General features: G+C 43.2%; 4 protein-coding genes and 2 long non-coding RNA genes across 25 annotated transcripts; 4 read left to right on the top strand and 2 right to left on the bottom strand.

Annotated features, from left to right (window-relative positions):
- The first annotated feature begins 231 nt into the window (after window positions 1-231).
- On the top strand, window positions 232-98,763 carry DENND5B (DENN domain containing 5B). 9 transcript variants are annotated; one of them, XM_083401321.1, is made up of 24 exons: window positions 316-729; window positions 46,328-46,393; window positions 52,485-52,594; window positions 57,782-58,448; window positions 62,362-62,549; window positions 66,252-66,788; window positions 68,924-69,155; window positions 69,802-69,873; window positions 70,415-70,565; window positions 73,347-73,440; window positions 75,290-75,400; window positions 76,921-77,052; window positions 77,723-77,875; window positions 78,918-78,996; window positions 80,322-80,403; window positions 83,202-83,330; window positions 84,829-84,950; window positions 86,861-87,006; window positions 88,630-88,748; window positions 89,152-89,339; window positions 89,474-89,556; window positions 91,091-91,217; window positions 92,332-92,506; window positions 94,256-98,763. In XM_083401321.1, exons 1-24 carry the CDS (start codon window positions 609-611, stop codon window positions 94,437-94,439), a joined length of 4,068 nt encoding a protein of 1,355 aa, XP_083257447.1. In that variant the 5' UTR covers window positions 316-608; the 3' UTR covers window positions 94,440-98,763. The 9 variants fall into 9 exon arrangements, with proteins under 9 accessions (XP_083257454.1, XP_083257448.1, XP_083257452.1 ...); XM_083401322.1 differs by lacking the exon at window positions 46,328-46,393 and having other exon boundaries at window positions 315-729; XM_083401324.1 differs by lacking the exon at window positions 75,290-75,400 and having other exon boundaries at window positions 317-729.
- A 2,500-nt stretch (window positions 98,764-101,263) lies between these two features.
- SINHCAF (SIN3-HDAC complex associated factor) lies at window positions 101,264-129,213 on the top strand. Of its 4 annotated transcripts, XR_014502551.1 has the most exons (7): window positions 101,353-101,529; window positions 113,670-113,817; window positions 114,247-114,346; window positions 115,173-115,299; window positions 117,372-117,522; window positions 118,662-120,851; window positions 128,407-129,213. XR_014502551.1 is itself a non-coding variant. In XM_083401571.1 (6 exons), exons 2-6 carry the CDS (start codon window positions 113,690-113,692, stop codon window positions 118,822-118,824), a joined length of 669 nt encoding a protein of 222 aa, XP_083257697.1. In that variant the 5' UTR covers window positions 101,264-101,529; window positions 113,670-113,689; the 3' UTR covers window positions 118,825-121,540. The 4 variants fall into 4 exon arrangements, 3 of the variants coding, with proteins under 3 accessions (XP_083257697.1, XP_083257695.1, XP_083257696.1); XM_083401571.1 differs by lacking the exon at window positions 128,407-129,213 and having other exon boundaries at window positions 101,264-101,529; window positions 118,662-121,540; XM_083401569.1 differs by lacking the exons at window positions 101,353-101,529; window positions 128,407-129,213 and adding an exon at window positions 102,383-102,495 and having other exon boundaries at window positions 118,662-121,540.
- Window positions 108,284-113,662, bottom strand: LOC310658995. The gene is made up of 2 exons (XR_014502579.1): window positions 111,034-113,662; window positions 108,284-110,705 (listed from the first exon to the last, which is right to left on the bottom strand). It is a non-coding gene; the product is annotated as an uncharacterized lncRNA (long non-coding RNA).
- Window positions 129,214-134,213: 5,000 nt separating the features above from the next.
- Window positions 134,214-159,933, top strand: CAPRIN2 (caprin family member 2). Its single transcript, XM_083401388.1, is given in 23 exon segments — window positions 134,214-134,384; window positions 134,387-134,413; window positions 135,163-135,428; window positions 136,697-136,759; window positions 138,753-138,839; window positions 139,309-139,547; window positions 140,315-140,397; window positions 141,432-141,620; window positions 142,078-142,121; window positions 142,822-143,481; window positions 144,407-144,502; window positions 146,060-146,188; window positions 146,445-146,520; window positions 147,688-147,740; window positions 149,372-149,467; window positions 150,891-151,004; window positions 151,504-151,653; window positions 152,194-152,377; window positions 153,382-153,504; window positions 154,631-154,731; window positions 156,864-156,927; window positions 157,950-158,117; window positions 159,032-159,933. Coding segments are annotated over 23 exon segments (3,648 nt in total). The 5' UTR covers window positions 134,214-134,314; the 3' UTR covers window positions 159,598-159,933.
- LOC310658987 lies at window positions 154,676-165,217 on the bottom strand. 2 transcript variants are annotated; one of them, XR_014502568.1, is made up of 3 exons: window positions 165,132-165,217; window positions 156,112-156,267; window positions 154,676-154,799 (listed from the first exon to the last, which is right to left on the bottom strand). It is a non-coding gene; the product is annotated as an uncharacterized lncRNA (long non-coding RNA). The 2 variants fall into 2 exon arrangements; XR_014502569.1 differs by lacking the exon at window positions 165,132-165,217 and adding an exon at window positions 159,007-159,082.
- On the top strand, window positions 164,958-208,949 carry IPO8 (importin 8). Of its 8 annotated transcripts, none has more exons than XM_083401405.1 (25): window positions 164,958-165,710; window positions 170,409-170,490; window positions 171,124-171,280; window positions 172,757-172,915; window positions 173,492-173,648; window positions 174,729-174,818; window positions 177,714-177,808; window positions 178,725-178,809; window positions 179,360-179,494; window positions 179,987-180,086; window positions 180,608-180,684; window positions 181,179-181,295; window positions 182,617-182,706; window positions 183,494-183,659; window positions 184,517-184,677; window positions 190,614-190,739; window positions 190,943-191,009; window positions 191,669-191,794; window positions 192,327-192,424; window positions 193,686-193,781; window positions 195,900-196,120; window positions 200,471-200,676; window positions 201,138-201,356; window positions 203,315-203,431; window positions 205,194-208,949. In XM_083401405.1, the coding sequence occupies exons 1-25, from the start codon at window positions 165,627-165,629 to the stop codon at window positions 205,286-205,288; spliced, it is 3,126 nt and encodes a 1,041-aa protein (XP_083257531.1). In that variant the 5' UTR covers window positions 164,958-165,626; the 3' UTR covers window positions 205,289-208,949. The 8 variants fall into 8 exon arrangements, with proteins under 8 accessions (XP_083257531.1, XP_083257530.1, XP_083257529.1 ...); XM_083401404.1 differs by having other exon boundaries at window positions 165,380-165,710; window positions 179,987-180,095; XM_083401403.1 differs by having other exon boundaries at window positions 165,393-165,710; window positions 191,636-191,794.
- The last annotated feature ends 34,028 nt before the right edge of the window (window positions 208,950-242,977 follow it).

Raw genomic sequence — 242,977 nt, forward strand, 5'->3', positions numbered from 1 at the left:
ATTCTATGGGATTCAAATGGTAAAGCAACAAGCAGAGAAACAGGAGAGGCACTAAAAATACAGTTAAAAACCATACAGCATCTAGCACAGCGCATTGCAATTGCTACAACAGGCAGGAAAACAATTCAGGTGGTCCATCAAGCAAAATTTCACGCGTTCCGGGAGGCGGCTGATAACCAAACCAATCCCGGCCTTGGGTTGCCGAGCCTTGCTTCGTGCGCCAAGCGTGGTTTAAATGTCCCGCCGAGGAGGCGGGGCGGAAGCGGGCCGGTGCGCTGCTTCTCCCTCCCGCGGCGCGGCTTAGCGTCTGACCGGCAGGGGGAGGCGGCAGAGGCGACGGCGGGACGGTGCCTAGCGGGGCTCGAGCGCCGGCTGCAGCCTCAGCTGACCGAGGGGCGCCGCCGCCGCTGCCACTGCTGTTGCCACTACCGCCGGCGCCGCGTCCTCGTCTTCCTCCCACTCGGCCGTGCGCCCCTCGGCGAAGGAGGCCGCCACCCGGGCGGACTTGCGCCATGGAAGGAGCGCGGCTGCTGGTGCTGCTGCGTTAGCGGCGCTGCTCCTGCTGCTTGGGATCCTGCCCGAGAGAGATCGCGGACGCCGGCGGAGGGATGAGCGGCAGCGCGGCGCCCCCCGGGCCCGGCTCGGGCTCGGCGCCCTGCCGCTTTGCGCACTACTTCGTGCTGTGCGGGATCGATGCTGACAGCGGGCTGGAGCCGGACGAGCTGGCGGGTAAGCCGAGGAGGGAAAGGGAGACAAAGACGGGGGCTGGGGGGGGGGGTTTGATCCTGTCCCCGTTTCTCCTTGCGAGGCACACAGTCCCTGCTCGGCCCCGGTCCGCCGCTGCCTTGCTCCCTCTCTCCCTAGCGCCTCCCCACGGAGCCCGCTCGCATCCCCTCCCCTCCATGGCTATGCACTGCTCCTGAGGATCGGGCTGCTGCTCCGCTTGCGCTGCGCCCACCCCGGCGGAGAGAGCAAAAGACGACTCGGTGGCCGCGTGCGCGCGGTCTCCATCTGCGCCCGGGTTGGAGCGCGGGGGTCTGCGCTTTGCGCCGGCCAGGCCCCGCGCACACGCCGCCCGAGGCTCCATTGCTGGAGACTTTACTTATTGTGTTTGCAGCTCCCTTTTTGTTTTTATTTCCCTCGCCCGCTCCCGCAACAGCTCAGGAGGAGCCCTCCTCCAAACACCCCGATGGTGCTCCTTTCCACAAGCGCCTTCCGCATTGCTTTTCCGTGCACGGATCTCCAGAACTGAGTAGCCAGCCTGGCTCTCCCTGCCCCTTTCTTCTTCTTCTTCGTCCTCCACCCGCTTCCCAAAATCGTGATGCTTCCAGACTGCAGTGGCCAGGTTCGGTTATGTCACTGCCAGGAGGACCCACGTTTCAGTGCAGTCCTCCTCGCGGCTCAGGCTTTATTCCCTCTTCCCCACCCCCCAGTGCCCTGTGCTGCCACCAGGCCTTAGATAATGTGCGCTTGCGAAGGTCTTGAATGTTGCAATCGCCTCCCCTTCGAATGACCGCTATCTTGGGTCCAAAGAGCAGGGAAAGCTACCTTTGTAACTACTTTGGGAGACTGCAGTGCTTTCTTCTGTTCTCTGGAGGGCTGGGAAAGGGTTGCTTTAAGCCACTCTGCGCTGGGATTAGAAAGCCAAGTTAAAACTCCTTGTTGCCAGCAGACAGAATGATGCTAATTAATATTTCAGTTTTGTATTTTGGCTGGCTAGATAGTTACAAAAGGAAAAACATATCTTAAGATGCTTTGTTTTATTTTCCCCCCATAGCTTTAGCTTTCTTTAAAATATATTATTATTTTTGGAAGGGCAGTAAGAGGTATTTATTTACACATTTTGTTACATTTTAATTCCACCTTTTATCCAAGGAACTCAAGGTGTTTGAACCCTGATCTCCCAGGCCCTAGTCCCAACTCTTTAACCATTACACCACGCTAGTTCTTTACATAACAGTGTGAATTATGCATTACAAATTGCAGGTAAGCTTGTGATATTGTTTGGGCCCATGCTGAGGTTCATCACTGCTAATATTACTCATTCTGTGCTAGTCATTGTATCAGGCAACCTACAAAAGTTAAGAGACACGGCTATGTACACAAGCTTAATCTAGAAAATTCCGGTGAGGAAATGTGTTTAAGAGACGTCTAGTGAAAAATCCACCCCCCCCCCATAGACTGCTATCCTACAATCCAGTGAAATCAATAGTTCCTAGTCAAAATCATTATTTTGCATTAGCTACCAATTTGACAAAAGCCCCCCTATATTTTTATCTATCCAAATGCTTACAGACAGCAGACCAGTCTCCCTCCCCCTCATCAGATATCTGGGTATATTGTCCTTTTAGCTGGAATAGTTTGCTTGAGAATGATTAAAAAACGTGTCTCTTCATCATCCCTAATCCTGAAAGTGTTTGTTGCATTCTGCTAAAAATACTGCTCATATGATTTAGAGTGATTTCAATAGGATTTGTCAAAAATAAATTGTAACTGGTTTAAAGCTGGAGAGATGCCAGAGGCGTTTCTCCGCATAGCTAGCTGTGGAAGTAGGAGAAAGTCTTTCAAAATATAGAAAGGGGGTTGTAAGAAACTACAAAGACACCTTTTAGAAATGACCTGTGCTGGATACATGGCACTTGCATCTCTGAAAATAAAGTAGGTTAAAATTAAATTGTGCATCTCGTTAAGAAAACTCTCCAGATTCTGCAGTATGACCACTAGCCAATAAAGAAAAAGGGAGAGCTGTATTCAAACTTAATCGGGATCCATTTGTATGTGAAATAAAAGTAGCTGACTATTGTTGCTAAAGTGGTAATTCAGGTACTGTATAGAGAATCTGTGGTCCTCCAGGTATTGTTGGACTCCAGCTCCCATCAGCCCCAGCCAGCATGGTCAGTGGTCAGGAATGATGGGAGTTGTAGTCCAGCAGCAACTGGAAGTAAAAAGGTCTCTCCACTCTTGAGCTATTTACCTGCTTACCTTTTGCATGAACATTGTGGCCAATTCTGAAGCTGAATTTAATAATTTTAGTAAAGTTTTTGGAATGAAAATAGCTTCTGCTCTGTACTTGCCTTAATTCAGGGTTATTAACTCGACACAAGGAAATTCTGAAAGGCTCTTACTGATATTTGTCTTGACTAGCCTGTCTCATGTTGGTGAACTGTTCTTAAATTTTCAAAAGCAATGGATATAAGGAATTCTTTAGCATTTGTTTGAAGTTGAGATCAGCTTCATTTAAATTCTTTGCATGCTCTTTAAAAAAACTAATTTGCCACTTATTGAGTGAGCTGGTGGCGAGTTTTCATTTAAAGTCTTAATTGTACACTTGCTGTGTGGATGACATTTTTGACTTGAAACAGGATGGTTTCAGAGTACTAATACCTGGTAAGCAATCAAATGTTTAGGGCCATAATCTTTAACATGTAGCCCCTGATTCTGGTGAGAGGATCCGTGCATAAACAGGAATCCTTACCTGAATATAGATTTCACCTGTCTTCATTGCATTCAGTTGGATTTGATATGGGATAAGGGGTGATTGTGTTAATGTACCAGCACAGAAATTGCTTCCCCTTAGTCTTCATTAGAAAAAGTTAGAGGTTCTTTGTGTTTTGGTGCAATTACCGTAAGTTGCATGTAACTTTGCTTTTAAAGCACTGCTGGAGCTGAATCTGGGTTATGTAATTGAAGTCTCGTTGAGTTGTTGTTTTTTAAAAAAAACAGTAATTAGCAAATTGTTTCTATATAATTTTTGAACTTTACAATTGATTTGACATTGCCATTTTGTATATGTTGCACATTGTAACTTTTAGTAATTTGATTCCCATTTATGTGATGAAATGATCTAATGTAATGTATACATCTGTGACGGAACTGAAGCTATTGTAATAAGGTTTTGGTTTCCCACCTGGAGCCTGAATGTGTGTGTTGGTCTCAATCTCAAATATGGCTTCCGTTTACATACATGCTTGTTTCAGAAATAGAATCCTGCTGGTTCCTCTAGCATTGAAGGTGCACCAGGGTTGATTTGCATAGTATGACCTTTGGGAGTTTTAACTAGAGTAATTTCCAATTCCTCTTTCTGAAAATAGGGGCATTTACATGGTGGTGTTGATTACGAAGTTCTCACTGCTTGTAAGTGTGAATAGTCTTGTTGCTGTTTCCTGAACTGCAAAAGAAGATTTGCAGTATCCTGAAGGCTAAATGCAAAGAAGCACAGCAGGTATCTAAGTTGGAGAACCATTGAGCTAAAGTTACCTTTTATATGCTAACTTGCTTTCAAACTGATGAGTAGTAAAGATGCTGTTAGATTTCCCCACCTCCTTGCTGATTGCCTTTGCCAGGTTGGCTTATCAAGTTGGATATTAGTTTTGCAGAATGTGTACAGATGTCATTAAGTTCATTACATTCCAAAACTTTATAAGAGTTGGCCTTCTGAAGTCAAGTCAAAGACTATGGTTCTATCACCAGTTGCTTTTGAAGTTCAGTAAATAGTTTGTGCATCTGACTGCTGCTCAAGATTTCTTTCCATCATTTGCCCACTTAACCTGGCAGTAAGATCCATTGAACTCAATAGGACCGACACCTTAGTACAGGATTGCACAGTTAGTTAATAAAGTGTGTGGTTGGTTAATTAAGTGAGAACAAGAAAAAACTTCTTTTGAGCCCCGAGAATTTGGGGGAATCTCCCATTAGTCAGAATAGGAAGAACTGGGCTGCCTTGACCAGTGGTTTGACCCTGTATAAGACAACTTCATGTATTCATGTTCTTGGTCCTCCCACCAAAACATCAGTTGCTTACAATTGGGCTGCAAGCTTTAATTGACTTAATTGGTAGATTAATGAACTAAATGGTTGCCTTTCAAGGAAGCTGTAGACGAGCTTGCTGTTTGCTTAAAAGTACAGTTTTAAAAATATTGTTTAGCTATAAATGCTTTTAATGTATTGATGGCCACCATGAGAGCCATTCCTAGCTGGTTGGCAGGATGTCAATTTCAGAATGAATGGATGAATAAATAATAAAGCTCTAGTTGATTAATTGGCCTGGCAAATTTAATTGGCGGGGTTGAGATTCGAGGGCACACTTGGGTTTGTTTGTATTTGCAAGCTATTTTTGATTTATTATTGTGTAATGGGGGATTCAAAAGGGAAATATTGAAAACTCGCTTCCAGAAGAGGTGTCCATATTAATGTTTTCTTTATTGCATATCTTCCTCAATGTGCACGGTGCTTTGCAAGCCCTAATGGACAGGTTCCTACATGAGAGGGCTTGCAGAGCAGAATCTGACATGGGAGGCAGTGGAGGAGAAGGAAGGGGAGGGAAGACAGTATAAACAAGAATAGGTAGTTATTTCAACTATGGATGAGCACAAGGTTCCATCTGGGAATGAGTGAGTGAATCTTTCGAACATCTGCCACATCCAAATCCCTGAGAGCTACTGGTGGCCAGGGTGGGAGGTGGAGTCTTCTCTTCCCTACCCTTTCATTGTTCATTCAACTGCAGGGGTTGGCATAGTTTCAGGGCATGTTTGGCATCATGCTGGGGGAAGAGGAAGCAGGGTCTGGATTTGGGCCTTCACCGCCTGCAGATCATGGATGGTGGGACTGTGGCGGAGAGCTGTGCTCTGGTGGCCCTTCTGCTGAATCCTATAGACTCTCAGCTGCCCCCCCCCCCGGAGCATAGGATTGGCCTCATTTATCATTTACATCCTTTCCATGAATCCTGGTGATGGCTGCTATTCTAGATAATACATAAAACAACAATGAGACAATTAAAAAACACCAAAGGGTTATTCTCAAAGCAGGATATGGGGACTTAGGGGGGTTAGGAGATTAAAGCAGATCTATTTTAATCTATTTTTGTTGGCCAGATGAAATGAAAATCTTGCTCTAATTCTAATAGACCTTGCATAACTTTGGGGGACTGTGTTATAACGTGCTTGGAAAGGAGTCATGCTTTGACACTTCAGTTGCTGACAGGCAAAGTGAGTCAGCATTCCAGCGTCATCTGGAACCAGGTGACCTCTGCCCTCCATGACTGAGGCAGTGAATGGAAGTTCATGTTCTTCTATCATTGTCATTTGTATATGGGTGAACAGAAATTAGCACTTAACTTTTGGAGGAAACCGAACGCCTTGTTTGAATAAGAAATCCAAGGTCCATTTTGCAGTTAATGTTTTATGAACCTACAAAGCTGAATCACTGGAGCATCTATGAGAGGCAGCCAGCATGGTGCCCTCCGAATATTGTTGGATTACAGTTCCGATCATCCCATACCATTGGACGTGTTGGCTAGTTGGGTACTCCCACTGGGGTCTCTTCCTTATACCAGGAAGAATACCTGAGAATATTTCAATAGGGGATTAGAATTGGGAATTTAAGCATGGAAAGTATATATTCTCCCACTGAGCTGTAGTCCTTTCTCCTGACATATGGTTTGAAACCTGAAGAAAGAATTACAAAAGATTATAGTGTCAGTCTGTGCTGGCAAAATTAAAATTAAAATGTATTCTTCAAATAACTTTATGCAATTTTCTGTTTATTTCCCTTCCAGGGTCAGTTGGCTTAACTTCAGCAGTAGAATTGCATCATGTTCCTTCAGCCTCTTCACTGAGCCAATCTTAAAATGATTTACTGTGACATGAGCTTTTGTAGTCTGCAGCTTGCATCATCAGATGCATTAAGTGGACTGTGGGCTTCTGGGCTGCAGCACCCTGGAGTATAAACAGTGGGGGCGGGGGGAGAAGAGCAAAGGAAGTAATGAGAATGAAAATACTGCATCCTTATGGTTCAAGTGTCAAATGTGGTTATTTATCTGACTTCCCTACTGCCTCTTGATCCAGAAGGATCCCCCAAACAGCTTACCTAAAATAAAACAATACTGTACAGTAAACAATGGAACTGCTTCTGTTCCTTCCAACATATGGCATGGCTTTTGCATAGCATATTTTACACCCCTTCACACCACTTTTTTTTATGTCCAAGGGCAGAGAAGGAGGAGCCTTTGGCAGTTGCCAACCCCTTGGATAGATTGCTGAGTGATTGTTAATTTATTACAATGCTTGCAAGGTGTGAGCAGGGACAAAGTCTTGCAGCATTTTAAAGACTGAACACATTTTATAATTAATGCCTTGCTTCTTTTATTTAAAAGGCTTATACGCTGCTTTTCAGAACTGTCGTATGACAAAACTGTCTGCAGTCACCAACATACAATAGTTTTTGTATTTTAATCATTTTTATAGATGTATCTAATTACAATAAGACCAAATAACCACAGACTAAAATAGGCTAACACTAGCATTGGGTGCATGGTCCAGCCATTCTAACTGAACTGTCGACCTTGCATTTTCATCCCCAAAGTCCTCTGATGTATTAACTAGCAACAATGCTTTGCCTTGGTTATCACTTAATGATTTTCAAAAAATGACCTACAGGTTGCTCAGAGGTGGGGACCCAAACATATGTTCTTATGTTCTTACAACCTTATGTTCTTAGGACCTTGTGGCCCTCCAGATGTTGTTGGACTCCTGTCAATCCCAACCAGCATGACCAATGCTTTGGGGTGATGGGAATTGTTGTCCCACAACATCTGGGGGGCAACATGTTTCCCTCCCCAGGTAGCTCATGCTTGCCACCAGAAGGGATGGAAAATGGATGGCTAATATCATAATAGCATGGGGGAAACTGTTTTGCAAATATATATGTTGTTTGAATATCATAAATGCAGTATTCTGAGTTGCAGGCCCCTTTTAGTCGAAGTTTGGTTGGAGGAAAATTTAGGATTAGAGCTGAAAGAGGAAGTGGGAAAGAGACAACTTTTCCAACTTCCTCCTTAAGTTCTAGGAATCTTTCAGGAGACCAAAAAGTAACCACCATTGCCAACTCATAACCAAGATGGAAGTCATTTTTAAGGGAAGGAGGAACAGGGGCCTTGTGGGCACAAGAGTTCCATAATGGGGAACTCTGCTATAGATGCTGGGTATTGAACTTGTATGCCTTGAAGTAATTGCAGGTTTCTGGAGACTTTTTGTCTAGTGCCCAGTTGCTTGCTTCTGTGCTTGGTGCTTGTCATACAAACATGGTGTCAGTGGTACTTTATGCTGTCAGCACAGAGAGCATCACTTATTGGAGGCAGTTGCTATTCAGACTGTCTTAAAACAAAATTACTTGACCCACATATAAAGCGGCATCTCTTGTTCAGAAAGCTATAAATTGCTACGACCAGACTGGGAGGAATGACTGCACCTCTTGCTGTTCCATTTTCATCAATAGGATGTTGATTCTTGGAGCTCTTAGCAGAATCAATAAAGATGCTGATAGAATCAGACAGTGTAATACATTTCTTCACGCTTGACATGTTGTAATTTAAGATTGAAATGCCTGTACCTGCAGTCTGCTGTGTTCTTAGTTTGAGGAATTCATTTTACCTTCCGAGTCTGAATTCGGAACTGAGTTCAAAATTTGGAGTAGCAGTACCGCTTTCATTGAACTCGTCTTACCTGCATCTTGGTCATCACCAGGACAATTGTTCTGTCCTGAATTAGAGTGAACTTATACAAATACCCTTCTAAACTGGGTGTCCTTAGTAGTCTGGTATGTGTGACTTGTATGAACTCGCATGATCAGAGCCATGTGACTGAAAATGTGGACTAGCACATACAGAATAATTTTTGTGTAGCTGCTCTTTTCAGGTTCCTTTCTCTCCTCTCTTATCCCTGGCCTCTTCCTCCCCTCTTGCTGGCTTATTTAAAATAAGTGCAGTGAATTCCCATAATATTGCAGAAGTTCCTAGTCTGGTCTCCAAGCCAGTAGAACAGGGAGGGAGAACCAGTGGCTACCCAAATGGTGTTGGACTCAGTAACTCCCATGATCCCTGAGCTGTTAACCTTGTGGGCTGAAGCTGATGGGAGTTGGAGTTCAACACTAGTTGGAGAGCCGCAGATTTAAGAGACTGGCTAAAGGCTACTGGAATCTATGTCACACTTGGGAAATCTGAGTTCTCCCTGTCTGATCATATTAAGAAAGCGTCCATGTCAAAGTCACAGTGAATTTAGCGGGTCTTGCTCCTAAGCATTAAAGTTCCATGGGGTTGTCTTCATCTGGAAAAATGACCTTGCTGAAATTCCATTCAATCCCTTGACTCAGCTCATAAATAGGCATGGAATGAACTTCTATCTTTTTAGCTTTCTTCTAAAATTTGCAATTGAGGTTAGACGTGTGCGAAGGGTTAACCACCTAGAATGACCTCAGGTAAAGGCACTTGAGGGGATTCTTTTGCACTGGCCACAAAATGATACTTTGCCATTGCTGGTTGCTGCAAGTGTTAGGGTGGCTGCAGTCTTTCCCAACTTTGGGTCTCCAGCTGATTTTGGACTACAACTCCCATCATCCCTTTGCTAGCAAGGGCAGTAGTTAGGGATGATGGGAATTGTAGTCCAAATACAGCTGGAGATCCAAGGTTGGGAAACACTGGATTAGTGTGTGGTGCTGAAAACACCAAGGTTGCAGGTTGATCCCTGTATGCAACAGCTGCATATTCCTGCATTGCAGAGGGTTGAACTAGATGATCCTCCGAGTCTCTTCAGACTCTGATTCTGTGACCAGCAATATACATTTGTTTTAACAGCCATACCGGAGGTGGAGTCTAGCTTATAGTTACTGGGAAACACTTTACTAGGGCACATTGACATTGCTACCACTGTTCAATAACAGGTTCTCCTTGATGCTTCAAGCAGGTGATGTGGAGTTGCTTCTTCAAGATTTTTTCATAGTTCAGTTGTTCTGTTCCCAGCGGTGTTTGCTCTGCATACCAAGTACGTGGCGATTAGTTTGAAATGGGCATCTTCCTTTTCTTGTGCATCCCAAAGACATCACTTTCGATGCTCTTTTAAATCTCTCTTCAAACTAATTCCCCGATTAATAATGTCGGGAACCTGTTAACACAATGACATATCTGAAGAGTGAGCTTGAAAGGTATTTTCTTGCCAGTATTCCTGCTATGTAATATAAACATCAAGGAAACCTCGGTTTAAATGCCCCTGCTTTGAAAGAGTTTTTGAAGTTTCATTTGTCACTGAGGCGGGATGCTTGTTCTTGGAAATTCCGGAAAAGAAATAGTGTCTCTGGCTATATAAAACTTTTTTCAGTGCTCGTGTTGCACAGAAATATTGCTGGAAGGGAAAAATGTCATTTAGAAAGAAAAATTCTTAGGAAGGTAGAAGCCTAGTTTCAATTATAAAAGGGTCTGGAGAGTTATCATAAAGATTCCTTTTTGTAAAAAACATAACAAGCTGTGACATGTTGGCCAATTTATGGTGGGATTCTTGGGTAGTAGAATCCCTTTTTTTTAGGCTTATCGTGAGTTGTGTGTTCATAGCTTTTGTGGGCTTTTCACATAACCGGGAAACTTGAGACCATGTTGTATTGATGGAAGATGAGAAATAGGTGGCCTGGGGAGTGGCGATCTTTATCTGGATTTTTTTGAGGATTATCAAGACTGAGATTTTAAGCTGACAACGGCTCCTGTTGCAAAAGTGTTTCAGTTGCATCTTAGGTCATCAGGTGCCATCTTAGGTCATCTACAGATACTTTCATTGGCAGCGCAAGGCCTGTCCACTAGGAATGTGAGAACTTTGCTGTTGATCTAAAGGCCATTGGAACACACAATTTGAACATCCAGCTTCTGGGAAATGGAGGTCTGGATAGGAAGCAAAAGAAGAGACCATCTGTAGTCAGCAGGGACTTGCTACCTTAACTGGTTGCTCTCACCTGTGAGCTGACCTCACCTGGAATCTTTACATGTCTTTACTAAATAAATGAAATGTATGGGCTTGTGGAGTCACCTGGGACACTCTGACCTGTTGGTGTAAGGAGAGTTCTGTAGTTAATATGATTGACATCTGTTCTTCTAGCTGGTGAAATCCCTGCCTGGTATCCCTCAGACCATCAGTTTTAAGACTTTGTATGGGTTAATTCATCACAGTTGTCAGTTCTGGTGGGTGCAGCCACAGACTAACCATGAGTCACTACTGCAATGTGGTGGCTGAAATGCCTAATGCAATCCTAGACTGCATCAGCAGAAGTATAGTGTCAACAGAAGTAACAATACTGCTGCCCAATCCTCATAACCCCAATGAAATTGCAACAAAGGTCTACATTCAGCCCTGTCACTGCAGGTTGCCCATCTGTGGTCATCTAGAAGAAGATCTGGGTGAGTTCAATAGAATTTTAGTAACTATCTGCCTAAAATAAAAGGTTGTGTAGATGGCAGATCAAAAGTTATATTAAAAGAGATTGAAGATTTCCTTCTGGGACTTTTGAAGATAAATATTTAACAACATAAATGGAAATCAATTTAAATGGTGCACTTGGCAGACAGTGGGTTTTTGTTTTTTATGTTGCTTTTTGGAAACTGTTTATCCAGAACACTCAATACTCAGTTTTTTTGTAGACCAGGCATAGGCAAACTCGGCCCTCCATATGTTTTGGGACTACAACTCCCATCATCCCTGACCACTGGTCCTGTTAGCTATGGATGATGGGAGTTGTAGTCCCAAAACATATGGAGGGCCGAGTTTGCCTATGGCTGGTGTAGACATTTGGTATTTCCACAAAAGTACTACATTAGTAGCTTCTGCACAATTGCCATTCATCTTGATGGACACAAAGCACAGATTTCCATCAGATTGTTCTCAAAATACCTTCCTAACATATCCTTTTTCGTTCTCCAGACTTTCACGGGTCTGTCACCATACAATGAATGTTATCATTCAGTAAGGGACATTTGATTCTTTTGTTACATGGAGGAATTATTTTAGGACAGCTATAACCTGCTGTTTAAGTAAATGTTAGCAAAACAGCTGTTCTGTTTTGAAATTGATTTAGTTTAGGTGTGGGGGACCTTTGGCCCTCCAGATGTTGCTGAACTGCAGTTCCCATCAGCCCCAGCAAGGATGGCTAACAGCTAGGAATGATGAGAGTTATATTTCAGCAACATCTGGAGGGCCAAAGTTTCCCTGCACCAGCCTTAGTGAAATCAAAATATATCCACTGTATGTCAAAAACACACTGTCCTTTCAAATGCACATGTTTGTAGCCATGACCTATATGGCATTAAAGGTCTGAATATTGGAAATAAAATGTGTGTTTAAGTCTTAAAACATTTTCATCCACTTCTCCAGATATTAGAAGTAGCTTATTAATATTGCTAAAACAAATACAATAAGTAAATGGCATGATCCATAAGAGATCAGGCTCCCATCCCCCTGTCATCCTCTATCTGCCTGGGTGAGACTCCAGTGCCTTGTAAAAGGCATAATTACCACTTTATGGCAACACAAGCAAAACTACTTATTAGCTTGTGATTATGATGATGTGCATAGTCTGCTGCAAGGGGGGCAGGAAGTGTACTTTAGTTCTTTTCTATAGTAACAGCCTGTTTATAGCCCTATGTACAATGTACAGTTAAAGTAGCATCATACCACTTTAAATAGCCATGGCTTCCCTCCCAAAATCAGGGGAGCCGTAGTTTGTTAAGGGTTTCGCGAGTTGTTTGGAGTCCCCTACTCCCCTCACAGAGCTACAGTTCCCAGAGTGGCTTAACAGTCCGTCCTTCTTCCCAAGCTACAGTTCCAGGACTCATTGGGGGAAGTCCTGAATGTTTAAAGTGGCAGTTGTTGGCATCCATTTGTCTCAAGAGACAATGGAGTTCGCCTCCAGGGGTGAAATCAAGCTGCTCCTTAGCATAGCTGTCAGCTTACATATTTGAAAATAAGGGACCCTCAGCCTGTTCCAGGCACTCCAGCCTTCCTGTCCTCCTGCAGTCTGGTCAAACTCATGCTGGTAGCTTCGAGAACACTGTCCAACCAACTTTGTAACCAGAGGTTCAACTAAATAGAATCTGAATCACATGCACCACAAGGCCTATGCAGCCTCAACTTAAGATGGCTCCCTGGCCTGGCTTTGCACTGTAAAGTTTGCAGCAGCACGTGCAACAAAATGGCATCCAGCATTCAAAACCCCCCTCAGCTTGCATTAACTAGCCACACACAAACAGCCTCCCCGCCTCGCCACAAGATCGCCAGTCACCCACCATTTTAGTCAGCCAGCTCCTTTATTTTCCCCCATAAGTCAATCTAAGGAGCCTCCAAAATAAATTCAAAAGCCCCCCCTCCCACAATATCTCCTTTCCTTTCCCGCCACCATGTGCCTTTTCGCTGGCAAGGGTGAGTGGGCCGTCAATGACGTATCCGTCCGATTCTGATCCGAGCACTCAGCACAGGTATGTTCAACTTCTGAGCCCCTCTGAGCCAAAGGCAGAAAGCCCAGCCAGCAGCCAAACGAAGCCTCAAGGAAAACCACCGTCACCTCTTCGCTGGGAATGCAGCCAATTTGATCAGCACAAGGCATGCAAGCTCCACCCCCCCAGTCGTTCTTAGACTTCTTATTGGGTGAGCAACACAGTTGGAGCCTCCCTCCTCCCTGGCCGGCAGGGAGGGAGGGAGAGGAGCTGCTTCCTTTGAAATTTAAGGGTCATCATTTAAGGGACATCCATCAATAAGGGACAGCAGCGGGGCGTGCCGCTGGAATAAGGGACTGTCCCTTCAAATAAGGGACGCTTGACAGCTATGCTCCTTAGCAGCACCAAAGTGAGCTCCCTGGGGCACAAGCCTGGGCAGTGAGTATGGAGGTCAGATGACAAGGACCCCCTCTCAGCATCACTGATGTGGTCCAAAGGAAAACGGCAATACCTTTGGCACCAGCATGGCTGCAGGAGTTGCCAGAAGGAGGGGTACAAGGCACCATCCAACTACCTTAGGGACTCCACTCCGGATTTGTGTAGGGTTTATCTCCCAAAGGTATCCTGCAAGGCAGCGGAGGTTTAGGATCAGAGTTTCCCTTCTCCTTGATGGGCTGCCTTCCCAGGTTGTTGAGCCCCATCTGCCCCTCACTTCTTCTACAGCCTGTGCAGAAACCACCTTCTTGACCATTGGACTCACGATTGGTCTTGTCCACCCAATCTGCTGGAGCTTGACTTTGCATGTATAGGAAGTCCCTAACTCACCAAGTGTTTCAGACCAATCAGCTACCCAGTTGGTTTATCGGGCCATTCAAAGCCGTTCCTGGGGTGTGGCTGCTGCCACATGCTGACAGCTTATAGGAGCCACAGGTGAGAGCTGAGTGCAGGGTGCGGACCAAAGGTGGACAAACTACCCCAGAAGGAGCATGACGTGTCCCCCACCAGAGATACTACCCATCCCCTAACACCCCATACAAAGAGGTATGATACTGCTTTAAATGTATAGTGCAGATGGGGCCTAACTAGAGAGAATTTCCTTGTCTTCTCTGTGGCCTTTTTAGTGCCTTATAAAGACTTTTTTGTTGTTTATCCAGGCTTTTAAATTGTATTAAATCTAGGATGCGTTATGCTTCCTTGGTAATATATATTGCTGCCTTTATTAGTTGGTTTTTAATCAAATGACATTTCATTTTTAGCATGTTTTGTTTTCAAGCCACCCAGGGGAGACCCAGGGACAGTGTGTATCTCCAAGACAAACTGATTTAAAAATAAAATAAAAACAAACTTGGAATATAATTGCCATTCCTTTAAAGATTCAGTTTGGGGACGGGATGTGTATTCCCCCCCAACCGTTTCTTTTGAATGTGGGGAATCCTGGCTGACATGTTCTTAAGCATGGAAGTAACCTTTTCAGGACAGATGTCTTGGGTGTACAAGGACATAAAGCCAGCTCAGTCTCTTGCTCTGCCCTTAACAGCAGGTGCAATGCTTGTGAGAGAGGTTGTCCTCACCATGACCGCAAAAAATGTAGTGCCCTGATTAATTCGACTGTTGTGCCCTCTAGGAGGAACAAATGTCTTTGTAATGTTTTGTGTATTCTTGGTAGATTCAAGACCACATCAGAACTAATGCAACAGGGAGCTGTGTTTTTTGTTTTTTTTTTTTAGTCTTTGAAGCAGATGGGGAAGGAGAAATGTTTCCTTCTGATTTCCCCACCCCGCCTCCCCGAAGGAGAAGTCTTTTTGGAGGTTGCCAGGTCTTTTGTCTCATTGTCATTACATTATGAATATTCATAGTAGCACTTCATTGCCTAAAAGGATGCTGCCCACAGTATTTCAGGAGTTCACAGGAAGTGGCAGTAATTAGTAATCTCTCCTATATTTCAAATATTACATCAATTTTTAAAATAAATGTGACTTAGGGATGCAATTGTGCAACTAGGTTTGTTTGGTCAACTTACAGATTTGAAAATAAGGGACCAGCAGCCTCGAAAATAAGGGATCAGCAGCCAAAATAAGGGGTCGACAATTACTTTGATAAAATACATATTTTGTTTCATTCAAATGGCTTTAGATAGCTATTAGGTCCATAAATTACCATATAGCATATATTCAACACACAAAAAAAGCAACAATTTGTTGTTGACAAAGGACAGCTGGACATAGAAAGGGCCAATTACCTTCAGTAGCAAAGGGACATCATCATAAGGGACAGCATCAATAAGGGACAGCAGCGGGACATGGCGCTGGGATAATGGACTGTCCCGCCAAATAAGGGACGCTTGACAGCTATGGGTTTGTTTCAGAATCCGTGCAGTTGCATAGCTGAAAGGATTTTGAATGTGCACTTTTACAACACAGTTTTATGCATGTTTACTCAGAAGTCCCCAGGAGTAAAGGTAAATAACTCATTTGAGGTCTTTTACAATAAAGCAGTGTAAAATTTTATGAAATAAGTAGGTAGATAGTCCCAATGTGCCATCATTATTCCCCTGTAAGTGTGTTCTCTGTAAGTATTCTCTGAAGCAATATCCTGTTCATGATTCTCATGTGTGGCTACACTTCTTAAGTTGCTGATCTTGGGTACAGGACCATGTTTAGGAGATTGAGAAGTCCATTGTTTGTACTGGCCTTTAGAACTAAACCTGGTCATATAATCTGGGCAGAAATTAATATTTCTGCTTGAATTACTCTGCAATGTGTAAGTCTTATTGTTTGCCCTCATATGTTCTTCAATACAGTGGTGCCCCGCAAGACGAATGCCTCGCAAGACGGAAAACCCGCTGTTTTCCGTTTTGGAGGTGCTTCGCAGAACAAATTTCCTATGGGCTTGCTTCACAAGACGAAAATGTCTTGTGAGTTCCTGCGATTTTTTTTCGCTCCCCACCCCCTTTTTCTAAGGCACTAAGCTGCTAATAGCCTTTTAGCAGCTAATCCGCTAATCCCTTAAGCCTTTAATAGCCGCTAATAGCCGCTAAACCGCTAATAGCGCTAATCCGCTAATGGGGTTGCTTCGCAAGACGAAAAAACCGCTAGACGAAGAGACTCGCGGAACGGATTCTTTTCGTCTTGCGAGGCACCACTGTATTTGTTTCCCAGATGTGGTTGCACTATAATTTCCATCATCCCTTTCTGTTGGTTTGCAGGTTGGTTGCATTAGAACAGGGATAGGCAAACTCTGACCCTCCAGATGTTTGCGACTACAATTCCCATCACCCCTGACCACTGGTCCTGTTAGCTAGGGATGATGGGAATTGTAGTCCCAAAGGTCTGGAGGTCCGGAGTTTGCCTATCCCTGCATTAGAGTTGTAATGCAACATACATATGAAGGATACTACTCTGATATAAACTCTTACTGAAACTGAGTGAAGATAACTAAATTACTCCTTCCTGTTATCCCCCTGCTTTTCCCCCCATCAGAGTGCTTTTTCTAACTGAATATATTCTATTTGAACTCATGACTTTCTACTACTGGCAACATACCCGTCAGTCTCTGATCATTGTGCAGACGTTAACACTTAGCCATAGTTTGCACTAATCATAGTTTGCTGTCATATCTTTGGTTAAGATCTTCCAAGATACAACTAGGTTTTAACTTGCTAAGCCAGTCTTTCCCCTGAAGGGTATTATAGAGTGAAACCTAGGCTTGTGCCTTTGCAGGCAGAGAACCAGGGAAACTCTCTTAACCATGTATTGAATAACCATGGCTTGCAAATCATGGCTCTGCATTCTAAATTGCAGCTAATCCTTAACCATAATTTTATGTACAGTGGTACCTTGATTTATAACCATAATCCGTTCCGGAGATTCATTATTATTTGTAAACCAAAACAGGTTGTAATCCAAGGCGCGCTTTCGCCAATGGGGCCTCCCAAAAAAATGTGTTCGTAATCCAAAAGGAAAAGAAAGGGTTGTAATAAAAAAAAAAAGGTTGCAAACTGGGACACACACTTCCTGGTTTGACGTGTAATTTGTAATTCAAAACGTATGCAAACCAAGACGTATGAAAACCAAGGTACCACTGTATTTGGATGGAATGTTTAACCACGGGGAAGGCAAAAATTAACTATGACTGATTGTTTATGTCTGCCTTGGGTCTGCGTGTTTATTTCATGCAGGACTGAGTTTGCCTCTAAAGAACCAACTTTCAGAAACAAATGCTCTTAACCACTAGTTGCAGCATCTCATGAATGTGTTTAGCCTATTACCCATGATGTCATGAGTTCAGCTGTGCTGTTTAAGATGGAAACTCAATCTGTCAGTGTCTGCAGCTGCTGTTCTAAATAGAACGTCGTTGTCATGTGATGAGCAGCATGGCTGTCAAAACATGTCGAGAGAAACGGGTAACACAAATAGTCCTTGTACATAAAATATTTATGGAGGGAAATGCAAACTTTGGAGCAACCTGGCAGTCAGTTGGCATTGTGGAGATTGAAGCGTTGCAGCATGAAGGTTAAGGAGAATGTAGTGTGTCATTTTGTTCAGTTCTGCTCCGGAAGAATGGGTGTGTGGGAAGGGGAGGAATCTGCATGCTGATTTCTGTTGGGCCTTGACTCATTCAGTTTCAACGCACAGCCATTGCCTTCCACCATTGTTTTCCTGCTGGAGTCTTTGTTTTCGAGTTGATCACGTTGCCTTCTGTGAGTCCCTGGACACGTCTGTATTTAAGGCAATAAACTGACCAGGCTGCCAAAGTGGTGAATCATTCAATGCATAATGATAAAACAGGGATGCCATACCATTGATTTATTTCTTTACATTCACCCTTCAAATTGCTAGTTCAGTGGCAACAGCTGTGTATTTTTTTTGGGGGGGGGAGGGAAGGAATCAAATACCCCCAAAGGAAACTCCTTTAGCCAACAAACTTGGAAGTCAGATTTTTAAATCTTACTACAGACAGACAAAGGTTTATTAACTCCATGCTTATATAATCACAAAGAACTTAAAAATGCATTTTACGGGTATAACACTGGGCCAAATGCATTGGGTGCTCAAATTTAATAGAGCATGATGGGATGTGAGTGGTGCTGTGGGTTAAACCACAGAGCCTAGGACTTGCTGATAAGAAGGTCAGTGGTTTGAATCCCCACAACAGGGTGAGCTCCCGTTGCTCGGTTCCTGCTCCTGCCAACCTATCAGTTCGAAAGCACGTCAAAGTGCAAGTAGATAAATAGGTACCGCTCCAGCAGGAAGGTAAACGGCATTTCCGTGTGCTGCTCTGGTTTGCCAGAAGTGGCTTAGTCATGCTGGCCACATGACCTGGAAGCTGTCTGCGGACAAATGCCAGCTCCCTCGGTCTGTAGAGTGAGATGAGCACCGCAACCCCAGAGTCAGTCACGACTGGACCTAATGGTCAGGGGTCCCCTTTACCCTTTTTAATGGTTGGGGATAATGGGGGTTTGTAGTCTAGCAACATTTGGAGAGCACCACATTGACTACATGTGGCTAAGCTAAGGCAACCATGGCTTAGCCCAGAGTAGTGTTGCAGCATCAGGACTGGCAGAGGTGCGCTGTGGCTGCAGTCTTCACTCCAGGAACCCTCGTTTGCTTGTTCATGTTAAGCCACGAGGATTGAGAGGCCGGAACTGTTCTTCTATAAGGAAAGCTTACAGCATTTTGGAGCAGCACAACTCTAGAAAAATAGAAGTGCATCAGTCCAGTGGCTGTTAAACTGGGTTTGAAGATTGGTAATGGTATACAAGCTTCACTGAAAGATTGTTTTCTTGCTGCTTTTGATTCCACCACCACCCTGCAATATATAGCTGCCAGGAGAGTGTCTGGGTGTTTTTTCTAGAATGCCGTCTCTACAGAACAGTCCTGAGGCCAAATGGTTCCTGTCTAGTGCTGCTAATGAGGCAACACATAGATAACATCTTCCAGCAAACATCTTTTAAAACCCTTATAGCATTCCGAGTTTTTAAATTGATAACTAAGCTGTTGAAGAAACTAATTGAGCATTCTACAAGCTGAAAAAATGTAGGAGCTTGATTTTAAAGCTCTTGCAGTGTCCCATGGGCCACGGATAACTTGCAGACCAGTTTCTTCTTATGCACTGAGTGAGATTTGCAAGCACATTCTGCATTTTGCAGCTTGCAGGAGTTTAAAAGGTTTTTCTTAGTCTCCGCACTTGTTATGCCAGATTCATTTGTCTGGTTCAGCATAGTGACAGAAAGAAACAAAATGAATTTGTTAGGGTCAGTGCTTCACAATGTGAAGCTTGACTTTTGATAGGCAACGCGGCCGAGTTTGCACTCCAAACAAAGCATCTGTAGGACTTTACAGGCTGCCATCTGCTTCTGAAAACCTTTGTTAGCAAGGAGCGATAAAGCAATCTGCACACAATTCTTTTCTTTCTCCCCCCCCCCGCTTGAATGTGGGGAGAATTATTACTCACGAGTCTTTGTCTGTATGAAGTAAATCTTAACTGAAGACTATGCCAAGGGGGGAAACTCTAAAAATAAAAGAATGGGAGATTTGTATTTGGTCAGTTTTGCTTGTAGTTCATTGAGTTAGATACTCAATTTACCCTCGTCCTTTTCTTTTTTTAAAAAGCAACAGTATATAGCATGCTCTAAAATAGTCATTTGAAAGCTGCTCAGTTAATATATGGGGGGAAACGATCCTATTTCCAGGCCACACCCGAGATGTCTTCCCAAGTAACCTTTGCACAGGTCTACTTTGCACATAACATGAAGCCAAACCATGGTTTAGCAGGAACAAGTCAGTGTGTGGGTACCCAGAAGGAAGATTGCCTCCATTTTGCTCCTTCCTGGGTGCTGCTGCCTTAAGCCGTAATTCAGCTCAGTGTTGCTTGCAAAACTGGGCTCGTAGTTTTTCTCATACAAATTCGGGGAGGATAAGGAAGTCAGCGGCAGCTACTCATAATGGTTCTATGCAGCATCTGGGATCAGACAGGATGCCTTTGAATACCACTTCTCTGGGTAGAGGGTAGTGGCAGTGGAGGGCTAGGGCAAGTGTGGGAAACATCAGCCTGCTGGCCGAATGTGGCTTTCTAAGCTTCTCTGCTTGGCGGTTGAGACTCTCTCTAGGCCACACATCCTGCTTGGCCCTGCTTCTCACCCTCCATGAGTGTTTTTGACTGTCTGGAATGTGCCCTTGAATTCTGATAATGCAGCTTGCATTATCAGTGTGCCAGTGTTACAAACTGGGATATAAAAGTTAGGAGCCAAATGGCTTCTGTCACCTGGGTTGTGGGCACCTAAACAGAATGTCTAGTCGCCACTTTGCGGGTGGGGAGATCAGCAACACTTTTTATTTATTATTTTGATAAGCGTGAATGAGTACACAATTCACATCAGTAACACATTGTTAATATCACATTTTTAGCAGAAATGGTTAATGCATGTTTAATTTGCTGTTTACAATAAAAAATATTGATACAATACTTCAGTTTTCAAAACACTCTACTCTTTATTGTTAAACTCCTTAGCATATTGTCAGGAATCCTTGAGTGTCAGCCAGGCCCAAAAAATGGCACCCAGACTTTTTGAGGTGCTCGCAATATGGATAATCTTTAGGCACAAAATGCGCCTGGCGCCCTGCTAATTTCAAACCCTGGTGTGTGCAGAAGCTAGCCTGCCATATAGAGGTAATGTTTACATCCATTGCTCCACCTCCTTTTGTCTCTGGCCCTGCCCACCATAGGCATGTCACCCCTGGAAGGCAATGGGACCTTTGGGGTTAAAAAAAGATTTCTCAGTCCCTGGGCTAGGGCATCCGTGCCTTCCTTTTTATGCCTTCCCAGGGGCATTTTGTCTCCTCTGGGAAGTCAGAGTTCTGGTCTGATCTAGCAGGGCTGCTCATAGGTCCTTAAAGAAGGGCCATTTCTTAGTTCAGTTACACAGATGTTTAAGGATGCTTCCATCTAAAAGAGGTGGGCATTATGTTTTACCATGCAATACAGGTAATGATTCTTGAAACGAAATTCTGTGCCTTCTCTAATAATATACTGTACATTATTTTTGTAACTGGCTTAGCTCCAGACATGGGAGGCTGTTGCAAAGAAAAGTTTCCCAGCATTTGCTGTGGAAATGCACAGCCTTGGATTTAAAGGCTCCCTGGGGAATGGGAGTTTCTATTCCCAACATTTACACAAATGTGCAGGGCGGACACACTCGCCCCCCCCTCCAAGGCACGGGAGACCTTTTGTGCAATTACACAAAAGGTCTCCCATATTTTGTGCAATTACACGGCTTCTATCACACAGTTCATTGCTCCAAATGCTGAAGCAATCTAATAATTACTCAGTTATTAAATCATTGTTGGTTTACCACAAATACGTTTGAAGGTAAGGGAAGTTGCATCTTGTAGCCGATGCCCAATAATTGCGTCCTCAAGATGATAATTTGAAATATTTCCTTCCTTCAGTCAAAATCTCTGTATCTCATGGATGAGAAAGTAAGTGATGTGGCTCTCGCTAAATGTCTAAGCGGATTTGTCTAGATATGTGCCGTGGAGGGATTAGCCCATATATTAATTCTTCTGTGCTTAGATAGTCCAGTGCTAAATCTTTGTGAAGGTTGAAACCATTCTTCAATGGGGAGGAGGGAGGAATTCCTTTTTCTGTAGTGTGGCAGGTAGGGGTGTGTGTGTGTGTGTGTGTGTGTGTGTGTGTGTATGTGTATGAAGGGCCACAGGTTCCCAACACCTGAGCATGACAGGATGTTGCTCATTCAGACAGAATTCTCATCACTGAATCAAAATGGCACAGTAAGTGGAACCCATAGAGAAAAGAGGAAACTGACAGGTGTTGCATTAGAATCAGGAGCTTGGAATTTCCAAGGTCCTATTTCCCAGAGCATATTGTTATTGGTGAATAGTAACATGGTGCTTTTTTAAAAAAACCTTGGGTATCAGTTATTCTATCTCAAGGAAAGATTTAGGCTAGATAAGGGCTCTTAGATTTTCTATCCCAAGGGCCCACTTGAAGTTGGTTAGAAAAAACAGAGGCCTACCTGTCACAAAATGGTGGTGCAGAGATAAAGCTGGTCACAAAATGGTGGCAAATGGAGGCAGAATTTGGCACAATCAATTGGCAATTTATTGCTATCTAACCCATCTTTGGAAACAGCTTTTTTTGGGGGGGGCGCAGCCTTTTCCATGTAGCAAGGAGTTTCATGGCTCAGCCTTCCTCAAGCTAAGGATGGACCTTTGTTCTGGAGGTATTTTGACTCAGCCTTCCCAGTTTAGGCAGAATTTGCTGATTTAAGACTCTTAAGTGGATATGGCTTTTTCTTCCCACCCTACATGCCTCTCAAAAATGTTGGCACAACTGGGGGCAGGCCAGGCCAGTGATGAGGACACTGGGCAAGCTGTGGCACTGAAGCCCACCAGATAGTGGTTCAAGGCCCACCGGTGACTCCAGGTTCACTGTTTGAGAAACACAGGGCTAGATTATGGGGTGTGTTTGAACCCTATTCTTCACTTTCACAGCTGGCACTTGAAAATCTGACATGCTATTGCTCTGCACCGACACATCAAATGCCTCTCTTAGGCTACTGTCCACTGTGGTAGCTGGATGAGGACTCTCGGATGTAATTCGATCTTCTCTAGCCCAAGGTAAAGCTGCATTCCCATGGAATTCAGATATGGATCAATGCATTGCTTGCAGCATGGCAGGGGGAAATGAAGTCATGGTTTCTTTCTGTATTTCTTGTGTAGCTTTTTAGCACGGCAAAATCTGGCCACAATAAGAGGTTTTAAATCAGCTTAGTGAAAGCAAGGCTGTAAATGCATGTGGAAAAAACTATGGATTGTAGCTTTTTCACATATAGTCAATAAGGGACAGGAAGGCTGGCGACATGGATCATCTCCATCACTTAGCTAAAGCAGAAATGCAATTACAAAAATGTTACCCATGGGAGCATCATATGGCTTTGACAGTCCTTGGAGGGCATGAGTTCGGAAAAGAAAGGATGGATTACTTTGTTCCATAAATCTAGCTTTTGAAGTGTGTTATTGATCCTTCACTTAACCTTTTTTTCTAGAACTCCCATATCTATTGGAAAACAAATGTGGCAGAATGGAAATTACTCATTGAAAGGAGCAGGCAGTTGCTGTGACGTCTTGGTGGGGTGGGCTTTGAGTCTTCTGTAATATATGGCTTAAAGCATCTTGTCTGCCTTTTATCTCTCTTGTTCTGATGGCTCTAATTTAAGGGGTGAAACACACTGTCAAGTTTCTTTTTTTTGGTTTTCAAATAGGCGCTTGCGATCTGAGCTAGTGTGGTGCATTAGCTAGAGAGTGTCAAGCTGCAGAATGAGGACACCTGGGTGAAAATTCCTGCTCATCTGCAAAGCTTAACTGGGGAATCTTGGCCCAGTCACTGTCTCACAACTCTTTGTTGCTGTGAGGATAAGATGGAGGGCAATGACCATGTGGACCCATTTATTTCTTTGGGTTTTCTGGAAAATTTTGAATGAGCTTTCCACAGCCCTAAATCCAATGATGTTCTGCTTTGACCCATTTTCTTAGTTCTGTCTACTAAATGGATATGACGTTAATTGCACATACTGTGTAAATCAGGGGTTGGCAAGGTTTGCCGGCCATGGGCCAGATCACTCCTATGGAGATCGTCCGTGGGCCGGACTGGCGCAGCGTGGTGCCGGAAATCGCACCTGCGCAGAAGCGATGTTCGGCATCTGGACATGCGCAGACATGATTTCTGGTATCTGTGCGTGTGCAGACGCCATTTCATAGAAAGTAGAACATTGCCCAAAATGTGTCCCTTTTCCCATCACAGTCTTGTCGTGATTGGAACAGTGATAGCCAACATGGTGCTCTCCAGATGTTGTGAACTGCAGCTCCCACCATCCTTCGCTATTGATTGTGTTTGCTGGGACTGATGGGAGCTGAAGTCCACAAACATCTTCAGAGCACAACTCCTGGGTGTATAATTCTTAAGGGAACAGGTTCCTTCTTGGGAACCGGACCTGGCAAGCTCAGCATCCAATTCTTTGCCAAGAAAACCATGGATCACATGAGTGACTCTCATATTTTCAAAGTTCTGGAATTTCCGCCTGTGGCTGGGGAAGATCCCTTCGCAGAACAGACACTCCTTTTTCCTGATCTGATGACCAGGAAACCAAGATCACCATACACTGAAGTTCAGTGCCCTCCCTTTACTGTGAGGTAAGCACAGAGTGTTTAAATATCTTGGCTCCAGGGCCGTCTTACAAACATCCCTCCGGCGCCCCCTCCCCCCGGTTTCCCAGAGTTGCCAGCCTTTTTACGGCTCTGCTGGCAGCTTTGTGGGGCTGGAGGAGGTGGGCAGCTGCTGGAGGGCGGCATCTCTGGCAGGGAAGAGGCGGAGGCTCTGGGCGCAGCACTGGTTCAGCGAGGCGGGCAAGGGTGGTGAGCTGATGCCAGGAGGCGTCCAGCCTCCTCCTCTTCCCTGGCGCCCTCCAGAACTTGGTGCCCCGTGCCTCTTGCCTCTATGGGCAAGATGCCGCTGCTTGTCTCTACTGTAGAACCAGGTTTGGCCCCTTTACTCCCTCACTTCTTGGCAGTGGGGCCTATATATGTGTGTCATCCTCTTCCTTGTTGCATCACTGGGTGCTAGAAGGCAAGGTGCAGAAAGGCAAGTATCTGGTAACCAAACTGGTACTGCAGCTATTCCTTGGACAGCCGTGGTCATTCTAACCACTGTTAACAGACCAGAAATGCTATGCCTGCACCAGGCTGCTGTTAAAACGGCAGTGTTTCTTCTCATGGGGGATGTTTAATGGTAATTAGTATAATATATGCCAAGCTTTCCTCCCCGCCCCCCCAAGCATGTTTTGATACAGATGCACAGAACTAGATATTAATGCAAAGCTGTTGTATCTCTGCATGCACTAGAAATGTTGACAGCCAATTTCCACTCTTCCCAGATTGACAAATAAATGTCAACGAGCAGCTTCCCCCTCTTCCACCCTGCTCCATAGAGGTTTAGCTTGTCAGTTTGTACATGACAACCAGGAATGTAAAAGCTGCAATCAGCATAAATGTAGTTTAGCTTTGGAATTAAAAGAAGTACAGTACAACATTTTTAAAGCATAACCTTCTACTTCTCTAACATACTGATTGTGTTGGTCACATCTAGGCAATGTAAGTTCCTTCTAACCTGTAAGGAAATGTTTTTGCTTTCAGAAGATTCTGTTTCTGAAGTAGCTTGTGTTTCTTGTTCCCGTTAACTTTTAATTTTATGAAAATTTAAAGCCTCAACCATTTCAGTTAGTCCCTTTAAGTTCTGTTTTTGTAGTGTATTAAAATTGGCACTTTGAAAAGCATGGTTGATAGCTTTGTGATCTAGTCCTTGCAGGGCTAACTTTCTAGAGACTATGAATCTTGAGCAGTTGTCTGGTGAAACTGTGGCTGAGTCGCCACAGCAGTTAATACATGGGTATAACAGATGCAAGAGTTGCTTGTGCCTACTCACTATTACGGTTTCAATATTTAGTTGGGTAATTCATTAGACTGCTCAATTGAAAGCATAGCGACTGTTGAAAAAGGTGCCCCATATTAATTGCTCAGCAGATAAAAACGCAATACAGTGGTACCTCGGGTTACATACGCTTCAGGTTACAGACTCTGCTAACCCAGAACTAGTACCTTGGGTTAAGAACTTTGCTTTAGGATGCGAACAGAAATCGCGTGGTGGCAGCGGGAGACCCCATTAGCTAAAGTAGTATCTCAGGTTAAGAACAGTTTCAGGTTAAGGACGGACCTCCAGAACGAATTACTTTCTTAACCCGAGGTACCACTGTACAAGCACAAAGTGTATATTGGTAAACACAGATAGCCGGTGTCATCTTAAGAGAGGTTTGCAGCCCTTGTAAAACAGGAAATCTGTATTGGTCTCTTAAGATGCTTCAGTGCCATTTGTTGAATAACATAAAGACTTTATTATTTATTCCATTTTGATGGAAATTTCCTTTTCATACACCAGCAACTTGCTGTTTGTTTGAATGACAATCAGTTGCTCTTTCTATCTCTGAGAATTTGCCTCTATCAAACTTGGGAAGATTTGCCCTTCAGTTAATCCTGACCTTTCTATACTTCAGTCAGGTCTAAATGCGCAGAGAATTGTAAATCTGGCTTCTATTGCTGTTTCTATGACAACTTTGGGAGGTTTCTAAACATGTCAGGAGTGCCCCAAAATTGCATCTGTATTGTGACTTGATATTCATTCTTTTTAAATTGGAGTGTTTAAGGTGTCTTTTTGATTTCTGACAATAAAATGAGTACTCTCTTTATCGAAGCCTCCATCTAGCATTCCATATATGTTGCACTGAAGTAAACATAAATAATTGTGTAGGGCTTGGTTCATGCATTTTCTCTGTATGGAGCTGTTTCTACATTCAACCCTTGTGCATAGTTGAGTTCTGCACACGTCTTCAGCTCTATGGGTAATTACATTCCACCACTCCTAGCCTGTGTCATTCACACATACATGGAGAAGCATCCACATGCATTAGGGAAAGCATCTTGAGAAGAACAGACCTTTTCTCATTGGTGGAGAATGCAAATATTCCACACCTCTCCCGGCTTCTATCAGTTTGAATGGATGCAGCTCAGCAAGAGTGCATCACATGGTTCCCCTGATAATGTTATCAGCTTGGATATAATTGGGATTTTTTTCATGCACCATGTAAGCTGTCTGCAAACAGGTTTAGTTTCCCCAAAATTTTAATAAATGTGCTGCGTTTATCTTTTTTTTTTAAAAAAAAAAAAAAAAGCCAGCATCAATTGGTGCCTAATTTACTTCTTCACTAACTAGCTCAAAGTTGCGCTGTGGGCATATTGTAGTCCTGCACAATTTATAGCTTTGCACGCATGCACCTCCACTTTTTAATCCATACTTATTGCTGACAAGCAGGGTGGGGAGTGGCAATGAAATTCCGTGTTTTGATGAGAACATATTGGTACCTTCTGTGATGCTGCCTGCATGGGCTTCCCTGTAGTAGTAGTAATTGGAATGCTTTGCGCCCGCATTTTCAAAGTGAACATATGTGAACTCTGTAGGGTTAGGAATCTTTCCAAATCTAAATCATGGAAAGCAGCTTGGCTTGATGTGAACTAATCTGTTATGTGTGGGGGATTTCTTTGTCACATTGGAGTTTAAAAAATGCCATTTCTAGGTAATTTACATTTGGAGAAATGTGATATGCATACCCACCCACCAACCCACACCTAAACCAAGGGTCCATCTTATTCATTATTCTGCTCCTCCAGTGGCCAACCAGATGTCTGTGCGAAACCCTCCCTGTAGCAGCAATACAGGTGTGAAATAATGGGAAGAGCTTTCTGCTTTGCATGCAGAAAGTCCCAGGTTCAGTCCCCAACATCTCCAGGCAGGGCTTGGAATGTCCCCTCCCTTCAAAAAGCTGCTGCCAGTCAGTGTAGACAGTACTGAGCTAGATGGACCAATCGTCTGATTCTCTTTAGGGCAGCTCCCTGTGTTCCCAAGTTCTGCAAGTACATGGACTGAGTTGGTGGTATTTATCATTCCTGCCTGCTGGGCATCTTCTCTCCTAGCAGAATCTCAATGTGATCTGCAGTTAGGGAGAGAGGGCTGGAACAACATGCCCCCACCCACCCAAATTTGGGGTGGCACAGTGTGGAAGCAGCTCCCCATACATACATCTGGAGAAGTGCATCGATGAGGTCTGGTGCTGGCAGTACTTCCATTTGAAGGGTCAAAGGAGGGGTGTGCAATAATGACATGCCTGTTGTGACAAGGCTGGGAAGACAGCTTTCTAGATTTTTCCTCCCCTGAAGGAAAATCAGTTCTTCTGTGTGTATGAGCTGTTCCGCTGCCGGATGTGTACCACTCTGCAAAATCTATATATTTGCTCAATTCGTTTGAGGGCTTAAATGTGATTCGACGACTTCTGCTGTCAGATACTTGGGTTTTATTTGCACACCACTGCTAGCTGAAAATTCAGTCTCTTGGTTTTCATCTGTCTGCTTTTTAAGATGTGCCTTCACTTGCTTGTGCAGGCTTTGGTTAGAGAAGTAACACCATCATAAAATCAGTCTGCCTTGCCCTTGACTACTGCTTGAAAAATTGACTCAAATCTAGGGAATTCTCCACACCCCAGACTACTGGAAAAACTATATGCTTTGGTCTCTGCAATAATGAAAGTTGTAGAACAAGGTATATGTTGCTGGGTACCAGACAATGGAATTGATATGCAACAGGTAAAGTTCTGAAAATTACTAAGTATTCACTACCCACTTGGTGAGGGCAGGTATCTTTTTCTCCCTTGAAAAATACCTAGAGCTGAAATAGAAAGTTGGAAGCGTGATTCACTTTCCTACTTCCTCTTTGAGCTCTATGTGCTTTTTAAGGCTCAGATTAAGTTCTATTGGAGCCAACTTTTTCCCTGAAGAAGAGAAGTGCCCGTTGATGTGGCAGATTACGAGTTTCATTTATTTAATGAAAATATTAGACTTAAACATCAAGATATCTAAGCAGTGTGCAAAAAAAGTTGGTATAAAACAATAAAATACTATATGCAGATACTGTACAGCCCATGGCTTCCCTCAAAGAATCCTGGGAACTGTAGGTTGTTAAGCTTTGTGATGGGGAAACTACAATTCCCAGGATCCTTTGAGGGAAGTCATGTATACCTGAGATCCTGTATGCCTGAAGGAGCATCTCCACCCCCATCGTTCAACCCCGACACTGAGATCCAGCGCAGAGGGCCTTCTGGCGGTTCCCTCATTGTGAGAAGTGAGGTTACAGGGAACCAGACAAGAGGGCCTTCTTGGTAGTGGCGCCTGCCCTGTGGAACGCCCTCCCTTCAAATGTGAAGGAAATAAGCAGCTATCTTATCTTTAAAAGTCATCTGAAGGCAGCCCTGTTTAGGGAAGTTTTAAATATTTAATGCTGCATTGTTTTTAACACTCAATTGGAAGCTGCCCAGAGTGGCTGGGGAAACTCAGCCAGATAGGCGGGGTATAAATAATAAATTTATTATTATTATTATTATTATTATTTGCAATGGATGTGCTTTAAATGCATGGTGGGGATCTGCCCTAAGTAGAAGTGTGCTACATCCAATTTTTTCTTTCATCCTTTCCTGTTGTATAAGTTTATAGTGTTGTGGCTGCCAACTCTTTGTAGGCCGATGACTACACAGTTGCAGCCAGCTAAAGGGGTGTGTGTCTGTCCTCTTTTAGAAGGCTTTTTAGGCATGCTTGTTGGGGGCTCACGAGCGTTTGCCTCCTGCGTCGTCAGTGACAGTGATGGGGACCTTCTGCCAAATAAGTTGCATTGTGCTTATGTATTTGACGGGCAGCTTTCCAGAAGACCAGTGGCAGTTCTGCTTGTTGCTATCTTGGTAGATTCCAGTGGCTTCTCTCTCTGTATTCCTTCTGAATATCTTCGCTTTCCTTACTGAGCTTTCCCTCCTTTCCTTTCTTAAATGTACACATTTTTGAACCTCTCATTAAACTTTTCTTTGACCCCAGCCATCTGATCCGTATTAGTATCCTTATTAATTTATTAATTTTCAACTTGAATTTATAAACAAACAAGATAGGGATATCCCTGAGGGGACAAGCTTTCTTTCCCCATCCCTTTCCCACGACATAACTGCATGATGCTTGCAGCCGTGAAATTTCAGAGAACCATGTTGTGTTTGTAAATAGTTGCTGAAGAACTGCCATTCATTCTAACACTGTTCCCACTGGATTAAAACCGATGGGCGTTACTTTGTGACAGTGCTCTTCTTATCAGTTGTGCTCTCTACACTTAATGGGTTAGTTTATTTAATGCATTTATTTTTTTGCTAAAGGGTATACTGTAAATACCCTTTAGCAAAAATAAAAAATAAAAAATGGTATACTGTAAATGGGACGTGGGTGGCGCTGTGGGTTAAACCACAGAGCCTAGGGCTTGCCAATCGAAAGGTCTGCAGTTCGAATCCCCACAGAGTGAGCTCCCATTGCTTGGTCCCTGCTCCTGCCAACCTAGCAGTTTGAAAGCACGTCAAAGTGCAAGTAGATAAATAGGTACCGCTCCGGTGGGAAGGTAAACGGCATTTTCATGCGCTGCTCTGGTTCTCCAGAAGCGGCTTAGTCATGCTGGCCACATGACCCGGAAGTTGTCTGCGGACAAACGCCGGCTCCCTCGGCCTATAGAGCAACATGAGCGCCGCAACCCCAGAGCCGTCCGCGACTGGACCTAATGGTCAGAGGTCCCTTTACCTTTATACTGTAAATACATTAAATAAATTAACTCATCAAGTGTAAAGAGCAGAACTCATAAGAAGAGCGCTGTCACCAAAGGCCTCTTGGAGCACCCACCAGAAATCAGTCGCAAGATGGCCCCTGCCCTCAGGTTCACAATCTAAAGAGACGCAGCACACGATGGGAAAAAAATGGGAGGAGAGAGGGGAAAGCAAGCTCAAGCAGAAATTCTTCCAAGTTGCTGTTCTTTTAATAGTTATATGGGCTCTGGGTGTCTTTCCCTTGATAAACAGTGGTTCTTCCATGGAAGCACTCTTCTCTCACAGATCAGATGCAGGAGCAGGGCAAGTGTGCATGTCCGACCCTGAAGAACAAGGCAGCTCCTGCCGCACAGTTCTTCCGCAGGCAGCTGCCTTGATTTAAACAGCCTGTGCCCTAAGTATCAGCAGCACAAGCCTCTTGGTGCTATGGGAACTAGCAGTGAGCTGCTGCCTAACCCAACAGCTGGCTCTGCAGAGGGGGGCAGCTTATCCTTGACACGGATCACATGCTTCAGGGCTTTCTTGTTTAGATAGACGATGGCGCAGAGCCCACGTCTGTGTTTTTAGACTTCTTATTTGCAGGTCTCTTTAGAAAACAAACAAACCATCAAATAAAAGATTTTCTATTCTGGGCAAGCACTTCCAAGGTGTGCAGTGAAATGCCTTCTCTTCCCCTCAGCCCCAAGGTTTGCTTTTAACTTCTGCCGATTGTGTCTCGCCCCAGCAACCTGACTCCTAGCACTTTTCAGCTAGGAGTCCTAACTCCTAACTACTACAGCATTTCCCATGTTTGTTGCCGTCCTTTTGTCTCTAATTTTAGCCCAGGGTCCTCATGCGTGGAGGGCGGGGTGACGGCAGCTGTCGGTCTGGCCCCCCATCCTGCTCATTCTCCTTCCTGGCAGGGACCCTACGCCCAAATGGTTTCAGGACTAACCTGGCATTCGGCCAGATCCGGAGGCTTGCAATTGCACGGCGTCACCAGCAAAGACGGGGGAGAGGCAATTGCATGCATGAATAAGGGCACTGCCTTGGATGCAGCTCTTGTGCATCAGCTGGAGGAAGGAAGGTCGGGTGCGGGGCACTGCTGGAAGTATTTTACTCTGCCTGCCTGCTCTTGAGTTGCCAGACCTCTGCGGCTCCCCAGTGGGCTGACTCATAAACAAATATAGCCTGATCTGTGGGGCACGGCAAATGGCAGCACCTTCCACAAAAGGCAGCTTTCTGCTTGGAGAATGTTGGCCTCTTCCACTTTAGCTTAGCCTCTTGTTTGGTGTGTGCCAAGGGATGGCACTTTCGGAATGTAAATTCTAGCCTTGCACTTCCTTCTAGTGTGCCAATGGAGCTGGCCGTGCCAACCGAGACAAAGATCTGGGCACAGAAGGAATGTTGCGGCTGGGGATAGACTATTAGTACGGATGTTTCATGGGGGGATTAAGAGGACATACTAGCCAGGAAACCATATACAGTAATGATTCTGTAGCTAAACCAGATACCTCTTCATATTTTAAGCTTGTTATTTTTGCGGAGAAGCTGGTAAATTGTGGGCTGCATGATGTAACTGTTGGGTGGATTTGTAGCTGGTTGGCTGACCTAATCCAAAGAGGGCTCACTGATGGTTCCTAGTCGTCCTGGGAAAAAGTGACAAGTAGGATGCCGCAGGATTCTTTCCTGGGCCCATTGTTGTTCAATGTCTTTATAAACGACTTGGACAAAGGCATTGAGGGGATGCATGTCCAATTTGCAGATGACACGAAACTGGGAGGGGTAGCTAATGTCACAGAAGACAGAATTGGGATTCAGGATTGGAGGACTGAGCCCAAACTAACAAAATGAATTTCAATAGGGACAAATGTCAGGTTCTACTCTTAGGAACCTGCTGCACTGGCTTCTGTTCATTGCTCTTTTTCCTTCTTCCACAAGCACCAATATTTTTGTGGTTTTCATGTGAAGCAGCGTTTGCCAACCTGGCACCATCCAGATGTTTGGACCATGGCTCCCAGCAGCTGATGGGAGTTGTGGTTTAAAACATCTGGAGGATGCCAGGTTGATATAGCTGCCTTAGAGCACTGACTTATTATCATCCATCTTGACTTCTTTTTTGCTTTCACTTCTAGACTTTTACACTCTTCTCAGGATTATTCATTCTATAATGCTCTTTTAAAAACGTACAGCCAAAATCTGCATGTTGCAGTGTGTTTATTTTTTCTACTCAGACTGCACAAAATGTTTGAAGGTTGGTTGGCAGCTGTTTTAGAGCCTACCACATTAGCTTATCTGGACATTAAATCAACATGCACCTAGGAAGATGAGACTTGACACAAAGCTAGACATTTTAAACAATACTGTACTTAACTGGAAGCAAATCTGATTGTAAACTGGTCTGGGCCTGGTGTTCACGGACCCAGAACCAAGCTGTTGACAGTCACTGGTTATTGACAGTCACTTCCTTTCCTTTTGAAAGAGCAATTTAGTGAAAGGAAGGGAGATGCTCCAGCAACAGGGGTGTCTGGTGACAGGAAGGGATTGATTTGTTTAAAAGGAGAGGTGCATTTGGTCATGCAAAGCAGAGATGCCTCCCCGTTTGAACCCTGAAGCCTTCTGCAAACAATGGTATTTGCAGCAGATTGACAGTTATGATATGAGATTGCATAATTTGTAGAGGCTTTGGGATTCTTTGTACATTATTCCGCTCCCCTGCAATCCGTGAAATATATCACCAAGCTACAGCATGCTGCTCTTGTAAAAGCCTAGTGTTTTATGGCTGCATGCAATCTACGTTTTGATAGAATCTAGCCTTCATAGCTAAGTTCAGCATTGCCCTTCAACTACCAGCCTGAGTCTTCTTCAAACTTGGGCTTTTGGTGTTGTTGGATTCCAGTTTCCATCATCTCTGATAAGTAGCTAAGCTGCCTGAGCATGACACAAGGGGACCTAAGGCAGAACAACTCTGTGATACATAGAATCATAGAGCTGTAGAGTTGGAAGGGACCACGAGGGTCATCTAGCCCAACCCCCTGCGGTACAGGAATCTTGTTGCCCAATGTGGCCCTCGAACCCACGACCCCGAGATTATGCGTCTCATGCTATACCAGCTGAACTATTCACATGTTCTTTTAATTTTTTGAAGAGTCCTCTCAAGTTCCAAACATGAGCAGAACAGCGCAAACTTTTCCAGCCTGTTGTATTTGTTTGCACAACCTGATTATTGAGTGCAGACCCTTTGAGTGCGTTTTTGTGTGTGTTTTTGTTTTAGCTGTGGCACAGCACCACTACGTAATGGTACGCCTGACAACCAGCTGTGTGCACCGGTTACCTGACCATAAGTAGCTACTGTAGCTATCAACCATTATTTATAAGCACACTGATTATAGTCATTACCTTGAAACACAAATGATAATCACTGTAATAGAAAGCTGGTGCAACACAGTGGCTAAGAAAAAGTGAAGGAATCCCCATCTCCTGATGACTGGGAGATCTGAACTTGCCCTGTGACCGCAGGAAAGCTCGCTCTGTTCTCGAGGTTGGATCCCTGCCTCCTGCAGTACAAGGTTGGTAAAGTGTGCCTACCTTAAAAGCTTGTTTGTAAGGATTAGGGTAATCATAGAATTTTTGGAGTTGGAACGGGAGCATTCAACTCTGCAATGATAATGCACTTCTCCTTTAATCTAGTTTTTAGTAACTCTGCTGTTGCTTGTGGTTGAGGGACTGTTTGTTTATCAGGGACTGTTTGTGTGTATAGAACTCAAGAGTTTGTTTAGGCCCTTTACAGATTTCAAGTTGCTTCATAAACATTTATTGCAGTGGTCCATGTGTCTTGGGAGTTTGGGGGGTCATTTCACCAGTATTTCAAATATGTGCTGTCCTAGTGATATGCCATTCTGTGCTCCTGGGGGAAGGCACAACATATTGTGTTGTGCCCCTGACTTGGGAGTAACGTGTCATTTTATAGGGCAGCTACTACTGTTTTGGCTTTAATTGTCAGGAGGCAGCCAAAGGATGGGCAGATGGCTCACAGTGTCTGTATTTAGGTTTCTTGGCAGCGAGCCAAACTTGACAGCTCAGTTTGTATTAAAAATACACAAAGAGTTTCAGATCTGGGGAAAAAAATATCTCACAGCTGCAAAGTCTGGGGCAGTTGTTGGAACTGATAAATATTTACAGTGCTTTAGAGGCTTCCCCCATGTGTATTGTGCGTGCACATAAATGCGTTCAGGGAACAAACAGGCAAATCCCTGCAGTCAGTTCTGTATCCAGACAGTTTAAACCCAGAACTGTCATCTTTCAGAAGATGGTGTATAGATTTCCATCAGTCTTCCCCTCCAAGCTTCCTGTTGTGCAGAATCTAAGACCCTTCTCCAGGAGGCTTGGAGAACAATGACAAGGGAGGGGGCAATTTTCAGTTGTGGCTCCCCCTTTGCTGAACGCTGTAGCCCCCGGTGAGGTTTGCCTCATGCCTATACTGGCATGTTTTCAGTGCCAGGTAAAAACTCACCTCTTTTTTTCTCAGGTTCTTGGTTGAATAGAACAATGTTATTTGTTGCTAGTTGTGCTGCCCAAGATTATTTTGGGTGGATTTTTATGAACGGCATGTGTTGTTAAGAATGTTTTTTATTATAATTTATTTTAAGAGCAAGCAGATATGTCGCTTAGAGACCTTGTTTGGGTAAGAAGTGGCAGGTTCAATCAATTATCATCATCATCATCACATGTATATATGTGGTAACCTTTTTTATATATATATTAAAAAAACACTTGCCTATGCAGAGTTCTTTGTGGTCCAGCATGTTGTTGAAAGGGTTCTTAACCCCAGTGCTAGCCCCTTTGTTGTCCACCAATCAGCAGTCTTTGTCCTAAAGAGAAGCTGTGCTAGATCAAGCCAAAGGCTGGTCTAGGTTGCATCCTGTTTTCTCAGTGGCCATGCAGGGCCTAATGCAGTCACCCTCTCCCTTCTTCTGATTCTGAGCAACTAGTGTACAAGAGGTTTACTTTCTCTGGCAGTGGAGGTATCTAAACCAGGGTTGCCAAACTTGGGTCTCCAGCTGTTTTTGGACTATGATTCCCCTCATCCCTGACCACAGGTCATGCTAGCTAGGGATGATGGGAGTTGTAGTCCAACAGCTGGAGACCCAAGGTTGGGAAACCCTGAATTCTAAACGAAAGGTCCTGAAATAATCTGATACTAGGTTATATTAAAGATTACAGGTTCTGCTGCATGTCCCAATTGCAGGACATCACATGGTTTATGGCTACTTTGGTCATGGTCCCTCCGTGCTGTAGACTGCCCTCCTCAGAGAGACCTGCCAGGCCCCTTCCCCTTTGCTATGCTGAAAAGGCATGGCTATTTATTTATAGAGCATTTTGTGGAGGCACTTCGTAACAGTGGTTTGCTGTATCTTACACATCTCTGTTGCTGGTGGTTTTTAACGTATATGTTGATTTGCTTTATTGAGAGAGGTGTTGTTGCTTTCCAAAAACAGCAAGGCACGATACAAACATCATTGAAAAACAAACGTATTTTTAATCTGTCTGGCACTTTGTAAATTGGTTGTTTCACGTTCTCTTTTTATGTGAGGCTCCTTTGGATGGGTTTGGTATTTAAAAGCAGGATAAAAGTGCCTTAAATAACTAACTAAATGATATAAATAAATAAGTAGGTAGTCTTGCTGCAAACACTACACTTCTGCTACCTACTCATTAACCATGAATAAGCCACCCTAAAAACACCCCGACAGTTCATGATATCCCATTTTGATATGTCAGGCGAAGGTGTGAATGGGCTTTGTGGGAGCCAGGTTGGGACCTCTGAAGTAACCTGGTTTCTTGTATCCCACTACATTGGTGGTTTTTAAAATGTATTTTTTATTAATTCTTTGGGGAAATTTTTTTTTATCACATAGATAACTCCGAATATGTTGCACCCCACTACATTGTTGACATGTCCTAGGATTTTGCTTTTAAATAGATTTTTTTTCCTAGATGAGTTGAAAGGGCTTGACAGTCATGCCTAAGCTCACACCCTTGATTTTAACTGACATGCCAACGGAGGGTAGGAAACATTGATATGCTGGCTGCTGGAATAAGCAGTGACTGCCTTGGAAAAACGGTTCTTGAAATGTAGACTTAAGAAACGGTGTGGTGGTGTTTGGGGGGGGGCGGGTCATCTCTAGGCTGTAAGCCTTTTGCAGTCCTGCTTGATTGTTCCACGCAGAGATTGGATAACATTTGGGGAAAGGCTGTAGCTCAGTGGTTAGTATGTGCTTTGCATTTGGAGAGTCCCAGGTTTAATTCCCAGCATTGTGGGAATGTCCTCTGCTTGAAATGCCAGTCAGAATGGACAATTCTGAGCTGTTAGGTAGCTTCCTTTGTTCCTCATGCTAGGGTTATTTCTGCTTTATTCCCATATTTTATAACCAGCTTTTTGCCCTCTAACTGGAGCCCCCAGACATGTTTATGAAACCACAAACGTATTTTCTGGATATTGAATGCATTCACTCACACATTGGGCTGAAAAAGTGGCTGTATTCAGAGGTACTCATTGCATCTTGCTTGCAGTCTGTGGTTTGGAGCTGACCAGGGCTATCAAACTCAGCAATGCAGACCATGGTTAGCTGTGAAAATGAAAGGTGGGAGAAGAAGGGGAAGAGGAAGGAGCATGTCAGTTCTCAGAGCAATCCATGGTTTGCTTTGACAATGCTACAGCTGCACAGTTTCTCCGTAACTATAACTTCCCTCCTCAAATATAGATTGGACGACATTTTAGCATATTTAACATGTTACTGTAGTAGAATTTTAAGCACCAAACCATTTCATTTTCAGGAGTGTTATACATTATGCACCTGAACTGCTCATGTAGGTGCTGGGATTACCAATGGTTGATAGATAGCATCTTTTATCTCCCACTTCCATATTTCCTCTGTGGCTTTTGTCTAGTCATAAATGGAAAACAGAATATATGGCTAGATTAGGTGTGACAATATAAGCAAGTTTCTCGAGCCTGTTATACAGTGGTACCTCGGGTTACATATGCTTCAGGTTACAGACTCCGCTAACCCAGAAATATTACCTCGGGTTCAGAACTTTGCTTCAGGATAAGAACAGAAATCGTGCTCCAGCGGTGCGGCGGCAGCAGGAGGCCCCATTAGCTAAAGTGGTGCTTCAGGTTAAGAACAGTTTCAGGTTAAGAACGGACTTCCAGAACAAATTAAGTACTTAACCCGAGGTACCACTGTATTAGGATTTGGGGGAGGGCAGTGGGTGGTGTTGTGAAACAGTGCTGGACCTGGACTTCAAATCCTTGCATTTATGTTTGAGATCTGTTTACAGATCCATTCTCTGCTACAAAGCTCATTAGGTCGCCTCTGGCAGAGTTGGGATCCTTCTCAGCCTCAAGCTACCTCTTGCCTTACTGTGAAGATAACGAGGGGAACCAGATGTGATCACGCTGAGCGCCCCAGGAGGAAAGGCAGAATCAGGCTTTGGGGGATTAGGTCATAGGTCAGCCAGAGGAGGTGTGTTGATGGCAGCCTCATAAAAGCTAGTGTCATTCCTGGATTGGAAAAATCTCCACTTGGAGGTGGCGGTGATAAAAACGCCACCACTGTGAGCATTAACAGTCTGGAAACATTTTGAATGGATTTATGGCAGCCGTCCAGAAATGGCCTGTGCTGCAATTTTATGGTTCATGTCAACAAAGACAATCAGTTAAATGAAATTAAACCCTGCTGTTGACTCATAGCCGTATAGTTCTTCTGAATCAACTGTGCATGCAAAAGATTGCAGGTTCATTACTTGGCAATTCTAGGTAGGGGTGGGGGAGGGCTGTAGCTTGGTGGGGGCGCATCTGCTTTGCATGCAGAAGGCTGCAAGTTCAACCCCCAGTATCTGCAGGCAGGATTGGCAGAGATTCTGCCTGAAACCCTGGAGCGCTGCTGCCAGTCAGTGTAGACAGTACTGCACTAAATGGACCAACAGTTTGGTCTGGTTTAAGGCAGCCTGCCTATGTCCATTCCTTGTTTCCTATGATACAAGATAATAAGATTAACTTCGGGTTGTTCCAGGTGATCATCCCTCACGAACTTGCCTTCTTGCAAGGGTGACAGTGCTGTCTCTCTTAATGGGTATGTGTGCTGTATCGAAGCTTCACTCCGTGGGTGTGCCTTAAATAAAACGTTAGCAATCCTATGCTTAGAATGCTAGGACAAGGAGGCAACAGAAAGGAAATGTCTCAATTCCATGCGTGTTTGGCGTGGAGAAAAGAGAGGCTTGGGGCGAAAAGAAAATTGCTCTCTCCCATGCTTAGAATTCTGAAAATGCCAGTTCTGCACCTGCTTACTGGTGCCTTTTGGTATAAGCCTTGCGTGTGCCAAGAGTATTATAAAATAGCTTGCAGCTAGCAGTCGAAATGCAGTGGGGGGTGGGGCGTCGAAGCCGATATATGCATGAAGTGGAAGTGATCATATCTCTGAAAATTATGCATATGATACGAACTGTAATTGAGCTTTTAGTTCCTCAAGGCAAAGCACAGTTTATGTATGTTGGGTCTCTATTCTGCAAGCAGCCGTGTTGTTTGTGCTTGTGTGTGGCTTTCACTTGAATATTGCTCAGCCGGAATCTTAAGGTTTGGTCTACCTTTCAGATTGCAACACTGCCCCCCCCCCCCGGAATGTCTTTGTTATTCTGCTGGCATTTGGATGTGTAGCTATATTAAGAAACCAAAGCTGTTGGTTGGTATAACGTTACTCTCCAGGCAGACAGTGGAGATCCTTCAATTGAGGTCAGAAGGTGGAGGATGGGAAGGAAGTCTAGAATAAAACACCCTTTCTCAGATTGTATTTTTGAAAAGCTGTTGTTTAAAGCAGTCAAATTATCCTCTGCTGGAGACAAAACACACACATAGAGAGTAATTTGAAAAGGATTTCATGTGCTCTGTGAATTGTGTTATAGACCCAGCGAATCAAAATATGAAGAGTTTTATTGTACTCTGTGAATTAATATTCATTTTAATGGGTCTTGCTGATCAGTTTACTTCAGGGATTTGCATAACTTGTAGACTCAAGCAATCACAGCGAACTCCTTGTGTTAAGTGCATGAATACTTCATAGCAAAATGGGGCAGCCCCTTATTTATAAGCCCAGTAGACCAACATTTGATATAACTGAGCTCTTGGGGAATGAATGGAGGAGCTTTATTTGAAAATATTTGGGTGTCTTGTTCCTAAGTGTATTTGTAGGTCTTGCCTGTGCATACCTCAGTTCTGTGTAGAAGCTAATCAAAGAGGAATGGCTTGCGGTAATGAGATCTCGGAGGCCATATAAACACAACCATTTTTGTCTGTCGTTATAGCACCATTAGTATACTGCTCGTGTATTCATTTCCATCAGCAGTGCAGGTTGACACTTCTAAGTGTTCAACCTGTTCTGTCTCTCTCTCACTTTTCTGTCTTTTTTGCAGAGCAGATGATCTCTAGTTTTAAAAACATGAAATGAATTAAAGAGGGCTGCCCAAATGATTAGTCTGGCTTTAGCCAATAAATTTGACCTTTAAATTTTAAGTGTTCATATTACAAAATCAAATCAATGATTATTTTTTTATAATTCTGAAGGAAAGGGACAATTTCTTTTAAAAGGGGGTGCCTATTTGCCCACTAAGTACCACTGAAACAAAAGGTCTCTGTAAGCATCATCTCAAAAAATCTGGAATGCACAAGAGACTGTTTACATTGGCTCAGCCTCTCCTACACTGAATGTGCCCCCTTCAACAAGCCCACATTTCATTGGATGCGAGAATCAGACACCCACCCTGCCATCCATTCTAAGCAGGTGATTTCAGGTTGCTGCAAAGATGTGCAAATCTCATGGGCTGCATAAATTTCTGTCAGAACTTAGCACCATAGTAAACCCAAATCGTATAGCAAAGAGAGGTGGAGTTTGCAATGTGTCTAAAATTATGCATATATCTCCTAGCTTAACCCACATCTTTAGTACAGGTAGTGCATTCCATTTCTGCCAGTTGTGGCGAGGAGCAAAATGCTGCAGTAGGTGCTGAAGCTCTGTCCCTGACCACGGAAAATATAATGCTCTGTTTTCTCAGGTTTTACTAGGCTTTGCCCTCAAATTTTCATGTCTACGTCTTTTTGCTGCTGTTGCGAACTAGTAACTTTTTTCCTCAAATGGAAGCCTCAGGTTCTCAGATTACTCAATTTTCATGTAAAGATGGCCTGTATGGAATCGTGCAATTGGTCCAACTAGCCTAACACTGTATATGGTGGGGTTGAGAAATCAGGAGCCCAACTCCCATAATCCCTGCCTGTCAGCCATGTGATTATGTTTTCTTTGGCTTCTTGTTATTGAAAAATTGAATAAATACCAAAAAGGGAGAGAGACAATGGCATTACGTGTTTGCAGGGCAGCGGCTGAAGAAGGAGCCAAAAGTTTGAACCATCTTTTAGATTTAGGGGAGCTAGTCTCAAGCCCAACGACACATTCTCAAGATGGAGGGGGAGGGAACAGCTGCAGTCGCCTGCGGTTCCTGCGCAATGTTTGCCATCTTGCCAAAGGTTGCAGGCAGCTTTACGTGCAGCAATTGCATGTTGATTGCCCTCCTAAAAGACAAAATCCAGCAACTGGAGGAACGTGTAGCTACGCTCCAAAGAATTAGAGAGCTGGAGCTCTTCTTGGAAGCAACAGAGCACACCGTCTCCACCAAGGAGGAGACAGGGGACTCCCCTGAGAAGGAGGCTAGTTCACCAACACAGGAGCCCGATATGTGGAGAAACGTGACTCAAAGAAGCAGGAGGCCCAGGGTTCGCTCTGATTGTCTAGAAATACACAATCGCTTTGAGGTCCTCTCCCCTAGCATGGAAGACGAAGAGCAGACTCCATTTGAGGATCTCTCCCTCATTACAGTCGATCACGTATATGAAGATGAGCAGCAAAGTCAGTCCTCAGGGAATGTGCAGGCGACCTTGGAACGGACCGCTCACGGAAGAACCCTGACCAAACCTAAGAGAAGGCGTGTAGTGGTGATAGGGGATTCCCTACTGAGGGGAACAGAAGCAGTGATCTGTGGGCCTGACAAGATGTCTCGGGAAGTGTGCTGTCTCCCCGGGGCTAAGATCCAAGATGTAACTGAACGACTGCAAGGAATCATAAAACCCACTGACAAATACCCCTTCCTCTTGGTTCATGTGGGAACCAATGACACTGCAAGCAATAGCCTCCAGAAGATCAAAAGAGACTACGAGGCTCTGGGCAGGAAATTGAAGCAATTAAATGCACAAATCGTCATCTCATCTGTCCTCCCAGTTGAACGACGTGGCCCAGGGAGAGAGAGGAAAATAGTGGAAGTAAACAGCTGGCTTCGCAAATGGTGTAAACAGGAACGGTTTGGATTCTTAGATCACGGACTGCAGTTTCTTGAGGATGGACTTCTGGCAAGCGATGGGCTGCACCTCACAACGGTTGGGAGGAATGTTTTTGCCAAAAAACTAAGAAACCTCATCAGGAGGGCTTTAAACTGACTAATGTGGGGGAGGGAGACAGTGCTCCTGAAGGAAGGAGTCTATTAATTGATGAAGATGATCATCCAAATGTCATAGACCAAATGGAGCAAACAGCAAGCAGACCTAGTGGTGGGAGGAAAAAATCCTTAAATAAGAGACACGGGGGAATGACTAATGGACTTCAATGTCTGTACACTAATGCACAAAGCATGGGAAATAAACAAGATGAGCTTGAGCTCTTGGTACAGCAAACTAAATATGACATAATAGGCATCACTGAAACCTGGTGGGATAAGTCCCACGATTGGAATGTAAAAATGGAGGGATACAATCTATTTCAGAGAAACAGACCAGACAAGAAAGGAGGAGGAGTGGCGTTATATGTCAGGGATGTGTATACCTGTGAAGAGATCCAAGATTTAGAACCTCAAAGCCAAAGTGAGAGCATTTGGGTCAAAATTAAGGGAGAGAAGAATAATAGTGACCTCATTATGGGAGTTTACTATAGATCCCCAAGCCAAACGGAGGACATAGATGATGCCTTCCTGGAACAGATGGCCAAGCATGCAAAAGGAAGGGAGATAGTAGTAATGGGGGACTTCAATTACCCAGATATTTGTTGGATGTCAAACTCAGCCAAGAGCATAAGGTCAAACAGATTCCTCACTGGCCTTGCAGACAACTTCATTGTCCAGAAAGTGGGAGAAGCAACAAGAGGAACAGCCATTTTAGATCTGGTCCTAACCAATGTCGATGACCTGGTTAATGGGGTAGAAGTGGAAGGATCATTAGGCGCAAGTGATCATGCTCTTCTGAAGTTTACTATACAACGGAAAGGAGCAGCCAAGCATACTAGGACTCAATTTCTTGACTTTAAGAAAGCCGACTTCATAAAACTTAGGGAAGTGCTGGGTGAGATCCCATGGACAGTAATACTAAAAGGAAAGGGAGTTCATGATGGCTGGGAGTTTGTTAAGAGGGAGATAGTAAAAGCACAACTTCAGGCAATACCAATGAGACGGAAACATGGAAGGTGCCTAAAGAAGCCAGGGTGGCTATCTAAAGAACTTTTAACTGAGTTAAGATTAAAAAAGGATGTGTACAAAAAATGGAAAAGGGGGGAAACCACCAAAGAGGAATTCAAACAAATAGCCAGCACGTGTAGACACAAAGTCAGAAAAGCTAAAGCACAGAATGAACTCAGGCTTGCTAGAGAGGTTAAAAACAACAAAAAAGGCTTCTATGGGTATGTTCGTAGCAAAAGGAAGAACAAAGAAACAGTGGGGTCACTCAGAGGAGAAGATGGTGAAATGCAAACAGGGGACACAGAAAGGGCTGAACTCCTCAATGCCTTCTTTGCCTCAGTCTTCTCCGATAAAGAAAACAATGCCCGACCTGAAGAATTTGGAGGAAATGATTCAGCAGAGGAAACACAGCCCAGAATAACTAAGGAGATAGTACAAGAATACTTGGCTAGTTTAGATGTATTCAAGTCTCCAGGGCCAGATGAACTGCATCCAAGAGTATTAAAAGAACTGGCAGATGTGATCTCAGAACCACTGGCAGTCATCTTTGAGAATTCCTGGAGAACAGGCGAAGTCCCGGCAGACTGGAGGAGGGCAAATGTTGTCCCTATTTTCAAAAAGGGGAAAAGAGAGGACCCAAATAATTACCGCCCAGTCAGTCTAACATCAATACCAGGGAAGATTCTGGAGCAGATCATTAAGCAAACAATCTGTGAGCACCTAGAAAGGAATGCTGTGATCACCAATAGTCAGCATGGATTTCTGAAAAATAAGTCATGTCAGACTAACCTGATCTCATTTTTTGACAGAATTACAAGCCTGGTAGATGAAGGGAACGCAGTGGATGTAGTCTACCTTGATTTCAGCAAGGCATTTGACAAGGTGCCCCATGATATTCTTGTAAAGAAGCTGGTAAAATGCGGTCTTGACTATGCTACCACTCAGTGGATTTGTAACTGGCTGACTGACCGGACCCAAAGGGTGCTCATCAATGGTTCCTCTTCATCCTGGAGAAGAGTGACTAGTGGGGTGCCACAGGGTTCTGTCTTGGGCCCGGTCTTATTCAACATCTTTATCAACGACTTGGATGATGGACTCAAGGGCATCCTGATCAAATTTGCAGATGACACCAAACTGGGAGGGGTGGCTAACACCCCAGAAGACAGGATCACACTTCAAAACGACCTTGACAGATTAGAGAACTGGGCCAAAACAAACAAGATGAATTTTAACAGGGAGAAATGTAAAGTATTGCACTTGGGCAAAAAAAATGAGAGGCACAAATACAAGATGGGTGACACCTGGCTTGAGAGCAGTACATGTGAAAAGGATCTAGGAGTCTTGGTTGACCACAAACTTGACATGAGCCAACAGTGCGACGCGGCAGCTAAAAAAGCCAATGCAATTCTGGGCTGCATCAATAGGAGTATAGCATCTAGATCAAGGGAAGTTATAGTGCCACTGTATTCTGCTCTGGTCAGACCTCACCTGGAGTACTGTGTCCAGTTCTGGGCACCACAGTTCAAGAAGGACACTGACAAACTAGAACGTGTACAGAGGAGGGCAACCAAAATGGTCAAAGGCCTGGAAACAATGCCTTATGAGGATCGGCTAAGGGAGCTGGGCATGTTTAGCCTGGAGAAGAGGAGGTTAAGGGGTGATATGATAGCCATGTTCAAATATATAAAAGGATGTCACATAGAGGAGGGAGAAAGGTTGTTTTCTGCTGCTCCAGAGAAGCGGACACGGAGCAATGGATACAAACTACAAGAAAGAAGATTCCACCTAAACATTAGGAAGAACTTCCTGACAGTAAGAGCTGTTCGACAGTGGAATTTGCTGCCAAGGAGTGTGGTGGAGTCTCCTTCTTTGGAGGTCTTTAAGCAGAGGCTTGACAACCATATGTCAGGAGTGCTCTGATGGTGTTTCCTGCTTGGCAGGGGGTTGGACTCGATGACCCTTGTGGTCTCTTCCAACTCTATGATTCTATGATTCTATGATTCTATGATTCTATTCTACGTGTAGAAGCTTTCCTTGTTCTAAAATACTAATTCCTTTTCATTGCTGATTTTAACATCTCATATTTTGTTTGTAGATGGGGCAGTTCAGGTGTTGGCATTGCCCATGGCGGCAGCCCACACATGTTGAGAGTGTTGCTTTTAATACTTACTTCCAAGCACCATCCAATCGCCAGCTTCCAGAACAATGGGCAGGCATCCTCCTTGCAATTTTGAGATTGCCCAGTTAATGCTGCCTCCTGGTATCCAGCCCTTCTGTTTAACCCTGTCATTCAGGGCCCAGGGAATGGAGAACCGTATCCCACCCTCCACACATTTGGGGCTGCAGGGAATGCTGCCTTTAGATTTCCAGACTCCCACCAGGTCTAGCCAGCATGGGAAATATTCATGGGTGATTAGAGTTGTGCTCCAACAACACCTGGACACTCAGTCCTGAAATGGCTTTCCCATGTGCTGGCCAAATGCTGTACGTAAGTATATATTCCCAGAGTATTTTTGGCCACTACATGGTAGTTTGATTGCCATAGTACTTTTCTCATAGTAGGTGTTCCTTTAGTCCAGGCATAGAGAGCGTGCAGCCTGCCACGTGTTGTTGGACTACATCTCCCATCATCCTCAGCCAGCAGGGCCAGTGGTGATGGGAATTGTAGTCCGGCAACATTTGGAGGACCGCAGGCTTCCTATCCCTGCTGTAGATGATGTCACTGTTCCGTACATTGGTAGGGACGGAGAATCAGTGCCTCATGGGTGGCTTCTGGCATACTTCAAGCATTAACTTCTAAACTGTATTGTACTGCACTGTAACCTCTTAGAACACAGATTAAGGATCACTTGCTTAAACTTTATAGAATGCTTCCCCTTCATTGATGCTCGTGTGGAGGCAGCGATATCTGAACTACCCCCTAGTGTGTTCCATTGCTGTTTACTATCACAGACAATGCACAGCCCATTTGGAAAAGCAGCACAAATTTGAAATGATTGAGCACATTAAAAAAACACCTAGTGTTTGTCTCAATTGGGTTCCTGCAGGAGACTTTCCTGGTGGGCTGAGCTCTGTGTGGATATGTGTGTGTGTGTGTCCATCTTAACATGCATTGTTCCATTCTTTTGCTTTCTGTCAGAAGCAGTGGAAGGAAATATTGCTACTTCATGGTGCATGTCTCCTTTTCTTAACCATGTTTTTGTGTGTGTCTGCACTTTCTGTTCATTTTGTTCATACGTGCTTTTTGTTTCTGTTGTGTTATGTAGTCTTATACCAGTGGCTAGAAGCCGATCGTCATGGCAGGAGCTCAGATACTGCAAACAGAACATCAGGTAAAAAAAAAAAAGATGGCGGATACTTACAAATTTAATCTCCAGATTTCCTGTAATCACACCCATCTTGCACTTTAAATTCAATTGAACACTCTTCCTTTGATTGGTTCAATCTTGATTAATTCCTTGTAATCAATAATCAATAAATCTATTATTTCCCGGTTCTCCATGGCAGATGTGGTTATATGCCAGAAGAAGACAATCTTTTTCTTCGGTCTGGAAATGTCCCCTACAGCTACCCTGAATACTTTTTAGGATTTCCTGTGAAAGGTCATAACAAGTTTGTTTTGCTTTAATCCTGTCCTCCTGCCTTCAACACAAGTTCCCAGAGCAGCTCTCAGTGCAAAAAAACCCCCCTGAAAACGGCATTGAATTAAGAGCAGCATCAGTTCTAGCAAAACATCAGTAGCCTGACTAGATAGAAATTGAATCAAGATTCCCCACCCCCCAAAATTCTGGTACCAAAAAGATTACAGATTTTGATACCAGGTGTACCTCTCCAGGCGAAGAGTTGCAAAACTTTGGCCACCATCAAAGGAAAGGTCACATCTCCAGTTGCCACCTGCCTCGCTGACAGTAGTGGAACCTGGAAAATTGCCCTTTAGGCAAGCATCTGAGTTTATAGGCAAGTTCTTGTGGGAGGATGTAAGATGCATAAAGTAATGTTTTATCTTCTGGAACAAGAGCTACTGGGGGGAAACTGTGGGAGAAGGAAATTGCTCTCACATTCTAACAGTTCCTAAGGAATGGTCTGTAGTAATAACTTTAGACTTCCTTTTCTTCTTCCTTGTTTCCTTGTTCCTTGCTGCTTTTAATCGGCATCCTATTCCTGCATTGATTACACATTTCAGATACTCCCAATGTCCAGGTTCCCAGTAGATTTTCAAACCCATTTGTTTTTGGGAAAAGTGAAATATTTTAATGTTAAGCATATTTTAATCCTGATTAATATATTGTCTGCAATATTCTTGAAGCACTGTTGGCTACTTATCTAAGAACACTATATGATGCAACTTTAATTTACAGCTTAATGGAGACCACTTAGCTCCCCATATAAAACAGAGAGGTGCTAATTTAACAGCAGCATCCATAACATTTAGTTACACATTTGTAAGCCTAAATTGCCCTAGATTTTGCAGGCAGACAAGAGAAAGGAGTTAGCTAATTATAACTGTTTATTTTGTTCATTCTTGCATTTACATCCTGTCTTTACTCCAAGGAGCTTGAGGTAGTATACCTGGTTTTCTCCCTTCTCATTTTATCCTCAAAACAACCCTGCGAGGTAGGTTAGGCTAGAAGACAATGGCTGGCCAAAAAACAGGGTCTTGGGGAATGCTCACTATGCACAAAAAGAGGAGCCCGATGTGCACATAGGACATATTGTTCTTTTCATACCCCCTGCACATACAAAACTTTCATATTGGCATCAGAGTCTCTAAATAAATGATGATCTTGCAGTATTTTGCAGAGGGAATGACTTATGGCTGCACAAAGTTGCTGCCCACCGGCCCCCTTCAGAAGGATGAATACAATATATACACATTCAGCTGAATGCAAGGAGGTTCTTCCACATTGGTTCCTGAGCACATAGAGAAGACTATGTTTGGGTGCTAAGGCAAACATGGTTTGGTTTCCCCTTCAGACCTTTTGCTTAGCAGGTGAAGGTCAGGGTGGGTCCCACAAGGACACTGGAGCCAGGGCATGACCCCCCCCCCATGTGTCCTTAATGCATGGAAGAATAACTTCAGAAGGTGCATACTGACTAACAGTAACAAGTACAGTGGTACCTCGGGTTACATACGCTTCAAGTTACAGACTCTGCTAACCCAGAAATAGTGCTTCAGGTTAAGAACTTTGCTTCAGGATAAGAACAGAAGTCGGGCTCCTGCGGTGCAGCGGCAGCGGGAGGCCCCATTAGCTAAAGTGGTGCTTCAGGTTAAGAACAGTTTCAGGTTAAGAACGGACCTCCAGAACGAATTAAGTATTTAACCCAAGGTACCACAGTATGTTGCATTTAAGAAAGTCTTACTTTAACAATGAAATCTGACTTGAAAACCAGTGTAGCACAGTGCCTAAAAGTGTTGGACTTGGACCATAGAAATGTGTGCAAATCTCCATTCATCCTTGATGAAATTTTAAAGGATGCTCAAAAAATGAAACGTTACACTAGTAAGCCAGTATTTACCCTTATTGTTAGTCTAATTTTGCAACATTTGAAACTTCTAACTCGGAGACTCCACAACACTGAGAGCTTGTAATAAAACATACTGTTTTATATATATTGTCAGACATTCACAGTTCTCTTTTCTGGAGACTCATTTTTAGTAGAGTTTTCCCTTCGGCTGTATCTTCATATATTCACTAGAGGAAAAAATGGCAACAGATTAATAAAATACAACTTTATTGCATCACACACATTATTATTTCTTCAATAATTTCTAGCCCTGTTGCAGGTCTGCGTTGGGTGAAATCCTCTTATTATTTTATGCTCTGCAGTTCCCATTAGTTTGCATATCAGTCATAGAGTGCCACTGCAATGGTAATTTATTATAGTAGTTTTCTCTTGGATTAGGACGTAAAGGCTTACTGCCATAATACTGCCTATTATGGGATTTTAGAATGAGTGTGAGTGGGACACAGCAATATTTACAAAGGCTTAGAAAGCAAATAAATTGCACCATTTTCTGTATTTCAGAACATGTTTGAGTGCATGACTGCAATCCTGTGCACATTTATCTAGCTAGGTAGTCCCAATAAGTGCATTCAGACTTACTTTTGATGAATAGTTTTGATTTCCCGCATCTTGCCATATGCGAATTAAAATAAGTTACTGAGCCAGTGCAATTTGTAAGTTAATATTATAATTACTAACTTATGACACCCCCAAGACATGCATTCCTCACCTTTGCAGGTGCTTGAAAACATCTTTATTTTTGCAGTACAAAGTAAGCAAAAGTAGAACTACTGGAACTCTTCTCAGTGTTTGGCTTTGTGGATTATATTTTTTTCAGCTGAGAAAGTAATTCTAGTGATACAGTTATTCAGCAAAATGATTTTTGTTCAACTTTAAAATTTCAAAATATGCAAGTCTCAAATACCTAGAAAAACCTACAATTATATATTAGATGCCAAGATCCATATTTATTGCTGTGAGGGTGGTGGAGCGATGCTTGCTCCAGTTCTCATATGAGTTTTCCAAACTTCAAAGCACTGGCTGCAGTACACCACAACATACGCACCAAGCAGATAAGTCTACATAACTATACAATGTTGCTCTACAACAAGCAGTAATCTGCACCATTCGTTGCAGTGTTTTCAGCCCTTTGATTGGCAGCCTGTATACACATGTGTATTTCTCTGTGTTGTGTTGTATTTAGTCCTCTTTTGCAATTGCTTTTCTAAACTGGGCCTTACTACACATTGCATCTTTTTGTGTTAGTAGCTATTATTTTTTTCTAAAAAGCAAAAAATGAGCAGGACATTTTTCTCCAATTTAAAGCAGAGACAGGAAAATGTATGTAAATGTGTGGAGGTGTATATGTTCCAGGAAAATAACAAACTGAGAATGGCTTTTATGTTTACTTTTAGGTGTATATTCTAAACAGATATATTGCTGAAAAAACAAAAGTGGTGAATTTGATGAGACTCATAGCTGGAGATGTGTTTATTGTACATCTTTGCTTGATGGGAAGCTGTTTTATCGAGTGTTTAATATTCTGTTGGGAGCTGCCCAGAGTGGCTGGGGAAACCCAGACGGATGGGCGGGGTATGAATAATAAATTATTATTATATATTATATTACAGCCTTCCCCTGGCACAAGTGTATTACAAGATAAACATTGGCTTGCTTCTGTGTAAAGTTTCAAAATGATCCTAACCAGCAGATTGTACCTTGCTGAGTTGAGTGAGAAGTTCAGCAGTTAACGGACAGGCCATTCTCTAAGGGCAGGTATAGTTTACTAGAAGTTGCTAGACTACAGTTTAATAGACTATGGTTTACTAGAAGTTGCTAGACTACAGTTCCCATCTTCCCTTCCCATTGGCCATATTGGCTGGGGCTGATGGGAGTGATAACAGCTTCTGGGGAGCTGAAGTTTAGCCACATGAGCTATGGGGCTTGAGGGTGCCTTATGTCTAAGGTGCATTTTTATGTAGTTTTTATGATGCACAAGGATTCTGAGATAAGACTTAGGCGTTCCTGAAGAAATGTGGAACTACCTCAACAGAACCTAGTATCTTTCTTGTAGGTGATAACAAGTATTGATTGTTTTCTATCTAGGATTTTATCTCCAGATTTTGTGGGACTCCCAATTCCCATCAGCTCCAGGCAGCTGGGACTGGGCACAGAAGTTAATTTAGGGTCTTGCCATCAACCCAACCCTTTAAAGCAGAGGAAGGGTAAGCTCCGTTGCACAGTAGAAATCTGTTCCACTAGCAGAGAGGGGGGATCCACCAGGGCCTTATAACACTGGTCCTGAAAGACCTACATTGGCTCCCAGGACGTTTCTGAGCACAATTCAAAGTGTTGGTGCTGACCTTTAAAGCCCTCAATGGCCTCTGTCCAGTATACCTGAAGGAGCATCTCCACCGCCGTCACTCAGCCCAGACATGGAGGTCCTCCTCCGAGGGTCTTCTGCTGGTTCCCTCACTGAGAGAAGCGAAGTTACAGGGAATCGGGCAGAGGGCCTTCTTGGTAGTGGCACCCTACCTGTGGAACACCCTCACTTCAGATGTCAAGGAGATAAAGAATTACACAACTTTTAGAAGACATCTGAAGGCAGCCCAGCATCAGGAAGTTTTTAATGTTTGATGTTATGCTGTGTTTTAATATATGCTATAAGCCTCTAGAGTGGCTGGGGAAACCAAGCCAGATGGGCAAGGTATAAATATTATTATTATTATTATTACTACTACTACTACTACTACTAATGCTTACTACTGCTAGATATAGTGCTATACTTTTGGGGTGGGTGGGGAACGAGGGGCCAGCACTGAAACTGATGGTGCTAAATTGAATGCCCTTCGCCTTGTTTCTCAACCAAGAAGAATGTTGTGGGTTCACTTTTCCTTTCTGAAGTTCCCATCTCCTGAAGTTTGGTGCTATCACTGTCTAGGGCCAGCCTGAGATGTTTTGCCACGTGAAGCAGGTGGCATAAAGCACACCACCATAGGCAAGTCTCCCGTGCAAGCCCAGTTGAAATGAACTGTGGTCTCCTTATGCAACTTATATTCAGTTGCGCTTTTGCTAGAGAACTCTGGTGACGCCATACCTGTTAGGCATTACAGTGTTCAACATGGAGGTTTTCAGAAGTGCAAATAGCATCTGCTTGTGGTGGGCTGATAATTATCACTATCCTACCAAGTGGCTAGAGAGAATTCAATGCTTTCCTCCCTAATGGTGCCAATGGGGCATTTCCTGGGTTTAAAACACCTTGGCTGCTTGCTAGGATCCTCATACTTTTCAGCCCCTTTCCCTGATGCTTTTCTGCATTAAAAACAACAGGGCTGCATGACCAGTGCATAGATGCAGTTAACATGGTGGCTTGGCCCTTTGTAGAGATGCTGAAACTTCTAGGTCTCATTGAGCAGGAGTTTTTTGGAGTGCCTCAGTGGACCTTTCTACCAGCTTTTTCTTAAGTAGACAAACATGAGCATTCCTCCCTTGGTGATGGGGAGCTGATCCCTGGATCACATTTTTTCACATTTGTTTCTTATTGCAGACACTGTTGTATACCATGCAAGTATGCCGGAGATTAGACTGAATACATTAAACTTGGGCAAGAGTATTAAGTTGCCAGTTTGGCTCACAGCCATTCTACAGCAGCCCCTAATGACGATTGTGAGTTTTCAGCACTGCTTTTAGTAGCTTTAAAATGCACCCACATCAGTTCAAATTACAGAACCAAGTTAACTGAAGGAAGGAACGGCTGAATGCATCTTGTGCACGTCCTTTAGACCTTCCTTTTCTAAAAGCCGATGAAGTAAAAATGTACATGTCCTTTCCCTCTGCATTTTCTTCTTTGATCAGATGTTGAGCAGGCCAGATGTCTTGCAAACCAGTTGTTGTGACTATTGTGTTTATTTGTTGCAGGAGAAAACTTTGACCAGAGCCCCTTAAGAAGAACTTTCAAGTCCAAAGTCTTGGCTCACTATCCCCAGAACATAGAGTGGAACCCCTTTGATCAAGATGCAGTCAACATGGTATGTAGAGAAAACTCCTTCCAAAGAGAGGGCTCCTCCTTCCATTATTTTCCCCATCTCTATAGGAAGGCTGGTTTCTCTTGCATGCTTCAGCCTTCCTCTCTTCCTATCTCCTTCAGCCACAGGGTGAAAAGTAGGCTGGGGAGGCTGGGGAAAGTAGCAGTGTAGGATTTTGGTGTAGTGATTGCTTAAGGCTGCATATCAACTTGAAGTCCCCCCCCCCTTTTTTTTTTTTAATGCGCTGAGACCCACTGAGTTCCATGAAGCTTAATTTCCAAGTAAACGTAGGCTTGCCCCCTAAATTTAAGCAGAGAAGCTTTGGGTTAGTTTCCCCTTCTGTTTCCTTGTTGGCTTTTAGGCTGTCACACTGAACCAGTTTTCTGCTTGAAAGTATTCCTTTCAAAAGGAGTACGATTTTCAGATTATCCTTCGTCAACTGTTATTGGTGGAACGCTAGTTTTGCCAGTGAATATTACTCTTGTATAAAGCAGTATTGGGCAGAATTCAGGCTTGGCAGAACCTACTGTTTTGCTTTGTTTACTAGATCCCAAATTTAGAGCTAGGTACAAAATAGTGGCAAGGGATTTATTATTGGAATTACAGAGCAATCTGTCTGTGAAGTTTCCTCCCTTACTTCTTTGTGGTCCCAAATGCGTTCAGAAATTCAGCATGCCTCTTCTGTTCAGAGCCACCTGGTGATCCCATCTACATTTCAAAGGTTAAGGCTTGTCTTATCAGCAAGCACAGCCATAGAATCATAGAATTGCAGAGTTAGGAGGAACTCAAGGGTTATCTAGTCCAACCCCCTGCAGTGCAGGAAAGCATCCATGACAGATGACCACCCAACCTCTGCTTAAAAACCTCCAGGGTTTGTTTATTTATGTTCCTGACTCTTAAGCAGTCTATTGTCCCAGACTTACAAGCCTCCTTCCCTCTCTTACCTGTTTTCTCTCCCTCCCGTTGTCCCCTTCTGTAAGCTCTCAGTTCACCACATTCATGCTCATTTCCCCTATTCTTGCTTCAATCAGTATCTTGCTTGTCCTTCTCCTCCTTTTCATGCTCACTCACACATTCACTCTCTTCTCTCACAGGCTTTCATTCATTCATTCATCACTTGTTTTGCTCCTGTTTCCCTTCTGGGCAGGCCAGTCCACTGTCCCTCAGAGCTTGTGGGGGGCCGGACTATATTTTAAAAAAGAAAGAAAGAACGAATTCCTATGCCCCACAAATAACCCAGAGATGCATTTTAAATAAAAGCACACATTCTACTCGTCTAAAAATGCCAGGCAGGCCCCACAAATAACCCAGAGGTGCATTTTAAATAAAAGGACACATTCTACTCATGTAAAAACATTCTGATTCTCAGACCGTCCGCGGGCTGGATTTAGAAGGCGATTGGGCTGCATCCGGCCCCCGGGCCTTAGGTTGCCTACCCCGGTCTACAGTCCTCATCAGAACCAAGACGAAAACAGAACAGGCTACTTTAGGCCTTCTTCACTTCCTGACCTATTAATGACACCATTCTATATGTTGATGGGGTGAAAACAATGTGCTAAGATAAATAATCCTTATGGAGCTGCTTCTGCCCGAAATCTTGTTTGTTGTCATTTTAAGGGCTGGGGAATAAAAGCCTCACTTTAGAGAGCATTTCTCTCTCCCCCGCTAACAATAACCATAGGCGGTTGCTGGCTTTCGTTGCTCTTTTTCTTTTAGTATTAGTTTTGTCATTGCCTTGCATTTCTGCCTGCCTTTTATATAAATAGCAATTGGTGGTCTTCCTTGGAGGCGAATGCATGAGCTTTTTTGAAAGTTAGCCCATGGGGGAGCTTTCTGGGACTGCTGGATGTTAAATGGATTGCAAATGGCTTCTGAGAAATCTAGTTCATGGAAAAGGAGATAGGAAGGGAGAATCCTTTTCTAAACTGCAGCTCTCCATTTGTACTGAACCTTGCAGGATGTAACAAACATTGAAACCTCTGTTTTCTCACAGACAGCAATGGCTGCTTTTCATCCTGCACTTAAATTATGGGGGATATCCCAGGTGACTCATGTCCTTATCCATTGGCAAATGTAAATTTTCCCAAGCTGTTGCTTCTTATCCTTTCTTGCTTATTCCCCACCCCCACCCTGGGAATTAGTATTAAGTCCTTTCTACGTGACTATTTTATAATAATAATAATAATAATAATAATAATAATAATAATAATAATAATAATAATTTATTATTTATACCCCGCCCATCTGGCTGGGTTTCCCCAGCCACTCTGGGCGGCTTCCAAAAGAATATTAAAATACTGTGATACATCAAACATTAAAAGCTTCCCTAAACAGGGCTGCCTTCAGATGTCTTCTAAAAGTCTGGTAGTTGTTGTTCTCTTTGACATCTGGTGGGAGGGCGTTCCACAGGGAGGGCGCCACCACCGAGAAGGCCCTCTGCCTGGTTCCCTGTAACTTGGCTTCTCGCAGTGAGGGAACCGCCAGAAGGCCCTCGGTGCTGGACCTCAGTGTCCGGGTAGAGCGATGGGGGTGGAGACGCTCCTTCAGGTATACTGGACCGAGGCCGTTTAGGGCTTTAAAGGTCAGCACCAACACTTTGAATTGTGCTCGGAAACGTACTGGGAGCCAGTGTAGGTCTTTCAAGACCGGTGTTATATGGTCTCGGCGGCTGCTCCCAGTCACCAGTCTGGCCGCTGCATTCTGGATTAGTTGTAGTTTCCGGGTCACCTTCAAAGGTAGCCCCACGTAGAGCGCATTGCAGTAGTCCAAGCGGGAGATAACCAGAGCATGCACCACTCTGGCAAGGCAGTCCGCGGGCAGATAGGGTCTCAGCCTACGTACCAGATGGAGCTGGTACACAGCTGCCCTGGACACGGATTTAACTTGTGCCTCCATGGACAGCTGTGAGTCCAAAATGACTCCCAGGCTGCGCACCTGGTCCTTCAGGGGCACAGTTACCCCATTCAGGACCAGGGAATCCTCCACACCTATTTTAGGATCTATGAGCCTGGAAACGTAAGGTTGAGTAAGTCATAGCCCTGAAAAATGGTAGATCCTGCCGCAATCACTACCCTTGCTTGATCTACTCCCTACTGGCAGAATATTATTGGCTAGAATTGCAGCTGCCAAACAGTCTAATGAATATATGTTCATTTAATGTATTATTTCTTGGTTTGATTCCATTTGTGAATCACATCCCATATAATATCTCAAAGCATTTTCACAGGAAAAAAACATCAATGAAAACGTGTGTTTATGAATAGACATGCATTTTCCTAACTTGTAAGTGTACTTTTGACAAGAAAGAGTTGATTCCTCACTCTGGACAGTGACAAGACCCTTCTGCAAGTCCCTCTCACCACAATACCTCAGGAGGACCACAAACAGAATTCCTTCCCCATCATTAGGATTGTGTTGTCTGGCACTAGAGGAGGTGCACATGCAACACCTTGTGCCCTCAGCTGTTTAGGGCTTTATAAATGATTGTCAATACCTTGAGTTGTGGCCACTAGCTTACAGGCAGTCCTTGCTTTGCAGTTACTAAATGCCCAACAAGACTCAGTCTCTGGGTTGTGGGTTCAAGCCCCACGTTGGGCAAAAGATTACTGCATTGCAGGGGGTTGGACTAGATGATCCTCGTAGTCCCTCCAAACTCTACAGTTCTGTGATTTTGAGTGTGTGTTTACTGTGGACGTACACATCCCACAGGGGCTTGTGTTACACATGATCTCTCTCTCACGTGCAAACGCCCAGGCACACGCAAATTATAGATAAATATTTTGAATCTTCTGTTAAGTGGCAGACAAGCCCACATCACATACCTCAGTGAGGCATTTCCAAATTTATGCTTCCTTCCATAGATGTTGTCCAGTATACCCCAAATGTATTTTGTTGTTGTTGAATCAATCTCAGTTTTAAATCTAGCCTGGAAAATCTCTGATTGCAGGATGTGGTGGTAGAAATGCTGCCCTGTGAGCATTAACAATCTGGAAACATTTTGAATGAATGCATGGCTGCCATCCAGAAATAGCCTTTGTTGACATGAACCATAAAATTGTAACACAGGCTATCAGTTAGATGAAATTAAACCCTGCTACTGAGTCATATCCATGCATTAACTGTAAAAGGGATTTTGAGGACCCAGTCTGAATGACTCACAGTGATGACAATACTAGATCTACACTTGCCCGTCTCACTGTTCTGCTTCCAGTGCCAATGGTTGAGTTGCATTTCACGTCTGGTAAATCAGTAATTTTAGTGTTCTCTGTAGCTAGCGGCATTGAGTGAGAATAATGGGATTTTACCTTGTTGGATGCTAAATACGGTTATGCTTTGCCTTTACCTTTACAGTCAGTGGTGTCCAAACTTTTTTCAAAGAGGGCCAGATTTGATGAAGTGAAGGGCTTTTTTTAGGATTGAAGTTGTTGAGGTTTTTTAGGATTTTACCCCAGGAAATAAACTGCCACAGAGGCTGGATTAAACCAACTGGCAGGCCGTATTCGGCCCCCGAAACGGATTTTGGACATGCCTGCTTTACACCTATGCTTCCACTACCAAAATTAATAAGAACATATATTTCTTTGTAACTTGTATAAAGTTGCTGCAGCTATTTGTTCCATGGGGAATCCTGGTTGGGTTTTCCTTTCTTCCTTTTTTCTGATTGCGGTTTCCTTGAACAATTCAGCTTTTGCTTGCTTATTTTTTTTTACCAGTAAATTTTGCTCCCTTTTAAGAATTATGTGTACTCCACATTACTGACAAAGGAAATAGAGGAGCTCTTGTTCGCTGCATTATTGAGATACTCACATTTAACTCATGAGGCTGTAAATGAATTTATGAACGGTGCCAAATGGCTGTTGCAGTATAATTGTGCAAAGTCATTCCATTTGCTTCATAAAAAATACAAATTAAAGGCTATGTCCTTTTGTGCTTGAGGCTGGGAATCTTATTTTCAAGAGTGCAGATTTTTTTTTTAATTAACTGGTTTAACAAGATAGCTTTCTCCATCTTCTTCTGCCATAAGCATCTCCTGTGCAAACCCTCTTGAACCAAACAGGAATTATACAAATGGTGTGAGCTCCTGGACATTGCATTGGGGCCTGCACAAGAGAAACATCCTTGTGGATTATACCAGGTAAAATTAGATGAGCTACTGATGTGTTGTGTTCCCCCTCCCCACTCTTCTTGCAGTTATGTATGCCCAAAGGGCTATCCTTCAGGACTCAGACCGATAACAGAGACCCCCAGTTCCACTCGTTCATCATTACCCGGGAAGACGGTTCCCGCACTTACGGGTTCGTACTCACCTTTTACGAGGAGGTCACGAGCAAGCAGATTTGCACAGCTATGCAGACGCTTTATCAAATGCACAACGCAGAGCAATGCAACAGCGTCTGCGCCTCGTCGTCGTGCAGCATGGACTCCCTGGCAAGCAGCCTCGACGAAGGTGACTCCACGTCGCTGGCCAAGATGCAACGCTACAACTCCTACGATATCAACAGGGACACTCTCTACGTCTCCAAGTGCATTTGCCTCATTGCTCCCCTTCCTTTCATGCAAGCCTGCAAGAAATTCCTCATCCAGCTTTACAAGGCAGTCACCTCCCAGCAACCTCCACCTTTACCCCTGGAGAGCTACATCCATAACATTCTTTATGAAGTGCCCCTTCCGCCTCCAGGAAGGTCTCTCAAATTCTACGGGGTCTATGAGCCTATCTTTTGCCAGAGACCCGGGCCTAATGAACTCCCGCTATCCGACTACCCTCTCCGGGAGGCCTTTGAGTTATTGGGTTTGGAGAACCTCATCCAGGTTTTTACGTGTGTTCTCCTAGAAATGCAGATCCTTCTTTATTCTCAAGGTAAGCTGACTTAACTTTTAGTTCAATCAGGTTGCTGAGTTTTCGTCTAACTTGCCCACATGAATGGTAATAGCGGGTGGTGGTTTTTTCAGAAACAATGTTTTTAAAAGAACTGACCTGAAACAGCCAAACAATATCTTTTAAAGCCAAATGCATATATCTTAACAGTGTGCTCTGCATTCTCCTACAAATTTAGTCTAAGCACCAACTGAAGATTCACCATCGTTGCAAAGGCTGTGACTGCCTTCCAAGAAAATTATAACCTTCAGGAGTACGGCAGTTTCTGTGGAAAGACGTTGCTTATTTTTGGGTGTTAACCCTTTTGACTGCTTAGCTCAGAGCATTTCACACCAATATTTTTCTTAACATATTTAAAATAGTTTGCAGGGTCTTCTGGACTGACTTTTAAAAGCAATTACCTCACTTTTTAATTTTTCTTCTGTATCTGAATTTCTGTGCTGCCCCTTTGAAGGCGTGTGTGTGCACACATGTATTTTATTTGCTTATATATCATGTGTGTGTCATGAATATTGTGGGAAAGTGTGCGGTCCAACATTTTAAAACTTATCCTATTCTGAGGCTGTTAATACAGCTTCCTGAAGATAAGTGACAAATGCTACCAGCACAAGATTGCTACCAGAGAGGGGTGAATTAAATTGTTAACTCTGCAGAAAGGAGGAAATCTGTTTCGGATGTGTGCCTGCAAGCAATTTAAAGAAGAGTTTAAATTCCCCTGGCCTTGCAATTTAAGCCTTTTTCTGTTCATAGGCATTTATTTGTTGTTATTTAATTTAAAGATTCATATTCTTCCAGGGCAGTTTACAAAAACAAGATACTACATAAAATTAAAACATAACTAAGAACTAGGGGGGAGGGGAGAGGATTTTTTAATTATAGAGGGGAAAGTTTTAAAATTGAAAAAAAGTGGAAGAATAAACATATCCTTGCCTGCACTGAAAGGACAGCAATGTTGGTGCCAGATAGATGAATTCAAGTAGGTTTATCCCTCCAGATGTGAGGCTGCCCTCCAGATGTGGGGCTACAGCCCCCATCATCCCTGACTATTGGCCATGTGGTCTGGGGAAACTACATTGGCTACCCCCTAATTTATTTATTTTGTGTATTAAATGTGTAGCCCATTCTTCCTCCCGAAGGAGCCCAGAACTGCAACCACCAGAAAGTTAAGAAGGTAGAATTAAAAATAAAACAAGAACAACAAAATAACTATGTTTTTAAATAACATTTAAGAAGAAAGACATCTGAAACAGTTTTTTAAACGAATAAGGTAATATATACATTTTTTAAAAAATTAAAGAACTCTCCAAAACTTTTTCCATCGTACATACTGGAACATTTTTGTTTTATGAAATTGATGATATGTGTTCAGGATATGTGTGGAAGAGTGTGCATGATCATTGCTTATGGGAGGAGCCACATTTTCACATTCCGCCACTGGGGGAAACTCACTTTGTGGTTTTGTAACAGGTGGCACCCTGTCTTTGGAAGGCCAGTATTGTCATCCTTCTGGTGCCTGGCTAATTCTTTTTTAATTTTCTGAGGCTTTCGAGGTTTTGGTATGTATTAATACATTTAGATCCTGCCTTTCCTCCAAGGAGCTCAAGATGGCATATGCAGACCTCACAACCACCCTGTGAGGTAGATCAGGCTGAGAGACAGTGCTGGGCCCAAAGTTACCCAGTGAGCTTCGGGGCTGAGTGGCGATTTGAACCCTGGTCTCCCAGGTCCTGGTTCAGCGCTCTTAACCACTACACCACCTTGTCTCTTGATTAATGTTTAGCTGATTAGTAGTTCAGCCTGCTCGACTATTTTTAGGCGACTGTATTTGTTCTGATGTTGAATTTTATTATATGTTATTTGTATTATTTGGTTCTTTTGTAACCTGTATAGCTGGATTTATTTTCAACAAATAATTAAATTGTTTATTTGCTGTTCCCTTTCAAAAAGTACATTTTCCTAAGCTTCCGCCCTCTTGAGAAGGCTTCATTGTGCTAGAGATAAAGAGGGAGTTTGGGCTGCCAGTGCCGCCCCCTAGCAATTTTAAATTCCTGGGTGAATACTGATCAAATTGTTTTTCTGTGCTGAAAGCCTGGCAATATACTCTGATGTAGATAAGGCATAAAAAGAGATAATATACTTGAGAGGCAGTGGTTTTTATTTTGCTCATTAACGCTCCTCCAGCAGAGAGGTAATAAATAGGAAGCTATTCAGCTAATGGGAGGCAGTATAAAAGTGTAGACATGGCGCACATGCATTTAGAATGGATTTGACCTGTGTTTCCAAGCTAATACTTCTAAATTTAGTTTACAATGGTAGCCTCCCTCTTCTAAAGCCATATTTAAAGCTGTGTAAAGTTTGGATGTGGGTGGAGCTGTGGGTTAAACCACAGAGCCTAGGGCTTGCCGATCAGAAGGTCGGCGGTTCGAATCCCCGTGACAGGGTGAGCTCCCGTTGCTCGGTCCCTGCTCCGGCCAACCTAGCAGTTCGAAAGCACGTCAAAGTCCAAGTAGATAAATAGGTACCGCTCTGGTGGGAAGGTAAACGGCGTTTCCGTGTGCTGCTCTAGTTTGCCAGAAACGGCTTAGACATGCTGGCCACATGACCCGGAAGCTGTACGCCAGCTCCCTCGGCCAATAAAGCGAGATGAGCGCTGCAACCCCAGAGACGTCTGCGACTGGACCTAATGGTCAGGGATCCCTTTACCTTTACCTGAAAGTTTGGGAACGGAATACTTAAGAAGAGGGTGCATTTCCTTCCATATGGCACCCTGGTGGAGTGCTCATAGTAAACATTTCAGTATTTCTTTTGACCTCTTTGGACCATGTGCTTGTAAGTCATAGGACTTTTTCTGTTGTGGGAAAAGGCATAAGACCTGTCCTTGTTAATCTGACTGTGTGTTTTGTGTGTGTGTGCTCGCACACACACACGCGCATGCACACACACAAAATTAATAAATGTGAAGGAGTCTAAACTGTGGGAATCCATTCTTAATTAACCAACTAGAGTTAATATGAATACAACTGTTCCGACTCAAGAAGAGAAATTAAATCACTGTTAAATGCTGGTGAGCCACTTGACGATTTTCAGTTGGGATATATTTTACATTCATGTGAAACCTTCACTTAGAGCCCCCTCCCCTACAGAATCATTTGCACTTTCTAATATGGAAGAAGTAGTCGAAGATCAGGTTGGAATTGTTGGAACAGTATCGGGCAGCATCAAAAGAAGAACACTTTATATCAGTTATTGTACAAACATCCTTTCTGGCTAGAAACTTAATAGAATACACAGGAATAAAATGCTGACAGGGTACTGGTGAGTTTGAGAGTACTGGCTTGAAATCTTGTTTTAAAAATAAGTCCTAGGGTGCATTTCACGTTTGTGTAGTTAGTTCTGATTTTCCGTCAAGGTGGATTTGCAGGCTGCCTCACTTCCTGGAGCCTGCTAACACGTGAGCTGAAAATTCAGCCTAATGAACAATTATGAGCAAAAACGGGCATGACAGCCGTTGCTCCCCTTGCTGTTGGTTCCTTTCTTGTCCCATCTGCATATTGCTGTTCCTCTGGCAATTCAGCAGAGCAATGTACATAATTCCGCTTTGCCGTTCTCCTGGTGTTCATCTTAAATTCACTTTTTAAATTTTGTATCATAGCTGGATGTGTCTATTAAAATTTCATAGCTTTCTTTGTGTAATAGTTCTGGAGTTAATATTTCAATCCGTTTTAAACAAGCAGCGAGCTCGTGCCGCACACTTAAATCAAGCTGACGAATAGCTGCAAAACGTGCTCTGTGGGTTTAAGAATTGCTCTGCACTTGCCGTCTGTCTAATGCTGATGTGTTGATGGCTTTTTAAGAGGAGCGATATAGTAATTCTGTCTTGGTTTTCTCTGTTTAGACTACCAGAGACTGATGACGGTTGCAGAAGGGATCACCACGCTGCTGTTCCCATTTCAGTGGCAACATGTCTATGTCCCCATCCTCCCAGCCTCTCTCCTGCATTTCCTCGATGCTCCTGTACCTTACTTGATGGGCCTGCAGTCGAAGGAGGGAACAGACCGTTCCAAACTGGAGCTTCCCCAAGAGGTGACTATTGCACACGGCTGAACCTTAGTGCTGTATGTAGTGCTGAATATTGGCTACCTGAGTTCAGGATGCCTTGTTCTGTTCTTAAAACTTGCCGTGAGCTACAGTGGTGCCTCGCAAGACGAAAAGAATCCGTTCCGCGAGTCTTTTCGTCTTGCGGTTTTTTTGTCTTGCGAAGCAAGCCCATTAGCAGATTAGCGCTATTAGCGCTATTGACAGTTTAAGGGCTAAAAACGGCTTTTTAAGGCTTAAGGGATTAGTGGTTTCGCTGCTAAAATGCTTTTAGCAGCTTAGCGCTTCAGAAAAAGGGGTTTTGGAGCGGGCGAAAAATTCAAAATTTTTCGTCAATTTTCGTCTTGCGAAGCAAGCCCATAGGGAAATTCGTCCTGCGAAGCACCTCTGCAGACGGAAAACCCTTTCGTCTTGCGGGTTTTCCGTCTTGCGAGGCATTCGTCTTGCGGGGCACCACTGTATATAATTCCACATGGGTATTCCTGGTTTTTCTGTGCATTTGTAGCAAAACCATGGGCTCTGTATTTGGACATGGATCCTCTCTGGATAGGAACATCAGAGTAAGGAACGCAGTCTAAATACTGTAGCTGTTTCTCTTTTTACTCAGTCCAAGAAGAAGACCCCCCCCCTCTTTTTTTATCGGCTTAAAAAAAAATTATACAAACAGCAAAACAAAGAAGTCTAAATTAACATTGCCTTCTACTGATAAGAAATAATAATGACTATTACAATAATGAAAATGCTAAAAGTACATTTACTTCCCCTTTTTAACTTCTATTCTGGTTACAATATATTACTATTCTATAAGAATCTATTATATCCTTTGCTGTTCCATATACAGTGGTGCCTCGCAAGACGAAAAGAATCCGTTCCGCGAGTCTCTTCGTCTAGCGGTCTTTTCGTCTTGCGAAGCAACCCTATTAGTGGATTAGTGGTTTAGCGGCTATTAGCAGCTATTAAAGGCTTAAGGGATTAGCGGATTAGCTGCTAAAAGGCTATTAGCAGCTTAGTGCCTAGAAAAAGGGGGTGGGGAGCGGAAAAAAATCGCAGGAACTCGCAAGACATTTTCGTCTTGCGAAGCAAGCCCATAGGAAATTCGTTTTGCGAAGCACCTCCAAAACGGAAAACCCTTTCGTCTAGCGGGTTTTCCGTCTTGCGAGGCATTCGTCTTGCGGGGCACCACTGTATTATTTTATTTCCCAAATTCAACCTAACCCTCCCCGCCACCCCACTGCTTCCCCTCACCTGTGTGAGATCTTCCCATCATAATATATACTTTTTTCTAGTTGCTTTGATAAAATAGAGTAACTTGAAAACTGTTAAATTATAATTACTTCTTGTGTCCTTACACGCTTAACAATTGCCTATTAAGAGTTCTGCTTTAACACCATATTTCTTCATGTATTCTCCCATGCATTCCCATTCTGTATAGAATTTTTGATTGGAGCAGCCCCTGATTCTTGCAGTCATTTTTTCCATCTCGGCAAACTCACAAATCTTAACTAGCCATTCTGTCATTTGTGGTACTTTTTCTGTTTTCCGATATTTTGCACTTTTGTCCTTGGGTATGTCGTTTGTCAATAAACTCAGTAAGTATGACTCTGGTTTTTTTGAAATAGAGCTCCTGAGGATCTTTTTGATCTCCTCATGTATCTCATTCCAAAATTGTCTTACCACCTTACACCCCCACCACATATGGTATAATGTCCCCACTTCTTTATTGCACTTCCAGCAGAGATTTGGATGCTTTTTATAATTTTTTTTGCTAATTTTACAAGATCTCTTTAGGTGCAGTTGTGGCACAAAAACATTTTTACACCGTCATTGTTTACGTGTCCTGGCACTTCAGAAGTTTTTTTTTTAATGGTCTTTCTGACTATTGGGCTATGAAGAAGCATATTCCCTGACCAGCTTTGTACCATTTGTTGTACGGAAGAGCTCCGTCTACCCAGCCAAGCCCCAGTAGCATTGAATTGCCTTTTTCCAGTTTATGTGTGTATCCCATTTATTAGGGCTGCTGGCCATCACCAGTCATTTAATTTAGTTTATTACTGTTGACAGCTGTTTCCCTGCATCTTTTCCTGTTTCTAGCAAGGTGGTTCAAATATATATACATGCCACTTGTTAGGATTTTATCTCAAGTGCACAAAGGTTTTATTTTTAGCCCCAAGAGTGTGGAGCTTGGCCTGAACAATGAAAGGAACACAGAAATGAACCTTTGTTCACTAGTATTCGTGTGCCAGAAGACCGAATGGCTTTACCATCTTGTAGAAAGCGCTGTTTCAAAATGCCACCATTAAATGCAGCCCCTCAGCTCCTCCCCTTCTCTATTACCTAGAGTCATTTTTCAGTGGATGTAGGAGTAGAAAGAAAAGACTAAAAATCAGATACCATTAACAGTTTCAGTCTGCCTTGCATAAAAGACGATCTCACCTCCCTAGTGTATGGGAATGTGCAGCATGGAGTTGAGCTTATCTTGTAGATCCTCCTCCTACACTCAATTTATTTTGGCATTTTATCTCACCCATGTTATTATTGACACAAGGGTCGTCTATAAAATAATAAATGCAGGTCCTCATCCTCACAATATAATATGTAGAAAGAACAGATAAAGCTAATGCTCAAATAAACTAGAATGTAGTTTTATAAAATCTCAACACCTAATGCTTGGGAAAGTAATTAAGCTGACACCGAAAAGATAACACCGTAGATGCCCCGTTGAACTTCTGAACCTTGCAGTCCTTCCCTGCTTCATGTCCTGTTTTTAAAATATATCTCTAAGCATATGAGGCAGCTAATTAATGTAATTTGGGGATTTAGTTCAGATTCCTGCCTTTTCCTTCCTGTGAGAAGCGCATTGCAAGTGGACTTCTTCAACACACCCTAGAGAAAACAACCGAGTGCTGGTACCAATTAAATATCAGTTCAAAGACTGACTAGAATGAGTTGCCATTGCCCTTGTGAATATCTAGGTCTCCTGTTATGCTACTTTGTCATGGTTGGTACATCTGAGGCCTCGGCTCCCTTGCGGGGAAACAAACTGGATTCAGCACAGCAAATTCATGAGCAATGAATTTCAGACTCTAGCTGAGTCGTGGGGGTGGGGAATAGTAATCTCTTCCAAGGCACCACTCTTTATTTTGAGGGTTTACTGGTTTATGTAAAAGTTGGATTACTTTATATTTCCAAACAAAAGATCCCCTGTATGTGGTGAAACCGTTGTGTATATTTTTGAAGCCAGCCTCACTGTTGGACAGGCGACAAACATTTGGGCACTACTAGAGGGGAGCCAATGGCTCATTCTTGGGTTTTCTATAATAGTACTTTAGTAGGAGAGAATATTTGGATTAAGCTGCCTCTGGCATGAATATTTTGCCCATACCCCAATCAGTTGGAAAGGTTTGTTTTGTTTTGTCTGTTTGTTTAAAGTCTTCCCAAGGATTTCCCTGTAAAGGCATCCCTGCCTGTTCAAAATGACTTCTGAATATTTTATGTGAGCTGATGGGTTATCATTACCTATGTATTTCTTATGTTGCCGTTGTTGATGTGATGTGTTGCATTTTTTAGTGTGTTGATTAGTATATTTCACTTTGTCTCCAAGAGACTATTTCACCCCCCCCCAAAAGAGACTATTTCTGTATTAGGCAACTAATACATTTAATAATAATATTTGGCTTTCCCCCCCTCCAGGCTAACCTCTGCTTCGTGGATATCGATAACCACTTTATTGAGTTACCAGAGGAACTTCCTCAGTTTCCCAACAAGCCGGATTTCATCCAGGAAATCTCCGAAGTTCTGCTTCAGTTTGGAATTCCCCTTGAGGGCACCCTCCATTGTAGCGAGAGTGCCACCAAGTTTAAGAACCTAGTCCTCAATGACTTGGCCAATGACAAAAAAAATGGGAACGTACCAAGCAACACCATCAACATGTATGAGTTGCTCAAGGGCAATGAGACTATTGCCCGCCTCCACGCTTTGGCAAAGAGAACAGGGGTGACAGTGGATAAAATGAGCATCAGCATTCCTCTGGAAGAGAAGGAAAGGAATGTTAAGCTCCAGTGTGAAGACGGGGAGCTGAGGGACTACAAACTGAACGTTCAGCTACGAGAGGTCTTCGCCAACCGCTTCACGCAGATGTTTTCTGACTATGATGCTTTCGTCATTCAAGCGGCACAAGACAGGGAATCGTGGCTGACCAACAGGGAACAGATGCAAAATTTTGACAAAGTAAAAGCAACCAAATATTTTCCTTGTAACAATCAATTCGGTTGCCTTGCCTCAGTGGTAGAGCACATGATCTCATTTGCAGCGTCCTAAGTTCAGTCCCCTATCTCTGGTTTAAAGGATCCCCAAATACTTTTGAGTTAGAGAATACTGAGTTACATCAGCTAAACGGTTTGGCATTAAGGCAGCTTCATGTCGATAGCACTGGCCCATAGGGCGCACCTCTTATTTTTTTTGGGGGGGGGAATGAATTTTAAAAAATTATTTCCCCCCCAGAACAGGCTGCTATCCACAAGCCTTGCAAGCCCGGCGGCTACTCCTGCCGGGCTCGCAAGGCTTGCATACACCTGCGCGAAGCACGGGTCGTCCTCCGGAGGGCGCCCCATGCTTCGGGCTGCAGGCTGCTGCCCGCAAGCCTTGCAAGCCCGCGGGAACTCCCACCGGGCTTGCAAGGCTTGCAGATAGCTTCCTGAAGCCTGCATTCGCCCCATAGGATGCACACACATTTCCCCTTCATTTTTTGAGGGGGAAAAGTGTGTTCTATAGGGCGAAAAATACGGTATATATTTAGATTCTCTTTTCCCATTCAAATAGCAAAAGCTCTTTTCAAATTTTGGCACCCGAAATTGCTTAGCAAGTGTAAATGGGGACGGCTGTTATTTAGGTCAGGGGTGGGAAACCTATGGCTTTCCAGATGTTGTTGGGCTCTGTTAACATCCACACTCCCACCCACTCCCACATGGCCAGTTGTCGGGGCTCATGGGAGCTGTGGTAAAGCAGGTCCCCTCACCCATGATTTAGATGCAGCCTGGTTTTGTCTAGGCCTTGTTAGGTGACTGGTTTATTTTTCTTACTAGAAAATACTTCAGTTGCATGTTGAGTAAGAGGAGGAATACTTGAGGAGGCAGCTGATGAAATAACTTCTCAAATTGATCCAAAATGATGCTGACATGGGTTTTTCTCTTTTTTGAACCATAGATTTGGTATGGAAAATTTATCAGAATCTTGTGGGATTTCTTTATTGCCAGTAATGGCAAAGTTGTCCTTCCTTTGTTCATATATATATATATATATATATATATATATATATATATACATACATACATATATATATATATACACACATATTTATGGAGTAGTCTTTGTGACCAAGTCAAGGCTATCATTTCCTTGGGTGAGATATTTGGCCCTGGATATCTGCCTTGAAAAAAGTGCCTCTCGGCCAACAATGGTAACCATTCTGTGTAATAAGAGTAAAAAGTAGCAAATAGGAACTAGAGTGAGACAAACTAGAACTGGTGAGAAATTTTGGATTGGAGATCTTGGTGCAATCATGTTTTTTATTTTCTTATCTCTGACACTGTCGTGTCACATTAAACCATAGTTTAAAACTAACTATGGTTATATGTGAACAAGTTCTCATGATGCTCCTCTCTCTCTCGTTCAGGCTGCTGCACTGCAGACGAATAGACCATGGTCTGGCTTGTGTCCTCTGAACTTGGTCTTATGAATTGTTTCCTCCAAAGAATCTTGAGTATTAAGACGAGAACAGATCTTGGTTACTGCTTGTAGCTTTATGGGAGGAAACAAACCACAAGTCTGGGTTTGGATGACGTTGTACGCCAGACTGCAGGCTGTTTCATTCATAGTGCAGCTTGAGCAGGGAAGGAGTGCTACAGAACTGCCTGAGCTCATTGGCATGAAACCATAGTTTCTTTTCAATTTGGTTTAGTGTGACGTGCCAACTAGGTCACTGTTTGCTATTGGGCTATGCATGCTCCCTGTGAAAGTATGCTTGGGACATACCATATTTTTCGCTCTATAAGATGCACCAGACCATAAGACGCACCTAGTTTTTGGAGGAGGAAAACAAGAAAAAAATATTCTGAATCTAAGAAGCCAGAACAACAAGAGGGATCGCTGCACAGTGAAAGCAGCGATCCCTCTTGCTGTTCTGGCGTCTGGGATAGCTGCGCAGCCTGCATTTGCTCCATAAGACGCACACACATTTCCCCTTACTTTTTAGGAGGGGAAAAGTGAGTCTTATAGAGCAAAAAATACGGTAATTGGACAATTACTGAAATGGAAAACAAGTATACTGCAAGGTGTAACTTTCTTTTGGGTTCCCTCAACTCTAGGCTTCGTTTCTCTCTGACCAACCTGAGCCTTACCTCCCATTCCTCTCACACTTCATTGAAACTCAAATGTTTGCAACATTCATCGACAATAAAATTATGTCCCATTGGGAGGAAAAAGACCCATTTTTGCGAGTGTTTGATTCCCGAATCGAGAAGATAAGGCTGTATAATGTCCGGGTTCCTTCACTAAGAACGTCTACATATCAGAAGTGCAACACATTGAAAGAAGCAGGTATGTACAGGTCTATCAGTTGTCAGTGTACAAGCTTCAAAAGAGAGGGAGAGAGAGAGAGAGAGAGAGGGAGAAAGAAAGAAAGAAAAAGAAAGAAAGAAAGAAAGAAAGAAAGAAAGAAAGAAAGAAAGAAAGAAAGATACTAGCTACTCAGAAGTTGTATTTTACCCTATTTGATTTAGTTAATTCATTTGCTTTAATTTATATCCCTCCTTTGAGTCCCCTTCACCACCTTTGAGGCACCTTACAGTGCAGTAAAACAAAAAGGAGCAATGCAAAACACCTCAAGAAAAACAAAGCATTAAATTGGGTTAGTACAATCTGAGAGTTCATGGAAACCAGCAGGAGAATCGGAATTAAAAATCTAACTTGCCAGCCCACCCCCTAAAACCTTCTACAATAAAAAATGTTGACTGGATCCATTTAGAATGTAAAAGTCCCTGTGGAGGGATTTAGCTGCGCAATTCCTTTTTACCTGTGAAAGCTATTCTACTGTCACTGAAGGTATTTATTGCAGCTGGCTAGATATGATCTGTCAAAATGTGTTGTTTTTCCATTTTCTTTTATGTTTAGAAATGAAACACTGGGATTTAAATAGCCAAACAAAAAAGTTTAATTTGTGTTTGAAACCATTTTAAATTTTCAGGTCTGCTTTTTCTTCGGAGGCTAGTTTCGGTTGATATGGTGGCACCAGAACCTCATGCGCTTCAAGTTGATAGTAGTATCAAGTTTCCTTCTGATCTCTTAACCCCACAGATCTGAATCCAGCACCCAATGTTTGTTTGACTAACACACAGGCATGGAATCTTGTGTTCCTTCACCTCCAGCATTTTGCTCCAATTGTTCACCAAGGAACAGAGTTGGTTTTGAATATGGACATACCGATATTTCAGCCCGCGTTTTGAGAAGCAGCTTCCCTCATTCCCATTTAGCAATGATGACTCAAGCGATATGCTGTTGGTGAACAATTTTTTTAGGAGTCCCTAATAGTAAGCATGGTCCTGTCTACTAATGGCCTCTGTTCTTGCCATAGCTGTCAACTTTTCCCTTTACTTGCGAGGAATCCTATTCGGAATAAGGGAATTTCCCTTAAAAAAGTGAAAAGTTGACAGCTATGGGTCTTGCCTCACCTATATAGACTGACCACAACTTAACTCAGGTGTGCTGGCTCCAGAGATAGATCCTGCCTGTGGAAGAAAAGCTCCTTGGTTTCATTTAACTAAAAAAGAAATTGTTTGTGTGTTAATTGCTATTTTCAGCTCAGGCCATTGAACAGCGGCTGACGAAGATTGATCACACTGCAATCCATCCTCATTTGCTTGATATGAAGATAGGCCAAGGCAAATATGAACAGGGCTTCTTCCCTAAGCTTCAGTCAGACGTGCTGGCAGCTGGGCCTACCAACAACAAGTAAGCTTTTGCAACTGTAATAACCCCTTGGAATGCATGGGAATAGTTCTTTCAGTGTAGTCTCTAGGCTGCTTTGCCGATTTAGGATTCCGTTCCCTCAGTCACTGAAAAAAACCCCAGCGATACCTAGATATGAGCTTGTACTTTGCCCTTGGCAGCATTACTGTAGCCCTCCAGCTGTTTTGGGACTACAGTTCCCATCATCCCTGATCACCGGTCCTGTTACCTAGGGATGGTGGGAGTTGTAGTGCCAAAACAGCTGGAGGGCCAAGTTTGGCCATCACTGCGTAGCGTACCTTCTATGAGGCTTTCCCGTGAAGAGTATCCAGTAGCTTCAGGTGCTGCAGCCTGTGCCAAATCACTTTGAGGATATATTGCAGAAGCCTAGTTAGCTATAGGTGACCAGAGATTTCATGTAGCTAAGTTCTTTGTGGGTAAGTGAGTAGACTGGCTGCAGTGGAAGAGAAACTCCTCCAGCCTCAGCCTGAATGGAAATGCAGGATAGCTGTAAAAACCACCTTTTAACCAAGTAGGTTAGCAGAGAGGGGACAAAGTTCAGGTATGGGGCTTCTCTTCCTCTGTGGAAACACAAGCTTTTATAGCATCTTAGCACACTAGAAAAAAAATTACAATTTACATGCTAGTTGCTATGGGCTTATTTACAAGGCTATATTATTCCAGTACTTTATCATCTGCACTGACGCTTCCTGTTATCCCCTGGACATTGTATTTTGTTCTTGCCAGTTACAAGCTTTGTATTTGGAGCTGAACTATAAGCATTTAACCTGTTACGAAATGTTGATTTTTCGAGTTCCAATCAGAGTCTCCAGATTCTCTTTTTCTGGTAACAAAAGGAGTTATAATCAAGCAGGAGCAGACATCTTCATTGGGTTTTCTTTGATTGATTTTAAACTGCAGGTTAACTTGGAGGGAATCAGAACACGTATGCTGTGAAATCAAAGTAATTAAATAAGCTCTCTAATACACTAATCTCCACTGATTATCCTGTAATTCTTTGTAATTACTTACAAAGGAGCATAATGCGTCACATGTATTGGTTTGGTAGAGCAACCAGCAAAATGAGCACAAGAGCCGTTTACATCTCTGAACGTTTTTGCAAATGGAGTAAGAAACCCTGGATTTTTATCTTTAGCAGTGTCCTCTATACTGTACATGAGGGAGAATGATTTTGATACTGGCACCCCAATTGTGGAGCACCCTTCCCTTGCAGGTTTAATGGGCACTGATCCTGTCGGGCCTCAGCACCAGTTAAAAACGTGCTTGTTTGCCCAGGCCTTTTGCTAAATTATTACTGATGAAGATCCCCTGACTGATTTGTTGTATTAAGGTTATATTAGTATTTTTATATAACAGCATTTTATTGGGTGGTATTCAACCAGGTTTTATGTTGAGTAGACCCATTGAAGCTAATGGGCCTAACTTAGTCATGTTCATTAATTTCAGTGGTCTGCTCTGAAAAAAACCTAATTGAATTCCACCCATTATGTTTTATGCCTTTTGTTTATTATATTGTATCCTGCCTTGGACTTGGATTTAATGAAGAGTGTGGTGTTTGGGGTGTGTTCATTCCAGTGTGGGGAAGGGGGAGCTAATGCAGGGAGAAGTTCCTGCCCTCTTTTTTTCTTTTAAGGAAACCAGGAAGGGGCATATTCCAGTATGAAGATTTGGTAGTATTGACTTGCTGCCCTGGAAGAAAATTTGTTTCTCCTTACCAGGCATCTATAACAACATCAGAGCACTAGTATTTGTAACACTTATGATCTCAGCTGAATTTGGCTTTTGTAAATGTGTTTAAATGTAGACATTCTCTAAGAAGGCCCTTAGAAGAGCTGAGATCCAGTGTGGCCTGGTGGGTCTGTGAGCTTACGGTAGGTATTCTCCTGCAGCTGGACAGGGGAATACCTAAGGCAAACCCTTTCCCACCTAGTTGGCCTGTGGAAGTCTCTTCCAGTTGGAATTCATTTAATTGTTCAGAAACAGATGAGAGAGGGGGCGTCCAATGCTGGCATCCAGCAAAATGTGGGCATGAACAAGTGGGCGTGTTCAGGGTAGGAGAGGCTGAGTCAGTGCAAAGAGAAACTGAGCAGGAAGACCAAAGAGTCTCCCATGTGCTGTGGATTTTTGAGAGGATATTTAATGAGACTTTCCACGGGCATCATAGGAGACTCTAGTTGGGCACACTATCATTTGTAAATGCCACATTGGCAACCTCTGACCTAGCCAGTGAAGAGTAACTTGGAATGTCTCCATGGCATCCTCTCTTCTCCTCATTTTCTTTCTGTCACTATCTGTCTAGTTCATGGGTTGGCAAACTAAGGCCTGGGGGCCAGATCCGGCCCTGTCGCCTTCTAAATCCGGCCTGCGGACGGTCCGGGAATCAGCGTGTTTTTACATGAGTAGAATGTGTCCTTTTATTTAAAATGCATCACTGGGTTATTTGTGGGGCATAGGAATTCGTTCATTTCCCCCCCTCCAAAATATAGTCTGGCTCCCCACAAGGTCTGAGGGACAGTGGACCGGCCCCCTGCTGAAAAAGTTTGCTGACCCCTGCTCTAGTTTGCAATGGGCCCTTTTGGAGTCATGAGGCTTGTATTGGAATATTAAAAGAAGTGGGTCTAAGTTAATTATGTCCATTACATTCAATGAGTCTTCTCTTGAGCTAGTACCGGTGCTAACCTTTTCCCCCTCCGGAGTTGGCATGTAATTGTTTCTTACATCTCTCTCTCTCTCTCTTTCTTTCTTTCTTTCAAATAACCTCAGTCGGTGGGTGAGTCGAAGCGCTACAGCACAGCGCAGGAAAGATCGCCTCCGGCAACATTCAGAGCACATTGGCTTGGACAATGACTTACGAGAGGTAAGCGCTGTGGTTAATAGCAGAGACACCCAATACCTGTTATCCATTTAGGGTTTGGCTGCATTAGCTTTGTCAAAACTTAAGAGCAAGACCTCCGCATATAGCATGTACGTCTCCCCACACCAAGGAAAAAATCTGGGACAGGAGCAGATAACAGGGTGCATCTCTGTCTAGAAAGAATTGTCCTCTCCCCGCACACTGTCCCTGCAAGGCTAACATGTAGACTGGCTTCCTTTCTTCCTTCCCCAAAGGTCTGTTCTCTCAAATCAGAAATCATTGCTCTCAGCCGGTTGTATTTTGAGATTATTGTTAGCCTCTTCCTATGGTTGCACTCACTTGCTCTTCCAAAATGCATCAGTATGGCTTCAGGGAAGAAGAAGGAATGCTTCTGGGAATGGGAGATGATAGGGATTTAATTCCCAGGAGGAACTTGCTTTAATGTCCTCCCTTATCCCATAAGATCGCTAAATCCATTCAATTTAACAAAAGGCTCAGTTTTCAGAAAGGATTACAGACCCCCGCTGATCCGCTTGTCCAGTGTGCTGAACATCAAAGCAACTCCTGAATTATGCATTTAAATGAATGCTAAGCTAAGCTTCCATCAACTTAATTATGGCTTCTAGTTGTACTGAGGGCCCCGTGTGCATATAAGGCTCCTCAAGCTGCCTCTAGTTGGCAGAGCCCCATAAGCGCATGGAAGTCTTCTTCCCATCCATAACAGTCCTTGGGTAAGTTGTCCTTGGGCATGCAAGGTGGTCTTACTGGACTTTGAGGGGTCTCTCCTTTTGAGCTGTGCACAATGAGCTTCTGATTCCACATCCAATTCTGTAGACAGGAGGAATGCTTGACATGAAAAGGGCACTCCCTTCCTGTGCAGAGTTATAAACACGTAGAACTCTATATCAGGGTGGAAGTAAGTTATGGGCAAAGTGGGGGTACCATCAAAAGTGTCAAACTGCATTATATGTACTAATTGTGATATTGCAGCTGTGTGTGTTTTTCCCCAACCATGTTCCACATCATTGGCTGCTGGTGGTGTGGAAACACACAGCCTGGTAACATGACAGTGTAGGAGAAATCTTCCTGCAATTTGTAGGTGAGACGTAGCAGGCCTAGGTTGCCCGTAATGAGTGGCTCTGCCCTCAGAGCCCCAGATTGCAGTTCTTTTCTGCCTTATACTTAGCAGTTGACTTACAAAAATAAGTCTTTCCTGGAGATTAAGTGCTTGAGCAAAACAAGCACGTTTTGCTTTGGTTTCATCCCAGCAACTTGTGTGCGAGTGGCATGCTGCTTAGCCTTTTAAATGGGGGCGTGCTAGATTTATAGCTGCACCTGAAGGTTAGGGATTCCTGTGTGGCTTGTTAAAACACTATACGTCTTTGTCTTATTCCTATTTATCTTTTTTGGCCCATTTGAAACAAGCAAGAACAACACAGGGTTTTCGCGAGGACCAAAGTCACTGTGCTTCTTTCTTTTTTGTTACCTTTTTATTCTTAATGCCATTTGGTCCTTGTGACATTGCTGAATTCTGCATCCAATACAGTGAGTGCAGTTTTAGGGAGGGCGAGAAGCCCTGCATTTTATACATACCCAAATATGAAAGCTTATTCTGCTGAAACAAAAGGAATGTGTTATTTGTAAGCGCTGATGCTATCGAATGTGACGGCTCAGAAGCATTTCCTTGTGACGTTTTATATGAATTGCTTCCATGCTTTTTGATTTCTTCATCCCTTTACTGTATTTACTCTTTCTTTCTGTTTTTGCTTTGACTCTTATGCATGCATGTTCTGCCGCCTCCTTTTTCTCCATCTGCTGCTTCTGCCATTCGTTACATCCACCTTCCTCTTAGCCATTGGAGGAGTTCTTGATCCGTCAGAACTCACTGGCATTCTGGGAGTGGGATCAGGGCCCACCTCCTCCTGCACGACCACCTAAAAAATCATTCTCTGAATGTTGTCTGGTATGTTTTATTTAATTTTGCCCAGAGCTGCTTTCCTTCTCACGCTAACCGCTGCTTTTTTGGGTAGAATTCTATGCACCCCTCTATAGCAGTCCATAAAGTGTGGTTCTGATCAGGCAGATGATTCTCGCAGTGTTACAGGGCCCTGCCTTGTGTTGGTTTTACAACAGGAGGACTAAGAAAGATGTTCAAGTTCCGCCTCTCATTTTCCAGAATAGTTTGTTGGGCAGGCAAAAAAATTGAGATGCGTGGCCAGTCAGGTCCCGGCAAATGCAGAGCTTTTTGTTACATCTAAACTCCTGATTCCCATATTAATACTGTCGAGGTGGCTTGTAAAGACCAAGGCCATATAGGTGGTCTTTTTCTGCTACTTATCTGACTGGAACCACACTTTAAAAGATGACTACCACCTTTCCTTGTCCTAATCCTCACCTTTTTCTCTAGCTTGTCGCTACATTCTCTCCACTGTTATTTTTCCAAAGCAGTTGCTGTTTGATCCTTGCACAGTCACTTTATTTTGAAAAAAATAAATACTTAAAATGGTTGTTGCAGAACCTTGCTCAGGGTTGTGAGCATTCTGGTCCTCCCCCTTTGCGTTTCTCCTTTGCATCTCTGCCATCAGGGGTGCAAAGGAAGAGGGGCGGAGGATCATCAAGAGCTTTTTCAAAGCCACCTTGCTCTTCTTCTTTGTGCCTCCAACGCAGGCACCCCCAAACTCGGCCCTCCATATGTTTTGGGACTACAACTCCCATCACCCCTAGCTTCACAGTGGTCAGGGATGATGGGAATTGTAGTCCCAAAACAGCTGCAGGGCTGAGTTTGGGGATGCCTGCTCCAATGTCATAGGTGCAAGGTAGAAGTATGGAGAGGATCGCAAAGCCCTTTCCCGCAAAAGGATTCATGCAGAAGCTTTACTGTGCTCCCCCTTTCATCCTCCAATGATCAGGGGTGGCAGATGTGTCCCAAGAATATGAGGATGCATCTCTCCCACCCCCCAGTATTGCCAGCCCTGCATTTCATCAGGCTGAAGCAGTGCATTTTAGCAGATCTGGGGGTACAGTTGAACAGCAGTAATATCTAGGATATCTTGTAATATCTTGTGTGTGTGAAGATGTGGGCTTTCTGCCTCAGGCACCAAAATATATTTGGTAGTCTGTTGCATTCGACTCCACTAACAGGCAGAAAACAGATGTGAGCTGTGTAGCCAGTTTGACAGCCCATGCAGTTCAACTGCAGGCTATCCTTCTCTCCCTACCTGTGTATTTATGAGGCTGATCCCTGCTGAAAACCATCTACACAAAACTTACTGTTTGTGCAGGTATTATTTCCACCTCTCTGACCTCTCACTTCCACCTTCTTGACGTTTGGGGGGGGGGGATGACCTTGGCCCCACATATTATTATTTTTTGTTTTATTTTTTAGTGCAGAATTACTTTGTCGATTAAGGAGGGCAGAGGTGTTCGTGCTGTGTTTTTTTTGTGTTCATTCTACTTGTTGTTTTTTAATTATCATTGGATTAGAAGTACATGCAAGAAGCAAGGACCTTGGGGAAAAATCTGAGGCAGCCCAAACTCTCCGATCTTTCTCCTGCTGTCATTGCTCAAACAAACTGGAAATTCGTAGAAGGTTTACTCAAAGAATGTCGAATGAAGGTAAGTATTTTGAGCGTGTTTGTGTGGTAAACTGTGGTTTGCTGAAAAAAAGACATCTGTGTTGGGAGGCGTGGTTCCAGTCCCCTCATTCAAACCCTTCACTGTGGAGTGGCAGCTTTGCCCTAAAAGAATGCCCAAATTCTTGCGGGTGTACTATAGTTTCCTGTCAAAATGTGTGGGAATATGGCTGTTTTTTATGGTTTACTTATTATGAATGGGATAGGAAGTGGTTTGTATGTAGAAGACTAGTATTTCCCCCCTCTTGTGTTAGACTGCAGAGGATTGTCCCTTGGGAGAGTCTACATATATGATCATCTCACTGGTTCTGCGCATACTAAGAGGGAGTCCTGCTTTGTAGCTTATTTCACATAACATTTCAACCAGCCTCAGTGAGGTTCACATCACTAGAAATTAAAGCAAAGCATGATAGATTATCCAGTTGCTGTTTGGCTGCTTTTTGTTTACTAAGACGATTCTAAAGCACCTTTTGCCAAATTTGGGCCACTTGCAAAACTTGAAAATAGAAGTGCATCACAGAAGAAAGGCAATAAAGCAACAGAGACAGCAATTAAAATCAGCATAAAAATCAGCTCAGTGGATTCCTTGGGCTACTGTATTGCGTTTCCATGCTTTGCGTAATGATGGTTTTAAATCCGTTGCTTGTTTGCAGACTAAACGTATGCTGGTAGAGAAGATGGGCCATGAAGCTGTTGAGCTTGGACATGGAGAGGCCAACATTACGGGTCTAGAAGAGAATACACTCATCGCTAGCCTTTGTGACTTGCTGGAAAGAATTTGGAGTCATGGACTACTGGTCAAACAGGTCAGTGACTTGGAAGACACAAAGAGCCTCAGCCGCTATAATATTTCATGCCCCCTTTTAGGACTAAGCTGTCACTCATCTTTGAGTGCTTCTGGGAACGTATGATGTTCGCCTTACACTGCTAGACAATTGATTCACCTAGCCCAGGACTCTTGTCTGCTCTGTCAGTGGGTTGCCGGTACCTCAAGCAGTTACCTGCTTTAGCCCTGATACCTCGTGACTGGATGAAATCATGCATGTTGTTGCATGGAACCATCTCAGCAAAGGAGTCTTGAATCCTGAGTCAGACCACTGGTCCATCTAGCTATGTTTCTTAATTGGTATGGGTTTGGGGCTTTTTCCTACATGGGAGTGCACTCTTTAGGAAAAGCATCATGCGCAAAGCAGCCCTTGCACCTTTGTAGCATGGGTATCGGTGAGTTTGTGATGCAATATAAGGAATATAAGTACTTACACATGCAGCTCTAACTTGTTGGATTGGATGAACGGGTTGAAGTACCTGGAACCATAGAACTGTAGAGTTGGAAGGCTCCCTGAGAGTCATCTAGTCCAACCCCCTACAATGCAGGAATCTCAATTAGATTATACATATAGAATCATAATCAGTCAAGTCAATCAGTCAAAGAGTTATAGGTTAGCTGAATGCCATGGTGGTGATTGGTTCTGATTCTGGAGTCCAGATATGCAGGGCTCCAAGCCCCATGTAAATCTACAGGATAGAAAGGTGCAAATCAGAGTGTGGCTTGCATAGTTCTTCCATTCATAGTTTCATGTGCTGCGTGGCAAGAGCCATTGTGGTGTAGCAGTAAAACTGTTGGACTCTGATACAAGACTCTCAGGTTCAAACTTCTCCTGTGAAGCTTATCAGGTGGCCCCGGGGGAAACCACTCTCTTTAAACCTAACCTGCCTCACAGGCTAAAATGCAGTGTTTTGCTCTGCAGGGAAATATAAAAGTGACATCATAAAACTGATTTAGGTATATCTGCACTGTGCAGCAGGAAAAGCTGCAAATGGTTTCTAAAAATCTGTTTTGTTTTTAAGGGGAAATCTGCATTGTGGTCCCATTTAATTCAATACCAGGAGAGGGAAGAGAAACAGGAGCGGCTTGCAGAATCCCCAAGTGAGTACAGAATACTTTGGTCAAGTGGTTTTGTGCAGCATCAATAGCTGTACCTTATAAAAGAAATTTTAACTCAACTACGGGTGATGGCCAAAGAAGGAAGAGAAATAAAAGTACTCTTAAAATTTGCTAACACCTGCAGAGATCCAAATAGTTGGCGGGCACACTGTTTTGCAGAGTGACTCAGTTTTTGTCTTGGTGTGTTTTGCAGTAATTTCTCCTAGGACTTGATCCTTTGGATCAAAAACTGCTGAGTTGCCCTTATCAGTAAAATATTACAGAAGCAGTTGCATTATTGTTTGTGGGTACCCACAGCAAGCTTATATGAGAATGTTAACTTGTTCTGAAGTATTTAATGGCATTTAAATAGGCTGTTTATTCCCACAATTTTGAAGATGAGTGTTTGCTTCTGGTACAGCTGGAATCAGTTGACAAACACAGACTGTCCACACTGGCTGGTGCTGATGAAAGTTGGGAGTCCTAACAACCTCTTGGAAGGCCACACATTCCTTCTCTAGTCTCTTCCATCCTTGATGCTCTTCCTCTCTCCCCCACCAGGAAGATGGGAAGGATTTGTTCCATATTGGCTGGGAGATGGACAATGGCATGGAAAGATGGCAAATTGGAGGAGGATAAGAGTGGAGGAGACAAGGGGTTGCGGGATGGGGGGCGATGATAAAAAAAAAGAAGACCTAAGGAGGAAGGATTGGAATGAAAAGTAGAGTGTTCCCTTTACTGCAGCTCTAGCCTGTAAAACTTCAATGACATATTTCTGCTTCTAATATATAAAGTTTTGTGATGTGTAGCTATTTAATGCTTGGAGCTAGCCAGACTGATAGGGAGGGATCTGTGTGTTATTCATGGTAATGAAAAGGCTGAACAGTAGGCACTGAAATTAGACTACGCAATTGGGCATAACATGCCTTTTACATGAGGGTAATAACTTGCATAATTCCAAACACTTTATCATTTGCATTTCGGTTGCAGGAATTGGCATAAGGATTTTTTTCGTGTGTAAAAAAAACACACAACGACGTTTGCACGGAACAGGCTTGTGTAGCTTTTACAATTGTAAAAGTGGAAGCATTTTTTTCTGATTCTTCTTAAATCTACAGAGTCCAGCTCTGGATTAACTAAAGGGAAAAGTAACCAGTAAGCTGCCATGATGTAAAACTGTGGCAGACAAGTAGAAATGTCTTTGCATGACATCCTTCTGCTCCTGGTGGAGTTCTGAAAGAGGCTTAGGATTATTTCTGCAGCTTCCTGATAATGTGTTGCTAACAAATTAATGCAGCTTTCCCTCCCCCCCCCCCCCAACTCCACAGTTGCCGTAGGGCCAGAACGAAGGAAGTCTGACACAGGGCTTATGCTACCTACTCTGAGAGTCTCGCTTATCAGTGATATGAGGTATGAGATTCAATATGTAAAATGTTGGCTTAAAATGTTGATACCACAGCCTAAAACTGAATCCTGATGCATATTACAGCTCTATGGCCATCAAATATATTTTGCCTTGGGGTTGTTGTTTTTTTGCAATACTTGAGAGCATGGAAAGAATGAGTCAGGGAGAGGAATCTTTTCCCGCACAGCTTCAGGGATGTGATGTGATATGTCAGTATGGTGTAGTGTTAGATTAGGCCCAGGGGATATAGGTTCTGATCCCCACTCATCCATGAAGCTCACTCAGCAAGTCACAATTCCCTCACTTACTGGGGAAGCCAGTCTGTGGTTCCATGTGAGGTGGGGGTAACAGGCACCCTTTTCTGTGATTGTGGGGTATTTGTGCATGCTAGGTAAAAAAAAAGGTACCCCTGGATGGTGAAGTCCGGTCAAAGGCGCCTATGGGGTTGCGGCGCTCATCTAGCTTTCAGGCCGAGGGAGCCAGCATTTGTCCACAGACAGCTTTCCGGGTCATGTGGCCAGGATGACTGAACCGCTTCTGGCGCAACGGAACACCGTGACAGAAACCAGAGCGCACGGAAACACTGTTTACCTTCCTGCCACAGCAGTACCTATTTATCTACTTGCACTGGTGTGCCTTTGAACTGCTAGGTTGGCAGGAGCTGGGACAGAGCAACGGGAGCTGAACCCATCATGGGCATTCGAACCACTGACCTTCTGATCGGCAAGCCCAAGAGGCTCAGTTGTTTAGACCACAGCGCCACCCGAGTCCTACGGCCAGCTGGGCAGGAGAGCAAGGGTAGGACTGGTCTCTAGGGAGCCATCCAGAATCCATTCTTGGGCTTCTGTGGGCAGTGCCTGGGAGTGACAGAAGACATTGCTCAACCTAGTCTACTCCTAGGGCTTAAAAGGAGAGCCCCATCTCATTCTCCTCACCTCAGTCCATTCCAGATAAATAGTCTCCCTCCCACACCAGAACTACTCAGTCTTTCAGAAAAAGAAACACCCTCTTTGAAAACAGAAGTCCTTGAGCTAACAGAATGACTTTGCTGGGCTAACCCATTGTGGCTTCATCCTGAATATTTAAAGCATCCTTGCCAAGAGTCTGAATGTTACCATCAGCCCCAGAGCGTAAGGTAGCTCTAATACATTTCAGTTTTGTGTTATCATCTGTTGTGTCTAATTTGCTTCCCTGAGCATATCTTTGCATGCAGAGGAGAGCATACTGCGGACAAAGTTTCCACCCTTTGGGTCTGAGTGGAAACAGCCATCAATGTCCACCTCCATTTTCTTTGGCAAGGTTAGGGAAATTATTTATCTGCCTTTAGTGTTTTGGTGCTTTTAAAAGGAGCTCATGATCAAAGATGGGAACAGGGAGGCAACTGCTTTGATATAGTCCCCTATCAGAAGGCTTTAAATAGCTAAGCTGAATGTTTCAGCACGATGCGGGTGAATAATGTGTGTGCATCGCATTTCTCAAGGACTTCTGATCACATGCCCAGTTGTGTTGTGCTGGGAAGCCTAAGAGCTGCCTGTCAGAGACTGAGCCAAAAAATGAGGGGGCTGCTTTGCAGCAAGTGTTGGGAGCGCCAGAAGCAAGGCTCTTTTGTAGTTATTTGGATGGTTGCAGTGAGTCACTGCTCAAGGAAGGGGAGGCTGTGGGAGTTGTTAACAAAGGACAAAGGGAGCTGTAGGGGATTATCTCACTGCTTTGAAACAGCCTGCCGGAGTTTCAAGGGCTCCCTTTAGGTCTTAATTGTGTGAGGAGTTGGGAACCACAATAAATTTGTGTCATCTCAGGCAAAACTATTAACTGAGGTCAGGGATGTATGCGGAGCAAATCCTGGCAGGCACTTTGTTTTTGAAAAGCTGCAGGAAGCAATGCAGTGTTTGGGGCTGTGCAAATATATTGTAGCGTATTGCAGTTCTGGCATGTGATATAAGCAGCCTTCTCTTCTTAACTGTTGCAGCTCAGCTGCTGCTGCAGCAACAACACAGCTCCTATCCATGCCAGCATTTATCCCTTCTGGAACTGGGGTAGTGATGGCAGAGGGAGCAGCCATGGTGTGTAGGCTCCTGGTGTGTAGCCAGTGTGGTGTAGTGGTTAAGAGTGGTAGATTCGTAATCTGGTGAACCGGGCTCGCGTCTCCGCTCCTCCACATGCAGCTGCTGGGTGACCTTGGGCTAGTCACACTTCTCTGAAGTCTCTCAGCCTCACTCACCTCACAGAGTGTTTGTTGTGGGGGAGGAAGGGAAAGGAGAATGTTAGCCGCTTTGAGACTCCTTCGGGTAGTGATAAAGTGGGATATCAAATCCAAACTCTTCTTCTTCTTCAGTGTGACCTAAAGCTTCTCACATAGTTACGTTATTCCCAGCAGGCCTTGGTGCAGCCTGGTACCTGCACAGCAACTAAGGAGTCTCATTCAGAGGTTTGCTATCTGCTACCCTATTAAGTCTTTCTAAGAACTGGGAGGAAGCATGTAACACCTGATCCATAGTAACATAGATGAAAATATGTAAGTGTACATGCAGGTCATTCTAGCACGGGTTTATGGGATGGAGAAGGTAATTGGCTCAGTCTCTGAACTATCATTTTGCATGTGTCTCTGACTGACCAAATTTGGTTCCAAAAATAGAAGGAAAATATCTCTCTCAAGCTTGAAGTCTTCTCACACCAGTCTCAGTTACTTAGCTGAAAATCTTGCAACATATAAGAAGTGCGTTTCTTTCTTTCTTTCTTTCTTTCTTTCTTTCTTTCTTTCTTTCTTTCTTTTTAACTTATGGGTTTCTTTATTTTCCTTCAGGCACATTCAGAACATGAGTGAAATTAAGACTGATGTTGGCCGAGCTCGAGCCTGGATACGGCTGTCCCTTGAAAAGAAACTTTTGTCTCAGCATCTCAAGCAGCTGCTTTCCAACCAAGGCCTGGCAAAGTAAGCGATGTGGTTGTCACGGATCAGCCCTTTTTAGGGCCCTCATCTGAGGCAAAAAATTCTGGGTACATTAAACTCAATATATAGACTTGCTTCTGGATAAACACACTTTGGAATGTGTTCCAGAGCTCTTTGGTTTCTCCTGGGTTGAAAGCATCAGTTTTGGTGCTTGGGGTAACATGGTTTCATGGGAGTTAGACGTCCCTGTTCTAGATCATCAGCTCCAGCAAGCATACCCAATGACAATGGGACTTGTAGTTCAGCAATACCCAGAGGGCCAAAAGTTATTCATACCTGCTCTAGATGCTTAATGCTAGCCCAACACTGACCAACCCGCTGTCTTCCATATGTTTTCAAGTCTTCAGTTCCACAGCCATAGTAGGAGTTGTAGTCTGAAAAATCTGGAGGGCACTAAGGTGACAAAACATGTTTTGGTCACTCCACCACCCTGAACCATTGGACATGGATAGCAACCAATTATGGGGAGACAATGAACTCTGCATTTTAACAGAAGTGGGTACAAGGCTAACAAATGGCTGCTTTACTATATATATATATATATATATATATATATATATATATATATATATATATAGTATATGCCACATACAGTGGTACCTCAGGTTACATACGCTTCAGGTTACAGACACTTCAGGTTACAGACTCCGCTAACCCAGAAATATTATCCCGCGTTAAGAACTTTGCTTCAGGATGAGAACAGAAATCGTGCTCCGGCGGCGTGGCGGCAGCAGGAGGCCCCATTAGCTAAAGTGGTGCTTCAGGTTAAGAACAGTTTCAGGTTAAGTATGGACCTCTGGAACGAATTAAGTACTTAACCTGAGGGTACCACTGTATGGCTTTGGATCAGGGTACCTTAAAAACCTCTTGTTGTTGTCGTTGTCGTTATTGTCCTTAATAGTTCTCTAGACGACATGCAGTTTAATCAATACAATCACTTAATGAAGCATAAAGACAAACCATTTCTCCCATACAATCTGCTGTGCGTTGTAACATAATTCAAACCCCCCACTCTACCACTTTAATGCCCTTTTGGAAACAAGTTAGGTGGCTACAAGGAGGAAGACTACCTAGTATCAACAGAAAGACAGAGAAAACCATATATCAAGAACTGAATCATCCTTCAAAGTACTTTGTTTAGAGTGGTCAGTAGCCCAGCTTGGTATAAGGCCATTTTAGCCCTGGCTGTGCAAACATTTGCTTTTTTCCTAACAAGCTCACAAAGCTTACCTAAATTATTGCATGCTTCCTATACTTGCATATTAAAGAAATGAAATAAAAACCGGAACTATTGTATTTTTTCATTATGTCTAAGAATTAACAGAAGAAGGAAAAAACATAGACAGGTGGTTTTGTTTAGATGGTGCAAGGACAATTAATATACTTTTGCCTTTAGTTTTTTTCTCTCATCCAGCACTTCCCTAATAAAGTTCTGTCTTTAACATCTAAAGTGTCTAAACATCTCCCCTGTTACTTGCAGGAAATTGTACAAGCGTTATGCCTTTCTGCGCTGCGAAGAAGAGCGGGAACAGTTCCTCTATCACCTCCTCTCGCTCAACGCTGTGAATTACTTCTGCTTCACAAGTGTCTTCACCACCATCGGTGAGTAGGGTGGAATCTCATCCTCAGCTTGAGCTGCTGCTGTGTGATAAAGGAATAACTGTGGTCGTCTAACAAAGCCTGAAGTCATGGCTGTTGCAATCAGCACTGATCCCCATCTGGTGTCAAGTTGCTATCTCTTTGCACAAACTGTAGGCGTACACCTCCTTTGCATGCACACCCCTCCAGATCATGATAGAATTCAACTCCGATCAGCACAGCCAGTGTGGCCAAAGGTCAGGAAAGATGGGAGTTGTGGTCCAGCAACATCTGGAGCGAGCCAGGTTTTGCATCCCCATTCAAGGTCCTCTTCCACTGTTGTTCCCACATTATTCGTGGAAATATATGAAAAGTTTTGACCCATATTGTTTGCCTTTCCTGCATGTTTACACAATATATAAGTGAAAGAGGCATTGGTTGCCTTTGACATAGTGAACTGCCCTGACACTTCTGGGTATAGGGCGGTGTAGAAGTTGAATTATTATTATTATTATTATTAATAATAATAATAATAGTGATCAATTCTGTAATTATGGCTTATATCAGGGGCAGAGAACTTGTGACACTCCAGATGTTTTTAGACCACATCTCCCTTCAGGCCCAATGGCATGGCCAGTGGACAGGGATGATGGAATTTGTATTCAAACAGTTATCTGGAGGACAGTATTATTAGCAACCCCTGCCCATGAAAGATGCTATATTTGAGGCATTGTGAGAAATTTAAATGGCAGTCCCTTGACCCATCTGCCTAATTGGAGCATCAGGAAAAAAATGTACTGAAAGGCAGTTCAGGTTTGATAGCGGGATAGATTGATAGGCACATGGGGGGGGGGGCAGGTGCCATATACATCTCAAAACCGCACCAGTTTTATGACAGTTCGTTCAATTTTGCCGGAGAGGCGGAGGCACCAAACTTGCATCTTTACAATAATGGCAATGTGTACAGCAAAGCTCCATGGAAATAGAACAGCAAGTATGATTTTTTGCCTCCTGACATCCACCCTACCTTCTAAAAATAGCAGCTAATTCCTAAATTTGCTTGCTCTTTAATTTTGGTTGTGCAGTAATAGCAACACCTAGCGGCTACTTGCATTATTGCATGATAAAAGCTGAACATATACATAGCTAGTTCTATGCTGAAATCAGCAAGATAAGAAGCACAACCTATTGACTGTCCATGGGAGGGGGAAATAACCATGCAGAAAACTTTGTCACATTTTTATTTATTTATTACAAAAACTTGGCACTTTCCCAAAATACTGTAAAAGAAGACCCCTGCATTTTAAACCCCATCCCCCAAATAGAACAGTAAGGAAAGCTCAAATCAGAACTGATGCTGATTGCAAGAATGCAAGAATGCAATTAACATGCATGTTTCTTTGTTATGTAAAGAGCAGCTGCAGGGAAGCCTGAGCAGCCTCCAGGAGTGGAAGTTTCTCCTTCTCTCTCCTTCCCCACCTCCCTGCCAAAGTTTGCATTTCAAAGGAGGCTCCATTGTTGCCAGTGGAGGCTTCCCTTTAAAATGCAAAAAGCAGCTGCAGAGAGAGAAGCAAGGGAAGAGGATTAAACCTGCAGGAGCCAAGGGCAAAGTGTTGGCTTACAAAGAAGAGCAGAGATACAGGGTGCTTCCAAGTGCTTCTGAACCCAGGAATGTGTTTTCATTTAAAAGGTTGTTGCTTAACAACAGGGAGTTGGAAATCCATGCTGATCTACTGCAAATCCCAGAGATTTACCTGGAGATCCCAGTCAGCCTATCTCTGCAAATGACACTGTTCTCTTAAAAAAAACAATAACCTTGATGTATGCATCCTGCTACATATTTAGTAGCAACCGTGTTGTTCCTAGTGGGCCTGCAGTACTGAATTTATAATATGAAGCCACCCTTTTAAATGTTCTTTCTTTGCTATTTGCAGTGATTCCATATAGGACGGTGATAATCCCCATTAAAAAACTCAGCAATGCAATCACCACGTCAAACCCATGGATTTGTGTTTCGGGAGAACTGGGAGATACTGGAATAATGCAGATCCCAAAGAACCTTTTAGAAATGACATTTGAGGTGAGTTTCGTGCAGGGGTAGGCAACCTAAGGCCCGGGGGCCGGATGCAGCCCAATCGCCTTCTCAATCCGGCCCGCGGATGCTCCGGGAATCAGCCTGTTTTTACATGAGTAGAATGTGTGCTTTTATTTAAAATGCATCTCTGGATTATTTGTGGGACCTGCTTGGTGTTTTTACATGAGTAGAATGTGTGCTTTTATTTAAAATGCACCTCTGGGTTATTTGTGGGGCATAGGAACTGGTTCATTCCCCCCCCCCCAAAAAAAAATATAATCCGGCCCACCACATGGTCTGAGGGACGGTGGACCAGCCCATGGCTGAAAAAGGTTGCTGACCCCTGGTTTAGTGCACTGCACTTCCGCCCTGTTTTCAGATGTTGGTTGCTGCTGCTGTCAGGAAACCCTTGTTTAAAATTGTGACACGGGTAGAATTTTAAGCATTTCCCAGTGGTGCTTTTTAAAAACCTGCAGAAATAACTTGATGACCAGCAAAAGCATGAAGCTTTTTGCTGCAAAACGGAGCCTGCTTTGCTCTCTGATAGACAACCACAATATATTCTGGTCTCTCGGGGAACAGGGAAGCTTTATAGCTCCTTGTCACTTTCCTTTTTAAAAGCTCGGTAAGGATAATGCTGGCGAAGAGATCTGCCGTTTCTCGGCATTGCTCATAAGATGGCACTCTCTCGTGATTCTTTGGGGACCCATTATGTTTTCATTGAGAGTTATAAACACTGGAAATGATTAAGGGCTCACATGGAGCTTCGTTTTGTGATGGTGGCTGGTATTGTATTGCGGCACCAATTTTCATAATAAAAGAGGCTGAGTTCCCTGAGAGTACAAGGAGTTTTCCCCCCATCACAACTGACAGTGCGTGATCCCTGCTTGGCGCATGGCATTTGGCCATGGTCAGAAGTGCCTCACCAGGTACATTTGTCCCATGCTGGCCTCCCCTCTCCCTCCTGAGAAGCAACAGCAATCTGTCTTCTAGAAATCTAGCAGAGCAGCTATGGCTCATGTGGCGAGTTGCCTTTTGACTCAGCCCACATTTATCACACTCATTTTGGTATGTCCTTGTTTACCAGAGGTGTGTAGGGCCCCCAAATTAGATGATGATTACTTGGCTATGAAACACACTGTTTGATCTTGTGCCAAGTCACTATCTCTCAGCCTAACCCAGCTCACAAAGGTTGTTATGAGGATAAAATGAGTGGGGGACAGAATTATGTATGTTGCTTTAGAGTCTTTGGGTTTATATGCTTGATAAATAAACAGACTCCATTGCAAAGCATAGTGTTTGACATACATAAGGCTGAAATGAGCATTGTATCTGTGCTGTTAGATCAGCAGTGGTTCATTCACACACTTATAGGTCATTGCTTGACATTGCAGTCTTTTAAGTTAAGAGGATTCATATGTGGACCAGATCGCACTTGGTCTGATTATAACATTTAGTCATGCTTGGATCATCTGCAATATACATCCAGGGGCTTTGAAATATAGAGACCGCTCTGAGGGAGCAAAGGCTGCCATATTTTGCTGCCTGATTTGAGAAATGAAATAAAATGGGGTGATTTTGGTTGTGTTTATACTAAAAGTAATTAAGCTTGTCCTTTTCTCTTTTCAGTGTCAGAACTTGGGGAAGCTAACTACTGTTCAGTTAGGTCATGACAACTCAGGACTGTTAGCCAAATGGCTGGTGGATTGTGTCATGGTCAGGAATGAAATCACAGGGCACACTTACAAGTAAGTCTAGAAGAGTGAAGGAAAACATTATATTAAAGGCAAGCAAGGCTAAACTCCTCTATCTTATTTAAAGTTGAGATGCTAAATATATGAATACGATCACTTTCACTTACTGCTTTGCGGATACATGTCTACTCAAAAGTACAGTAAGTCCCATTGAATTCTATGGGGCTTACTCCCAGGTAAGTGGGTACAAGACTGCAGTCTTAATCATACTTGCAAATTAGTTCACAAGTTTTTTTAATGTGGGATTACCCTAGCCCTACAGTGACCCCATTCATATGAACTGATGCAACAAGAAATCCCAAAACTTGTGGTTTAACTGTACGTTAGAGCTTGTGTGGTTATACCTTTCTGACTAGAACACTGAAGCCAGTTCCAACGCCATTTTGTGACCCCTTAGGTTCCCATGTGGAAGATGGTTGGGGAAGGGTGTTGATGATGGTAGCCTGGAGAGGATTCTCATAGGAGAGTTGCTTTCAACAGCATCGGATGAAGATCTCGGGAAGCAGTGCCGAACCCCACCTCAACAGAAATCCCCAACGACAGCCCGGAGATTGAGTATCACTTCTCTCACCGGGAAAAATACAAGTAAGACATAACTTCTTGCGGTAACACCATCAATGATGACATTTTTAACAATTCCCTTTTATCATTTGAACCTTCGAATCTCTTGAGACTGAATTCTGCCCTCCTTTCTTCCCCCCCGCTCCTTTTTTCTGCAGAACCCAATGCAGGACAGATTCAGGAGGGGATCGGGGAGGCTGTGAACAATATTGTGAAGCATTTCCACAAACCTGAAAAAGAGGTACCTTCTCAAACAATTGCAATTATATTAGCGTTTGCAAAGGGGATGTTAGCAAACCTCTTCCACTGGCTGCTGGGGTGACAAGAGGGTTATGTGGAAGAGGAGCAGAATCTTGATCAAATTATAACGTTACGAAATTTCTGGATTCAGATTCATCATTGTGGCAAGCTTTGCAGTTCATCACCTAACTGCTCCTTGTTTGTTATGTGATCCTGCTCTTGAAGCAGACATTCAGCAACTGCCATTACCACCCCACTCTTTTTTATAAATGTGTTCAGAGTTTCCTGGTGGAAAGCATGAAATTAAGATGGTATCTGTCTTTCAAGCAGTTCAGGACCACATTGTTTTTGCCCACAATATTTGCAGTGGATGCAAAGGGTTTCTGAATCCATTCAAAGTTTAAAAAACAGGGCAACTAGCTTACAGAAAAGGAAAAGCAGAATTTAACAACCCCAGCATTTGACATGATGTTCAGATATTTGTTCCCATGTGAGCAAGTGGGATGTAGACTTCATAAAGCAACTTTTGCAGCACAGAGATGAACAGGCAGTGACTTGGCCATAGCTCACTGCTGTAGCAAATCTCTACCCAACTCTAGATCCTTCTTTCTCAATTAGAAGAACATGCAAGTAGCTCCTGCAACAAAACGTTGGAAGTGTGGATTGCATCTGCTCACTGTTTTCATTCATGCCTTCCTCCATATCTCTGGGCAGATCAACACCACATGTTTAAAACACATCCAGTGCACTTTAAAACCCCATGACTTCCCCCAAGGAATCCTGGGAACTGTAGTTTGTAGAGTATTGGGGGGGGGGCTACAGCTTACCCCACTTTTTGGGAGAAGTTGTGGGCTTTAAATGGGTACTGAATTCACTTTAAATGTTTGGTGTAGATCAGTCCTGTATTCCATCCCCTCTATCTGCCCCCAGCAAACCCACCCAGTTAGCATCTTGTGGTCACTGAGCACACTCAGTCCTTACTGGGCTATTTGATATCCCAGCACCCCTCCTCTGATGCTTTGTAAAGAGGGGTGTTTTTTTGTGTACTTCTGCGAACTCAAGGTTCCCCCAAGTCCACTGACATCTCTCTCCTGTGATTGGGTGGTGTATTTTTGGCTAAATAGGGACCAGTACTCAGAATACCGAGGTTGTTATTAGTATATATGAGGAATAAAGAATCTGGGGCAATGCCAGTTGTTCTTGGCTGCCATTAACTACTTAGCCCTTGCGCACCAGAGTAAATCTTGCAAGTATCCGGAAAGGGAGCTGCATCAGCAACAACACTCTCCCTCACCCTGATATCTACTGGCTCCAAAACTGACTCATGAAATGCAGCTTTTGCAGTTCACAAGTTCCCCATCTCTGAACCCAGATCACATTTCCGCCTAAGGTGCAGACATGGAAAACCAAGTTGCACTCATCATAACAAGTCTTGAAAGCTGATTAAAAAGCATCCATAGCTAAGGGGGGGGGGGAATCAGAAGTAGCTTGTGTTGGTATGCCAGTGTTCACAACCATTATTTCTCTTTCTGTAGAGGGGAAGCCTCACTGTTCTCTTATGTGGAGAAAATGGTCTGGTTGCGGCACTGGAGCAGGTCTTCCACCATGGTTTCAAGTCTGCTCGCATCTTCCATAAGAATGTCTTCATCTGGGACTTCATAGGTAATTGGCACATTCAGTTCAATTGGGGTTTATGGGCCCAATTTCCTGAAGTCCACAAGTTTGGACTTCATGTCATTCTGGTGAAATTGAATGCCGCCCATCTCTAACTGGCGGCTACTTGCTGAGAGAACCATTTGGCCAGCCCTACTGTTAGACCATTGGACAATGTGGAGTCGTCCACCTTGGTCAACAAGTGGGGGAGCTACTTACAGACTAGCAAACTGGCAATTACTTTGTTTTGCTTTTAAAGTAATAAACAGCTCAGAAAGAGGGGGAAAGTCTTATACCACCTCTTGCCTTATTCTCACATTGCTTTCATAGTGTGGGTCATGCTTCTTGATGGACAGGTATCTTGCCACACTGGTAAGATTTTAAATGGGGAAGGGAAATGGCACACATTGTTGACTTGGCTACTTCCCACACCACAGCTGCCACTCCCTGAAATTCACAAAGACATTCCATATGCAATGAAAATTGGATTTTTCTAGGCAGGTCCATATCCTCCTTTGTTTGAACAGGCCTGTATTTGCCAAGTGACCCTTAACTTGCAAGACAGTGTAAAGCAACAGAATGTGCAAAATGCCTTCAAGGCAGTCATTACCTCTGAATTCATGGATACTGTGTGTTAACGTGTTAGGAATGCACTCTGAGGCAATAAATTAGCTGTGATTCTGGAACTGCCTAGGCCAAATTGTCACTCAGGAAATCACTTCAGACATAATGACAAAATGTTTTTTAACTTTAACTGTTCCTCATATAATAGTAATTTCAAAGTCCTAATTGCCATGAATCTGTGGCTTCTAAACGTTTAGTTACTGAAGAAGTTGTGCAATCACACTCAACTTGCACAACTGATTCAGAATTGTTTTTCATGGTGCAGGTTTTGCTTAAAAGTTTAATACTTTTTTTTAGCACAAATACAGCCCTGCCTCTAGTTACATAGTTTCAGTGCTATGTGTTATTTGCACTTGTGAATCCTAGTTTCTGAAGGGTGTCACTCAACAGAATGGCAGGTTGAAAGGGCTGAGAGATTATTTGCATTCTACATTCAGTGAGCTTTTGTTCTCTCTCCCTCTCTCCCTCTCTCCCCTCCTACCCCACCATCCACCTTCAGAAAAGGCAGTTGCCTACTTTGAGACTACTGACCAGCTTGGGGACAATGAAGAGGATGTTCTTCTTCAAAAATCCTCCTGCAAAACATTTTGCCACTATGTAAATGCCATCAATACGGCACCACGGAACATAGGGAAGGACGGCAAATTCCAAATTCTTGTTTGCCTTGGAACTCGGTACGTATGTCGTTTGCTCACAAATGTCTTCTAAGATGCAAAAGTCTCCAAAGCTGTTCTCTTCCTTAGCAACACTCTGAGGTCATGTAGACCATTTCCAGCCCCTCAAAATGGGCAACTGAGACTGCGAGTGGCTTGCCCAAAATCACGGTGGCATCATTAAAAGCTAGCTTTTGGAGCCAGGATTTTCCCAGTAATACCTCTAATATTTTTGACTGGAATCTATTTTTAAGCTCCTCCTCTGTATACATTTGTTAGATCTCTTTTGAGTTCTTTAGTCTGGATATTTGAGCAGATTTCTGGCAGCTACCGGAAGCTCCTATAGCACTTACTGTAAACTAGCTGTAAAATAGCTTGTCCTCTTCAGCAATTTTGCCTTTTATATGATGTGCACAGATTATTAGGAAATGTATGTTAATTGACAACCATCTCTCTCAGTCCATACAACAGATACATTATTTTATTTTATTTATTAAATTTATACTGCCTATCATCCAAGAATCACAGACCAGTTTACAGTCTATGTCTCAGGGGCTTCTGATTCATCCAAAGGTACCCACCCAGGTCACAAAAGATGCTGATCTCTCTTGTTGCCAGCTTCAGCCACTTTGCATGAGCAAGATAGAGTCCTCAACAAACAGTTTCATTACACTGGGAGAATCAGCAGTTAAACACTCTGATTTCTTGGAGATGAGTCTTTCTGACACTGACACAAATAACTTGTTCCTTGCTTCTCCGTGGCATTTGATTTCTTTTTGAAACAGGCCATCTGTTTTGAGGCAACAATAATGCAAGTGAAATGGGTCTGCAACTCAACAATTGAGCCCTTCAGATCCCGTCCATTGTTTGGCCACATTCAACATAATTTTCAGAGGCTGAATCAAACATCAAATATTATCCTCTGATTTGGAAAAATGTGCAAGTGCTCTTAACAGCAGCTGCTGCATGATTACTTTCAGTTTCGCTTTTCTGCTGTTCTTTCCTCATGATCTCTTTTCTAGCCCGATGTTTTCAGGTGCTACTTTTGGGAACTCTTAGCGCAAGTTTGGGGAACCTGTGGCCTTTCAGATGCTTCTGGACTCCAGCTCCCATAATCCTGTATTCGTGGCTGTTCTGAGACTGATGGGAGCTGCAATCCAACAACTGAAAGGCCACAGCTTCGCCATTCCGGTCTTAGTGGGATAGGATACAATGATTTTAAATGCTTCTTCAAAAAGATTCCTGCATTGTAAGGAATTGAACTAGATAACCCTCGTGGTTCCTTCCAACTCTACAATTCCATGATTCTGTGATTCACTGATATTACCCTGTAGCTTCCAACAAAACCAACATTCTGCAAGTAATTACCTAGCAAAGCATCTTTAAAAGTACCGCTGCTCTCATCTGTGTTGGTTGCTGTAACCCTGGTTTAATATGCCAGTGTGCTGTGAAAGCATCATTTGGCGTCTCAAACTTTTTGGGAGATACCAACAAGGCTTGCTTTTCACCTTGCCCAAAGACTCGAGAGGTTGGGGAAAGTGCCTGAACAGTGGTTTGCAATGGAGATGTAAGCTTACCATGGTTAATGAAAACGGTTGTTGGAAGCACTGCATCAAACCATGGCTTTGGGCCCTGTTTGGCTGCCCATCTGTAATAATGGTTGAGGGATTTGCAGTGGAAGAAAGGAAGGAAACCCTTATTTAAATGTTATGTCTGCATAAAGTATATGGATGTACCGTAAATTGGTTGATGATACAATTTCTTCTGCAGGGATCACTTCATCCCGCAGTGGATTCCGTTACTGGCGGAGTGCCCAGCCATCACTCGGATGTACGAAGAGAACGCTCTCCTGCGTGACCGCATGATGGTGAATTCTCTCATCAGAGTCCTACAGACATTGCAGGACTTCAGCATTGTCTTGGAAGGGTCACTCGTCAAAGGGGTGGATGTGTAGTGTATGGCTTTGCAGACCCGCTCTGCCTCTCTCTTCTCCCAGGCAAATGTTGAATTTGGGAGAGGATGGATCTGTTAAAATGCAAATGCTGCTGGTATTGCCCCACTGTGTGTTTCAAAAAACAGCTTGTTGATAGGTGAGAGTAGGGGTTGTGGGCAGATTCTTTGCTTGTGTAGTTTCCTTACTGGTCTGCCCCAAAGCCGCAAACAAGCTACGCTGCAGTATTGTAGTTTTCAAACCAGAGGTTTAGTATAAAATAGAGTATTTTCGTGTGTTCAATGTGTGTAAATAGGCTACCTTACTTCAGAAATATTACCAATATGGAACTTTTCTTAGAATCAGTGTTTTTGGGGTTGGGGGAGGGAAGGAAATGTAGCCTAAAACAACTTTATAGGGTTGGGTGAAGGAGGGAAGCATTTCTTGCAAGTATGGGAAAAAGCCACTCCATCTGTAAATATTGTACAAACGTAGCGCGGGGGGCTTTTTTGCATATTGCAGAGGAACAACTGAAGACTCTCTGGGGTAGCCACTGCTGTATTCTTCTTGTGAATGTATATTGTTTGCTCTGTTCCCTGTATGTGTCGGGGGGTCTCGTTATTCTGTTTAGATCCAAACCTTTGTTTGTGTGCATCCAATAAGCTGTGAATCATAGGATTCTGGATCCCCTCCCTGATTTTCGTCAGTCAGTGCAAGTGGTGCAAAGGAAAGTCTTCACACTGGACATGAGAAGTTCTTGAGCTTTGAACAGGGATCCACTGGATTACTCTCTCTCTCTCTCTCTCCTTTCCCCTCACTCCCCATTTGGAGTTTGGAGTTCTGTTGCAACGCCTGCTTCAGGAGACATATTTGAAGGCAATCTCTTATCACAAACATTTTCTGCATGATTGTTTTGGAAGGTTTAAAATGTCAGCAGCCTCCCTGCCCTGCAACTGTCTTACTCCAATGGGAGGCTGCTTATAACCTTTTAATGCGACAACTCTTCCCATGTAAACAGAAAGGGTCCGTATATAGCAAGGTGCTCTAGGCAAGACGACCAGGGTGTGTGGAGTAGCCATGTAGAAATAACCTCCCATGCAGTTAGGTAAAGGCTCCCCTAAGGGATGATGCTTACATTGCCTTAGTGGTCCGGTAGCTACTTCAGCATTTCTCCTTTCCATGGCACTCGGGTAACAGAGGAAGCCAGTAGGTGCACGGGAGGGCTTGGCGATGGTACCAGCGTAGCCCTACCTGGGAGCAATGGTGGCACAGGGAAGTAGCTGCATGTCGGCTCCTCCTGTGTGAACTCAGCATTGCTATGATGCCACAGTGGCATGTGAAAGCATCCCACTGGAACAGCGGTTTGTGCACCTCGTCATGTAAGGCATCCCTTGGTTTTGTGCAGAGGCAACAGATACCCAAATCTAGAGGCTATCCTGACAAGTGGATAGATGCAGTATTTTGAGAAGCAAAACAAGTTGCTTTAAGCAGACCAATTTAAGTAATATTCTGCAAAAGTTAGTACTGGATAGTGAGGTAGCACAGATGCATCGTATAATATTCTATTCCCCCACCCTCAACTGAGAGAGTCCAAGAGAGAGGGCCCCTTAAGGCTGAAGCAGGTGGAAAACCCAGAAAGCAAAATACACTGTATTTGGGAAAGAAACCAGCCAAGAGAATAGTGCGCAAAGCCTCTATTTATTTCATTTAACATATTATCTTCCTAAGTAGTACGCTGACAGGGAATTCTCTTAGGGCGTGATATTAAGGGTGAGACAGTATCTTCAGTGACAAACACAGGGCTCCCAACGCTGGGGTTTGCCATCAGTGTGCAAAGTGGCAGGGGGAGAGGGGCATTTGCAAGGGAGAAATGGCAGAGAGTTGCTTCTATTAGAAACTTGCACCCTGCACACAAGTCGAGGAAAAATGGCAGGGAAGGGATTTGTGGGAGAACATGGTGGATGGAAGAACTGCTGCCAATTTGTACTTCAGCAGCAGCCCTGACTTTGAGAACCCTGTATTTTGATGTGCAATGTGTCTTTCCACCCTTTTTCTCGTAATGATACCTGGGACCTCCAAAGGCCCTTCACCTGTGAATTTGTTATCCAAAAAAAGAGCAGAAAGCTGGGAATGTTAACCATAAACCGTAAGAAGATTCTGAGCCAACAAGTGGCTTGCACGCATCAAGATATTTCACCAATACCTCTGCTCTTTTGAAAAATTAGGTGGCACCTTTGGCCACAACTTTTGCTGAAATAGCACATGAATCCCAATGCATGAAATTTGCCCTGGCAACATGACTATGAAACATGAATGCATTTGAAAATATTCACCAAAATTTCAGAGCACATATTTGGGGGTGGGGAGAAATTTCCAGATAATCCTTCTCAAGCAAAACCAGCTTCCTTTTTACCCTAACCATGTATTTACCTCACCAAGTAATCCCAGTCCGATGTTGATGGAAGACACGTTCCTGCAATCTCGGACATGATTTTAAATATTTCCAGAGCTAACTGTTTTGTGGAGTAACATGCAACCCCATTAAAAACTGGAGAAGTTATTTGATCTTTCATTCCTTTTCATTTACTCTGCCCTAGTTAGAAGAGAAATGGTTATTGCATTGAAAATCCAAGTATGTACAGTTACTAGATATATTTGATCCTTCCTCGTTTTCCTGTAATTTCCAGATAGCCAATACAATTTGGCCTTCACTGCTGTTTTTCTCAAGAAACAAATGGTGGATTGTTTGTAGTTTTATCTATATTTTGCCTGTTGATATTTCTGAAAAATTCCTTTGTACTTAGAGCTAAGAAGACTGAGCTAAGAAAAATGAGGATCTGGTACAGAACCGAACAGGAGAATAAAGGAATTGTCCAGATATCAATGTGCTTTGCTTTTACATGTCTCAAAACTGGCCCCAGTCGTGGAAGAAGTCCCACGTCTTGTTTTACTAAATGACAGTAAATAAAAAGCAATATGTTACTATGTTACTTGGACCTGGATTCCTGACTACCATCTCCCCTTCCATCTACTGGTTTTATGTACTATCCCCTTTCTGCTTTGGCATTTATTTCATGACATGGGGAAAATAACCATTGATGCAGATAAGGAGAGACACCCGATAAAAGGTTTTTTGCCTGAAATTCACAGCGGGTCTCTATCCACCTCTAGCATGTGGCTCTGGACGTCTTGCTTCACGATATAATTTCTTTCTGTAAAGCATTTCATGGGAACTGGTGTGAAAGGGACACTCTGGGTGTCAAGTTTCCTTTTAGGCAATAATGCACTGTATAAATGTGTAGTATTATAACAACCTTAAGGTATTTCTGAAGCATGAGATTGATCTCTGGTAGATTAATTCTATTTGACATCTTCAGGAGTGCAGTTCTTCCGTTACATTTGTTTTATTCCTGTTGTGTGCAACTTTTTTGTTTAAGAAACAGTTTTGATCACTTGAAACAGGTTCCCCACCCCTGTTGCGGTTTTCAGAAACTGTTCCAGTTTCTTTAAAAGAGTGAGGAAGACTGCAGTGGTCGTGGTTCTCTGGAAATTAATGTACCTTTTGAACATCAGTATTAATGAGCTTTTGTTGATTTTGAGAAACCCAACTTTTTAAGGCAACTAAGGCTTTCTGGTAACTTACCAAGTAAAAATTCTGTGTTGAAGAACACTGGCTCTCAAAGCACTGTGCGTTCTTTATAGCATTGCTAAGCTAACATAGTAAGAACATTTGAAGCTATGAAGTAGAATTGCAAAGTAGATCAATAATGTAACACAGTTTATGGGTCTTTGAGGCAAACCAGAATGTGGTTGTCTCAGAGCAGAGGAAACCCCACCACTTCATCTTTCTGATTAACAGTTTAGCAGCCCATTTACTTGGAGGTAAATGCCATTATTTTTTAACTGGGATTGATCTCTGAGTAAAAACGTTTGGGATGGGGCTGTTAGCTGCTTTTTTGTTTAGAGCAAGTTTTAAGAGGTGGTGCAGTGTCATAATTAACATTGATTTTCCTCTTCCCAATCAAGTGAAGGTGCATTTCTCATAAGGAAACGTCGTATGTTACACTTGAAATGTATAAATATACCTGACAGAGTTTATTAAAGAACTTCTTCTGCCCCCCACCCTTAAATATCTTCAGAATATGTTGCTGTTTTATCTTCACGTTATTCATAAATTAATCAGGACTGGATAATGTTCAGGAAGTGAATATCAGTAAAAGTATTGTTATTTCAAGCACTTTAGCATACATATCACAAACTGACGTGGGTGTTTTTTTCCAGGGTTTGGATTACTATTAAATGCAGCTTTTCATGCAATGGTATTTACAAATAAAACTGAGAACAACAATGTGTCATGTGATGCTTCATTGGGGGGGTTATTTGGCTGTTTCCGTTTATATTTTGATTATGTATTTTGTGTTTTTATATTGTAATTTTATCTTGTGAATCACCTTGAGACCTGCGGGTATAGGATGGTATGGAAATTATTATTATTATATTATATTTTATTTTATTTTAATTAAGGCCAATAAAATAAAAATACTTTGTAGAATTTAATAGGCTGAACTGTGGAGGTATAGCATCAACACTATTTTTAGGGATTGGGGTATGCTGTCAATATTTATTTTTCTCATTTAGGCCCATTAAGTTCATTTTCTACTGTCCAGAGTCTCAAGGATGTGTTCTCCCAAGTCTATATGCCTAGCATCTTTGCACTCCTGTCACAGCGACATCTACGCTGGCTATGTCATGTACACAAAATGGAAGATGCCAGCATATAAAACAATAGGCAGGTATATTTAGAGGGTGGAGGGGTTAAAATGGCAAATGCAGACAATCCATTTGGGCATGAATAGAGACAGTAATTTCCTTCCCATTACAGTTGTTAATTGACATAGTGCAAGTTTGGTTGTGTTGTTACCAGTTACTACTTTTGTGAAGTAGTCTGCACCAGACCAAAGTGGAAAATATTGCAGAAGTGATACCAGCTGAACAAAAGGCGTCTTGTACTTTGCTATTACTTCTCACTTTGAATTTTATTTGCAAGTCTTTAGGGTTGGCACTCTTGTAATATTTGACTGGTTGGTTGACCAAAAGACTGCCTAATATTTAAACACAGTCTTACTATTGTCAAATTTTCCATTAAGCTGATGATGCTTGTAGAATTGGTCTGCTACCTACTAAGTGCAATTGCCTTTAAAAAGTGGTGTTTAGATTTTAATGGTTACATTAAATTTGCTTTTTCTGCTCGAATTTAATTTTTTTAACATAATGTTAACTAGGCTGAACTCCATGTTCCAGAACAAAAGCCAACAGGAAAGTCTCTGCAGTTAATTGTTCACAATTTATGTAAACCCTACCTATCCATGTTATAGTTACAATAATACTATAGTTTTCTGTAACTAGCATGCATTCCAAACCTGTCTGTCAGGGACTGCCAACCTTTTTGGACCAGTGGGCACGTTTGGAAATTTGAGAGACTGCAATCCTTTACGTCTACTCAGAAGTATACTCCACTGCATGCATTGGGATTTACTCCATACCTCTTGCCCACAAGTCTCCTTGTCCTTGCCTTCCAAAGTAAGCACACTTTCCCCACCCACGTACTTAACATGATGGCTGTGATAAACTAACCAGGTTGACTTCTCCCACCAGCGAAACACAACAATTCTTGGTAGTGGACATGGAAATACTTGTTGGAAAGATTTAATTGTTGAGTTGGAAATGGACGCCTGAGGATCATCCAGTCCAACCCCCTGCAATGCAGAAGTATGCAGGTGGCCCATACAAGGATCGAACCCAATCCATTGGCATTATCAGCACCATGCTCTTAACCAACTGAGTTGTTAAAGGAAATGCACACATTAGAAGCACAAGTGGTAATAAAGCATCAACCATCTCAGTTTATTTGGTATGACTTCAGCCCTAGGTAGTTTTGGTAGAATTAGAAGTCCATATGTAACGCTTTTGATGGCCAGACTGGGCAGGTAGTTCTTTGTGCCCCAAGGGGCTTTTAAACTGTTTGGCAAACGTGTTTCACAAATGTACCTGCTGCAGAACAGGTGAAGCGACTGTATGATGCTAGTAGACAGGAGACTTGAAATAGCTAGATCTACATTTAGAAATGGTTTCTCCTTGGTATTTAAGAGACAGTGAATCAGGACTGGGTGACCGATGTCACAGCCTGGCAGCTATTAATTAGATATCCAAAGTCTGTGCTCCAACACTACTTGCCTACATGCACAGTTATGTATTTTATTACATTTGCATCCTGTTTTTCCTCCAAGGAGCTCAAGGTGACACATGGTCTGTCCCTTGTCCCCTATGCAGTAGGCTGGTCCGAGGGATTGACTTGTCCCAAGGTCAGCCAGTGAGGTGAGCCGGCTGAGCCGGGATCCGAACCTGAAATCCCAGGTCCCAACACTTTAGCCGCCACGCCACACCTAAGTGAGAAGGCTGGGAGCTTGTGACTGTTATGAAACTAGGGCAAAATGGACCTCATCATCGAATGAATGGGAGGCTACAGGAGAATCAGTGATGGCCGGTGTGTATCTGGGAGGAAATCCTACACAGGAAGCGTTGGTGCTCTCACATTCCAAACCAAACCTTGAAGCCTCTCATCTGTGCATGAAGAGTAGAAAATGGGCTGAGAAAGGGAAGCGAGCTCATTCATTCATTGCCCTTTATTCATAGATTTATGTCCTTTTAACCGAAGAAAATCCTGAATGGGCAGCGAGAGCATGAGCAACTGCGGCAAGAGACGTTCCTTCTTTAGCTTCGCTTAGAATCTCCCTCCCGCAAATCTAGTCCCGCGTGCGTGCAACGTCACTTCTGGCGTCACAATGACCGGGACCTCCCCCGTGCTTTTCCTTCCCATGCTTTTCGCTCGGCCCTTTTCTCCCTTAAAAGGACAATAGTACGCGCATGCAAAAGAGCTCGATTGAGGAGTACGGAGTCGTGGGAACCGCGCATGCGCACACCGCCTGGAAGTTAAGCCAATGACTCCAGAGCTTGCATCTCTCCAGACGCAGGAGCGAGACAACGAGACCGTGCAGAGGAGGAGGGGGGAGGAAGATCGCTCCGCACAACCCAGCACGCTATTGATTCGTTGGAGGTAAATCCTTTTAAATGTTCGTCGCTTCCAGTTGGGAAAATATAGATTTAAAATAGTCTGAAAGACGGGGAGCGGGGTCGGACAAGTTTTGTGCTCTTTATTTGTGCGTTTTAAATTTTTTAATTAACCTGCCTTTCTGCAAGCAAACTAGTTATCAAGAGGATGTCGTATATACATGCAAGGGGGTTGCTTGTAGGTGAGACGGTGTGTAGCTGGCGTTATTCTCTGGAATGCTTTGCATTTTGGAGGGGTATCCTGTGGCGGAAGAAACGGGGGCAGCGGAACGCTGCTTGTATTGTTGTAGGTCGAGCATGTGGCGGAGTGAGGACTCCAGCCCCCCATGATGGAAAACAGTTGTAGGATGAGTTTCTCTATCTGTTTCACTATCCCTCTCAATTGATTCCGGTTTGTTCGACCCCATCGTCAAGAGAACTTGGAAATCGCTGGGTGTTTTTAATGCCGTTAGTGCTTTGGACCGCGGTCGGGCCCCGGAGCGGGGAGTTCCCAGTTTAAAAAAGTTGTTTGTTCGCTCCTCTCTCGTAACAGAAAGGAAGCGAGGTGATTGCTGCAATCCCGGCTACCCTTCACAGTGGAATGAAAGTTAATGGGTTTCTACTTCCGAGTAATAAAATGTTGGATTTGGGGCAGCAATTTGCTGTGCACGGCGTGTTGGCGGCGGTCAGATTTGTGTTGTCCGTTACAGCTATGGACGCGGGACCGGCGACAATGGGAAGCAAAAGGGAGGGGGAGGGGGAATAAGGTTTGCAACAAATCCCTCGAGGTCGGCTAAACCGGCTTAGGATTCGAGGCGAGGTTTGGAATGTTGGCGACGCGGGCGTTCCATTTCCGAACGTTCCCCGGGGTCCGCGTTCCTTTCTGCGAGTGATACACCTGTAGATCGATTCCGCGAGGGGAAAGTTGCACCGCGTTGCATGGCAAGCGGGTAACAGCCATGGCGGTGTCGGGGTATGTTTCCTCGGAGGAATGGGAAAGACGACAGGACAGAAGCGGGGCGGGTTACCCTTGGGGTGGTTTGCCCATGCCTTTTAGAGGTGACTACAGTTTCAGCCGCAACTGAGTTGCTTGAAACGAAGGGATCTTTTGTTTTTGTGCAATCTGTCATGACACGTGCTCTAAGCTACGCAAGTCCTTTAAAATTGCAATCCTAAAGCTACTTACCAGTGGGTAATCCTTATTGAACAAAACTGGACTTCCTTCTGAGTTGACATGGTTAGGATTGTGGTGTTAATCTCGGGTTTTTTTAATATAAAGAAATTAAAAAGCTGTTTATCAGACTACCATGTCATTAACCATCTGAGTTGGGTGGGTGGTAATGCGGCCTGGAAAGCGGGGTGGTATCTTGCCACTTTCAAAGCAAACACTCTTAAAAGTACTGTATTCAACTTTGATCGGAACTTTTATTTTTTTAACAGTCGCCTCGCTGCCCCTCCGCGCCCGCGCCGCCGTGCAATACGAGTTTTGTTTTCCTTTAAAGTCGACCTGGAACCTTTCCTCCCTTTCCCGCGCGTCTCATAAGTGTAATCTTTTGTTTTCGAATTCCACTCCGCGGAAGCAAACAGCCCCGGCTACTATCTTGTTTGCCGCATGTAGGCAAAACAAAGGGCTTATATAGAGCATGTGGCTGCTGGGCTTTGCAAACGGCGCGGCGCGCGAGAGGCGGGGCGGGGGGGGGAGGCGGCGCGGCGGCAGCAGCGCTGCTTTCTATCCCTTCGACACAGAAACACGCACAAACCGTGTTGCATCCGAAATCGGAGCAGAGAAATACGCACGAGGTCGCAGCCGCTTCTTGAGGACTTTTAAAAATTTTATTTTGATGTTAAACTTCAGATACTGCGCGCGCCCCCAGTGCAAGGTACCAAGCCGCGTGCAGGGAGGAGGCGGCGGAGGAGGCGTGTTTAGGTGGCTCAGAGGCAGGAAGCGCCTTCGAGGGAGCCAGCGGAGTGTTGGAGCAAACACACGCTCTGTTGCTGCTGCCTGTCCCGGGCTGTAATGTCGCTCGGTCATTAATTAACTGGGAAAGTGAGAGAGCTGGAAGGAATAAATGTCACGTTTGCCTTATCGGCACACGCTTTTGTGCATCTGTGCGGGGTTCAAGCGCGTTTCGCTCTCCCCTCGTGGCGCGTGTTTATGGGAGGTCTCGCCGATCCCGCTTTGAAGTCGGAACTGTTGCCATGTTTGAATTACGTCAGGGCAAAGCCATGAGGAGGAACCAGTTCCTACCATCGCGGGCAGATCGCGCGCTCACACCCACCCGATGTGCGCGCAGGAGCTTAGCGGGGCGCCGGTGGGGGGCGGGCGGCATTAGTGAGCAGGAAGTGCTGCTGGTCGCGGCGGCGATGGGATGGAGGGGGCGGGTGGGAACCTTTATCGTCTCTTTTGTTCTGAGAGAATGCGGAGGAGTAAAACTTTCCCTGGTTACTTAATGAGGGTCCATTCCTTTGCTTTCCATCTCCCACCGTGTGTGTGTGTGTGCAGACACACACACACACACACATATTTAGTGAGAGCCCCAGCGCAACCTGCTGTTTCTCATTATACTTTTAATAAAAAAGCGTTCGAAACTCAAGTCACTTCGCCTGGGATGCCACTTTCCCTCTTTCTGCGTGGGAGGCGTGATCGTGGGAGGGGGGAAAGGTGGGCAGGCTGTGCTCTCGCGATTTTTAATTTATATATATTTGTGTGTGTGTGTGTGTGTGTGTGTGTGTGTGTGGAAAATCCGTGCCAGTAGCTATGATGACCCCGATCTCTCGCTCGCTCTCTTCCAGCCCTCCCCCCCCCCCCGGCTTGCGCAGAGACCACCACCAGTAGCACTCGGAGATTAGGCGGCCTCTGGAGGGGGGAATGTTATGACGCTTCCTTCCATGGCAGCCCCTTACCCCAAAGCTTGCCGAAAGCGGAACAGGAAACGTGAACAGCTTTTGATTGCCTTTTATTTGTTTTGTGTGTGTGTGTAATGATTTGCAATGCCTATGCATGAGTGAGTCCCTTCTCCCACCTCCCTCCATTGTTGGCTTCTTTTAACCATCAGATCCTACCAGTAAACAACAACAATATCCTCTCTCTTGTCCAGTTGCACGTTTGGGCATTACATGGAGAGACCTCATGGCAGTGGCTGAGCTTGGCAGAGGTAGATTGACACATTCTCCTCTTGCATAAGCATAGCTGTGTTGCTTCTTCTTCTTCTTTGCTGCTTCTAGGGAGTGGGTATATATATATTTTGTTCCCGGCCAAGCAGAGTTCCTTGCACCTGTGCCTAAGAGAGACCTCAGAGCTTGGTGTCTCTCTGATCATTACGGCCTGTTTTGAAAAGTAGGTCGTCCTTGGCTGAGGTGGATGTGGGTGGGTGGTCTTTCCTGGAGGCAGGCCTTGCCTCTCCGCGGTGAGTGCCGTGGCGATCTTCTTTTACACAGGGTTTCGTTTAAAAATGGGTTAAATGCTTGGAAACTCTTTCCTACTTTAATCACTTTATATATGTACGCACACAGCTTTCAGTGTATGGACGGAGACAGTTGAGGGTCTTTTAAAACATGATGTTCAAAGTCCCTTTGTATTTTCCCACCTCTTTTGGTGTTCATTTACAATACAGTATTTGAAAATGTATAAAAAGGTAAAGGTACCCCTACCTGTACGGGCCAGTCGTGACCGACTCTAGGGTTTGCGCGCTCATCTCGCTCTATAGGCCGGGAGCCGGCGCTGTCCAAAGACACTTCCGGGTCACGTGGCCAGCGTGACTAAGCTGCACTGGCGAGCCAGCACCAGCGCCGCGCACGGAAACGCCGTTTACCTTCCCGCTAATTTATCTACTTGCCGTTTACCTTCCCGCTATTTATCTACTTGCACTTAGGGGTGCTTTCGAACTGCTAGGTGGGCAGGAGCTGGGACTGAACGGCGGGAGCTCACCCTGCCGCGGGGATTCGAACCGCCGACCTTACGATCAGCAAGTCCTTAGGCACTGAGGTTTTACCCACAGCGCCACCCGCGTCCCTGAAGATGTATAGAGGGGTCCTTAAGAAGCTCTCATCTAGTTTTCTCCCTCGCACAGAGAGGAACATTCACATACAACTTTCTATACTACAACAGAAACTTAAAGGTCATTTTGCGTGTTGTGTGGAAAATGCTATTATTCTTATTCAGGTATTAGCAGCGAGGTAGGCATCATGGGAAAAAATTAAAGGACCTCTTTGGTAAAAGAAAGTACAGTCATACCTCAGGTTACAGATGCTTCAGGATGTGTGTTTTTGGGTTGCGCACCGCGCCGAACCTGGAAGTACTGGAACGGGTTACTTCTGGGTTTCGGCGTTTGCACATGTGCAGAAGCGCTAAATCGTGCTTTGCACATGCGCAGACACGGTGCTGTGGGTTGTGAACGTGCCTCTCGCACGGATCACGTTCGCAACCTGAGCATCTACTGTATTTATTCATACAGTGTGTAGTTAAAACTATGGAACTCCCGAAGGGGGTAGTGATTCTCACCAACTTGGATGGCTTTAAAGTAGGATTGGGCAAGTTCATGGGGGATAATGCTATGCTGTCAGAGGCAGTAGGCCTCTCGATACCAGTTGCTGGGATTTGCAGATGGGCAAGATGCTCTTGCACTCAGATCCTGCTTGAGGGTTTCCTACAGGCATCTTGTTGGAAACTGTGAGAACAAGATGCAGGGCTATGTGGTCCAATAGGCTCTTCTAAGTTTGGGGTTTAGGCTCTTTGAGCTCACTGGAGTTTCATCACAAGTAAACACGCTCTATGTATCTCCTCATCTCCAAGTACTTGGAACTGTGTTTGCTTAGGTTCATCCCTTTTATAATCTTTGGATTGCATCCAACAAAATTGTCCCATTAGTGCAAAGACTTCCACCAGTGCGGTGGGACTTCCTTGCCCGGCAGGCTCCCAGAATTTGCTCTGGAGGGTGTGTGGGGAGGCACCACTGAGAGGGAGAAGAAGCCCCATTATGCAGACAGAAGACCTTGCTCCAGGAGGTCATTGTCATTGGATGCAACCCTTTCCGTTCTCTAGCATCAGAAATTAAATTGTCAACATCTCAGCAGAGGGACCTGGCTTGCTTTGCATTTCTGTTACTCCATGGAGATAAAGTGTGGGTAACCTGCACCTCATTTCAACAGCCTTATGCAGGCAAGCAGTTCAGACCTCTGACAAGAGCAACCTGTCTCCTGATGGCCCACCAGGGAAGGAGGGAAGAGAAGGGGGCACTGGAATGAGGAGAGGGAGAGAAACAGGGAGTGGACCCACCCATTTTTTTCCACTTTTGTCCCTTTGAGCTCCTGCCCCACCCCTCGCAGATTACTCCCAAAGGAATGCAGGAGAAAAGTGGCCCACCCTGTGTTTTAGAGGCCACACCAATACATTGCAAGGAAGTGTTGCTCAAGCAATCACAGATAATCATTCTACACCCATTTAAACTTCGTTGAATAAGCGAGAGAGAGGCGGTTATCTTTAACAAACTGTGTGAGTCCAGAGTTTTAAGAAATTGTTCTTGCTACTAATAGCATTACCTAGCCGTGCAGTCCATGCTTAATTCCCACAGGATCAACCTTGTGAAGTAACTTGCTGTTGATTGAAAGGCTGAGAGAGAGAGGGAGAGGCTTTCCTGTGACCACCCAGGGAGTTTTCGATAATGAAGCTTGGTAATCTGGTGATCTTTCGCAACAGAGAGAGCAAACTTGGGCCAGTGAAGAACCTGGTGAGAGTTTTAGCAGCACATGGGTTTCTTGATCTGCAATGGCGCATTCTCTCCTTGGGATGCTCCTTTTAAAGCAGGGCTAGTCTGAATTGATAATTTATTTTTTCTACTAGAACCCCATTGATCCACCTTGGAGCTATCTTGAAGTTTAAACACGGCTGTGTTGCATGGTCCGGAGTGTACACTCTTGGTGAAGGATGTAAGAGTCTTGCTGGATCAGGCCATGATCCAGCTAGTGGCAGAGCATGGGCAGGGCCCCATTATTTGAGCCCTGGTATCTCCCATCTGTGATGGTCTGGGAAGGCCTCTTGTCTGAAATCCTAGAAAGCCTTTGCCGGTTGGTGTGGACTCTTAAGCAGCAAACCCACAGCATAGGATCAGAATCCTGCTGAAATAGAAGTGACTTGAAGGGAAGGCAGAGCTGGGTATGCAACCTATCTTAGTCCTAGAATAGTAAGCCTTCAATATATTACAAGATTTTACCCCACCCACTAGTATGCTGACATTGCTAAGTTGTTTGAGGAATGGGAAAAAACAATACAGTAATAGTCATTGATAAGGGGACACGGGTGGTGCTGTGGGTTAAACCACAGAGCCTAGGACTTGCCGATCAGAAGGTTGCGGTTTGAATCCCCGCAACAGGGTGAGCTCCTGTTGCTCAGTCCCTGCTCCTGCCAACCTAGCAGTTCGAAAGCACATCAAAGTGCAAGTAGATAAATAGGTACAGCTCTGGCGGGAAGGTAAATGGCGTTTCCGTGTGCTGCTTTGGTTCGCTAGAAGCGGCTTTGTCATGCTGGCCACATGACCCGGAAGCTGTACGCCGGCTCCCTTGGCCAATAAAGCAAGATGAGCGCCGCAACCCCAGAGTCGTTCGCAACTGGACCTAATGGTCAGGGGTCCCTTTACCTTTTAATAGTCATTGGTGGAATTGGGAGAATCACAATCCCATATTGAGATGGACTGTGTGTGTTTAAGAAGCATTGCTTAACATAGTTTTACAAGTATTGCATAGAGAGCATTTAGATTTGCATCAGGCATAGTAAAATGTTGTTTTATTGGACAGTCACTGAATCGGATTGCATGTATCCAACCCAGATGGTTATGGGGATGGAGCAATTCCCCTGCCGAGAAAGGTTGCAGCATCTGAGACTTTGTAGTTTAAAGGAAAGCAAAGAAAAGAAAATTATGGATAGAGAAGCCGAATGAATTATGCATTCTTGTATAATGTACATTATGTAAGAAATTGCAGGGTGCAATTTAACTAGGAATTCCTGCAAATACCTTCCTTTGTGCTATTCAGACAGAAGTAAAACAAAACAAAAAAAACCCTTGACATTCTACTATTACAAGGCTACTAATTTATGCAAGAATAGTCAGAACTGGAAAAAGCAGAAAACACCTGTAAAGAAATAGCTAAAGAAAGTATGTGACACAACTGAATTATCAAAGATGAGAAATGATTAACTTCAAAGAAGATAAGTTTACAAAAAGATGGGTCTTACACTTCTGGAGCAAACTTAATTTGTGATAATTCCCCCCCCCCCCCCCATTTACTACTTTTTAAAAACAGGTTGGAAATACTGGTTTAAAAGAATATATAAGCCTGTACAGATGCATATCTTTTGTAAACTTCCTTCTGTTGGAAGATAACGAAGTAAATAATTTCCGTGCCTGGAGCCAAGGAATTCTCTGTCAAATGGGAGGTTTGTTCTGTGGCTTGAAGATCAGTAAAAGGTTGGTGGGAGGGAAGGAAATTCCTGAGCCCAAGGCTGTCCATGATATTAGCTGCAAGCGCTCTGTTCCTTTTATCCACTTGCAGATCTTACGTCCAGCAGTTGGGGCTGTGCTTGGTGGTATCCAGTTTTGAGGGATAAATGGGAATAAAAGTGCAGGTAGATAAATGACAGGCAGCTCTATGTCCTGCCTAGTATGATTTGAAGTTTGGTGGAGTTTGGCCTTGCATAGTGTAGGCTTAAGTTAAAAATAGTCATCTGCCAAAGGAAGAAGGGCCATCACTTGCCAGTGGGAAGCAGCAGATTCTGTTTCCGTGGCCTCCAGTTGTGGCTCAGTTTGTTCATTGTTACCCATCGTTCTCAAAATAAAGGCTCCAGGTGTTTCCACACATGGGTGTTTTTCTCCCAGGCAAACTGTATCAAAGCTTATCATCTCCCAAGGTTGCATTGCAGAAGGTTTTTGGCAGATGAATTGGCCTTGTGAGAAAGCAGATTATCAGAAGGGGGTGGTATATAAGGCTTTTTCATGTAAGCGTGACTCTTGCAGACTTGAGAGCAATAGTAAGTTTTGGAATTGCCCCTAAACGGCTGGATCCGGATTCGGAAATAAGCACCAGCATTCAACCCAAATTCCTAGCTATGGTTTGTTTTTGTTGCCTGCAGATCACTTTGAAATCTAAACTTGGCATTACTCGTGTGTGCAATCATAAAAAAATAGAATGGGCCACGACTGGGCTGTTATGAATGAGAGAAGGATTATAAAGCACTTTGGGAGACATAATCATTCCACCGTAAAACCACCATAGAAACCAAATATTTCTTTTACTACCTTTTCTGTTTTGAAGTCCATTGGCTTTTAGTTGCAATGCTTAATAGCTTCCCAAGATGATCCACCCTTACTTTCCAGAGATAAATGCCCTTAATGTACATCGGCATATTTGTTTCTTGTCCTTTGTGGTACACACAGGTGTGTGGGGGAAAATAATAGAATTGTGGAGTTGGAAGGGTCCCAAGGGTCATCTAGTCCAACCCCCTGTGGTGCAGGAATCTCAGCTAAAGCATCCCTGACAGATGACCATCCAGCCTCTGCTTAAAAACCTCCAAGGAAGGAGAGTCCACAACCTCTTGTTTCAGGCTGAAAGAAGCCTGAGAATATGTTCTGACCATTTGCATGGTCACTCTGCCAAATAGCTGCGTCTCTGCAAAAGGTTGTAGGATGATTCCAGGCATTGGGGAGCTTAAGAAGCTTGCCTTGTACTGAGACAAATGCTTAGCCCATCCAGTTCAGTATTTTCTACACTGACTGGCAGCAGTACTCCGGGATTTTGGACAGTAGTCTTTCCCAGCCCTTCGTGAAGATGCTACAGCCTGATTTTGGGTCTGTCTGCAGGCAGAGCCTGTGCTTCAACTACAACCCTTCTGCATAACTGGGTGGACAAGAGAGTTTAAGGATTTTGGAAGTAATTGTTTCGTCAAGGAACCGCAGAAAAGTACTGGTGGCTGCAGAGATCCCTCCGGGACTCCCATTTGCCCTCTAGTAGTCCTGTCATTAAAACGTATGAGTTAAATTCCCTAGCAAAAGTGTGCCGGGAGCTCAGTAGAGCAACACTCAGTAGAAGTCTTAGCAACTGAGGCATGGTATCTTAAATCAATTTCAGCCTTCAGTATTAGCTATTAATTTAAAGTGCAAGGTCTTCAAGTGCTGGTACGGCTTTTTCTTTTGCCTTTTAAACTCCTGTAAAAAGCTGTGTACATTGATGCCTCTGTTTTATTAATAAGAATAGTAGGAACAGAACTGCCTGGCAGTGAGATTATTAGAAAACAAGTGATGTGGTGTGGCATTTTGCACCCCCCCCCCCAATTTCTGACACTTGCACTCTTAAGTGTGTTTGTTTTGTTCTGTGCAGCTGGATAATTGTAGCTTCCTCTTGTCTGAAGCAGCACAGGGCATCAAACGTGGTTTGAGATCCCTTTCTGAGCGAAAGGGCTGATTTCTTTTGTGAGAAGCTAATAAGGTTTTTAAAAAATGATTTTAACATTTGATACTTACACTCCTATTTCTTGCTCTGCTCCAACCTGTTCTGTCTAGTCCAGCTCCTGTGCAACAAAGCAAGCCTATGGCTGCCTACGCCCCAAAGAATCCTGGGAACTATAGTTTACCTGTCACAGGGCTGCAGTTCCCAGGCAGTCTTGCAGGTAAACTGGTTCCAAGCTGTTAAGGGCTTTATATACTTGAACTTGGCCCAGTAGCAAGTCGGCAAGCAGGGCAGACCTCTGAGTAAAGGGCTTACATGCTGACAGGGTCTCAGTCCTGGCAGCGATTGTGCCGCAGCATTCTGCTGTATCTGCAGCTTCCGGTTCCTAAATACACTTAGTTGGAAACAAGTCTTCAATGGGACTTGCTTCTTGATCAAAGCATGCTTGGAATTGCTGCCAGGGGGCAGCAGCTGTGCAGATTCACTGTGGACAGCAGCGCCTGATGCAGCTCCCAGTCTTTGCCAAACCATCCCCTCCAAAAACAAAGCGAAGAGGGTAGGTATAAAATGAAGTGGGGACTTTTTCCCCAGGCCAGGTGGCTGCTTTGCCTCCTTCACAAATTGGGAGTGGATGGGACCAGAGGTAAACATGAGCTGAGCAAGAAATGCGAGTGTTTATTTTTGCACAGAAGGCTGCTTTCTTTGCTCTCCTGTGTTCCTCTCTATCCTCCTCCTCCCAGATAAGCAAGAGGCAGTTCAGGGTCACATCGCAGCTGGGCAAAAACACTGGAAAGGGGGAGGTAAAGCAGGGCTGCCAAGGGCTGTGACTTGGGAGGGGGTGTGGGATGGGGAGAGCTACAAGGGCCAGGCAGAGACCTGGACCACATTCAGCCCCTGGCCCTGAAATTCCACATCTCTGATAGAGCTGGCCATAAATTCCAGGAGGAGTCAGCCATCACATAGGGCTTAATTGCATGCAAGGAGGGGGAGTCCGGGCTCCAGAGGGAAGGTAGGATAAGAGCCCCCTTGCAAGTGATCAGGGTGGACTTCTGTCCCTTCCTAGTAGCCTGCTGGGTGGGGAAGAAGTGAAAGAGAGAATGGGGCTCCAGGAGAGGAAAAGGGGTGGCACCACCCACCACTGGCTTTGCCCCTGCTCCAACAGTTGACACGCGGCACCCTTGGCACAAAAGGGATTCTTTGCCTGTGGAGTAGTTGCTGGTGAAAGCGAGATAGCTCCTTGGAAGAAAAGGGGGTATATAAATTAAAGAAGTAAATAAAGGCCACACCCACAGGCCGCTTTCTGGTTTAGATTCTGGTGTGAGCTGCAGGCTCATTCCTGGCCAGATGAAAACCCAGCCTCGTGAAACTGGATGGAAGCTTTTCTTACAGGTGCGCAGAAATTACACCTGTCAACAACAGAAAGCCTTGCCAACTTTGTCCTTGGCATCTGTGTCTCTTCCTCGGTGGCCCCCACCCTCTTGCCAGTCCTCTGTGTGACCAGGCCCAGTCGTTAGTATAGCTTAGTCGTGAGGCACATCTCTTGAATGTTCAAGCACAAGAGGCGATGGCTGGGCTTCCCAGTTGATGGAACTGTGAGGTCAGCATCCCTTCAGTTGAGATGGTACATGTTAAGGAATGTGCCCCTGGCAAATAACTGTGCTTCTGTATTCTTATTTAATATTGTACTTCTGTGAAATCTGCCGTGCAGTGGCAAGGAGGGTGATACTGCCCAACATGTTTGGCAGGAGATACGTAGCGGCTAAGAGGTTGGATTTACTGTTTGTGACAGAAAAGGGTTGGAGGTAGTAGAGCCTGAAAAGACTTACTGTTTTATATTTATTTTATTGAATCATTTTTATACTGCTTCCCACTTCAGTCTCGAGGCAGTGCACAAAAATTAAAATCCACTACTTTGCATTGTATTATTATGGCTATAAAACATGCACAGCTGAAATGGGCCAAGAATTAAAGACCCATGTAAGCACCAGCCAAGGCCAGGGGAGATATAAGTATGGTTTGGATACAGTCCTGATCTTCGGAGGCCCCAAAGGGTCATCAGTGATGGGCACTGGTGCAGGTCCTGAGGGAAGTATACTTATTTGGGGCCACCCTGTACTTTTATAGCACAGTAGCAATAATAGCACGGAAATGTAGTTTTTGGGGTTTTTTTCTTAAAAAACCAGGAACGCTATTGATGGGCATAGATTCCCATTTTGATTGGTTTTCTTTTGAGTGGCGTATGCCTGTTTTCTCTCTTCCACATTAAAGCCAATGAATCTACCTGAAATAACTTTTGAGACAAACTTTGTGACTTAGAATGCACCTTTTTATGGAGCAACTTCCCCCTTTTTTCCTGCATTAACTGCAGCCGCTTGGGTCACCTTGTTACATGCCCGGCTGAATTTCCTGTGGTGTCCTCTGCGTTGAACGAGGGGGCGACACAAACGCACGTGCTGCTGGCGATCGAGAGAAACGGAAATGTGTCTGAGACACCTGTCCTTATGGGAAATGGTGTGGGACAGGGATCATGAATAATGGATCATCTCCCACTGGGCATTTCTGGCTGCGATGCGGTGTCGGTTTGCAGAGTTGTACATGGCAGATGCGGGGGGTAGAGACCGCAGCTGCCTTTTAAACGTTGCCTACCCTTGTTCCTTTTTGAAGCTTGATCACCTCCTTTCTTTTCCTTCCCAACCTCCCTCATCCCAACAGGCTAAAGAAGGGAAGAGAAGATGTTTGGCTTCCACAAACCGAAGATGTACCGGAGTTTAGAAGGTTGCTGCATTTGCAGAGCGAAGTCTTCCAGTTCTCGCTTCACTGACAGCAAGCGTTATGAAAAGGACTTCCAGAACTGCTTTGGGTAAGAGTTGGTGCCGTTCCAGTACTGGGTTGGGTTTTCTGAGCCAAAGGCTGTTACAAAATTCAGTGAAGCCTGAAAACCAAAGGTGTACCATCTTGTGTGCCTTGCTCTTTGTTGATCTCCTTCTAGTATAGGGGTAAGCAAACTTTTTCAGCAGGGGGCCGGTCCACTGTCCCTCAAACCTTGTGGGGGGCCAGACTATATTTATTTTGGGGGGGGGGGAATGAATTACTATGCCCCACAAATAACCCTGAGATGCATTTTAAATAAAAGGACACATTCTACTCGTGTAAAAACATGCTGATTCCCTGACCATCTGCAAGCTGGATTTAGAAGGCAATTGGGCCGGATCTGGCCCCTGGGCCTTAGTTTGCTTCCCCAAGTTCCAGTTTAACCAAGCAATTGAACTGTATTGTGTTCTTCTCACAGTCTGCACGAGGCCCGCTCGGGAGATATTTGCAACGCCTGTGTGCTTCTGGTGAAAAGATGGAAAAAACTGCCAGCAGGATCAAAAAAGAACTGGAATCATGTGAGTTTGCCATCTCTCATCCTGCATCGTGGTAGGAATAGACAGCCTGGTGCCCTCAAAATCTTGCTGGACTTCACCTTCCATGATCACTGATCACAATGGCTTGGGTTGATGGAAGTTGTTGTCCGGAGCATTTCCTTCTTAATAGCCATTGTGTGTACAATGTGTGTATAACAGCTGGTATTATGGTTCTGCCGTTACCTGCCTTAATGTATGTTATGACTCACAAGGCATTAATATTCTCAATAAATTAGACTGGAAGGGAGAGTTGCATAAGCCACAACAGGCCCAGATACTGTTGGACTACAACTTCTCTGATCCCCAGTGAGCTTAGCCGCTGATCAGGAATTGATGGGAGTTGTAGTCCAGCAACATCTGGAGGGCAGCAGGTTGAAGGACACTGGTTAGCTATTCCTTCTTACTAGAGGTATGCTGCACATTAGGTGTAGGAGCGGGTAGATAAGAAGCAAGGGGCAGAAGCATCATCTCCCAGTGCACTGGAACAATTCAAAGGGCGGGTGCAGATTTCTGGGTTGCAATTTAGTCAAATTTTGCTCCATTTGTGTAATATATACAGTTCAGAACATCCAGCTTTACTTGGCACTGAACCTGAAAGGTCTTGGGTGCTGAGCTTCAATTATTATTCTTTTATTATTTATTTTAAAGCACAGTAGAGCCTGAGCAATGTAAAGCAAACTCTTGCGTGCAAATCAGCACATAGCTGCTTTCCCCATTAAAAAAGGTTTTGCAGTTTTTGCACCATTGCTTATTGCTACATCAGGTGAGAGTCGATGAAACAAACTTTTTCCTTGCTGTCCTTTTCCAGGTGGTGGATGCAAGAGCTGGACCGAGTCTTAAGACGACATTGAAGCCAAAGAAGATGAAAACCCTTTCTGGCAGCAGGATGAAGAGCAATCAGATAAGCAAGCTGCAGAAAGAGTTGAAGAGACACAGTATGTTAATCCTATCCGCTTTTTCCATTAATGGGCTTGATTTGGTGCAGCGGGCCTTGACTCTGAATGGCTGTACTGTATATCACAGGAGAGGGCCTTTGGTGTATAGAGGCAGTATGAAATTCAAAAAATCCACCATGTTGGCTACCCTGGAATACTCCCTCCTAAATCTCTCTAAGTGGCTGGCTTTAAATCTTGCTAGTTTCACAGCCTTACTGTATTTTTTTACAGTATGTGTCTTGCTTATTCTTGGACCTTACTGGAGGACTTCGAAAGTATCGTTTCTGCAGTTCCAGTGGCTTAGTTGCAGCGTAAAATTGGAAATTCAGTCAAGCTGAAAATCCCTCCCAAACCTGGCTGAATTTGAGACTTCAGGGATAGACATATATCTATTTCAAACCATTTTTATCATAAATGGGTCAAAACATGTGACTCCCATTTGGCTGGTCACTATCTCCCACCCTTTGTGTATGTACACAGTCTTATCCCAAAGGAATAATTCATATTGCAGTTGTTTTGGGGATGGAAATGGGATGACACCACCCTTAGCAATCCAGAGAAGAGCAATACATTATTTTAAAAAATAGCAGCAACATCCTTACTTATTTAAGTTATTTATATATCACTTAATTACCAAAGTTTCTAAGCCAGCCTGGTGCACTCAAGGTGTTTTGGACACCAGCTTAGCAAAGGCTTTTCTAGGTGGTGTACATACAAACTAAAAGCATACAATGCATAAGTTTAAATTAATAATCAGACACATTTTAAAATCCCTGCTGAACTGGGAAAGTCTTTGTCAAGCATCTGACATTCAACAGGAAGTGGGCAGGAGCCGTTTAATCTCAGCCAGGAGGGAGTTCCACCAAATTGCCCGCAAAGCACTGAATTGCAGGGCTTGTGGTGGATCTGAGCCATGCATCTTCAGTCAATGGGGACCACTGGCAGGGATTCCCCCTAAGATCTCAGTGATCCAGACAGGTCTATAAGAGGTCCTGAACCCAAGTTAAGGGCATTATAAATAAATAAAAAACCCTGAATTTGAACAGCCAACCTTTTGTGGGCAGGTGTTAAGTGCTGGCAGTAGTCTGTCTAGCAGCAGCATTTTGCACCAGCCAGAGCTTTGAGGCCAGGCCCAAGGGTAGCCCTACATAGAACTCGTTGCTGCAATCAAGTCCCGAGTTACCTTTGGCCAGCTGTCCTTGTCTGAGAGTGCTGGTAGTTAGTGCACTAGTTGTAGCTGGTAAAAAGCACTCTTAGCCACCGAAGTGACGAGGGTGGATCCGGGACCTTCCTCACCCACAATAGGTAAATGGCACGTTCCAAACTTCTAAAAGTATTATCAAATGGTTCTCTGCAAGATTTGGGGTAATAAGTACATGGGGGATTAAATACTAACAACCCTGAAGAGAACCTAGGAGAAGTGTAAGCACGACTCAGGGGTGGAAAACCTTTTCTGGCTGCCGGGCCAGATCTTTCTCACTCTGAACCCTAATGGGGTACATTTTCAGAGATACAAAGAGCACCACAGGGCTGTTTACGGGGGGGGGGGGCATTCAAACAGCTCTATGCAGCTCTTTGAACCTTGCTGCAGGAGGGGGAAGTGGTTTCCATTGAAACGGCTGTTAAAATGGAGGGGAAGATGTCAATGGAAACCACTCCCCCCTCCGAAAACAAGATGTGCCCTCTCTGTCTTGTTTAAACAAAGGGAGAATCGGGAGCTCAACTTTAAGCTCCCAAATGTTTCTTTGGAGCCATGTCAGTGCCTGCTGCACATCTGAGGTCACATATCGTGTCATGGGCCGGGTGGATGGGGGTGGTTTGGGGGAAACAGCCTTGGGAGCCAAATTGGGACACCTGGTGTGCCACATGTGGCCTGTAAGCAAAAGTTTCCCCACTCCGGACACTGAGAATAGGTGGACACTTGGGTAGTCTCAGTAGTCCGTGGAAATGTTCTGTACGTTTTCTTCATCATATGGACCAGAAACTTTGAGATTTTGAAAGCTGAGATTCTAAAGAAATAAAAGACGTATGCAAAACTAGTTTAAGTACACTGTTTTCCCTCTTCCTTACAGACTCTGATGCCCACAGCACTACTTCAAGTGCCTCTCCAGCCCAGTCTCCCTGCTATAGCAATCAGTCTGATGATGGCTCAGACACTGAGATGACTGCTGGCTCCAGCCGCCCTCATGTCTTCTCCTTCTTAGATCCCATTTACTGGAAAAGGTAAAAACATAAGGAAGCATGAAACAGAATCAGCACACTCCTTTAATTGATGGTAGAAATCTGCACTATTTCCGAAGCACAACTAGCTACACAAACATGACTCTTTATAAAAACTTTTTAAAACAATGATAACAGCAAGACCCTGCTTGAAGGCGGCTCACAGTCTTAGTTTTAGACAAAGGGGAAAGTAGACAGCGGGAGGAAAACACAGGAAGAGGCAGAGGTTAAAAATGCACATAATTGCAATAAATGTAATCTTAATTACAAGGCTCTTTTGCTTCCGTTCGGTTTAGCAATTAGGGAGCACTTGCAGACAGCTGATGACTCAACATGGTGTTTAGGGATGTAAATAAAGTAACTGGATAGCATGCAGAGCATGAAGTGGGTCACAAGGCATCTTGTTGTTCTCTTGAAAGCAAAGCCAGAGTCCTGGGGCTGTCCCCCCCCCCACTCCCCCCCCCATTAATCCTCTCTTAGAGGGAAATGATGGATCCTGTGACAGTAGCCAGCAGTTGTATTGATCTCCAAGTATCCCTCTTGCTTTAGGATTAGCTATTTGCTGCATATATGGTGTAGGCTTGTATTGCCTAGCAAAGATATGTATAACAATCTGTGATCGAGAAGTCTGGGAGTGCACCATTGATTTATGGCTTTTGCTGCTGCAGGGTGTGGTGATAGCCATTAACTTGGATGGCTTTGAAGGGGGATTAGACAGATTCACAGAGGGCAAGGCTATTCGTGGCTATCAGGCATGCTTGCTAGCTTGTGTAACACAAAAACTTGTTGACATCCATTGAATCTGAATTGGAAGAATGTACTTCTTCATGCAGTGCATATGGAACTCACTTCCACTGGAGGCAGTGATGGTCAGCTGTGAAACCTTTCATTGTTCAGACAAGAATTTTAGGAGTAACTTTTTTTTCTGGTTTTCTGGTTAAACTGCTTTGAGCCTTTGTAATCTCATTCAACACCACTTAGATTTAATGCTGCTTTACCTTGCTGTGATGGTTTCATTCTAATCTGTTAGCTGATTTTGATTATTATTACTTATATTTTTGTATGCCACATCAAGTCCATCTTTTGTCAAAATTGAGACATGTATGAAATGAAATCCAAATTTATCTTCTTTTCTCTTGAAGGCAAAAAATTTGCTGTGGAATTATTTACACAGGCCGCTTTGGAGAAGTTGTTATAGATGCTCACCTCTTCAAACCTTGCTGTAGCAATAAGAAGTCCACAACTGAGAAGCCAGAGCCACAAGGTCCCCAGTCTCCAACCATCTCCAACCAGGAAGAGTGGTGACTTCCACAGCAGTTGGTGTAAAAAAGAACCTCTTTTTCTCTCTGGAAAGGCTTGAAAGTGACTTTCTCTTCACTTTAGAAGCCTGCTATGCTGCCAAAAGACTCCCCCCCCCCCCGCGACCTTGAACGGTTTGAGGATTCCATTTTTTTACTGCCTCAGTTCCACTAATTCAGAAACCTGTTCATATCTCTCCCCCCCCCCCACCCCCAAATGACTGTAAATAATATTTAAAAGGCTCTAAAATCCATAATTGAGCTGAATGCTGCTGCAAGTCATCTTGGTTCAGCCTCTTTCCCCACACAACTCTTCTTCAGATGAAAGGCCATAAAAGAGAATTAAAATATGTAGTGTGTTTTTCTGAAAGAGAAGTAGTGCTTACATTTTGGCATGCTAAAACTTTTAGCCAGTAACCTTTTCTCCCTGTGAGGAAAATTACTTATTTTTCTTAGGCATGGACCTGGGTTTGCTGAAGTTTGTACAAGACTTCCCTGCTCTGTATATGTTGTAAAGGTGGGGAGCTCTTAATTTTTACTACTGATGCTTTAACAGGGATAAAAAGTTTTGCCTGTCCTGAACCCCGAGGCCAAGGGCTCATCTTTCTGGCCTAGTAAAAGTCTGTATGTGAAGGGACTGAGCATGCAATCAGTCTTTGGCAAACAATAAAGTTTTGAGACTGGCCCATTCATTACCTTGGTACTGGAACAAGTTAACTTTTTTCTCTCCCCTGCCTGTTCCAGTGTGCAGTCCATGTATGATTTATGCATTAATATTACAGACAACGTTCAGGGAGATGAGGGGCTCCTTCATGGTATTGAAGGGACACCCTTTACAAATGTTGGCCAGTTGTGTAGGGCTGTGATGATAACACAGTATATATACTAAGTCCTTCTTTTCAGTACCTTGGTATGGGACCAATTAAGTGTATATTATAATTTGTGATTGCTATCTTTACCTGTCTAGTTCCACACCTTGATAAGGACTGAGTAAAAATCTGTCAAAAACTAGTAAATTGCAACTGGGAACAGCAGTCAGTTTGTGCCTGGCAAGGTAAGAGGAGGTTTTATAATCCCAATCCAACAGCAGAATGCAAACAACGCGGTAATCACTCTTCATTTTATACAAATTTTATTATTATTAATAATAATAATTTTGAAGGCCAGTCACAAAAGCAAGCCCATTCTAGCACAAGCTCAGGTTTAAGATTCCTCTTCTGTGTTTCTGCACTGTTTGATTAGCTTGGTTACGCACCCAAGGAAGGAAAATTGCAATAATAACAAACCCACCCACATCCTTATTGTAAAGTATTATCTAAAGAGAGAGAGTTCTAGGTATGCCCGGCATTTGTTGGCAAATAAGAGAAAGCGTTTTTATTTCAGATATATACTCTGTAAATGTGTGCGTAAATTACTGTGACTTCTCTTTTTTAAAACAACAACCACCACCTAGTATTGTCTAGTTAGAGCTATTTCCCAAGTTCACGACACTAAATGCGTATAATAGCCTTCATGTATGAAGAGCCGTCACAAGCTGTAGTCAGTGTCAGTCCTTGTCTATGATCTTCTGGTCCCGGCTGCAAGTCTCCTTCCTGTTAACCCTCCTTCCCTCCTAATCTCCCAGAAGTGCCTTCGGTCCTTGTTCCTACTCCTCTTGTCCCCAGCCTTCAACACAGAACTGCACAGTTAATTCCCCCCACTGCCTGCTTGTCCCCTATTTTGGATTTGCTTCTTCCTAAATTCTGCCCTAGCACCTATGGGCAAGCGGGCGTCTCCTAGGACTCCCATGTTTCCCCCCATCTCAGTCTGTACTGTGAGAGGGGAAAAGGGAGTTTCTTAAGCATTGTCACTGTAGTATATTAGCCGTAGGACAAGGCACTTGGCTGAATTCAGTTTTCCCCTGAGATCTCAGCCAGCATAAGAATTAGAATATTGTTTGCTTTGTTTTAAGATGAGATTCCCAAGATTCTGATAAAATACGCCAGTTGACCAAGGAAAGAGTTCTATCAGCTTTGGCAAATAATGGCTTCCGCAGTAAGTATGCTGCTGTATTTAGCTCATACGGATTTCTCCATTTATTTGAATAGCATGAGAATTTTGACTTGTTTTGTGCAGTGCACTACTACAAACATAACTTTGTCCTTTTATACTTTTTATTAAACAAAAAAATCCTAAGCTGATGCATTTATAGGGTTCCCTTAATTGTGTCCCCCCCCCCCCATTTGTAAATAGGAGAAATATTCTAAAGGGAGGATAAGATAGGTCTTTATTTGTAACTGACTAGCTACTTGGCAGTTTTGCTGGGTTGGTAATCTCTGAAGGATTCATGTAGGAGTCCCAGATATTTTTTCCCTCATCAATTTACACGTTTAAGGTTTTATTTTTTTGTTCTTTTCTGGGTTGTTGTTTTTAGTAAGTGTCAATGGTTCTGTGCATTTACAGCTACAGTATGAAACAATGTACTATGATATGGATCATCTCGTCTCCTTCTGTATTTATTTATTTATTACTACAACAGCGGACTGCTTTTCCCTCAGCCTCCTTACTCCTCCTTCCTATGTAGTAATGCAATATGAATTGTATGTAGTTATGCACTTTGTATTAATGTAGTAGAAATCTATGGAACCTGTTTTTATACTTTTTATATTGTTCATACACTTGTAATCCAAACTTTTTTTTTACACTAGGGTAATTAATAAAAAAATAGACTTTATTTAGAAAAATAAGCATTTTTCTTCCTGACTTAAAAAACACACACTTTGATTTATTGATTTCACCATTAAAGTGGGTAGGAATTGCAGGAGAATAGGGGCTGTATAGATTCAGGGGCAGATCAAATACTAATGCTGCTTTAAGAAGTTGTTCATTTTCAAGGATGGATGGAATAAGGAAGAACATCCCAATTCTTCATTGGTAGCCATGGGAAGTTAAGAGAGAACTTACTATGTAACATCATAAACCTTTATGGGTGAATATTCCTGGTATGAAAAAGATTTATAAATCTCAGAATGTTTTTTTGTTTTTTTTTAAATGCAGTGTCCCTCCTGTTCACTGTCACACTTGACAGCTACTTTTACATTTTTAAAGAGTTTGTTTTGTGATTCAGCTAATCAAATCAAGTAGCTAGTTTGATGGCTGCATGACACCATGATGTCAATCAGATTTGGATGTGTGATGATGTCATGGGCTGAATAAGGAGAATCCCCCCCCCTTTTTTTTTTTTGCAGGGATCTTTCTCTCATATTTCTGCAGAAATGAGGATGAGGTATTTCACAGAGAAACACTTCCTTGAATTTTTATCTCCGCAGTAAAATAGCCCAATACAGTCATACCTTGGAAGTTGAACGGAATCCGTTCCGGAAGTCTGTTCAACTTCCAAAACATTTAGAAACCAAAGCATGGCTTCTGATTGGCTGCAGGAAGCTCTTGCAGCCAATCGGAAGCCCTGTCAGACGTTCGGCTTCCAAAAATAGTTCGCAAAACATTCAAGAACTAAGCTGTTCAAAAACCAAGATATGACTGTATTCATTCTGCACCCTAACCACGGCTTTACCAGAATAGTGTAAGACAGAGTTACTCTGGCATTAATTGGTTGCTAGAAGTTGCACTGAGAATTCTCTGTGCCACAGCTTGAGTTATTGTGGAATTAATTTCACATGTATGAATATATTTGCTGCCAGCCAATTAGCATCTTTGATGTGTTTTCTTTGTGACCATAGTGAGCAAGTAACTCCCTAAGCAGAATAATAATGATTTCTATAATTTCCAATTACGATTTGTGTGAGAATTAAACAAGTTCAAAGTGTCACAGGAAAAAATTGTTGATCCCAATACTTAGCTGCTGGCAAGAATTTCTGCAAAGCCTATGAGACTTGAAATCCCCTCATGTCTCAGTATTGTTGCTGCTTCTTAGAAGTGCTTTCAATAGTATTTTGTACTTCATGTACATCTAAAACAGTTCAGAGCAGATCTTGTCATTGGTCTGTGTGGGGTGTTGTTTAATGTACCCAGAAGTGTTTCTTGAGTCTAAATAGAGGTGAAATTTTTATGTGATATAAATCAAGTTCTGCATCCAAAAACCAGATGGCTATATTGATATATTGACTTTGGCACAACAGTTGTTCTAAGCAACAACCAGTATGCCTCCCATGGGGATCTCAGTCATGACCTCTATTGGTGACCTTTAGGAAAGCTACTCTCTCTCCCCTCCATCTGGGGAAGGGATAATGCAGATCTACTTTACAAGGTTGGTGCAAAGATGAACAGGGTAATGTATGTGAAGTGTTCTTGAGTACTGTAATTGGGGAAAGCATTAAGCATTAATTATTATTACTCCCCTGACCCCACGTTATATTTTGACAATGTTACTATGCACATTTATTCACTCTTATCTAAGAGTAAGCCACATCAAACACAGTGGGCTTACATTTCTCTTTAAAATGTTTGTATTGATTTTTGCATATAAGAAAAGATCAACAATACGAACAAAAAAAGAAATGCCGCAACAAATGAAAGGTGCTGAAGTTCAAGAACAAAATGCATGTCACAGAAGTTTAACTGAGCTTTCATCACCCAAGGAAAATCATATATACGATGAAACAGTACACCATTGGTGGGTTAATAGTGGTATTTACGAATTCAATACAGATAAAGAAGCAGATTTGATATAAGAAATGAAACACTCACCAGACTGCCTGAAATTTGTCCGTCTTTACAAATCTACTGATAACTGTGATGTTCCAAGTAATGGGGCTTACTTTTGAGTAGACTTGGACTTAATAGTGCAAACTGTACAAGTATGATCTCTTAGTACAGTGGTACCTTGGTAGTCGAACGGCTTGGCTCCCGAACAAATCAGCTCCCGAACACTGTAAACCTAGAAGTGAGTGTTCTGATTTGCAAACGTTTTTTAGAAGCCAAATGTCTGATGTGGCTTCCACGGCTTCTGACTGAGTGCAGGAAGCTCCTGCAGCCAATCAGAAGCCACGCCTTGGCTTTTGACTCCCAGAATGGATTAAGTTCGAGAACTAATTTACCACTGTATCTGTACATGATTGCTGTGAGCCACAAGATGGAGTTGTTTGCTTAAGAAATCCTCAAGGTATCAAGTACCGTATTTTTCGCCCTATAGGATGCACTTTTCCCCCTCCAAAAATGAAGGGGAAATCTGTGTGCGTCCTATGGGGCGAATACAGGCTTTCACTGAAACTTGGAGAGTGAGAGGGGTCGGTGCGCACCGACCCCTCTCGCTCTCCAGGCTTCAGGAAGCTATCAGCAAGCCTGGGGAGCCTGCGGGAGTTCCCGCAGGACTCCCTAGGCTGCACATAGCAGCCTGCTGCCCGGAGCGCGGGGCGCGCTGAAGCCACGGCTGGGGGGGATAATTTTTTTTCTTTATTTCCCCCCCCCCAAAAAAAAAACTAGGTGCGTCCTATGGGCCGGTGTGTCCTATAGGGCGAAAAATACGGTATGTCTGGGGGTCAGTCACACAGCACAATGCCATCTATATCTTATTTGGTAATAACACCCACTGAACTCTGATCCAGGCAAGTTTATATAGGATTCCAGTCTCACTCTAGACCTGTGCAGGCATTTGCCTCCATGCATTCAAAGAAGCAGGCAGCTCATGCTAAACCGGCCATTAGTTCCCATGGTGGGGGGTCTTTGCATGTTCTGCTGTTCTGCTCTGCACAGCAAAGTCTGAAGTCTGTAGCCAACTGGGATGCTGTGGGGTGAGGTCGGTATGGGTGGCTTCTACACACAAAAGTGCTTTGAGTCAAATGCTTGAACAAGACTTCTACCCAAAGTTTATTCAGAGACAAAAATAATGTTCTCTTTGAAATTTTGCGAAGTGAGACATAGGTTTCAAAGTTAACTACAATAACAAAAAAGCCTTGATTCATTTACATACCATCCTTCACCCAGTTACGATCACAGAGCTAGAGCTGCTCACAATGCAATAATAAAGCAAGAAACACGCAATAAATAAAAGCTACTTGCATGCATGAAAGGGTTGACCTGAGTGCTGAAGTCAAGTTGCCAGTGGATGGGGCTTGGCAGGCTACCAGCAGTCTCTGTTTTCCCCCCTTATCTCTGCCTATCTGGAAGAAAGGATCCATGGGCTTGGCTCCCAGGTCAGCAAATGCTGCACGTGAAAGAAAAGTATCTCTAAAAGGAGATTTTTATAGCCTATACCTTTGCTAATGCAAAGACTGCATGATTCTTTTGTAAGGAAACAAAAGTTATTTTTATGTTGTGTGGAACCCTTTTCTTTGTTATTTTTACTGCCAACTTAGAATCATAGAGTTAGAAGGGACTTTGAGGGCCATCTAGTCCAAACCCCTGCAATGCAGGATTTATTTATTTTTTTTGCTCAATGTGAGGCTCAAAGCCACAGCCCTGTTTGCTGTAACTCTTGAAACTGAGTAAAAATTTCACTTGTTTGCAAAGCTAACTCTGACTAAGTCTAGCCTAGGTATTTTTGTGGAGAACATTTGTTTAAAGTGGATGAGGGCAGATTTAAGTAAATCTAACCAAGTTTTAATGTGTTTGGAGCAATTGCCATTGTGCTAACTCCTACGAGAGAAATCTCTCCTCCAAACCTTTCCAACAAAAAAATCAGTAAGTTTGATTTGCCACGTTTGGGGGAGGGGTACCCGCAAACAAGGTGTTACTATAGAGAAGATTGTCTCAAATCACCACATGATGGACTTTACTGATGAGTGAGACCTTGAGAAGGGCCTTTGCTGCCGATCTCAAGGCTTGGGCCAGCACTACGTTCTTGTGTGAGTTTGGATGTTAACAGGACTGGTCTCTGTGAGCAGATGCACCCAAATACGTATGTGTTTACTCTCAGCTAGCCAAGCTGTATTTATTTAGGCTTTAAGGGGTTCCCAAATAATAAAATCCATTTTAAGGCCCATCTTTGACCCCAACTAATTTTGGGGCCTAGGGCAGCTCACGGGCTTCCATGGACAATGACCCTAGGCCTAGATATTATTTTTAAAGACTCGTTCAGAATAAAATGCTATGGCTTCATTGAGGTTCATGGATTCTCCTTATGTAACAGTAAACAGACATCAGAAAAATTAAGGGCTGAAAATATACTCTAATAAAAAGTTGCATGCTGCTATATTTAGCGCAAATTGTTTACGGGTAGGGAATGTAATGACCTGTGAGTGCACGTTTATCCTTTCTATGATCCATTTGCTCCTAAGGTTCTAGGAAAAAAGCTCCTCCTCCCCCTGACGGTATAGTCAAGTGTCCTGGATTCTGCTTTCAGTAGATCCTTCTTCATTTGAGCCAAGAGGAAATAAAACATGCCTATGTCTCTCCATCTTTCCTTGATCCTACACAGCACACAGAAAAAGCTTGACACATTGAATAATTATTATGTGAAACCTCAGAGATCACAGGTGAATGACACACATACTGAACCAAGAAAATGCTGGGGGCTTTTTGAAATATAAAGAGTGGATTCTAGTTACCTAACAGTTATATTGAACTTGCAGAAAGGCAGTTGTATAGACGAAATAAGCTGAATTTCAGAGTCCTCAAAAAACCCTCCCAAATGCTAGCTTCAGGTAGAGGAAAGTTTATGACGCGTCCATTAGGACATGGGTGGCGCTGTGGTCTAAATTGGCGGTTCGAATCCCTGTGACGTGGTGAGCTCCTGTTGCTCGGTCCCAGCTCCTGCCAACCTAGCAGTTCGAAAGCATGTCAAAGTCCAAGTAGATAAATAGGTACCACTCCGGTGGGAAGGTAAATGGCGTTTCCGTGCCCTGCTCTGGTTTGCCAGAAGCGGCTTAGTCATGCTGGCCACATGACCCGGAAAAACTGCGGACAAACGTCGGCTCCCTCAGCCAGTAAAGCGGGATGAGCGCCACAATCCCAGAGTCATCCACGAATGGACTTAACTGTCAGGGGTCCTTTACCTTTTATTAGGGCTTGATTCTGCTCTCAGAGAACCAAGTGCAACAGCTCTTTGGTAATTTGGATCAGTTTTGAAATAGTTACAGAAATCTCATTGCGCTGTGCAGTTGCTAACTCCCTCCCTGTTCCCCAGGTAGGACTGCTTGCTTGCTTATTTATAGCAGTCATAACCTGTCTTTTGACAAATAACCTCAATAAGGGTTATAAAAGAAAATCCATTAAAAAAGTATAATAAACACATTGAACTCTACAATAGATGAAACAATAAATGAGCAATAACAGCAGCTTAACTCAGTAAAAGACCACAAGAATAGGGCAGATTTCTCTGCCACCTGAAAAGTACCAATGAAGGTACAAGGCAAACATGCCAACAGATGAAATTATAGCGCTGGAGCACCACCCACAGGAAAGGTCCTACTTTTGATAGCCCTCAAACTTTCACAATTGCAACTGGATGAGTAAGAAATCAATCCTTTAGTATAGCGGCATCTACACTTGGGAATTCCCCGTTGACATCTGGCAGGTGCCTTCACTGTACTCTTCGGCACCTGCTTAAAATATTTTTGTTCAGGCAAGCCTATCCAGATATGTAGATGCTGATAGGACCTAATCCTTTTTCTGTTCATTTTCATTATTTTAAACAGTTTTAAAGTGTTTTTATTACCATTTTGGCCTGAATATAAGCTGCACTCCTCTCCCCCCCCCCCCCCCATTCCAACCATGAAAAGTTAAAGTGCGGCTTAAATTCGCAACCTTACAAAAATTGGCTTACTCTCCCCCAGGTGGTTTGCTGGGAGGCTGTTGACCGTTGTTGGGGGGTCATGGGGTGCTAAACACCAGCAATGGTGTTCATTGCAGAAGCATTGGGGAGGCTGGCGCGTGGCACACTTGGGGGTCCAGCACCAGCGCCTGCTTGTGGAGCGGGGCACTGAACGCCAACTGCCCCCCATCCCCTGTTCAGGGTGGTAGTGCTGGGAGGTGGGCGTTCACCATGCTTGGAACCAAGTGCCAGGCTGGGGAGCAGGAGGCCAAGTGCCGGCACTGCCCCCCCCCCCAACCCATTGGCTGGTTTGAGCGTCAGGGCGATTAGGGCGCCAGAAAAGCATCAGTTCAGGCCAACCGCTGTGACTTTTCTTTTTCTCTCCAATTTTAAGGGAGCGGGTTATATTCAGGTATTGTCTTTCTTTCTTCCCTCCCTCCCCTTAAAAGTGTGGCTTATTTGTGGGTGTGGCTTATATTTGGGCCAATACAGTATTTAGGGGAGAAGGTTTGGGAACCACTAGTATACAATATTCATTAAAAACTGCAATAAAAAAAATTAAAATGATAGCCATGAAATTCTCAAAATATAGATAAGATCAAGCTTTAAAAGCAAATACTGTATACAAATGGGTATTTGGGTAGGTATTTCTTTCTAAGTAAGCACCCAAAGCTGTGCACCTGTGTAACATCAATAGGCAGTGAGTTCCACGGTACAGGTGCTACCACACTGGAAGGTCGATATCTTATAAGTGTGGAACAAACATTAGGTGTCACATCTAAATAAAAGTACGGCAATAAAACCTGCACAAAGCAAATGGTAAATCATTGTTTAGTAAGAGCAGCAGTAGTGTGAGGCAGGGGAGGGGTAATAACTCCCTTTCTCTCTGTTCTTTTATAGGAGTGTCTGAGTTGAACCAGGGCTGCTGAAGTGCTCCAACCATCTCTCAGAGAATCTATCCATTGATGGGTGGCCACCCTACTAGAGCAATATTAAGTGGAATCATTTTTGATACCACAGTACTGAGCTAATTCTCTTATTGGTGCAAACAGAAATGGCATCTAAAAGATCTTTCCACGTAATGAGATGCCAACTGAGAACCAAGGGCTTGGCCTCATGCGCCCAGTTGGAGATGCTGGCATGGACATGATTGGCAGCAGGAACTTTTGTAAGGCAAAGGCAAAGATTAGCAAGGGGACACTCATGGTTGCATTTTCTAATTCCTCTTGGAAAGCTCTGCAATGATGTAAGAGCTGTTCTTTGTGCTCCTGACAATACAGGCCTCTGTCACTTTTGTTCCAAGTAAGTGGCTGCCGGACAGTTTTGCGAACACAGCAGCGTTCCATTTTGGCAGGCCTCCATTATAGAGCAAAATAGGAAATGGTCACAAAAGCGCCTACAAACATTGTGCATGCAGGACAACTTTCTTACTATGTTGGCACATCCACGTCATACCCTCATTCCTGCTGCCAACTCTGCCCTCTGATATTTCATTCATAAAGCAACATGTAGTATTTATTTCTATTTGTATTGGGACTGTAGAACTTAAAACTGGAAATACAATTCTTTGATGAAACCAAGGAGTGTTAAACATAAGCCCAGGAAGGGCTGAACTAAATTTAATTTATGAGTTTATTCTTTGCAATGAAATGCTCAAAGGTGACATTTGACTTTGTGCTGAAATTGAAAGGAATCAAGTAAAGAGCTTTCCCAATGATCTAAGGCAGGGGTGGCCAACTCCCAAGAGACTGTGATATACTCACAGAGTTAAAAACTGGCAGTGATCTACCCCCTTTTGGGGGGTTCAGGTCAAAGTTGATGAGCTTTTTTTTAGGAAGGAAAGCCCTGTTTTGTGGTTTAGGTCATTTTAGGGCTGCAGGGCAAAGATGTTGAGGGGTTTTTTAGGGCAGCCAAAGTTTTTTAGCTTCTTTGGGGGGAGCCACTGATCTACCGGTGATCTACCACAGACGTCCAGTGATCTACTGGTAGATCATGATCTACCTGTTGGACATGCCTGATCTAAGGGATAACTGAGTCTAACTAGCAATAAGAGCACAGCTATTGTGTACATAAATAAAATATTAGGGATCTGTGATACAAATACTCTGGAAGCTAAATTACTTGTAGTTTTAGCAGATCCCTGAAATGTAAAGTAGGCAATATCTCTGAAATTTCATCCAGGTCCTTTCATTCCTCTAAAACAGTGGTGGCCAAACTTGGCCCTCCAGATGTTTTGAGAGTACAACTCTCATCATCCCTAGCTAACAGAACCAGTGGTCAAGGATTATGGGAATTGTAGTCCCAAAACATCTGGAGGGCCAAGTTTGGCTACCACTGCTTTAAAACAAATATGACACAGTTCATACAGAACATTCCTTTAAAGAAGAATCTTTCAGAGAATCTTCAGCCACCAAATTCAGTTCAAAGCCTTAGTTTAGCAATAGATGTCATAAGCCTCAAACTCTATATTGCCAATTCCATAAAGCTGGTATGTATTGGTCACATGACAGTTTCCTAACATTTACCCCAGGAATATATCAGTGTAGAATACATCAGAATTCCCCTTCTCAGGTTATGTAATACAAAAACCTTTCAAAATTTATTTGAACCCTAGAGAACAAAAATATATGGCTTTTTTAAGGCTTTATTAAGGCTTCAGCTTGGGAGGGTGGTAAAAACCTGCACTTTTGCTTAAGTCTGATTTACGCATGTAGCTGAATGAAGCTACAGAATGCTAAAGTGGTGGTGTACCATGTCAGGCAGCGGGCAAAGCTGATGATCCTATATCAGGGGTCACTAGGCTTTTGGGACCGAGTGCACACATTTTGATTTTTTAGGGAGTGCCATGGGGGGCATGGCATAACAAAAAATTAGAGACAGCACAGTCATGGTTAAGCTTTTCCCATACTATGCTCCTATACTTAAAAAAGTCTTAACCTGTTGAATTTCTGCAAGCCATACAGCTGTTAAAGGTACAAGAACCCTGATTTTCACCAAAGCCAGTCCTAATCCAAAATCTAATTTGCATCAGTATACATGCATACCATTGTACTGTAAATTAACTATACAGTAAATTTTTACTGAGTGCCTGGTCTTTAGCTCCTACACAGAAATTTACATGGCTAAGCCTCTGGAAAGTTTTCACATTTGCCTCATGGGAGTTGGGGGCAATTCCTTAACATCCACCCATGTTTATTGAGCAGTAGTATTTGCAGAACAAAACTTCTAGGAACTACCTGATATCCAATGAACCTTGATTACTATAAAATAAGGCAGAAAAAGGAAAAGTGCTCTAAAGTGGAAAGGACTGCAGCCACGCCCAGGGATTCCTATTGCCTGGTGTTCTCACAACTCATGTATCAATCTCAGCTGGCTTTGCTCATTGGCTAAAAACCCTGACAGGTGAGAGCAGTCAGCCTAGCTGATTTCACAGAAATCACTCAGGAGAGTACCAGTACATTTTGCTTCATAACTTACTTTCTAGGAGAGATATTGGTTTACTTTTTTCTAATGAAACCTTAGAATTTGAGGCCCCTCAAGTGTTTCATGAGTGTCATAGCACCCATGGGCATTAAGTTGGCACCCCCCATCCTTTTTATTATTATTACATTTGTATCCCAGCTTTTCTCCAAAGAGCTCAAGGTGGCATACACACTTCATCACCTCTCCATTTTATCCTCACAACAACTCTGTGAGGTAGGTTGGCTGAGAGAGAGTAACTGGCTCAAAGTCACCAGTGAGCTTTGCTGATGGGAGACATAATTTAGCAACATCTCGAGAGCACCAGTTTGGCAAAGCCTACTTTAGATAGAAATGTTTTACTTGCCTCAGCAGAGGGTTGGACTAGATGACCTTTGAGGTACTTTATGATTCTGTGATTCTACTTCAAAACGTTGTAGGCCAGCCCAGTTGCACTGAAGTGCTGTTCTGCTCTTACAGCTGAATGGGACCCTGGACATCTGCCCACAAAGCCCTGCCCTAATGGCACCACTGTGTGCTTCTGCAGTTGCAACAATGGATCCATCACCGTTTTCCAAGGGTAGTCCATTTGTTGGAACAGGGTTACCTGTTCGTTAATGTGTGGATCTTCATATTTAAATGACACCGACTTCTTACATTATTTTAGACCTGAATATTCAACATAATGGTGATAACTATTCAGAGGTCAAACTGTTCCTAAAAGCTGCCAGTATTAAAAGTGACCGTCCATACAAATTAGCAATTTGTCTACCGCTTATTAAGGATGGTATGCATGCAAGTCAGCAGAGGGTTCTCTATAATATAAAGCTTTGAAAACAACAGTTATAACTTTATTCATGTATGATACAGAAAATAAATGTACAATCATTTTAACCTGATCAATGTCATTGGTATTGCATTCAAGCTTGCCGCTCTTATCCAAAACAATAAAATGTTTGCTGTTCATAAAAAGACTTAGGGCACATTCACACAATACATTTAAAGCATTATGATACCACTTTAACCATTCATGGCTTCTCCCAAAGAATTATGGGAGCTGTCAATAAACTACGTGCAGTGCCAAGGCTAATACTAAAAAAAAGCATTAGCAGCATTATATCTTACCTACAATAACATCAATGAAATAAAACCGGGGGGGGGGACAGGAGGGGGAAGTTCCTACTGAATGCATTGGAAAAGCCTCAGCCTTTAAAACTGTCAACTGTTTTTAAAAAGAAGTGCAGCATGTTCTAATCCAATTTATTGTGCCTGTCTACTCAGAAGCAAGTTCTGTAACCTAACTGGGACTTAGTCCCAGAAATGTGCTACATAGAATAATAGAATAGTAGAGTTGGAAGGCAGAAATCTCAACTAAAACTTACATGACAGCTGGCCACTCAACCTCAACATCTGTTGCTTTGTGCAACAGTATACCTGAAGGAGTGTCTCCACCCCCATTGTTCTACCCGGACACTGAGGTCCAGCACCGTGGGCCTTCTGGCGGTTCCCTCACTGCAAGAAGCCAAGTTACAGGGAACCAGGCAGAGGGCCTTCTCGGTAGTGACGCCCTCCCTGTGGAACGCCCTCCCACCAGATGTCAAAGAGAACAACAACTACCAGACTTTTAGAAGACATCTGAAGGCAGCCCTGTTTAGGGAAGCTTTTAATGTTTGATGTATCACAGTATTTTAATATTCTTTTGGAAGCCGCCCAGAGTTATTAATTATTATTATTATTATTATTATTATTATTATTATTATTACTGTATTATTATTATGCTACTACTGTTATGCTTTGTTTTTAAAATGCTATGTGTTATGCTTTGTTTTTAAAATGCTATCTTCCCTGCAGCCCAGCATCTACCTACCTAAGAGCATCTCAGCTGAACCTCCTTCTGAGTAGACAAACACCCTGAGTTTGCATAACACCTCCGCTCCATCTTCCAAATTGCAGACTGGAGTCCCCCCCCCCCCCCTTAGGCAGCACCTCCCCAGCAGGTGTGCATCTCTGTTTAGAATTTTTGCCTGCTGCTTTCATCTTTATCTGTGCATTTATGTCTCTGTCTCTCTCTCTGTGCATATTTATCTGTAGTGTTTGTGTATACATGAATGCGTGTGCTATATAGTGCACACATTGCAAAAATGTCTGATCGACTGGGCCGGGGTGGAACCAACCAACCAACCAACCCAGACACCAAATCACTTTGATCTGGTTTGGGGTTTGTTTTTTTTAAAGGAACCGTAATAAACATATGGTTTCAGTGATCTTAGTGCATCTTAAAGTGGCCTGGAGTGCTGCTTGATGCTTTTAAAACACCGTATGGGAGGGGACTGTATGTGAGTGTGTGTGTCTGAACGTGTAGATCATCCTGGTCAGGACTAGAACCTTTGACCGAGACATACAAACACACCACCTTCCTTGAGGACGCCCGGACACCTCACAACCTTCTTTTCTCCTCACCAGTTAACGGTCCGGCATGTCACGCGGGGGCGGGGCCGAACGCGCGAGCGGCAGTAGGCCACGCGGTTGCCGCGGCGGCTGATTGGGCGGCTTGTGGCCGGCTGGCGATTGGGAAGCCGGCGTGTGACTTTTCCGCGGAGGCTCCGCCCCCTTATCTCCCCGCTGCCGGGGCGGGTTTATAAGCCGGGAGGCCAGCCGGCCGGCGGGTGGGCTTGAGCGAGTTTAGGCTGCTGAGGTGAGTTGGCGAAGGGCGGGGTGCGGCGGCGGGTGGGAGGCAGCGGTTGCTCGTGCGGCACGGAAACAGATGCCGCCTCCTCCGCGTGTGTGAGGGAAAGGAAGGCAGTACATGGGACGGCGTATCCCGGGGGCTGGTGGCGTTTGTGGTCGGGAACGCCGTGGGGAAGGGAAGGAGCGACTCGCGCCTCCGTGAGCGGAGAAGATAACTCGACGCCACTTATTACCCCCCTCCTTTTATCCATAGTTGGATGTAGCCCATAATTACAGCCTCCTCTTTTCCCACCTTCCCTTCCCGACAGCGGACAGAATTCCCCTGTGTTTTTCCTCTCGTGGAACAAAACGCCGCACAAAACCTCTCCAGTGGTGCAGGTTGTGTCGCCGCCCTGCTTGCTCCCCTTCCCTGCCAGGCAAGCTGCGGCTTGCTCTCTGGACGCCCTTTCAGGGGAGGGAGCTTTGAGGCCTCGGTCCTGCGCGCACTTACTTGCCTGGGAATAAGCGCACGTGTGAATGTGGTATTAATTGCCCTAGTGAGCGTGCTGGGGGGGGGGGGGCGGCGGCTGCAATATCATTCGCCCCTCACTGAAAGTAGCGAGACGGGCTTCGAACAGAACGGCGACGTGCCGCCAAATTGTTTCATTCGCTGCTCTGTGTGATGCCCTCGAATCTTCTGACGAAGGACGACTTAAGCAGAGTGCCTCGACATGGCTGGGGTTTTATTTGCCTTAAGCGCTCAACTGCCCTTGCATTTTCAGTAAGGAATGACGAAATGTCTTGGTCACTCGCTTCCCAACTGCCAATTTGTTCGTAATGAGTAACCTAGCATCTTTCTCAAATTGTGTTTGAAGCTGGTGTTAACTCCACACACACACACACACACACACACACACACACATATTGCAACTGGCCCACAGGTCTTCCCCTCTGGAAGTAATTTTTTTTTCCTGCCTGTACATAGGTAAATTAACCAATTAGAAATACCTAATGAAAGTCTTGTGTTCTTCCTGAAAAGACATTTAGGCACTCCTCTGCTAGCTTCTGTCTCCAGCGTGAGGAATTGCTGATGCCTCATTTGTGACCCTGTTTCTAGTGCAGGTGGGGAGGGCTAAAGCCTCCAGTAGGTTTGTTTGTTTGTTTGCCTGTTTAGGATAGTGATTAGTATTAGCTGGCATCTTACTGGAATAGGGAATAAGGGAAAGAAGGGAGAGACTCCCCTTCTTCAGGAATCTTATTGATCCAAATGCTGGTAGGTCTGCAGCTGTTTAAAACAGTCCCCGCCCCCATCTAGAATAGATTATGGATGAGGATGTTAAAGTGCTCTCAATTGTAAAGTTATCTGAACAGAGAAATAGTGGTTTCTGGATGCTTCTCCTGCTCCGTAATGGTACATGTTCCACAAAAGGCACATTTGATGCTCATTGCATAGATGACAAACTTAATAGTAACTGGATGCTGAAGTTGCAGGTGTGAGGGAAAAGCTAAACAGTACCAGTTTCTTTGCAGCCCTAGCTGTTTCAATGGTGCAGCTTTCACAGTCCCCGCTTTGCCACACTTCGCCTTCATGCCACTCTGAGGAAGCAGAGGAGAAGAGCATGAAACCCGCCAAGCAGCAGGTGACTCAGGGCCCTCATGGGGACAATCAGCCTCCCTTGAGCCCCCTGCAGGCAGCTTTGAGTTCTGCTGCAACGGCTTCCCAGGCGTATGAGACTTACATTGATAATGGACTTATCTGCATGAAACACAAGATCAGGAACATTGAGAAAAAGAAGGTATGTATCTCTCCTAGATTAGAGAAATGGTACCAAAGGAAACTGCCCAAACTACTGTGGTTGTTCATTCACTCTTTCTTGCCGTTGTCTATTGGATTGAAAGCTCTTTGAGGTGAAAGGCCTGTATTTATTGCTTATGAAAGTGTGAAATGCTGTGTAACTATAAACTGATTTCACTTAAGATACCTGCCAGCCTTCAAAATTAGATTAATAAAACATAATGGCTAGAGTTTATGACTAGAGAGAAATAAGAAGTTTATGCTTTGGCCTGTAATTTGCATGAGCCGTCAGTATTGGGTTGGTTCAGGTGTCATGAAAAACTATTGTTACTGTGATGAGAACAAGCTTTAGGTTCATGTGTTCCCTGTGTGGCTACAATGGCAAAATCCCACATCTTTTACTTCCATTTTTCAATTACAATTTTGCCAGTATGGTATTCTGGCTTCCAAATTGGCCCACTAAGTCCTAAAGGGTGGATGCTGCTGTGTGTGTAGTGTAGAGTGCATGCCAATATTAAGCTGTCTACTGAATTTTGATGCAGTCTGTCAGTATATAAAGATAGTTACAGGTAGGTAGCCATGTTTGTCTGCCGTAGTTGAAACAAAATAAAAAAAAATTCCTTCCAGTAGCACCTTGGAGACCAACTAGGTTTGTTATTGGTATGATCTTTCATGTGCATGCACACTTCTTCAGAGTGTGCATGCACACGAAAGCTCATACCAATAACAAACTTAGCTGGTCTCTAAGGTGCTACTGGAAGTATATAAAGAAACCTACATGACTAGAAGTAGCTTCATGCTTAATTAGCCAGTCTTAATCCAGCAGGAAGGTGGCTTTGCCATCCAGCTGCAGTAGTTACCAGAGCTTGAATGTCATAGAAAGGCTGTTATGAACCTAACATTCACCTTATGCAACTGTAACTTGATATATTGCCAGTGGTAATATCTTGACAGTGGTTCCAGTATTATGAAATTCTTGTATTGCCACCACCTTTATAGAACTTGACGCTGAGCTGCAGCAACCTTTGCCATTCATATGACTATATTGTGTATCTCTTGCTTAAACTAACTGCCAAAATATAATGTTAAATGTCTGCCAAAGAGGTCTAATTTATTGTTGTTTTGATGTGGATTTTATTGTATTTAAGGCTATAAATGCATGGTAGCATGTGTAGGCATCCATGTTATTCAAGTCTGGTCTATGCTTAAAGTCTTAAGAAGTTGGTTATACATGGTCTAATCCTGCACTTGCTCAATACATGTTTTCAGCTGAAACTAGAAGACTACAGAGATCGTCTGAAAAAGGGGGAACCCCTCAATCAGGATCAGTTGGTAAGCTTTCTGTTCTTCTGATTGCTGCAAACATTTGCAGCAATGAATTCAGCAGCTCATGACAGACTTCTGAGATGCTCCTTCATGTCTAGGCAAAATACACTGGCCTAAATCTTAACAATTTGACCAAACTGCGGGAGGCAGTGGAAGAAAGGAGTGCCTGGCGTGCTCTGGTGCATGGGGTCATGAAGAGTCGGACATGACTAAATGAATAAACAACAACAAATCTTAACAAATAGTTATTGCACATTGATTTCAGTGGTGCCAGTCAAACTGAGGTCTTGTGTTGTGTTTAGGCCCTATTGAAGCTATGGGAATAGAGGAGTCCTTTGGGCCAAACATGGCTGGGAAAGTATGTAGAAAATAGATAGGAAAGCAAACTACTAAAATCTTAAAATAGTTCTCAGCTAAGGTCTGTAAGCTGCTCCGGAATGATCAAACATAATTAACTTTTTGCTGAGAATAGCATATCTATCTTCATCCTGACTCATGCTGTTGGCTCCTTTTGACTCAGGCTCTTGGCTCTTTTTACAGTGTTTGGATAGAAAATGTATTTTAAGTTCCAGTAATAGTAACTGTGATGCTGCATTATCCCATTCTTATACAGGATTGGTTATGAATTGAGGCAGCAGGAAAGCCATGAACTTTGAATTTTACATGTTTGAGTATTGTGTGTGAGCATTAACAAAAATATTATAATACTGCACAGAAAAACAATAACTTTTATTTTATGGAGGATGGCTTGGGCTTTACACACAAAATCTCTTCAATAGTTCTCTTTGCCGGCCCCTCCTCTCCCCCCACTGCCATTTCCAGATTATTCTGATACAGCAAGATACAGTTTATTGGTTGACAGCAAGTAGACTTTTTGGATTAGAATTCTAAGGTATATGAGCAAATGTTATTAAATGTCATGATCTTCATGACACCATAGTGGATGAATTGGTTGGGAAATTGATGCTACGAAGGGGCTATTGGTACACCAAGAGTTCAGATTGGTTCCATCATTTTAATGGAGATAGAAGATAGTTCTGCTTATGGCATGTGATATCTGATATTACTGCTTTGGCAGATGAAGTGCTGTCTAATTGCCATTTACCAAATTGTATAGATGCAGTTTGGGCCACAGCTTGTTAGAGGTCAAATAACTGCCGGATCTGTGGTCAAGGTAAGCACTGAGCATCTTGGGTTGGAGATGTGGCCTTTGTTAACCCATTTTCCATGGTGTAACCCTGAATGATGAATAACTGCTGAAGGGAAGTATAGCTACTTAAACACTCCAGCCATAGTTGTTGAGCAAGAAATTTGCGAGCTTTATGATGGTGATTTCCTCCTGGCTTAGTGAGCCGAGTCCTTCACATGTAAGCATGATAATTGTTAGCATAGCACTACTCAGTTTGCTCAAGATCAGAGATGGGGAATCTCATCCCTGACTATTAGCCATGCTAGCTGGGGTTGATGGGAGTTGCTGCAACATCATCTGGAAGAGCAACTAGTCCTTTATATAAGAAGAGATAGAAGAGTATGTAAGAAGAGAGGCATAACTATTTTTAATGTTGTATTTTACATTGTTGTGACCTGCCTTGGGGCCTCATGGTGTGAGACGGGTAAATAATAATAATAATAATAATAATGTAGCATTCTGTAAACTATAGCTGCTTTTGTAAGTAGTAAAATAATATAATAATGACAGATCTATAGCAGCCTTCATTGTATGTATCTTCTAAAAAAATCCATCATTAGTTTTAACTGTATAACCTGTACATGGCAGAAAACTCCATAATTAAAATTCTGTTTAAGTCACCTTATAATTTAGTCGTAGTGGCTGTTGCTCACACTGCTCCTCAGGTCTTGGCACCTTATGACTATCAGAAGTTGAGATGTTACTGGAAGCTTTGTGTACATTAAAGGACAGTCTTCTTAAAACATCTGTCCTTCATAATTTTAGGCACTTTATACCTGATGAATAATAATAATGTGTGGCTGATTACAGGAAGCTGTTGAAAAATATGATGAAGTGATCCATAACTTGGAGTTTGCTAAAGACCTTCAGAAGACATTTTCTGGGCTTAGTCAAGATGTAAGTAGACTGAATTATTGACTAGAAATGGGTCGGTGTGGCTTAGGATCCACTTTGTGAGGGGAGGCGGGCTTTGTTCAGGTTCTCTTTATCCTTCCCCCATCCCCACTTGTCTGAGAATCTGGATTTGGGTCTCTGCTCTTGTATGTCCAGTGCCTTCTTGCATACCAGCACCAAAATTGTTGATATGGAGTACTCCTGTTCTACCCCACCCCTGTCATTCTATCCTACCCTGATATGAAGCACTACCCAGAAACTTAAGCTTTGAACATTTGTTGTATGATAAGTGGAATGATTGTAGAAGTTGAAAGGTGGTGTTAGAGACTTGAGGAAAAATCTTTAGCACATTCATTTAGGAAGATGACTTAGGTAAGACTTTGGATTGACTTCTCTGAGCTACAGTCCAGCTGCTGGTCAGATCTGTCAGGAACTTGTGTAATATGCTTGTTTTGTTTTTATATTAATACAGCTTCTGAAAGCACAGAGGAAAGCACAGAGAAGGGAGAGTATAATGAAGCTTGAAGCAGAGAAGAAGAAACTCCGCACAGTACTGCAGGTCCAGTATGTGTTGCAGAGTTTCACTCAAGAGCACGTGCAGAAAGACTTCAGATGTGGCTTGAATGGCGCAATATTTTTGTCTTCTAAAGAACTAGACTACCTCATTAATTTTGCAAAATTGACCTGCTCAGGAAGAAATGAAGGCGTGAGGTAAGTAAATGTGTCCTTACTTAAATTGCAAACTGAATCTGTGCTAGCATTAGCTTTATTAGAAGTGTAGTTTTCAAACCTTACGGGTTTTCCGCATAGGAGGCCCCTTCAGGGTAGCTCTTCAGGATGAGCTGCCTCCAGCCTCCTTGCTGCTGGTGCCTTGTTTCCTCCTTGCCACAGACTTTCTCTCACTGCAGAGAGAGCGAGGTGAGCAGGTTTTTGCCTGCACCCACTGTTAAGGGAGCAGTTGTTTGTCACTTAAGATAGTGGTGGGAATTGGATCTATCAGTGACAGGCAGTTTCTTCTTTTTGCTGCTGTTGCTTCATTGTTCCTTTACGTATGATGGAGCAAGAATGGCAGGAGCCAATCAACTCCTGGTTGTGGATCCCTTCTAAGTCACAGCATGTCAACAAGTGCCCAGCCATCCTGGTGCTCAGTGCTTGGCATAGTTTGTTTTACAGAACTTTGTGTTTAGTAATATATATATTATTCCTTTGGGTAGCCTTTTTAAACCTGGAGTAGTTGTAATCTACCAGGTGGTGGTAGTCTACAGTTCTCATCAGCCCCAGTCAACATAATTGATGATGTGAGTTGTAGTCTAGCAAGGGCACCAGGTTGGGGAAAGCTCCCTTATAAAAAAACTAGTTGCTGCTTATAGGGTACAAGGTACTCTACCATCCCTATTATATCAAACAGCCATCTTAAGTAAAAGTTCATTACTTTCTTGATCTAGCACTGACACTTATTTTTCCCCTCTGACATGAAGTGTTGAAGACCAAATGGAGCAATCATCACGCTACTTCTGGGATCTGCTAGAAGGCAGTGAAAAAACAGTAGCTGGGACAACTTGTGAGTAGCCTTTAGATATTTTTGCATCTAACGTCTACCATCTTCAGGCAAAATACTTCATAGCAAGATTGGGATTAGAACATTTATTCCAGTTCAGAAACATACTTATATTGTTCCTTTCATTGCTTGAAAGAATTATTTTCTAGGCCAGTAACTGCTGTTGCCTGGTTAGGGCAACATAAATGCAGATTGTTTATAACTGTTTAGAGATCCCCAGTATGGCCTGTAGTTCCTCACTGCACAGTTAGGGCAATATCCAATATGGCATGAACAAACATGACAGAACCTCCTCTTCCTTTCCTCTCCCTGCACCCACAATCTGCTCCAGAAGACTCCCAACTCTCCAGAACAGACCTTGAGTGTGTGCAAGGAATGCAAAGAGGAAGTACTGCTAGATGCATTGTGCTCAGTCTGTTATCATGGATGGGAAGTCATTTTACTTAATAAGCAAGCCACAATATTATGTAGATGTACTGTACATGGGATTGCATTTATGTGTTAAGTGTTTAATAACAGGTGAGTTCCCACAGCTGTAGGAACCATGTTTTATCTTGGTATATAATTAAGGTAGACCAGCACATTTATGGGTGTGACTCCAGGAGATTTGCTAGATAGGGAAATTGGTCTTTTAACCAGTTGTGAGTTCAGCATCCCTGTGCTTAAGGCATATATTCTTCAGAGTATATCTCAGGATAACTTCCCAAGGCTGCATTATTATTATTTTAATCTTTGAGGATATGACAGTCTTTTACCAATAAGCAAATTAGTTCTTGAAATCAAGGGTGTTCTGTGGATGTTCTCAGTGTTCACAACTGTAATTTTTTTGGGTCTTTTGGTTAACTTAAATGCCTGAATTACATTGCCCTTTCAAACATCCTCTTAAGTATTTACTTAAAAACATTTCCAAGAATATATTGTGCCAAGAAAAAACGTTTGATCTTTATTTGTTAAGATGAGAGGGTGTCATATCCCAAAACTGAAAACTCATTTTGTGATCTTTTAATCTGCTTAACATTCAACTCTCTGTCCTCTAGATAAATACCTGAAGGATTTGATATCTAAACTGTTAAATTCTGGTTATTTTGAAAAAACTCCTGCTCCTTCCAACATACCAGTAAAAGAGGAATCAACAGAACTGTCTACAAGACCTGAGTTGTGTGAAGAAATGCAAAGACCTGAAAGAACAAGACAACCCTCAAATTCAGAGCATGTCAGTGAATCAGGTAATATATTTGTAGAAATCTTAAATTCTTAACTGCTGATACAGTACAGATGTATGTCTTAAATTTACATGTCAATTTATATAGCTTAAATTTTTAGCTAAATAAGTTATGTATATTCTGCTCTTCACCTTCTTTAGGCTTTATAGGTGGTTAAAATCAATTGTACCAGAATAATAAAACAATCCTAGCTGTTTGGGATTAATTTTAAACTTTCCTACTAAATGTATTTAGTAAGAAATACAGAAGAAGTTGTGTGACTTCGTACTATAATACTGGACATTAGCAAATTCTCAGAGGTGGTTGCTAGACTAGCCTGAAATGTAAGTCATTTTGTTTGGTCTCCCCCCTGCCCCCCCGGCAAAAGTGAATGTGCTATGGATGCTTAGAGAAGCCAACTGTTTTCTATCATTTGGCTTTGTGAGAACTTGAATCTAAATTATGCAATCCTTCTTCCTAGCACCTCAAATGGAGCCCATTCAGTCTGAGATACAGCCTCAAGAGGTAAGTTATTAAATGATATGCTACAGTAGAAGAAATTAGTGTTAAACTGCAGAATAGCTTGCTATATCAGTGCAGTGATGCTAGAACTAAAAACTGGAGATAATACAGGAATCTCTCAGAAAGCTCCACTTGAAGAAATTTGTAGCAAGGCAATTGCCAAATGGGAGTCCATAAATCCTTTGACTTTGAGACAGGGTGCAGTGAGGTAGAATTAACAATCAGCTGCCTGTTTAGCTTTGAGGGTTTATGGGCATAGTCTCTAGCACAATGTGGATTTTCTGTGCTATCACTGTGGTTTTTTGAACCAAGCCATCTACCTTGCTGTGGTCTTAAACCAGGCATATTTCTCTCTTTCAAGAATCCTGGATATAAACTAGCTAGGAAGCTGCAGCAGATGTTCTTAAATAAGAGAACCATATAATGAGTATTCAGGATGGCGCAGTAGCATTTTGTAAATCTGAAAGAGAGTGTTTTGTCTTTATGTCTGAAGATTTCGACATTTATTTATTAAATTTATATACTGCCATTCATCATAAAATCTTAGGATGGTTCACTATCACACAGCTTTACAAACATTTTTGGAAAATGTACAATTCAGTCCAGTTGGGTGACTCTTGTACAACTTTCTGGAATGATTTCACATGAGCCTTAATTGTGCTAGCAATACTGGTTAAATGCTACGTTTCTTTGGTTTGTATAGTTTCTTAATAGGCACTATTTGCCTGAAGCTGACTCCCCTATGAAGAAGCCTGAGGAATCCAAACCTTGGGAAGTGGAACATGTTAAAACAAATGAGCCTCCAAAGTCCTGGGAAATGCTTGTTGACATGGAAGAGCAGGAGCAGAAGCAGAAACAAGATTATGTTAAAACTCTGGAATCTGTAAGGCAGCAGGGAAAGAAACTGGAACTTTCAAAGCCTTGGGAAGCTCATCTTAAGGAAGGTGGTGATGATGATCACAAGGAGGAACTTCTGAAGCCATGGGTAACTCAGGTTAGAGAACAGCGGGCCTCCCCTAAACACTGGATGAACAAAGCTGAGGAAGAGCAGGAACAAAAGCCACAATGTCCAAAAACATGGGTTGCTCAAATAAGGGTGGAAAAACCAGAACCTGCGAAGCTTTGGAGTGCATGTGTTGGAGAGGAGGAGCAAAAGAAACACGAACCTGCAAAGCAATGGGTAGCACACATCAAGCAAGAGAGGGAACAAAAAACCCAACCCCCAAAGGTTTGGGAAACATCTGAGGGACCACGGCAAGCACTTCAGAAGCCATTACAGAACCCTCCAAAGATATGGGGAGCTGGAAACCTTACCTCAAAGGAACAATCTGGGCCAAAGAAGCCTGATTTGGGACCCAGTGAAGTGAGTTGGTATAAACAATAGTATTGCCTGTACAATATTTTTATACTAAAAATGCAGTTTAGGGTGGTGATGTATCTAAAAGTTCAAAGTTTGGGCTTTGTCAATGAACAGCTTATTTTTTGCCACATTAGTCTAACTCTACATGAAACAGTGTTCTCAGCAAATATTTGGACATGGAAATAAACTAAACCTAAAGGGGTGTAAATAGTTTGCTGTTCAGTGAATTTTTGCCAGGTTCATATTTGGAATGGCAAGCGGGAGAGAACTTAGCATTGCTGATCACAAACCTTGAAGATTCTAGATGTTCAAAAATGGGGAGTAATATATAATAGAGGAATAGAGAGGGATGAATATAGACATAGACCTCCAAGTTTGGATCAGTTTTGGATTTCTATAGTAAAAAAAATGAGGGAAGGATAATGAATCTGGAAGGCTTTTTTTAACCTACATGACAGGGTTGTTAGGATTAAAGAAGGTGAGGGTAGCCAATGGGTCTCAACCCCTTGGTGAGTTAGGGACTTGCCTGCATGTGAAGACACTCTCTGCAGATTGAACAAACAAGACTCATAGTGGGTCCAACAGTCAAAGTGGTTTCTGCTTGTGCTGTAGAGGGAAGTGAGTGGCAGATAGGGCTCATCAACCTTATCAATCAGCTGAGATTAGATCCTTCTGTATGACTGATCTCTACTTAAACAATCAATTTGTCAAAACATATTTCTAAATGCTTTTTAATATAGAAATGAGAGCTCAGACTGAAGTTTGATTCTGACATGAAACAAGTGGTTACAGTAAAATGCCATTAGGTAATGGGGCTTTCAAAAGTTAGCTAATCTGATACTGAGTCTGTGGTGTATTTATGTAAAAGGTGTACATTGTTAAGTCATATTATAATAAATCTAATACATGGAATTCTTATTTTACATAGGATGAAAAGACAGATGGAGTGAACGAAGGAGGCATTGATGCTACGTCTGTTGGAGAACCTTGTAAACTACCTAGGAGCTTTGAAAACAGCCTTCAGGTTTGCTTTCTTGGTCATACTGATCATAGGAAATGCTTCAAAATGCTTAAACTTAGAATCCTGAGAACAGCTGGAATACTTCCTGTGTGAAGTATCCACTTTGAATCTTTCCAGGGAAAGGAGAATTTAAAACCAAAGAAAAACTGTTCAATTTGTTACATAGGGCCATGGCTGAGTGGTAGAGCATCTGCTTTGCATGCAAGAGGCCACAGGTTCAATTCCTGGCACCTCCAGGTTGGACTGGGAAAAGACCCTCGTCTGAATTCCTGGTGAGCTGCTGCCAGTCAGTAGCAGACAGTACTGAGCTAGACAGACCAGTGGCCTGCCCTCTGTAAGGCAGCTTCCTAAGTTGAGTGTCTCAGGAATCAATTCATAACCTTAGTAGTAGATCAATGTTTAAAAATCCGGAAGTTTTTAATTTTAATATCAGGAAGAGGTCTATATCAGGAAAGGTATGAATGGACCTCCTGTTAAAATAGTAATTGGAAAAGGAGCTCATATTTTGAAAATGCCACTTTCAGGACTTGGTTCTAGGATCCTCCCTTTTGACTTGAAATTGTGTACCTGCAGCACAGACCCTACTTTGTTCACTGAGGGCTTTCTCCATTGTAACAATGTTTAGAATTTAAGCCAGAAGTAAAATGTAAGATGTACATTGGGAGAATATTATTGATTGGAGGGGTAACCACCATGGTGCTCTCCAGATGTTGTAGACTACAGTTTGCATTGCTCTTGACCTCTGGCCCTGTTGGCTGATGGGAGTTGGATTCCAACATCTAGAGGGTACCATGTTGGCTACTCGTGTTTTGCAAGTTGACTTCAGCAACAACAAAGCCTTTAATCCAGGGGTCAGCAAACTTTTTCAGCAGGAGGATGTTGGTTTCTGTTTCCCTCACTGAGCAGCAGCTGCAAGTCATGGGACTATGTTTTCATTCCACAGTTCAGTTACTGTTGGGTTCCCATGGGAAAGGAAGACTGGATGTGACGTTCACTGGTTTCCTGTTTCTTTGTTCTGTCGTTTCTTTGTTGGCAGTTGCTCTCTGCTCTCACAGAGGCAAGATGTGTATTTGTATGCTCTCAGCATAGCTTAGAAATAAAGCTTAGCAATGTAGCACCATACCTGCTTCATCCTTTCGTTTGCGGACTATGGGATTATGCTCTGCTGGGCTCAAGGCAAGATGAGCCGTATCAGCTCGAGGGCCAGAGCTGAATAAACTAACACGGTCCACTGTCCCTCAGACCTTGTGGGGGGCTGGACTATATTTTTTTTGGGGGGGGGGAAATGAACGAATTCCTATGCCCCACAAATAACCCAGAGATGCATTTTAAATAAAAGCACACTTTCTACTTGTGTAAAAACACGCTGATTCCCGGACCGTCCGTGGGCTGGATTTAGAAGGCTATTGGGCTGGATCCGGCCCCCGGACCTTAGTTTGCCTATCCATGCTTTAACCCATACAGTAGCATACCGGAAAAAGCACTCTGGGGGATCTTGGCTACTCTGAATAGTTCAACTAAGATTTTCCTCAGCAATTTTTATTATTATTATTTTATTAGGCACCTAAACCTGTTCATCAACCAGTTGCAGAGTTTTGCTCTACTAGTCTTCCAAAGGATCCAGTATTAAGAAGGGAAAGACTACAAGACCTGATGACTCAAATACAAGGGACCTATAATTTCATGCAAGTAAGTTGTCCTGGATAACATGGAGTTTGGGGGAGTATGATACGTACCTAACGGATGGTGAGCGCAAGGAAAAAATGAAAAGGAGGGCATCAGTTGGTGTTAAGGTCTCAGATATTTTAATGGCACATGTTTGCAATTGCTGAAGGCAATTTTCAGAGGTTAAAATGCACCACAAAACATGTAAACTTTTATTCATCTCTGAATAGATTCTTGTTTTTTTCAAGAGTGCAAGACTTGTAACTTTTTTGTTTTTAAGGAGTCTTTACTGGATTTTGATAAACCTTCACAACGTGCCATTTGTTCATCACAAGCACCTTCAGTTGATTCCACAGGTAATCATAATTGTGGTTAATGGTGAACAAGGAAGACCCTATTTTGTTTCATGTTCTAGGAATCTCTTATCACTTTCATAAAGCAGAAAAGACTGGCATAGCAACAAATTATTAAATCTATGTGACAAAGATGTTTGATAGGTGAGATTAATACTTCATGGTATATCTTAGAAGTATTGTATGCAAACTTTAATTTAAATTCATTTTTTGTTGTTGTTACAACCATTATGGTCACTTCAACCACCACCAGAAATAAATAGACACACTATACAGATTGTGCAGAGATATACTGTTAAAAAAGAGATAAACTTTAATTGAGTTCATTATTTTCTTAAAGCCTCTCTTTCTGTTAAGCAGTAAATTGTGAAACACATTTTCTTAAATTACATTGCATCCAAAATTTTGCTTGATACTGGAGCAGAACTTAATTCTTCCTGTTAGAAATTTCTTCAAAAGTTTTATCTTTGAATTTCAATTTTTAAAACTTTGAAACTTGGTCCTTTATCTTGACATAAATAGTCACTAAATGAGAACTAATTCTCTTAAATGTAAAACCTCAAGTGAGATTTTCTGTTGGTCCTACACATACTGGATGGTTGGAAATTGTATTGTCTGAACTTACCACTGCAGATATTTTGAAATAGTATAGTTTCTATTTACAACTTTAACAACCAACAATAATGTATAGTACAAAACTCCAATGACTCATACATCACTATAGAGGGAGTATTTACCTCCCTTCCTCCCAGCAGACTCTTTGGTTGGTCTAGACATGTCTCGGACTGTCCCCTTTCTCAGCTGATGTTTTGTTGTTGTTGATGGCTTGTGATTTGATTTCATTCAGATGTCAACTCTGGACAGTCGCTCCATATTTATTACTTAATATAAAGATGAACATAATGTAAAGAACCTCTGTACTCCACTCAGTCACAGTTATTATGGTTTTTATTTTATTTTGATTTGTACATCTTGCTGACTTTTTACAACTCCATTTTCAAGTATCAGTAAACATACATATATATTTAAATAAAACCTTATATGTTAGCATTGTCTTAATAGATTATCTAGCATCAGGCATACATTGTTATGGTGGTAGTTCAACTCTGATATTTGAAGAGCAGTTTCATGTGTAGAAAGGGCATAACCAAATGTTCCCATATTTTGTAGCACCTAATGAACAACTTTCAAGCCAAAATGATTTCCCTGAGGAACCGGATCAGGTAAGAGTGATAAGCCATTTGTCACAATGCATGTCAAACATGCATTGATTATTTGGAATGTATTTTTGTATTTGACTGCATAAACTGCCTTGAGCAGGCATCCCCATTTGGAGGCCCTCCAGATGTTTTGGACTACAATTCCCATCATCCCTGGCCACTGGTCCTGTTAGCTAGGGATCATGGGAGTTGTAGGCCAAAACATCTGGAGGGCTGCAGGTTGGGGATGCCTGGCCTTGAGTAACCTTCTAAAAAGATAGGGGTATAAATGTGGATTGCCATTTTGGCTTAAACAGTTTTTAGGAGGCACAGTGGCTGGGACCTAAAGAACCATGCAACTTGTTCCAAGAGAGTATGGGGCTTTTGATGTGTGTGCCATGCAACTTGGATGGAGCTGCTTCTAGAGAAAAAACTTCTCAAACTTAAGGGATTCACGCATGCAGTTTTTATTTCAGCTCAATGCCATATCAAAGTCTTATTGGATGAGGGCTCAGATAGTAGGGCTTTCCTAACATAGCGCTTTCTAGTTCTTCAGAGTCTGGTCACTGTTAATTCAGTACATTTTGTTTTGTATCACTCCTAGATCCTCTACAAATGTTGAGTCAATCAATATGTTCTTTTCTTTACATATCAGTGTTGTGGGGAAAAGCTGCTAAGTCCATGTGTTAAGCATCATTCCACAGCCTTTGTGGCTCTATGTACATGTTGTGGTTGTTCCAACAGTGAGGCCTAATACAGACATCACAGACAAATTGTAACATGGCTGTCAAACAGGCTTTCAAACCCTTGCCACATACTCGCATTCTGTCTCAATTTTACATTAACCATAATTTGGCATGAAGTCTAAACAGTGGTTTGGAGTATGCTGCCTTCTTATTACAATTTGCCTGATTTGGGCATCATGACATATAAGTTCAAAGCCAGTTCTCAACAGCATTTGGCTGTTGCATCAGAACTGGGGCTGAGACTAACATCAGGAAACAGTAGCCAGTCCACTTTTGAATGGTTCTATTCAAGTATTCTAGCTTGCATTCCCTTTTGGTATTAAAGGAATAAAATGTTGCTGGACTACCTGGAGCAAAGGCTCTTGCCTCATTGTGGAATGTAAGTAATCTTAATTCAAGTCAGTTCAATGTAAGGTGCAGCAATACTCTTCAAAATTAGTCTGTCTTAGGTACGCCTACATAATATGAAGGGGCACTTAGCAGCAAAAATTTTATTTGGCATAGACAATTTTCATGATACTGAAATAAGTTCTTTTAATAATTAATTTTTCATTAATAACAACCCAGTATAGACCATATTAATACAATACTAAATCATAATTCAATTAAAAAAGCCAATTATAAGATTCCAAATTAAACATTTTGGTTCACTTCCCATGTTCTGATTTTAGGAGATCTTTAGGAGATATTGATTCCTTGTTCCTGCTCCAATCCACTTATTTAATCCAAATAATAAAGTTCCATTGTTGATCCTTTATTTTAACAACCAATGATGTGCTGAACCGCTGTTTACCATGGCAGCAAAAACCAGAAGTCCTAAATAATATTTTCAAGAATTTTTTTCAAACTATATATGAAGTCTACCATACGTTACATTATATATTACATTGTGTATCTCTCTATTGACAGGTTGCTGCTTCTCCCATAGCCTTGCACGGCTCAATCACCTCCTTAACTTCTGACAATACACTGTCTGGATCAGAAACTGAACTTGCGACACCACAGGTTACTGATTGTTCTTTAGAGTTTGCCCTTGATCCTGATTAACATGTTGCCCTCTAATGAGGGGGTGCCTATTTCTGACCTTCCTTCGTATGGTATTTATGAGAAATGGGGCAGGCACACATTGGGAGCAGCTTATGCCAGGTGATACTGAATGTGACAGGTTGGTGTGGAGCAAATGCTGGTGTGCCTTTGAGAAAAGCCCCTACTGGGGGAAGGCATATAAAACGAAGTCAACTCCCCCCCCCCCCCCCCGGCTGTTGTACTGTTAAGGAGGAGCAAAGCAGGGTCTTGAGTAGTATGAACCAACATGCTGTTTGTTCACATTAAGGCATAGTTTAAAGTTAACAGCGGTTTTATGTGATGTGTGAACCAGGCTTGGAATTTACCCATATGTATCCCTATAACAGAGTTTTTACATTTACAAGATAACACTTCAGTAAATTGAAATTCTGATAATATAAACTTGAACAGTTTTCAGTTAAGGCAAATTACTCAATGAAACTGAGCTGACCACTCTGTCTATCAAAAAATAGGTGGGTTGGCCCTGGGACTCTTTGAAGCATTCTTCCCAAATAAATATATTTGCTTTAATTATAATATAGTTAGATATACAGTGGTACCTCGGGTTACATACGCTTCAGGTTACATACGCTTCAGGTTACAGACTCCACTAACCCAGAAATAGTACCTCGGGTTAAGAACTTTGCTTCAGGATGAGAACAGAAATCGTGCTCCGGCGGCAGCAGGAGGCCCCATTAGCTAAATTGGTGCTTCAGATTAAGAACAGTTTCAGGTTAAGAATGGACCTCCGGAACGAATTAAGTACTTAACCCGAGGTACCACTATTGCTTGGAAGTTAAATGATTGTAGTAGCTGAAGATGTAGCTTGATCTTGCAATTGGTACTTTGTCAATTAAGATACAGCTCTAGTTGTGTTATACAAGGGAAACTGAAAACTAGAATATGTCAATTTACAGTGCTAAAGCTACTGATAGCTATTGAATAAGAAAGTGACTATTATCATTTTTTGCACACGATATGAATACTTAACAGCTTGCTTGTAGTTGAAACAACAGGGAATTCACTTCTAGTGAATTTGCACTAAATTCATTCCTCTTAAGTGATATTTGGTGGGGAAGGAAATTAAGTGAAATACAACAGTTATTTGATGCATGCAGTATTGACTGAGAAGGATATGTATTTTTGCCAGTTGGTGGAATGATGTAAAGGTTGCAGCCTTGGATTCATTTCAGAGTTTACCTAACTTCAGTATTGATATCTAGGCATGTAATAAGAGGATATACTTTCTGTAATAACTGAGTCCCAGCATCTTCCGAAATACCATGTGTAATCTGGGCACACTTTATTGCAAGCATTTTTTTTCCATTTTAAGTAACTAATAACTATCTGGTTATGTCTCTAGACATCTGTTACAAATTCTCAAGAGTCTGAGAACTTCAGTCCACCTCAGTCCTTTTATCAGATAAGCAAACAGATCGCTGAAGTATTAAAGCCTAAAAAATCTGAAATTTCTCAGGTGAGTTTGACACATATTGTAAGAATTTGACTGATAAAAAAGTGTGCCGTTATTGCAGGGGTGGTAAATATTGTTCCCTTGATATGTTGGCCCCAGCTGGCATGGCTGGTCAAGGATGATGAGAGTTGTAGTCCAACAACAACTAGAGGGGATCATGTTTGCTATCCCTTTGCTATATAATGTTGATCTCTGAAAATGAAAACTAGTAAGTTTTAAAATGAGAGTTCTTTGCCATAAGGATCTCCATCATGTTAAACTTCTGTATGTAAATGTTCGAAGTGGTAACACATCTAGTTCAAACATGTTTGACATAGCCAGCAGAGACTAATGGAAATTCCAAATGCACAGCAAGAGCAAATGAAGTAGAAGCTATTCTGTTCTTTGATATGCCCAACCTTGGCTTGCAGAAACTGCTGGTGTTTTGACAGCATAGGGTTTAACAGTGTAAATGGCTTTCCCATTGGCATGACAATAGAATATTACTATTTTTTCCTTCAAGGTTCCTATTCCTCTTTCAAGTGAATCACAGACATCATTGACTCCATCAAGAACTACCATGTCACCAGTACCCCAAGAGAAGGGTTTCCAGTCTCCTTCCTCAAGTAGTAGCGTTAGCATGAAAGCACCTCCCTTTCAGGCTGTGCAGATTGTAAGTACATTGGTTGTATAGGTGAATGCAATTAGATGGGAGGGCAAAAGCTAGACATAAACGAGGAGGAGCTAAATCCAGGGTCTCCTCAGAAACAGCAGAGCACCCTGTATAACAGAGGATATGTGTTTAGTAGGAACTATTATTTTTAAGCAGATGCAGATGTATTTACTACACGTTTACAAGAGAATCATTCCCTGAAGGGATCCCTTTTTTTGCATGATTACAGCTGCATTTAGACCTAATAATAAATTGTTGTTTTACAGTTCCTACTTGAAGTTCTGCAGCTTTGAGTAGAACCCCTGTGAATAAGGGGTACCAATCTTAATACTTAGTTGAAATTAATTGCAAATTCCTGGTAGAATGTGATATGGCCATGGCACCGGAACCCCCCCCCCCCCCAGCGTAAATGGAAAATACTTAAATTTCTACTCTGTGTAGATTACACAGCATAAGATGGGGCAGACTTGCTAATGCATGTGGGCTATAGAAACACTGTAAAAATAGCCCTTTTTTGCATAATTGTGTGTTGTGTTGCAGGTGTTCAAAGTGAACGCGCCTTTACCACCTCGCAGGGAGCGGGATATAAAAGAGAACTCTTTGCATCCTACAGGATATAATCAGAATTTTTGTACAGCAAGTACACAGACTCCACCCCAGTGTAAACCACAGTCTGCTCAAAATGTTGAACAAACTGCTTTTTCTCAAGATGCTTTGCCAAATGGTAAGGAAAACCTCAGTGCAAGAATGGTAATGGGGACATCAGAGTACAACTTGATTGATTCCTCAGCAATGGGGGGTGCCTTACAATATTTAACCCAAATGATTTCAAGGCACTCTGCTAGTGGCTATGAAAGCAGAAGTAGAAAAGGACTGAAGAGTGATGACTTGGCAGTATCCAACTGCCCATCTCCAAGGAAACATGATCTTATCTGACACATAGTGAAAAAATTGTACTGTGCTGGCTGGGACTGTTTCTTTAACAATACCCTATGGAGGATAAACCTATCAATAGTCGATAGCCACAATGGTTGTGTCCTGCCCCCGCTGTCATAGCATGCCTCTGAATACCAGAGTAGTTGCTGGAAATCTCAGGTGGAGAGAGGCCTATTATTCACATGCCCTGCTAGGACAATAGGTAGACATCTAGTTGGCCACTGTGAGAACAGAATGTTGAACCAAAAGGGCCTTTGGCCTGATTCAGCTGCAGTCTTACATCCTTAAATCTTCCTGGGCCAGGTGAAGATTTTCTTAGGCTTTCAACTTTTGTTGCTCTTTTTTTTAACTTTGGCTACTTATGTTTTCTACTGCAAACTGTCCTATATTTGAGGGGTGGAGTATAGATTTAAATTCTAAAAATAAGTCCTAATTATTGATGTGACAGCCTTTGATGAAGTATTGTTGGAAATAACTGCATTAACTACTTGTTATGATAAACATGATTAGATTTTCAAGGAGGCGGGTGGATAACTTATCTGTAAAACTTTACTTTGTTAAAGCTCTAGAAGTGGTTTGGTTAATTGTAACTGCCAGTAATAGGGGAGATGATTCTAGCTGTTCAAAATAAAGACTTGCAAACTATCTTGAAAGTCTTTAGCTGCTAAAGGTTGGGTGAAGCAATAAGGGAAACTCCTTCTGCTTTTAGGCAGAAAATTGTAAGGCTATTTTTAAAGTACCTGGTTGAGGGAGCTGTTCCTGTAAGCAACGGTATTCTCGCCTTTTATGCAGCACAGACGCCCACTTTCTCTAGACCACCTCAACCTTTTGTCACAAGCCGTGGATCGGTCAGAGGCACCGTTCGAGGTGGAAGGTCAGCAGCCAATTCATATCGCTCTCCTGGTGGCTATAAAGGTATGTATGGTTTCTGTGGAAATACTTACCAATGGATATATCTTAACATTGTACAAGTAGAATATAGTTGGCCAATACAAAAAAACCCACATAGTAAAGGGCAACATTCAAACTGCTGAACTTTAAAACCTTATTTGCTCATGGTTGTTGTTTTTTAATAGTAAGACATATTGGGTTGGATCAAAGCTGTGTCAGCAGTTGGTTGCTTGAAAAACAGGGTTTCCCAGTCTCTCCTCTGCTGTAACGCTGTGTTCCCTGAAGTCTCTCAGTTGGGACCTTTCATTAAAGTGTGGCTGCAGCACAGAGGCTGAGGTTAGAATGGAGTCAAATGCTAAAATTGGTAAGTGCACTATGCACAAATAGAAGGAGGGAAGTCCCATTTCATGAGCAGACATCATCCTGTGCATCAGACCCTTTTGTGGTGCTCTGTTGTAAGCTGCTTGATAGCAGGGGGTTGTTTTTTAAGCTGTTTTTTTAAAGAATTTTATTTCTTTGAGAAGAATTGTTTATTGCATATGCAACAATATAACTCTGTACATATCAACCACAATGTTAGTCTTGTTTTTTTAAGTAACTTTCACCAAATAGTAGTAGTATGTGAAAAGGAAGAAACTTGAGCCAAAAATCAAATGCAGCATTTGCTGTCCATATCTAGTTGGATTTTGACCTCAACAAGAAACACTCATGTATTTGGTTGGTGGTAATTCCGGGATGCTATTTGGTATTGCAAACTAGGTGAATATGAATTTAAGTGTTAATGGCCCTAAATATCTTTGGTTGTAAGCATGTGCTCAAACTGAAGTCAGATACATAGTTACTGAGCATTGCTCCTTTGCCTGAAAATGCTGGCTGCCAAAGTGAGTCATAAACTCCTCAATTTTCTAACACAGGAAGAGTTCTCTAATACTGTAATTACTGGATAAACTTCCTAGTTACTCTTTACCCATAAAACAAAGTTATGTCATAAGAGTCAGAACCTCTCAGTACTCAGCAACGTATTGGGTATTTGACCTGCCCCTAGGAGGGAACTACCAGAGTTCTCCAGTGCGTTACTGGGTGACATGGAGATCAATCTGTCAAATCATTCTAGTTCTTAAAGCAAATGATTTCATGTTTTGTTTAGCAGGTTTTGAAGTTTACAGAGGATCACCTTCTGTTCCTAATGGCCTTTATAGCCAAATGCATCTTCCTGGCAGAGATTATCCTTCAGTGCAGTATTCTCACAGGGTAATTATTTTGGAAGACTTTTGGCTTTGCAAAAGTATATATGACCCTTGGTGGTGGTGTCCTGGATCCTGCTCGGGAATAAAGAACAAGTACAGTACTTATTTGCACATAGTCGGGTTAATGGTGCTTTGCAAATTTGACTTACCAGATTGAGAGGAGTATTGTAATGTATCATTTAGTAGGGACTAATTTTAATTGAAATGCCATCTAGAAAGGGCTGAATATATTCAGTGTTCATGCTTCCCATCCTAACTCTGAGAACATGACTTACGTTTATATCTCTCAAGTCTATTGGGTTAATGCAGGCATTGCCAAACTTGGCCCTCCAGATGTTTTAGGACTACAACTCACAAAATCCCTGGCTAACAGGACCAGTGTCGGGGATGATGGGAATTGTAGTCCCAAAACAGCTGGAGGGCCAAGTTTGGCTATGCCTGAGTTAATGTGTGTGTGATGGAGCTATCTGAGTTCCTAGTGTGCTGATGGATAGCTACAACGGTATTACAACTTGCTCCACTTTCAAGGAATATACACTCATATCAGTTTAATAAAGCACATTCAGTCAGCTGCAGTGATACTGGAGCAAGGGTTGGCCATGAGAGGTGTCCAAGTGGATTATGACCCCTCCTACTGCTTTGAAGGCAGGAAAGATTTGACCACATTCTTTCTCCAGGAGTCCTCTCCCAATACTACTCAGGAGTGGGTGCCCCTGGAGCACTGCTCCTGACTGGAGCTATCCTCCCAAAGGATGGAGATGCATAGTTGAGGTGTGCATTAAAGTGCCATGCAGTCATACCACCCTAAAGCATATACCTGAGGCCACTGGTTTCCCCACCTGGAGGTATCCACAAGGGCATCAATGCACTATAAAACCTGCCTTTTGAGCTCCCCTGGTCAGTCAGTTAGTGTGCTTTATCTCATGGCCATCACAACAGTGTGGAGAATCTTGGAACTCAGTGCTGTTGCCACCAATTACCACCGGTGTGTGTTCCAATATGCAATATTCTGGACTGACGAGCTTCATTCGTAAGGGCAGCTTGTCTTTCCATGGAGCACAGTAACCGGTTCTCCTCATCCAACCCTTAAACCATCTCACCTCTCTGAGTGGGCCTCAAGATCAACATTCCCACACAATTGCCTTTACACAAAACAGTATCTTATGTCCTGCCTAACTACAGTAGGGGAAAGGCTTTAATTCAATCCTAGTGGATAAGGACTTGCATTCTGTATTCTATGAGTCATTACACCTGCCAACACCATGACACACTAAACATTGGCAGCCTTGTCTATAAATGCACCAGATCTGCCATGTTAACTAGGCCACATTTCATACACCATTGCAAGTTGGACATACATGCTTCAGAATATTTTTTTTTTTACCTTCTAGCTATCCTTTTTTTCTTGAAAGTTCAGCTTTGGAAACCAGTAGGTCCAGGCCACACTGCTTTATTCTTTCCTCCTCCTCTTCGTTCTTCAGTGCACGCTCTGTCTCTCACACTGTCTCACATTACTAAGTTGTTTCGGCATCACCTCTGCCTTGGAACAGAGCCACACCAGTAGAGAAAGGGGGAAAATCTGATCATGTTTCCTTCCTTCTGAGCAATAGAAGGAATCGTAACCCACTTGGACATCTCCCACACCCAATAAGAAGTAACATTCATGGCGTGTACTGCACCAACATTCTAATTTAAAATATAGATGCCTAATATGCATCCTGTTGATGCTGGTAGAAGTTTAGTATGTTGGACTAACTACTTCTGATGTCTACTAAGCAGCAATAAACTTCAATGCTGGTACAGTGGTACCTCGGTTTTCGAATGTCTCAGAAGTCGAATGTTTCGGTTTTCGAATGCCGAAAACCCGAAAGTAATTGCTTTGGTTTTCAAATGCTTTTTGGAAGTCGAACATGCCACACAGCTGCCATGTTGAGTTTTCCTGAAGTAAATGCTTTAGTTTTTGAACATTTCGGAACTCGAACGGTCTTCTGGAATGGATTACATTCGAAACCGAGGTACCACTGTGTAGCAATTTTCTTTTTTCCCTCCCCTTCCCCATGAAGTAGATGTTATATGGCTGTAAATATTGTCTGGAGGTGCTTGACTAAACAAGAACAAATATTTGTGTTCTCCTAGGATATGAATTACCAGCAGAACTATAAGCGAGGCGGTATTAGTAGTGGCCGGGCAACCTCAAGAGGTAAGTTTACTTCAAACATTGCTTAAAATGCAGTTCTGTCCTAGATATTATGTAATACCTGAAATAAACAACATAGGGCTGCATACAATAATGATTGGATAATCGGATGTGCTTTCACTGCATATGTTTTTTGGCTGGAATCAACTGTCTTATGCAACATATGGGCTCCATTTCTGCTCACAAGATGAATCTAATTCTTTCTGGCCCAGGAACATGATTTGTAGAGCTATTAAAAATTGATGATGGGGAAGGGGAGAGTTGTCATTTCAGTTGAGTTCTTAGTCTGCTCTCCTTGATGGAGGAGAGATGATCATGTCTCATCTCTTCAATCATTTGCCAAAGCAAGGACGATCGGTCAAATATCCTGGCTTTCTAGCAGATGCTGGGATTTGTTCTTGTCTTATTTTTATTTAATACTTGGCTTTTAACTGTGAAAGGTTTTCTCAGCTGTGGTACTTTCTCCCTCTGCCTTCTCTGGTGGATGGGGAGTTGCCCATCACTGGGTGTCCTGTTCCATCTGTAAAGGAAACTTTATGGAAAGGCAGTGTTCCCTCTCTGCCTTCTCCATACCTCAGAGTCATATGAGCAAAAAGAACTAGAAAATATTCTCTAGAGCAGGGTAGTCAGCCTTTTTATACCTACCGCCCACTAATGCATCTTTCTTGATGGTAAAATTTCCTTACCGCCCACCAGTGCTTGATGGAAGGAGGATTCAGTTTGTGCCGTAGAATCCCCTATCACCCACCTAGAATCCTGACATGCACACTAGTTGGCATTCAGGACCAGGTTGTCAACCTCTGCTTGAGAGAATCCAAGACTAGCTTAAATAAACAGTTCAGAGCAACCATTTCACTGTAACTATTTCTCAAGCCAGTAGTAAGCCCACTTTATACACAGGTGATTTAAAGTAGGCCTAATGGTTTGTTCAGATTATCAAGGAGAAGTACTGAAGTTGCTCCAGTCTAGCCATATTAGCAGCTTGGTGCAGAGTTTATAAAATCCTTAAAGCTTCTGTATTTTAGGTTACAGACAAGAAAACAGACAGGAAGAGAATTGCTCATCAGTTAGAGCTCGAGGTAGAACTCGTGTTAGAGAATACTTCAGAAGAAGGGAATTGAGGAAAACTGAGAGAAATGGGAAGGAAGCAGAGTCTGAAAGCAGTCTTGTGACCACGAGGATGCATCAGTTCAGTTAGTGTTGATTAACAGTTCAGTTGATATTGGTAACTTGGTTTTCTATACTAAATAAACACCCATTTATAAGATATGTCCTTTCTTGGTAGTAAGAATATTGCACCCTCCAAAATGTGTTTTCTGTTAACTAGATATTTAAGTATTTGTCTTGATTTCCAAGGTGAGCATGTAGCCACTGCTTATTCACCATAAACATAATAGTAGAACTATTGCATTGTCATCTTAACCTCTGCTACTCTTTCTGGGTGAAGAGAAGCTTGAATCATTTCAACGCTAAGCTTGCTGTGGAAGTGGACTTGTTACATATCTGACACACACATTGTTTTCAGAGTAAGGAGGTAGGAACGCTGTTTGAGTTAAGAGGAAATCTGGACTTGCAGCGTGCTGATAGACTGGCCCTTGTGTTTGCCATGAAGCAGCTCTGCTTTTTTCAGAGCACAGCACCAACTGCTGTCAGTCAGGGAGCCACTGTGTGTTTTGGAGGTTATCTTGCCATTAGTGGAGAAGATTTTAAAAATACTGAACAAATACTGGAGCAGATAAGCATGGGGTGGGGAGAATGAATAAAGCACAGCAACCAAAGCATAGCTGGCTTGCAGCAGCATGAGAAACACGCTCAATCCAGAGGCTGCATATTTGTTGGTTGAGTGAAGCTGGAGTTGCTTTGCAGCCGAGAAACCCAAACCCAAGCCTCTCTAACATTGTATCCATCTCCACACTCACTTTGAAGAAAAATGATTAAAAACTTGTAAGAACTAGGTACAAGTCTAACTGGGATCTGTCTAGTCACTAATACACAAGGTCTTTTTTAACGACTGCTTGAAACATGCAAGCTTGAACAAACGAGTGCTAGAAATACTGAATTTAAGGTTACGTCAGAACTAACCATTGCTCATAATCTTCAACAACAGGATGGAGCGATTCTTCTCAGGTGAGCAGCCCAGAACGTGACAGTGAGACTTTTGACAGTGGGGACTCTGGGCAGGGTGACTCGCGCAGCATTACTCCTGTTGATATGCCAGTGACGAGCCAAGCAACCACCTTTGTACCTGTGCACATCTATGCCTTCCCACAGCACATCAGAGCTGCCTTTTCGGCTAGTAGAACTTCTAACTTTACTCCTGGAACTCTAGACCAACCTATTACATTTGACTCCCTGTTACACAATCTTGGTGAAGCCTTTAATATCCATCTTGGTAGGTTTAGTTGTCCTGTGAATGGTACTTATGTGTTCCTCTTCAATATGCTGAAGTTGGCTGTGAATGTTCCGCTATATGTAAACCTGATGAAAAATGAAGAGATTCTAGTATCTGCATATGCCAATGATGGTGCTCCAGATCATGAGACTGCTAGTAATCATGCAGTCCTCCAGCTTTTTCAGGGAGACCAGATTTGGTTACGCCTCCATAGAGGAGCTATTTATGGAAGTAGTTGGAAGTACTCTACATTCTCAGGATTTGTGCTGTATCAAGACTGAATACTAATGTTTACAATAGATCTGCTCTAAACAATTTGGTGAAGGAAGGTGAAAACTGGGAAGACTCGTTTTGCACTGCACATTAACTGCTTAAAACACACCCACATAATTCTGAAATGGGATATGGTGAACTGTCTTGCTATGAGATGGAGTTGGGTCAGCACAAATGTGGCACTTTATCAGTTTTGATGTAGTCTTGATAGTAAAGCTGTGAATGTATGTTTGCTTTTCTCCATGAACTGTAATTATCAGCTTACTACACTGCTCAAAATTTGCCTCAAGTCTAGGCTATTCACAATGCCTTGTGCCTCAATAAAAAATATGCCTTAGTATCAATGTCTGTACTGCTGGGTGCACATGATCTCCTTTATAAGGGGCCACATTCTATGGTAGAGTATATGCGTTGCATGCAGGAGATCCCAGACTCAGTCCTCATAATTCCCACCTAAAAGGATGCGGCGGCTGCTTGTCAAAGTAGACTTATAAAACTAGATGACCAGTCAAGGGTCCAACTCAGTATAAGGCAGCTTCATATGTTCTTACTTTCCCTTATAATCTAAGACTTGGAGTAGGCCCACTGAAATGAATGCCCTTGACTGAATTGGGTCCATTAATTTAAAAGGGTCAGCTCTAAGTAGAAATTGGTTGGATACAATCCAAAGCAAGAAGTTGGGAGATGACTTTCAAAGTTACCTTTCCACATTACTTTGAGTTTATACAGCTGTAGTCAGCTTGTGCTGATGTGAATGTAAGACATGGGTAAGCTTCAAAGTTATTGTCATTCTTTCTTGCAGTGTGTGTGTGTGTGTGTGAGAGAGAGAGAGAGAGAGAGAGAGAACGAGAACTCCACATCTACTGGGAAATGCAACAGTAAATGTAATCCCAAAAATATTTCAAGTGATATTTTACTAGTCCGAATTGTTTTCTGGCAGCTCCTTGTCCTATTGATAATGCTGCCTCCTTGATACCTACCAGTGCTGCTACTTGGAAAGAAGTCCTTCTATATCTGGGGCAACACTCTAAACCAGTTCTCATTTTTTCTTGCTGCTATTTAACTAATTGAAAGTTCCTCAGGTTAATGTCTACATTGACTAGTTTTTGCACACATGGATGTATGGGCCTTTGTAGTATGGGGTAGTTGTCTTTAGTCCTTTGCTGAAACACTTGTTAAAATTAAGAGCTGCTGTTAGCACTTAGTTGCAGCTGAATGTTAGCAAGAATACTGTTTTCAACAGCAAGAGCTAGATATGCCAGTATAGCTGCCCACAGTGCGCACATGTGTGTGGGCCCCCCCATTGAATCTGACTTTCATCTTAAAGGATAAAACCTTTTCCTGCTAATTCTGCCGCCCATGAAGCAGTCTTCAGAACTGCTCTGTTGTATCAGTGTTCAGCTTCTCTCTAACACAAAAACTAGCTCATGCATAGCTTTTTAAATAGGTTTAATTAAGTGACACTTATGGTGGTGTCTTCCTTTGCTCACTTGAAACGACGTCCTGCCCTTTTAAGACTTTTGGTGTAGGAGGCCCTACATTCATTTTTCTGGAGCTGATTGTGTGGCTGTATACTGGCGATTGTCCCAGCCACTCGTTTCATAGCATAAAAGGCAAGGTTTTCATCTATAAGGCTTAAATCTTGCAAGCTTTCCAATGCTGCATATGTGAATATTGGTACAAAGAGCTAAGCTGAGCCTTAAAACACCCTTAATGTTTTCATCAATCACCAAAGTTGCTATAGCTTTTAATGCATCCTAAAACAAATTGTTTCCTATCAGCTGTTTCAGGTGATGAACTCTTTAACTTCTCTTGAGTTCAAACTATCTGAAGTAAGCATCACACACATGTGGTTAGGCTTCTTGCCCTAATATTGGGCAAGAGAGGGGAAGTGTTCAAACTAATCAAATAGTATTTGTTGTTTAGACTATTTTTCAACCACATTTCTTGAAGCAGTATGCAAATTAGGCAGATTACATTGCTAATACCTTCGGGTACATTCTAGATCAGGGCAGCTCAACTTTCCATACCAAGTGGTCCACAAGAGTACTTCAGCATGGAGCCCACAAGCCACACACTGCCTTGTGTGTGTGCACAAGGAAGCAATGCCAAAATATGGGACACACATCACAGCTACTTGGCTTTGGGAAGGAGGTGCAAGGCTCTGGCAGGGTTCTAGAGCCCTCCACCTCCTTCCTAAAGCTGGGAAAGCACTAATTAAGCTTTGGGAAGGGTATGCAAGGGCTGCAGGTGAGGGCAGCATCAAATGTTGCTGAGGACTCTCAGAAAAGGCCTTGGTAGCGGCATGTAGCCCTTAAGCCGCACACTGGACTAGACTGTTAGAAACCCCCCGAAAATCAGGCACCCCCAACCTTCAGCCCTCCAGATGTTTTGGACTACAATTCCCATCATCCCTGACCACTGGTCCTGTTAGCTAGAGATCATGGGAGTTCTAGGCCAAAACATCTGGAGGGCTGCAGATGTTCTACAGGAATGCCTGTTCTACATTCAAAGTGCTCAAAGTACATAGAATTGGATTTGTAACTAAAGTAAAAAGTGAATCGAAGGATTGCTTTGTATAAACTAAAAGGTTTTTCAGATGTCAGAGTGGAATATTAAAACTGGCCAATGGGATGGAAGCTTTAGTGCAGCTGGAGCTCCGCTTGGATAGTTTGCAAGTAAGCATATGGAACCTTGTACTTCAGTCTGCTTTGTGGGTGGGTATCAAGGGACGCAGGTGGCGCTGTGGTCTAAACCACTGAGCCTAGGACTTGCCAATTGGAAGGTTGGCGGTTTGAATCCCCGCAACAGGGTGAGCTCTCGTTGCTTGGTCCCAGCTCCTGCCCTAGCTGTTTGAAAGCATGTCAAAGTGCAAGTAGATAAATAGGTACTGCTCCGGCGGGAAAGTAAACTGCATTTCTGTGTGCTGCTCTGGTTTCGCCAGAAGCGGCTTAGTCATGCTGGCCACATGACCCGGAAAAACTGTCTGCGGACAAACATCGGCTCCCTCAGCCAGTAAAGCCCAGAGTTGCTCACGACTGGACTTAACTGTCAGGGGTCCTTTACCTTTATCAAGGATTAACAGGGCCATAAGCAATTTTATTGTCCCAGGGTGTAAAATGAAATCGATTTTAGACTTATATCTGCATATTTGTCTTGAAGTATGTGTGTGTTGCACTGCCATGCCACATTAGCTGCAGATTTTTTGTATATGGTTTCTTAACCTGTTTATCATGTGGAGGCACACCCTGAATTGAGCTATTTCCACTCTCCATAGGCAGGGTTATTCAAATACATTTCAGGTTCCACTCCTGCTTGCTGTAAGTCTTCTACAGTGACCCTGTGTGTTTACTTGCTCTTCAGATTCAGATGGGGCAGTTTGCTACTTCCCTCCCTTACTTTCCCAAAGGGAGGTGGAGGGAATCTGCTTTCGACCTGTACAATTACTGCAATTTTACCCTCACAACACCACTTCTGATTTAAGAGAGCTTCCTTATACAGGGACAACTTGGAGGGGGGAGAAACCTGGGCAGTCTCAGCTGCAAAAAGGGGACCGCAGCTCCCAAGTTGTTCTGGGAATGTTGCCTTTTACTTGACAGCTAATGAGCTCCCTCTCCCTAAGGCAGGGAGAGGGATCCTGTGGCCTTACAGATGGTGGACTATAATGCCTATCACCCATTGCTGCAGCACAGCTGAGGAGCGTAGACATTTTGGAGCTATGCAAAGCCAAAAAACAGGCAGTGCATCTGAAACTCATTTACACAGCTTTGCTTACAGTAACCCACACTCAGATTCACTCCATTCTCTCCCAAAGAGAATGGACATTGATGGTTAGTTCTTTCACCCCCAGTTAAATTTTATTTATACTTTTCAGATATATGCATTTCACTGATTTTACAATCATTTTGACATTTTAAAACTCGACTTCCTTCCCCTTCTCTGCAGTTCCTTAAATTTATTTTTAATATCTTCTGCATATTACACATTTATTTATCTTCTTTTAATATATACTCTTGCGTAGCTGCAGGTTATTACAGTAATCCTGCCAGTGCTTTTATCTGTTAACAATTTATCTGTAAATATTCAATAAACTGAGGGAACCCCCATAAGGCCCTCGGAGCTGGACCTCGGTGTCTGGGTGCATTTATAAATTTATTGTTGTACATTGTTTTCCTTCTGGGACCATTCCCCCAAGTGTGTTTTATAAGCTGGTCTCCGACCGTAATAAATTATCTATCTCTAATAATATATATATTTTAAAAAAGCTAGTGTGCATTTGCCTTTTTTTTTAAGTAGTTGCTGTGTTGAAGATCAAACACTATACCCAATATTCATATCCTCTGCCACACTTTCATTGTTGAGATTCTTGCATTGCAAGGGGTTGGAATACTAGATGTCCCTTGAGATTCCAACTCTACAATTCTATGATTAATTGGCTCACACATAACAGCACTATGTGAACTCCTGGATCTGAAATGGACTATGCTATGCTTGCACTGTCACCAAAGCCGCTGGAGACTGCTTCATATACAGTTAAGAAATCCTTACCTGCCACTCAAAGTGTATATGCCCCTTATTCATACATACAACAAGCAGAGTGCTGCTCTTGCCAGCATAAATTTTATCTAAATGTGTGTCGATATTGTAGTGATGAGTACAAGATTTCTAGGTGGACTTCTTCTGGACCAATGTTGTAGTACTCTGCATACACACAATATCTTTTGAAGTACATTTTTATCACAAAGAATCCTGTAGATACATGAGGGGGAAATTACAGTTCCCATTATTTTTTTTGGAGGGGGATGACGACAATGGATGTGGCTGTGTACACACCCCTTTAAATGTTTGGTGGGTCAGACCAAACAAGCAGTAACATCACGTTTCCCCCCACAGTCTGTAGCAAAAAAGAAATATTCTGGGTAAAAAGCAGGCTTGTACCACCTTGGAAACCAACAAATTAAGGTGCTATTTATAACTTTTTAAATATGAGCCTAATGCACCTATATTACTTTGTAAGATAACATGGACTGATTACCTCCCCCACCCTCAGTATTTCTAAGCTCCCCCTATTATTATTATTAATTGAATTTATATACCGCCCTATACCTGGAGGTCTCAGGGCGGTTTCCCCCTCAAAGCTGCTCACAACTGAAGATCATAGAATGGAGTATGACATATTATAAGCTGCAAGTTGCAGCTTTTATTTTTGGGAGGGTGGCTGGGCGGGCACTGCCCAAACCCCAGCGGGGCGGCAGAAAGGCGAAAGGCTGGGAGGAATCCCTAAGCACTCACGTAAGAGCCTTCGCCTTTTTGAGCATCCACTTTGCGCATGTGGTCTCTTGTCACACCACTTTAAAACTCACGTCAAGTTCAACCTGTGAGGACCAGCTTGCTCCCTCTAGCTAGTACCCAAAAGTAAGGAAGGGTCTCTGCCGATTTTAGCCTGGGACTGAGGGAATCGCAGCCCAAAGCAGCTGGAGGGCTGCGCGCCACTTCCATGTCCAGCAGGTGAGACACTTTCGGAGAGCTGAAGCGCCACAACCTGCCGGGCCAATGGATCCTCCAGCGAAGTCCCAGCAACAGGTTCTCGTAGCATCGGCCTCCCTGCTTTCCCATATCAGCTGGAAGTCAACGAGGGAAAGGAAGAAGCCCCCGTTTGCTCCAACTACAGCGGATGCTCTCCGTAACCAACCATGGCCGCCCCCATCTTTAAAAAGTCCACAGCCGGGGGAGGGCGGGAGCGGCTGCTCTAGACTGCCCCCCCCCTCTCTCGGCTCGGCAATGTGTGCTTCGTTTCCGTACAACAACATGGCGCCTGCCATTCGGGCACCGCGAGAGAGTCGGGGAGGAGGAGAGACGCGAAGGAAAGCGCCCGGGGCGCAAAGCATCTTCTCCTTCGCGACAGCCGCGCTGTCGTAAACCGGTGAATGGCTCCCGTGTGGCGAAGGGGGAGAGGCGAGCTGGGGATTGTGTGCGGCGGCGGCGGCCCTTCTCTCTGAGGCGCCTGTCCTTCTCCCCCCACCGCCATCGGAGAGACATGGATCCCAACCGGATCATCCAGGCGCTCAAGGGCACCATCGACCCTAAGCTGCGCCTCGCGGCCGAGAGCGAGCTGAACCAGGTGAGAGCGCAGCCTCCGGCCCCCTTCGCCGCCCCCGCCCCGCCCAGGGGATCGCGGCGGAGGCACTTCTGGGATCAGCTGCTTCCCCTCCTGCCAGGCCTCGGCGGAGGACGGGGCTTTGTTTTCCCCTCAGGGGGTGGCCTCCCTCCTCGCCTCCCCCTCTTGCCTCGCCATGGTGGGCGCGCTCTTTCCATCTCTGAGGAGAATCCTGTCACTGCACCTCAGGCGCGCAGCGCTCACCTCCCCACCCGAAAACAGCCTAGCGGTTTCCTTAACGGATTTACACGGCTATTCGCCTACATTCCTGTCCCGCCTCTCCTCCTCCCGAGGTGCGCTCTTCCCGTGTTTTATCCCGCACAGTATAGGTGCCGGATCCCGGGGGCCCCCAGGCACCCACAAAAATTCCCATGAAGGGGCCGGGCAGCCACAAATCCCGGCGCCAGGGCCATGCACGATGCACGGCACCCATGGCCCCAGGCATCCAAGCTGGCGCTCCTACCTCGCAGCCATCCTGTGAGGTGGTTTAGGCAAAGGGAGGGTGGCTGGCTCTGGGATCACGCAGCCAGCTTTCATGGGTTGAGTGCGGGATTTGAACCCAGGTTTCACCCAGCCAGGACCTTGGGTGGTCTCTCAGCCACAAAAGCTGACCCCTCCTCCCTGTGAAGCACCCTTCGGTCTTTTCAGCACCAGAGGACTCTGTCCAGAAGTTCGCCCGTGGGAGCGGGAAGAGGCACTTTGCAGACTTCCATATTTACTACTGTGCATGTTTTCATGGACTGGAGCCCACACAAATCTAATGAGAGATCTCTAACCTTGAGAAGCTTACCACCGGCCTTGTAAATAATCCCGCAGAGTTTGCTTGCCTGCAAAAGATGTTTACTTGCTTGCTGGGGGCTGGCAGAGGAGGGAGGGAGAGCTCTGTCCCTGCTACAGCAGCTCTATACTATGACCGTGTACAAGCCATACATTTAAAGCACATCCTCCCCTGTAAACTGTAGTTTAATTGTGCTGGGAATTATAGCTGTGTGAGGGATAAACTCCAGTTCCAAGGATTCTCCAGGGGAAAGCATTGTGCTTTGCATGTGTTTTAAATGGGGTGTACGCAGCCCAAGATGCTATGCTGGGTTTGTACAAGGGGGCTTCCCTCAGGCAACGCACTTGATTTCTGTGCTGGGCATAGTCTGTGACCACCTGTATCCAAAATGGTTTTCCAATAGAACACCAGATGTGAGACCTGTAAATACTATGGTGGTGTTTATTTGTTCCTTTGGAAAAAAAATACATCTAAAAAGAAAAGAAAAAGAAAAGAAGGGACAAGATACTTCATCTGTCTTCAGCTAGCCTTTCACTTGCCTGCATGTCACCTATAGCTATTAGGCTAGTTCTAACATACAAGACTAGTTTGGACCTTAAAGATATGTCAGTCTACAGGGGGCCAGAAGACGCTGCTGTTTTAAGAGAAAAGTATGTGTGTGTTTGCTGTAACAGGCTGACATGGCAACCTCACTGAAAATTCTGTTCACTTTTGTTTGGCTTTTAAGCAGATATCTCAAGTTTTGAAGGTTGACAACAGGTTTTGGAATTTTGGGCTCTCTGGCTGGTATTATAGGTACTCTACAGGTCTTAGACTTGTGGCTTTTAATTTCGCAACTTTTTTAAACCATCCTAATCATTTTTTGGTGGTGAAATTCCTTCATGCTACAACCTATGGTAGTTCCTATGATTCTTCAGCATAGTTATTTTTTGACAAGTCGACTTCTTCATCACCATTCCTCCAGAATTTTGATACTTTGAAATTAGATTGTGAACTTTTCCAACTTTTTTAAAGGTTGCCAAATTAATTACAAATCAGCAAGCAGTAAACTTCTGCTGCAAGCCCCACTGAACTCAGTGGGACTTCCTTCTGAGTAGGCATGTATAGGATTGCTTTATATGTCAAAGTAAAATGCCTCACTTTATGGAATCATTATACGTGTACATTGAAGGTTAGTTCACAGTCCCTTAATGATCAAAACTTCTGCTAAGCAACCACATGAGTGACAGTTGTATTAGATTAGGATAGAAGATCCCAAATCATTCACAAGTCAATGGCAAGATTCTGTGGTAACTGGATTGTTCAAAAAGAGTCATGTCAAAAAACATCAAAGCTATGATACCTGAGAGAGAGCAGAAGGTTGTTGAATTTCAGCTTGGAATCAACATGCTTCCCGTAATCCAAGAATTCTTAGCTTGTATACATATCTGCTTTAGATAAAAAAGATCCAGGAACTCGTCAGAATGCCAATTTGTAGCTTTATTTGTACAAAGCTTTTTTTGTAATTTTCATAATGTAAAAGATATCAACACAAAGCAGTATATTACTCAAGTCAACTTTGACAGGGCATACAGACTGCAACCCCCCGGCACATCTTTACATCCAAACTAGTCGTAAAAGTTTTTAGTTGCTGCATATAAATACACATAACATGTTCATTTGGTTGTGATTCTGACAATGGAAATGAAGGTAAAAATGGTCGGATGGGGGTGGTGTCATTGAAAGCTTAATTTCCTAGCTCTTGTTTGGTTCCATACTTTTTCGAAAAAAAGAAGAAGAGCAGAATGTGATTTTCTACATTATGTTGTTTGAAGTATATGTTTCCTTTGGCCTTCATTGCAGAAGGGTCATGAAAGAACTGCCAGCAACTAACAGCTCCTAAGTCAGGAGTCGCCAACCTGATGGGTACATTTGCAATCTGGACAACAGTTGTGGGCATCCCACACATGCCCTATTCTAGTTGCTACAATAGAATGCTTCTTTTTAGCCTAATTTCAGCAGAGGGAGAGGTTCCAGGGAAGGTGGACACATTTGCATGATTCAGAAGCTTCAAATATCAAGTTTCTAAATTGGGGAGGGGCTATCTGAGTTATTATTTCTATTGTTATGCATCATCTATGTTTAATGTTATGGGGCCATAGCTCTGTGGTAGAGCAATTGCTTTGCATACAGAAGGTCTCAGGTTCAGTCCCTGGCATCTGCAGGTAGGATTGGGAAAGTCTCTCATCTGAAGCTCTGGAAAGCTGCTGCCAGTCAGTATAGACAATATTGAGATGGATGGACCAATGGTCTGATATAAGGCAGCTTCTTATTTTCACTGCTTGTTTTGAAAGAAGCCAAAGGAGAGCCTTAATGACCCAGATGGAATTCTGCCCTTTATCCAGAATTCTCTCTTGCTTTAATTTCTGATACCCTGATTTAGGCTTTCTTTCTTAAAAAAGTATCCAGCGTATATTGTGGCATTCATCCTGGATGAACAGCAAAGGAGGTATTCATTTTTAAAGAGGATCAGATCGGTTACAGTTTTACTTTTGTCCTTGACATGCTGACACATTTAGCTGCCAACTGCTGAATGAGGTCTTCGAAACCTTCTAGCAGATTTTAGTAAATCAATGCCACAGTGATGCTAATGCAGTTCCCATTTGGGAGAGTTAAGTATAGTGAACTGTCGTCAAAAGAATGCAACAGCTACAGACTTCTTAGGATGTACTCCATTAGTGACTGGTGCTGATCCATCAGTACCTGGTCTTGCATTTCTTTTGTGCTTGTGCTATTGCAGTGTGCCTGGTGCAGTGGAATCTGGCAGAAAATAGAGGGTCTGGGAAACTAGAGGGTTCTTGGTTGAACCAAGAGGGGATGTGAAGGCAACCCAGTCAGCCATATCAAGTCAAAGGCCATCCACCTACTACAAAAAAAAGATATTTCAAGTGTGGAAGTTGGTGGGGTTAGGTGAATGCAGGAGTGATATGGGCAGTACAGTTTACAGCTACTCTCCTGCCCCAGTGGCTAAAGTTCAAATAAAATATGAGCGATGGGAGAGAAACCATTTAAAGAACTTTGGAAATTGTTAGAGGGTTTTAATGTTGTGTGATTTCATATCCAGCAGTCTTTTTTCACTTAGAAGCTCAATCACTCAGAATAATTTTCCTGAGTGCTCTTGTTGAGTTGATTTTTTGTGATATCGGAAAATGCCTTTTCCAGTGATAACTGGAAACTTCCATCAGAATGACTGTGACCAGGCTGACACCTTTTTTCCTTCTTCCAGTTATTTTAACTTATTCACTGATCCACAAAAAAGTATGTAAGGGTCAGCACAGAAAATTACCTTAAAAATATGTTGCATAAAATTAATATAGGAAAGTAATACTGTACTTTGAATGTACTTTGCACTTCTCAACTGTTTATGAAGGTAATAGTGTTGTTGCAAGAAGCAGCAACAGCAGCTTTGCTGTTGCTTATAGTTTGGAGGTGGAAATAGTATTATTATTTTCCAATTTTATTAGAGAAATAAATGGTCAAAACCACAACTGGATTCAAGAGCAGAACAAAACCTGTTGTGTCTAAGCCAGCTGTTCATTTGGAGTGTGTCCACCGCATGCTCAACCCTTCAAACTGCTTAACTTTGCAGGAGAACATCTGATTTGGAACGAAATAATCTTTTTCTTATTCATGGCAATAAAGAATCATAGAATTGTATAGTTGGAAGGGACTCCAAGCGTAATCTAGTCCAAGCCCCTGCAATGCAGAAATCTCAACTAGATCATACATGACAGATGGCTATCCAACCTCTGCTAAAAAAACCCCTCCAAGGAAAGGAGAATACTACAGGTTAACTTGTTTTATAATATATGGTGCTTTTCTGATTGACTTTCTATGCATTTCAGTCCTACAAGATCATCAACTTTGCTCCCAGCCTACTACAAATAATAGTTTCTGATCAAGTGGAATTCCCAGTCCGACAGGCAGGTGAGCAGAAATTATTTCTATGTGTTATGTTTAGAATTTGGTTTGATAGTCATACATATCCAAATTCAGCTATTGTTTCTTACTTTGATGGTTTGCTTGTCTTGGTTACTGAGACCAAAAGTTCAGAACATGTTCCAGCAAAACAAGGAGGGTGCAATAAAGAGCCTGTGAGGAGAGTCCCAAGGGCTCTATAAGGGCTGCATTTGGACCTTGGGTTTATATATATATATATATATATATATATATATATATATATATATATATATTTTGGTGTCCTCGGGTGTCTTCCCGTGTAAAAGTTGGGGTGTCTAGGCGACGTTTCGACGAGGTCTCACTCGTCATCTTCAGGCTGGTGCTTTCGGCTTCTTGTTACTGGAACAGAGCAGGATCTCAGTGTTTGAGTTCCTATAAATACTGTTGAGGAGGTGTGGTGTATAGCCTCCAATGTTCTGGGCAGAGAGGAGGTTCCCAGGCTAGTGTGCCTTTTCTTCTTTTGTTCCTTAATTACTTGAGGGATATCTTGAGTGATTTCTTGATTTCTACGAAAGCATATATATATATATATATATATTCAGCAGTCTTCCATGTGCTAGGACACTAGGACTTAGGGATGTTTTTCTTCTTTCACTTCAGCTGCTATTTACTTGAAGAACATGGTGACGCAGTACTGGCCAGACCGAGAGCCACCACCTGGAGAAGTGATATTTCCATTCAACATTCATGAAAATGATCGGCAACAGATTCGGGATAACATTGTGGAAGGAATTATTCGTTCTCCAGACTTAGTGAGGTATGTCAGGCTTGGGGACATGCATCAGAATTCCCTGAATTGTGTTCCAGGGAGAACTAATGCTTCCATTAGGTATGAATTATGCAGATCATGCTACTTTACGTCAGTTTTTACTCTGTATTTTTCTTTTTGAAAATTGTGGTTTTCCAGGAGGTGATGGGTTAGGAAGGGTAATGGAAAGTAAGCTAAAGGACTTGGAATCACTTCTGTAATAATTCTTAAGTGGAGGCTTCCCAGAGAGCTATTTCTAAAGAAGATGATTTGGATATTTCATGTTAAGGTCTAAATGAGAGTTGTAGAGAGGCAGGCTAATGAACAAAGGGCAATTAAAGCTAAAATATTATATCCTCTTGTCACACCAAGGAAGTTTTGTTTCCCAGATGAAGATAAAGAAAACTCTTTATAATCCTTTTTTGACCCAGTCCAGATGATAAAGAAAGATCTGTTCTCACCCTGACCACCAGCTGTTCCACATGAGTGTGTAATGGGGAAAGGCTGTAGTTCCTTGGTAGAGCGCATGCTTTGCATGCAGAAGGATCCAGGTTCAATCTCTGATGTTTCCAGATAGGCTGGGAAAGACTCCCGCCTGCAGCACTGGAAAGCCGCTGCCATTCAGTGTGGACACTACTGAGTTAGATGGACCAATGGCATGGCTTGATATAAGACAGCCTCCTGTGCACATGTGCAGGCCTGATTGATACCAACACAGAATCCAGAAATGGGCTGTGCGATTTGGTCTGAGTGTGCGGATATATGCACATGGACCCTCTGCAGACATTAGGTCTAGTCATGGATATCGGGTGGCCCAGTGGATGATACCATCTCACTGTCCCACTGCATATAGCCTCTAGGTCACCCAGGATTGACCCTGGGTTAATCATAGAGACTGATGGTCTGCAAGTTTGCAAATCTTGTGTGCTTTAGTTTCTAGTAGTCATTAATTTGTGTGTATGTTGTTTATTTTGTTAGTCCATTGCTCTCTGATAACTCGAGGAGGAAGGAGAAGATACCAGTAATATGGTTTCATTACACAGTATCCAACTAAACAATTCCTCTTCTTCTTCCACTAGTGCAGTGACTTCTAGGTGTTTTATGGAATTGTCCTGCCCTGCCCTCTCCTCTCCCTGTATGACCCCTAAATCTGTTCTTGGGTTTCCCCCAACCCTTCAGAGCAGATTTATAGGGCAAGCTGGGCATGTGCAGGGAAGTTCCAATCCATAGCTAAAATGCCTTGCACTAGTGGAACTTTGTGGTTGCATACTGCCCATAGTTACACTGAATGTGATTTCACATTTATCCCCTCATCCCGTCTTTGTCTTTTGAAAGGTTTCTGATATTCTCCTTTTGCGGAGGATTGTCTGATAGCATTTATTTATTTGCTCTGGGTTTCTGACATGCTTAAAGAATTTGCTTCTCAAACTGTTTACCAGAATGTGTTACTTGCTGACACTCTCTTCTTCTTCCCCAACCTTTCAGGGCCCAGCTGACAATGTGCCTCCGCACTATTATCAAGCATGACTTTCCAGGTCACTGGACTGCAGTGGTGGACAAAATAGGCTATTACTTGCAGTCTCCCAATAGTGGGAGCTGGCTTGGAAGTCTGCTGTGCCTGTACCAACTCGTGAAGACCTATGAGTAAGTGGATCTTCTTCTGGGAAAGCCCGTTGCCCAGTAGCCTTGCTCATACAGATGGCAGTGTCTGGAGAGCACCTCCAAGTACATGCATGTGCCCCTCCTTTTGCCTTGATTGGTTCCTTGGAGAAATAGCTTCTCAATTCTCAAAGTAGAATGTATGTGTGGGGAGGGAGAAAGACAGGAGTCCACCCATGTGCTCAGGAGAAGGCAGCTCTAGCAAATGGGAAGCAGTCCTTGCATTCATCAAGGTTAGGGCAGAGTGAGTAACATGAGAAGAGAGACTCATGCTTTTTTCCAGATGAAAGTAGATAGAGCTTGATTGCTGTGTGCAATATGTGAGTCAACATGAAGGTTCAAGTAATTATCAGATTACTTGATAATGCTGTACAGCTGTGTAAGTTATAGCATATTTGCCAATATGTCTCTGATTTGCTGTGCTGAAAAATAGATAAAAATGGTCATGCAGGGGTGGAAGGATGGCAAGCAATACTGAATCTTTTCCTTAAAATGTAGAAGAATTAGGACAAGTGTAAAAGTTTGCTCCCTAATTGTTTCCGGGTCTGGCTCCTTCTACAGATACAAGAAGGCCGAGGAGAGAGAGCCCCTCATCGCTGCAATGCAGATATTCTTGCCTCGGATTCAGCAGCAGACAATCCAGCTCCTTCCTGACAACTCCCATTACTCTGTGCTCCTTCAGAAACAGATCTTAAAGATTTTCTATGCACTTGTTCAGGTATGAGCCTCTGCACGTAAAGCAATCAGATTATAGAGAGTTCTGGGGTGGGTGTGGGGGACCCTCTGCATCATTTCCCTTAAGAGGCATACTTCAGAGTGTTTCATTCACTTCAAGCTTGCTTACTTACAAATTTGGATGTTTAAGATTACAGACTTAGGCCTGGACTTCACAGTATTTCAGAAAAGAAAAAATGCTAATGAGAGATTGTAACGCCTTACAATAAGCCTGCAACTTGCATGCGGGTTACGTTCTGAGGATTGTGCTTAAAGCCAAAATCATGTAGAGTCAAAACACATTGGGTGTACAGTAATGGCAGTTGGAATTGCCAAAGTCTTTTTTCCTGAATGTCCTCCCCCTTTTGAAATTTTTTTGCCAAGTGCGTAAAGCTGAATGAGCACAAGTTAAGTGTGTGCAAGTTGCAGGCTTACTGTGTGTTTATAAGTGCCCCTGGAATGGACATATTTAGTCCTCTTTAGAAAGTCCTTAACTATGTAAGTTTGACTGTGTAAAGTGGGGAGCTCTTTGTACTTAAGAAGGCTTCTTGGACATTGTAGAAACCAAGATTTCCCTTCAAATGAATGGGGGCCTTATTTTCTAAGTCTAATTGCTGTGCAGGGAGGGAAACTGATGAGGAAAGGCATTTTGCAGCCCTGACACCTTTTTTAGAACACCCTTTCTGCATTCCCTTTCTGTTACTTCTGTGTATCACAATACCTCCACACTTCCCCCCATGCTTCTTCTGTATTCCCCTGTGAAGCTCCTGATGTACTCCTCTTAAATAAATCGCTGAAAGCCATTGCTGCCCATGGATGACCAGGTGACCATCACATAACATACACTCCCAGGGCATTAAGAAAGGTAGCCCTACCCTGTCTCTTGGAGCAAAAATAAGTAAATAATCCAGCTGCGTTGTGGTGTTGTATCAGTAGTATAATAAATTGTTTTCTTTAATAAAAACAAGGTGTAATCTCTGGATTCTAGTGCAAATAATATAGTCTGGAAACACAGCAATACCTTTACTCTTTGTGTGTGATACCCTGCCCCACCCCATCTTTTTCTTCCTTTCTTTAATTTCAGTATGCACTGCCACTTCAGCTGGTGAATAACCAAACCATGACTCAGTGGATGGAGATTTTCCGGACTATCATCGACAGAAGTGTGCCTCCTGTAAGGATTATATTACTGGGCAACACTAATGCCTTTGGGGAATAGGAAAGGGGGAAGTGTAGCTTAAGGGGCATATTAACTTAACACCCCCCCCCCCCCCAGTTTGCAGTGTTATTAGAGGCTTATCCTCTAGTTGTGTTCCAGTATTTTAAAAAAGGAGGCAGAAAGAAGGACAGGAGCAATTGCTCACACTTTCCACTAGCTTGGCAAGAATATAGTGTTTCTGAAATACAAGGAAGAAGATACGTAGGAAAATCTGACTTCAGGTGCCTTCCACAAACATGCTGCCCCCCCCAGCCCTCTTGGCCTCTGCAAGCACCGAGTGATGTCATCACAACATGTGACCATTGGCTGCCTTGCTCATGGTACCCTGTTACAAACTGAGCACTGTTGCAGCCTCCCAACTACAGTAGTGCCTCTGTCTGTTGCACGGTCTCTGGGCCCTGTTGGGTTTCAGTGCCCATGTATGCCCAGGACTTGCAAGGGACCCATTGCCTGTGCATCTCTGTGTGGGCTGTGTTCTATAAAAGCAGATCAGCACAGGAGTGTGCTGCCAAGTGTGGTTATGGAATCTCCCTCTTTGAAGGTTTTCATGGAAAGCTTAGCCAGATTCCTTTTGACCAGGCTGGGCTTGGGGCCATTGGCTGCCTTGACATGGGGAGAAGGAAACAAGCTTGCGCTGGAGTGGAGCAGGCAGAAGGTACTGCTCAGTTGACTCAGTTGTAGAAGCTGATATTGCCCGTTCCCTTACATGCTTGAAGATTGCTCCAAGTCCTAAGTATGTACAGTGATGTAGCTTAGCCAGAACCTAACCTTAGTCCATGAGGATTGAGACTCAAGCTGTGGAGTTTGTGACATATGCAAGTTAGTTTTGCACGATATATTATACAAGCTTTAAAGATGCACAGTTTTGGCTTGATGTTCTGTGCATGCTATGACATGCCAGGGCTGGGTCTGAAGGCACCTGATGCTGCATCTTTGCTGAAGCCAAGCAGGTCTGAATCTAGTCAGTGCCAGGATGGCAGATGCTTACGCATCCTATGTATTTTGCATTGAGTTTTACCATGAATAGAAAATAAGCAGGATATAATTCATAACGTATTGAAAGGTATGGGGTGGACACTACAGCCTGCATAATCTGTGTAGTCTGCAGAGTGTGAACCATGTGGAATTTGCCTCAGTAACAAATTCTGAGGGTTTTGTATTGCTGGTTTCAGAGAACAGTCTCAAAAGAAGTAATTTTCAGTCTTTTTACAGTGCTGTCCTAAGCATGTTTGTTCAGAAGTAAATATCACTGTGTTCAGTGGGGCTCTTTTGATTATGAATCTTTATATTTTAATGTTTGTGTTAACTGGTCTTTATACAATGTAAACCACTTCAAAGCCAATTTTGGTGCTAGGTGGGGGGTGTGTGTGTGTATGTGTATATATATATATATATATTTGCTTTCGTAGATTTTCACGGGTACAGGAATGCAGGTTTTGGTGTCCTCGGGTGTCTTCCCGTGTAAAAGTTGGGGTGTCTAGGCGACGTTTCGACGAGGTCTCACTCGTCATCTTCAGGCTGGTGCTTTCGGCTTCTTGTTACTGGAACAGAGCAGGATCTCAGTGTTTGAGTTCCTATAAATACTGTTGAGGAGGTGTGGTGTATAGCCTCCAATGTTCTGGGCAGAGAGGAGGTTCCCAGGCTGGTGTGCCTTTTCTTCTTTTGTTCCTTAATTACTTGAGGGATATCTTGAGTGATTTCTTGAGTGATTTCCTGAATCCCACTTAGGTGGGTCATTAGGTGTGGATTAGTTGCTAAAGCCTTCGTGTCTTGAACTCTTGAACTTTGTGAAGAGTTTTTCTGAGAAGATGGCTGTACTGCACTTGGTTGTGCTCTGGCTTGGCTTCGTGTATAGGGGCGAGCTGTGGTTTTGTGGCCTGTGCCAGCCAGATCTGTGTAGGGATTGCAGGGGGGTGCAGCATCCGGAGGTGCCACCCTGGTTTGGCTACTGGATGGTGTCTGTAATTTATCTGTGGAGAGGGTCTGGGTTTGGGTCTGGTGTGGTTGATTGGTGATGGCGTTCTGTGTGCCTCTGGATCTGGTGTCAGATTTTGTGGGGAGGGCTAATTTCCAGATGTCTGGCAAGCGGGATGTGTCGTCACGCTTGTTCATGTTGTGAGGGTGTTTCTCTATCTCGATGGCTTCCATGATTATTCTCTTGTGGTGATGTTCCATGTTAAAGAGCAATTTGGAATCTGCAAAATTAATTTCGTGTCCTGTTTCTTTCATGTGTTGGAAAAGAGAGGAAGTTTTTTCTTCTTTTTTGACGGCATTCTTGTGTTCTGCGATCCGTGCATTTATTCGTCTGTTTGTTTGTCCAATGTACGTGGCTGGGCAGACTTTGCAGGGTATTTCATAGACCCCTTGGTTTTCCAACTGAATTTTATCCTTGGGGTTTCTGAGGATATTGGCTATTTTTTGGTTGGTGCAAAAGGCTGTTTTGATATTGTGTTTATGGAGGATTTTGCTAATTTTATCTGTAGTGCCCTTGATATAAGGAAGGAGGGCTATGCCATTGTTTTCTTCTGTGTCTTGGTTTTTGGGGGGTGTTTCTTTTTGGATTAGCTTCGTAACCCTGTTTTGCTGGTATCCATTGGCAATTAACACATTTGAGAGATTCTGTAACTCAGTTGTCAAGTGGTCTTCGTCAGCCAGGCGTTTGGTTCTGGAGATGAGAGTCTTGGCTACGGAGTTTATTTGTGCAGGGTGGTGGTGTGATTGTGCATGTAAGTAGCGGTTGGTGTGTGTTTTTTTCCGGTAGATAGTGTGTAACTTATATGTATATAAGTTTTCTTAATGCTCAGCGTTAATTTGTGTACACATTGGCTGATAGTTATTTCCTTTCATTAGGAGACTCTGCAGATTGATGAAGATGATAGGCCAGAACTAGTATGGTGGAAATGTAAGAAATGGGCTTTGCGGATTGTTGCTCGCCTTTTTGAAAGGTAAAATGCTAACTAGAGCAGATTTTCTGAACTCTGTTTTTCTCAGCACTATACTTCAGTCATTTTTCTATATATTTAATGTAGAGCTTTCCAAACTCTGTGTCATGACACGTTTGTGTGTTGCATGAATACTCCCTGCACCCCTCCAGGGGCTGGAAAGGGGTTAGTTTAACCTCCGGTTTGCTAGTAAAACTGAATTACTGTGTTGCGAAGTGAGGCATGTCTAAAAAGTGTGTCATCAACATTAAAAGTTTGGAAAGCTCTGATTTATTGCAAAAAAGTATCCTTACAAATCTAAAACAGGAGCAGAAACTTCCAAACTTCTTATGGCTGCACCAGAGGGGTGTGTGTATGAGAGAGTCATAGTCACTTGTGCCTGTAATGGTAAACCAAGGTTTAGCATTGTGTCTGAACAAGCTCTGTATGTTCTTTCACACTTTTGTTCACATCTTTTGAAAAAGTTTTACCAGTTTTACTGAAGGTCTCAATTGAATATTTTCTTTTGCTCATTTTCTGTTTCTCATCTTGCAACTATTTGTTGAATTTGTATATCGTCCTTCATCCAAAGATCACAAGGTATAAATGAGAACATAAATTACATAACAGAAACCCAAAAACAAACTAGAGCTATTTTGAATATATCTAGAGCGTGCAAAATCAAGCCATGCCCCATTAGCCATCTTACTGCTTGCCTGGGAGTCAGGAAGTCAGGCAAGCCACAATGCATGGTGGGTGGACTGTGTTTGGCACTGTGTTTGGCTTCGTACACAAGTGCAAGTCACAAGATATGAAGGCCTTCTCTAGTAGGCTGATGTCCAGGGTTATTCTGAGCACACTTTTATATATGATCAACTTTAGCAGCATGTGTACGCATTAACCTTCAGTTTACGTACTCGCTTTGGATTCTTTCTTCAAGGTATGGCAGTCCTGGGAATGTAACAAAAGAATATTTTGAGTTTTCTGAGTTCTTCTTGAAAACCTACGCTGTGGGAATCCAACAGGTAAACATCTGCCATTTATTTTATTAGTATGATAGTTCCACAGCAGGATTTTTTTACTTGTCCTTGTATCATTTCTTTAATGCAGGGATAGGGAACTTGTGGCCTTTAAGATGTTGTTGGGCTGCAAATCCCATTATCTCTAATCATTGGCCTTGCTGTCTGGGGGTGATGAAAGATGGAGTCCAACAGCATCTGGAAGGCCACACCTGAGCTTGGGACCTTCTGCACACAAAAAGTCAGCTCTATCACTGAGCTATAGCCCTTAGTTTTCCAGGGTGCCCCTCTTTTCAAAGTGAACTGCTGATTATTATTTTTATTGTAGCTGCCACTTGCACCTCTCTTGCCTCCATTTTGGTCAGTAGGTCCTTCTCAGATGATCAAATTTGACCATTGGGCTTCAAGTTGCTGGTCCCTGCTGTATGTTGTTACAGCAAATCTTTCCCATGGCTACCATGTTCAGGGATGATGGTGGTAATGGAAACAATCACAATGTTCTAATTTTAAGGACAGATTTTCAAATGCAACCTGATATATGTTGTTTTTCCTTTAGGTGCTCCTAAAAATCTTGGACCAATATAGGAGGAAAGAGTATGTTGCACCACGTGTCCTTCAGCAAACATTAAACTATCTGAACCAAGGGGTCAATCACTGTATAACCTGGAAGCAGATGAAACCACATATGCAGGTCAATAAAAAAATAGTGATTGGTGTCCCTGCACAAATACTGAGGATTTGAGCTAGAGCTTTTCATGTAGTGTTGGAGCTTGAAAAATTAATTACAATAATTAACATTGCAATTACTATAACATTGCAGTTACTATAATGGGAATGCAGTCACTTGGATAGAAATAACCTGTCAATAGCATATTTATTTCATTTATCAGTATTTTATTCCACACCATCTGTAGGATTTAGAGGGGTCTCTCTCTCTCTCTCTCTCTCTCTCTCTCTCTCTCTCTGTAGCTATCTCCCACCCCTGCCTGATAACATTTAGTAATGTAAAGCATGTGATGTGACATCATTGCATTAGCTCCTGGATTTGGTGGGTCCAGTATGCAGCACACTGTACTGCTGCAGGATTCATAATGATGATTTCTTGGGGTGAGGACTTGTGTTTGAATGATTAATAATGCGATTTTGCTCTGTTGAACATTCTCTTTGCCTTTTTTCCTATTAGACTGTGTGTGAAGAAGTGATCTTTTCCCTGATGTGTTATAAAGATGAGGATGAAGAGCTCTGGCAAGAGGACCCCTATGAGTACATCCGCATGAAATTTGGTAAATATGGTAAATATGTATTATGCATCAGCTAGATGATTTCCTTGCTATCACTGATATTATTTCCCAGTAGCACCCAACGTTTGAACAGATTACTATACATTCAGATCAGCCTACAGTGAGAAGTTTTGTTTGTTTGCACCTGTAATTTTGTTAGTATTTAGGCAATATAACAAAAGGAGATAAAACAAAAAAGATTGCAAAGTAGGACATGCCCCTGTTTAACCTGTCCATTGCACTCCATCCCTAAATAACAGTTTGTTTAAGCCTCCATAAACTATGATTGTGGTGAGGTGTCTGTTAAAAACACAAAATAAGGGAGAGACAGTAGGATATTGGCTGAAAGATGTTTACTTCCATTAGTGATTGCTCATTTAAGAAAAAAAAAGAGCCTTGTTGGGTTGTCCTTGTTCTGTCAATTTCAGAATGATTTGTCAAAATGTTCTTGTTAAAGATTGTGCAGTAACACTTGATGTGGTTTTCTTTTCTTGTTCTTTTTGTTGTTGTTGAAAACTTGAAAGATGTCTTTGAAGATTATGCATCCCCTACAACAGCTGCTCAGATACTTCTGTACACTGCAGCAAAAAAGCGAAAAGAGGTACTTATAATACAAACACTATGACATTATAAAGGCTTGTACCGCTTCCTCCATTCTTCATTGGCTGTGATGGGAAGCCTGTGGCCCTCCAGATGTTGTTGGGGATGGGAACTGGAATCCAGCAACACCTGGAGGGCCAAGATTTCCTATCCCTGCTATTTGTCTCCCTTAAAAAAATAAAAATCTTTATTACATTTTAATCCTCTTTGTTAGCCAAGTTGCTCAGGAGCTGTGTACAAGGTATGTCCCTACCTGAAAATCCAATGTTATCCTTGCCATGACCATCTGAGCTGGTTCAGGCTACAGTGACCCCTCCCATTCCTCCAGTCTGGACTGATGCTGCACTCACTCCCCCCCCCCATGGGTCACTCTCCCCATGGGTCATCTGGCATTCATCAACAGCACCACCAGTGTCTTCTTGGTTTAAACAGAATGACTCCAGCATTTTTTACTTTCTAGTTCTTAATTTTCTGCATTTTGTTCCATCTGTTTAGGTGTTACCCAAAATGATGGCATTTTGCTATCAGATACTTACTGGGCCCAATGTTGACCCTAGGAAAAAAGATGGGGCATTACATGTGATAGGATCTCTAGCAGAGATTTTGCTGAAGGTAAGCGGATGAAGACTTGTAAGATACATGTAGTTTTGCCACCAAATATGTAGTCTTCAATGTGATTCATGAAAACCTTAATGCAGGGATCAGAATGCACATGTATATCTCTGACAGAAGGTCTGTGTAGAGCAGGAGTTGATAAGGGGTTCTAAGAGAGATGAATGAAAATGGAATGAACCAAGATTCATACAGTATATTTTAATTAGTATTCTGGGACTACCTGGCAAGTCCTGTTGTATACATGTATTTCATCAGAGACATGCATGGAAATGAAATTGATCTGTGGACAGTAAGGCATGGTAAGTAGCTCTAGAATGTTCATTAAAACAGACGTATCCTAGTTGTTCTGTTCAATTTAAATACCATCTTGAAAAGCAGGTGTGCATCAGAGGGCACTTTGGTCCTCAAAACAACTTGAAATAATTCCCATGGTATGCTATTGGCCCGTAAACCAGTAGTAGCACTTGAAGACGAGGACAGTCAAGCTAGACAGGGATTTAGCCTGTGCATCAACAGCCAGGTCTAACCAAAGGAGAGAGCTACAAGGAAGCCTCTTAACAAACAAGGCAATATCTCTGGTCTATATCAAAACTCCCAGGTTTTGTTTTTCACCTGGTCTTAGAAAGATATTCTGGTCCTTTCTGCAGTCTTACTTAAGCACACAAGAAGAGCCTTGCTGGATCAGACAAAAGGCCCATCTGGTCCAGTATCCTGTTCTCATAGTGGCCAACCAGATGACTTTGAGTTCAACTGTGCATGTGACTCCCAGCAATTGAAATACATAGGCATGCTGCTTCTTATAGCCTCCTTCATCTCTATCTCATCCCACCTACTGAGCAGGAGCCAGCCCAACAGTGAAGGCCTCTTGCAGACACTTAGGGGCTGCTTTGTATGTTACAACTTTAGCTTATATCTGCATTGCACATACTGAGCTATAGCTTGCAGTACTTTGAAATGCACATTTTTGATACAGGCATATGCCATAGGGAACTCTCTTTGGCAGGTTCCCATGTAAGAGGTTGGATATTCCTGTAAAACTCTTAATTCTGGATACATGTACCTTCATAGGGACACATTCCCACCTGTGGCTGTAATTGGCCTGGACAGCATAACATATTTAACAGTTTGGCATTTCTGCATTTTATTAGACTTATATAATGCCAGAATATTTTCTGAGAGTGAACTTGAAGCTAGAAGCTGATTTTGGTTTATATTTGTGCAATTACTCTAGGGGAGTTAAATTTTGGGACATAATTGAATGTTGTCACATATCAAAATGGAGACTAACCTTTTTTGTGGCTACTGTTAATTCCATCAGAAGAGTGTCTTCAAGGATCAAATGGAGCTGATGCTACAGAATCACATCTTTCCACTGTTCATGTCGAACCTGGGGTATTTGAGAGCAAGAGTAAGTGACTACAGCAAGTGTATCGTTCTGCAGTAACTTGCTCTTCTTAGCATCATTTAGAGAGCGTGCTCCCTCTTACAGCTTCTGGGAGGCTGATTTAAATTTGTTTGCTTTCTCAAGGGGCAATGGGGCGAGATGGCATTGGGGATGTTGTTTTGCACATTGTTGCTCTTTTTTTGTTTGCTCTTTTATTGCTGACATTCTTGCTTGCTGCCTCTCTCCTGAAGGTCGGGTAACCGTCTGGAGCAACATTTTCATGTGGCTGTCAAAGGACTGTTGCCTGTGCAAAACTGCCTTAGTTATACACAAGTGTCTCTTTGGAACTTGGCCTAGAATTTTAATGGTTGTTGTTGGTAGTGGTGGTGGCTTTAATCAGGGGTGGATGTATGCACGCGCACACACACACACACACACACACACTTGTCTAATGTAAGCCTCTTCAAACCATAATACAGTGGTACCTGAGGTTACGTATGCTTCAGGTTACAGACTCTGCTAACCCAGAAATAGTGCTTCAGGTTAAGAACTTTGCTTCAGGATGAGAACAGAAATTGGGCTCCAGCGGCACGGCAGCAGCTGGAGGCCCCATTAGCTAAAGTGGTGCTTCAGGTTAAGAACAGGTTCAGGTTAGGTACAGACCCCTGGAACGAATTAAGTACTTAACCTGAGGTACCACTGTATGGGGTACAAGTCTAATCAGCTGAGAACTACCAGCACAAAACTAGATTCCTTAGAGAACAACAGAACTCAGTAGTGTCTGTTTTGCTTTCTCCCTCTTATGCTGCAGTCCTGTTGGACTCTTCATTCGTTCAGTACTTTGGAATTCCACAATGAACTCAACCTAAGGAATGCTGTTGAGCTAACAAAGAAGAGCCTGATTGACGACAAGGAGATGCCTGTCAAAGTGGAAGCTGCCATAGCACTTCAATCCTTAATAAGCCATCAGGAACGAGGTTTGATTTTGATTTTCTTTCTTTCTTTCTTTCTTTCTTTCTTTCTTTCTTTCTTTCTTTCTTTCTTTCCTCTGCATGAACATCCCCAGTTCAATTCCAATGCCTAGTTGCTAAACTTCAGATTCCTTCTGTCAAAATAAATGAATATTATGATAATTCTCCTCTCTGTAATGACAGGCACTAGAATATAGAATATGTACCAGCCAGGAAGGGTGCATTCTTGCTCTCACCCTACTGTGTATTGTTGCTGTAAAGGTGCACCCATGTATTGAGTATCTATGCTCCAATAACATCAATGCATCTGTTGCTACTCTATCAAGCATCCTACTATGTGGTTGTTACTGACAGAATGAATATTGGCCATTCATTTCCCATTCTTTGAACCTTCATTTAAGTGTTTTTTGACTGCTAATTATGCAAATAGGTCTGAGATGAAGGTTAGGATTGGTGTAATAGCTGCAGACGTTACAGAACCCGGCTTTAGCAAGTCATCATATCTTCTGCAATTTTTTTTGAGAAAGGGAGCAGGGTGGACCTGAGTGTATCTTCAAGGAAAAAGATGCAAATTCCCCAAATGGTCTGTTTAGTTTTCTCCCTTTTTCAGCTTTCCAAAATACCACTTTTTCTTGCACCAGTGAAATAGTTCAGGAATAGAAAGCAGACAGATATGTGTACCTAAGAAGCACTGATAAATAGATAGATAAAATGATAGATAAGTAGATAGACAGATAGATATCTATATTTTATCTTTCTATCATTTTATCTTATCTATCTAGGGGGTTTAATCCTAATCCAGAGCTCCATGTATCTTCATTTAGCAAATGACCCCTTCTATCTTTTTCTGTGTGCCTTTTTAGCAAAGGAATACATTAAGCCCTACATCAGGCCAGTTATGCAGGAGCTGCTGCTTGTTGTTCGGGAGACTGAGAACGATGATCTCACCAATGTAATCCAGAAGCTGATTTGTGAATACAGTCAGGAAGTAGCAACAATTGCTGTCGAAATGACACAGCACCTGGTAAGAGATAGCAGTGCTCTGATACAGAGGAAAACCTCTGATGTTTCTGGTTCCAGTTGATCTTGTTGGAATCCAGAATTTATTAAGGGATGTGTAGCTTCCAGCTTTGGCATTGTAAAACCAGTCTGCATGTCTATAAAAATAAGTTTTAAACGACTTGAAGAAAATTAATTGAACGCATTTCTCATTTTATCTCAATATAAGGCAGTACATCCTGGAAAATTCCCATGTGTTTTTGCCCATACCACATTTTTTTTCAGTGGGTTAACCCTAAATATTGAAACTTTTGTTATATTTTTAAACTGCTTTTAAAAATTATATCCTGGTTTTCAAAGACACTCAGCCTGGATTGCTCTCTTTTCCCCACCTTACATTCTCAGCTGTTTACATGCATTTCAGGCAGGTTTATAGTCTGTGGAACTAAACTCTTACATAAAGAGTGGAGAACCCGTGAACCTCCAGGTGTTGTTGGACTCTGTCTCCCTTCACTTCCAGTCAATAGGGCTCATGGTTGAGGATGATGGGAGTCAGAGTCAAACAACACCTGGAGGCTCTCAGGCAGCTTTACGTGCAGCAATTGCATGTTGATTGCCCTCCTAAAAGACAAAGTCCAGCAACTGGAGGAACGTGTAGCTACGCTCCAAAGAATTAGAGAGCTGGAGCTCTTCTTGGAAGCAACAGAGCACACCGTCTCCACCAAGGAGGAGACAGGGGACTCCCCTGAGAAGGAGGCTAGTTCACCAACACAGGAGCCCGATATGTGGAGAAACGTGACTCAAAGAAGTAGGAGGCCCAGGGTTCGCTCTGATTGTCTAGAAATACACAATCGCTTTGAGGTCCTCTCCCCTAGCATGGAAGACGAAGAGCAGACTCCATTTGAGGATCTCTCCCTCATTACAGTCGATCACGTATATGAAGATGAGCAGCAAAGTCAGTCCTCAGGGAATGTGCAGGCGACCTTGGAACGGACCGCTCACGGAAGAACCCTGACCAAACCTAAGAGAAGGCGTGTAGTGGTGATAGGGGATTCCCTACTGAGGGGAACAGAAGCAGTGATCTGTGGGCCTGACAAGATGTCTCGGGAAGTGTGCTGTCTCCCCGGGGCTAAGATCCAAGATGTAACTGAACGACTGCAAGGAATCATAAAACCCACTGACAAATACCCCTTCCTCTTGGTTCATGTGGGAACCAATGACACTGCAAGCAATAGCCTCCAGAAGATCAAAAAAGACTACGAGGCTCTGGGCAGGAAATTGAAGCAATTAAATGCACAAATCGTCATCTCATCTGTCCTCCCAGTTGAACGACGTGGCCCAGGGAGAGAGAGGAAAATAGTGGAAGTAAACAGCTGGCTTCGCAAATGGTGTAAACAGGAACGGTTTGGATTCTTAGATCACGGACTGCAGTTTCTTGAGGATGGACTTCTGGGAAGCGATGGGCTGCACCTCACAACGGTTGGGAGGAATGTTTTTGCCAAAAAACTAAGAAACCTCATCAGGAGGGCTTTAAACTGACTAATGTGGGGGAGGGAGACAGTGCTCCTGAAGGTAGGAGTCTATTAATTGATGAAGATGATCATCCAAATGTCATAGACCAAATGGAGCAAACAGCAAGCAGACCTAGTGGTGGGAGGAAAAAATCCTTAAATAAGAGACACGGGGGAATGACTAATGGACTTCAATGTCTGTACACTAATGCACAAAGCATGGGAAATAAACAAGATGAGCTTGAGCTCTTGGTACAGCAAACTAAATATGACATAATAGGCATCACTGAAACCTGGTGGGATAAGTCCCACGATTGGAATGTAAAAATGGAGGGATACAATCTATTTCAGAGAAACAGACCAGACAAGAAAGGAGGAGGAGTGGCGTTATATGTCAGGGATGTGTATACCTGTGAAGAGATCCAAGATCTAGAACCTCAAAGCCAAAGTGAGAGCATTTGGGTCAAAATTAAGGGAGAGAAGAATAATAGTGACCTCATTGTGGGAGTTTACTATAGATCCCCAAGCCAAACGGAGGACATAGATGATGCCTTCCTGGAACAGATGGCCAAGCATGCAAAAGGAAGGGAGATAGTAGTAATGGGGGACTTCAATTACCCAGATATTTGTTGGAGGTCAAACTCAGCCAAGAGCATAAGGTCAAACAGATTCCTCACTGGCCTTGCAGACAACTTCATTGTCCAGAAAGTGGAAGAAGCAACAAGAGGAACAGCCATTTTAGATCTGGTCCTAACCAATGTCGATGACCTGGTTAATGGGGTAGAAGTGGAAGGATCATTAGGCGCAAGTGATCATGCTCTTCTGAAGTTTACTATACAACGGAAAGGAGCAGCCAAGCATACTAGGACTCAATTTCTTGACTTTAAGAAAGCCGACTTCATAAAACTTAGGGAAGTGCTAGGTGAGATCCCATGGACAGTAATACTAAAAGGAAAGGGAGTTCATGATGGCTGGGAGTTTGTTAAGAGGGAGATAGTAAAAGCACAACTTCAGGCAATACCAATGAGACGGAAACATGGAAGGTGCCTAAAGAAGCCAGGGTGGCTATCTAAAGAACTTTTAACTGAGTTAAGATTAAAAAAGGATGTGTACAAAAAATGGAAAAGGGGGGAAACCACCAAAGAGGAATTCAAACAAATAGCCAGCACGTGTAGACACAAAGTCAGAAAAGCTAAAGCACAGAATGAACTCAGGCTTGCTAGAGAGGTTAAAAGCAACAAAAAAGGCTTCTATGGGTATGTTCGTAGCAAAAGGAAGAACAAAGAAACAGTGGGGTCACTCAGAGGAGAAGATGGTGAAATGCAAACAGGGGACACAGAAAGGGCTGAACTCCTCAATGCCTTCTTTGCCTCAGTCTTCTCCGATAAAGAAAACAATGCCCGACCTGAAGAATTTGGAGGAAATGATTCAGCAGAGGAAACACAGCCCAGAATAACTAAGGAGATAGTACAAGAATACTTGGCTAGTTTAGATGTATTCAAGTCTCCAGGGCCAGATGAACTGCATCCAAGAGTATTAAAAGAACTGGCAGATGTGATCTCAGAACCACTGGCAGTCATCTTTGAGAATTCCTGGAGAACAGGCGAAGTCCCGGCAGACTGGAGGAGGGCAAATGTTGTCCCTATTTTCAAAAAGGGGAAAAGAGAGGACCCAAATAATTACCGCCCAGTCAGTCTAACATCAATACCAGGGAAGATTCTGGAGCAGATCATTAAGCAAACAATCTGTGAGCACCTAGAAAGGAATGCTGTGATCACCAATAGTCAGCATGGATTTCTGAAAAATAAGTCATGTCAGACTAACCTGATCTCATTTTTTGACAGAATTACAAGCCTGGTAGATGAAGGGAACGCAGTGGATGTAGTCTACCTTGATTTCAGCAAGGCATTTGACAAGGTGCCCCATGATATTCTTGTAAAGAAGCTGGTAAAATGCGGTCTTGACTATGCTACCACTCAGTGGATTTGTAACTGGCTGACTGACCGGACCCAAAGGGTGCTCATCAATGGTTCCTCTTCATCCTGGAGAAGAGTGACTAGTGGGGTGCCACAGGGTTCTGTCTTGGGCCCGGTCTTATTCAACATCTTTATCAACGACTTGGATGATGGACTCAAGGGCATCCTGATCAAATTTGCAGATGACACCAAACTGGGAGGGGTGGCTAACACCCCAGAAGACAGGATCACACTTCAAAACGACCTTGACAGATTAGAGAACTGGGCCAAAACAAACAAGATGAATTTTAACAGGGAGAAATGTAAAGTATTGCACTTGGGCAAAAAAAATGAGAGGCACAAATACAAGATGGGTGACACCTGGCTTGAGAGCAGTACATGTGAAAAGGATCTAGGAGTCTTGGTTGACCACAAACTTAACATGAGCCAACAGTGTGACGCGGCAGCTAAAAAAGCCAATGCAATTCTGGGCTGCATCAATAGGAGTATAGCATCTAGATCAAGGGAAGTTATAGTGCCACTGTATTCTGCTCTGGTCAGACCTCACCTGGAGTACTGTGTCCAGTTCTGGGCACCACAGTTCAAGAAGGACACTGACAAACTAGAACGTGTACAGAGGAGGGCAACCAAAATGGTCAAAGGCCTGGAAACAATGCCTTATGAGGATCGGCTAAGGGAGCTGGGCATGTTTAGCCTGGAGAAGAGGAGGTTAAGGGGTGATATGATAGCCATGTTCAAATATATAAAAGGATGTCACATAGAGGAGGGAGAAAGGTTGTTTTCTGCTGCTCCAGAGAAGCGGACACGGAGCAATGGATACAAACTACAAGAAAGAAGATTCCACCTAAACATTAGGAAGAACTTCCTGACAGTAAGAGCTGTTCGACAGTGGAATTTGCTGCCAAGGAGTGTGGTGGAGTCTCCTTCTTTGGAGGTCTTTAAGCAGAGGCTTGACAACCATATGTCAGGAGTGCTCTGATGGTGTTTCCTGCTTGGCAGGGGGTTGGACTCGATGGCCCTTGTGGTCTCTTCCAACTCTATGATTCTATGATTCTAGGTCTTACGTTTAACATGCCCACCTTGTCTTCATCCAAAACTGCAACTAGGTTTGAGTACAGTGGTACCTCGGATTACAGACACTTCAGGTTACAGACACTTCAGGTTACAGACTCTGCTAACCCAGAAATAGTACCTCGGGTTAAGAACTTTGCTTCGGGATGAGAACAGAAATCGCGCGGCGGCAGCAGGAGGCCCCATTAGCTAAAGTGGTACCTCAGGTTAAGAACAGTTTCAGGTTAAGAACAGACTTCCAGAATGAATTAAGTTAACCCAAGGTACCACTGTAATTGTCTTTTCTCACATCCCACCTCTCCTCCTTTCTCTCTCTATTGCTAAATATTACTTTGTAAGCTGCTTGGAGCAAGAACCATTCTAGGACACTACAGTGGTGCCTTGGTTCTCGAACTTAATTCATTCCAGGAGTCCATTCAACTCCCAAAACTGTTTGAAAACCAAGGCATGGCTTCCGATTGGCTGCAGGAGCTTCCTGCACTCAAGCGGAAGCCACGTCGGACATTCGGCTTCCAAAAAATGTTTGCAAACCAGAACACTTCCGGGTTTGTGGTGTTCGGGTGCTGATTTGTTCAATAACAGCCATTCGAAAACCAATGTACCACTGTATAAGGCTTAGTTTAGTTTAGTTTAGGTATATGTCGCTTTCCCACAGTGAATTGTGCTCCAAGTGCCTCACAACAAGCAACTCGGTGTATCTCAGTGGTAGAGCATCTGCTTTGTATGCTGAAGGTCCTGGGTTCGATCCCTGTCATCTCTAGGTAGTGCCCTGCCTGAAACCCTGGATTGCTGCTGCCAGTCAGTATAGACAATACTGAGCTGGATGGGCTACTGGTCTGACTTGGTATAAGACAGCTTCCTATGCTTATTATCAACATACCAAACATTTGAAACGATATGTAAAATTTTTTACAAAACATGTCAATCAATTCACATAAGACCTTATAAGATCAGATAAATAGGATAAGTTCAACAGTACAAAGAAATAATCTATATACAGAGAAAACTCAAAAGTTCAGGATGAGGGCAGGCACAGGGAAGGCTACACTACAAGTTCTAGTCTTGCATTCCAAGGGCCAAGCAGTCTGGCTAAAATGCAGTTTGGGAACTAGATAGTTCACAGCTGGCTCACTCACTAGAGGAGGCCAACACAGCCAATGGGAAGTGCTGTGGAGGGCAATGATGGTAAGCCCTCTTCCCCAGGCTTCCAGGTGTTCTAACCACTAGTGCAGGACTTACTGCAAGGTGCTGTGCCCATTGATGGCTTTAATACATGATGATGATGATGATGATAATAATAATAATAATAAAAATAATAAAAAATATTATTATTATTCATAGTCTCCAAGGATGACATAATCAGCAGGCTGCTTCTCCATTGTTTTGTGTCTTGATTTCTATAGGCAGAGATATTTGGGAAAGTTCTCCAAAGTGAAGAATATGAAGAACTGGAGGATAAAACTGTCATGGCTATGGGGATCCTTCACACAATTGATACAATCCTTACTGTCATGCAAGACCACAAGGAGGTGAGCCTTCTCCATCACTTGTCAACAGGTGGCGCTGTGGGCCTATTCTGTTCCACAAAACCTTTGCCTACAGCTTTCAGCCAGTCATAATTTTAAAACAGTTTTAAATTTAGCTTTTTGTTTTAGGGCAACTGTTCATTTAAACAAAAGCATTCAGTTGTTACTTTCATGCTATAAACAGTCTCTGTCTCTTCTTATTCTAGATAACTCAACAGTTGGAGAGCATTTGCTTACAGATCATTGGCCTCGTCTTGCAGAAGCACGTAATAGGTAAATTTAAAAAGCTGACCTTCTAGAAAATATTTCCAGATTTTTTGTTTGTGTTTGTATTGCAGAGAACTAAAAGCCAGTCTTGAATTAGATATTAGAATATAGTACGCCCTCTTTTTCCAGCCAGCCTTTGCCAATCTGGTGCCCTCCAGATGTTTTGGCCTGGATTGGTGAAAGCTGCCTTAACAACTTATTTTCTCTGCTATCCACTTCAGTTTAGGCATAAATAAGTCACCTGTTGTGAATTTACTTTTGTTGCACATTAGACATATAGATTGCTTTCTGTAGTGCAAATTGGAAGGCCAATGGAACAACAGTCAATTCAGTTCTAGACATACCTGGGGAATTGACAGTGGGGCACACAATGGGAGTATAGTATTGTAATGTCCAGGTTCAAATTGCACTAAATATGCAGTTTTGTTTAAGCCCTGAATCAAGTCTATGCAGTGCTGGTTGGTAAATTCCTTACCGTCACACCTTCAGGTGAACTGGCAAGTTTGCTGTCACTATACCTCAAGGAAGACATGATTGCAAAACATGTTTGCTGGTTAAAATTGCTGTATAAAGGATTGATAATGGTATGAATTTTTGCAGTTTGTGTGGGATTTGCCAACTTTTATTTTCAGACCTCATCAGATCTGCGGGGGTTTCCCTTTCAGAGTTCTATGAAGAAATCCTCTCTCTAGCATACAGCTTGACGTGCCATCTTATTTCACCTCAAATGTGGCAGCTTCTGGGTGTCTTATATGAAGTATTTCAACAGGATTGCTTTGAGTACTTTGCAGGTAATGAGCTCTGTAGTGTGTTCTGAAAGGGGATTGACTGATGTTATAATAACCTGAGAGACTGGAGCAGTAGATCTGTTCAAGTAACTCGATTTGAAGTATTATGTTGGCTAGCAGTAGTTCAGGAAGCTATGATGGAGTGTATCAATTGTCAATTTGTCTCAGCTGAGTGAAAACAAGCTTGCATTGTTCCTCAGTGCTATAGATTCAGAGCTGCATGTGCACAGGATAGCCTTGTGCAGAGTGGTGTACACTTAATTTGGGCTGTGGCAATCCAGTTTCTGAGACCTATATAAACTCTGCATATTGAGTAAATTTGCACATTTCCTCCTTCCGCCATGTAGATGGCTTCAGGGATTGTCAACACACTTCTGGCATTTCTTTGGAGCCCTAGGAACTTGTCCCCCCCCCCCCTTTAAGTTATTTATGTGTTTATAGTGCTTGTTAACATGTACTATGCAAGGAAAACAACTCTACAATGCTAACCTTACTTTTGCTCTCAAGCTTAACTGTTTTGCTTGCCTTTGTCTAGATATGATGCCTCTCTTGCACAACTATGTCACTGTTGATACCGATACGTTACTGTCAAATCCCAAAAATTTAGAGATAATTTACACCATGTGTAAAAAGGTAAGTATTGCCATTGTTCATACCTTTACCAACTAGGTATCAAAAATGAATATGAAAAAGTGACCGAAAAATGTACCACTGGGTAAAGGTCACAAGTAGTCCCTTTTAGACCTGCTTTTAGCATACATTCTCTGCTTGCTTCCCTTCAGCAGACTTCAAACCCAGGGTCTGAGGGTCATGCCTGCAGGTTACCCTGACAGGATGAGTGTAGTTACTTATACCCACTGATTTTGGACATGGTATGGCTTTCTAAAAAAACCAGGATTTTTCTGCCCACGCCATATGTTGGATCCTTTTCCAATTCTGTTACTTCTTTCACTTAGGTTCATAGCACATCAGCATGCAAGACACCCACTTTACAACTAGAAATGATGTATATCCTACACAAAAACATATGCTAGAATACTGTGAATGTGTTTGTCTTTAAATACATGAGCTGTACCAGCAAACAGGACAAACACTTATTCTGTTCTTGAATATTCAGTTTCGGTTGCTCTTCCTAATGTGCTTGTTCTGGGAAAAGTCCCACAGAGTATTAGTAGAATTGCCTTTCTCTAGTAGAGGGCCATGCTTTGGCTCAGTTTGCTTGAGCAACACGGAGCTTTTTGCTCTGCCATGCATCCTCTTTGCTTTTAGCATGCCGAGGTCTGAACACTTGAGGTAGATCTGCTGGGATTGACAGCTGTGCGTTGCGTGCAGGCTTTGTACTAAATGGCCTTTTGGCCTATTCTAGCTCCATGAATCTGACAGTGAGACTTGAAAACAGAATAACAGATCCGAGCTCTCTTGCTTTTTGCTCACTGAGCCTGTTGAGCATAATGTTTTGAGAACTCTTAATTCACATACGGATTCAGACCACAATGTTCAAGATTCTACCCTGTTTTTGAAGGCTGGGGATCAATTTCAGTGAGTGCCACTTAACTCCACGAAAAGGAATAAAAGTGCCAATACTAAGACTCCCATTATGGGAACACCTTAAAATTGTTACTGTTCAGATTTACTGTTTATCCCTCATTTCTGTATAAGCTCATGTGATTAGCCCCTCTGTTTTTATGTCTGTTCTTCTCTTGCTATCCAGTTATGTTGGATGCCTTGCTGATTATTCAGATAAGAGGTCATACTGTATTGGAAAATATGTTTCTCAGATATGACATGAATGGTTCAGAACAGTTTCCATTTACACCCTGAGCAAACATGTTCTGTTTGGGCATGTTTAGTATCAACTGACATCTCAGTAATTTGTTCATGGTTTTGTTGCTAGGTATTAACTGGTGATGCAGGAGAAGATGCCGAATGCCATGCAGCCAAGCTCTTAGAGGTCATTATTCTGCAGTGCAAAGGGAGGGGTATTGACCAGGTAATCATAGAATCCTAGAGTGGCATACAGTTTTTCTTTTGCTGATGATCATTAGATAGAACTAGCTTGAGATGGGTCTAGTTTGTGCTTGGAGGAACGGGCTATTTGGCCTAGGTTATTTTTTTGTAGTGCTGGACTAGGTGTCACTTTGATTCAGCATGACAGATGGGGCAAAACATGGCTACCTTGGCAAGGAATTCCACAGTCTAGACACAATCACTGAGAAGGCCCCCTCTCCAGTCCCAAGAGGGCCTGCATGGAATACCTTAGTAAGCAAGCATGTCTTAGTAAGCAAGCCTGAATTCTACTCAGTATTGATCCAGAGCAGTATTCCAATGAATAGTTAGCAGAGTAAAAACTTAAACATGTTGCAGGAGTCCCAAAAAATAGACCATTAATATTTCATCCAGCAGAGCTTTACTGCTGCTGAAGGCAAATATGCATAATGGTCACAAATCCAATACATTCAGGATTGGCACTGTCCATAAGAAATCCAGTTGCAGCAGACTTAACTTAAACTTAAACTTAAACTTAAACTTATAATAAGACTAAGCCTTAACACTAAGCATACTATATACAGAACACCGCAACAAAGAGAGATAGAAAAGAGTGAAACCCAGGCCCCTTCTGGCCTTATTATTTTAGTCAGCATGACCTTGACAGGAAGAGATAACAGGACCTGTTTAAGCCAGCTGTACTCAGCTTCCCAAACATCAGGAATCTTCTGCTTGTTTCTTTCACACAGAGAGGCTTCCAGAACCCTCTTGAATTAATTAGAATAGGAAAGATCTCTACACATCAGATCAATACTTTCTGTACCAAGAAATGTAAACTGACAGGCAGTCCTTTAGATATCCCAGTCCCAAACCATAAAGGCTTTTCAAGGTCACCACCAGCCCTTTTGCCAGTCTGTTCCTTCAGTCAGACGGCCACCTGCTGCCCACTGCTCTGGGTAGGGAGGGTGAAATGGGTGTGAGCTGCATGGGAACCTTGTGCATTGCCACCTTTTCCTGTTGGCAGCTGACAAAATTGGGCAAGAGGAGAATAGCGGGGATGTTGAGGGGGCGAAGGGGGTCATGGTGGGATGCCAAAGGAGAAGAGAAAAAAGGGGGAGAGCTGGGGAAGCAGATAAAGGAAAAGGTTGAACAAGGAGTTGGGGGAGGTTGGAGGCTTCCCCTCCAAAGCACTCTTCATCTATCATAGGACCTCCAGGTGTAGCTGAACTCCATAGTCCCCGCAAGCTTGGCCAATGGGTGTTCCCCACACCTATTCTATCAAATTGAGAAGTTACAATCTGATGGTGAGAATTTAACCACCAGATGGCGCTCCAGGTGCTTAAAAATATTTCAATTAAAAATTGCCTCTGCTTCTCTGGCCTTCTGCTTCCAAAATTGATCGCCAACGTTCTGGCAGTAGCTCTTCTGCTTTGTACATTACACAAGTATTTGGTGGTATCATTCAGCTGGTGGTTAGGTGGGACTCATATATGACGGGCTACAAGCTATCTCAGAGAAGTGACCGGTATAAATTATGCATATTTAGCAGAGTTGCATATTTTTTCTTATTTTGCATACCCCCAGGGAACAACAAAGAGCTTCACAGGGTAGTGAAGCTTTGCTTCCTGACAACTGGAATTCTTGTTCAGCAGTTTCTTTGGCTTTCTGAGATTTCATCAGGCATAGTTCCCATTTCTTCAGTAACTGCAGGACTGAAAAACAGGCCTTTAAAAAGAAAGAGCTGAGATTCTTAGGAAGCAGTATTCTAGAGCCAGTATCTCATTCTATGGTTTTATAACATAATTTCCCCTTCAAACTCACGTAAGGAATTGTGTGCTGTATAGTTGCATGCTTGTGAGGTAGCAATGGGGAAACCTGTGGCCCTCCAGGTGTTGCTGGGATCCAGTTCTCATCAGCCCCAGCCAGCATGATCAATGGTCAGAGGTGATGGGAACTGTGGTCCAGCTTAATCAGGAGGGCCACAGGTTCCCTGACCCTTATTCTAAGGAAAGGTAATTCTAATTGTAAGTTAAAGCCTTTTAATGCCTGGAACTTTCTCTGAACATATTTCATTTCTCTACTTTCCCTTTGCTTCCTCTACCCCATGTTTTTCTATCCTCAGTGCATCCCGCTCTTTGTAGAAGCTGTCCTAGAGCGCTTAACGCGAGGGGTTAAAACCAGCGAGCTCCGCACCATGTGTCTCCAGGTGGCCATTGCGGCCCTTTACTACAACCCTGATCTCCTTTTGCACACTTTAGAGAACATCAGATTTCCTCACAACCCAGAGCCCATCACTGCACAGTTCATAAACCAGTGGATGAATGATACAGATTGTTTCCTTGGGTAGGTGTCCGGTGGTTTTTCTTTTTTCTTTTTTAAAAGCTTAGGGCTTCTTGGAAAGCGACTTTTTATTTTGGTTTGCGTAGAGGGTCCAGGAAAATATAAAAACCTGTGTGGAGTGAGGATTTTCCTTGACCTTCCCCACCAACTGCAGCTCCGATTGTACTCTGATATATTTTTCGCAACAAAGAAAATCTATTTGGCTTATTTTTTAAAAATAACATCATTTCCTCCAATCGTTTTGTTTTATACACACACACACTTCAGCTCCGTTATGTTAAGAAGACTCCACGTCAGCCATAGAAGTCCTCAGAAATTACTAACTGGCAAGAAGAAAAAATACTAGCCATTGCTATGTTTGCTTGGTATAGATGATATAGATATAGATATCTAAGATGGTTCCCAAAGCAGCTTACAATGAAAATCCATACCAAGGTGCAATTATAATTAGGGATATGCTACAGGTAGGTAGCCGTGTTGGTCTGCCGTAGTCGAAACAAAATAAAAAAAATCCTTCCAGTAGCACCTTAAAGACCAACTAAGTTTGTCACTTCTTCTGAAGAAGTGTGCATGCACATGAAAGCTCATACCAATGACAAACCTAGTTGGTCTCTAAGGTGCTACTGGAAGGATTTTTTAAAATTTTGTTTCAATTAGGGATATGTCACTGTGCAGAAGAAGGAAGATGCTTTTAGCCTCTGGCTGTTGGTGGTATCATCTTGATTCCAGGCTGTTCTTTCCCGGGGACATACAGGCAGGCTTGGTTGCTGGCTGATAGTAAAGGTGATTACCCCGCCCCTTGCAACGTCTTCTAATAGTGCCTGAATGGGTGGGGCGGGGGTATTTCAGGCAAACCTCCCAAATGAGAAAGGTAAAATTATCTTGTGGAAATGATCAGAGGGGGCAATTGCAGTGGAGCTTTTACTGTTCTTTAAAATTGGCAGCTTTTTAAAGAAAAAGAGAGAGATGTCCCATCCCCATAGTTGAAAGCCGATTCCTTCTAAAACCATTTTGGATACCCCCCCCCCAACAAACAGCTTCCATACCCCAATTCACCACTTGCAAATGAGGTGGCAAATTGTAAGTCCCCTCCCCACATCCTGAAATCATATTTGGGAGCTGAATCTCACCCCTGAAGTAAAAGTGAAATAGCAGCCTCCAATTCACCATTTGCAAATGGTATTTTGGACCCTCTCCCCACAAAAATCATAGGCTTTATGCCTTCCCTCTCAGTGCATGTAGCGTGTGCCTCCCAATTCTGTCTTAATGGGTGTATAGAAGTCATTTGCTGTATATAGAGCCAGGAGTTTTAAAATGTTGTGCTCCCCACATGCAGCATCTGTGTGAGTAAGGGATTTTTCACAACCTGTGCATGGCAACATTTATACTGAGCTGTAATTTCTTAACAATAAGGAATTTCAGGTCATACTTGAATCTGTTGTGTTGCTGAATTTTGTTATGTTCATAAGTCATTTTCTGTGGACAATTACGATGAACAGTAACAGACAGTTGTCCTTTAAGGCTGAGGAGGAAACATTTAACAAGAACCGGAAGCCATTTACTGTGGCTGTCTTGACATCTTGTAATATTCGTTCTTGTCTTGGAGTCGATGTTATGTAACTGCAAAGAATTACAGTGTCTCATAAATGCAGTTTTAACATGACATTTACTGCTCTGGTGAGTGCGTTGTAAAAGGGCTTTATTACATTCTGTGGTTAGGGGAGCTATCCAGCTTTCAAAGGTGCATCAGCGGCAGAATGTAACTCTTTAGTATATATTTTAAAACAAAAAGGCTTTTTGTCCTGTTGTGCCAATTAAAAAACAGAAGACTCTTCATTCAGTTTTTTGCTTCTAAGGCTTTTCCCCTTAGGTGATAGTTACATCATGTCCAATTTATCTAAGGCTAAGGGGCAAGAGCGGACAACTTATTTGGCACTAAGGGCCTAGTTTTTGCCATCATATTCTTCATCTCATTATAAAGATTAGAAACTTTTTTTAAAATTTAAAACTGAGATTTTCCAGAATTCAACAAACATCCAAGAGCAGAAGACCTTGGCTTAGCTAGCAAATGCAGACAGTGGCTAATTCTGCATTTGAACCTCTTGTACCTTCTACATTCTATACTGCTGCCACCTTGTGTTTAGGAAGGAAGCTATGTTCCTGCACTGCATGGGGCTGGACTAGATGACCCTCATGTTCCCTTCCAACTCCACAATTCTATGATTCTAAGAACTTATACTGAGTCTGTTGGTCCATCTAGCTCAATACTGTCTACACTGACAGTCAGCATAAACATTACTGAACTAGATGGACCAATGGTCTAAGCACCTTCCTGTGTTTTATTTTAAATATTATTGTTTTAGCGCTTTGGTGTTTGTCCCCTTTGGTTCCTTAGGTAGACTGGATGGGACATAAATTTAATAAATAATACAGTTAACGATGATGGGGATTTTCTAGTCCAGCCGCATCTGGTGGAGGGCCACAGGTTCCCTATCCTTCCTCTATAGAAATGTCTCCTAAAGAAAGGAGACCAAAGACATGGGTAATTCATTCTATGCTCATTCAAACCTTGTAAGCTTGAAGCTCTCTTGATTTCTGTTCTGTGATCTCTGTCTCACTAAAGGCCCATTTTGAGTTACCCTCATGGTCTTGAAAATATATTTTCCCCTCCACTGTGAATCCTCTTGTGAGTTACTTGAAGGATATTCTTAACAATTTTGTTTCTTAAAAAATACGTTGAGCCCAGTTGGAGCATTAAATTAAGGTAGAGGCACATGCTTTGAATGCTGATAACACTTTTAATAAAAGGAGCATCCCAAGTCTTTGAGGTAAAAAAATCTTTCTTCCCTCCCCCTGCCCTCTCCCTTCTCCCCGCCAAATATTTCACTGTTTATTGCTCCTATTTGCAGTGGTCCGTCTGCCAATTTTCATTCCGTACGAGAGTGCTCTTCAGCCCAATTGAGATTAATTTTTCTGTCAGATTTATAGTTGGTCCCACGTCATTATAATTCTCCAGAGGGCAGGGCATCTGCTTCATTAGTAACCACATGTGTTTGTTTAGCAGCGGACTCTTTGCAAATTATTATTCTTGGGCGGGGGGAACTTCGGATAATAACTGGCTATGCCGTTTTACAGGGATGTAACAGCACTTCTGTGCCCAGGAAAGACTCTAAAATCTGTGCCACATTTTTTCATTCCATTTTGTGTGTGTACAGCCTTTTCAGTTCTTTTCAAATCGTATTATTTTGTATTATTTCAAATCATAAATGGCCTCTTTTGTTAGTGTCAGGAGCCACATGATAGGCCTACCTTGGACACCTTTGGCTGCAAGGTGGAGTACGCACTTAGTAAAATAATTTAACATGTTTAAATGATGAGCAGGGTTGGCCCACCCATAAGGCAAGGTGAGGCAATCGCCTCGGGTGGAAGGAATGCTTTGCACCACTCTTGCTGCCCCTGCCCCAGTGGTAGCAGCAGCTGTGGTGAGCTCCTTGGCGGGATGAACTGCTGGCTCCTCAGCACCCCTACTCCAGTGCCAGCTCTACAGTGGCTTTTTGGCGAATATAAGGCACTACTGGTCTCCTCCCACCCTTGTTCCCATTGTAGAACTTCACTCACCCCTTCTTCCCTGGAGGGGGACAGCATTTTGTGGTTTGCCTCAGGTGTCAAAATGTCTTGGGCCGGCCCTGAGAATGAATTTCCCACACAGTCAAAAGAGCAAACAACTCTTCTTTTTCCTCAGACCCTGCTCCGCCCTCCTACTCCAAACAGGTGACAGCACATTGTCACCCTCCTCTGACTGCTTGCTTGTTTCTATGTGGTGACCAATACGTAGACCCCCTGTCATGCCGTTCTGCAGCATGAAAATTTAAATGCATGATGTAAATGAGATACTTAATTGGAGTTCTACTATGGCTGCCACTTCGAATCTTTTGGCTGATGTTTGGGTTTTTCTTCTTCTAGCTCCCATCTGAATTTTGCTTCAGGAATTTCTGCATCTGGTGAATTTTTAAATACATAATTAGAAGTTATGTTCATTCCCGTTAAACAGTGTCTATAAAAAAAGAAAAGAAAAGCAATATTGGGCCTATGTAAGGGAAGCATCCCAGTATGCGTTGTCCTCATCTACTACCCAAGACAGGGAGGCCTCTTTCAGAGAGCATATTTGGTTGTTATCTGTTTTCTGATTTAAACTGTATTGGTTTCTTGTTTAATTTCTTTTACCTGGTTTTAAATTGAGCGACTATAAATTGTTGTAACGTGGACTGAGATCTCATCGTGCAGGGCGTTTAAATAAGCCTGTAATAAATAAAAATGGGAGATTCTCACCCATTTGTGTGCATGTGTGTTTAGCCTCCATGATAGGAAGATGTGCATCATAGGGCTGAGCATTTTGATGGGGCTGCCCAACCGACCTCCCGCAGTAGATGCCGTGGCTGCTCAGATTGTTCCGTCGGTCCTCCTTCTATTCCTGGGACTGAAACAATTGTGTGCCACCAGGCAGCATACGGAACATGAAGAACATGCTAAATCTGAAAAGAATGATGCAGAAGATAATGGTAAAATAATTAATATACATGTGTGCATTTCAATGGAAATGGATTTGGAGAGGGCAGGGGAGAGATGGTTGCTATAGCAATACTGTTTCATCAGCTATCATTTTTCTATTTGTTACTAGCAAAAATACCTGTCATAATGTCTTTCAGCTTCCTTGAGAGGGAGGGACTGCATATTTCAAAAAATTCAGAAGTACTTTACATTCCCATATTGTGTTGCAGAATAACCCTCTCTGAGAATTGGGCCACCTCCTAGAAGGATGATGGTCAGCAGTTTAATGTTTGCCTGAGTGTAGTGCTTTCCTTATTCTACATAGGTGAATTGCAACCTCTCATTTATGGGACAGCACTGGGGCCATTTGTTCAGGAAATTTAGAATATTTTTTGCTCCCATCCCCAAAGTGCCCCATTAAATCCTGAATATATTGTGACATGCCTTCTATTAAAAACAAAATTTTTAACAGAAGAGATTCCAAGTGATGAAGAGGAGGCCAATGAAGTCAGCCAGGAGATGCAGGAAAACCATACAGGTGGTGGCGGTGATGCAGGAGATGAAGATGATGATGATGATGATGACTGGGATGATGATGCACTGGAAGAAACTGCTTTAGAAGGTTTCAGCACCCCTATCGACCTGGATGATGGTGTGGATGAATACCAGTTCTTTACACAGGCACTACTAGGTACACACATCTGAAACCTAGAGCAATACCAACAAAACCCACAAATGTCTTCTGTCTTCTCCAAGGCTACAAAGTCTTTGTCAGATTCATTGTTATCTTTGGAGCACAACATTCAGTCAGCTTATTGGCCAACTTTCAGTCCAAAACATGCACTCTGTATCCTACAAGGATTCTGTGAAACTCTAGTTGAACAGAAGATAGAGGAACCCTGCTAAGCTGGAAAACTCTTTGTTTTCTTCTTGCATTTCAGAAAGAGAATCGCAATCTCAAGCTGTTTTTCTGGGAAGGGTTAGCATAGCCTAACCCTGATTTTATTTGCATAGCCTAACTCATAACTTTCTCCCATCATCAGAAGTTTCATAGTCAAGTGGTAAAAAACATGTTTTTATGCCAAATGTCCCAGATTCAGATGTACACAAGTCTATTTTATTCAGGCAGATTGCTGGTTTTGGCAGTCAGAATTCTGGTTCAAATCCTCTTTGGCCATGACATTCAGATGTTGGGTTTGGGCAACTCTCAGCCTAACAGTGGTACCTTGTTTTTCAAATGGCTTAGTTGTCAAACAAATTGGCTCCCAAATGCCGCAAACCCAGAAGTAAGTGTTCTGGTGTGCAAATGTTTTTTTGGAAGCTGAATGTCTGACGCGGCTTCCGCTTGAGTGCAGGAAGCTCCTGCAGCCAATCGGAAGCCGTTCCTTGGTTTTTGAACGGTTTTGGGAGTCAGACTATCGGAACGGATTAAGTTTGAGAACCAAGGTACAACTGTACTTTGAAAACAAAATGAGTCATCGCTTCATCAGGTATCCTTGAGATTCTCAGAGCAAGGGCAGGATACAAAGATGATGGGTAAATTACTGTATTTTTTGCCCTATAGGGCGCACCGGCCCATAGGGCGCACTTATTTGGGGGGGGGGGTAAAGAAAAAAAAATTATTTCCCCCCGAGCTTGCCGGGCTGGGGGCGGGGGAAGCCCGAGCTTCCCCCGAGCCCAGCCCCCAGAACGGGTCCGGGAGCGACGGTGAGGTTGCACTCAACCTCGCCATCGCTCCCAGAGCTTGCCAGGCTGGGAGTGGGGGAAGCCCGAGCTTCCCCCAACCCCAGCCCCCAGAACGGGTCCGGGAGCGATGGCGAGGTTGCACTCAACCTCGCCATCGCTCCCGGAGCTTGCTGCTATCCGAAGCCCGGGGAGCGTGGTGCTGTAGCCCGCTGCGCACCCCGGGCTTCGGGCAGCTATCCGCAAGCCTGCGGCGCCCGGCGAGAACTCCAGCTGGGCTCCGCAGGCTTGCGGATTGCTGCCCTAAGCCCGGGGTGCACAGTGCCGCGCTCCCCGGGCTTCGGGCTGCAGGCAGCTATCCGCAAGCCTTCGGAGCCTGCGGGAGTTCCCGCCGGGCTCCGCAGGCTTGCGGATAGCTTCCTGAAGCCTGCATTTGCCCCATAGGACGCACACACATTTCCCCTTCATTTTTGGAGGGGAAAAAGTGTGTCCTATAGGGCGAAAAATACGGTAATGCTTACTGGGATGAGATGATTAAAACCAACAAGCTTAGGGGAAGGGCTGTAGCTGAGTGATACAGCAAGTGTTTTGAAAGCAGAAGGTCCCAAACTCAATCCCTGGTATCTCCAGGTAAGGTTAGGAAAAGATCCTTGCCTAAAACCCTGGACAGCCACTGCCAGTCAGCATAGATAATACTGAGCTAGATGGACCAATGGCTTAACTTAATATAAGGCAGCTACTTGTCTTCCTAGTTTGTCATCAGAGATAAGTTGCCAAGTATGTCATGCAGTCTTTGCTCCCTGGAACAGGTATTTCAGCTCAATATACTGAAGCCAAAGGTAGAAGATTTCTATTTGTGAAAAGGATTGTTTTAATGATAATGGAGGAAGGTTGTGGTGGGTTGTGCATCTGCCTTTTCTTTCTGAAACTTTCTTAAAAGAAAGACCATTATTTCTGTGCTGATAGCGATACAGAGCCGAGATGCAGCCTGGTACCACTTGCTGACAGCACCACTCAGCAATGATCAGAAGACTCAACTGCAGGGCATCTGTGCGTTAGCTGAACACCGGAGGAGTTCAGCAGGTTAGTCTGTTTATTTACTCTGTTGCAAGGATGTCTGTAGAAGCATGAATTGTACACTGCACAAATAAGAATTTTAATATTTGCAACCATGTCAAGTAATTCAAGCTTCCTCAAGTTTAAAACAAAATAAAAACAAGTCTTAATGTTTGTATTATTCCGATTGCACAAAGAGAGAAGCACATTCAATAGATTTTGTTTGCTTTTGCTCATTGTAAGCAGCCTTTGCGTACTGGATACTCTTTGGAGGAGGGAAGGTATCTTCAGTTCACAAGGGCTTCTATCCTTTTAAGAGGGACGGATAAGTCTTCAGATCAAAAGAGAGAATTCTCACTGGTCCTTATCTTCCCTGTAGAGAAGACGAAGATAGAGAAGTGCCAGGGAACATTTGGTGAGAGAGAAATTGGAGGCAATAAATATGAAACAGACACCGCAGACAGCAGCAGTATGTATAGGATGGAGAAGCACAACTCAGAGGAAACTGTGCAAGCATAGCTCTTATTCTGCCCTCCCAATTTTCTCTGTTTCAGTAAGAAAGGACAAAGAAACTTTGGTGAGAGAAGTAGAAATGGAGTTATGCAGCGAGTTTTAAAAGTCCACTGAGATTAAATTACAAAAAAGCATTTGTTGCTTTCTATATATTGCCACAATAAATAATCTATCAACATAGTTCTTGGAACCATACCTCAGTGACACAGCACATGCTTCAAATTTAGGCTCCCTGTTTTGTCCCTGGCATCTCCAGTTCAAAGGATTAGATTGGTAGGTAATGATAGGAACCTCTGCTTGCCGCTCTAGAGAGCTGCTAGACAAAGTAGATGGCACAGCGCTAGAAGGACCAATGTCCTGACTCAGCATAAAGTAGCTTCCTATGTTCCTTTGTTAGGCCTTGTTAGAGGTCCACTTTACATGGTTAACAATTGTCACTTGGTATGTAGGACCAGTGATCTCTACAGAGAATTAAAAGTAAAGGTAAAGGTAAAGGTACCCCTGCCCGTACGGGCCAGTCGTGACCGACTCTGGGGTTGCGCGCCCATCTCGCTTAAGAGGCCGGGGGCCAGCGCTGTCCGAAGACACTTCCGCCCAGCGTGACGAAGCTGCTCTGGCGAGCCTGCACCAGCGCAGCACACGGAAACGCCATTTACCTTCCCGCTATAAAGCGGTACCTATTTATCTACTTGCACTTAAGGGTGCTTTTGAACTGCTAGGTGGGCAGGAGCTGGGACTGATGACGGGAGCTCACCCCGCCGCGGGGATTCAAACTGCCGACCATGAGATCGGCAAGTCCTAGGCGCTGAGGTTTTACCCACAGCGCCACCCTGTCCCTGTCTACAGAGAATTAGTTGCACACAAATTGAGTTTAGAGACTCCCTAAACAGTCCCTGCATTTCCCACTGTTATTAGGACAGGAAGCTTAACCAAATGAATTATACAGGAATAGATTATTTCTACTTGTATGATACACCTATATATTACCTACTTGTCCATACAAGCAAACTGTGGAAATTGCAGAGTGGGTGTTCTTCTATTGGGCTCAGTGTTTTCCCCTTTCCACTACAGAATATTACCCATCTCCAGTAGTGGAGGGACAATATAGAGGTATACAAATCTGCAAGATTATTTTGTTCCCCCCGCCTTGGTGGTACTTCAGAAATTTCAATCTTTTAAGAAAATAAATGCATGCATTTTGAAGGAGGTTCATTAGTGCTTTAAAAAAAAACATACTTTCTTTCTGTCTTTTACACTTATTTCTTTTTCATTCTAGAATCAAAGAGGATAGAGCAGCAAACGGGCTTCACATTTGATAACAAAGGACTGGTCTCTTCATTTAACTTTGGCAATCCTCCAGGGAGCAACTGAAGGAGGAAAAGACGAAAGCTTAAGGGACTCTGCAGAATATTTCATTATTGCATTTTATTAAAACAGCAACACACATTTGTGACTTGTGAGCAGACAAGGGAAGGTAATGGAGTGCTCTGGAAGATGATTTCCCTTTGGGAAAGGCAGTGGTCAACCCTCTTTCCTCTCATTAGGACACTCTTTCTAACCAGCTACTGTAATGTATAAATTCTTGTGGTATTTTTCTAAGTTGTTGGACTGAAGAACGTCTCTGTTCCTGCTCTTCCCAATGAAATGGGGAAGCAGCTGTATGGAATTGGATTGAGTTGCACTTCTCAGGTCTTTGCCATGTGAAATTGAAGGGGTCCTATGGATAACAGTGCCTTCTGTTGTATATGGATTGCCTGAACAAATAATTTTGGAGTGCATAGTGCATTTTTTTATTTTATTTTAAGGAAGGACATTTAATAGGCACACTTCAAATCTTGCTTTCCTCTAGTGAAATCATGGCTGTATTTTGTCAGTCACAAACTTCACACCGTTGGCTACGCAAACCTTTCAACTTTCCTGAGTTCATCTGTATGTGTCCAGGGTAATAATTTCTCTTGGAGTTATCAAGAATAACCTTTATGTTCACAGCTGTTACCAGAAAGCAGACCTTCCCATGGAAAATGTTTCTTTAGATTTATACTTGGGGTTCATTAATGCAGTGGTTTTCAAACTATCTGCCTTGAGGGAATCCTTTCTGTGTCGCCCTGTCTACCAAGGAATCCATTGTGCGTTGCACTAGGTCCTGGAGCATAGCCCTTCTGACTTTTTGAGCCTGCAACCTGACATGTTGGGTCTCACTATTCTCTTTTTCAGGGAAGCTGGTTTGCCAGGCTCAGTCTTATTATGAGCCCAAGGTGTCTCCAGAACAGTTTGGAAGCTATTGCTTTTAATGGAGGCATTGTAATTATTTGTGGGGGGGACAGTTTGTAGATGTAGCAATGATGTACCTGGCCTGGCATATTCAGATCTAGAACTATCCCATTGCTCTTGTGGATTTATTGATGTATTGGTAATCAAACAGTGGCCTTTGCAAGCAGTGTTTCTTTATATTGTCACCTGTCTTTGACAAGAATGAGGTTTTCCAGCCATGCCTGTGGTGAAAACTTACGCTTTAAATAACTATTTTTATTGGCTGCATCACTCAGGTTGTATCCAGCAACTGAGTGATCACAAAAATAAATAAATCTTAGGTTTGAAAGGACAGCCTCCCGTAACATCAGAAATGAATTGGAACTAGGCATTGGTGAGCAGAACATGAGAAAAATGGTCAGGTAGACAGGAGTGGCACAGAACAATGAGCCTATGTTCATATAGCTTACCTTGCATAAAAGGAAGAAGTGTCTTAAGAAACCAGGCATCTGATGGAGACTGGATTGAGTCTCTGGACTGCCACTTTCCTATCCCTGGTACTCATTCTCCTTCATCTCCCACTGCCCATTGTTGTAGCATATGTTTCCCATGCCATAATGCTGGGGGCTCATGTCTTTCTTCAGATGTTTGCTACTGAGAGAACTTGGTGTTTGAGCCTTACCAGTTCTTCAGTCACATTTGATGGCTGTATCTAGTGAGAAGTTTTCTGTTTGCGTGTTACCAATTAATACAAAATACATGTATGCCAAGTTGATTGTGAAAGACATGTGCAGTGCATATTTCAAGTACAGCTTTCCCTTTTTAAAATACACAAAAGTGACAAGTGGGCAAGAATCAAACCACCTCGCTGGTTTGTTTGCAAGGGGAAAGCCACATTTGAAGCATGCACGCAACCTTCATAACTGATGCATTGGTATCCAGGCACAAAATATATTGTGAGATGTGGTTTTCAGTGTTCAGGAAAAATGTTGATTCTCTTTCCTAGAACTGTTTCGCACAGGTATACCTTGAGGAACACAGGGTTAAGCTCTAAGCAAAGATAATGAGTTTTGTATCTTTCGGAATAAGCATCAAAATTCTGGTTTGAGGGACGAACAACCCGAAGGTGAGGAAAGAGCTTCCTTATGAGATAGGGATGTACTAGGCATTTTTCAAAAACAGCCCCAGCTCTTCATGCCTGTCATATTTAATCACCTAAAGCCATTCATCACTTAAGAAACTGTAAGGGAAGGTGGTTTAATTAAGGGTTTGAATTAAGACACACATTTCCTTGATTCCCTTGTTCAGTTTGTGCTTAAGCTTCCCCTCAACTCGTATGTGGCTAGAAGACTAAATTTGTCTGCAAATATTGATCGTCTGATGAAAATGCAAAATTTGGGATCATTGATAGGTTTGTAGTAAAGGGCTTGGCTTTTTGTGATGGACCATAAGAAGGAACTGGGGTTCTTTCTCTAATTGAAACAGTGAAGACTATTCTGTACAGAGGCAAAGCAGGGTTTGCCACAAAGTGTGCACCAAACAAGGAACTACATCCAGTCGTGGCTTCCTGAACGGCTGACCAGGCCAACAGCCTCTGTCAGTATCAATCAGATTTTACATTATTAAGTGTACATTTAAAACATTTGGTGTGCCTCTAAAAATTCTAAGTTGGCCTAGAGACTCTGAGGAGCTAGAATGCAAATGTCATCTAACTTCTTAACTAATATGCTGAATGTGTGCCTCCTTTTATATTTGTTTTGAATCTTTGATAATTCTGCCCCTTTTCTCCCAAAGTCATTTCCTGTAAATGCTTTAGCCCATTACAGTCAATTTCCTTTGTCTGTCCTGGAATGTGGTGTTATGCAGTTGATCAGGAGACATCTTGCTGGGCAGTATTGGTGTGAGGAGGGGGCAGAGCATCTTCCCCCCTTTCACAACAGATCTTTGTGCAAATATGTCAGCAAAATAAGTATAATTTCACGCATGCAGGAAGGGGATCCACGTAGAGCTGACTTTGCTTTCTTTTGAAACATTCATTTAAATATGATTATCTTGGATAAAAGATTTGAAGTGTCTTCCAGGATTGTGAGCAGCTCACTGATGACATGTTTCCTCCCCATATATATGTCTGTCATATTTTTGTATGTTATACAGTGTTATGACAGGCATGACTCAAGAGAACAGTTCCTTGATCTGAAAGCTTCATGTTGAGGGTGACCATTGGAAATTCGGAAATTTAATGATAAGTTCACATGTACCTGTTCAGTACTGACTGCATTAACAAGTTCTGGCTTACATTCGTGTATCAGAGATAAAACACCACAGATAAAAGCCTCCACATTGCCTTACACCACCCAAAACACAGTGCTGTTCTTCAGCTGAGTCAGTTTACGCTATGAACTGCTGGTTTCCAACCACAATCAAGTGTAGAAAAACCAAGTGATGTACATGTGCATGTGTGAACCAATCTTTGAGGAAATAGAAGTCCTCAAACTGACTTGACAACTGGTGCCAACTTTTACTTGACCTGACAGATCTGTGGATATTCTAGGAAATAAGAGTTTGTACTGTCTAATCTTCTGGAACTGTAAATGTTCTAGGTAAACCTGTTGTTACATTTCGACTCCCCCCCCCCCCAACAAAAAATAGTTGCCAGCTACCACAACCTCCCCTTTCCCCCTTTCCACTTTTTGAAGGCTGAAACAACTAGCATGACTATCACAACCAAATTAACTCATTAAAACAATGAGGACCATTAAAACCAGGACCATTTTATGCTAAATTTTGAATCGGACTTGTTTTTTTCTTTAGTAGAGCTTTGGTTACTGATAAGGGGGCTGAAAGCAGGGGGTCTTTCATTGACATATGAGTGTGATTACCCCCTCCCCATGCTTTTTCTTGTGTAAAAGATCGTATGTCATGTTACCTGCATGACCCTTTTCCATCTTTAAATGTTTATTTACCTTTGACTGTTCTTGTAAAAACTTTGAAATGTTACCCAATATTGTCTTCCCACTACCTCAGGTAACATCAGATGGAATCTGTCACATGGGAGCAGCCCACCACCTGTGTTTTCCTCTTAGAAACTGGGATTGTTCTTCATGGCTTCTATGTAGTCACACACATGGGTTCTGCACTTGTGCACAGCAACATAAGGGATTTTTTTTTAAAAAAGATCTTAAGAAAGCAGGGATGGATGTGATGCTGTTGCTCAAGGGGCAGACAAGTTCCTTTCCACCCTGATCTCTTTCAGTCACATGGCCTCGATTTTTCTGGTATTACCTGAATACTACAAGGGAAGGAGCTATCTCAAGGGCTCCCCAGGAAACATGAGAAGAGCCTTGAGATTTGCTGCCGTATAATTTGAATTGATAAGCTTTCTTTAGACTTCTCTCACAAGCACTCAGGTGGGTTATGGCAATAGTCCTTTACCTTTTTTAAACATACACACACATTGTGATTGCAAGTGACTCTGAAATGAATATTTATTCAAGACTACTTAATAGAGTTTTGGGCCCAAACTAGGGAGTTAGATCTCAGTCCTCCCAAGTCTGCTGAACACTCTAGCTACTGTGCCTAGCTGATTCTTGACTGAAGTTGGGTTGTTTCTGTCCAATGCTGAGCAATACAGAAAGCTTTGTTGCAAGACTTAATCATTCTTGTGCCATTCTGGGCAGGTTCTACATTAGATTTTGTAGCCATGAAATTGTAAGTGGTCAGTGTAACTGCTTACAATTAAAGACTGTCTTTGTGAATGGGTCATCCATATCATTCACTCCTTTTTTGCCACTGTCCAGGAGTCTGCTATAGTTAACCATCAAGCCCCAAAGGGTTCGCCCAGGTAACCTATTTATTGAGCATTGATCTTCATTTTGCTTGCACAAAGGTTATATGATGTTCACTCTTTATTGAATATTCATTCTGGTTTGTTTGTGGGGACAATCAGTTCACTTCCCTATCACTTTCCTAACTGTAGAAAGTCTTTATTTAAAAGTGGATTGGTTGCGCCAGGGCACTTTAATTGCATAAACCTAAATTTCTAATATGTGATTGAATCCTGCCTGCAAAATAGTGGCAGCCCTAGTGGTGACCTACGTAAGTTGTATACAATGACCATTTTCATTATAGTCTCCCATGTATGCCATTTACAGCAATTCCTGTAAGAGTCATTCCATGGAAGCAATATTTTTCTCTTGGCAATACCACTTCATTATGAACCTGAGGACCATCCTTTCTGTGTGTGCTTGTTTACAGGATGACTTGTACTCCCATGTTCCTCTTTGTCTGAGCATTGCACTTCAGAGTTTGTTGGACTGTCTTGATTTTGTTCCTTTTTACCTCTGAATGCTGTCTTTAGACTCCAGCTGTACCTGTGTGATAGTTCATTGCATCCAGAGAGCTAAATAAAATTATGGAGCTCTTCATAACGAACAAAGGTGCTGCACCTTGTTCTAGAACTGGTAGAATGTGCTACAGGCTCCCCAGTATTTGAAATCTTCCAAACTGCCTGTTTCAATACAGTGAGAAGGGTTTGGGGAGCCCTCGTTTTGCTTTCTGGGCTTAAGAACTGTCTCATGGGATCAGACCAAAGCCCCGTCTACTCTAGTGGGTAGTCATATGCCTCTGAAGTTCATAAGCAAGGCACAAAGGTTCTTTTTTAAAAAAGATTTCTGCCCTGCTGTTCTACTGCCGATGCAATGTTCAGGGCAGCTGAAAAGCAATTTAAGATCAGAGTGTCATGAAATACAACAAAGGCAGAGACCACATAAAACAGCATATATTTACCAGCCTATGGGGACAAGCAAGCATCCTTAAATAAAGGCCTGCTTTATCACACACTCCAGATTCTGAAAATAACTACAGGCAAATGAAAATGAATGCACAGGCAGGTTTTTGCTAAAAGTTTGTTTTTTAAAAAGCAGGGTCCATTCAGCTTGGATCCATGATCACAGGAGGGAACGCTCCAGGACTTTTTGTTGACAGAACTGATACTTGCAATAACAGCCAAGGGGGAGAAGGGGGTAAGGACCTGGTGCTGATGTGATGAATTATTCAAAGCATCTTTTTGATGCCAGGGATCATTCCTACAATTAGGTTTGTTACACCTGGATTTTGCTTCCCATTACAAAAAGTCCCAAAGCAATTTACAACCAAAGTAAAAATGCAATAATAAAAATCACGTAAGCATTTCGAGAACTTTGTCATTAAGAGCTGTGGGTGCATTCTTGGTGCCAGACACTCCAGATTCTCTACCATATATTTTGCAAAGTTGTTTGTTAGCTCTGCATGTGGACACCTTTTAAGATATCGTAACCGAATGTTGCATGATGGTTCCTGAGATCAAGGAACAGATTTTCATCCATGTTTGGATACAACTAGATGCCATTTTGAATCAATATGACAGTCTGAACCTTTCCAAGTTGCACTAATTTCAACCACCGTCAAAATTGCACTGTTTATTTTGGTTCTTTAGAAACTTCGCACACACTGCCCTGCCCTTCAGTATGTGAAGTAGCAATAAGAAGTGTCTGGGATTGCTTAGGATGCTGTCTCTTCACCACTGAGTAACCCCAAGCAGCTGCTTTGGGAGGCATCTTGTGGCAGATGTAATGGAAGCTCTGCTTATCAGTAGGCAAGTATCACAGCTGCACTGTGCATGTAATACCATTCTGACTCTTCCCTGGTTTCGTTAAAAAAACATTTACTCCCTATCCTCTTGCTTTTCTCAACCCAGAGCATGCTCTATTCGAGCATTCTTCCAACCTTGGGTCCCTGGTTGATGTAAGACTACAATTCCCGTCACCCATAACTATTGACTAAGCTGGCTGAGAATGATGGGAGTTGTTGTCCAACAACATCCGGGACCTAAATAAAAAGAGCACCATTATATTCAACGCAGCTGCTGCCCATGCTTCAGCTCCCTAGAACACTGCATCTGGCACTGCTGTGTACGGTAAGGAGCTGGCAAGAGACTACCACATTTTATGGCTTGTCTCGCTGCTGCTGCATCAAAAAGCAACTCTATTTTTGCCCCCTCTTGCTGATTTAGAACCTGACCCATTTTGTTATTATTACTGTTATTAAACACTTAAAAGTATCCCAGAGCTGGCCAGGATCTTGCTGCTGTGGTTACTGTACAAACATTCAAGGCTGCGTTAGCTCTTTTATGCTGAGTACTAAGACTCAGCCACACTTCCTTCCATTTTGGTTTTCTGGTCGAAAAATTATGATTCTGTGGGATATATATATTTTCTTGAAACTTTGTGTGAATACTTATCTCCCCCCCCCCCCAATTCTCTTCACTTGGAGCCGTCATTTTCCTTCCTGGATTAATTGCCTGGGTGATCCCACTCTATCGGAATATGGAGTGAATAGGATGATGTCAACGAGGCTGCATAAACAATCAGATCTGGCTATGTAATGATGTCTCTGAGGGCAAGTGAAGTCAATTAAGAATGAAAGAACATGTCATTGCAATCTAAATAAATAGGCTGTTGGATTTTGCTTTTATATAAAAAAAGAATGCCAAAAAATTAACTGAGAAAATAGGGTGGTGGTGGTTTTAAACATACTGTGAAAACATCTGAAAAACTGGGTAGTTTTTGCCTCAGTCCTGTTTAAGTACCGTATTTTTTGCTCTTTAAGACTCACTTTTTCCCTCCTAAAAAGTAAGGGGAAATGTGTGTGCGTCTTATGGAGCGAATGCAGGCTGCGCAGCTATCCCAGAAGCCAGAACAGCAAGAGGGATTGCTGCTTTCACTGCACAGCGATCCCTCTTGCTGTTCTGGCTTCTGAGATTCAGAATATTTTTTTTCTTGTTTTCCTCCTCCAAAAACTAGGTGCGTCTTGTGGTCTGGTGCGTCTTATAGAGCGAAAAATACGGTACTTTTCAGATTAGAATATAAGCTAAGTGGTTTGATTTTAGGAAGGATCATCCCTTCCTCTTGTATGAAGAGTTTTTATGCCAAGTCAGACCATTGGTGTGTAGGTCTGTTTGGCCTAAGAGCTCCTATGATCCTTAGCATTCCAGGCAACCAAGCTCTACAGAGAAATTTGTATTTCATGGACACACTTAGGAAGAGGCCATAGATCAGTGGGTGAATATAGAGACTTGCATACAAAGGAACCCAGTTTCTATCCTCAGTTTGTAGAGCTGAGGAAAAACACAAGTGCAGACCCTCCAAGTGTCCCTATTTTCCAGGAACAGTCCCAGATTTACAGAAGCCATCCCAGTTTCTGATATGATCACAGAATGTCCCACTTTTCCTTAAGACCTCCCTATTTTCATCAGAGGGTATGGAGTTATGCAATCCCCGAGCCAAGGAGATAAGAAACTATATGACCTATAGAATACCTCTGCAGGCATTCTGTTTTTATATATGTTTTATATATACCTAGAGTGGCTGGGGCAACCCAGTCAGATGGCTGGAGAATGAATGAATGAATAGGATGTCCCTATTTTCATCGGAGAAATGTTGGAGGGTATGCAAGTGAAACCAGAGAGCTACTGCCAGCCGGTGTAAGCCATGCAGGGCTAGGCAAAGTCATGGTCTGATTTTATGAAAGGCAACTTCCTGTGTTTCATGGCAAATCTTCCCCACTACACATTCATCTCTCTCCTGCAATAGTTAATTGTCCTTTGAGGGTTACTGAGACCCCTCAGTTTAGGGTGGTATAAAATTTCAATAAATAATATTTTGGCACCACAAAAGAAGTTAGTTTTTGCCCAGCCTACAGGAGGGGTAGGGAAACTTTTCAACCTGAGGGCTGTGTTGGCTTCTGAGCCATCTTCCAGTGAACACATGCAACTGGTGGGTGGGGCCAGAGGCAAAAGTGGGTGGAGCAATGATTGCAAGTACAGTATTTACTTTTGTACAATAGGGTAGTTTCTACAAACACACCCACACTTCCCTCTCTTTAAACCAAGAGGCATTTTAGAAGGCAAGGAACCAATAAACCCTCAAGGAGGGTGCAAAGAAGGGCCAGTTGGGGGTGTGGCTTGGCAGAAGTCCCAAGTGCCAGACAGAAAGGCTTGTGGGGCTACATTTGGCTCCAAGGCATGAGGATCCCCACCCCTGGCCTACAGTTTGCCTGCAGCCTCCAATTTCAGAGGCAATATGCTAGGGCGCTGGTTCACAATTGGTTGTCCAGGGAACCCAGGGGGTCTGTGGAGCCATTCTCCTAACATAAACTACTGTACAGATATAAAATTTCCATGGCTTGGCTTTTGAAAAATGGGTACTTAGCTAATTGGGAATCACAGTGTGCTGAGGGATACCAGCTGCTGTCAACAGCAGGAGAAGGCTATTGTCCTCATGTCTTGCTCCTTGTGATGGGAACAGGTAAAGTCTACAATACTCTCTAACCAAGTTTCACTAGCTAAACACTGCTCACTTTGCACATGAAAGGGTTTCAGCAGCTAATTGGACCTATCCTAATTCCACCTTGTCCCAGAGTCTCATGTGGCTTCTTATGCCCAGCTTGGGTTGATTCAATAGCTATGGTCATGTTATGGATTGGGATAGCCTGGCCACAGTTATCCATGTTCTGGTGACCTCCCATCTGGACTACTGCAATGTGCTGTATGAACCAGACATCATCATCATCATCATTTTTATTATTTATACCCTGCACATCTGGCTGGGTTTCCCCAGCCACTCTGAGAGGCTTACAGCATACTAGATATGAAAAATTGTAAAACATCAGACAATAAACATTTTCCTGATACAGAGCTGCCTTCTGATGTCTTCTAAAAGTCAGATAGTTGTTTGTCCTTGCAAATAGAGGGATGCCCTTTGTGAAAAAAGACACATGTGAGGCCACTGTGAGAACAAGATGTTGGAGTCGATGGACCTTTTGCCTGATCCAGCAGGACTTTTTGTATGTTCTTATTAGCTGTGCATGCGTTCGCCCTCAGGCATGTCCCAGATTCCGTGTGGCTGAGAAGCGTGGATCCCTCAACAATGTGGAAATGGTTTCACAGACAGAAATGTTGAATGCTGCTGCTGTAAAAGAAAGTAATTACTATGGTTGGTTTCCATTCTGGTTACATTACTAGAAGCAGACAGCACTGACCACATTAATAGAGAGCCCCACAAAATTATGATTAACATCCAGCTCATTACTGTGGGAAATAAATGCTTGCATGAATCTAGACTATGGTTACAAAATCCCTTTTCTGACCCAGAAGGCTTTTGCTGGCTTAAGGATATTCCTTTGTTTCTTAACCCTTTTCAAGCTGGATTTGGCATTAATGTATGCTTAAAAGGAAGAAAAAAAAATCAAAGAGGAAGTGCCTGATGAAATTGGAGGAAGTTTCTTTTCAGATTTGCAGCGCTGGAAGTAATTTAAAATAAGCAGTGCTATCCTTTGCACAAATGTAATCGAGATCTTTACAACGGAGGCAATCTTGAAGGGCCACCTTATTCCACATGTGCCTTCCTGCTCAGGTCAACAATGGGGGCCTTGCTCCATTTCCCCAGGCTCTTAGAGCAAGGGATGAGAAATCTTTATTGCCTCAAAGGCAACCTTCTGTGGGATGTAGCGTGCGAGTGGGTCCGTGTCCGGAGGAAGAGAGTGGGCAGGTGTGAGGTCCCATGCCCCCCATCTCCCCCTTTAAAATACACACTTCCTTCTATGGGGGTCAGGAGGGAGAACGACGTCTCTTCCTTCCCCTCCCTTTGGCCAGTGGTGGCAGCAACAAGGAGGATCTTGGGACTGGGGGTGGCTGTGAGGCGATGGGAGAGTTTGGGGGTGAACTGTGAGGGGTGTGGTTTGGCAGGTAGGCAGAAGGGGGTTGGAGGAGCTGTGGGAGGTTGTTGTTGTTGTTGATGATGATGATGATGATAATCAGTATCACCCATCTAACATGGTTGCCCCAGCCACTCTCAATTGTGAGACCGCAGGAAAACAACAAACATTAAAAACTTCCCTATACAGGGAAGTTAATATATAAATATATATATATTAACACTGAATATGTATTTTTGGACATATTTTCCTCACAAAATTATTGAAGCGTATTCCATCTCAAAAAGGTCATATACAAAATGCATTTGTTTTTGTTTTTGTTTTTTGTGCATATAATTTGTTTTATTTTATTGTCTTAGATTACATAAAGAAAAAGGCAACAATAACAGCTGCTGTCCATAATAACCAAAGTAGTCAGAGACTGACAGATACAATCAATGCTTTTCCTGTGTCTTGTAGGCAGATTTTGTCTATGGTTTATACAAGGATTTAGGGCATGGCCTATATTGGTAAGAGTGTTAAATTAAGACCAAAGAGACATAAGATCTCATCTCCACTTGGCGATGAATTCCACAGGTGACACTGGGCCAGTTAAAATGTCACAGCCTAGCAAACTTTATCAGGATATTGTGAAGAAAGAAGAAGAAGAAGAAGAAGAAAAAGAAGTTTGGACTTGATATCCTGCCTTTCACTCCCCTTAAGGAGTCTCAAAGCGGCTAACAATCTCCTTTCCCTTCCTCCTCCACAACAAACACTCTGTGAGGTGAGTGGGGCTGAGAGACTTCAAAGAAGTGTGACTGGCCGAAGGTCACTCAGTAGCTGCATGTGGAGGAGCAGAGACATGAACCCAGTTCACCAGATTACAAAATGCATTTTGATCCTTTCTTTCACACCCCAAAATGCAGAGAAGGGCAAAATCCAAAGGTGACTGGGAGCAGATCAGGCCAACTCGTTGAAATTCAATATTGCTGAATTCCTAAAGCGTTCCTGCTTCACGGTGGTGTAGGCAAGGCCTGCAAGGCAGGGTCTTATCTGCCCCGGCGCCAAAACTCTGGGAAAGGCAGGGAAAGATTGACGCAGGTGCCGCTTCCCTTTCAGTCAGTCCCTTTCAGTTGTTTTTTAAGGCTGTTAGGGAAAGCATAAATCGATACTATGGTGCTGCTAGACATTTTCAAAGTGTTACTCCCCTTTCCCCCTGCGGTTGTTTTATTTTTTGAAGCAGCTGCTGTGTGTGTGAATTAGTTCCCTCAGAACAGTTTACCTCAGCAACAGTTCACTGGGAGCAATGGCCGTTTGCCTCCTGCCTTCTCTTCTCCTAGAACTGCCTCCTCAGTGGCCATTTCAAATGGTCATTCGAAGGCCAAATGTGTGCATCTTTTGTGATTTTAATAAATGGCACTTGAATTTGCTTCCTTATGCTCTAATATGCTTATTATCCAAGGCCTATTGTCAGGCTGGAAGGCGACATATAAATATTTTATGTAAGTACCTGACAGTTCCAGTTTTTCTCAGCTTTTTGTTTCAGTTTGCTTACATTTCTTTCAGCAGTTTTCATGAAATAAAAATCCTCACAAAAATTATCCAGTGTTTTAATATACTGTATATACATTTTGCCTAATATGCGAAGTAATGATCACTAAGTAATGCATTTGTGTATGTTATTTTCACGAATCTATTTAATCTATTTTTCTGCCAACATAAGCATTTTTGTAGACTTTTCTTTGTAATTGCAAAATTGAGTGGCATGCAAATCTCAAAAGATAGCTGTATTTTAGTTTTGGGGTAGGTTTGCATTAAGCATGAAGTGAACTGAATTTCTCCCTCATCCCTAGGTGCAATGATGTCAGGACATGGCACATTTATATTGGGTTCCACAAGGAGAAGAGCAAAAAGAGTGCACCAGTCTCCCTGTCTCTCTTAGTGGCTAGTTTGGCCCTTGGCGTACAGAGGAATAAGCATCATCCAAAGGACTGGGATATCTTTACGTTTACAAGGGTACGTAAATATCTTTACATTTCCAAGACTAAATTGAAAGGGACAGGAGCTGGCCTGCTGCAATCAGCATGCGCCAGTGCAAGTTAAGCTATGAACCACCCAGCTCGAAATGCTGCCAGCCTCGCTACAGATGTCCTCAGTTCCACTTGGAATGCCTTGGCCTCAAATCGCATGTGCACTTGCTGAGTGTGCGCACAAACACACACACACACACTCAAAAAATAACCTTGTGGGTGGCATAACTGCCGTCTTTTTCTTTTCGTTTACTCCCCTCCCCAGCCGAGCATGCTGCTTTTAAGCAATCAGTCCCTTGTAAATTCTGGCTGGATGCTTCCCAGATTAGCTTTGGTTCGCTCACAGAGGATTTTGAAGCAGGCTGGCTGTGCTCCAGGGCTATCATCTTGCCTTTGTTGCTGTCCGTGGGTCTTAGTGGCACATAAAATATGGCTGTGTACACACAGCTGCTGGGAGGAAAACGCAGGGCTTCACATGCAGAAATCATTAAGTGCACTTACTTAGACCTGGTTCTTACAGTACTGTCGCCACATGGAAGGCATTGGAAATGCTCCTTCTTTGGCAGCAGCTCTTTGCAGAAGTCACCATGACGTGAGGGCCAGTTGCAGGGCTTTTATTGTCACCATCGCATGGAACTTTTATGTACCAGAGCTGCAAATATTCTTGTTGCAGCTGACACACCTTGGTGCTACTGGGAATGCAATGGATTGGGGATGCAGGCGGGTGTAGCTCTGGCAGTGGCGTAGCGTGGGTTGTCAGCACCCGGGGCAAGGCAAGTAATTTGCGCCCCCTAACCCGTGGATTTGCGCCCCCTAACCCTAACCCCCAGATGTTGCGCCCGGTGCGGCCGGCCCCCCTGCACCCCCCATGCTACGCCACTGAGCTCTGGGACTTTTTAAAGGGGGGAAACAATTATGTGATCTGCCAGAGTGCCGCTGCAATTGTCACTTGAATGAAGTGGTAAGAAGTCTTTCAAGTTTGCGGCAGATTAACATAGATGAATCCAGAAAATGAGGTAAATTATCCAGCAGAGGCTGAATAATGTTTTTTTTTTGATGGAGGAATCCTACTTCATGCAGTCAGTTTAAATGACAGCACTTCTTTGCAAAATCGTTTGTGTTTCTGATGAGAAGCAGAAGGTTGCTTTTCAGTTTACAGAAGGCCTTTTAATTATTTACTTAATATCTATCTATCTATCATCTATCTCACACACTATAAAATCACAAGGCTAGTATACAAACAAAACAGAAGTTTATGCAGTCAATAAAAATCCAGAACCAAAATACTAACGCAAAATATCAAGTGGCGCAATCTAAAAGTCAACAGGCAGGAAATAAATGCCTGAACAAATAAAGATGTGTTAAATCATTGTCTTTTGTTAAAGCTTAGTGGGTTTTTACAAGCTAAAATTATGCAATCAAAAGTGAACACCCCTCAGTTCAATGGAGTTTGCTGTCAGGAAATTATGTATTTGGTTACAGTCATATGTGCCTAACAAATTGGTTATTATGCCGTGTACACTAACCCTTGATTTCCTGACCAGTAACACCTGAGGCAGCTCTGGGAGGGCTCCTGCTTGCATTTGAGTAAGAGATAAAACGAATGCTTTCCTAGCTTCAGGAGCAGCAACTCTGACAATCACTAGCAGAAGCTGTAACACCTGAGCCAGGCTGGCAGACTGTTTTATTGTTGTTTCCTGCCTGCACCTGGAACATCCAACTGCTGAGGACTTAGTGGCACTTCAAGTCCACTGCGAACTTTTCTGGCAACTCAAGAAAAGTGTGGATGAAGGGAGGTGGCACTAGCCCTTGGTTTCCTGACCAGCAACACCTGAGCCATCTTTAGGTACCTCCCTGGAAAGGTTGGTGCCTTCCTCAACAGATAAAATGCTGCAGGCTGCCCCCTCCAATAGGGGCCCATTTCCTTGAGTCATTCCTAGTGGAAGGGGTGCTGTAGTGTAGAGCTTCTTCTGGGTGAGAGCCAGGGATGGGTGTTGGGTGGGCTCTCCCCATGTGAGTGGAAGGCTGGTTTTATATATATGTCTAAAGCTTTTACAGTTATTTGGTGGGAATCTGGGATGAGGGGTTGGAGTGAAGGAAATGATTCACATCATCTGTTGTCAACAGAGGAGCAGCTTCCCGCAAGATTAACGAGATGCTTTTTCTTGAGAACTTTGTAGTATATGATCAAGCTACTAGGAACTGTGTGCACTTTTCTTTCTAGCCTTAAAGAAGAAATTTCATACACTTTCTTAGCTTTTTATCCCATTTGACATAGTAAAACTATGCAGTTTTTGTTGGGTTTTTTATGCATTGCTAGCATGTGATTGTACTTGAAATGCTTCTGATATTTAATATTACTTGATACGTTTCAGAGATTGCTAATTTATATTATAATGATTTAAAATGTTACTCTGCAAGTAAACTGGTCCCAAACCATTAAGGGCTTTATAGAGTAATAGTGACACTTCGAACTTTGCCCAGTAGCAAATGCGCAATCAGTGCAGGACTCTGAGCAGAAAATAAGGTATTGATTTGCATTTTTGCTGTGTTTTGAGCTGCTTTAGGCATATTTATATGGGAAACCAGCATACCAGGTAAAATAATGCATAATAATAATACCCTTTGGTGTGTATGTGTAATAATGGGTAAGTGCAGCTGTCTATATTTTTGGACTCTCTTTGGGGTGTGTGTGATGCCATAATGAGCTCTTGCACTCCAGATTTTAGGGTGAAGGGTGGGTAATGTAATAATAATACACTACTGGAAGCCACTCCCAGACAGAAGCTCCTCATATGTGGAATAATTCCTATCCGCTTCCCCACGGTGACCTCCTGCCCGAAGAATCGGCCCTGAAAGTTGACAACAGAGTCATCTTTCTCTTCATACATTATCACATGCAACCCATAAATATTACTTCTATGGCTAGCATTGAGCGATACCCTTAATAATAAAAGGGAATGTTGGAGACTGCTCCTTCAGGAGCTCTGGCTTGGGGATGGGCAGAAACATCTGCAAATTAGGAGCGTATGAAGTTTTTTCACTGTAGGCAGGTATGCTGTCATCAATTATCTCTGTTCAAAAATCTGCATCTGCCAAGATCTAATCACTTGATTAATTGCGTGCTTCTTTTGTTTTTACTTTGATATTGCTTTAGCATGACTATTATTTTACACCCACTCCCTCTGTGGCACACTGTGTACACACGCAGAGGAAGCCTGGCATAGCTAAAAGGGAAGGTGAGGAGAGCCAGTGAAGCGCGGTACCAAAAAGATGAATAGCGGCTGCTGAAGGGCACCCCTGTTTTCCCCAAAGTTTTAAGGCACCAAGCCACTATGGGAACAAGGCGTGCTGGGGTGAGGATGTGTATGTGTTGTAGGAGATGGGGGTATGTGTGCCTCTTATCACCTGTCCTGTTCCCCCAAACTATGGTACCTGTTGTCCCAGTGCCAGATTTACCTGCCAATTTATCTGCAGCTTGGAGGCTGTATTCTGGCTATGCACAAGCTTTGGGGTGCTGCATACCATCAGTGGGCGGGGCCAGAGGCAAAAGGTAGGAAAGGCTGCCAGATGCAAAATTAGGTGGAGCAACGGATGTAGCTTTTACCTTTGTGCAGAAGGCTGCATTCCAGCTTTGCAAATGTCAGATGCTTTTGTGCACACACAGACATCCCTCCATCCTCCATCTAGGGAAATCAAGAGGACTTATCACAGTTCAAGGACACATTCCAAACCATGCAAAAACCCTCAAGGAGGACATGGAGCAGAAGAGGGGAGAGCTGTGTCCCGGGATGAAGATGGTATGGTATGCAGAGTCCCAAGAGCCAAATAGGCAGGGAGGTTTGGAGGAGCACATCTGGGTCGAGGGCCTGAGATTCCCCACTCTTGTTATAGGGGCACTATCTTGTCCTTTGCCCCTAGTAATAAAATGTCTTGGTCAGCCTTGCTGCAGATGGTTACCCGCAAAGATTTAAGATATTTTTTGTAAACTGCATATGCACCATACATTGAAAGCACATTCCCTCCCCACAAAAATTCTGGGAACTGTAGTTTACCTCTTGCAGGGCTACAGTTCCCAGCACCCTTAACAAGCCACCATTCCCAGGTTTCCTTGAGGGGCTGAATGTGCTTTAATCTCCCAAGTGTTGCCTGGCTCCACATCTGCTCTAACAGGATCTGCTTCTGAGTTTGCAGCCTCGATCTGTGTGGGTGCGCAAGTTGCCTTTCAGAGATGTTTGTTTACCATTATTGTTGCAAGGAGCCCTCCCGTTCAGCTTCCAAGGAATCCCAGTTTGAAATCTCCTGCTGAACACAATTAAATATATTAACGTATGGGCCATGCCTGATACAGGCGGCAGTGCATTGTAAACACCTATCCCAAAGTACAAATAGAAATATAAGAACACCGAGTACAGTATGTGTCTTGTTATGCCAGACATTGAAGAGAGCATTAGTTCAAAGGGTTGTGTTGAAATGAGAAAAACAAGTGGCATCTGCCCAAGGTCAGAAATGCCTTCCATTCTGTGGCTAATATTTTCCAGACAACCAGAACCTTGCTGAGAGATTTGTCATCAGCTCTTGTCATTCTTTATCATGCAACTGCAGCACAGAGGAGAAATCTCCCCAGCTCTGGGGGTCTGGCAATGTATGTTACATGAGGATCATTTCTATTATATTCAGATGTTAGCTATGTTTGTGATGAGAGCCCTTGGAAAATGGGCTTGGCTAGCATTTCCTGGAGATGTTCAGTCAGTCAGCAATTGAGATCATATTTCCAGTTTGGATTTCACTCTCATTCAGGGTCAACTGATCCTATCTTCACTGTACCTAGGTAGATTTTCTTCCCCTATCTGACGCTATAAGGTGTTACTCAGGCTCAAATTGCTTTGTACAGTATCAGCTCAGTTTGAGGTTCTCTTAAAACATCCTAGAGACCCCGGAGACTTTCCAGAAGACAAAATAAGCACAAGTCTATTTATAGATGCTTCTAATAGAACACAGCAACCTTAATAACAAACTGTTAATCAAGTGCTTTTGGGATTCAGTTGAGAGCAGGTTAGCCCTGGGAGTATGTCTTGTTTGAGGCAGGTTAGACATACATACATATCTACATCTATAATTGTAGAGTTGGGAGGGACCCTGAGGATCATCTAGTCCAACCCTCTGCAATGCAGAAATAGGCAGCTGTCCCATATGGAGATCAGATCTGCAACCTTGGCATTTTCAGGTCTGCATGCTAACCAACCAGATGGATGAATAGTTTCCTTAAAACACATTTCAATTCCTAATCATTTTAAATCTTTCTCATCAACCCTACAGTAGGGCACAGATCTTTACCCATCTCAGAGAAGGGCCATAACTCAATGGTTAGAGCATCTGCTTTGCATGAAGAAGCTTCAATCCTCAATGTCTCCAGGTAGGGCTGGGAAAGGCTCTTTAATAGAAAACCTGCAGAGCCAGTCAGGGTAACAACATAAGAAAAACCCACTGGATTGGGCCAATGGCCCCATCTAGACCAGCATCCTGTTCACCCAGTGGCTGAACCGAGAACAAGAGTACTCCGCCCGCCTTTGGTTTCCAGCAACTGGTATTCAGAAATTTTACTGCCTTTGGCCGTGGATGCAGGGCATAGTCTGACAAAATCTGGACGGTTCTTGGTTCCTCATCTCTGTCCTATAGCATTTTGTTGGCGACGCTATCTGCCAGTGAAGCTTCTCTACCATCCATACTCTTCTCACTGTGGTCTTCTCCCTAGTGATTTCCTCACTGGTAAGCTTACAGGGCCTCCTCGCAACTGCTTGAACACTCATTAGGTAGCGGAAAGCCTGGTCAGGTACGCGAGCCAGGTACCATAATGACTGCACAAAGAGGTTAATAAATGGACAACATGGAATTCATTGCAGGGATGTGCTATGGTAATAGGGCTTAATTACCAAGATGGCAATTACGACGACAACTTACTAAAAAGATCTGGGAAGAATCCCATTTCAGGGCGGCTTTTCCATTACAAATGACATGCCTTGCATATTGTCTGTCTAATTAGCGAAGAGAAATTTGAAGGCACGCAGTCGGAGCCTCTTGGCAGGTTGTTCAGTGGTGAGTGCGCTGCGTGTGTAAATGGGAGCGTTGGCAAGCGGAGGAGGAGGAGGAAGCTGCTTTGGCTTTTCTCTGCGGCTCCACCTGGTTTCCGATTTTACAAATGAGCTGGAAATGAAGTGTTTCTCCTGCCCTCCCACCCGCCGACCTCTGCAGCAGCAGATGCCCTGCTCTGGTGTCTCTGTGCACAGGAGCCCGTCATCAATATTCATAAGCAGGCTGGAGTCGGCAGGCGCTACCAGTAAACAGAGGCAGCTGGATGGCTCCAAGTCAAGGCGAGCATTGGCAGCAGGACCATCTCTTTTGGCACATGGAATTGCCCTTGAGAATGTGGCAGGAAGTCTTCATTTTCACTTGTGTACAAGTGCAGCCCTAGGCTAGGCGAAGACTGTGGGGTGCCAGCATTTGGGGAGATGGGATTAAGCCACGGGAAGGGAGTGTTGTTCAACCCAAGCACTTCATTCCCATCTGGACAACTTTCTGAGGGCTACATGCCAGTTGTGGGTAGGGCCAGAGGCAAAAGTGGGAGGAGCGATGAATGTAAATTTTACCTTTGTGCAGTATGCTAGTATTCACACACCACTCTTTGCATCCAGTTAGGCAAGAGGCCTCAGAGATTAAGGACAAATTCCAGTCAGGCCGAAATACTCAAGGAATGTGCAAAGTAAGGCCAGTGAAGGGTGGGCCTGGAGAGTGTTCCAAGGGCCAGGTAGAGAGGCTTGGAGGGCCACATTTGGCCGCTTGGACTGCGGGTCCCCACCACTGAATGAAGGGATGAGTTTATGAGTGTAAGCCTAACTGCTACATGCCCGGCTGCCCACATCACTGTCCTTCAGATCCCTCCTTCTTGCCTCACCCAGGCCACTACCTTAGACGTCCCGACTGTTGTCGGTCTGTGTCTCCATCTTCTGGTTCTCTGCTCACCTCACCTGGGTCTGAATCTCCATGCTCTTGATTCCCCCTCCTCTCCTCTCCTCTGCTCTCCTGGGTCAGCTGCCCGATCACCAGCTCATCAGCTTGTCACACTGTACTTCACAGTGGCACCTGTCTGTGGCCAAAGGAACTGCAGTGTGACAACATCCTTACAATTTTATATATTAGAGACAGATATAGTTTGCGGAGGATAAAACTACAGTAGCAGAGCCAGTAACAAATATTTCCATTTCATTCCATGAATTGTACATTACATTGAGGAGGTGAGGAAAGTAATTAACCTGTGTAACTAATTTACACAAGGCTGATGGGAGAGAAAAGGAGTGTCACTCTTTAAAAACAAACAAACAAACCATAAAATATTATTGCTTGAAGTGCATCCGTCAAGTGCATTTAGTCCCAATATTAACAGCATACCTGATGTCTCTGCTTTCAGCAAGAATGTTTTATTAGTCGCTTAAAATGCTATATTAATGCAAATGGGGGTTCCAGTTAATTTTTGTGTGCCTGACCTAATTCATACCCTGCTTTTTGTTGCCTGCAGCTTAAGTTCTCTCTTTGCCCCCCTTGGTAGATGTTTTTTGCGTTGCTAAAAATATTGCCTACAACCAATGGCAGTCAAGGGGGTGAATGGCAGCTGTGTGAGAGTGAGTCTTTTTTTTACAGAGACTGCATTTAAACTCAAAGCAGAAGGATTCCAGTTACGCTTTTAATAGCACTTGTAAATAAGAAACCCAGCACCGAATAACCTGGAATCATTAAAGGTGGGCCTGTTGTACACATGGTTATACTTTTCCCTCCTTCGCTTTCTACCACTGCAGCTCTTTTGCTGTAAACCAGCATCAATATTACACAATGAGGCTTTGCTGAGAGTCATGATGCTCCACGGACAAAAACATGAATAGGAGTTCCTCCTGTATATGTGAATTACCCAACACGTGTCTCCTTCTTCACTTGTAGCCGAGTAAGATTGTCTTCCATGAACATAGTCTTAAGAGTGAGTCTGTAAATGACTGTGGAGGCCAATTCTGGATCCACATGTCCTTCCACTGTGGGGACATAGGTTTCTGGGTGGGAGTTGATCAAGATGAGAGTTTGCCAAAAGTTTCTTTGCACGTTTCTCTCTTTCGTCCTGAGTTTGAGTGTCTTCAGTGTGCATGACACCTTTGGTAAAGTCTGTTCTTCATTTGGAGCACTCGCAGACCAGTGTTTCCCAATTGTCAGTGTTTATACAACATTTTAAAAGATTTGCCTTGAGAGAGTCTTTAAACCTCTTTTGTTGACCACCAGCATTACACTTTCCATTTTTAAGTTTGGAAAAGAGTAGTTGCTTTGCAAGGCGATAATCAGGCATCCGAACAACATGACCAGTCCAACAAAGTTGATGTTGAAGAATCATTGCTTCAACACTGGTGATCTTTGTTTCTTCCAGTATACCTGTCTTAGTTCATCTGTCTTCCCAAGTGATATGTAATTTTTTTCAGAGACAAGATGGAATCTTTTGAGGAGTTGGAGTTGGTCCATGTTTCACAAGCATACATTAATGTTGGTAGTACAATAGCTTTGTAAAAAAGGATTTTGCTTTCCCTGCAGATGTCCCAATCCTCAGACACCCTGAACTTCAATCCGGAGAAAGCTGCACTCGCTCAGATGATGCTGGAATTTGGCATCAATGCTGGCCCTTGTGGAAAGATAACTGCCCAGGTAGGAGAAGTGATCGACAAAAAGTTGAATATAAGTTTCTCCTGTATATGTGAATTCCCCAACACGTGTAGATGAGGTCACAGAGTAACATCAGGTCCAGTGATGGTTGGTGCCCATAGGACAGAAGGCCACCAGTAGGTGGCTCCACTGTCAGTGACAGGCACAGCCAACTAACTAGATTCGTCCCGGCTAAGTTCTACAAGGGCAAAACTGAGACTTAGGGGGAGGAAGCAGGCAGCCAGGGTCACCCCTGGAACAGTAAATAAGAAGAAGAGTCAAGATACAATTTGGTGGAGTAGTGCTACATTTGCCCAAATGGGCCAACCATCCCAACTGGGTCAGACCAGCTCTTATTATTTTTCTGAAGCAAAGGCTCTAGTAGCTATTGTTATTAATTCAGGATCAGTTCCTCCTTATAAACCCCAATTTCAAAGGATTAATGGAAGTGAGAGGATCACTTCCCCATTCCTTGGAAGTCTTAGAATAGACTGTTGACTTTAGGCTTAATGATATTTGAGCAGCACTTCACACATTACGTGTGGCAACTGAGTACATAGCCGTGAAGAGGCCAGGATCTTCTGCCTGGACTATATTTACCTACAGGAGTCATGTGAATGGTGTATTGTGCTGCACTATTCAGTCTGGGCCTAACCACTTCATGTCTCCAGGTCAAGGATGTTGCCCTTGAGCAAGCAGATTTGAAGCATTCCCCTCTTCACCAATAAGCACTCATAATGGCTTTCCTCTGTTTTATTATTAGCAAAACGTAACACACCAAGCAAAAGAGGCACAGTTTTCTACAGTCAGCTGTATAGCTTTTAGTATTATGCAGGACTCTGCAGTTTTGCAAGAGTAATAAGGAGGGCCCTAATGATACACTTTAAATGCGAGTGCGTGGTGGGAATGAAATGTACTGTGAAAAGCAGACCCAAAGCGATCATTAATCTTTCAGTAAATAGCCAGATAGGTACATAGATCACATGCATACAATTGAGTATACAATTCTTCTTTATTAACCATGGGTCGACACGTGCAATTTTGTGCTCTCTCAGTGCATTTGAGTTGTCCGATGATGGTGAGCTATGCAGAATGAATGTTGCGCTCCTTCCTCTGCAGTCACATTGCTGATAACCTTAAACCTTACAACGCATAGGCAAATGCAAGCTCTGCATGGTGCTATTAGTCACTGATTTAACATGTGGTTACTGAGACTGAAGTCTCACGGACAATTACTAGGGGATAAGTCCCATTGGACTCAGTAAAACAGTGCCCAGCTACATATTACACTTTAATGATTATGTTTGCTTCCAGCTGTGGCAGAGCAAACTTAACTAATTCTTCTCAAACCATGCCATGCTTGCTAATTTTCTATATCATGAAATTGCTACCTTCCAGTAACTCATTTTGACTCACCAGTTTTGTGACCAGTGGAAGTGTTGGAAGGGCAACAGCAATGATTATTCAGAGTGTAACTTAAAGGTTAATTTTGTAAGTCAGCTAGCCAAGGGGGGTGGTGGTAGTGAAAGTGTCACTTAGCGACCAGGCAGAGTGGCATAATCTTCACTGGGGGTAGCCTGTGCTCAGATTGGCTGTGAAGTTCTGAGGGCATTTTCGCCTGTATGTTTGGTTGAAATCTCCCTGTTGTGTACAAAGCTTGAACTATGAAAGACAAAGCCTCTCTGTTTATTTCTCCTTAAATGATATACTATTTTTGTTCAATTTGCTTAGTAAAGTATTTCCAGGATTTTTCTTTCTGGACTCTGCTTGCATTGTTTAAGTTAATTTGCTAAGAGGAAGCACTGCTCTATGTGCTTGGCAGTCCTACAAATGGCCGCTTAGATTCAGTACAACACTCAGGGCAGCACTTTTTTCTGCAGCAGGTGATGGGTGAGGCTTTCCCTCTTCTCTGTACCACCACAGTTCACCTGCTTCTCTTGTTCAAATACAGCTGGAGGGCAAAGTACCATACCAGGAAATTCAGATTTTGCAGTTAACACTCTTGCACAACAAACATACCGCCCCCCACCCAAAGCTGACTTTTGCAGAAAGGGAAGTGATGGGGAAATGCGCTAGAAAGTGTGGCGTAATCTTTGATGCAACATTACATAACCGCCCCACAAACAAATCAGAATGAATGTTTAATAAATAGCAAACATTGACTAACCTCTTCACAAACTTTGAGTGAGCAAATTAGGATGAACGTGCAATAAACAGGTCATTCAGAAACAACCCATGGAAGAGCCAGAAGTGTCCTGTCCCCCCATTTTCCTGGTTACATTTACAAGAGTTTTATGATCATACCTTTTCCTTCTTACATAATGGAGACCCACCATTAGTGGAGGAAACAAATGTTTGCATCAATGGTTAAATCCCTCTTAACCAAAGTGCCCCAGGCTGCCAATTGCCAGCTTTGTTTCTAGGTTCAGTTTTAGTGTGATGGTCTCCCCAAGGCATCACTGCTTGGATCAATTTTACCTGGAAAGTCAGAGGGGAGGAAATAATTATTTTATTGTATATTTTGCTCACAGCAGAGCACAGTGGGTAAACTTAATGTCGCATCACTGTACTTGGACCGCAACGGACAGCCCCATTGATTTTTGATAGGACTACTCTGGAGAAAATGGATTGCGAATTGGCTTCCTAATGTGACAATCATAGTTGAAAGCAAAACCGTAATAGCAAGGTTTGAATTGTTCTCTTCAAACGAGCCCTTGGAGAACATATCAGAGATGAAAAACAGAGGTAAAACAGCATCCAGCTGGGAACAGCTCAAGCCAACTCTCAAGCAATGCAGGGGAACTGGCTAAGCCTTTGCCTGGAAATGCTGTTCCTCCTGTGGTCCACTACAGCCTGTACTGTGTCGCTCCCCTCTTGTTTTCAAGCCACATGTGAGAGAGGATCAGCTTAAGGGAGCAGCTAAATGTAGGAAAGGGGGGAGGCATTAAATTCTGTTTGCAATTAAATTCTTAATTCACACCTTCCAAAACAATATGCCAACTGAAACAGACCATGCAGCATACAGAAACTTTCATAATTAAAACGTATGTGCCATATTTTCTGTATGTTAAACGCAACACAGGTGGCAGAACTGATGGTAGCTTGCTGTGGCTTGTCTGCAAAACATTTTGAGGATAAAAGCGCTTGCATCCACTGGAATCTCGACTCTGCTGTTATAGCAGATGAATCTCAAGGGGTGTCCAGAACACTGTGTAGTCCCGCTGTGTTGGATTTCAGTTGGCCAGGCTTGAGGATGCAGACAAGGTGCTTGGATCAGTCAGGGCAATTACATGCGCTCTGGACTGCTGCCCTTCTTGGCTGATAAAAAGTATCAGGGAAGGGACAACTGGCTGGGACACAGAGGCAATTAATGCCTCCTTGCGAAAAGGAGTTGTCCCTTCCTGCTTGAAGGAGGATGCGGCAAAACCACTCCTCAATAAACCCTCTCTGGATTAAGTATTTACTGGCCAGAATAAGGAGAAGGAGCTGGAGGGTGGTTGCATTAATAAAAGCTCTGTTTTGATGAGGACAAAGCTGTAGCTTGGTGGTAGAGCATCTGCTTTTCATGGACAAGGTCCCATGTTCAGTCCCTAGCATCTCTAGGTAGGGCTGGGAGAGAACTTTGCCTGAAGTCCTGCCACTTACTGTAGACAATGCTGGGCTGGAGGGACCCAGTGGCTGATTCAATATAAAACAGCTTCCTATGATGGGGACCACTTTGTGCTAACTCCAGTACAGGAATAGCCATCCCTAGAGAAGTGGGATTAGCTTGTTGGGCCCCTGGCAGCTGTCCAAGGATGCAGCGTCTTAACACCCAGCCTAACTATGCCTTTAACAGCAGCTCTGTCTGCAGAAATTAGCTGTCAATGCTTCCCACAGGATAGAGGATAACATAACTACCTGCTTACATCTGCAGATTTAACGCTGTTAAGGGCACAAGAGTGGCGATGGTGCCCTTAACAGCACTTAGGTGTGAAGATGTAAGCAGGTGGTTATTTAGGGAACCCGACAGAAGCTTAGGTAAACCTAGACAACAATATAGAACTCTCTTGCACAGCTTCTTAGATGGAAAGATTCATCTTGCATTCCAAAAACTCTGCCAGCCATACTGTGCAAGGTGGTTTTTAACATTTTTGCTCCTGTTGTTGTTAATAATTGATAATGTATTAAAATGTATTAATGTAGGGGGAGAAGTGTGAATAACATTTTATACCATTCTGGATACATCTGGTGCTAATTTGACCGTTAAGGTACAATTTATAGCCAGAGTCTGTTTTTCTTCCTTTCTTCCCCATTGTAATTCAAGCGGTTTAATAATAATAATAATAATAATAATAATAATAATAATAATAAATTTGCTGCGCATCAGACTGGGCAGCTTCCAACCAAATATAAAAACACAGTAAAACATTATACATTAAAAACTTCTCTATAAATCGCTGCTTTCAGATGTCTTCTAAAAATCATATACAGTGGTACCCCGGGTTAAGTACTTAATTCGTTCCGGAGGTCTGTTCTTAACCTGAAACTGTTCTTAACCTGAAGCACCACTTTAGCTAATGGGGCCTCCTGCTGCCACTGTGCCGCCGGAGCACGATTTCTGTTCTCATCCTGAAGCAAAGTTCTTAACCCGAGGTACTATTTCTGGGCTAGCGGAGTCTGTAACCTGAAGCATCTGTAACCTGAAGCGTATGTAACCCGAGGTACAACTGTAGTTGTTTATCTGTTTGATATCTAACGGGAGGGCATTCTACAGGGCAGGTGCCACTACCAAGAAGGCCCTCTCCCTGGTTCCCTCTAGCTTCACTTCTCACAGTGAGGGAACTGCCAGAAGGGCCTCGGAGCTGGACTTATGTGTCAGGGCTGGATGATGGAGGTGGACAGGCTCCTTCAGGTTTACAGGGTTGAGGCTTTGAATTGTGCTTGGAAATGTACCGGGGGCCAATGTAGATCCTTTAGGATCCTTTAGTGTTATATGGTCCCAGTGGTTGCTCCCAGTCACCAGTCTAGCTGCTGCATTCTGGATTAGTTGTAGTTTCCAAGTCACTTTCAAAGGTAGTCCCACGTAGAGTACACTGCAGCAATCCTAGGATACAGTTGAGTCTCTTTAGCATTTTAAGCCAGTTCTACACATTTCATGAAATGACACTGAGAAATGGATGACCAGTGTCAAAGTCTGAATCCTATGCAAAAGAACGTGGCAGTTCAAGTGAGGTTTCTGGACTACCAAAGAAAGTGAAGAGAAATGAAGCATCATTTTAATCCTGACTCCATTTTAGATAGGAGTAGACCAATCAGTCAATCATGTTCTTCTGATGGACAGAACTACCAAATTATGGACCGTGCTGAAATGCTGAACAAATGGCAATTCTCAGAGATGGGCCTGATTCAGTTGTAACTGGTGCCATGCAGAGGCCAGTTTACATGTTCAGAGGCTGGAAATGTAGTTATATCCCCCCCCCCCAATAAAATTTAAAAAGTGTGAGCTTTTGCTAACCAGTGGCGGAGCTTCATGCTCCAGCACCAGGGGGCGGGGAGCAGGTGGGGCATGGCTGGTGCGCATCCTGGGGGCGTGGCGGCCGCCTGCAGGGGCGTGGTGCCCAGCGCGGGTGGGGGGCAGCCACGATGGCACCCCACTGGGATCGTGCTGCTGGGCGGTGTGCTCCCCCCGCACTCCTCTTCCTCCGCCACTGTTACTAACGGGCAATATTTGCCATAACGGGGGGGGGGGGGGAGTATTCAGCTTCCTACAGTCTAAAAGCTTTATTTTAAATGTTAAGAGTGACTCAATCTGAGAGGAGACCATTCCATCCCTGTATTTCTGCATGAGTCAGTGATCTAGCATGAATTCTCACAGAGATGCAAAAGGCAGCCAATTCTGTGGACAAGCAAATTGGCAGTATTAGCACATTGGGAGTAAGCTAACACTCCTCTCCAATCTGATGCGCAAAATTAACAAAGAGGGCCTTCTCAGTGGTGACTCCTCATCTGTGAAATGCTCTCCTCAGTAAGGTCCGCTTGGGACCTTCACTGAAATCTTTTTGGCACCAGCTAGAGATTTACCTTTCCCTCCAGGCCTAGGATGGACTGAGCTGATTCTGTTTTATTGTTAGAGTGCTGCCAAAGCTTCCTGCGCCTGTGAAGGAAGGACTGTTTTTTTGTGTTATATGAAAAGCAATGTTTTATACTCATTTTTCTTTCCTCAGTATAATACAATGTGTTCATGTTTTTAAATGTAAATCGATTGGATACCTTTTAGGAAACAAGCAACTAATAAGTTTAAATAATGCCAGTACTACTGCTAATAATAAAGGAGCATAAAGCCATAGTTTCTGGCTGATCCTTCATTTTTTAAAAGCAATTAATCTATTTTTAAGGCCTTTTTCTGGGTGGATGCAACTAGGGCTGGATGAATCAGTCTTTTTCTAGTCTCCTTCACAAGTGCTAACTTCTAAGTTTATTGCATCCCATTTCCACAATAACCAGTTGGTGTTTTTTATTATTTAATCCGCAATAAAATTTGCATTTAAATATATATTTTTAAACACGTTATCTCTCAGAATATGCATTCTAAAGCATGTTTGGATAAGTTTCTGTAGCCAAGGGCTGTGTCCCAACATTTGGAGAACTGCAAAAGCCAATAGCTAGTGATGTTCCGATCTGTGCATTAGTCCGGAAGGTGTAGATCAAGTCAGTTCACATCTGAATGTGCAAAGATTAAATTCCTCAAGCCCCTCTCTAGATGTGGCTGCTGTTAATTCAGTCAAACTCATTGCTCTCCCAAAGATGTAAGGTAGGGTAGAGCTCTCATAGCTGAATGGGCAGCAGCTTTGTTTTCTAACCAAGCTGAAATGGGAATTCCCTCTGGCTAAACCAGTAGCATCTGTACTAATCATTTATTAGGTTAAAACACACACACACACACACACACACACACACACAGACAGTGTCTTTCAAGCAGGTGTTAAGAGGTGAAGCAGGTGTATAAAAAAATAAAAATAAAATGGCCCAAATCTGTCATGAATCTTTTGTTGTTGTTTCTCTGCAGGCAACAATTTCAAATGAGTTAATGTGTGTTCATCTCCGTTTTTAAGGCCTTGCCAGGCCAGACGTGTGTATCTCTGTGTGCTGATCTCTGCATCGAACCCTGTCCTAGGGCTCAACAACCTTGCCTCCTAAACCACTAGTTTTCTCCAACTGGCATTTATGTACAAGAAATATTAGCATGGTTTGGGAAGTGGGTGGCCTAAGAATTAAAATATAACGGGGTGGGCAAATGCGCCTGTGATACCATCAGTTTCCAGTGATACATTACTCTCCTTTGCTGTTAAAGGATTTTTTTTCCAGTAAAATCTATACATTGGAGGGGTAAGGTGGGCGTTAGCAGAAAGAGGCTTTCCCTGGCTTTTGTGCTGCAGGAGGATGACAATTTTAAAAATATTGAATTGCCTTGTGTCTCTTGCTGCTTGGTGGAGAAAGTCAGAGCAGCATCTTCATGTTTTAGCCCAGTTGTTCCTATAAAGCCAGTGTGGTATAGCGGTTAGAGTATTGGACTAGGACCTGGGAGACAAGGGTTCGAATCCCTGCTTGGCCATGAAGCTCACTGGGCAGCTAGTCACTGCCTCTCAGCCTAACCTACCTTGTTGTTGTGGGAATTAAATGAGGAGGGGAAAACCATGCATGTCACCTTGATCTCTTTTGGGGTGGGTGGGAGGTAGGGATATAAATGCAATCAATCAATAGTTCAGTCCAGCCCTTCCACTTTCTCTTTTAAGCATGTTTTATTATTTATTTGCTTCAACAAAAAGCAATCTCAGAGCAGTTTTTTTAAAAAAAATAGCATAGGATAACAAGACATTTTGAAGGTTGCAGTCCTGTACAGAGTTACCTGGGGGATCAGTGGAGCTTACATCTGAGGAGACCTGTGTAGGATTGCACTGTTAACCTCTTCACTCTAACATTTCAGCCCGGTTTCAACTTCCATTTTCTACGTGTCTTCTGGGCCTTATCAAGGAATGGAGGAAAAAAATGATTCCATTCACAGAAAAGGCAAACCCCTCCCTAACCCATGGTTTCTGCGCAAAAGGAAACACAGCCATCCTTTTAAATTCACACTTCTTGAATTGTATATACATGTACATGTATATACTGAAACAAAGTGTGCATGAAAATGAATATATTAATGTAGATAGCATACGAAGATGCGTTATATATGGGGGAATTACTTTGAATAGATGGGTATCTTGTGGGGGGGGAATGCATACAAATGTGGGAGAAATTTGCACTAAAGTGCTGATGAAGTTTCGTGAGGACTTAAAAAAAAAAAAGTGAACTGATGTGGAAATGTGGAGACTTGAATTTAAGATGGGGAAAAAGAGAGAAACAGACAGAAAACAAAGTGGACAGATTTGCCCATCACCAGACTCTGCTTTATGCTGGGTCAGACAATTGATCCACTTAGTTCAGTTATTGTCTACATTGACTGGCAGTGGCTCTGCTAGTCACTCTTGCTTTGCGGGTTGCATTTCCTTTGAAGGAGAGGGAACTGGAGACTTAAGATTAGCAGCTGTCAGCCTGGAGATTGTACTTCAGATGGTGAGCTTTCACACCAATCCCCCCGTCACTTCCTTTAGTGGCAGTTTGATCTGCAGCAATTAGCAGATGTCGCTCATAGGAAAGATCCTAGTTCTATCTAACTAGGGTGGAGATACAAAGAGCAATGCTTGATCTTTTGTCCTCAGTAGGAGACACACACAAAGATGTCCCCTCTCCTAAGGTAAGGGGGATGAAGAAGGGAGGAGTGGGGTCAGCAACCCTGAGAGTATCAGGGAAAGTCAGCAGAGGTTAAAGGACAGTCTAGGAAGTTTGGGGGTTCCTCTCTTTTTCTACCCTTTCCCATGCAAACCCACAAGTCTTGCTGAGATGCATTCTAACACTCCCAATAATTTGGACACAATCCAGCCAGTGCTAAGGACATTTAAGGCATAGGACTGCACTGTAACTTCCCCTTGATTTCAGTAGGAGTGTTAGCATCAACTTTAAAAAACTGCATCTTGCATTTTTTTAAATTTAAAAATGGTTCAGTAAGAAAAGCTTACTGGGCATATCTGAAAAACTGGGGAACATTTATATGTCTTTAAATCACCCAGTGTTTCAGGAGACAAAGCAGAAATGACTTTTGCAGCATAGTCTTTCCCCATCACTGTAATTCACCTCTCTCCTGAACCTGCTGTAAACAGCTGTGCTTTGGGTGTGCCATACAGCAAAAGGGAGGTGGAGAGGCAACACGACTGTGGTGGGAATGGGCTGCCTTATCTCATTTTGCATTGGAAGAGTTACATTATTCCACATAAAGAGGCTCTGTGCAATTAGAGGGTAGCAGGTCTGGGTCACATCTAGCACTGCACTTGCTCAGTCACCTGGCACCACCCTTCAACCTCCACCCATTGAGAGAATGCCTGACCCCAACTCATGGCCACACTCACAGACCTTCCTCCATTAATTCAGGAGCCCTGTGCAACTGGAGCTCTTGACCTCAGTGGGAACCCAAAGAGCAAGGAAGCCAAAGTCTCAGCACCTTGGATAGCTCCATGGGTGCAACTTGCCCCAGAGAAAGATGGAAGTTGACAAGGCACCACCACCCCTGCCTGAGGTTGTTGAACTGTTTCTTTAAACCTAAAGGTTCATCATTGTTTCACCCAATGTGTATACCTTTAAGGGGCCGGAGCAAGGGCCAGAGCAAGCTGACGAGATCCAGCTTTACAGCTGTGAAGCATAGCAGGTGCTGCTGAGTTGCATTGATTAAGATGTGTTGGGAATTGGCTGCAGTATATAAGGGGCAGCACCTAGCTCTGCCATTTACCCTGGGGGATGGGTTGGTGGTTGGGTCGTGTTTGTTTGTTTGTATTTAGTGTTTAAGGAGTCTTTGTTTTTCTTATTAAACCTTGTTTAAGTTATTTTTGAGTCCCTTCTTTTTAATGCAAGCTCTCCCCAGCAAGCTCTCTGTGCTACTATACTGCGATAAGCCAACAGAGGTGTGTGGCTTCTTAAAGCCTGGTTTGAAGCTGAGCATTTCTCCTCTTGCCCATGGCTTCTGCCCGTTGGACTGACATTGTGGAATAGGAGGGGGTTGACTCTTTGATGAACTGAGCTCAGCTGAGGGCGGGGGGTGATAGCTCTGTGAAGATCAGGGCTTAGGCCACATGTTAAGAAAATTAGAACAGCTGTGCTGGATCAACCCAAAGACCCACCTTGCCTTCCCAGTGGCCAAACATATGCTGCTGAGAAAGCCTGAAAGTATGGCATGAGAACATCAGCACTCACCCCAGCAGCTGGTATTGAGTCTGGCATTTGAGGTAGTACACAGCCATCATGGCTAATAGCCACTGAAGCAAGAACCTAAGATTCATAGTCACCCACTTTGATTCAGTATCAGGAACCTGGTTCTGTTCTCCAGCTGGTGGTGAGGCAGCCCTTGACTCAGCTTGCTGATCCTCCTCTGTCTCTGAGCCTTGGATATCATTCAAAGCCATCACACCTCCACGAGGATAACTAAATCCCCCTTTCAGATCTTATCTCAACATGCTGAGGCTGCAGGTGATGCCAGGTGGGGGCCCTCCCCAAGCCTTTAAACAGATATATGGATCACTTTTGTTCAGAATGCATTTTGAAGGCATGGAGAGGGTTAAGGTCTATATGCCTCTCTCCAGCACTGAAATGGGCAGCTTCAGCCAGTGTTCCCATGTATGAGTGGTGGGAAATGTTTTCCAGTCCAAGGACTCCATTTCCTTCCATGAAACTTTCTGGGGGCCACTTGCCAGTGGTGAGCAGGACCAGAGGCAGCGCAATGAATGTGAGGTGCAGTAGGCTGGCTTCTGCATTCTACATGAGAGCCAATGTGGTGTAGTGGTTAAGAGCGAGACTCATAATCTGGTGAACTGGATTGGGGCCTCCACATGCAGCTGCTGGGTGACCTTGGGCTAGTCACACTTCTTTGAAGTCTCTCAGCCCCATACACCTCACAGAGTGTTTGTTGTGGGGGAGGAAGGGAAAGGAGAATGTTAGCTGCTTTGAGACTCCTTCGGGTAGGGATAAAGCAGGATATCAAATTCAAACTCTTCTTCTTCTACATTCATTTGTATACTTCTCTACCCTCCATCCATACAAGCAAGAGGCAAAAACACTCAGTGCAAAGTGGGGCCAGCAAGGGGGTGTGGCCTAGGGAGTTTTCAGAGGGCCATTTTTGGCTCTTGGGCTTTTGTTCCCCACCTCTGCTGTACAGTGGTACCTCAGGTTACATACGCTTCAGGTTACAGATGCTTCAGGTTACACACTCCGCTAACCCAGAAATAGTGCTTCAGGTTAAGAACTTTGCTTCAGGATAAGAACAGAAATCGGGCTCTGGCGGTGCAGCGGCAGCAGGAGGTCCCATTAGCTAAAGTGGTGCTTCAGGTTAAGAACAGTTTCAGGTTAAGAACAGACCTCTGGAACAAATTAAATACTTAACCTGAGGTACCACTGTATATAAAAGCCAGATCCCAATACCTGTTACACTTTGTCACATTCTGTAGCTCTTAGCAACAGAAACCAAGTCCCTGGAGGATGAACCAGGCATAAGCATATTTATCTTATGTGTTTTGTGTATATGTTGAGCTTTCCATTTTATCATATCCGAAGTGTTGGTGCACAATTTTTCATACTAACTTGTATTTTTATAATGAGCAACACAGACACACTTTAAGTATGCTTTCGCATTCCTTCCAATGCTGTAAACTCCTCTAAGCCAGGGCAAGGTATAAAATTTAAATATAATTGTCATGATCATAAATGCCCTAGGGCTGTTGTTTTTCTTTCTTTTTGTTGACTCTGCTGACTGGATTTTATTATTCTTATTGCTTGCTTTTTTTGGTGGGGGTTGCTTTGAGGCCAAATTTGATTGCCTCATTTACCAGGTGTTTCCAAATGAACCGATTATAAGATGAAATCCTGACGGACCAGCCTCCAGCATATTTCCCACTTTGCCTCCTTCCCACCCACTTTCCACTCCCAAGTCAAGTTCTATAAACTTTATTTAAATACTAGACACATTATATTTTAAAGGAATGAAAGCTTAAGTAGGTCCATATGTGAACTGAATCAGGTTTCTTTGCCAGCCGGTGTTGCTGTGGAAATCCTGACCTGTCTCCATAATGCTAGCAACACATCATTGGTTGATACAGTGAAAGCATTTTTGCCCAGAATTGCATAAAAAAATGGGGTCATGGAAATACAACAAAGGACAGACACATGTTTACTGAGTTGATTTTTGAAAGTGAGACACTTGAATATGGCTGAACAAGCTTAGTGTTCAGGGGAATGTTGATTTCTGCAGATTCTACAGATTTCTAGTGCAAATCTGACTTGGAATTAAAGTTTTGCACTAATCACATTCATTTGTGCAAGGGCTTGTACTGAGCAATAGAGCAGATAATCTACATGCAGAAGGTCGCAGGTTCAATCCTTAGCATCTCCAGATAGGATTGGGAAAGACTCTATCTAAAACCCTGGGGAGCTGTTGCTACTCAGTGCAGGCAGTACTGCGCTAGATGGGCTAGTAGTCTGATTCAGTGTTCCTGGGTTCTTGTTTTGGAAGCAAAGACCAGCTCATGTCATCACATGTTGTGGATTTGAAGCTTAAATATAAAAATTGATCTCATGACTGATATTGCGGTGGTCTGAATGGTTTACCACATGTCCTCACTAGAAGAAGAAAAAGGCACAAGTGATTTTGGTTTAACTCTTTTTCTAAAATATAATACTGCAGAATACAAGGTTATATAGGGTTGCCATACATCCAGAATTTCCTGGACATACCCGGAAAACTGCAGCCGGAATCAGTGTCTGGGTGGAAATCGTCCAAACAGCTTGGAAAATCTGGACATATGGCAAAAAAGAGCTTTTGTATCCAGATTTTCACTTTTTGAAATATGACGACCTTAAGGTTATGCATATAATCATCCCCAAAAAGCATATCTAGGGTTATGATCTAGTAACTATGAATTACATGCTTTGATGAATAGTTGAGTGGGTTGTTGTTCACTAATATTTTAATATTTCCATCTTGTCTTATTTATGAATTTGTGTTAGCTACTGAGATGTCATAAGCTAATTGCTTTATGATTTTTGCACTATTTTTGTCACTTTGATGTAAACCACCACGGGCCTATATGGAAACATAGGTTGTAAATAAAATTGACACCGAAAGTAAACATTAGGTGAATAGACCATTTCTGTGCTGGGCTCATCCAGAAGTCCCTGAATTCCCCCCTGCACCCGTCAGTTACCAGAATTTTGTATTTCCATAGGTGAAAACCTTAGCTCCTAACACCAGGGACCTCATAATTAGATTGAAAACAACATCATTTACAGCTTCTGGACATGTGACAAACTACCCAGGATGACTGGCTCAGATTCTATCATCACACTGAAATTACTGTGTGAAGCATCTTCCAAGATAAAATCCAGAACTTCCATTGCTTAACCTTATGAAAAACAGCATGTCGTGTGCATTAGTAGTTAATCTGCTTCCTGTTTTGATTCTCTTGACAGTGGTTACCTGTTTTATCCTTTGTTGCAGCCATCTTCTGCCTCTGAAATAACCTTATACTCCTGCCCTCCCCGCTGTTTTTCAATCCTGTCCTCTCCTTGTTTTGCAGTTCATTCTCTTTTGCTTCTGTGCAGGTTCTCTTTCACCTATCCTTCCATTTATAATTCTTTACCTCCTGATATGCAGCATGTCGCAGTGCTCACCAGTGGCGTAGCGTGGGTTGTCAGCACCCGGGGCAAGGCAAGTAATTTGAGCCCCCTAACCCGTGGATTTGCGCCCCCTAATCCTAACCCCCAGTGCGGCCGGGCCCCCCTGAACCCCCCACGCTACGCCACTGGTGCTCACCTCTTCTAAGAAAACTCTTAATACCTATCTTCCCCCCTTCTTCTTCCTAGGTTTTTCTTGACAGCAATCTCTATATATGCCAATTTATAAGAGCTGCAATTGAAGTTCTCTCACACTCTTTAAAAACTTTTTTAAAAGAAGTATTTGTGTTATTCCTTTCTCTTCCAGTCTTTTATTCTTTTTTAGGTGTGAACATACAGTATGAGAAACTACATGCCCAAATGGGTTCTGTGTACATAATCTCTAAACAGCACTTTCTAAACAACACTCTTCAGAGTCAAAATGGGTTTATTTACTAATAGTGTTTCTATCCCTCCTTTACCTCCAAGGAGCGCAAGGTGCTGTACATGGTTCTCCCCTTCTTTATTTAATTCCCGCAATGACCCTGTGATGTAGGATAGGCTGAGAGACAGTGACTGGCCCAAGGTCACCCAGTGAGTTTCATGACCAAGCAGGGATTTGAACCCAGGTCTTCCAGGCCCTAGTCACTACACCACACTGGCAAGCCACTTAGCGTGGCTTTTGGAATAGATGTGTTTCAGGACTTTGGACCAACAATGCTTTTGTTCATGTGAGATAACACACTGTGTTTGCATAGAAATGGCATAAGCCCACACGAGATTAACTCAGCTATTATTGCATATCCTATTCGCTATCAGCCATAGATTGTGTTTTGATATAGGTTTAAATTCTTGCATGTATACTTTACAGAGCGATATTATGGTTATCTGGGGAAGCGGGTGGCGCTATGGGTAAAACCTCAGTGCCTAGGACTTGCTGATCGTAAGGTCGCGGTTCGAATCCCCATGGCGGGGTGAGCTCCTGTCGTTCGGTCCCAGCTCCTGCCCACCTAGCAGTTCGAAAGCCCCCCTAAGTGCAAGTAGATAAATAGGTACCGCTTTATAGCGGGATGGTAAACGGCGTTTCCGTGTGCTGCGCTTGTGCTGGCTCGCCAGATGCAGCTTCGTCACGCTGGCCACGTGACCTGGAAGTGTCTTTGGACGGCGCCGGCTCCCAGCCTCTTGAGCGAGATGAGCACGCAACCCTAGAGTTGGTCACGACTGGCCCGTACTGGCAGGGGTACCTTTACCCTTACTTTATTATGGGTTATCTAGACCTTGACTTCATTCATTTCTATTTTGTGCTTTGTCAGGGATTGCGTTCTCCAGATTTGGTTTTCTGGCAGTACATAAGCCCCTTTGGAGCAGGATCATGGTTCTATGGTAAAAGCACATGCTGGACATGTAAAAGGATCAGGATAGCAGCTGATAGGAAAGAGCTTTCTGCCCATGGCCCTGGAGAGCTGCTGCCATCAATCTATACCACCTTCCCTAACCTGGTGATGTTTAGAAACTTTGGACTGTTAATAGGGGAAGGGTGAAAGCTCAGTGGTAGAGCATCGGCCTTGACTTGGTCTGCAACATCTCAAAGTTTGACTAGGAAATTCCCCAGTCGGAAATCCTGCAAAGCTGCTGCCATTCAGTGTAGGAAAAACTGGGCTAGATGGACCAATGGTCTGAATCAGTACAAGGCAGCTTCCTATATTTGCCTGTCAGTATGGCTGTGGCAGTCCCTACAAGAGCACAACCCTCAAGTACTCTTGGACCCCTAAGAGGGGTTTGGACTAGATGACCCTTGGGGTCCCTTCAAACTCTATAATTCTATGATTCTCCAAAAAGTCAACGGAGTCTTGTCCATTTTGACTGTAAGCAGAATGAACAGGGAATGAAGCTGAATGTTGGAAGAATCAGGGCAGCCCAAAATTACGGACAGGGCATAATTTATGGAATTCACGCCACGGAACAGTGAAAAAGAAAGCCATCTTTGTATGGCTTTAAAAGAGGATGAGATAAATTTGTGGAGGATAAGGCTATCCATGGCTATTAACCCTGATGGCCATGCTCTACCTCAGTCATTGGCAAACTCGGCCCTCCATATGTTTTGTGACTCCAACTCCCATCATCCCTAGCTAACAGGATCAGTGGTCAGGGATGATGGGAGTTGGAGTCTCAAAACAGCTGGAGGGCTGAGTTTGCCTCTGCCTGCTCTCCCTCCACTGTGGGAAGCACTATGCTTCTGAATCCTAGCTGCAGGAGGGGCGAGTTCTCTTGCCCTGGGGTCCTGCTTGCCTCCTTCCCAGAGGCATCTGGCTGGCCGCTTCGAGAGACGAGGATGCTGGACCACTTAGGCGACTGGCCCAACCTAGCAGAACTCTTCGGATGTTCTTTGAGAGTGCACTGTCATCTCTTTCATTAGAGGGGGGAGAGGGAAACCAAAAGTCAACAAGAAAAGCTGACATTTGGGAATCAGCATCCTGGAACAACCCATTCATTTCCTTTAGAAAACAATTACTTACAAACTAATGCAGATTTCATTATTATTATTGCTTGC

Source organism: Podarcis tiliguerta (genome assembly GCF_965153285.1).
Source record: "Podarcis tiliguerta genome assembly, chromosome: 10".
Classification (NCBI taxonomy): domain Eukaryota; kingdom Metazoa; phylum Chordata; class Lepidosauria; order Squamata; family Lacertidae; genus Podarcis; species Podarcis tiliguerta.

Excerpts from the sequence above, each read along its gene's own strand:
- DENND5B (XM_083401321.1), top strand. The coding sequence starts at position 609 with ATGAGCGGCAGCGCGGCGCCCCCCGGGCCCGGCTCGGGCTCGGCGCCC. Across the intron at positions 70,566-73,346 it reads GCTGGGCCTACCAACAACAA|TCGGTGGGTGAGTCGAAGCG; the intron begins GTAAGCTTTTGC and ends AAATAACCTCAG. Across the intron at positions 77,876-78,917 it reads ATGGACTACTGGTCAAACAG|GGGAAATCTGCATTGTGGTC; the intron begins GTCAGTGACTTG and ends TTTGTTTTTAAG.
- SINHCAF (XM_083401571.1), top strand. The coding sequence starts at position 113,690 with ATGTTTGGCTTCCACAAACCGAAGATGTACCGGAGTTTAGAAGGTTGC. Across the intron at positions 115,300-117,371 it reads GAAAGAGTTGAAGAGACACA|ACTCTGATGCCCACAGCACT; the intron begins GTATGTTAATCC and ends TCTTCCTTACAG. Across the intron at positions 117,523-118,661 it reads GATCCCATTTACTGGAAAAG|GCAAAAAATTTGCTGTGGAA; the intron begins GTAAAAACATAA and ends TTTCTCTTGAAG.
- IPO8 (XM_083401410.1), top strand. The coding sequence starts at position 165,627 with ATGGATCCCAACCGGATCATCCAGGCGCTCAAGGGCACCATCGACCCT. Across the intron at positions 179,495-179,986 it reads AGATGAAACCACATATGCAG|ACTGTGTGTGAAGAAGTGAT; the intron begins GTCAATAAAAAA and ends TTTTCCTATTAG. Across the intron at positions 196,121-200,470 it reads GATACAGATTGTTTCCTTGG|CCTCCATGATAGGAAGATGT; the intron begins GTAGGTGTCCGG and ends ATGTGTGTTTAG.